This window comes from Meriones unguiculatus, chromosome 3 (genome assembly GCF_030254825.1).
Source record: "Meriones unguiculatus strain TT.TT164.6M chromosome 3, Bangor_MerUng_6.1, whole genome shotgun sequence".
Classification (NCBI taxonomy): Eukaryota; Metazoa; Chordata; class Mammalia; order Rodentia; family Muridae; genus Meriones; species Meriones unguiculatus.
The window spans coordinates 178,837,314-179,123,075 of record NC_083351.1 but is presented as its reverse complement, the minus strand read 5'-3'; the positions used below and the strand labels follow the sequence as shown (position 1 = coordinate 179,123,075).

General features: G+C 46.5%; 10 protein-coding genes across 19 annotated transcripts; 4 read left to right on the top strand and 6 right to left on the bottom strand.

The window, feature by feature from the left end:
• Positions 1-4,265: 4,265 nt before the first annotated feature.
• On the top strand, positions 4,266-32,890 carry Cplx1 (complexin 1). The gene is made up of 4 exons (XM_021645638.2): positions 4,266-4,421; positions 5,726-5,827; positions 26,130-26,305; positions 31,180-32,890. Exons 2-4 carry the CDS (start codon positions 5,797-5,799, stop codon positions 31,375-31,377), a joined length of 405 nt encoding a protein of 134 aa, XP_021501313.1. The 5' UTR covers positions 4,266-4,421; positions 5,726-5,796; the 3' UTR covers positions 31,378-32,890.
• A 15,978-nt stretch (positions 32,891-48,868) lies between these two features.
• Positions 48,869-92,779, bottom strand: Pcgf3 (polycomb group ring finger 3). Of its 2 annotated transcripts, none has more exons than XM_021645624.2 (11): positions 92,577-92,779; positions 80,822-80,861; positions 80,432-80,572; positions 79,099-79,232; positions 77,651-77,747; positions 74,299-74,354; positions 65,569-65,676; positions 64,354-64,442; positions 57,133-57,270; positions 53,580-53,660; positions 48,869-52,961 (listed from the first exon to the last, which is right to left on the bottom strand). In XM_021645624.2, exons 3-11 carry the CDS (start codon positions 80,470-80,472, stop codon positions 52,914-52,916), a joined length of 792 nt encoding a protein of 263 aa, XP_021501299.1. In that variant the 5' UTR covers positions 80,473-80,572; positions 80,822-80,861; positions 92,577-92,779; the 3' UTR covers positions 48,869-52,913. The 2 variants fall into 2 exon arrangements, with proteins under 2 accessions (XP_021501299.1, XP_021501301.1); XM_021645626.2 differs by having other exon boundaries at positions 79,099-79,216; positions 92,577-92,778.
• Positions 92,780-106,657: 13,878 nt separating this feature from the next.
• On the top strand, positions 106,658-116,004 carry Slc49a3 (solute carrier family 49 member 3). Of its 4 annotated transcripts, none has more exons than XM_021645633.2 (10): positions 106,658-107,167; positions 109,372-109,464; positions 109,720-109,933; positions 110,120-110,196; positions 110,669-110,806; positions 110,893-111,009; positions 111,367-111,519; positions 111,782-111,939; positions 112,237-112,346; positions 113,061-116,004. In XM_021645633.2, exons 1-10 carry the CDS (start codon positions 107,018-107,020, stop codon positions 113,342-113,344), a joined length of 1,494 nt encoding a protein of 497 aa, XP_021501308.2. In that variant the 5' UTR covers positions 106,658-107,017; the 3' UTR covers positions 113,345-116,004. The 4 variants fall into 4 exon arrangements, with proteins under 4 accessions (XP_021501308.2, XP_021501307.2, XP_060237097.1 ...); XM_021645632.2 differs by having other exon boundaries at positions 109,306-109,464; XM_060381114.1 differs by lacking the exons at positions 109,372-109,464; positions 109,720-109,933 and having other exon boundaries at positions 107,048-107,167.
• Positions 113,764-120,202, bottom strand: Myl5 (myosin light chain 5). Its single transcript, XM_060378866.1, is given in 4 exon segments — positions 113,764-113,931; positions 114,368-114,460; positions 115,689-115,837; positions 120,127-120,202. Coding segments are annotated over 4 exon segments (486 nt in total).
• An 825-nt stretch (positions 120,203-121,027) lies between these two features.
• On the top strand, positions 121,028-122,240 carry Atp5me (ATP synthase membrane subunit e). Its single transcript, XM_021645631.2, has 4 exons — positions 121,028-121,184; positions 121,425-121,479; positions 121,683-121,781; positions 122,156-122,240. Exons 1-4 carry the CDS (start codon positions 121,149-121,151, stop codon positions 122,179-122,181), a joined length of 216 nt encoding a protein of 71 aa, XP_021501306.1. The 5' UTR covers positions 121,028-121,148; the 3' UTR covers positions 122,182-122,240.
• A 2,085-nt stretch (positions 122,241-124,325) lies between these two features.
• Positions 124,326-181,405, bottom strand: Pde6b (phosphodiesterase 6B). 5 transcript variants are annotated; one of them, XM_060381110.1, is made up of 24 exons: positions 181,280-181,405; positions 169,525-169,683; positions 162,870-163,947; positions 148,531-148,683; positions 148,029-148,118; positions 135,834-135,974; positions 135,675-135,749; positions 135,165-135,229; positions 134,442-134,508; positions 134,195-134,242; positions 132,615-132,764; positions 132,276-132,419; positions 131,477-131,542; positions 130,486-130,632; positions 129,199-129,306; positions 128,851-128,960; positions 128,575-128,662; positions 128,018-128,118; positions 127,815-127,922; positions 127,424-127,487; positions 127,132-127,206; positions 126,486-126,569; positions 125,326-125,482; positions 124,326-124,563 (listed from the first exon to the last, which is right to left on the bottom strand). In XM_060381110.1, the coding sequence occupies exons 3-24, from the start codon at positions 163,335-163,337 to the stop codon at positions 124,502-124,504; spliced, it is 2,571 nt and encodes an 856-aa protein (XP_060237093.1). In that variant the 5' UTR covers positions 163,338-163,947; positions 169,525-169,683; positions 181,280-181,405; the 3' UTR covers positions 124,326-124,501. The 5 variants fall into 5 exon arrangements, with proteins under 5 accessions (XP_060237093.1, XP_060237091.1, XP_060237092.1 ...); XM_060381108.1 differs by lacking the exon at positions 181,280-181,405 and adding an exon at positions 170,805-175,622 and having other exon boundaries at positions 162,870-167,763; XM_060381109.1 differs by lacking the exon at positions 181,280-181,405 and adding an exon at positions 170,805-175,622.
• Positions 181,406-182,333: 928 nt separating this feature from the next.
• Tmem271 (transmembrane protein 271) lies at positions 182,334-184,704 on the top strand. The gene has a single exon (XM_060381113.1). The coding sequence runs from the start codon at positions 182,580-182,582 to the stop codon at positions 183,702-183,704; it is 1,125 nt and encodes a 374-aa protein (XP_060237096.1). The 5' UTR covers positions 182,334-182,579; the 3' UTR covers positions 183,705-184,704.
• Positions 184,705-197,847: 13,143 nt separating this feature from the next.
• LOC110553624 (large ribosomal subunit protein eL33-like) lies at positions 197,848-198,290 on the bottom strand. The gene has a single exon (XM_060381107.1). The coding sequence runs from the start codon at positions 198,227-198,229 to the stop codon at positions 197,897-197,899; it is 333 nt and encodes a 110-aa protein (XP_060237090.1). The 5' UTR covers positions 198,230-198,290; the 3' UTR covers positions 197,848-197,896.
• A 6,017-nt stretch (positions 198,291-204,307) lies between these two features.
• Positions 204,308-234,799, bottom strand: Pigg (phosphatidylinositol glycan anchor biosynthesis class G). 2 transcript variants are annotated; one of them, XM_021645620.2, is made up of 13 exons: positions 234,011-234,794; positions 232,961-233,166; positions 230,010-230,219; positions 228,249-228,437; positions 227,122-227,263; positions 219,666-219,878; positions 218,219-218,436; positions 217,478-217,759; positions 215,260-215,717; positions 212,856-213,047; positions 209,495-209,804; positions 207,769-207,932; positions 204,308-204,707 (listed from the first exon to the last, which is right to left on the bottom strand). In XM_021645620.2, exons 1-13 carry the CDS (start codon positions 234,162-234,164, stop codon positions 204,491-204,493), a joined length of 2,955 nt encoding a protein of 984 aa, XP_021501295.2. In that variant the 5' UTR covers positions 234,165-234,794; the 3' UTR covers positions 204,308-204,490. The 2 variants fall into 2 exon arrangements, 1 of the variants encoding a protein (XP_021501295.2); XR_009591003.1 differs by lacking the exon at positions 209,495-209,804 and having other exon boundaries at positions 204,569-204,707; positions 234,011-234,799.
• A 25,613-nt stretch (positions 234,800-260,412) lies between these two features.
• Dr1 (down-regulator of transcription 1) lies at positions 260,413-272,549 on the bottom strand. The gene is made up of 3 exons (XM_021645637.2): positions 271,714-272,549; positions 264,867-265,030; positions 260,413-262,420 (listed from the first exon to the last, which is right to left on the bottom strand). The coding sequence occupies exons 1-3, from the start codon at positions 271,931-271,933 to the stop codon at positions 262,274-262,276; spliced, it is 531 nt and encodes a 176-aa protein (XP_021501312.1). The 5' UTR covers positions 271,934-272,549; the 3' UTR covers positions 260,413-262,273.
• Positions 272,550-285,762: the final 13,213 nt, after the last annotated feature.

Genomic DNA, 285,762 nt, shown 5'->3' with positions numbered 1-285,762 from the left:
GCACCCCTGCTTCTGAGATCCTGGGATCTCAGAAGACAAAATTCCAGACAATGGCATCTAGCCATCCAGGACTCAGGGGCTAGCTTTTGTTAACCAGCCACTGGTTGGCAGCAGCAGGAGGCCCACGGAGATCCCTGAGGCAGCAGAGATCTCTCACCCAAAGTCCCCTCCACCCATAGCTCTGCCTGCTGCCAGCTCAGCTGAGCAACTGCAGCTCTCTGCCTAGCTTGTCACCGTTGCTCTTTTGAATAATCATAGGACCCAACAGGAAGTATCACAGATGGTGCTAGCCCTAGGCCTTTGTTATTCAGGGCACTGAATTATTAAGTCTGTGTTTGAAGTTCATGGACCAATGGCCTTGGATAGGATCAATCAGGTGACAAAGATTCCTCCCCCCCAAACAGTCCTCCGATGCTGGGCCCCACACCAGAACTGAAGATGACTCCAGGAACCTAAAAGTTCTTCTGGAATCCTTTGTGAGCCCAGAGCAGGGAGGGTACCTGCCTCTCGGGATCTGCCTAGGCAGGTGGATAGCATCCCTAGAGGGGGATCTGTAGAGGTTTCCAGAAAAACCAGAGTGGAGCTGGAGCAGAGCAGCCCTCCTTCCTGTCCTCCGGAGCAACCTACATTGCAGAGGAACCAAAGAGGGGGGTGTTCTGTATGCCCCAGAGTCCCTCCAAACACACACAGACCCCACCTAGGTGTAGTGGGGGAGCTTTCCCTGGATAGCACAAAAACAGTAGGTGTCTCTGTAAGAACTGGTTTTTAAGGGGACAGAAGGAAAGTCTGCGATAGGGTGAGTTGGTAAGACCTGATTGGACCTGTTAGCCAGTGTAGCCAAAATATGAATTTTGACTGCTGGACCTTGTTTTAGTCAGGCATAAGGAAGTGGTCAAATAAGGGGCTAGATCTTGAGGGCTAGCTTTAGGAATGTAACGGTTTAGCAAGGGGGAGGGAAGGAGAAAGGGCAAGGCCTGCCAGCACCATGTTTGCAATGCTCAGGCCTGTTACAGAGCCATTCAGGACCTGTAAAGCAGACAAGTGAGCAGGGTGCCCCTCCTCTGTCCCAGGACCCTTAGCGGCATGTATCTGTGAAAAAATGCATATAGTATCTATGGCTGACCTATCTGTTCCTCTAGCTGTTAGCCCCTCCGTGGTGAGCTCACCTGGCCTTCTATCCAGTTCTCCCTTACCTATCACTATCTGCCTCCTGCATGTCCCAGTAGATAAGTCCTCTGGATCCCTGGAACTTCCTGATCTTCAACAAACTAACCTTTTTCACTAGGTTTCTGTGATCCTCTGTGCAGCCGGAGGTCTGTAGGCTGAACCTGGTCCTCTGTAAGAGCAACAAGCTCTCTTTTCTGCTGAACCATCTCTCCAGCCCCAATATTTCTTTCATATAGAGATGTCTCAAACAAGAATATTAAATTAGTAATGAAACTATCGGGAGTGGTAGAACATCCCTTTAATCCCCAATAGTTGGGAGGTAGAAGCATAAAGATCTCTGCTGAGTCATGATCTGAGAGTCGGTGAGTTTGAAGTCAGGATGGTCAACTTGCTCTCAGGCCACTTTGTCTGCCCCGGGTGTGGCCAGATGGCTGGTCAGTTGGGCAGAGGCCTCTTGTGGATATAAACATGTTTTTGTTTTGGTCCCAAAACAAAGTGTGGGATGTGGGACTGATTCAGATGGTCCACAGCAGCAGACTATTTTCCTCAGGCAGGCTCTGAGAGGAGCTCTTTGCCAGCTGCAGATAGTTTAGATCTAAGGACTCTGGAGAGAGAAGAAATGCCAGAGTCCAGAGAGAGGAAGAAGAGAAAGAACAAGGCTGCCCCTGCTTCCCCCTTGCTGCTCCTGGTTGCTGTTGTGAGACAAGAAGATGGAGATCTCCTGCAGCAAGTTTTGAGCTGGCTCCAAGGAACCCAATGACCCTGACCAGCAGGAAGCAGCTAAGAAAAAACTGTCCTCCTTTTCCCACTAACCTTTCTCTCTCCTACCTGGTGTTGCGGTGTTAGAAAGGATTGGGGTGAAGTAGGGAGAAAAATATATAAGAAACATAAATAAAAGTTTTTAAAAATTTAACGCCAGCAAAGGCCTTTGCCATGTTGCCTCTTTCTCTCATAGGTTCGGAGGTCTAGGTAGCTTGTAGCAGCCAGCCTTGGCTACGGCGCACACCCCAGCTGGACAGGCAGTTATGGAGCCTTTTGTAAGCTCAAGCAGCTGCCACCTCCCAGGATTCTGTCACTCAAACCTGAGACTGTCACCATCCTCACCTGTTTTCCCCAGCAGGGTCTGGGTGTGGCGTTGAAGCGTATTCTTGGGACTTGGGAGGTGGTGGCAGGGGTGTAAAGGTCAAGCATAAAGGTCATCGTTGGATAGATATCAAGTTCAAAGCCAGCCTGCAGCACATGAGAACCTCTCTGAAAACAACAACAACCAAAAAAGAAAAACCCAAACGACACATATAAAAAATTAAACTCGAAGGCTCAATAGTTTAAAACACTGGCTGGACTCTCAGAGGGTCCAGGTTTGATTCCCAGTGCCTGCATGGTATCTCACAACTATCTGTAATTCCAGTCCCAGGGGAGCCCAAACCCTCTTCTGGATCCTGTGGACACCAGGTATATATGTGGCACACAGACATGCAGACAAAATATCCATACAGTTAAAAAGACAAAAAAACAACAACCCTAGGACAGAGAAACAAAGAGATGGAGACACAGAGGCAGACACACAAAGACAGAGACAGCCAGAGAGAAGCGGACGAAGCAAAGGTGGAAGCCTGGCAGGCCTAGGGTCCCTGGCCTATAATAATCTTAGCTGGGCTCAAAGCTCTGTGTGGGGTCAGTGAAGATGAGGCTGGCCTGTTTTGGCTCAGAGGGTCAGGTCCAGCTAGTGGAGTAGTGGGGAGAAGAAACGCCAGTGAAAAGTAAGGTTCTGCCTTGCTCTGGCCCTTGCTTTTGCTAGCTACCATAGACTCGGAAAACACAGGAGCCACACTGGGCACACGTATATACAGGTGACCCCGTTCCACAGGGTTTTAGTTCTGGGCCTGCACAAGGCTTGGGGCATCAATCAGCCTTGCCAGGAGGGTGATGGCTCTGAGATGGATGGTGCCAGGAGGAAGGGCTCTGGGAGATTTAACTCCTCTGTGTCAGTGTGAGTCGTGCTGGCCCCACTTCCTGAATGGTCCCTTCCTCCTTGGCATAAGCCTAGGTGCTAGTGCAGGCACTTCACCAGTGGGATCAGACAACACTGAGAGGCTCTCAGAGTTCCCTGACTCCAAGGCCGCGGCTGATCACTGGGTCCCGGGCTGAAGTAGGATCTAGAAGGTGTGGGGCTTGGCGCTTTCCCTTCCTCTCTTTGCGCCAGCTCCCTTCCTGTTCTCTTCTACATCGAATCTGCCAGATCAAAGGAACAGGAACTGATAAAAGCAAAAAGTCCGTCAGTGACGGACTCCATCCTGCGAGTTCAAGCTGCCAAGCACCGTGGAGCAAGCAGTTTTGGGATGCTGGTGAGGGAGGAATACTTTTTAGGAGAAGGCTCATAGAATTGGGTGACGGTCAATACCTAATACTGAGGAATGACTCAGCCAGGGTGAACAGGAGCAGTTAATGAAATGGCCATCCGCACTGGCCCCTGCCGGTCAGGGGCAAGTTAGCCTTGACGGTCAAGGGTCGTTAGCCTTGACTAGCCTCTGGCTAGCCTTGACTAGCCAGAATCAGAACAGCTTAGGTGTCCCAGCACGCCCTGGCTTCTGCGGAGCCGGCTGCCTTACAGAAGCCCCCAGGATACTGGGAGGGTTCCAGGCCAACCTTGCGGTCACCAGGTTCTCCTGCAGTGCAGCCTCGGCGGTGCTGAAACACTGGCGCTGGGGAAGGGGCGGCCCAGAGGCGGAGCTGCGGCTGTCCCGGGAGCCCCCACCCAGCCGTGTCCGCAGTGACCTTCAGGCGTCCCCGACCGCCTGGGGTTTCTGTCCTGCCAGGGCCAGCTCTGCACACTCGCAAGTTTGGATATGCGGGCCTATCCAGCGCGGGGTCTCGGGCTGTGCTCGCCTCCTCCCGCCTTGTCAGCAAAGAAGCGGAGACGGAGGCAACCGGGTCAAGAGCAAACACGGTGGGTAAATTAGGGGCGGCGCCCCCAGCCCTGGGGTCGCCCTGCGCCCTCGAGTGACGGCTTCTGGAGGGTCTCCAAGCCGGCGCGGAGAGAGTGGCCCAGGCCACGGAGGGGCCCCTCTGCAGCTGTCTGAGCTCCAGGCCAGGCTCTAGGAACCCCGCCCTCCTCGTCATGCGGGACGTGGGCGGGGGCGCCTCTGAGTGACGCGCCCTCCTCGCGGTGCCCTTCAGCCGCTGCCGCAGCACAGAGCGCCACATGGACCCCGCCAGCCAGACAGCGCACCGCTGCTGATCATCCGCCCTGGAAGGTAACCGGCGCCCTAGCAGCCGGGAGACCTTAACCGGCTCCCTCCTCTCCGCTTCCCCCCACTCTTTCTCCCGACTCCTGGGCTTCCCTTCTCGGCTGCCGGTTTTCTAGCCCCGGGTCTCCTCCCCAGATCCTGGGTTCCCTGGCTCTTGGTTCCTTGCTTTTCAGACCCAAGGTTTTCCCCCAAGGTTGCTCAGCTTGGAGGGTGCTGTCCACCGAGAGGTGCTGAAGCGGCCCTTGGTTCCCTTTGCATTCGGCGTCCTTTTTCAATTTTTGATTTTTCCTTCTTTCCCTGGCGCGCTCTAGCCTGAGGCCGCGCTCCGGGCCGGCGGCTCGCCCGCCTGCAAAGCAAAGGGTGCGGCGGCCGCGAAAGAACTGGACGCCTTGGTCTTTGCGGAATCTCCGCAGCGTCCTAACCTCTCTGCAGCCGGCCCTGCAGAGCCCCCATCCCCCAGGAGACAGAAGTTTAGAAGGCAATTGGCTTTACAGAAAAGGCATCCCTGAACCTCTAGCTTCTAGGACACTCATTGCCTGGCATTCCTCTCTAGTTCTTTGGGGTCTCAATCCGCAGAGGGAAACCTGTAAACATTGGTTCTCCAGAGACTAGGTTCCCGGACAGGATTTCAGAAAGCACCTTCCCAAAAGCCGCTGGCACTTCAGCCCGGGCATTCTGGCTTGGGTCGCCCTACCCCATTCAGAAGCAGGGAGAGGTCATCTGTCTTCACTCTGACTGGAAGACTGGGACCCTGCCTGTCATCTCCCCCATCCAGGGCTAGTTCTGCTGTGGGCCCATTTTGGGAGTCGCCAGAGTCTCCCTAGAGACAGAGAGTTGAGACTAGTCAGAGGCCATAAGGACCTTTCCTGAGGGGCAGCGTTCACGGACTTGTCTCCCCAATCCTTCTCCACGGGGACCCCTGCCCCACAGCTCCAGAATTACCAAGGAGGCTGAGCAGCCAGAACCTGGGCACTACAGCAGAACATTGACCTTCAAATGCCCCCTGGGCTCCACATTGCTCCCTCCTTCCCCCCGCCCCCCACTACCACTTGAGAAGGCTGGCGCCAGACTCCAGTAACTGGTGGCTTCAAGTTGTGAGCTGCAGTGGGAGACGAACGCTTCCTTCAGAAACCCCAGAAGCAGCAAGACGACTGCTAGTTTGTCTGGGCTCTGTATCCTGCCATCCTGGTCTGGGTGCTGGGGACAAAGCCTCTCATAGTGGACTCAGGATACTGGAGAAGGGAGCAAAGAGCAGACGAGGCTCTCAGGAAAGCCTGGTCGGGGTACCTGTGACCGCCTGTTCTCTCTAGGCAGAGGACTCTGACCACGCTTGAATGTGAGATCTGACCCGGAGTGGCTCCAGAGGAACCAAGCCATCGTCATGGAGTTCGTGATGAAGCAAGCCCTGGGAGGTAGGAGCTGGGCAGGGAGGGGGCATGGGCTTGAGCCACTAGGGATGCACAGACATGGGATACTCAGAGACACATCTCCACCACTGCAGCGGCTGCATGAGCCTCTGACCTCACACAGCCACCAAAGATGCTGGCTCACCCTCTGAACGAACCTAGGGCAGTGGTCCAGCCCGGTACTTTTGTATCCCCGGGGACTCAAGCCTTGAGATTTAACACAAGAGGAGGGGAGGCTGTGGTGTGTAAGACGGCCCTGCGCCTCATGCCGTGGTGCAACAGAACCTACTGGTCATCCTGAGGCAGATCAAGAGCGGAGCAGCAGAGATCAAGGCTTGTGAGCAGCCTCCCGAGTCAATCCTGGGAACAAAAGGTACACCAGGAAACAAGATTTGGGTGATCCCAACGGTGGCAATAAAACCTATGGGCTTCCCCCAGGTAAGAGACAGTACTGTTAAACAGGGATAAGAAAAGAGAGCTGTGTAACCACATTCCCTTCTGCAGAGAAAGGAATCCTTTTGTGTTGTTAAGTGAGAGTAGCCTGCTCATGTTTGAAGGTAGTCCTGTCCCCACTTGGCCCAAAGCCATCTTTGTAGCCAGCAACAGTAGGACCAGAAACTGGTAGAGGACAGTGGGCTGAGTTCTTGGACAGGAGATGCTGAGACAATGAGGTGAAGGTTTGGTACCCATTATCAGCAGGGCAGTTTGGTCAGCTCAGGCCTGTAGACTTTGACATTTCCCTAGCTGCACCTCATGTTTGTTCAGAGCTACCTGCTCTGGTGCCCCAACACCCTTGTGCGGCCTCGATGCCAAGAGTTCACCAGTTCCACCACTGAAGAGTCCTCGTGGCCTTCAGGGGAGCCTCCTGACTGGGGTGGGTCTCAGCTGGAATTCGGTAGGCATCCTTTGCTGGTATGGAGAAGGGAGGGGGAACACTCAAAGAGAGGAAGCTGATTGGGTCCTCAGGGCCAGTAAAGAGGGGAGTCTGCAGAAATAGGCATCTCCCAGAGGGTGTCTGTGACTTCACTTATATGTGATGAAAAGTAGATCCAGTGTGCTTGCTGAGAGTTCATGACTGAGGTAGACTCAGGTTGAATCTAATTATAATGATTACATCACCAGGACAGGATTCAGGGACAAGCCAGCATCTTGCATCAGAAGGGACCCATGTTATACCCAGAGAGTCCCAGGCTGCTACAGATAATTAATTAGGTGGCTAATTCAGGCCCTGAGGTGGGCTTTTAAAGAAACTAAAATATCTGATTTGGCTGTCTACATAGCTGAAATTAGCTGGGTAATTGCCAGTCTGGATTCCCTCTTTGTTCCATGTCAGCCCAAAGTTTCTCCTGCACCAGCAATGGGGCATGCGTCTTAGGGTGCTGTGAAAGCTGCATGGTGGGGGTTTGATCAGCAGACAGAGGGGTACAGGGTAGTAGCCCATATTAGGCTGGTACTCATCCAAAGCACCCCACATTTACTCTGCATTCATTGTGTGGAGATGGGAACATGGCTCCCATGGTGCCGGACAGAGTTGGTAGTAACTTCTTCACCCCATTTGCAGTCTTGTCACGGGCCCCAAGCTCCTGTCTCTCCAATGTGGGTCACCATTGGTGTCTCAGGTGTGTGAAAGCAAAATGGAGCTAGTCATAGATAATTGGAGGAGAGAGATGAGTTCCACATAAGGATCAGAAGACAACAGAGACCCCAAGACACAGATCAAGCCCAGAGAGAAAACAACAGCCCAGAAACAGATGTGTGGTTCTTAAACCAGCGAGGGGTAGGTTTGGGACCCAGCTAGATGTGGATATGGGACATGCTCTTGTCATTGTCCAGCTGTTCTAGCCCCAGGCCTATAAAGAACAGCAACCCTCTCTTTGAAGCCTCATGCCAGTATGCAGCACCCTCTCTCTCCTTTGGCATGTCCCTAATGCCTCAGAAGAGGCAAGCTTGTGCTACAGTAGTATCCTAAAGATGAAGCTTAGAGAGATCAAGGCTTGTGTGTGAACGCTATGAAACAGTGAGTAATGACTCAAAATTCACAAGCCTTGGTTCAGAGATAACTTCTCCTTGGATGGTTGGGGAGTTCTAGGTGGTTTCGGGAATTTCCTGTAGATACCTGGATGTGTGTGCAATTCCAGTGGCTGGCCTGGATGGGCTCACTCAAGCCCCAGCCCTGCTGTTTGCCGGTTGTTCTCTGTGCTAGTGCTATCTGTTGCACCCTCTCTGTGAGGTAACTTGGGAGCAGGACAGGACCTTTGCAGCCCCCACTGCACGAGAGAAGGAAGATTTCAGATGAAGGTTTGGTGTATTAGTGTGAGGCAAATAGATAAGTGTCCAGGGCAGAGCTGAGTGAGTCTGGAGAGTGTTAGTGAGGAGGAGCCTGTCCAGATGTGAGGAAAAGACCCAGGTGTCTTTTCCATCTTCTGGATCAACTGTTTAGTCTGTTACAAATGCCCACCATCATGTCTCACCAGTACAGCCTTGTCTATTGGTCTCTCCATCCTCCTCATGTCACTTGCTTTGCCTAGCCATGATCTCCTAGATTCCTTATGACCTCTACACCACTGTCCTGGTCCAGGCTGACACCAGGCATTGGTCTCTGGGATTCCTGCTAGGTGCAGGATCTGGCCTTCCTTGCCCCAATATAGCTCTCTGGGAGAGACAGGGCTGCCACCTACTGGCACTTGTTGTCACTCAGTAACCACTGAGGTGCCAGGAAGTGCCGCACCAGCAGCCTGGGCCCGGTGGCTGAGCTGCTGCTGCAGGCCCTACTGTTCTTTGTCTTCTGCCACCGCTTCCCTCCTGTGGCCTGCCTCGTGGTTCACAGGACATCCTACGTGCCCTCAGGGCATGGTCCAGGTAGTGGTGGCCTTGTCTACATACAAGCTGTGCACAGTTGCTCTCTCATCCTTCTCTCTCCTTGCAAGCAAACACCAGACTCCTACCCCATGACAAGCAACAACATGACTGTGGGTGCCTGTGTCAGCCAGGTAGGATAGAGGGGACATCTCTAAGGACCAAACCATGGAAGATAATGTCCCCCGTTGACAAGCCCATTCTTCCCAAGAGAATGAATGTCCTTGTGGCCTTGGACCTCTCCAGACCTTACCAAGATACTCTGACCCTGAATGAACCAGGTCCAGTGCTCAGTCACTGAAGGAGGGGGACAATGATAGGCCCCTCTGCTGTCACAACTGGGTGACAGCTATCTTGGGAGTTAGAACCTCTTCTATGGCAGAGTGCCCTGGAAATGGAGCCAGGTGCTCTAGCCACACTGTACATGGCTGTGATGCTCTCCAGAATACTTAGTGTAGGAAGCAGCAAATAGCCCAGCTGTATAATTATCCCTGGAGGACAGTGGGCAGCTGTGGGGGTGATATGTTAGCTGTGGGCTCTTTTCAGCTGAATTAGGTAGAAGTGGGTATTTTGGCTCAAATGATCCAAATTATTTCTTGTTCTTTCATTATTCTCAGTACGACACCCTATGTGCCGGCAACACATTCTGTTCTCAGAAAAAGAGTATCTGACAGCCTAGTGGCCAGTAAGTGCATGAACAGTGGCAAAGCCAAGACATCAGGGCCTCTCCCCCAGCTCTTCTGCCTGGGCAGCTCCCGTGACCTGGGTGACGCAGTCTGCGGATAGTGTCCTGTGGTCGCGCCCACTCTGGGTCTGGTGCTCTGAAGTGCTGGGTGAGGCTGACTCCGCCCACTCCCACGTTCCCTGCTCTTGCCAGGGTCTGGTCTCAGCAGCCTTGCATATGGAGTTCCCAGGCTATCGCTGGTCTTGGTAGTGTGGGACAAAGGTGGAAGCTCAGGGCTTCCTGCACTGAGAGGATAGTGGGGTTTCCATTGATCTGGGCTGCAGGTAAAGCTCTGGAAAAGTATCTCATGATGAAGTACCGGAGAGTAAGAAGGAAGGCAGCTGGAGTCCAGATGGCAGAGAATTATAAGGTGGCTTAGCAATGCCATCAGGACCTGGTGCTACTCTTGTGTTTGCACATCCATACTTACCCTGCTCCTCAGGTTTGAAGAGCCTGTTGTTATTCTAGTATCACTCCTCCACCCTGGGTAGAAACTAAGCCACAGCTCTTCATGTGGTTGGCAGATGTGTCCGTGGCATCGAGTAGAAGCTTTCCACTGGGCACCACGTTCTGAAACAGCTAGAAAGATGAAGCCCAGTGTAGACACATGGACTGCATATCAGGCCAGGGACTGAGTGAATAGCTCTCAGTGCTTGGCTGGGAAGTTTTGATGCCAGGCCTGCGAGCCATTGGCCTTCACAAACAGGATTCCCCATTTCCTGACTCGTCCAGTAGGGCAGGCAGCTAGCAAACACTTGAAAAAATACCCACACTCCTGTGCACTCAGAAGACACTAGTGCAATTCCTGGCAGCAGATCCAACCTGTGCCCCACAACTCTCAGTGGCGAGAAGGACACTTCAGGGAAACAGCTTTACTCCCTAAACCCTGAAAGGCAGCTCTTTCCTTAGGAGAGGGCACTCCTGGTTGATTAGGCTGCACGGCAACTTCAGATGTCTTCGTCCTGGCAGGGCTGAGGAGGGTGATGAGCACTTCACTGACTGTCATTCATGCTCTGACCTACTGGGTGGCAAAAGATCTTGGCTGGGACTCAGGGACATTTCACAGCCGTAAGGTCCGCTGGTTCTGCCAAGCCTTTGCTAATGCTGCACGCTGCAGAACGAGCTGTGACAGGCCACCGAGTGCTGGGGTGAACTGGAGTAGGAGCCACACAGCGAGGGCAAGGCCATGCTGCCTGATGCTAACCAGCCTAGCAAAGCCCAACCCAAGCTGGAAAGGGCATCAAGAAAGAAGAGCAGCTTTGCAGGCTCCCCATCGGCGCCTCTCCCCGGGGGCACCCTCTTCTTTGGCTCCCTCCTCCCTCTTTCTACAGGGTGGGTGGGGAGGGGAAACACCTGCTCTGCAGAACCCAGGGTCTGAAATTTTCCACCATTAGCCAAAGACCTCTCGGAGAAGCCGGTGTGCCTAAAAAAGAAGCCCTGGAGGAAGGAAACTCTGGCTGGACACAGGGAAGTACGTGGTTGATCTCATCGTCTCTCCAAGGTCATCCCTACCCGCTTTTTCTCAACATAATTTAATTTTCTAATGTTTTCCCCATTTGTCAGCCAGTGGTCTCAAAAAGTACTTACTGGCACTGCTAACGACTCTCTCCCCCTCTCCTGAATTAGGGTGAACACAGTTGCTCTGTGTCCCTGAGATCTTAGGGCCTCGTGTTTCTTTTGCAGAGCTGGCACCTCAGCAGGATAGGAAGGACAGCCCATGGTTCTATGGGAAGAGAGGTGGGCTCTGAGGCCAGGGGCGCTCACTGGTGCTGGGGTACAGCTGCTGGGGATTGCTACTGGGCATGCTTGACCCACAGGAGGACCCTGGGGTTCTGCAGAGCAGGGTGTGTACCCCTCCCATCCACCCTGAACATATGGATAGAAGGGTCCTACCTCACTCTCCCTGGCTCTTTTCTCCCTCAACAAAGAACAGCAGCACTGTCACCTCCGGTCCTTGAGGCTGGCTGGGGCAAGCACATGCGAAAGGCAATGGACTGGATCAGTTCCTAGTGACTGGCAGAATGACTGAGCAGAGGGCCAGGATTGCAAACACATTCAAGACTAAGGGCTAGGCCATCTGTCACAGAGCCTGACTCTTTGAATTTACTTTGGTGACTTCATCTAATCTCCGTTTCCTCTCTGTTTGTGTTTTCCCAAAAGCCAAGATCAGACACTGTTGTCTTCCTGACACTTTGCTCCATAGGAAAGACGGAAGTACCTATGGCCTTCCCAGCTTCCCCAAAGGATCCAGCCAGTGAGGCAACCTAGTGAGCTCCAGCTAGCTTATAAACGCTGAAAAAGGGTTGGACAGAGAATCAGTCTTTGATGTCTCAGGTCCAAAATCAAGGGAAACAGTGCAGAGACTGTCAGTATGTTAATTCTATTTAGTTAGGACATGAGGCATAGATGCTGGATTCCATGACACAAGGCTGGGGACAGATCTGGAATAAAAACTGGCCCTTCAAGGACCCTGAGTCTGCTTCCCAAGGCAAAGCCATAAAGAACCAGTGAGGTCAGAGCCCTGGATATTGTTCTCAAGTAAGTGACCAGGTCAGGGCAAAGCCCAGCTCATAGATACCTTCCCAGGACCTTTCTTCCTCTCACCTGAAAACACGGCATTATGGGATTGGGGGCTTCAGACAAAGTCTTCAATACTTAAGAGAGAGATGGATGGGTCTACAGAAGCAAGAATAAGCAGAAAGCTATCTTTCTGTGACATCAAAACACGACTCACCCCCAGTGGGCTGAGAGGTAGCAGTTGGAGACATATCCAGCACGCATCTCAGGCCCGGACCCTGGAGTCTTGACTCTAGAAAGATTATTCCTTGCTTAGAAAGGATGAAGAGTTCTAGCTTGTGGGTGCTGAATGTGCTACTCCTGCCCTGCATACCATAGCAGTAAGGACAGGGGGTATGACAAATGGGTATTTCCAGAGAGAAGCCAAGAGGGAAGGGGAAGCTCCATCAGTGGTTGGAACTCATGAGAAACTGCAGTGGCTGGAGGCAGAGAGGAGCCTTGTACAGTATCCTCTGCTGCTCAGGGCAGTTACTGCACGGAGATAAATAGATCTCCTGGTTTTGTTTCTGTCACTGTGTGAGTACCATTTACCAAAAACAACTTAGAGAGGAAAGAGTTTATTTCAGATTACAGTTCACAGTCCTGATAAGGGACATCAGGACAGGAACTCAAGCAGGAGCTTGGAGGATGCTGCTCACCAGCTTGCTCTCCCTGGCTTGCTCAGTGTGCTTTCACATAAAACTCAGGACCATCTTTCTGGCCAGGGATGGCGCAAACAACAGTAGCCTTGTCCCTCCAATATCAACCATTAATCAAAAGACCTATACAGACTTACTTCAGTGAGCCTGACGGAAGCAGTTACTCATTTGAAGTTCTGCCTTCCCAGGTAACCAATTCATGTCAAGCTGACAAAAACTGAAACCAGCACAAGGTGTTTCGTCTTTGTTTTAAACCTCGAGTAGATAATAGAAAATCTTGACAATCATTCTCTGTTTTTTGCCTAGAATTCTACCTTGATTTTTTTTTCTTGTGTTTATTGGATGTCATTGTGTGGCTGGCCTGGCATTCCTGTGGCATTTTTGAAAAGCAGGGCAACAAAAATAGACATGCCAAAGTGGATGGGGGAAAGATAATAGGCTTCACCCTTATATGCAACTAAGGAATGCTGAGAGTGGGAGAGATAGTCTTCTCCAGGGAAGAGCACACCAACTGATTATCTAGTACCAAATAGCCAGTCCTGAAACTATACATACGAATAACATTATACAAACCAAACAGGTTATATTTAGAAACATATATATGTTACATGCATATGTGCATGTAACAACAAATAATAATTAAAAAAAGAGACCATGAATTTGAAGAGCAAGCAGAGGCATATGGGAGGGTTTGGAGGGAGGAAAGGGAAAGGAGAAATAGTGTAATTATGATGTTAAAGATAAAATAAATAATCAAAAACAAACAACAAAAACCAATATATGGATTTAAAAAACAAACAAACACTGGAGCCAGTTTTTCTGCTGTTCAGTCACGGCCTGTTCTCTGAGGCGATGCCAGCCCCCAGTCAGTGATATGCCGTCACAGGGGTGTATTGGACCTGATCTGTTGTTGTTGTTATGTGCATTGGTGTTTTGCCTGAGCGTATGTTTTTATGAGGGTGTCAGATCCCCTGGAACTGAAGTTGCAGAGAGTTGTGAGCTGCCACGTGAGTCCTGGGAATTGAGTCCTGGGTCCTCTGGAAGAGCAGCCTGTGCTCTCAACCGCTGAGCCATCTCTCTAGTCCCCTGGACCTGATGTTTATCACCCTAACTTTTAGAGGTACTTCCATGAGGTTTCACCATTTAATCTTAATATAAAAGCTCAATCTTTTTAGACGCTTCTACATACCTGGAGGCAGAGCAGGAAGTCTGCTACAGGCCAGCCTGGTCTACATAGCAGGTTCCAGGCCATTGAAGGCTACAGTGAGAGACCCTGTCTCCAAGACAAAAACAGATGAACAAAATATAAGGCCGTGTTCTGGAGCCTACATGTCCTTTAAATACATCATTTTGGGGTCAGTGAGGTGGCCCGGTGGGAACAGGTTCTTGCTGCTGAGCCTGATGACCTGAGTTCAACCCCTGGGTCCCCACATAGTGGAAGAAGAAAGCTGATTCTCAAAAGTTGTCCACTGACCGCCAGACCAACAATGTGGCACATTCTCACGTGTAAACATGCACGCAAGCACACACGTGCACATGCACACAGTAAATAAATAAATGTAAAAACTAAACGAAAAGGCTGGGTGTGGTAGCTTTAATCGCAGTCCTTGAGAAGCAGAAGCCGGTAGGTCGCTGCGTGGGAGGCCTTCCTGGTCTAGACACCAAGCTGCAGGTTAGCAAGGGCCGCATACTGAGACGCTGTTTCAAGAAATAAAAAACATTATCTCAGCTCCAGCTACTTGAGTCAGAAATGACTGAGATCTTGCCAAGGCCAACTATAGGGGTTCCAGGTGTTTGTAAAAATATATTTTATTTGACATAGAAATTTTGCATATTTACAGATACACTGCTCTGGTTCCATACATGTACATAGTACATAATGATTACATCATTCAAAATCTTCATCGCTTACTCACCCCTGCCAAAAGACAGGGTCTCACTATGATGTAGAGAGAGCCTGGCCTCGCTCAGGATCCTTCTGCCTCCACTTCCCAGATGCTGGACTTTCCTCTGTATATTTTCATTCTTTCTTATCCTCTTTTATTTTGTGGTCTTTTCAGCTAGATGTAGAGGGTTGAGCTAACATTCTGTTTTCTTCATACACAAAAGCATTTTGATGTACACATCTGATTTTGTGACACTTATAAGTTTATTTCTTTAAAATCTGGTTTGGTTTGGTTTGGGTTTGCTGTTGCTAATGTTTGTTTTTGAGATAAAGTCTCACTATGTAGTTTTGGCTGAGTTGGAACTCACTATGTAGACAAGGCTGGCCTTGAACTCACTTGCCTCTGCCTCCCAAGTGCTGGGATTAAAGACATGCACCAGTACACATAATCAATAAGTTTATTTTTTTAAATGAAAGTATATTTTCTTTTATTAAAAATAGTATAGGGTAACGAAATAATAGAGACAACTATGAAGAAGACTATGAAATGTGAAACAGACTTTGCACTGCTTGCTAATGAGACATAACTTTAAGGTGGTTCTCTTGAAGATCTCTCTTTGCTGGCAAGAGTCCTACAGGGTTCTCTTGCTGTTGGTTTATTGGCACCGGTGTGTGAGAGCCGCAGGTCCATGCCAGATAGAATGGAGCCCACGGCCACTGTGGTTTCAGATGGTTGTCCAACCATGAACATGGAAACAAAGGGTTAAAGGAATGGACCTCAGCAGAGCCTCACGTTTTCATGTTTACGTCATAAAAGATATTTTACAATCTCTTTTAAAATACTTTTTACATGTGGAAGTATTTAACCCCCATGTAAGCATGTGCATCACATATGTACCTGGTGTCCACGAAGACCACGAGAGAGTGTCAGATCCTTGGGAACTAAAATTACAGATGGCTGTGAGCTGCCGTGCTGGTGCTAGGAACCGAACCCAGCTCCTCTGTGAGAGGAGCCGATGATTCCAAGTGCTGAGTCCTCTTTCTGCCTCTCATAAAGGATGCAAATGAACAGGTAGGTATGCAGTCTGGGAGGGCCAGTGATTGGACTCTGGTCCCCGTGGTATTGGTCATCACTCCCAACACGTGAATCTGCTCTCATTTCGCTCCCGGAAGCACCCGTTCAGCTATGAACTCTGCATGGTCAGCTGGCGTAGGCTGGTGCTCAGCTTGCTGGTGATGAATGAGTACAGCCCAAGCTTCCGGCTTCGGAAGCTGCACGTGTACACTTGCCCAGCTCACCTCTTCCCTTCCTGACAAAGGCCTAGGGCTCACTGGCCCAGGCAGTGCACTGAGCCAACAGCCTCTCTGATCCAGTGCCCTTTCTGTAGAATCATGACCTAGGAGGTCAGTGACAACCTTAGCTAGCCAGAAGAGATGGTGTCAGTTTCCATGTCTGCAGCTGCCTTCTCGTGAGGTGTCTGCAGGCCTCCTCACACATTCTTCCCTGGACCGGGTCACCCCTGGCACCGTGCTCCTGGGGAGCCATCCTGGTAACCGGTGCCTGTGTCACCCAGGAGCTAAGCAGGACATGCTACATTTCTTACAGAGTCTTTTGCGTGTCCTGTAGCTAATGTCACTCTCGTTTTTCACTTGGTCCTTTCCCCTCCCACCTCAGCCCTCGGTACCATGTGTTCACGTGGGTGACTGCCAGACACAGTGCCACACATGTAGCTCTCCGTGGAGCCTTCCCTCCGTTTCCCCGGGGAGATTTCTAGACAGCTACTCAGTAGAGACGCGGGGACCTTTCTGAGAATGCTGTGGGGGAGTAAGTAGGTGTCTTTGTTCTCCTTCATTCGAGGCAGTTAGGCTAGGTATAAAAGTCCAGATCTGAGTGGATTTCTCACATACACTTGAAGGCATTCTGTGCTGCTGTCCCAGGTTATGAGGCATCGGGTAAAGTCAACATCTGTCTGCCTCCAGCCTGCTACAAGCCTGGCTTTCAGGGTTTCCTCTCTGAACTCTACCAGGAATTTCTGGGAGCCCGCTAGTTGGTGTTCACTTGTGGAAACGTTTTCCTGTTGCTCCTTTGTTCTCTTTCTTTTCTTTCTCTGGCATTGAAAACTCCGCCCTGTACTCCACTCTATTTTCTTCCGGTTTTGTTGTTGTTTGTCACTATAGCTTCTATTGTTTTTCTGGGATATTTCCACAATTTCATCTTCTAACATTTCAATTAAGTTGTTTTGTTTTTGTTTTTATCTTCTGTACTTGTATCTTTACTTTCCAAGAACTCTGGAGCGTGGACCATGCAACATCACATTTGCTTAAGGGAGGTAGCTGGTTGGTGAGTTTATAGACACAGCAGGAAGGAAGTTGTCTCTGGTTGCTGCCCACATGATGTTGATTTGGCTTCCCTGTTTTGCTGTGTCTCTAACATACATTTAGTACTTTCTTTTCCAATTGTAGACTTCATGTTCATGTTCTACTGACTAGCCTCTGGTTCATGGACTGTTTGGCACTCTGAGCTTCTTTTTGGTTATGTGTGGTGAGTAGCTGGTGTGCTCCTATACCTCCTGCCAGAACCTATGTGGCTGAGTCACAGATTTGAAGTAAGAGCTCGTCTTTCAGGACTATGTTAGTTACTTTCCTATTGCTGGTGAGAGTCACCATGGCCAAGACAACTTACAGAAGAACTTCATTGAGGCTTACAGTTCCAGAGGGTGAATCCATGACCATCATGCAGGGAGCAAGCAGGCAGGCAGGGTGCTGGAGCAATAGCTTTGAGCTTAAATCCTTTTCTGCAAGTAGAAAGCAGAGAGAGAAATGACTAGAAATGGCATGAGCATTTGAAACCTCAAAGCCCCCAAGTGGCACACCTCACCACAGAGCAACCTCCCAATCTTTATCAACGGCTCCCTCAGCGGGGAACAAGTATCCACATCTACGATCATGGGGCAGGGGACGTGGCCTTTACTTAAACCACAGAGACACAAGCATGCTTCAGCTATGTCTGCAGCTCCCACGTCCCCCAGCTCCCTGTGCCGCCTTCGACCTGCCTCTGTGCTTTTATTGTTTGTTGTTGCTGTTTAACACTCAAAGAAATGGGTTCCATTATGGCATTTTCACGAACAGTTTGTTTTTTTATTATCCTTCCTCATTATTCTCCTCCTCCCATCTATTCCCACCCCACACTGGCTCTTTCTACCCTGCAGTAGCCTTTCTGTTTTCACATCAAGTATATTCTGTTACTCTTTCCCCACCTTTAGGTCTGTTTCCACCACCACCCCCACAGTCCACTTTCTAGTTTTATGATCGACACACACATGTATACAGGCAGACACATATAAAAGTTAAAATGTTTATATTGAAATATAAAAAAATTAGATTGGGATATAAAAGAGAAATTCAATATTTCTTTCTCTGAGCCTGGATTATTTCACTAAGGATTTTTTTTTCTTGTGACTGAATGGAATTCCATAGTTTTCTTTGTTCACTTCTTTGTTGAGGAACATCATAGGCACAGGCAAGAGTTTTCTGAAAAAGACTCCAGTAGCATAAGAAATCACCCTGAAAACTGAGAGATGGGACCGGTGGCACTCTGCCTCGTTAACAACCCATTTCTCTGTTGTAGTGAATTCAATAAAATATACTTTAAAAATTTATTTTATATATGAGTGCTCTATCTGCATGTACAGAAGAGGGCATCAGATTCCAGTCTATATGTTGTGAGCTACCATGTAGCTGCTGGGAATTGAACTCAGGACTTCTGGAGGAGCAGACAGTGCTCTTATCCACTGAGCCATCTCTCCAGCCCCCAACAAAATATTCTTAAAGAACAACAAAATCATAATTGAAAAATGAACAAATGGTATTATCATGTGAATGAAACACAATGCATCTATACAGCAAAAGAAACTATCAGCAGAGTAAAGAGACAGTCTACAGAATAGAAGAAATTTTTTGCCAATTATACTTCAGAAGGAAGTTAGTATGTAGAGTTTATAAGAAACTGGAAAAATTGAACATCCCCTGGTTTTTTTGAGATGGTCTTGCTCATCCTGAGGTTTGCCAGAAAAAAACAACTCCATCATTTTGGGCCAAATTTGAAGCAAGCTTTATTCAATTTTAAATACTGACAAAGAGAAGGATTTTGGTCAGGACCATTCCAGGAAAGTTCCCAGCTGAAATGGCCTCCAGCCATGTGTTGCAGAGGCTTATACGGACAAACCTATAGGCCACCATACTTTTCCCATGAGGCTTTGTTATTTCCCAAGAACTACAATTCCCAAAATTCCAGGAAGTTACCTGGTTCCTGGGCATGTGGGGCTTACAGGTTAATTTTGGGCATTGCAGCTTCCTTATGTAGCCCACGCTGGCCCAGCATTCACAATCATTCTGCCTCATCCTCCTGACTGCACCACTATGCTTGGCTAAACGAGCGTTTAGAAGAAAATTTCTGTCATGAAACTCTATTAGAAAATAGACTAGAAATAGTTAACTTTAGCTTTTAGCATAAGACTCTGGAGGGATAGCTTAAGGGGTTAAAAGCATTTGCTGTGCATAAAATAGGGATCAGTGACTAAAATAGAGAAAAACAAACCAAAGTAAGTCTTTTAACATCAATAAAATGGATATGCCTACAGTCAGACTGATCAGAAAAGGAAAGATGAGACAAATGACAAATACCAGAAATGAGCATGTGTGCGTGCATCTCTTCATATGTGCAGATAATAAGAGAACAATGCATAGATGTTATTAATATTGTGCCAAGTCAACTCAGATGAAAGAAGACGCTTATTGAAAGACTGCATTAAAAAACTGTAAGGCATGTCATAGTGGGATGGAATGTTAGTCAGACTGATATCTGTTGAATGTGGTGATACATGAAAGAAGCCGCAGAAGAAAAAGAAGAAGAAGAAAGAGAGAGAGAAGGAGAAATTCTAAACTAAAGTAATAAAGGACAGAAAGGAGAAGTAAGACTGCACAGCAAAGCTGGTGTAACCCTCAGCTTTATGTTGCATAATAAACTCAGCAACCAAGCTCAGCAGCAGTGCAACAGAGTGTATCTGTATGGGCATGCCCACTATGGTGTGACAAGAAGTGTCTCTTACCTCAAGTCTGTGGTTCCACTTAAGTATGAGGAAATCACCCAAGAGTCCTGACTGAGAGAGTGTGCAAAATTCTCAAAAAGCTCCAGTCAAGGTTATCATTACCAAGGCAAGTTTGAGACACTGGCATGGCACAGTCTTGGGATGGTGGCAGATACCTTTAATGCAAAGTCAGATGGATCTTTGTGAGTTCAAGGTCACCCTACTCTATCTAGCAAGTTCCAGACTAGCCACGACTACACATAGAGACTGCAACACACAAACTCACGAAATCTGAACAGAGAACGGGGTTTAGAGACAGCATCCCTGTGTTGGTTCACTGTTGGCAGTGTCCCTGGCAGCTGGAGAACATCAGTAATGCAGGAAATTGGGTGCAGCTTTCAGTAACTCTGTCCTGTTGTCCTTTGTGATTCTTCTGTAAGTTTAAATTGTTCTCAAAACATTTGTTTTAGGGGCTGGAGTGTAGTTCAGCAATAAAACACCCGCCCAGCATGATGTGAGACCCTAGGTTCAATTCTGACTGCTAAAAAGTTTTAAAATTTTATATATTTATTGTAGTTGTTGGTTTTTTGAGAAAGAGTTTCTCTGTTTATCTCTAGCTGTCCTGGAACCCACTCTTTAGACCAGGGTGACCTTGAAGGCAGAGATACACCTGCCTTTGCCTCCAAGTGCTGATATTAAAAGCATGAACCACCGCTGCCAATCTTAAAAGGTTTATTTTTAAAAACATGCACACTTAATGTTTTGTTTGTTTGTTTGTTTTTGAGACAGGGTTTCTCTGTGTAGCCCTGGCTGTCCTAGACTCACTTTGTAGACCAGTCTGGCCTTGACCTCACAGAGATTGGCCTGCCTTTTTCTCCTAAGTGCTGGGATTGAAGGCATGTGCCACCTGCCAAACTTAACATTTTAAATTACATTTATTTATTGTGTATGAGCACTTGCGATGCTGCATTTCTAGAAGGCAGAGGATACCTTGCAGGAGTCAATTCTCTCCTTCCACCATGTAGGTCCCAGTATCAGATTCAGGTTATCAGGCTTGGCAGCAAATGCCTTAACCAGCTGAGCCACTGATGCTAAAAATATATGTTTGGCCATAAGCATCCTGGGGTACGACTGTAATCCCAGCATTTGGGAGGTGGAGACAAGAGAATCATGAGTTTGAGCCTTGTCTACAGAAGGAAGTCCAGATTAGCCCCAGGTACAAAGCAAGACTCTGTCTCAAAAGAAAGAAGAGGAAGGAAGGACAGAAGGAAGGAGGGAGGGAAGGAAGGAAAAAAGAAGGAAGAAGAAAAGAAAAATTGATATTCACCCAAAGCAAACACAGAAATGACCAACCAGCACACAAACAATGCTCAAAATCATCGGTCACCAGGGACTTGCAGACAGACACCACAGACGGGCACCACCTGTCACCCACAGAGCTGGCTGCAGTTAAGTTCAAGCCAGTGTTGCATTATAGAGGGATGCAAGGTCTTTCACAGTCCAAGTGTAAGGGACAGAACTAACCTTCACAGAGTCTGGCTGGTTCTTCCAAGTGAAATCTAGATTTGCTGAACAGCTTGTCTGTCTGTCGCTCTTGGGCTGTGCCCGAGTAAGTGACCCAGGACACAGGCTGTCCCTAGAGCCCAGGGCAGTTCTCAGTGCGTCTCAGCAGGCCGGGGTGGACAAGCTACTCCGCAGCGAGACCCCACACAGGAGACAGAAGAGGGCCTCTCCACGTGGAAGCATGGCTCTAGTAGCTAGGGCAGACCCCCACTGTAGAATGTGGGGAGCTACTAATCTAAAATTAGCACACAAGAGAATTTCTACAGGAACGGTGAGGCCATCCGGGCACTGGGGTGGGCACTGTGGCTACCAAAAGCCTGTCTTTGGCTTCATAGGTTTATGTCTGTCTGACAAGCTCCTAGAGTGCCTTAGTAGTGGGTTCTGCGTGGCACACATTTACCTTTGTTGTTATTGTTGTTATTATTATTATTATTGCCATGGTCCTGTTGTGGCTGTGTGTAGACTCCACCTTTCATCCACATGTGCACAAAGCAAGATGAAGGAGCCAGGCCAGTAGTCAGGCATAGTGCAAGCTCCTACTGTTCGAGGTTTTTTCTCAAGGTGATGAAAACTGTAGCCACCTCAGGCATACAGGAACCCATTGATGTGTTTGTTGGTGGAGGAAGCAGGAAGGTTCCAGGATACTCAGAACAGCACCTGAAGACTCAGGTACACAGTGGCCACTGAGCCTCTGGCTGGCATCTGGGGCATGACTGACGCTTTGATGCCGCAACATTCCTGCTTCTGCAAATGAGCAGAGCTCAGCTTGGGCTGGCCGACAGCATTCCCTAGAGAATGGCAGATGTCAGTGTCCCTTGGGCTGACCATTACTCTGGTCCATTTGCTGGTTCCTAATCTGTTGGGAGCTCTAGTGTTCTCTCTGTCTTGTCTGTCTGTCTCCTCCTTTCTTCTGCCCTCCCTCTTTTCACTCCTCCTTTTTCTTCCACCACATGGCTTCTGGCATTGCTATAAAAAAAAACAAACAGAGGATTTACTTCTTTTTTTCTAAGAAGATTCTAAATATCATGGGAATTATCTGTTTCTTGAGTGTTTGAAAGATCCCATCTGTGAATTCCTAGACATCATTCTCAGCTTTTCATAAGTATATTTTGAGGTATGGATTTCATTCAAGATTTTCCATGAAAAGTACAATGTATTATTTAGCTGCTATTACCATGTGTGTGAGTGTGTGGGTGTACACATGAGGAGTATGTGTGCAGAGGCCAGAGGAGGATGCTGAATGTCCAGCTGTATTATTGAAACAGCAACTCTCACTGTAGCTGGAGACAGGATGGCTTCCAGGAAGCTGTAACAACCCTCTCTCCACTTCTCACATGCTTTTTGTTACATGGTGGCTGGGATCTAAATCCAGGTCTTCATTCTTGCACAGAAAGAAGCCTCCTCCATTGATCCACTTCTCCAGCCCCTGTGTGGTCATTTCAGTTTCCGCCCTGTCTTAGCTTGCTTGCCTGCTTTGCTGCCGCTGGAGAGGCCACTTTGCACAGCCCTCATCACACGGCTGATATTATTACCAGCCGTCTTTAGCCAAGCTGGTCACAACCTCATGTCTGCTTTGGGAAACCCATCAGGGAGATGGAACTGTAACTATAAAATTGTTTCTCTTTTTATTGTGGTAATATAAACGAGTTCTACTCTGTTGTAGATACACAAAGCTGTGGACTGAGCATATGACACTATTGTTCACCTCCACCTCTGCTTCTGGAGTGCTCCCATCTTTCCAAACTGAAACTGTCCCAGGGAAACATTTAGCTCTCTCTGTCTCCCAGCCCCCAAACTACTTTCTATTTTCTGCTCCATGGATCTAAGTGCTCTAAGGCTTTCACAGCAGCTGTCCTTTGTGCCTGGCTCATTTAACTCAGAATAGTGTCTCCAGGGCTTCTCCATCCTGTCTTGTGTCAAAACTTTCTTCATTTTTAAGGATGAACAATATGTAAGGTGTGGACAAACATGATTTTTTCCTTTCTCCATTCACCTGTGGGCTGATGCTGTGGCTTTGCCTCCCAGATATTGTGAATGATGCTTAGACTAAGGATGGACAGATATCAGCTTGAGTTCCTGCTCGCTACATATTACTTGGTCATGTGGTAATTCTGTACTTGGCCTTTTTATTATATACTTCATATGTGCATATACTGCAACTTCATATGTGTACCATGTGTGTTCAATGCCCTTAGAGACCAAAAGAGAACACTGGATCCCATTGAACTGGAGCTACAGACAGTTGTGAGCTGCCATGTGTGTGCCAGGAACCCAGGGTGCCTGCAAGAGCAGCCAGTGCTCCTAACTTTAAGCTGTGTCTCCAGTCCCGGTGCCTGGCCTTTCGAGGACCCACGAAACCGTCTTCTACAGGCTGAACCACCACACATTTCCACGGTCCCAGCACAGGCTCCACTTTCCCCACGTCTTTATCAATAGATCCTATTTTCTGTTTTTGTAATACCTGTCCTCATGGGTATGTGGAGCGTTATCTCAGTGTAATGGAGACTGACGTTTGGTGGATCTTAGTGAACATTCCACCGCTTTCCCAGGGTTGAGGATTTAGAGGAAGCTGACATGCAGCCTCTCATATTTTTTCAAGAAACTGTGAAATCAAGGGTACCCTTACCCATCAGGTTTTCTCCCTGCTTTCCAAAAATGGCGTCTGTGATGTAGCTGACTATTGTAGTGCATAGTGCAGCCCCTCAACCTCTTCGGGGACACCGATGGGCCTCTCCTGGGTGTGACATCCCCAAGTGCACTGTAGCCCCAAGATGTTCACTGGTCATGTGACCACATGCTCAAGACATCCCTTGTCTCCAGCCTTATGCTAGGGTAGTGGACATCTGTGAGCCTAGGTCCCAACCAAGGCACATTTCTGACAGATGGCTAGAGTGAGATGGCTAGGCAGAAGGGTATTCATAATAATGCCTGGCTGCTTTCCCAAGCTTCTGCCATCAATCCCTTCTCCAAGGACTAACTGCACCTTCCCCAGCAGTGAGCACGATGGCATTTCAAACATCTACAGCACCCTGGAACTACCTGCTACTCTCCTGGCTAATCAGGACGAAGAAGCAGGGCCTCTATCACTTCTAGTTTTAGTCCTGCAGATTGTACATTCGTTTGAATTCTGGTACGGCTAGAACTTAGCAAAGTAATCATATACAGAATGTAGTCAACAGACGTCCACAGGTCCAAGGCTGTTGCCAGCCAGAGCCCAAGCAGGAACTCCTGACATGTAAGAAGGCCCAAAAGGCACACAGCTCCATAGTAGCTCATAGTTGGCACTCAGTAAATAGAGTTTCCTTTGCAACATATGTGATGGGTGGGGTGGTGGACAGACCTAGACAGACAGCCACAAGCCACACGGAGCCCACAGTCACACCCCAGCCACTGCTCACCTGCCTCTAGATCAGTGATTCTCAATGTTCCTAATGCTTCGACTCTCTAGTACAGTTCCTTGTGTTATGGTGACCCCCAACTATGAAATTATCTCCATTGCTCCTTCGTAACTGTAATTTTGCTACTGTTATGAGTTGTAATATAAATATCTATGGTTTCTAATGGATCTTAGGCAATCCCTGTGAAAGGGTCATTCAATCTGCAAAAAAGGGGCCTCAGCCCACAGGTTGAGAACCACTGCTTTAGGGCGAGGCAGAGACATAGATCAATTCTTTCTGTTTTAGAATGCCAGCACCTTACAGAGGGAGAAATAGTTACGGGTCTCTCCCACCTGAGTGTGAATTAGCTTGTTCTAGTAGAAAATAAAATTTACATGACAGCAGTCAGATAGTTGCAAGGACAAACCTTGCAACCTGCCAGAGGCAGTTGTGCTAGAGGCAGAGAGATTCCAGTGAGCTACCCGGAAAACTGTTGGAAGATTACTTTGTGACCCAGCTTTCCTTCAGCCATTGATGCAGAATCTCCTTTGTAAGTTTCTAGCTAAAAACTGACTGTGAAGCTCATAGTTTTCAGTTAGATTCAAGATGTGTTCTGTCAGTAAATGCCTATTTCAAGATGGCTCTCTGTCTCCATCCTGACAGCAGCAAAAAGATGTCTTTGGTTTCTTCACACCCTATTGCCTGTGGTAAAGTTCCAGGAAGCCAAAATATCTCTGGTCTTTCAGGGGAACCCATGGCTCTACAAGCACCTGAAGAGCAGGGCTCAGAAGTTGGTGCCCTATATCATTGTCCCACATTTTTTAAGAGACCCTGTCCTTCTTATCCCAGATCTGGTCAGAGGGCATTGTGCAGAGAGAGGACAGCTGGCCTTGTTCTGGCCTGTCATGGTACATAGGGTTGGCAGGCACCCCAGAGAACAAAAACCAGTGAACCAGCACCCCACACTGAGATCTTGCCAAGTCTGTATCTTGGGTGTCACTGGTGTCTGGGTGCAATTGGGCCAAGCCTCAGTGTGTAATTACAGCCTCTGTCCTATGGGCTAAGCTGCCAGGGTGTTTGGGGTGGTTTCTGTAGGGACTGTGACTCAGGAACTCATGAGAAAAGTGGCACCTAGCACAGGAGGCAATTAGGGTCTTGGAAGATAGGCAGAGCCTGCAGTCTGGGTCATGGGTGCACGCCTGTCATCTACTCTAACGGCCAATATTGCCCACTAGACATGTGTCCCTGCCTGATTGTCATCTGTATCTGCACATCTGGATTTTCCTTCCACCACCTTCTTTCCAACCCTCTTCCGGACACAGGCCTCAGGGAGGACACACACCTGCCCCTCAGGAGACATAGATGAGCAGACGCATCAGTGCACATGAGCACACATATGCAGTGACATGGCCATCCACACATACATGTATGAACATGCCACTACAACACAACCACATGCACACACACACACACACACACACACACACGCAGAAACCAACACATCCACTGCTTCTCTCTAGGGATGGGTCGCACTGGACCCACGGCCCACAGAAGGGACTGTAAACTGAGTGCTGCCGCCTGACCTCCGCTGTTGTCCCCAGGGGCCACCAAGGACATGGGGAAGATGCTTGGGGGCGACGAGGAGAAGGACCCCGATGCCGCCAAGAAGGAGGAGGAGCGGCAGGAGGCGCTGCGGCAGGCAGAGGAGGAGCGCAAAGCGAAGTACGCCAAGATGGAGGCGGAACGCGAGGTCATGCGGCAGGGCATACGAGACAAGGTGGGCAACGCGCAGGTGCAGGGATGAGAGCTGCGGCAGTGACCCCTCACTTGGCGATGGCCAACAGTTCCCGTTTTGCTCCCTATCCGGGGACCCAAACCTTGGGAGCTGGACTGTTGGGGGACCACCGTGTTCACATCCGGATTGGGGTCATTGTGAAGGCTGGCCTTGCCTACTCCTCATGCCAGGACTGGTTGTGTCTCCTGGAGTTTTGGCCCCTGCCCAGAGAGAAGGCTATGAGAGAGGAATGGGAATTGCTTAATGTTGTGGGTTATTAATATTTATTACTGATGTATCTTTTAGTTAAACGGTGGTTATTCCTAAACCAGCTGTATACCCAAATCACCACGCAGAGACCAGGATTTACTTAATTAACCTAGAGCGCAATGCTGGGTAATAGTTACTCCATCCTACACCTCCAAGCCTGCATAGTTTCCTCCCACTCAGATTTCCCACATTATACTTGCTTTTAGTCATATCGTAGGTCCAGTTCATCTCTCCTCGTGGGTCCAAGTCCCTCCTGCCAATCTCTGCTCTCCTTCTCCCCCACTAGCTTCCTTCTCCTCCCCTCCAGACCAGGATGTCCCACCCTATTCTCTCCATTGCACAGCACTGGCTGGTTGTTTAACTGAAAATACAGAGATCAAATGGTGGCTTGTTTACACAACTTGAGACAGGTGATGCTTAGAATAAGGATCACAATGCAATGTCCAGACTGAAATCAGATAGTGGGATAGAGAAGCCAGCATTTGGATGAACAAGGATAAACTGTATACATTCCACAAGAACGTTATACCAACAGGTTAAGCAGGGAGTCTTTGTTGTTTAGGGACATCAGGGCCAGAGGTTCCCCCTTTACCTATGCTTCCTGGACTCACACAGGGTAGATGGCAGCCTCTGTTTCTAGTCACCTTTGGGACTGTGTCCTGGTGGTAGGGCAGCCAAAAAGCATTGTGCTATCCATGGTGGAAAAACTGAAGCCCCATGTGGAATCCTAAATCGAGGCCCATATACAGCTACATCTTTCAAAACAATGGTCCTTGCCCACTCCTCCCTCGATCCTTACTGTAGCTAGTTGGATAATGGAGGCTGGGCAGACCCCTGGTGACGTGCTTGCCTGCTTCATCAATGTGCAACTGATGCTGGAAGTGGGTGGGAGGAGGCCGCAGTGGGGCCCTGACTCCCGTCTCGGACCTCTAAGTGCTGGGGAGAACAGAGCAGCGGTAGACATTGTGCGACCCTGTTCATAGGCCAAGCGCACAGTGAGGGTGGTTATTGCCCGCAGAAGAGAGGCTCCAAGCCACGGGGAGAAAGAAGCCGTCTAGGTCCTTCTGGGCTCAGCGGGGGTGGGCCGGCAGGCTTGGGTGGCCAGGTGGGAAGCAGGCAGGAGGTCGCTTAATCCTCCAGTCTTGGGCTTGATGAGACTCGAGGTTGGGGAGACATCCCAGGTTCTAGGCCCCTTTCCTGCTTGCGCATTCACAACAGGTTCTCTGCTGGGGCAGATCTTTGGGACTCCTGAGGAAGGAAGCTCTATCTCCTACGGCGGATAGAGGGATAGCCAGCAGGTAGTCGGACACAGTGGGTCCCTGATCTCGCAAAGGGCCAAATATTGTGGCTGGCTTCCCCTCTCCACCCACGCTCTGCCCCCAAGGCTAGCCCTAGCAGACCCTCACTTCCCACCTGGTTGCAGCCTGCTGTAAATAGGGTCTGGGCACCTGACCTCGCCTTGGAGCACTGTCACTGAGCAGTTTCCTAGGTCCCACAGAAGGTGCCTGCTCGTTCCGCTTTGCCCCTGCCATCCACAGCCAGTGAGTCACTAATAGCAAGAGTGCTACTGACCATGTGGGTGACATGGCGGCACACCCCTAAACTGACTGTAATGTATCAGGAAGGGTAAGGATGAGCATGAGAAACAGAGAGGTGGAGAGTTAGAGACAGACAGACAGCAACTCTGGAGAGACGGTTTACAGGGAGGGACAGAGAAGTAAGAGAGAGCTGGGAGTCACCGAACTCCTTCCCTGAGTAGAATTAAGAGGAGCTACCCAGAGAGCTCAGACCAAGGCTCGGTACGGTGCTACGCTAGCTGCCTAGGTGTGCAGCAGCTCTGGAAAGTCCAGGGATGGGGCTGGGTTTCCCAAGGCAGCCCCTGCCAGATACCACCCCACCCACAAACGCTTTAACATCTCAGTGTTTTAAAAATTGGAACTCAAGGAAGACCATACAGGGTGCCTGCTCCACTGCTCTGTTTTCACAGTTTCCTGGAAATTGTGAAGAAATCTGTTCTTCAGAACAGTGGTTCTCAACCTGTGGGCTGCAGGCCCTTTGGGGGATCAAATGCCTCTTTTACAGGGGTTGCCCAAGACCATTGGAAAGCACATTTACATTACAATTCATAACAGTAGCAAAATCACAGCTACGACGTAGCAATGAAATGACTTTTTGGTCACCACAATGTGAGGGATAAAGGGTTGCAGCAATAGGCAGGTTGGGGACTGGTGCTTCAGCAAGTTCACAGCCTTTGCCGGGCTGACATGGAAAACAGCCTTTGCCGGGCTGACATGGAAAAGAGATGAAGACTGTTCAAGTGAGCCCCCAAAAGCAGCCCCCGCAGATGGAGAGGGTAGCCCCAAGAGGGGAAAGTTCTAGGGGTCAAAGGCTTAGACCAAAGCCAAAGGCACATGTAGATGGGCTGGGCCGCAGTCCACCTTAGCCTGGACTGGACAGCGTGATACAGGAGCTGCCGTGCTTCCCGACACCCACTTTTTCTATATCGCTGCTTGGCCACCTCAGACGAATACAGTCCTGACTCCTGAGCCTTTGCTGCTGATGCTCCACCCTCCCAGCTCCTCGCAGGTGTAAATCCTGACTGTCTGGTGACTTTTCGGCCCTCACTGGGCAAGCCCTGCTCCTCACCAGAAGTGGGTCCCCAGCCTCCCCTAGGCTCTGTGTACCCTGTGCACACACCTCTTCAGGTTCGCACACGCCTGGTTGGTGCCTGCTCGCAGCCGCCCGCAGTAGCTGACCCCTCCCTCTGGTGAGGAGACACGGCCCAGGTGTGGAGCCCCACACAGCCTCGCTCAGCCTCGTCAGTGATGATGAAAGGTGGCAGCCGCGTGTCGCAAAAGCCGTTGGCCCTCACCACTGAGAGCCACTGCAGGCCTTTTCTTAACCACGTTCTTAGGTCTCCTGTCTTCTGTACCTCGGACCCCTTAGCGGACCCCTGGTCTTCACCTGGCCCTGGCAGGTGTCCTTTCAGCACCCCTGACCTACACCTCCTTTGGTCCTGTCCTTGGGCTGGTGCTCGTGCACATTTGACAGAAAGAACACCTGGCCTGGGTCAGGCTGGTGTTTGTCGCTGGAGTCCAGGAAATCAGAACAGGCTGCACCACTTGAGTCTGGCTCTGGAATGTAGCCAGAAGAGCATCCTCTGGCAGAAAAACCGTGACTTTCCCTAAGAGCTCAATGGGCCTGTGGCCTCACAGTGACCTTGATCCTCTGTGGACAGACTGTCTTCAGGAAAGTCACCAAGGCAGCAGTTACAGTCTGAGCAACACTTGTTCCCAAGTGTAGCCTTGGGCAGCTCAGCCTCTCCGACTGCCCACCTGGCCTGTGCCTGCTGCTCTTCCCCTGGCTGGAAGGAGGCTTTCTCTGGCCTGACCTAGTTTCTGGAGATCTAGCTTCTGGCCCATGCACTACCCCACAGGACATTAAGCCACATGTTCCCCCTCGGGACCACAGGGTTCTGCCTGTGTGGGTGAGGCCTTCCCGGCAGGTGACTGCAGTGGGGCCAGAGACAAGTGGAAGCTGTGGGGAGGGCGCATGCGCTTGCCGTTCAGACCAGCTGACCCGTGGTTGTACTGTGTTGTACTGGCAAGTACTGGGGAAGTGACTGTCCCCTGCCATGCTGGCCGAGGCCTATACTCTCAGTTCTCTCAGGGGCGTGGAGGGACGGCTGAGTCCTGCTTTTGTTCTCCTTAGGTATAGTTGTTCTCCTCAGGTCTTGACTGAATATGGCTATTGCCTCCTCCACACTGGCATCTGCTAGGAGAGAGGAAAGTTTTTTGGTGGTAGAGGACAAGCACCCAGGCAGACCCATCTGGAAATGGAGTACACCATTTCTTTGAGGAAGGAAAAACAGACATCAGAAGCCGATGTGTTCCCTCCTCAGTAGGGGAATGCAGCAGTGATTTTGTAGGATTTTGTGCCCTCGGGGTTCCAGGAGAGGTAGTCTGCAGTAAAGGTGGCTGCAAAAGGAGCCAGGATTAGTGATGTTTGTGTAGGGTGTCCCAGGATGGCCTCCACCACAGAGTCCTAGGGAGCAGCCTCTTCTCGCCTCTGTGGTCTTATGCACCTCTTTTTTTGTTTTTAAAAATCATCATATAATACGTTAGATGCCATTATAAACAGAGTGTTTTGTGATTTTTCTCCACCCCTCGCTACGCCTGTTCTTCCCTTGTTGCAGCCCCCTAATTCTTTTATTTATTTCTAATTATGTGTGCCTGACACTGGTGCTGGGAATCAAACCTGGCTTAGTCTGAAAGAGCAGCAAGTCTTCCTAACTGCTGAACCATCTCCCCACACACACCACGTTTTTCTCTTTCACACCCCATGTGTCCTTCAGGCACCTCTTAATTGTTCTGTTTTCTCTGTGGTCTTCCAAAACCCGGACGAGGTCACATCTGGAACGCACATCTGGAGGTCACATCTGGGTGGGGCTGGAGTCTCCCTCACCATGAATACCACCTTTCCTGGCCCCTGGTTGGTTTCTCCAATGCAGAGAGAACCTGACTTCTCCGGTCCTATCAGCGCCTTCCAGGCTGGGGGTTGAGGAGGGGCATATGCAAGCCCTGCCTTGACAACCCTTTCCTTTACAGTATGGCATCAAGAAGAAGGAGGAGCGTGAGGCTGAGGCCCAGGCAGCCATGGAGGCCAACTCAGAAGGCAGCCTGACTCGACCCAAGAAGGCTATTCCACCAGGCTGCGGGGATGAGCCAGAGGAGGAAGATGAGAGCATCCTGGACACTGTCATCAAGTACCTGCCTGGGCCACTGCAGGACATGTTCAAGAAGTAATGGTACCACGTCAGCAGCAGGAGCCCTGCCCACTGTACAGACCCCCACGGAGTCTCCCCCCACAAGGGATGTTGGGAGCAGATGCAGCCCCCCCCCTGCAAAAATAAGCCATAGTCCTAGATCTGTCCTGTCCATGTCCCCCCCTCATGCCTCGGGAGCCTCTGGCCACCCCTCCCCGCACTGCCATCACTGACCCCACCAGGCAAGGGTGTGACCCTCAGGCCCCTGTGCTGCGCACCCTTGCCTTTGAGTGGTTGGACCCTTCCTTACTACTCTTGAGTTCACCATTCCCACAGAGCCTGCCCAAGGTCAGGCCCCGAGGGCCAGCCCTGACCACCCCTGGATGGGTGGCCACCGGTCAGGGCTTAAACTCAGGAGCACAGCCATAGTCGGGTGGGACTTGGGGAATGAGCAGTGGGTGCTTGGTGGCCCCAGCCCTTCTCTGAGCTCATCGCCCCAGTTTCTGTACTTGTTAGATCTGCTGGACCGTTTGCTCCGTCTTCCTGTCTGTCTTCAACGGCGACCCATGCATATTTTGTCCAGCTGTCTCTTTCTCTGTTGTTCTGCAAGGTTTGGCTTCTTAAGAATGCCGCAGCCAGAGGAAACACAGCAATAGATAGGGAGTGGGTGTCTCAGACAAGTGTGGAGTCCCTTGACACCCTTTGTAGTGCACCTTCCGGGCTCCCACCTCTCCCGGTGCCTCCGGTCCTCTTGGAGGGCAGGTAGACCCCTAGGGAGCTCCTGGCTTTACCACTGGAGCCCTACCTTCAAAATGGCCGGCCGACTCCCTAAGGTTTTCTGGTGTTTCATGTGCAGAGCAGGCTACGGGCCACAGGATCAGGAGTCCCACCCTCTCCGCTATTTCTCCTCTGAAGGGCTGACGGTGGCCGGCAAATGCAAGCTCCTGGGCTGTGGTGTTCTGTTCTGTGCGTGACCCAGGGGCAGTAGGACCCAACTACTCCCCTTTGCCCAGCCAGCAGCCATTGTTCTTCATATTTGTTTAATTTACATCACAATCTGTTGAATCTCAGGTAAATGAGGTCTGTATTTTGGTAAGTTTTATCTTGACAGAAAGGCCAGCCTGGTCTTCCCGACGCTTCCTGTCCACATTAGAACTTCATGTGTCCATGAGTTTGGGGCAGGTGTGGCTTAACACTGACCTTCATGACCTTACATAGCTCTTTAGAGAAGCCATAACAGTTAGACTGCAATACCAACCAGACTGCCCTCTGCCCAAAGAGACAAGCATGCTCGGCCCACGGCACCTTTCTTGCTCACCTGGGCCACTCTGCGCCTCTCAGGCTGGTTTTCACGACCTGAAGATCTGGCTCTCAGCAGATGGCCTTCTCTTGAGTTAACCCTGCATCCTGTTCCTAGCGCATGGGGCACCGGGCCACTGAGCTTAGAATAGCCCGCGTGTTACCTGTCTGTCTGTCCTTGTGCCTGCACCTCCTGCATGTCAGAGGCCTCATATGTTCTAAGGGAATCACAGCCAATAAACAGTGATTTCACACCGTCTGGCTCGTTCTTCTAGGAGCATTCTCCCTGGGGGCTCCCTCCCTCACCTGGGGACAAACACCGAGTGTCCTCTATGTCCTTACTCAGGTTTACTGCCCCATCACAGTTAGAGTGAATCCAGACTATACTGCTTCCTGGGTCTGGTCCCACCAGGAATTTCCACAGCCCTGTTCCCCTGCCCAGCTCAAGGGGATGTCCCTATTCCCTCCGGCACCAGCATGCCCGGGATGGCTGCCAACCCTGCTGACTAGCGAGGAGGTGCTCTCAGGACTTGTCAGCTCTCTGTCCTAGCCCAGTTTTTTGGACCCTGGCCCAGAGAACAGTCAGTCCATCTGCCTCATACTGGGGGTCTGCAGCCCCACTCTGTCCCATGCTCAGCTCAACCCGAGGTGCTGTGGCCACATCTGTCCTGAAAGAGCCCTTGCTCATCTCTCTTTGGGGACACCTCTCTTCTAGGACAGAGCAATTATGGAAAGTCCTGTGAGCCTCCCCACACAGGGACTGTGCAGCCAAACCTGACAGTGTGAGCAGAGAGTCTACATATATCTCACTCCTGCTGGGGATGCAGTGCTGGGCGGAGGTGAAGAGAGAAGTGGGATGAGTGGGGAGAATTTGGAGGGATCCTGCTCTCCCCCAGGGACAGGAAAAGGATCTCCCAGGCCCCTCACACTATCTTTGTGGGCACAGACCCACCCAGTCCTTGCACTACCTCTGTGGACTACGGGAACCGCTGAATTACCCAGATGCCATTCCACCTTGGGGTGGCAGCTACTTCTTTTTCCTGGAGGTGTAGCCCAGACCCGAATCTCTGGTCTGGCCTCTCTGGAGCTTTGCTATGTGCTGTCACCCAGTGGGAACGCTACTATAAGGACCTGTCAGCCCGTGCCCTGCCTTTTGGACATAAACAATGACCTGAATGTTTGGTCAGTTGGCCACCCAACTGATTGTTTGTTGATGATGCTGTAGTATCATCTAAGGGCCTAGGATAACTGAGGTCCCTTCTCGCAGTTCTGTGTGTGTGCATATGTGATGGGAGGAGTGTTAAATATATACTGTAATTGGTGACTTCTGCTTGGAGGAAAATTGGTACCTAGCGGTGGGACCTGAAACTGCTACTCATGATGCTGAATGTTGGATGTTGACACAGACTCAACACTTGGCAGCTTTAACCTCCAGTCTCTGGTTACAGCTTCTCCTGGTGTCTGCAGGCTGCCAGCCCCTGTCACCGAGTAGATACTGCTATGACCCATTCACCACCCTCTAGAAGGCCTTGCACAGAGAGGGAGAGCTGTTTTCAATCAAAAGCCACCTACCCATCGAAGTAATCTCGAACAACTAAAAAGGCCAGCAATTAAGGACCATTTTGTCTACCCCTGCTAATCCGCAGCTAGACAGATCCTGTTTTCCACCACGAACCCAGCAGGCTAAGGACCCCTGGGTCTGGGCCACCTGTCCACACATTTTGGACACTGGCTGCTCTCAGTCGACTTCAGATCAGTTTTGAAAGAGGGCCGGGGAGGAGGGGCGGCGGGGAGACGTGGCAGGACCCCTTCCGGTGCGGAGGAGAGGTACCCATGACCAAGCCCAGTCCAAACCTGCCACCGGTGAAACGGTGCCAAGTGCAGCGGGCCACTCCGCTGGCTCTGTGGGATTCGCAGGAGAGGTCTGAGCCAATCACCGCGCTTCACTGCTGGCCGCTACGATTGGTTCCAAGATGATCACATGCACATCCTGCCCAATCAAAGCTAGAAAAACGCAATTGCCCAGAGAGAACCTCGTTTGACCTCTTCAAACCTCTCCGGGGAGGGGCCCTAGAGGCGAGGTGTGCTTCCCGGTCCCCCTCCTCGCCACGTGTCTCGCCCCTTGCCGATGCTCCCCACCCCCATCCCCACTCTCTTCTCCCCAAGGCCTGTCTCCCCCGGGCCCTTCTCTAACCTCACCTCTCCTTCCCCGACAGCATAGGCTAAGCGGTCACTGGAGGCCCTCCTCAGGTACAGCGCTCCCTTCCCTAGAGGCAGAGCTCGCTCTCTCTCTCTCTCTCTCTCTCTCTCTCTCTCTCTCTCTCTCTCTCTTCTAAATCAATCACATGTCTCAGTCTTGACAGGTGTGAGGTCAGTCACAACTGAGATTCCAACCAACCTGTCCTAGTCCCCTTCCTCATAAACAGAAGCAGTGTTGGGGGGGGGGGGTCGGGCAGAAAAGCCGGTGGAGATGTTTGCTGGACAGGGCCCTGTACCAACCAGTGTTGCTTTCCCTAGGGTTCCTACTGTATTCTCCCCACAAACTAAGGCCCTCGCTGACAGGAACTGTTCCTTTCCTTTCTCTCCACGTGACTTTGATCAAGGACCAGGCAAAATGAGGTGCAGGAGAACAGATGGAAGCAGGGAGCAGTGCTGGACATTCCAGAAGCTCATGGCTGTGCATGTGAGGGCTTTCTATCTGTCAACCCTCAGGTGAACCCTGAGCCGGCCTGTTGCTTTGGGCCTCACCTGATGACCTGGGTCAGGTCAGCTGTGGATAAGCCAGGCGCTCTGGTGTGGGGGGTACAATATGTGGGGTCAGGTGCTCTGCACAGAGCACTTGATAGAGTGGCTGCCATACTCTATCAAGGTGTGGGCCCATGTTTCTGGAGGACAGAACCCGGGAGGGGCCCGGCACTGCACAGGTCCTTAAAGCACCCTACTATCTGAGAAGGATGTGGTAGATGGGCAGGCGGCTGTTTGGCGTTGCTTCACTCTTAGGTTATCGGTTGGGTACTAAGCATAGTGAAGGCTCGTGGCTGGCAGGGTGACACAGACCTCTGCTTCGTCTGTCCTTCACTGGGGCCCATGCGTAATCCTCTCCCACAGGCCCTGAGCCCAGGCCAGTGACTCAGTATCTAATGCTCCTGAGGGAGTCCTGGGATTCATCAGCCCAAACACAACATTATGCCCACAAGGCCCAGGTGCGGGAACCAAGAAGGTGGAGAAGACCCCAGTGTATTTTTAAGCCCCCGCAACTGTTGTTCCCTCCCTGGCTGGCAGGTCCTGAGAGAGCAGAGGCAGCTTGGTGAGGCTCTGGGCTAAGCGGCTGACTAACGCTCTAAACCCTTCCATTCCGATACAAGGAACGGAAACAAACAAGTTCCGAGATCAGGGCAGAAGGGAAGAAAACCCTCAGTGAAAGGCCATCGGAGGTACGTGGTTACAGTTGAGGGTACCCAGTGGAGGAGGCTGAGCTGGCTTACAGTGTACATACACAAACACACCTGCAAATGGAGGGAATGCGTGAGAGAGCATGGGGGAGCCTCTCATGGCAGAGGATTCCGCACAGCCCCCTGCCCTTTTCCGTCAGAGTGCCGCAGACCTCCCCTTCTAAAAGTGACGGCTAAGTGGGACGCAAGTCTAAGGAGTAAGCACAAAGGATTTCGCAGTATAGCCACACGCAAACACACCTTTCCAGACAGCCAAGGTCACTGGCACCAGTAAGGTGTCCTGTTGCTAGAACAGACCGATTCCTGACAAGCCTTGAGGTCATGCTGCTTCTGTGGTCTTCCCCAGGAAACCCCAGGCTAATCACTTAGAAAAACTTACTTAACATTCTACAAAATTCCTGTCTGGCACTCCTGGAAAACTGTTAAGGTCATTAGAACCAAGGCAAGTCTGAGAAGCTGTCACGTCCAGAAGAGACCAGGGAGACAAGACAACAGCTCGCCATGTGCTATTCTTGGTTGGGATTCCAGAAAAGAAAAAGAAGTAAAAACTAAGAAAACCAGCACAGAAGACAGGCTTTAGTTACAGCGTGTCTGTGTTGGCTCAGTCTGTGTATCATACGGACTAATTAGAGCTGCGGTAGTGTGAAAACATTGAAATGTTATTGGCCCAGAGTCTAAGTGTACACGCGATTCAGCTGGCCTGCCTTCAGGGTCCTAGCAATTGCTGACATCATCACCTATCATCACTGCCTCTGTAGCCAGGTGTGCCAGGTGTGTGCGGGATATAAGGACCCCGGCTACCCCCAGCCCTCTCCTCCTCCTCCTCCTCTTCCTCCTCCTCCTCCTCTTCTTCTTCTCCTCCTCCTTCCAGTCCTGCTGGTCTGGAACTCACTATGTAAAGCAGACTGGCCTTGAACTCACAGAGATCCCCCTGCCTCACCTCCTGAATGATGGGACTAAAGGTTTTCTTAAAAAGTTTATTAACTGGCTAGTGATGGTGACAGTAATCCCAGTACTCTAAGCATTAGGGCAGAAGGATCCCAATTTCAAGGCCAACCTGGGCAACCGTCAGTGCCAAAAAAACAGCCTTTACCTTAAAGCGAATAAAAGTGTATCCTAGAATCAAATGTAAGTGATCATGGTCGAGAAACATCTATTTAAGTTAGCTCAGATCCCACGTTCCAACATGGAAGCGGTTTCATAGTTTTACAAAACAAAGGAAATCATAAATCAAGTCAAGTGTAAAGTGCATTGGTGGACACATGGGCAAGGCCGTTGCTGCAAGTTGGGAGAGCTCTCCTCCAGAGCTCGGACATTCGTGTGTGGCTCTGCATCCCGGCCGCGACCCTCGGGGGGTCAGGACCACTGCCCACGCGCCAGGAGGGGTGCCGCGGACGCTGGGACGGGTGGGGTCTGCGGAGGAGTGCCGGGGAGGAGGCCTTTCTGAGAACGCCTCAGCGCTTTTAGGTGATTGGAGCCCTCCACAAAAGGAACTGGAAGAGGAACCGGCCACGGGTGGGCAGGCCTGAGGATCCAGCGGATCCTCGGGTTTGGAGAGAGAGAAGACGGTCCCCAAACCGGCCCTTCAAGCGTCACAGCAGCTCTTAGGTGGTCTTCGGGACTTGGCCCGTTTGCTAGTGAAGCGCCTGTGTGTGTTTTTCCCGCGGTGAACACGTCCTCCGTGTCGCAGGGACTGCGGAGGGCGTTCCCCTGGTTGTGGCTGGCGAGTGGTGATGCTCCGTCTGCATCCAGGTGATGCGCTTGGCGGTCACCAGCGCGAGCGTACCAGGGCACGCAGGCCCAGGACAGGGAGGCTGGCGGCCCTTCCTCCTGCTCTCAGTCCGAGATTTCCGGGTCTGACCACGCTCTGCTCGCCAGTTCCCGGTCAGTGCCCCTGGTGGCACTGCCCACGTGCCCCACACTCCTGTGTTGTGGAGGCTGGGTGTCCACTAAGTTGAGAGACGTTCTCATACTTCACTTGCAGAAGGAAGCGTGTATTGTTGACCCGGGCACTGCCATATGTGTCGGCGCGAGCGTGCCAGCGCTTCCCCAGGCGAGGCTCAGAGGATAGCAGAGCCCTCCTCGGGGTCAAGTGGGTGTGTGGACAGTGTGTGCAGAGATTTTCTACCGCAGTTGCCCCACCCCCAACCCGTGCCTAAGTCCTGAAGATCGCTCCCTGTTGAGATCAGCTGAACCGGGTTCGGCTGTCCAATGAGCGCTGAGCTTCCGAGCTGCTGCGGCCACCTAAACCCAGCCTGTCTGTCCATGCGTCTTGTGTTTCTCTGGAGTCTGCCATTCCATTTCCTAGTCAGGGCTCTGTGACACAAGTTGTGCAAAAAGGCAATAGGTCTCAAAAGACTTTTCTATTAGTCGTAAGATGGGAGTTTCCAACACAAAGATGGGTGAAGAATGGCTATTCAAGGGCCTACAGCTCCCTGGTAAGGCAGTATACATCGGGCAGGCAACACTCCAAGCCCTCCACATTACCGCAGCTCTAGTCCATCAGTCTGCAGACACAGCTGCTTTCTAGGAGGTCTTCGTGTGAGACAGCAAGACCTATGTCAGAACACAGAAACAACACCAAGAACACTTCGCTAGCTGGGAAAGACGTTATCCAACCCAACATTAAAATCAGCAGGCAGTGAAAGACAGAGTGGGAAGGATACAGCCCTTCGCTGCGCACACACAGCAGGGCTGCGGGGACCTGGAGGATGGACAGCGGAGGCAGCTCTTCCTCCTGAATCTCTCCCCTTCCAGAAGGACAAGGGGGAAGCGGCTGCAGGAAGACAGGTGTCTGTTGTTTGTTTTGAGAAATGTTGACATTTACAACCGCACAAGCGGGGACTGCATTCTGAAGGGAGCAAAATGGAAAAACAGAGCAAGGCAACCAGGAAAACAAGCAGGCTGGTAACCAGCCGCCGTGAACGTGGAGGAACATGGTTGGAGAGACAGAACACAAGAACCGTAACCCAGTAAAGGTCCAAGTTCTGGTTACCATGGCGATTACTCTGCGCTCGCTGGAGCTGTGGCGCACTACAGCACTTCTCAGGAGTTTCTCTGCTCACTGGGCTTTGGACCCAGGCCTTGTGCTGTGAGCACACAAACTGCAGCTAACATCTGAGAGAGTGGCCGTTCAGGGATGGAGAAATGCCAGCTTCTCTGCAGGCCTCAGCCTGAAGCAGGACTCAGCCTGAAGCAGGCCTGTGTCCCTTAAAACTCCTCCTCAGTGAGCCTACTCTTGTCTTACGAATTGTTTTTGGGAATATGCAAAATGTTCAGCTCTCCTGGCCAAAGAGAGGCCCCTTTCCTAGTGGGGTATTAGGCCCCCATTTAGAATTTGACATACCCAGAGCAGCTGTTGTTGTAGGTGTTAATCTCCAGACTTAAGTACAGAGGGAGCAGTTTTAACTTGGCAGAAGAGATCTGAGTGACTTTTCAGACAAGGGCTGGGCTCTTTATTAACTTGCCAAGACTCCAACGCCCATCTTATGTTCACATATGGCTTCTTGGCAGTAACAGCCGCGCTGTTACCTCTGGGAGCATCAGTGTTTTGTGAACGGAGCTCTGTAGGGCACGGCCTTTTGGGGAGCCCTTCCCCCCTGGCAAGCGCCTGAGGAGGCCTTGCCGAAGACCCCTGCGCTGATCCTAGGGATCGCAGGAGCTTCAAGCCCTTCTAGCTTTCATTAGGTTTACTCTTACGGTAATTCTTAGTTTTGAAAAACTGTGATTGCGGCTGAGTTTACTGGGAACCAAAGCCCCCCCCCATGAGTCTTTGATAATTTTTATAAAGTTTCTACAAAGAAATTAAGCCTCTTTGCAGTGTATTAAAGAAACTGGTTCATCTAGTTGCCTTTGGTTGCTTCTGCAGTCATCCTGAGGAAGTAGGAGGAACTCACTAAGGTTAATGATTCTTGCTTGCTTAACTGTCCTAAAAAAGAGAACAAGAATTTAGGAGATGGTTTTTTAAAAAGATGGCATTAAGAACTTATAGGGATCTGGAAAGATGGCTCCAAGGTTAAGAGCACCGGCTGTTCTTCCAGAGGTCCTGAGTTCAATTCTCAGCACCCACATGGTGGCTCTCAACCACCTATATAATGAGATTTTGTGTCCTCTTCTGGCCTGCAAGTGTACATGCAGGAAGATCATTGTGTACAGAATTGGAAAAAAAAAAAAAAAAAAAGAACTTGTAGGACACATAAGGAAGAAATAAAGGACATAAAAGGTCAAATATCCCTTTAATGCCAGAAAAGAAGAAAGGAATCTAAATCTCCCTTTCCCCGTGGAGGTTAAACGGGTAGAAACTTGCAGGAAGAACAGGAACTTGGTCCCAGCAGTTAAGAATTAATCATTGCCATTCTGAGAATGTATATACAGAATAGGAACACAGCTGCTACTCACATAAATGATATGTAGGCCATAGAAATTTGACTTACACCTGAAAAACATTATTCTAGGTATGATGTCATACTCTCTGCTGACTACAGAAATACAAAGCGACATACTGTTAAAGACTAACCACAGAGCTTGAATATCTCTTATTTCTGTAACCGAATGTCAGCTGCCAGCTTGGGCACAATAGGATGTGCCTGCTAGATGTAATCATTTGGCTTGCAATATAAAACTCATGCTTAGATCTGAAGTAAAGGTTAATTAATGCTTAGATATGGGGAAAAGGTCAATTAATGATGACAAAGGAGTGGGGAAAAGGAACAGAAACTAAAATGGGTAAACGTTAATAATTCTTGGAAAACGATTAAGGAGAATGAATTGAAGCTGTGAATGCTTGACTGCAGTGTGGCTTGTGTACATAAAGACGGCTCAAACTATTGGGGGCCATCTGTTTGAAAGGCAGCTGGTGGTCAGACCCTTCATTGTTGCTGACCCCACCAATCTGTCCTGTGCTCCAGAAGTCAGCTGGAGCTGGACTCGGCAGCTGGTTCCTTTCCTCAGCACCTTGACATTACAGAAAGGAACTTCAAAGGTAAGTAGACGTGTCAGGCTGTCAAGAATCCTGGTGTGGGAAATCCGAGGAATACACCTGCAGTTCACGCGGGGCCGTGCTCGCTCAGCTCCAGAAGTCCGTCACTGCAGGCTGCTTTGTATCTGCCCCTTTGCTGATGTCAGGAAATGAGCACGCAGAGCTTTGAAGGTACTAGAGGTGAACACTCACAGTACAAATACAGTGAAGAACTGGAGAAGGAACAAAGGCATCCACGGCCCAAAGGAGAGCTTCGTGCCTGTCACTGCAGCCTTGGGCTCAAAGTTGCACAAATCCTCTTATTTGGAGGGACAGCGAGCGACTGCCCAGCGATGAGCACCTGGAAGAGTCAGTCGCAGGAGAGCTAGACAAGAATCTCAGTCCAGTCTGTGTGGAGGTGGCGAGGCCTCTGGGACAGCAGCAGGAGTCACAACTTTAACAAAGGCCTGGATCACAGAGATGCCAAGTGAAACAGCGGGCACACGGGTTTGAAGCTGCCAGGATTCCTGTGTGTGGATTAGCCATTTTGGAATAGGAGGAAGTGATAAGCCTTGAATGGCAAAGGACTGCTTGGACAAACTTTTTTTTCCTTTCTCTTTTCTTTCTTTTTAAAAAAGTATTTATTTATACAGTGTTCTGCCTGCATGTGTGCTTGCACACCAGAAGAGGGCAGCAGATCTTGCTATAGATGATTGTGAGCTGCCGTGTGGTTGCTGGGAATTGAACTCAGGACCTTTGGAAGAACAGCTAGTTTTCTTAACCTGTGAGCCATCGCTCCAGTCCTGGACAGACAGACTTAAGCTTAAGGACTGGAGTGCTGCTCCCATCCATCCTTATGGATCTTTAAAACTCACCCAAGTGTTGAGCATGGTAGTATACGCTATTTAGTTAGCTTGTTTTTTTTTTGGTCTTTTTGTTATTTTTTTTTTTTTTTCCAGAGCTGAGGACCGAACCCAGGGCCTTGCACTTGCTAGGCAAGCGCTCTACCACTGAGCTAAATCCCCAACCCCGGTAGTATACGCTATTAATGCCAGCATTTGGGAGCCAGAGGCTGGAGAATTGTTATGAGTTCAAGGCCAGACTGACCAGTATAGAAAGACTTTGTCTCAAAAACCGCAAACAAACACAAACCAAAACAAGACAAAAGCTAAAACCAGAAACCCACATTCTTTCTGGAAATCTGACTCAATCCAGGAGTAATGGAGCCACACAGGCTTAGGCTGAAATTTCTGAAACCATGAGCCAAAATAAATGCTCCTTTCCTTAATCTATTTCTCTGAGATTTTTTTTTTCACAGCGAAGAAGGTCTCAAATAAGACCCAAATTATTTGAAAACATATTTATGTAGGGTCCTGAATAAACTTTATAGCACTTTCATAATTATCATAACCTGGGAACAACCAAGATATTCTTCAAGAGTGAATGGATAAGAATACTGTAGTCCATCAGGTAATAGAATATTATTCAGCAATGATAAGAAATAAGGTATACCAGGTGCAGTGTCGTACGCCTGTAATCCCAGCACTCAGGGAGACAGGGGCAGGCAGATCTCTGTGAGTTCGAGGACAGCCTGGTCTACAGAGTGAGTCCAGGACAGCCTAGGTTATACAGAGAAAGGAAGGAGGGAAGGAAGGAAGGAAGGAGGAAGAGAGGGAGGAAGAGCGAAATTAGGAAACAAGATAGTGCTGGAGAGCTGAACACCTGTGCTTTCAGGGGACCCAAGTTCAGTTTGTATAAATCCAGCTCCAGGTGATCCAAGGCCGCCTTCTGACCTCCACAGGCACTCACATACATGTGACATGCATTCACACACACACACACACACACACACACACACACAGCCTAAGCCTGTGTGGCTCCATTACTCCTGGCTTGAGATCAGGCTGAATACAATGGAGGCAAGAGGGTAAAGCGGAAGCTGCTCCCCGAAGGGTTGCTAGGAGGCCACACAATTTAATCTTTGAGACAGGGTTTCTCTGCATAGCCCGGCTGTACTGGACTTACTTCCTAGACCAGCCTGTCCCTGAACTCACAGTGATCCGCCTGCCTCTGCCTCCCTGAGTGCTAGGACCACCGGCGTGCGCCACCACGCCCTGCTGACACCTAGATTTTTAATCCCTTATGTTATCTCCCAGAACTTACATTGTTTTGTGTTTCAGATTTTAAAACATTATCTATTTTGATCTAACTTTAGAGATATGAGAACTGTGTTGAGTTTTACCTTAAAAAAAAAAAAAGTGGCTGTTTTAAAAGCGTACATTCTGGCCCACCTGCTGCCATGCAGTCCGCGAGGGCAGAGGACACTGCGGTCCTCCAGCAGTGGGAGCCAGTGTGCTGAGCCACAGTGTGAGAGAGAAGGCGCAGCAGAACAGTTTGAACACTATGATGAGAGGCAGGGAGGAGAGAACAGTCGGGTGTGAGCTGTCGCCTGAGGCCCCTGAAGTCCAGGCCCACGCTGCCGCTGAGGGCCAGGCCTGGGTCATGCCCATGCAGCAGCAGGGGTCTGTGTCCACGTCTGTGGCTCATATTACACCAAGGGCCATGTGGATGTCCCAGGTATGGGCTACCGCCGGGGACCACGCTGATGTCTCTTTAGAGCTGGCCCCATCCTTCACCAGCTGCAGCACTCAGCAGAGTGCTACCATGCCCGTGTTACACAGCAGGGCTGGCCCTGGTGGTGAAGGCACAGGTGACCTGGCACCAAGGGCATGAGAGTGGGACGGGCCCTGCCCCTTGCCAGCTGTGCATGGGTGAAGTAGCCAGAACAGTGCTGGAGAGCTGTGGTGTAGGTTCCGGATAACTGGCAAGCTGACCAACTACCCAGACCCAGACCCAGGGTTTTGAGTTGGCCACCCTAACATCTACCCCATCTATGAACTGCTGGAGCAGGTGAAGGGGCTGGTCCTGAAGAACCAAAGCTGCAGGAGCTCCAGGACACAGGGCAACAGCAGGCTATCAGACAGGGGTCCCAGTGAGGATCCAGTACTGATGTGTAGCAGAAGCCAGAGGCCTCGAACCAGACCAATGGCTCATCGTAATGAACATTTGCAAGTAAAGATGTGTGGACAAAAGGGTGACACACTTCAGCTTCCACAACAAGATTTTTGTTGTTGCTGTTTTTTTCTTTTGGGGGTGGGGTTTCGAGAGTGGATGGTGGATGCAAAGGAATGGGGAGATGAGTGGGATTAGGGTATATGATATGACATTCACAAAGAATAAAGTTTTTTGTTTTTGTTTTTGTTTTTTTTTTTTTTAAGAAAAAGGTCTACCTTCCAAACCAAATTTCCATTGCACTTTTATGGGTCTATGCAGAGAGCATGGGCCTATGGGTTATATAAAGTGCTTGGCAATTAGTATGTCCATATAAGACTTTTCTTTTGTATATGCCAGTTTATTCACACAAACATTCCCTATAATATCACACTAATACAAATTGTAAACAGATTCATCACCAAGCGGGCGGAAATGCTGCTTCGGGCTCCACCAGGAAACCTCCGGTAAAGGCACTTCAGAAGCTTGCAGGCCCAGCCTACATCCTCTGGGAAGTCCTTCTCCTGTGGCAGGCTGGCACTGACGAAGGTCTGGGGAAGTCCAAGAGAGCATTCGCCAAAGGCCAGTACCGACAGGCAGGCCTGTGTAGGCCAGGGACAGTGGTGTAAGTCCAACGGTCACTGAGATGGGGCCACACGGTCTCAAGTCCTCTTGCTGATGGGTCACCACTGAGGCCAGAGAAGCCCTGCTTCAGTTCAGCGGTGCCATCCTCCACCATCCCCTCACGTCTTATCATGTAGCCCAGGCTGTCCAAGAACTCAGTATCTTCCTGCCTCCTAAGTGCTAGGACTATAGATATACATCAACACTCGGCTCAGTTTTTTAAAGTGTTGTTTTAAAATTGTTATGTGCGTGAGTGTCTTCCATGCCTATGTCTGTGCACCACGCGCATGTCTGGTGTTCACGGAAGTCCTGAAACTGAAGTTATAAATGGTTGGTAGGCATTGTGTGTCCAGGATGCCTCAAACTTGGTGTGTGCAGTCTTCAAGCTTCAGCCTCCGCAATGTCGTATTATGTGTATGAGCCACCACATTCCTTCCTCCCTTCACTGTCAACAAGAATACTCTTGTTCATATTTACAGTTACATGCTGGTGATATAACTTTCTAGTAGAAGGGACATTTGCCAGTTGCTGAGGAGCGATTTTCCTGATGCTGGCCTCCCACAATCTCATACTGACCAAGCTGAGGAATGTGGTGCATATTTTAAGTTTTTAGCCTTAAGACCTCCATTTTGCAGATCAGGAACCATCTTGGGCCTCTATGGGAAGTGTGTGCTTCTGTTTCACAGCCATTTCTTCCAAGGTCAAAAGCTTCCATCTTGGAGGGAAACAAGGATTTAAAAGAGAAGTGAAACAAGAGGATCTTACAGGCAGGAAGTTTACAAGGTGAAACCACAGGGTGTTCCAAGGGGAGGTGAAACTCCATCCTTTAAGCCAGGAAGTAAACAGCTTCAAGAAGTCCCTGAAACTTGCTAGGCTTCCTCCTTTAAACAGTAAAGACTGTTCTCTCACATAAGCTTAGCTTCATGGAAGAAGTAAAAACAAGATAAGCAGCCTGAAAGAAGAGAACTGCTGAGCTACCTGGAAAAGGCTCAGAGCAGCGGAGCACTAGGAAAGACACACACACACACACACCCTTGAGCTGCTTGTTCAGGAAGGTTCCAGCTAGGCTAGGGCTAGGCTTTCAGTGAGGCAACTGTCTGAGTGACTTCTGTAAGGAACCCCAATAATACCCACTGCTTCGCCAAGCTGGACTTTGGGTGAGGTCTGTACTTTGGTCAGTCCTCGGCTTTTCTGAGGTAGCAGATGTTTGAAAGCATCTTTCCAGGGATGGCATCACACCAACAGCTTCTGAAGCATGATACCCATTTTCACTTCTATTGCAAGTGAGGGCGATCACATTTGACCCTCACAAGCCCACCTCTGACTCGGCTGGGTGGAGCACACAGAGAAGCGGTGGGAAACTACCACCTTCCATGGTAGAGGTGCCCTAGACCTGCACCCATGCTGCACCCCAGGGCCTTCGGAGGAACAAACGGCGTCTCCCTGAAGAAACTATCTTATGCTATGTGGGACCCTGCTGTTAAGACCTAAGTCGCCTCTGAGCTCAGTGTAAAATGATGGACTCCCTCTCCACCTGATCTGGGAATCCCAGATCCTCTAATGAAAGTTACAGAGCCCTCAGGGAGATTACAAGCCCAGCCCTTTCCAGATAAGAAACCAGTTCAGCAAGCACCTGGGAATTCCTGGAAACACCTGCCCTATGTTAATGAGGTGTCTTGGCTTTCAACAATGACCTAAAGGTTTAAAAACATTCTTAGATTTCCTCCCCCACTCATAGGCTAATTAAGTACTGCCTTCCCCCTCCTAAGATAAGGTTGCTGTAGATGAAGCATCCCTGGCATCCCTAGCCCCAGAGAATCGAACACATTCACCCTCCAAGCCCCTCCCACTGCCAGGTGTATAAGTCCCTGTTTCACACTAAATAAAGGGGCCAGCATCACCTACTTCGCCACGAACAGCTGAAACGCTTCATTTCTTTCCGGGGAAGGATGGGTTCCCCTTTTCCCTAAATAACCCATCACTGGACCCCCAGGACTTGGCTGCTGGTTGCCGTGCGCCCTCCATTCACCAGCACGTCAGCACAGCTGCTGCCTTCAGGCTGCTCCACCCGCCCACCACAGCGCCTATCCACCACTCCACCCACTGCAGTGCTGGTCTGCAGGAGCAAGTGGCTGGCTATTCCTGCAGCAGTGACAAAACAGGGCTCCTGCCTCTGCTTCTCTGTTTAGGCGCACCTAGCCAGCCTGAGCCTCCATTACTGCTGCCCATGAAGGAAGCAGCCACCAACTCGCCCAGGCTGGGCCTTTGTTGATGGCTGGCTCGGGTTTCAGAGCCTGAGCTGCTCTGGCCCCGACGATTCACCCTCTTCCACCCTGAGCATGCCTGCCAGGGTTCGCAGCTTCCCCGGAGAACACCTGACAAAGCCCAGGCCCCAGCTCTACTCTCAGATACCAACAATTTCACCCCCTGCCGCCCACTAATCTTACCTGGAATGTGGATGGCTGCAACCCAGGTGGACCTGAAGATGCGTTTGCAACTGTGGTGGTGTGAAGGCGCTCGGGCGACCCCTGGCATGGACGACCCCCAGGCTCAGACACTGTGGTGGTGTGAAGGCGCTTGGACGACCCCCAGGCTCAGACACTGTGGCTTGTTCAGTAGTTGGTGGGGGAGCTGTCACTGAGAGCCGGCTTCAGAAGCCCCTGCCGTTCCCAGGTAGCTCCCTCTCTGCCTCATGGAACCTCTCCAATACCACTTTGGCTCCATGCCTGCCTGCCTACAGCCATGCTCCCACCATGACAATCACGGGCTCTATGACCCTTTAGAACTGTGAGCCCCAAATTAAGTTGTCTTGGTCATGGTATTTTGCCACGGAAGGTGAGACAGTTACTCCCTGCTTATCTACAGTGAAGCTGTGTCCTGGCATGAGGACCTAATTCAAGCCCCCAGAACCCACACTGGAAGCCAGGCGTGGTTATCAGTATCTGCAATCCCAGTAATGACAGAAGGGGAGATAAGAGGCCCACAAGAGCTTGCGGGCCACTACCTGGCTCCAGATCTGGTGACAGATCTGTCTCCAGGGTGACGGGGAGTGACAGAGCAGCACATTCCTCATCTTCCTCTGGCACACACACCACACAGAAACTTACTCAGTTAAGACCATCAAAACCCAAATTTGGTCACTACCTTCTTGCTTTCCAACTTTAGTTTTCTCTGGTTTGCAAGACTTAACTTTCAGAAACTAGAAGTCTGACTAGTGTGTTTTTCCTTTTTTGGGAGTAAACTGTTTAAAGTCATCATTTCTTCAGTACACTGATAGGGATCAGCAGGCTCCATCCAAGCATTTTTGTTGTCAGACACAGCTTCAGACGGAAGAACACTACCTCTGTGAACATACAAATTACATGTTATCTCTTATGTGTTTCTGCCAAACACTGGTACCTCGTGCTGGTTCAATTTACATGAAGTTCTGTATCCAGAACAACACTTTGGAAATTATACATGGAACAGAGAGGAAGGAGTAGCAAACCCAGGGGCAAAGACAGAAGGACAGACAGCACACTCCTTGTGTTACCGAGTTACAGGAAGTGTGTGTTCCCAAGCAAAGGCACGACTCAGAGGTGAGCATCTAGGGCATTTCTCAACACTCACAGAGGCCCCTTGGCATCCATGAGGTCAGGTCTGTATAACACCAGAATCTGAAGATGCTCAAGTTCCCTTTATAAAAGCGTTTGTTTGTTTGTTTGTTTGTTTTTAACAGCATAACCTTCTGAATTCTTAAAATCATCTCTAGATGATTTATAGTAAATTATACACTGTGGCCAAGTATGGTGGCACACACCTTTACCTTCCAGCACTTAGGAGACAGAGGCAGGTAGATCTCTGTGAGTTTGAGGTCAGTCTCGTCTACATACTGAGTTCCAGGACAGCCAAGATTACATAGAGACCCAGTCTCAAAACACCCAAATCAAATCAAAACAAAACAAGCTGAATGCTATATAAATAGTTGTTATACTGTAGTTAGGGAATAAGAACAGAAAAAAAAAAAAAATCCATCCCCCCCCAATATTTCTTACTCCTGGATGGCTAAGCCTTTAAGATGGAGAGGGCTGGATAGTGTGTTACAGATAACACACTCTGTGTCGTAAACTCTTTAAACACTTTAGGTAAAACATTTTCATGCTGGGAGATTTTATAAGTTTTTCTTCTGCTTTTATTACAAGCATATAATATTAATTGGCAAAACACTGAGTACAAGCTTCACTGTCATGAAATCAAAACATTAAGCAATATTCCAAAAAAGATTTTAGACAAAAACTAGCCACTGATGGTACAAAAATTACACACTAACACAACCATTAAAAAATGTAAACTTTCAAATTAAACAGTCAAAAAATCTGTGTCTGCATCATTTCATACACCATGACAGTTGTTAGCTGTGACTGACGCCAAGGTGAGAGCACAGGTGGGGCTGCTGCCTGCGAGCCGATGTTCCGTTAGTCTGGGAAAGATGTGTCTGGTGCAAGCTGAGAGCGGGAACGGATGTGCTAAAGCGACACACACATCTCATGGGCACACCAGCTGTTTCTCTCCCTGTGCTCGTGGATACGAGTAAGTGATACCAGGAACTGGGTGTGAGAGCCTCGGGCCTGCACAGCTGTTCCCGACGGGAGCCTGAAGGGATAATCCCTGCCTGGAGAAATGCAAGATCTGCAGACTGGGGTACAGTTGAGTGGTTTTCCTAATCTAAATCCCAGTTTATTTACGTGGTGTATTTAATGTCAAGGCAGAGAAAACTTCTGTTTTCATGTTAAGGTCATATGTGATGTATTGGGGCTTAAATGATTTCCTGAGCTAACAGACATAGAGTGTGTGTGTGTGTGTGTGTGTGTGTGTGTGTGTGTGTGTGAAAGTGAGAGAGAGAGAAGAGAGAGAGAGAGAGAGAGAGAGAGAGAGAGAGAGAGAGCGATTTCACTATCTGCACTAAGTTTAGTTTCAACCTTTTAGGAGCATATTCAATATCCATGTACAAAGTAGAACTTCATTGGCTCATTACTGGAACATTTCATCTAAAGAGACCACAGTGAAACACCACCCTGTATGTCCTTAGAAACAGAACACAGCAGCCTCTATAGACTCTGATGCCAGGGCAGCGCCAGAAGCCAGCACGCCCGTGGAGGGCAGCTCTGCCAGGCTTGTAGGTGGAAACAATGAAATCCCAACCTCCAGGGTGGCTAAGCCACAGACTCAGCCCAAAGACTAGGGTGCACCCACATAGAGGAGAGCCTAATGTGATGCCAATCTCATCACTTTCTGCCTGGCTGCTTATCTTTCAATATCATCAGAACATGTACACACACACACACACACACACACACACACACACACACACACACACATACACACAGACACGTGTGCACAAATGCACACACACCATAATCCCAGTAATAGCATTCTTATAATAGTAACAGAGAAAAAGGCAAAACCAAATAGCTAAATGCACAGATTTTGAAATTCCACCTATATTCCCTTTCAATTTAGTAGAATCGATGCTAGATCACAATTTAAACACTAATAAATGCATGTTGGAACCTATTGCACAAAAGCACAGAAATGCTCTTCATCCCTATAAAAACATACAAACCGAAGGCTACAAAAAATAAAAGAAGCTTGCAAAACATCTCACAATTTTATCTTATATGCCTGTAAATAAAGCTGGACCACGGAAACCAAACAATTGGATGGGAAAATATGATAGAAGGCTTAAAATAGAATAAATAATTTTATAAAGTTAAGTTTTCTTTTTTTAACCCCCCAAATCTTAAATTCAATATTATATATTCTATTTGAGTTTTCTGTTTTCGTGAAGGTGGTGTTGAGCGAGACCGTGCTGGGAGGCTGGTCCCAGAGCTGCCGGCTGCGTGCACCCGGTGTCTAGCATCAGCAGCTATGAAAACAACTTTGCAGGAGCTCGCCTGCTGAGAAAGCGTGACAGGACCAATCACCAACTGATCCTGGTGTTCATGCTTGGAAAGGACAATTCGGCCTTGGCTGTCAAATGGAGCTTGGCAGGAGTGAAACAAGGCGCCCGGAAGCTTCCATCTGACACAGCTCACTCTGCTTCATCTCTGAGCGAGGTAAGGCTACAGGTCAGACTAAAGGGCAGAAGGGCATTGGGAAACTGTCTGCAGAGCAGACAGGCGCATGATGGAATCTTAGAAAAATAGGTATTTTTGCTGCTGAGGTTTATCAGGCTAACGTGGTGAGAGAAGCAGGGCTGCTGGGGCAGTGGCGCCCGGCTAGGACACTAGTCGCAGTGTCAGCCTCACTGAATACTTAGATCTGTCAACTTAGCACCATAGCAAAGTCAAGTGATTCTAAAAGTAGCTACAAAGTTATAAATATATATCATGAGATTACACAGCCATACTAAGTTTGATCTGAACTGTAAATTAACTTTATTTGAATTTGGAGGCTTCTAACTGTTTAATTCTTTAGTTTTACCACACGGGAAAATACCTAAATTCTAATGTAACTGCACTGTGAGAACACGGTCTTGCAGAATGCTTCAGCAGCACTTGTGTTCTGAGGTAGACAGGTAATATTGACGCAAAAACCCTCGTATAGTAACTCTAGAAATGATTTGGATGAATAGCTAACTCAGAAAACTGAATAATCTAAACAGTCCTGGGCTTAAATAGAGAGGTGGATTTTGATCAAATAGAAACAAAGAGCTTGCTTTCGTTTAGACTGAGTTAATTTAGATGTTTTTTTTCCTACTGTCTCATTAGTCGCTGCTTCTGGCATCGTGCATGTGTAAGAGGAAGTAGAAGAGTAAGTGGTGTTTTCAAACCCAATCCCAACTGTCAAAGCAAGCAAGCAAGCAAACAAAAATTCCAGTTGCTAAGGCAAAGACTCAGAAAGCCTGGCCCTCAGACACACCAAGATCCTCATATGCTCACCCAGAGCAGAGGTCTACCGGGATTACAGGGTTTTATAATTCCCATGGGGCCTGGGAGGGCAGGAAGTGTGAGAGGCAAGAGGGCACCCCCAGACTGAAAGAGGTCCCTGGGTCCCCAGGACCCTTCTTCTTACTCTGCCTTCAAACCCCGTAAAGGGAATAAAGCTGGATATGCTGGCATCTTCTTCATTTTCTAACCTAACAAAACAAAAAAAGACATGTGAGAAAGGGGCGTGTGTGTTAAACAGTATCCTGTCTGTGACCGAAAAAGCAAATTCTGTTGAACAGAACTGCTTCAAGGGAGCAGGTTGCTCAGTTACTTTTCATGAAAAGGGGACCCAAAGTATGCATGTTAACCCCACGAGCAGGAAGGCAAGCCTGGAACGCCAATGACCAGGAACATGGAGGCTAGCGGCTCCCTCCTAAGTATCTTATAGTCTCTCCACAGGATGGCTTGTGCTGTTGGGTAATTGACAAACACAGCCATCAAATTTTACCAGAAGGAGAACAGAAACGAAACTGCAGGAACTTCAGTAATGGCCTTTCCAAAAAACTATTTTTTTAAGAACTTTTCAACAAGCCAAAACGCCGCACTGGCCATACAACCTTTAGTTTGCCTTACTGAGGGTGCCGATTGCAGCCACACGACACTGGGGAGTGATGAGGGTCTTGCCTTGCCCAGCCAACACAGGCCACCCCAGAATGCACAGCCTAAGTCTCAACCTTGGGAACGGGCTTCTGCAGTACTCTAGAAGGTGGGAGATTAAACACCATGGCTAAATCATAGCATTGTGCAAGCCTCTTTGGGTATACGTTAAATTAAATTTTATATATCTCTTAAGTCTTCAGGAAGCTAAAGGCAACATAAATATTTACCATGAAAAGACTTTCAATAACTTAGGAAGGACTTAAAAGTACAAGTATTTTTGAGGCTTATCATGAAACCTAAGCCACGAATTAAAACTGAAATGAACTCAAGATTCTCAAGACCCGGAAAGCAAGCAGAGGTGCTGTGTGTCAGACGTGGTGTAGAAACGTGTCACTATTTCACTTATTCTCTGGCCTGTGGACCTGAAGCAGAGACGAGCGAGCTGCGAAGTGTTTTCATCCTCTGTAAACGCGTGCTGGTAGTGTCTTGTTGGGAGTGGATTCTCTCATACAAAAGTTATAAATATTCTCTATTCAGAAATCTGGTCCGCATGGCACCCAGAGGCAACATTCCACCGCTCTCTTTGCCGTGTAGAGCTCTGGGTGTGGGCTGAGTCTGGTTGGGCTTACAGCAAGTCCATCTTGGGTCTGTAGTGTAGCAGGAGGGGCGCCTTCTGCAAGACAGAAAACAAAGGTGGCTGAGGGAGTTGCAAGGCGCCCATGACATGCACTCAAACCACAGGCACACAAGTGTACCGCAACACCACACTGAATTTAGTTCTGGGTGACAAAGAGTAATTGTCACTGGTCCCAGGTGACCCAGTGGTGACCTCTGTGCGTTTGGGGCTCATGACAGGGCTATGCAGCTAGAACTACACTGGCCCTGGTCTCTCATGCAGTCAGTCTCACACGGTCTCCACACCTTCCCCTGGTCAGCACCACGTACTGGTAATCCTGGTTTTTGGCTGGCCCCGTAGTCTCTGTCCCCTTCTTTCTAGGCAACAACATGGCTAGAGATGGAAGAGCTGCATTAACGGACAGGGGCCACAACACCAGTTTCCTGTCTCAGAAAGGCACCTAAAAGCTTGAGAGTTTGCTGCAGCTAACTCACACATCTGTTCCCCTGGACTCAGGGGACTGAGCAGGGGTGTGAGTCAAGCCCCCGGTTGGCCGGATGAATCCAGAAAGACAGCTATTCCACAGCAATGTCCGCAAAGAAAAGATGTGCACAGCAAGTACCGATCACGAGTCTGTCTAAAAATCTGATATTCAAAAGAACCACCCAGTCTCACCTTGAATCTCCACCTTGTAACAACCACGAACTTGAGAGTGTGGTCCTTGCCCAGGATCTCTTCGTTGCATAAAATGTCCAGCTGGTGGGAGAAGGGGCTTCAATTAGATACACGTCCAACCTACCTACCTTTAAACTAAGGCCAGCAGTGATAACACGAGCACTCTCCTCTGCCCCTCCGAGCCGTGTGGAATACAGCATGTCTGCTTACTCATTAACAGCACTGTCCAATGGGACAGCCAGGTGCAAACACAAGTTACAACGGGAAAGGAGCACTTTCATTAAAACCAGTGCTTCTCCAGGAGCCCAGGACACGGCGGTGTACTTCACAGCTGTGGTGCAGTGGGTTGCAAGAGGCTTATCCTGGTTGCCCTGGGCAACCTGCCCTGTCTCTACCCCAGCTCTGGGCTTCTCTGAGGAAGCTCTAGAGGTTATCACATGTGGACCCCTCCCAGGATCTCTACTTGTTGCACCTCAAGTCATTGTCCTCCCTCTAAGCGGAGTGCAATTTAAGTTCCCGTGTTCATCTACTGACCCTTGAGGGGCCTGGCCACCATCAACAGGTCAGTAAGCCACAGCAGTGACTCCAAGCTACCCAGGCAGAAAGGTGGAAAGGCACAGCAAACAAATCACAAGACCATTTCTTTTAACACAAGACCTGGTCCACGCAGAGCATACAGATCTCCACATATAGCCACAGGGACTGGGCTACACTCACCTGCGAGCCTGCACCTCAGGGGTTTCAGATAGGATGATTCACCAAGGCTGCCCTGCCCAGGATCCCTTACCCCTAAACATACGTTCTCAACACACTGGGGAAATGTCCCCTTGGACTTCTTCTCACTTATTTAGTAGACTTCACTACTTAGAGCAGTTTTGGGCTCCCTCGTCCTCACTTCCATAATACGTCTCCACAGAAAGGCTGGTACAGCCTGTGGATTGTGTCCTATGCTTCAGTCCGAGAGAAGCCCCGCTGTCCTCTTCCTGCACTGGCCTATGCCCAGCTGCACCTAGTCACGGTTTCTCCTTGACTGAAGTCTGCTGTGTCAGCTCATGTGACCAGCACTGGCAGCCACTGCTCCGGGCCCATCTGGATAGTACTGGCCATTACACAGTTTGTACACAGCTGCTCGAGGAGATGCACGCTGACATCTCGCATTTTGTTTTTCTCGTTGTTGTTGTTTTAGTTTGTATTTTCCTCAGTGTGTGCATCAATGACTCAGGTGGTCTTGGCATCTCCCCAGACAGGGAACAAAGGTTGCTCTTACAGGCCACATAAGAGTGTGTGTTTCCTGTATACAACTGATGAGTGGAAAACCAGCCTTTAGGTCCACGGAAGCTCAACTGTCTGCTGTCATCTTCACGGAGTGACCTTTACCTTCTGATAGACAAGTATTGCTGCAATATAACCTACTGTCCCAGCAAGGCACAGCGTCCCACCCTACAGCGGTTCTTGTTACTGTCCCCTGCCTTATTCAGCATCTGGCATTAGGGACTGCAGCGCTCTGAGAGCAGTGTGAGATCCACCTGGGATACTCATGCCCAGTTGGCCAGCTGCAATGAAAATGCCTCACTTCTTGTTGGTGCTCATGGAGAAACGTTTCTGCACAAGGAAGGCAGTCACTCTCGAATTTCCGATGTCTCTAGCTCTGCACAGTGCACAGAAGCCGCTTCAAGTCAAGATGGACGCCTTGACCCTCACAGGATCCAAGGCTCCCCTGACCTTCCCATCTTCTCCTGTACCTTATTTTCCAAACAAAATAAATCTGGACTTGCTTTTTCTGGGGCTCCTGGGAGCTGCAAGTCACGCCTTCATTCTGTGTTGTGTACCACCTCCCAAACCATTGTGTTGGCTCAGGGCTGAGGTGGGCCCCTTGACAGTCCAAAACCCTGGCTCCTGGTTCTGATACACAGCTCTGAGAGAGCACTGTGGCAGAACTGCCAGGAATGCCTTTCAGTGTGGCTATAAGTGAATAGCACAGACAGAGACACCGATAAACAGTCACATGTTAACATATATTAATATAACTCAGTTCACTGCTGGTGGGTACAATTCTGGTCATAGTGTAGGTATTTGCTGTCACTGCAGGCTGTCAGAGCAAAAGAGAGACCTTCAGGTTTAGGTCACGACTTAAACAGCTTTCCAGGGTCCCGTCTCCCAGACCACAGGACTGAAATGTAGTTTTTAGCACATGGACCTAGGGGACACTAACTACAAGAAGATCCTCTCGCCCCGTGATTTCTAGGGGCTTGTGGCTAGGTCACTCTACTCTCTGCCTTTCCCATCTCTTATCTGGTACCTCCACCCCCATTTGTGTCTAAAATTTTCTCTACTGCATACTAATACAAGGTTCTTGACACTGGGTTTAGGCTTAGCAGATAAAAATCTGAGCTGTTTCATCCTAAAATGTTAGGATGTTAGGTACACCAATAGGCTCGAGCTGAGGTACTGGCTCAGCCGCTAACAGCTCTGTATTCCACTCTCCGAACGACACTCAACCACCACACCAGCACCTGCTGCGACACGCTGCGCTTTCTGTCTCGATACGGCTGTGTGACCTACAATCCTTTCCCAAACCGCCTCAGAACTGCTTTCATTTGTTTATGACAGGGTGTCTCTGTGTAGCCTTGGCTGTCCTGGACTCACTCTGTAGACCAGGCTGGCCCCAAACTCACAGCGATCCGCCTGCCTCTGCCTCCCTGAGTGCTGGGATTACAGGCGTGCACCACACCCGGCAGCCTCAGAAGTCTTTAAAGGCAACACTTGAAATCACTGACCCTTCCTTGGTGCAGCAGGACCAGCTCCTGCTGTTTTGGCCCAAATGCCACACAGCACTTGGGCATGCTGACATGTCTCTGCCATGAGCCCCAACAACAAGCTCTGGGTCTCTAGTTTCCGCTATTAATTTTAAGCTGTAAGTGTCATATCCATCTTTCATTCATTTATCCCCCCACCACCTCATTCATTACATTAAAAAACAAAGTTCTGGGACTAGAGAGAGGGCTCAGTGGTTAAAAGCATTTTGATATCCCACACCCGCACGGTGGCCAACAAATGTTTGTAGGTAAAACATTCACATATAATAAAGCTTTCATAAAAACTGATCTCCAAACAAGAGGACAGCAAGATCGGCTCAGCGGATGAGGGCACTTTGTTGTCACGCCTGACAATCTAGGAGTTTAATTCCCAGGATCCTCATAGTGGAGAAAAAGAACTGACTTTCAAGCTGCCCTCCGATCTCCATGCAAGGGCCATTGCACATGTGTACACACACACACACACACACACACACACCCCTAATTAAAAAAAAAAATCTCCAAATAAGGCTGTTAAAAAGAAGGGGTGTATTTTTTGTTGTTGAGTTGAGTGGTTTTTCAAGACAGAGTTTCTCTGTCTAACAGCCCTGGCTATCCTAGAACTCACAAAGATCCACCTGCCCCTGCATCCTGAGTGCTGGAATTAAAGGTGCACATGAACACTGTCCAGCTTGTTGCTATTTCAACAAACCAGACAGGCAAGAAGGATCTATTCCAGCTCCTTGGCTGATGACTACCTCATTGAAGGAGGAAAGGTTGAGTTTCTTGGCGATGAATTTCTTCAGGTGCAGCACTGTTGCTTGGGCTGAGCATCGGATCCACTTCCGCTTGAGGCCTCGTAGTTTGCTACTGTTGCATTCTAGACAGATGCTCACCTGAAAGAGAAAGGAAACAGGTCAGAACTGCCACTCTCAGACTCTTCCTGGATAAGCACCATCCCCTACATCAATGAGTCCTGGTCTTCTGAAATCAGAACAATACTGTAGAGGGAGTTTTATCTCAGTCATTTTATACCTTCTTTTAAAACCTCCTTAGAGTTGTAATGCTGAGAAGCACTGCAGCCAGTCAATTTTGGTCTCCTTAACTTATAGTCATTCTGAGAGTATGTATCTGTAATTGCCAAGGGGACTGCGTCTCTCATGTTCTCAAATGGCTGCCCTTGTCTAGACAAACCCTGGACTGAGCAAGGTGAAGAAAGAGAACTGTGCTCTTGACATGGAAAGGGTCACAAGAAAAGCCTTGGCCTGACACTAGAAAGGGTGCTCTGGATGAGCCATTACTTCTCAGGGTCAGAGTACAGGTGTGGGATGGAAACCTACAAGTGGAGTTAACTGTTGGATCATAACAAGTCAAAGGTACTAGGCAATGCAAACGGAATCTGCTTCAGAGAGACAAAGCCTTATCCCAGAACTGTAGAAAAAGACCCTCCTCCAGCACGGGTTCACTCAAGCTTCTGAAAATTCAGGTAAAAGAATTAAAAAAGACATTAACTGAAATGTGTGTCATCGAGATCACAACAGACACAAAAGGAAAAATTAAAGACATAAGATACTGAGTAAAGAACATTCTATAGGCATAAAAACACAACAAAATCCATGGCTGGTAAAGTCAGCACCTTGCCGCTAAGGTCCCTCCTGGCTCCCTCCATCCGTCCTCCTGAGCCAGTCTTTCCATGGTTGTTTGTAAGGAGCTCTTTTCACTCTTGCTCTGCAATGTGATTTCATGATCATCTGTTTTCTGACCACCAAGGCCCTACCCCCTTCCTCTTTTTTCTAAGTTAGGAATGCTTCTTTTGCTTTCTTGGTTGGTTGTTTTTGTTTGATTTTGATTTCATTTTCTTGTTTGTTTTGTTTGTGTTTTGGGTTTTTTTTTTTGTTTTTTGTTTTTTTGAGGAAGGGCTTCACAGAGCAAGCTGACCAGAAACTCTCTTTAGCTTAGGTTGAGCCTGAACTCGTAATCCACCAGCAGCAGCCAGGTGAGATTAGAGTGGCCCACCAGCAATGTTAAGACTCAAAGGTGAGGCATAGCCCATTAGGGCAGAAGGGTCAGGAGTAACTGAGATGATCCTTTGCCCACATAGGTGCTGCTGTTCAGACCCCAAGTGTATGCAGGGGAGGCTGAGGCCTCAGGGTGGAGGATAGGCTTTGTTACAGGTAACATGAAAGGATTTCCTATCCACAACAGAGGGCTGGTTCCCTGACTCAGGCGTTAACTTTCTGCTGCTCCGGTACTTCTTGCACCTGTTCCATATCACTTCTCCTCTTGCCTTGTACCATCTGATCTGGATCTTACACCAGCTCAAGAAACTCAACAGTAGAACGCCGCCTCTCTAAGGTTTACTATCAGTTGGGTGTAATGGCGCACGCCTGTAATCCCAGCACTTGGCGGGCAGAGGCAAGTGGATCTCTGTGAGTTCGAGAGCAGCCTGGTCTACAAAGCGAGTCTAGGACAGCCAGGGGCACACAGAGAAACCTTGTTTCAAAAAGTTCCAAACAAATGTTTACTGCCCACATACTTCTGAAATGACATAAAACAGAACACACAAAGGAGAAAGACTAAAGATAAATCCAACTCCCCCAAACCAAACCAACTTTATTTTTGTTTGGTTAAGTTTTTATTTTCAAAGTTACTAATTCTTAGAGAATTTCACACAACATATTTTTTGATCATTAAAATATTTTTAAGGTTTTACTTTTTATTAAAACATTGTTTTCGAATTCTGTCATGGTGTTGGCTGTATGCACAGCAGTGTATGTGCATGTCTGGTGTCTGCTGAAGCTGGAAGACGGAAAGACGACACTGGATTCCAGAACTGGAGTTACAGACAGCTGGAAACTGCCATGTGGGTGCTGGGATTGAACCTCAACCTCTCTCTGGAAGAGCAGCTAGTGTTCTTAACCACTGAGATCTCTCCACCCTTTAAAGTTTTCTTTTTTGGGAGAAGGTCTTGTTCAGATTAGCCTCAAAGTCGTCATAATCTTCCCATCTCAGTACTCCAAGTGCTGGGATTACAGTGTTGAGTCACAGGCTATGCCAAAATGTTAGTAAAAATAAGCAACAATTTATGGAATAGTAGTGGGAAGTAAAAAAAAAAAAAAAATTACAATGACCATAACTCTCCTCTGAGAAGGCCACACACAGGTTTTCGGATGTGTCTTACTTTTTTCCCTGAGTGTCTCTTTCTCTTACCCCTTTTGTCTAAGCCTATACTAAAACTAAAACACCTTCATGAAGCCTAAGTTTGCTTCATAAAAAAATATCTTGTGGAACAAAGCCTTAGATTACTTAAAAATGTAAACTTAAGCATGTTCAAAAATCTAAGAGGACCCACTACAAGAATAAAAAGATACAGCATTTCCAAATTACTGGGGGAGAAAGAAGAAACCAACCTGTGCACAGATCAACAGGAAAAGAAAGAAACAAGACAGCTACTCCAGTGAACACAGCTGTTAAACAGGATCTTCAAGATGAGTTTAAAATGCAACATAAACCCCACACTGCACACCTAAAGCATCAGGACATGGAGACGTCTAGAGAGAAACCAAAGAAAGTGGCAACACCAAAGCCTGATTAGTCAGGAGCCAAGGCAAAAACACGGCCAAGAAATGGAGAACTCAACTGGAAGAGCACACTCATCAAGAACATGGGACAGCCACAAGCCGTGTTCTCTAGGACAACACAGCTGCAAGGAGCAGAGAGAAATCATCGGAAACAAGCGATGACTTAGGGAACATTAAGAAGAAACAGTGTGAAACCAGCACTAGTTCTTCCTTGGCTAGGTTGGTACTTTATTGTCCATCCATCCGACTTAGCACACGTTTCAACTGACCCCTCACCGAAGCCATGGGCATCATCACCATCCATTTCACGGCACGGAAGCTGAGATGCAGGCAGAGTCGTGAAGGGAACTGCAGCTTAAGGACAGTATCAGGGATGAGAAGAGAGCCTGTAGGTCCCATGTATATGAACACCATGTGTACAGCCAAACAGTGACCTGAAGAATACTTGTCCTAGGCTCTCTGCACAACTGTACTGTTACCTTGGTTGTCAACTTGACACACCTGGAAAGAAGGAATCTCAGTTCAGGAACTGCCTCCTTCAACTGCTCTGTGGGAAAATCTGTGGGGAATTTCCCTTATAGCCAATTGACGGAGGTGGGCCCAGACCACCAGGTATGATGCCACCCTAACAGGTGGTCCTGTGTTGTGCAAGAAAGCTAGGTGAGCAAAGCAGAGAAAGGGAGTCAGCAAGCAATATTCTGCTATGGTCTCTGCTTTGGTTCCTGCCTCCAGGTTTTTGCTTTGGCTTTCCTCCATGATGGACTTGTAACCTGTAAGCCAATAAATCCTTGCCTTTTCAAATTACATGTGGTCAATGTTTTATCACAGTAACAGAGAACAATCTAAGAAAGAAACTGCTATCAGGAAAACGAGGTGTAATTGTAATCAACCTGACTCTGTGGCTTTAATGTCTTGGACTTTTTTTATGGGATAAAGGTAAAGAATTTTGGAGCTTTGTACTGGAAAAGCCATTATGAGGGTGTGTGTGTATTTGAGACAATGTCTCAGTTTGTAGTCCTGGCTGTCCTAGAACTCACTGTATAAGAGCAGGCTGGCCTAGAATTCAGAGATCTAGCTGCCTCTGCCTCCTGAGTGCTCGGATTAAAGGCATGTGCTACCATGTGAGCCTTTAATGTTTATGTGATATTTACATTAAGAAACTGATTTCTGGGCTGGAGAGATGGCTCAGCCATTAAAGGGTAGGCTCACAACCATAAATATAAGAAACTGAGCACCATGGAAGTGAAATCTTCCTTAAAATACTTCCTCAGGATAGCACACAGAAGCTACAGCCCATGGCAGGGATGAAGGCTGAACATTAAGCCAGCAGCAGAATTTAGCATATGACGTGGAAGAGTCTCCCGTAAGATGCTGGTTTTTCAGGCATGTAAGGGTCATCAAGAACTACTGAGGCTTAGTAGGGCATGGCAGGGCTGGAATCTTCCTAAAAAGAGGCTACACTGAGTGTGTGTGGAGGGGAGGGGTCACTGGCAAAGGTGCAGCCTCAGTTGCCCTGGAAACGCCGAGACTGAAAGCACCATGGAGAGAGTTTAGTACCACGTGGCAGGACTGGAGTCTCCCTGCTGCAGCTTCTGGGGATGAAGCCCCAGTGCAGTCAGAGCTCTGCAACTGGAGGTGCCAGGACTGTGGGGAGACAACCAAGCGCAGCGGCAAGTGTGGAATGGAGAGGGCTTGAGCCTCTGAGACAAGCTGTCTGTGTTGCAGAGTCAAAGAAGAGGAGCTGCCAAAGCCCTTTGGAACTCACAAGAGCCTGGGCCTCAGGTGTCAGATACCGAACCACAAGATTTCAGAGCCGTACTGCTGGACTTTGGTTTTCCAAAGTGCGATTGTTATTACAGCCTGGCTCTTCCCTTCTGAAACAATAAACTACTTAATTCAACTTTGATTTCACAGTAGCCCAGGATTGAGCCTTGGGATTTTTAAAGAGACTCACTGATCCATCTCTCCAGTTCCCAAAATGAAACGTTAAAAGAAAAAAAAAAAGTTTATTATTTATACAGTATTCTGTCTGCATGTATGCCTACACACCAGCAGAGGGCACCAGATCTCATTATAGATGGTAATTAGACACCATACAGTTCCTGGGAACTGAACTCAGGACCTTTGGAAGAACAGACAGTGCTCTTAAGCTCTGAGCCATCTCTCCAGCCCAAGATGAAACTTCTTAAACATTCTGGGACTTTAAAGTTGTTCTGTATTTTATATGATGATAATCACCATGAGATTCTGAGACAAAGAAAAAGCTGTATTTTAGTAGTGATATGTTTACATGTCAAATTAACAAAGGCTCATCTTCGTTGTCTTTTTGGCACATGTGGGGGGAGGGAACCTCAATTTAGAAACTGCCGATACTGGTCTGTAGGCATTCTGTAGGCATTTTCTTGATTGCTAATTGATGGAAATAGGCCCAGCCCACTGTGGACTGTGTGACGCCAAGGAGGTGATCCTGAGCTGTAAGCCAGACAAGCAAGCCAGGGGAAGGAAGTAAAAGCAGGGTTCCTCTGCGGTCTCTGGGTTAGTTCCTGCCTCCAGGTTCCTGCCCTGAGATCTTATCTTGGCTCCTCTTAATGATGGACCATGACATGGAAAATGAAATGACCCCCCTGCCCAAGTTGCTTTTGGTCATGCTGTTTAGCACAGCAACAGAAAAGCAAACAAGAACCTGGACACAGGAGGAGCTGCACAGAGCAACACACAGGGGCCTCTAAACAACAGAGACGGAATCAGAAAGTCCTACAGCCAAAAGAGTGTGTTCAGGCAGACACCAGAGAACACTTATCTAGAAGGGCAATAGTAACCCCTTCACACCTCTCCAGAAGTAAGGGTTGTAGAGCACAACTTGTCAGTGCTGCTACTGTACCCAAGGTACTCAGGAAGTACACAGCCTGTGTGAGATCAAAAACATGCGCAGAGCTTAGCTCCAAAGGCTAGCCCAACTCAATAAAAACAAAATTCACCTCACATATGCTTTAAGAAATGAACAAGCAGCATGGTATAAAAAAGGAAAAGGCAAAAATTCACAACAGTCAGCAACATTGAAATTTTAAACTGTAAAACAAAGATCAGAAAAATATTTTGAACAATTCTATGCCAATCTGCAGAGAACTGACACAAGCAATGCCTGGGGGGACTGGGCAAGGTCTAGAGAGCCGGTGGCTTCCAAAAGCACAGGGCTGAGCGCAGGCAAAGAACACTGGTGTTCCATACAGGCTAGAAGGCATATGTCCCACAAGGCAGGGCCTATGAAACCCGGGGCACTTCCTGAGAGTTGCTTTAAGTGTCACCTGTTACTGAAGCTCAGTATTGGCACAGCAGATGAAACCAGCAGCCACACCAAGGTGAGTACAATGCTGGCTGCCCACACGGTAGTCAAATGGTCCTCTCACCACAGGAAAGAACTCCTACCCACATGTATCTGCAAACCTACCCTGTTTCTGTGGTGCTGACTACCATTAACTGCAGAAACAGACAAGTTAAAATTAAGATTCCATCATTCCAGTCCCAAGGAGACTTTTTCATTTACTATGTCTTCACACAGGGCCAAGACCACCCCCACCATCTGCAGCAATCTCATGGCTACCCATGCATGTCCGAAGTTAGGCTGGGGACAGGACCTCTCTACCCTGAGGAAATCATGTCAAGTTTTCTTGGTGGCGGTGAACATTGGCTCTTTGCCTAGTCACAACACGCACTGATTATTACACGCTGATCCAACCACCCATGGGGCAGAGTTGATTGTCTTAGGTTTTATGTAAGACAGCACTCCCTACGGATAATAACAGCTTTATTGCTTTTTAAGTGTCTCACTCTCGTCTCCCTGCTGCTGGGAGAGGACATGTAAATGTACTGACAGCCAATCAGACATGGTATTTCATTATTCCTTGTTTTAGTAAGACAATGACCCTAGCTCATCAAAAACATCACAAGTATTAGAAACTCAGATGAAACACTAGGAAGTTCTGTAGACAGAAATACGGAATTTTATCAGCTCCTTCTATGGCACTTCTATGATATTTTCGTCACCTGATAATGTGGCAAATGAGATGTGGATAGTCCTCAACATTGCATTCTTATTTCCCCTCACCATGCTGATGTGTCACTCCCCTTGGTGACACTGCAGAGAAGGTACCAAACCACTAACACTGAGTATTTACAGTCTGACTATGGACTATAAGTCTGTATGTCTGAAATACTTTACAGTCAGCATATGTTGTTTTGATAATTAAAACAAATAAACAGAAATAGTATCAAGAAAAGTTAAGGAATTAATAAGAAAGCTTTCTACTATTTTATCTTATCATATTTTCATGAGACACTATAGTATGCAAACATGGAAATAAAGTGATGTCAGAAAATTCACGAAGGAAACATTTTCACCTGCTCGTCACTCCTGTGGTAATCATTGTCCTCTTCCTGCTTCTCTTCTGCTGTCTCTTTATTTGAACTGTCATCTGCTTTGGTTTCACCTTTTAGCACAAACAGAAAATGTTGTACAGGTTGAAATATCTCTAATCCAAAATTCAAAAGTTCTAGGATATAAAACTCTTCAAGGTGTAAGCATAAAATATCATACTTAACCCCATCTGACAGGTTGTATGTAGAAAAAGGTAGAATTAAAATATCATATGTAATTTTCCAAAATGGAAAACAAATTCTGAAACACTTTTGGTTCCAAGCATTTTGGACAAGCAAAACCCATATTAAGAAATCCAAAATGTTATAATATTTATAAAAGTTCACAGTATACTAAAAATTCTACTGACAGGTACTGTACTGAGAGCATACAGCCGGAGCTCAGTGACAGCAATTAAAACCATGCTGCGTGTTTGCTGAGGAACGGAGCAACTCTGTGGGATGAGGGCCTAAGGACTGTGACTGCAGCTGGGGAGGCAGGTTTTGAATTATGTGTCGGGGGAGGGGGGCGCTCAGTGGATTCTGTATTATTGTGTCTTAAGGGACTCAGAAGATGGAGTCAATGACCAAAATTGGTAAGCACAGCAGAGAGAAGCCCCCAGGACCACTCAGCCCTCACCACACCTCCTTCTTCTAGAAGAAGTCTGGCTCACGGAACCTTACTGTTTGGACACATACTCAGGACCAGGGTCCCACTTTTGTCCACCTTACCCACTCCTACCCTGCCTAGTCTGGCTCCCACTAGGACCTAGGCAACTTAGGGAGTGAAGCATATACAGAGTGGTCTTGAGACTTCTCAGGAACTTCAACATTGGCACTAGCAAAGTGTCAATACTCAAAGATTTGAATAACTTATTAAATACAGAGTTAAAAGCACCAATTAACTTTATGTCAAAACCCACCGGCATTTGGCCTCTTTACCACAAGGCAAACAAAGGTAGAATCTTATCTTAAGGATATCCACCTTCCACAGTTTTTTCTGAGGCCCTCTGTCCAATTCTGTTCTCTTCCACATGACCCTAGGCATTTTCTAGTACCTCTTGTACTATCACCCACAGGTGCAGCTCCCAGGGTCGATGAACATGGTCACTTTGTGAGAAAACCACCCAAAGTGCTCTGTGAGGGAAAGCCTCATAAATGAACTTCTGAACTCCATGGTGGCCTGAAGCCGCTACTCACCATTGCGGGGATCTAAGTGCTGTTTCGCTGAGCACGCCTCCCCCTTGATGTCACCTGGTACCTCCATGCCCAGTTTGTGATAGAATTCCCTCTGTTTCCTCATTTCCGCTATTAAGAATGGAGACGATTTTAATATTCAGTAGGAAAGGACTTAACTTAAATAATAAAACTGCTCATTAACATCACAGGAAGAAACCTGAAGAGTTAGATGATGTGTCTGAAGGACGCTACTAGTAAGACAATAAGCACAGGTCAAAGTGGGAACCTTAACGTCACGCTGCAGGTATGTGGGAACATAGAGACAGGACTCCGGGGTGAAGAACTGGTGGGACAGGACAGGCTCTGAATCTGTAGGAACCCTGTTCCAGGACGATGACCCAACCTCCTCAGCCCTTTAGAATGGTGTGGGGTTATTCATCACCTCAAGCAGGACAGATCCTGGGAAGGCAGTTTGAGGGACTCCTCAGAGTATAACAGACCCTGAGGAAGTGGCTCATACAATCTTTCATACATCACCACTGACACTGTGGCTGCTGGTGAATTCCTATATCCCACGTACCATTTTGGCACAGGCAGCTTAGCGATCCAAACATGCTGCCGAGTGCTCTTACTGTCCCTGTGGCCATGATGGTCACACACAGAACCATCTGGCTGCCATCAAGTGCGGAAGAGTTCTCACTAGGCTGAGGGTAGGAGTTGCACCTGGAAGACAAGGACAGACCCAGAACTACCCTGTCCTGAAAGCCTGTGTTTGTGTGCCAAATAGTCTTGGTCACATCACAGACTGTGGCAGTGGCCAGTGGCCATGTCTGTCTTGTACTGGGTGAAGACTGCCCCCAGTGGCTGTGGGCAGCAGTTGCTATGAAAGAAATGCAAGAAAAAAGAGGAAGCAGAAACCTATAACCTACAACAGGCATCTTGTCATGAAGCTCTCCAAGGCTTCAGATTATGTGTTTCTATAGATCACTGGCCAGTAAAGGAGCACGGTCTGTGCTTAGATGGTCACAGCCCCACTGGCCAGACCAGGCTAATGCCTGGTACTGAGGAGGAAATAATCAATGACTGGAGACAAGAGCATCTCCTGACTTTCAGCAGACGCTCCATCCATGAGACTGAAAATCAGACCTGAACGATATGCACCAGATCCTGACCACTGCTCAGAACAGTCAGATGGTAAAGGAAATGTAAAATGATTTATCCAAACCAAAAATCTGTAAGTTACTCAGTAAAAGATGATTTACATGTAGCCAAACAAGAAATGCTTCATCATTCAGTTTTTTTAAATTTTTACTTTTTTTTTTTTTTTTTTTTAAAGACAGGGTGGCTTGGAACTCATTGTGTAAACCAGGCCAACCTTTAACTCACAGAGACTGGCCTGTTTTTGCCTCCTGAATGCTAAAGTTAAAAGCATGTGCCATCATGCCTGGCTTTATTAAACTTTTTGTCTGCACATTTGTCTTTCTCTATAGACCTGGAACCCTTAGATAGCCTAAGACACATTCTAGACATGTCTAGCCTGAACAGATGCTTTGCAAAACCTGACTGTACAAGTATGAGGATGTCTCATTTGTGTTACCTGGTCAGAAAGGAAGCCCTTCTAGAGTGGAGGGAAGCAAAGGCCTAGCCCAAAAGATGGCAAAAATATCAACTAGAGACGTTCTTGAACCACAAAGATGGTTCAGTGATTAAAGCTGCCTATCACCAAGCCTGACAATCTGAGTTTGACACTGTGACCCTCACAGTGGAAGGAGAGAACTGATTCCTACAAGCTGTGCCAGCCTCTGTAAACCAACAACAGCATCACACACCAAGCACACATACATCCCCACATGTGCACATACATACACAAAATAAATAAAGACAGGTTCCCTACACCACTGTATGAAAGGCAACCCTGAACCAAAGACTGGAACAGTTTCTGCCAAAGGGAAGCCAGCCAAAGTGGCCTCAAGATCAGCGGTGGCCTGAACACCAAAACCCCAGAGATCAATAAGGAACTCCCTAAAGGTAGAAATAACTCAGCTTTTGATACCACGATTACTGCTTGTTTCCTTATTTTTCACCTATCATAATAAAAAAGATAATAATAACTAGTGTTATATCTGAGTCTCAAATGTCTTCTGAAGACTCATGCTTAAGGTTTCAACTGCAGGGCTCTTGGGAGGTGGCTGGACAAGAGAGCTCTAACTCCACAGGATAACTGATGGCATTACTGAGAGGTGCAGACGGCAGCGCAGAGCTGTGCAAAGCAGGTCCTGGGCGTGCTCCTGAGGAGGAGCTTGCTCCTAGTCCTTCTTGCTTGTTTTCCCTCCTCCATTTCCTGGCCACCATAAGGTAAGCAACTTTGCTCAGCCATATCCTTCCACCACGGCACTCTTTGGCTTCACCATGGCCACAAACAATGCAACCAGATGACCATGCGCTTAAAATCCTAAAACTCTGTGACAAAACCACTTCTCTAGGTTGTCACAGAAAAAGAAAAAAGGAAAAAAAGTCTAGTATGCCCAGTGTTAGAAACAGCACCAGGTATGCTGGCACAAGCATATTAATCCCAGTACTTGGGAGGCTGATGCACATGGATCTCAGTAAGTTCAAGGCCAGCCAGAGCTAGACAGACTATCTACAAACAAACAAACAAACAAATGAAAAGTGCACCAAAATAAACAAACAGATACAGAAACATTAATTGGAATTGCTTTGGTATTATTAAGTCTAAAATACATTAGAATTTAGCCAGTGTTAGTAATTTATCCTAAAGGCAAACAAATCAAGGTGTAAGGAAGTCTTGTCTTTTTTCTTTTTAAGGAAGTCTTACTTGTAAACTAAAGAATCATATATAACTTCAATGCTGCATGACCAACAGCTGGAACTGAGCCATTTAAATTTGGCCGATAGTACATGGCATCTCCTCTGTTTAACATATTCCTACAGAGGCTGTGAGTATTCCAGCACTGTCCAGAATTAACAGGCAAAGTAAACCCGACAGGTACAGCATGGGACCAGAGTAGAGTCACTTACCCCAAGGAATCTTATACAGCCACTGTAAACAGTGCCTGTGGCGAGCAGCATGCGCCACGAAGCATAGTTACGGAAAAGGCGGACTAAAACACAACTGGCTCAGGCTCTAACAGTGTAATGCCCACACACTCAAAAAAGAAACACAGGAGTCTCTTGGGATTTAGAAGCAGACTGGCATCTGAGACTCTGTAACTATTCCCAATGAAATACTCCACCAGAAAGTTGGCTTGCATTATGTGTCTGCGGAGCCTAAGTGGATGAAGCCCTGGGGAAAGGCAGAGCTGCACACACTAGCAGCAAGCCACATTCTATGTACACCAGCCCTACTTGGCATCAAGCCCCAGCTGCTGCAGGTTTTCTATATGAAGAAGCAAAGCAAACCGGTGTCTAGAGGGCAAAACTCAGATGCTGATGGGAGCTCAGAAACAAGAGAGAAACAAATTTCTATAGCTTCTTATAGATAAAATTCAAAATTTAGTAACAAGGGACCGGAAGATATAGTTCAGCCACAACGTACTTGTCAATCAAAACACAGCAATGACAATGAAGGACAGTTTTCTGTGATGTAAGCCTAATGATGAGAAGAACGGAACCCTTTTTGGAGGGAAACACTTAATTCAACTGTGGCTAAAAGTTGTTTCAGTTTCTCACCCCATCCCTTTGTCTCACTGGCCAACACCCAAGGCAGTTTTCCCTTGGAAATCCATTGGCCATGCTAGCCAGAGAAACAGGTAGGCAATCTTCACTCTCCTTGCCATCTTCCAATTCTAATTCTGTAGTTGTAGTCTCAATCTCAACCCTATAGCAGAACAACTGCAGAGGCCTGTCTTCCCCTCTTTTTCCTTCCATTCATTATGGACTCCACATCTCTCCACGGCAGACCCAGCCTTTCTCCCTCCTGTGAACCCTGTCAGCCCACCCTTCCCCACCCTTCTAGCCCAATCATGAATGTCAGTTCCCAATACTGAGAAACAAGTTCTACCCAGGGTCCTCCAAGGTCATACCTGGCCGGCACTCAGAAGCACTCCCTACCAGGCTACCATGCATTCTTAAGAGAAGCTACAGAGGGCAACAGAAATCAAAAAGTGGAAAACTCATCCAACAAAGACAAGCCTAGATGTCAACACCTAGAATTACAATTATTCCAAATCCAGATATACCAAGACATCAGTGTAAAAACATAATCAATAATATCTATCCTGATTCATTTTCCATTAAGTAGTAAGACGTGCAGTTTCCACGAGTTTGTAAGCCTTCTTTATTGTTTCTGTTGTTGGTATCTAGCCTTAATTCATGGAAATCAAATAGTACAATGTATTTCCACTAAAGCCCCACAACCCTACTACAGCAGGCCCTGATAAATGCAATATAATTGAAGCATAGTTAAAGACCTCAAAATAGCCTTTATGAATATGCTCAAGAATCTTTAAAATGATACTAATAAATGTATTAATGAAATCTATGAAAATAAAAACAAAGGGTAGAATGAAATGAAGAAAACTATTCAAGACATGAGAACAGAGATGAAATCAATAAAGAAAATCCAAATTGAGGGATCTGGAAATGAAAAATTCAGAAACTCAAACAAGAACCTCAGAGGCAAGCCTCACTAGCAGAATACAAGAGATGGAAGAGAAAATCTTAAGCACTGAAAACAAGATAGAAGAAATGGATACCTTGGTCAAAAAAAGTTTTTTAACTGAAAAAGCTACAGGCACAAAACATCTAGGAAATCTGGGACATCATGAAAAGACCAAATCTATAAATAATAAGAATAGAGGAAGAAGAAACCCATTTCAAAGGCATATAAAATATTTTCCACAATATCGTAGAAGAAATTTTCCTTAACCTAAAGAAGATGCCTATCCAAGGTGAAAGAAGCATACAGAACACCAAATAGACTAGATAAGAAAATAAATTCTTCATGACACATAATAACCAAAATACTAAATACTAAATATACAGGACAAAGAAAAATATTAAAAGTTGCAAGGGAAAAATGACCAAGCAACCCATTAGAATAACATATGACTATTCAATGGAGACTTTAAAAGCCAGAAGGGCTAGCACAGATGTTCTATAAGCTCTTAAGAGACTACAGATAACAGCCCAGACTAATATACCCAGCAAAACTTTCAATCACAAGAAATGATTCAATTGCAAGAAAGAAAGACATTCCAAAATAAAACCAAATGTAAGCAACATCTATCTACAAACTCAGCTCTACAGAAGGCACTATGGAAAAAACCCTTCAATCCGAAGAGGTTAACCACACAAAAAAAACATAAAGAACATATAATCTCAGACCAGCAAATCAAAAAGGTGGGACAAGGAGAACCCAGAACCCACACCACAACAAAATAACAGGAAATCAATAGACACTGCTCATTAATAACACTCAACATCAATGATCTCAGTTCCAATAGAAAGACACAAATAAACAGACTGGGAAAACAAACAAACAAACAGAACAGGACCATTCCTTTTGCTATATCCAAGAAATATACCTTAACACCAAAAATAGACATCAGCTCAGGGTAAAAGGATGGAAAAAAGCTCCAAGCAAATGGAGCCAAGAAACAAGCCAATATATACAATAAAATAGACTTCAAACAGAAACTAATCCAAAGAGATAGGGAAAAACACTATACACTTAAAGGAAAAATCTGCTGAGAGGATGTTATAATTCTTAACATCTATGGACAAACACAAGAGCACCCAAGTTCATAAAAGAAACACTACACAGCTAAAATCATGTATTGACCCTCATACAGTGATAATGAGTGACCTCAACATTCCACTCTCTCCAACAGACAGGTTATCCAGAGAAAAATTAAACAAAGAAATGCTGGAGCTAACACACTTCATAAATCAAATATACCTAACAGATATTGATAGAACATTTCACCCAAACACAAACGAATATACCTTCTTAGCACCTCTAAAACTGACCACATACTTGGACAAAAAGCAAGTCTCTAGAGATATAAGAAAACTGAAATAGCCCCCTGCATCCTATCTGATCACTGTGGATTAAAGCTGGGCATTATCAATGAAAACAGCAGAGAGTTAACAAATTCATGGAAACTCAACAACTCATTATTAAATGAAAAATGGGCCAAGACAGAACTTTTTTAGAACTGAATGAAAATAAACATATCCAAACTTGTGGAACACAATGAAGGCAATTCTAAGGGGCAAGTTTATAGCACTAAGTGACTACATTATTACCTTAACGGCATGCTGAAAAGTCTAGAACAGAAACGACTGAAGTAGAAGTCTCTGGAAACTCAGCTGTATCATGTGAACATGTGTTTCGTTTGTAGAAGTCTCTGGAAACTCAGCTGTATCATGTGAACATGTGTTTCGTTTCTGTCCCAAGTGTGGGATGCGGGAATGTGTTTCCCCCTGCGGAAAGAAACTACCTTGTGCGAGGGTGTGGGTTTTGCCAGCTAGAAAACACCGTTGTGTGGACTCTGGAAAGGGATAGATAGAAGTCCACAGACAGTGAGAGAATGCTTCATCGCTTTGCTGGTTTTCACAGAGAAATGCTCTGAAGACCTTCTCGCGCTGCCCTGGCAGAGCTTTGCTGCTTGTGCTGAGTGGTGCCACCCCCTTGCTGCTGCTTTGCTGTCTGACTGGGCTACTGGTATCCCAGTGACACAGACTAGAAGCAGCTAAAGAGGTCGCCAGCCCCTTTCCCTACTATCTCCTACCTAAGTTGGGGGGTGGGTAGAAGGGAGGTAGAGGCTTTTAAGAACCTTAAATAAAGTAGGTGTTTGAAAACTCTAAGCCTACAACTAATACCCAAAGGAGTAGATGGCAAGAAATAATCAAACTCAGGGCTGGAATCAATAAAACAAAAATGAAATACAAAAAGAAAAAAAAAAAGCAAACAATGAAACAAAGGGTTCTTTGAAAAAAGATCGACAAACTCTTCGCCAAATTAACTAAAAGGCAGAGAGAAATGATTCAAATTAACAAAATTAGATATGAAAAGTGGGATATAACAACAGATACCCAGCGGCTGGAGAGATGACTCAGAGGTTTAAGAGCACTCACTGGTTGCTGAGTTCAATTCCCAGCAACTACATGACCATCTATAATGAGATCTGCTGCCCTCTTCTGACATGCAGGCATACCTTCAGGCGGAACAGTGCATATATATTAAACAAATCTTTGGGTTGGAGAGATGGCTCAGAAGAGTACTAGCTACTCTTCCAAAGGTCCTGAGTTCAATTCCCAGCAACCACATAGTATCACAACAGATACCAAGGAAATGCAGAGAATCATAAGGACATACTTTAAAATCTATAACATATTGGAAAATTTAAAAGGCATGGATAATTTTCTTGATATATATACTATCTACCAAAGTTAAATCAAGATGAGATAAGCAATTTAAACAATCTATAGACCATAGTGGAATAGAAGCAATCATTAATATCTCCCAACCAGGGCTGCAGAGACGGCTCAGCAGTTAAGAGCACTGGCTGCTCTTCCAGAGGTCCTGAGTTCAATTCCCAGCAACCACATGGTGGCTCACGACCACCTGCAATGAGATCTGATGCCCTCTTCTGGTGTGTGTGAAGAGGGAGCACTCATCTTAATTAAATTAATTGATTTAAAAAAGCTCCCAACCAAAAAAAAAAAAAAAAAATCCCAGGGACAAATGGTTTCAGCACAGACTTCTACCAGACTTTCAAAGAATTAATGCCAATACTCCTCAAATTTCTATAAAACAGAAACAGAAGGAATACTGTCCAATTCTTTTTATAAGGCTATAGTCATCGTGATACATAAGCCACATAAAGAATCAACAAAGAGAATTACAAACCAACTTCCCTTATGAACATGCAAAATTTCATAATAAAATACTTGCAAACCAAATTCAAGAACCTATCAAAACGATCATCTACCATGATCAAGTAGGATTCATCCCGAAGATGTACAGGAATGGTTCAACACAAAGTTACACGATCACCAGATGCAGAAAAGACTTTTGACAAAGTCTAATACCCTTTTGTGATAAAAGTCCTGGAGAGACTAGGGATACAAGGGACATACCTCAACATAATAGAGGCAATTTATAGCAAGCCCACAGCCAGTGTCAATCTAAGTGAAGAGACACTCAAAACATTTGCACTAAAATCAGGAACAAGACAAGGCTATCTACTCCTACACCTATTCAATATAGTACTTGAAGTCTTAGCTAGAGCAATAAGACAAATGAAGATCACAGGGATACAAAGAGGAAAGAAAGAAGTGACAGTATCTTTATTTGGAGACAATATGATTATATTATATTATATTATATTATATTATATTATATTATATTATATTATATTATATATAACTGACCCTAAAAATTCCTCCCAGAAACTCCCACAGCTAATAAATACTTTCAGTAAAGTAGAATAAAAAATTAACAACAACAACAAAAATCAGTGATCATAGCATACAAGGACAGTCATGTACTTGGCTGCATACATGCTTATAAAATTTTATTGCAACTGCTTTTCAAGATTTCAGCATTTTTATCTTGAGGTGTTGTTTGTTGTCTCCTAAGACTAATACAGCCTACAAATCACAGGAAGACAATGAGGATCTAGAACTAAGATGTGGAAAATGGGAATGCTGCTGAGGAAAGGGCCTGGGTCTGAGAGCCAAAACCCTAGCTATGAATTTGAGCTGAGCAGCGTTTCAACTCACCTTCCTGGAGGCCTGGCACCAGCTTGTAAACAATGTCCTGCATGGTTCTGTCATGACTGCAAAAAGAGAACAGGTGTGGGGGGTGTCAGCCAATGTACATGCTAACATTATTCACATATTCTACTTAACAACTTGAGGCTGGATTTCCCTTCTAGTCTGCAATGGAAAATGTGCTTAAAATTATCTAGGACTTGAATTGATGCGTTATTTATTTTACGTTCCAGCTGTTGGGATAAGAAAGTCACTCTGAGAACAGTGACCCCTGCTTCCTGGCCCAAGGGTTAGGATCAACTTGCTGGACATGAGCAAACATGAAGGTTCAGACAACTACTTTATCTACAATCGGTCTCCTATCATAGTTTGCCATTTTTAAACATAAAGTATAATTATGTAAAGTAATTTCTTGATTAAAGTGTTAAAGAACTTAATTTTCAAAGCTATTTTAACTTCTAATTTGTATTCTATAAGCCTGTATGAATCCAGTAACTGACCACTGATTACACTTCAACAAATGCACTGGAATCCAGCCCGCCTGGGCTCAGTCCAGTGGCTACTCCAGTGACACTGCAGCCACCTCGTGGCCGTAAGCCACCCATGCCTCGCTGCACGCATCAGCTTCTGGAAGCTCCTGGCTACGAGGCCCAACTGTACAGTGGTCACACAGAACTGCAAAGCTCGTTCCCTCTGTCCACATGAAGGAGCACGGTTCACACCTGGACCAGGATGCATGCCCCCAGGGGCAAAGCTGGACTTTGTAGACTGGAGCCTGTGCTGACTGGTTTTGCCAACTTAGCATAGATTAGAGTAGCCTAGGACGAGGGAAGACCAGGTGAGGAACGGGCCCGTTACACTGGGTCTACGGGCATGGGTGGGGGTAGCTGGTTTAGGAGAGCCCAGCCTATTGTGTGCAGTGTCACCCCTGAGTGGGTGGTCCAAGACTGTATGGGTAACCAGGCTGAGCAGACCTGGAGAGTAAGCCAGTGGGCAGCATTTCTTCATGGCTCTACTTCAGTTCCCACCCTGAGCCCGTTTGGTGCTGAACTGTTATCTGGAAGTAGAAGCCAAATAAGCCCTCCCCCCCCCCCGCTTGGTTTTGGTTAGTGTTTTACCACAGAAACAGAGAAGCAAACTATGACAGGCATTTATTTGATGACTCTGACATCTTCCACCACACCCACCTAGCTTTTGCTGGAGCTCATAGATCAAGACCAGAACTCCAACACTTGAGTACCAAGCAATGACGCCAGGTTTTGCCAAGTCCAGCAAGAGGGCTAGGAAACGGAGGTACGTGGAACACGTAACACAGGGTACTTTTTGGGTGGAAGGCTCTCAAAATGGAGCTGTTTCTTCAAAGTGAACACGCTCACCCTGCAGGCTGACAGGGGCATTTTCAACATTCTCTACCACCTGCCTAGACCACGCCCCCTAGTCTTGGTTGCACAACTTTCCACCCTAAATCCTGAAATGTAAAGGCTGAAGCCAAGAAAACCCCTTCTACATAACAGCACAGGGCCCAAAGGCTTTCTCGCCTTGCCCCTAATAGACAATCAGGCAAAAAGGTGGGGGTAGGTGAAGCCAAGTCAGGAGCAGAGGCTGGGACCAGCAGAGGTATCACCCTAGACAATTTCAGACAGAACCCAGGCATTGCCAGTGAGAAAGGAGCTAAGAAAGCTGGAGAGTAGCTCAACTTGCTTGCCTTGCATTGACAAAGCTCCTGATTTGATCCCCAGCATTGCACAAACGAGGTATGGCAGAACACACTTATAATCTCAGCACTTGGGAGGTAAAAGCAAGAGGATGAAAAGTTCAAGGCTACACAAAACCCTGTGTCGATTAAACCAAAGAGAGAGAGAGAGGAGCTAAGAGCCCTTAGAGGTCAAGGGTTTACGGCAGGCAATAGCTACTTCCTACCCAGCTCATAATGTGAGTCACAACACTCAGGCCAAGACGCCACCCTGCTGCCTTTGCTTAGCCAACACCTGGTCCATTGCCGTGCTCCTTCCTTAATTCTCTTTTGTGTTTGTATAACAATCTAAGCTTCCACAAGAGGGTACCCACAAAATAGCTCTTGTGTGTTCTGTCCCCCACAGTAAACTCTAGTAACCCTAAAGGCAACAGCTTCCCCAGCCTCCAACTCCAGCCCCAAGGAAGCCCCCTCACCATTCCTGTTAGCAGGTTTCAAATGGGAAACCAACCTGCTTCTGAGCTCTACAGAACTGCAGTGACACAGCTTATGCTGTCATGAGGCACATGAAGACAGAAAAAGCAGACAGAGCCCTGAGACAGGTGGCATCACAAGGAAGCCCCAACAGAGAACTGATGTATGGGAAAGCACCAAGCTTAGAAATAACTATGAGAGTGGGCTGAGATGTGCGCAGAGCCACCATGGCGAGAGAATGAAAAACCTACCACCATACAGTGCTGGCCAGAACACAGAGCGTAAGAACTTGGTTCAAGAGCCAGCATGAATACGGACAGAGATCTTAAAATCAGATGTCCTCTACCCTCTGCTCATGTGGGACACTGGCACAAGGACTCAGGATGATATGAAGTACCAAGAGCTGCTAATTTTATTTACATGTCCACCACACAGGACGCAGACCACGAGGCCTTACTAAGAGCCTGTGTGAATAGATGATTTGGCAGTGAAGTTAGGCACACAGAAAACACACTCTTATCTCAATCTGGGAAGTAAAAACAGTGGCTCGATAGTGTTATCTGGGAGCCCGGCAGGACTTCCAAGGTCAGACAACTTGAACTGCTACTGCTCCTGGCTGTGCACGTGACTTTAAGCTGTGCTCCTCTTTCTTTTAGTTCATCTTCTCTCTGATTCCCTCATGCCACATTACCTGTGACTTCATTTCCTTCAGAGCAGCCCTTGAAGTCAGAAATCCCACTTATAGGCCCTTGCATCTCTGGCTCAAGTTCCAGCCTAGGGGCAGGTTACTGCTCTAAAGAAAGGTAGGTCGGGGGTCCTTTCCACTTCAAACTTTTAGTTTAAGAAAACTTATAATGCCAGGTGTGGTGGCGCACCCTTTTAATCCCAGCACTTGGCAGGCAGAGGTGGCTGGATATCTGTTCGAGACCAGCCTGGTCCACAAAACAAGTTCCAGAACAGCCAGGGCTCTGTTACACAGAGAAACTTTGTCTCGAAAAACTTAAAAAAAAAAAAAAGGAAAGAAAAGAAAAAGAAAACTTGTAAGATTCCATTTGTTCTCATGGTCCCCTAGGCAGGTGCCACTGGCAATCCATGGGCATGGCCCTGGTCACTCGCAGTTCATTATCTGGGGACCAAGAAGGAGGCAGCCGCCACCACGCAGAGGCCAGGGAGCGGCAGCCCGGCATTACTCACCCGATGTACTGCAGTGGGTGGCTCTGATGGATCACGATCCTGCAGGTGGGGCAGGTGTTATTCTCCTCCAGGTACTTCACCAGGCAGCTCCTGCAGACTAGCAAAGGGAGAGGATGACAGCAACCCAGATCACAGGTGCTGGCTGGGGCCACACCCAGCCAGCGCCAAGAGGGCTAAGAGGACACCCTCCTCGCTATGGTTCCTGACCTCCGAAAAGAAGTACCCCTGGGCTGCACTGTGCCGCCACCTCCTGTTACACACGCCTAGCCTGGGAACTAACCGGGGAGAAACGTCAGAGTGGTTAAGTCACGAGGTGGCAAGAGCATGAGAATATAACTAATATTTAAAAATCTGTATTTTGGTAGCTGGAGAAATGGCCCAGAGGCTAAGAGCACTGTCTGCTCTTCCAGAAGTCCTGAGTTTAATTCCCAGCACCCACATGGTGGTGGCTCACAAGCATCTATAATGAGATCTGGTATCTTCTTCTGGCCTGCTGGCTCACATGCAGATAGAATGCTGTATAAATAATAAACAAAATCTTTGGAAAAAAATCTATATTTTGACCTAAAGAAGACAACACTGTCTTCTACAATAAAAACCAGGTGAAAATCAGTGAAATTGCCTAAATGGTATCATAAGTTTCTAACAATACAAGTAACCTCAGCCTAAAATTTCTTCACAAGTGGAAAACATTTTAAAAAACACAAACTGTACAGGATAGAAATTACATGTGCTGTGAGTTTTTAACTTTCTGAACTGCCGCTCAGTGGTCAACAGACCCATGTCCGGGCAGCAGTCCTGCTTCCAGGTGATCCACCCAGGATGTCTGAGGGGCTGGGAAGATGCTCAGTGTTAGAGCACTTGGTGGAGCTGCAGAGGACCTAGGTTTGGTTTCTAGCACCCACATGGTGGTTCAGAACGGTCAGCAACTCTAGCTCCAGAGGATCCAGCGCCTCCTCTGGCCTCTGCTGGCACTGCAAGCATGTGGTGCACATACATACACAAAGTCTAAACACTCGAAGACAAAAAGTATAAAAAATACCAAAATAACAACACAACAACAAAACCATTCTGCACAGGTCCAGGCCTGATAGGCAGAATAAGTAACATGGAACAGGCACCATACTGACCCCTGGGATCCCTCAGATGCTTGACTGTTGAAAGAAAAGACTTCACTTGAGATTTTACAACCCAAGTACCACCAGTGGCCAACTTGGCAGACAGAAAAAAAAGGTAGTTTTCCTCTGTTTAGCTTTCCTAAGCGAAACCTCCCTCCAGGAAGTTACCCGCAGCATCTCTAGTTTAAGGTAAGCTTTCCAACCCCCTCTCAACAGCTTTGCTCTTCTCCTGGCCCTGCTAACATATTGAGTGTCCAGGCTAACATCCTAAAGACTGTGCTGGAGCAGCCCCCACCACATTCAGACCAGGGTAGAACTGACGGTACTCACATGTGTGCAAACACTCAGTCACTGTGGTTGCATCGATGAGGTAGCCGCTGCACAGGCGGCAGGTGATGTGGGCGTTTATATCCCAGAGTTTAATCTTCCTGGTCAACATCTTTGGCTTCTGCAAGAGAAATACACTGCAGTATCTGTGACTGACGAATCTTGATTGTCAAATTGACTACATCTGGAATTACCTAAAACCGGAGAGTCTGAATGTACCTATGACAGATTTTTTTTTCCTTAATTAAATCATTTGAAGTGGGAAGACCCACTTTTAATCTGGATCTTGTGAAGAAGATACATCTTTAATCCATCTCTTTGGAGGTGGGAAGATATATGTTTAATCTGAGCCACAAAAGAACAAGAAAGAAGGAAGCTTGCTCTCTTTGCTTGTACTCGCAGGCAAGTCCATTCCTTCACTGGCATTGTAGTCTCCTTTGGGATTCAAGGCTATACTGAAGAACAGCTGAGATACCTAGCTTCATGGACTGTAAACAATGACTGGATTCTTAGACTTTCTGTTGGGAGACAGCCATTGCTGAACTGGCTGGACCATAGCCTGAAATCAATCAATCAATCAATCTCTCTTTCCCACTCACACACACACTCAATATGTTGTTTCTCTAGAACTCTTAATACACAAGGTATCTGTTTCCTCCCTAGCTTGCCTTTACTCCATCCATAGACACAGTAGGTATAGGGACCCATCCCAGCCTTTTTGCTGGACACAGGGGCCATCACATCTCATCCTATCATTGAACATGCTTCAATGGTAAGTGGAGTTCAAACCTCAACTCAAGGGACTGCCACTAGCCACCATACTGTCTACCAGAAGGTCTCAGAGCCCAACAGGAGGCTAGATAAGGTCCTGTGGATCCAACCTAATACCCAACCACTTTGACCTGGATCTGCCTGCCACATGGCCTTTGAACATTACAGCTGATACCTAGGTCCAGTCCTACCTCAGGAAATTAGTCATCCTCATCCTTGTATTTTTTGTGACAGTGAACAGTTAGATGTCTACTCAAGGCCGGAGGAAACTAACTTATGACACTTCCATCACCAAGTGACCACACCTAGACCACGCTCACCAACTGCCTTTTGGACACTTACACTCAGGGCCGAGCATGGCTATACAGTCACAACAAAGTGCATCCTGACCGTGGTAGCACTTCTAAGCATGCACCTCTCCTAGGCAGCTAATCAGTAGTACACGCCTACTCCACCCTGAACTAATGGTACAGAGTATAAATAAGGCCAAGCTCTTCACTCTTGACACAGAGCCCAGATCTCCTCCCCTAGATGGCAGGGCTCCTTGGAGGAATCCAGACCTCACCTCCTCTGGATGTCTGCGTGTCCTTCCTCACCCGGTGGCATGGAGGCTTCAGGCCACCAAGTGGATGTGATGATCACTCCTTACTTTGAGTTCTGGCTGGCTTCTGTACCTTCCTTCTGTCCCTTGTTCCTTTTCCATTTTCTAGTGCAAAGATGGCACTGTTACTTCAAGTACATTGATACCAGTCTTGCACACAAGCCCACATTAAACCCTTAATACAGCTTAGATAAATCTTACATATTAAATCACTGGACAGAGCCCACCAAAAATGCTGGCAGACAATCAACTCCAATGACAGCTGCTAGAGAACAAACTTCAAGGAAATATGCAGGGACCACCACACTGAGTCACAGGCAGCCCGAGAGGAAGATGAGCTTCAGCTGCACTTACCTGTGAATGACAGCCTGGAATCAGGGCTACATTGTGAAGTCTGTGGAGAAGCAGAGACTGGTGTCACCATGGGAGGACCTGTCTCACCCTCTACCCCTAGCAACACAGGTACTGTTTGGTTAAACACACTTATTTAAGTATCAAGTGAGAAGGATGGTATAGACACCTCAGCAGAGGCACCTCCCAGAGTTCCTAAGCCCTGTCCAATCCAGGAAATACATTGCTAATAGTGCAAAGGAAAGAAAAGGTGGCTCCACTGTTTGCTTTGGGGCCCAAGGGGCAGGACAGGGAATCTGTAGAAGTTCCAGCTGACAGTGGGTTTCAGGGGTGACCCCAGAAAGCTCAGGAGACAATGAGTTTGTGGTGCACTTGGTTGTTCGCCTCACTTGATGCCTGCAATTTCTACATCCTCACACCTACACTAAACTGTTCCCCCTAGTCATAGACTTGCCGCCCACTTACTGACTGTGTCCTGAACCCATGTGGACCGTACCCTAACCAGGTCTGAGCCAGGTGTTCAGGCCAGGGTGTGGAGATGGGCAGCAGGTAGAGACATCCTGGTGGAGTGAGCTCCGAAGAAATGACTGTGCAGGCTCTCTGCTTCCTGACTAATGTGCTCTGAGGATTTCTAGGAACCTGCTGGGGATTCCTTGGTACTGCCCTTGAGTTCAGGGGGTTTTCCATGAGAAAAAGGTGTTACTGGTAAAGGGCTTAGTAAGGTGCCTGCAGTCTTAGCTAGACAGTACCAGAACACCAGCTATTTGTAGTTTAAGGACTGATTACATACAGCCTGGAGACAGTGTACCCTGGATGTGCTTAAATGAACTCTCTCTTAAATACAACTCAGTTATTTCACCTTTAATTTTTCCAAAGAGTTCTTATTTATGTGCACACACATGTATACGTGTTCATTACAGACATATATGTAATGTTTGAACAAGTGCCTGCAGAAGCCAGAGGAGGGAACTGGATCCCCCGAAGCTAAAGTTACAGACTGTTGTGAACTGTTTGACGGACTGCTAAAAAGCAACTTGAGTCCTCCAGTGGGACGAGTTTGCACTCTCACCCACTAGGCCCTCTCTCCAGCCTCAGAACTGCATTTGCTTATTAACTAATCCCAGGAAGCTTGCACAAAATGAGGAAGAGAAATGGAAAGGTAGAAGGCGTGAGTATGTCCTACCAGATAAACCAAGGGAGGGTTGCGGTTGTGTTAGAAACAGGAAGAGGTGGAGCCAGCTCAAGGCCAGGCCTTTCTTAAACTAGCCCCTGTCTAGTACAGAAGCCACTGACCACATGAAATTGCTGTCCTTTGAAACTTGGTGGCTCCTGTGACAAAAGAACCAGAGTGTCATCCATCCATCCAATGCTTTGAGATAGGGTTCCAATATGTAGCCCTGGATGGCCTAAAACTCCCTATAGACCCTAGACTGATCTCAAAGTTACAGTGATATCTTGTCTAAGCCTCTCAAGTGTTGGGCTTATAGGTAAAAGCCACTATACCTGGCTTTCTAATCATATTTAATTCAAGTGCTGCGATTAAAGGGGTGTGGACCACACCTGGCTTATATGTAATTTTTAAAAATGATGTTTGCATGAAATGGATAAATTCTTGGGGGGGGGGGGGAACATAGATTGAGAGTAGTAAAGAAAACCCAAAGACCTGATAGACTAGGATTAGAGGGAAGGGGAGGAGGACCTCCCTTTTCAGTGGACTGGGAGAGGGACACGGGTGGGGAAGAGGGAGGGTGGCATTGGGAGGACAAGAGGGAGGGAGGTAAAGGGGAGATACAAAGTGAATAAACTGTAATTAATAAAAAATAATAATAAAAAGGAAAACCCAAAATACTCTATTTTGGGAGCTGAATAAATAGTCACAAAATGGGGGCTGGAGAAATGGCTCAGAGGTTAAGAACACTGGCTGTTCTTCCAAAGGTCTTGATTTCAATTCCCAGCAACCACATGGTGGCTCATAACCGTCTATAGTGAGATCCGGTGCAGAATACTGTGTAACTAATAAATAAGCAAATAAATAAATAAATAAATGTAGTCACAAAATATTCTTCAAATAAAACTCTGGGTCTACAAGGCCACCATATCTGACAGCAAACCACCCTTTCAGCTGGCAAAAGTATTTGGAGCTAGATACACATTTGTCTGTCCTGCGCCAAGTCCTGAAATGTCCTGCACCAAGTCCTGAGTTCACGTTATCAGTACTATGCACAGTTAAAAAAAAAAAATCTCTAACTCACTTTATGAATCTAACTACTAGCCATACACCAAACTGTAGCAAGATGAGATTTGGAAGGAACTAACAGACCTGCCTGACCCTAAGCAAAGTGTCGGCCACCTTCAATTATCATTACACAGGAGAGTCACTCAGGACCAAGTTAAGTGTGTTCAAGGGACACAACTCGGTAACAGTGCAGGAAAACTTCACTTACCCCAAAAGGTAAAAGTAGAACACCACCTGCTCTTCCCAAAAGACATGCAAAAATTATCTAATATCAATCACCCATTTATTAGTTTTAGAAATCCCCTACTGAAGGAGGCTCTAACACATGGCTGCTCAGCAACTCAGATGGGAACAGCTCCATGTGCAGAAGTCTCACGGGTGACCGAGATGCCCTCCAGCAGGCAGCCCATGAAAGGACGGGCCACACAGCAGCTGCTCCTCAGCAGTTAGGGAAAGAAGGGTGCTCCCAGCTGTGCAGGGCTCTCTGAGGGAGAAAACTGTCCACAAAGAACAATGCCACTCTCGAGGGGCGAGCTGCCTGCTGTGGGCTGGCTAGCATGGGCAGCCCACAGGTCTCAGGAAGAGGCCTGGAGCCCCTATTACACAATGAACTAATGAAAAGAGTAGCTTACAATTTAAAACAGGTGACAGGCATACTCCTAGTGACAGGGTGACCCTGAAAGATGCTTAGCCAAAATCCCTCAAGGAAATGCTAACGTTCAACAGAGTATGTGATGACATGTTCAAATGCCAAGTAGCTCAGGGGTATTCATTACCTTTTCTTTTCTATCTTCCCCCGTCCCGAGACAGGGTATCTCTGTGTAGCCATGGCTGTCCTAGACTCACTTTGTAGACCAGGCTGGCCTCGAACTAGAGATCTACCTGCCTCTGCCTCCCAGAATGCTGAGATTACAGGAATATGCCCCTGTGCCCAGCTTCATTGCCTTTTCTAACTAATGATCACATTACTGGGCTATGTGACTCTATTAAGAATTGAGAAACACATATCTACAACACATTAGAGCCATAATGGGGACCAGGGCTTGGCAAACCCAGGCCCTCAAGACAGAGTGATGCTCCTCTCAATGTCACAGGCCAGCCATGCCCAAAATAGTATTTGGTTTTTAGCGAAACTTTGCCCACTTCTGCTTTAAAAGATGAAAAGAGCTTCACTAAAAAGAAATCCAAATTAAGTGAATTCCAGCTGATCGACTTTATTACTAAACAAGAGTATGAATTAAAAACCCAGTGAGACACCCTGACAGAATGGAGTGTGCTGGTGAGTCATGGTGCCCTAACCCTAACCTTGCACTGTGGGAAGGAAAAAGGCTGGCATTCTGTAATAAAGGCAACACATACACCCTGCCAAACTCTTTTCTGGAGGCTCTAGCACTCAAAAATTAGCTAAGTCTCGGGCCCCCTACCGTATCCATACAGCCAAATGGCCAGCCTGGTCCTCCCAGACCTTCAAAGAAGCACCTGTTTTGGCTGCTTGCTACACTGCACATCATCACCTCTGTGGTTACGAGAACACACGCATGTGGACGTGGCAAATCCTAACACTGGGACAGACAGTAGCGGGAAGGCAGCAGGCACGTAGCCACTTGTCTCGATTGCTGCGGTGGGCGCTGTGTCTACACTCATGTGCACACTTATGAATGGGGGAATGGGAGCAACGGCAACTCACACTCCTTTCCTTTTTTCCAAAACGGTTTCTCTGTGTAGCCTTGGCTATCCTGGACTTGCTTTGTAGACCAGGCTGGCCTCAGGCTCTCAAGAGATCTGCCTGCCTCTGCCTCCCTGAGTGCTGGAAATACAGGTGTGCACCACCACGCCTGGCTTTCATATTTCTTATAAGCAAACAGAGTCCCTGGTATGGCAGACCTGGGCCCAGAACACTTTGACCCCTCTGCACCTGGTCTGGCTTGTGGGATCCACCCAGGAGTCTCCCAGGGCTGGGGTTCACATGCCCTAACTTTAGTCAACAGCTAGTTGTCACAGAGTCTCGATTTATCTCAGCTTTGTCACACACAGACATGAGTGATAATTAACGCTGAAAAACATGGCCCGTAAGATATTTCTGCACATAAAGGTGCCTCCTGCCAAGCCTGAATGGCATGAGCTTGATCTTTGGGGCCTACACTGCAGGAGAAAACCAATTCTCGAAAGCTGTCTTCTAACCTCCACAGGTGCTTTAGCATGCCTGTGGCCACCCCCACCCACACAAATGCTAATTCAAAAGTAAGGAAAACTTTTTTAAAGAAGTTTCTTACTCTGGAAAACTGGCTAGAGAGTTGCCTCAAAAGCACTTGCCGCCAAGGCTGACACCAGAGTTCAAACTCCAGGACCCACATGGCAGAAGGAGAGAACCAGCTTCCGCAGCTGTCCTCAGAATGCCACACATGCCCATTCACCAAAGCAAATAAGTAAGAATGGAACTTTAAAATGTTTTTAAAACTGGAAAACAGAACTTCACTTAGTCCTGGCTCCAGTTAATGTCATAGAAACTACTAGCCATGCAACCCAGGTGCTTCTTTGCATAGCCTTAGATAAGGACAACCATTAAACCCAAGCTTTGTCCGTGTCCTGGGGACACTGTCCTTGCTCAGTAGGTGCCTGCCTGCCTAGCACCACCCTAGAGTCAGTCCTAGCATGGCGGTACATATCTGTAATCTCAGCATGTGGGACGTATAGGCAGAAAGACCAGAAGCTCAAGGTCATCCTTAGCTATATGAGTTTGCTACCACCCTGGGTTACAAAAGACCCTGTCAAAAAAAGAAAAAAAAAAAAAAAGAAAGAAAGAAGCAGTGGTGCACGCCTATAATCCCAGCACTCAGGGAGGCAGAGGCTGGCGGATCTCTGTGAGTTTGAGGCCAGCCTGGTCTACAAAGCAAGATGGAATAGCCAAGGCTACACAGATAAACCCTGTCTTGAAAAACCAAAAGAGAGGGGTTGGGGAGAGAGGAAGAAAGAAATTGTGCTGTCCTCATTAAAATCAGTAACACAAGCCTACTCTCGCGGGGGTAAGATCTAGGAAGATACACCATCAGATCTATGTCTTAGGCACCACTGATATCTGATCAGAGTCCAAGCTGGTCCCTAAACAGTCCAGGCTTAGTATATATTAAAGAAGATAAATAGCTTTATCAATACTAAAATAGTCTCTAACAATTAAAAAAAAATAAAAAACTAATCTTTTCCAATAAGGCAGTTACGAACCTTCAGCTGCTGACAAGTGTCTGCCCGGTCTCATCCTAAAGGGGATCTCTTTCTGCTCTACGACCTGCCCACAACAGTACTGCTCAGTGTTCTGTACTGACAGACCTCTTTCCTTCTGTCTGGCTGACTGCTCCCACTGGTACACCTCCTCCATCCAAGACCACTACCCTCTTGCCTCCCTTGCCACTCCAGTCTCTTCCAGCACTTCCTGATCTGTGGGAATCTTACAGAAGTCCCTCCCATGGTTAAAAGATGAAACATTACCCTTCCTCTAACAGAGTGGAGCTAGCCCTCGGCAGGAAGGAGTTTCCTACACAGATTAGAACTTTCCTAGAAGCTTTGTGCTGAGCCTGAACACTGTATCCTCAAAGACATCCACAGTTATGTGCCATTCAATTTGTGCTGAAACTGACTTCTTATGATCTGGTACTCTATCTGGTCAGAAGTGCTATGGCTATCAGTCTCCAGTGACAACCACTGGCCTTGGGGGTAAGCATAATCTCCAATGTGATCTCCAAAGACTGATGCTGAGGACAGAAGCCTGTCCAAATCTATGACATCACCAATGTACCTTGTCTGTGGCTAACTGTTGAGGCATTTCACCTTACAAAAACAGCCGGCAGGGAAGTAAGTCACCAGCAACTCACTGCATATATGGTGGCCATGGGTTGCTGATATGTGTCACAAAGCAGAAATACTCCAACCTCGTGTGTCTTACTGCAAAGTCTGTCACTCTGAGGACACCAGGAGGACAGAAAACTCAATATGAGAATTCTGAGTGCACTAGAGCAGACATCACTCTAATGTTAGACCTCCTCGAGTGTCAGGATGACACACAGCAACAACGCACCAGGCTTCCCTGCGTTGTGTCAGGACAGGACAACCTAGTGCCAGACCCAGGGATCTAGTAAGGAAGAACCGTAAGGGCCTTCGTTATGACAACAAAGCCAACTGCAAAACCCTCAAAGTAAATATTTGTGGGACATGCCAAGGTCCCCACCCTGCTGCAGGGGCTGTGGGATGGGAACAAGGTCAGCTCTGCTTTAGGCAGGATATTCCTCCTCAGTCCCTAAAGAGATGGCCTCCCATCTTGAAGTTGCTCTTTGATACTTCAGGAAAGCAGTACTTAATGAAAAATAAAGATGTTCCCAAATTGAAAACTATGTCCTGCAAATGGGCATGAGAGTCCTGTCCTGACAAAGGTAGGCTGTTGTCACAAGACACCCTACAACAAAAGGCTTATGAGCAGCCTAAGTTTATTCCTCAGCACTGGCACCTGGGTCACAGTAGGTGCTGTAGCTTGTTCAGACCTAACCCCCATGCCAACTCCTCTGGGCAAAAAGGATGGAGTTTTGACAAGGCATTTACTCTGTCTTTGAGGACAAAGCCTCCTGACAAAGCTCACTTCTCAGGCAGTCACCTTTGAGTAAGGACTCCAACCTAAAAATCTGGGAGGAATTAAAACAACACTGGGACCATAGCAGATGCCCACCGATTCTAATTCTTGCATCTGTTCTCCATTAGCTTTTTGTTTGTTTGTTTGAGTCTTGTTGTTTGGTTTGGTAAGCACTTAGATTAAAAAAAAAAGGCAAAAGGTGATGGCTGGTGAAATAGCTCAGGGATTAAGATACTTGCCACCAAGCCTGAGGACCTAAGTTCAAGTCCTAGAACTTCCATAAAGATAGCAGGAGAAAACAAGAGTCCACAAAGTTACCCATACATCTTTCTGCACTCGGAAACACCTTAAGGACACTTGTGGTATGTGTGGCCTGACCCCCATTCCTGGTTTGTAGAGCATGTCCTGAGGACTTTACCAACCAAGCTGACATATTCTCAGCATAAAGCCACAAAAACCACTGCTTAAGATTTCCTTTAGGCTAGAGTTTGCTGAGACCTAATACAGGCCAGGCCATACCCAGAACCTAGTGGACAGAGAGAATCATGACAAACTCCCGAACTCACCATCTTACCCAGGGGCCTCCATCAGGTCTTAAAATAACCACATAGGACTCACAGGCCCTAGCAAGTCCCACTGTACCACAAGAGCCAGGAAACCCACACAGGATGCCTCCAAGTCCTATAGGACCCCATGCAGGCCAATGAGACCCACACAGGACATGGGGTTAATCAGAGGCTCTGGGGAAGTCCATAAACATCAACTCACCATCTAGATGCTTCTCACTGCAGAATTCACTGCTAATAGAGCAAAGTCTACCAAATATCAAAGAACTTAAAAAAAATCCAATTAACTTCTATTCTTGAGATCCAACTAGACACTGCAGGGTTTCTCTTTAATAATGGACTGACACCAATAGGCTGACGTAGACAGCATCTCCAGCAAGTGCTGTTCCTGCCAATGGAAGTTTGCTTGGTTCAGTGGGTACACTACAAGGACAAACATGGTCTATGTTTATCACCACACCCCAACCTTCTGGCTTTTGTATAATTTAGTTATGTGAGAAGGTATGTGACAGAGAAAAGAATGCTTTTTTATTTCTAAAGGCTTCATGTATCTTTGTGATTGACTTTTTTTTTTTTAAACAGGGTTGCCCAGGCTGGCCTCCAGTTTCTGAGCTCAAATGATCTTGTTTCAGTCTCATGGGCAGTAGCAAGTAGCATATATTACCATGTCTAGCTAAGTTTAATAATAACCAACTCACAGAACTAATGAACAGTTCTAGTTTTTGAAGCATAATGTACTGTGCAACATTCTTGCGATATGAACACTAAGATTGGGAGGTAACAGCAGACAACCAGAAACTGACCTTCAACCTCAATGTATTTTAAATCCAATTTTGAACATCAGACAAACAAGGCAGCAAACAGTAAATCTGGTCATTAAAGAATAACACAGACCCAAACAAGCCTTGTTTTCAAACACAGATCAACTCCAACAGTTCTAATCAATGACCTTGTGAACTTGAGGTGGAACCTACCAAAGGCCAGAGGGGACAGAAAGGTGGCCATCAGGGACAGGAGCATCCAGCGTGACCTTGGATAATTACCTTGAGGAATCTTCCACCTCTACTGTTAAGGCCTGGGATGGGGAGAAGGGGCTCCTATCTGTAGGTCTCTGAGCAGAATATTCCCACAAGGGACAAATATCCCCACCTTTCAGAATCTCACATCTTACCGTTTTGAAAAAGCCACTGATAACCTAGTGCATGAGGCCCAATGTACCGAGAAAGACACTTTCTCCATATTACTTAAGATGATTAAGAAAGTCTAGAAGGCTGGTTTATAATTTCTTTCAGAATAACATGGGAAGGCTCTCAGAATACTGGAACGCCCCCACCCAGAGGTTAGGCACTATGTCTCTGCACCTCACTTTATCCACAGGGGCCTGTTGGCCAGAGCATTCCAAATGGTAAGCTAACTACCAGGAACAGTTCCTGTTTGGAACACGTCTCTTAAATAGGATACTCATATGCATCACAATCACCTTAACTTTTCCAGCGACATCACAGGACCCTGATAAACATTACCTAGAGGCCTCTACACGACTACACAGATATGATCTCACTCTGTAGCCCAAACTGGCCTGGCATTCACTGCTGTAGCTCAGATTTGTCTCACACTCAAACTCACTGCAACCCTCCTGTCTCGGCTGCCAAATGCTGAAATTACAGGTGTGAGCCACCATGTCTGCATCTATACATGACTCTTACTTACTTATAAAATTTTCTTGGGTATGGGCCATATGATACTTAAAACTTGGTAAGTGCCTGGCTGACAGCAATACTGCAAAGCCTGACCCACCTTCTGGTACACCCACTCTGTAAGATTTTCTCCTCTCAAAGTGTGCATAGGGTCTCGGGTTTTCATCCCAAAACAACTCAGCTCCAGAAATGGCATACCATCTCCAAGGGTACACAGTAATGTCCTTAGCCTCCTTCCAGAGGCTGCCTTGCTCGATCATTGCCCTTTCTCTGCTGTCCTTTAAGATGTCCTAGGAAAAGGAATGGGTTTCCAAATGGCAAGGGAGGGGGCCTGCACTGGGACACTGCCTGTGGAACCCCCCCAAAGCAAGTCCTAGCTGACTCGAGGCTTACGGAACCTGGCCAGAAGACCTGAAGGTCAGACCCGAGCTCTTCACCTTCCACCGGAACCCATTATTTGGCTTAGGGCACTACATTCTGGAATAGTTCATTGTATAGCAACATATAAATAATCTAACCCTTCAATGCCGCTCTGTGTTTAAAAGTCCAAGCATAGGAAAATGAAGAGCCACCACACTTAAAACAAATTCTCAGCCTTTTTTAAAATTCCACACAGCAAATTACAATAAAGGGTACACGGGAAGAGCAAATCAGAGGTAAGCTGAGTACAAGGTTCCCAAGCGTAGGGACACTTGACAAATACAACTTTCCAGTTTGGGCTATTCAGAAGCACAACTCAGCTGACACCCAGTGCTAAGAAACTCAGGCTTGTTTTTTCCTGAGAAACCAAAAAGTGAAGTGGCTCAAAATGAAACATGGAACTGGCCAGGTCAAGTATCTCTTAGGAATCCAAACAGCGCAAAGGTTAGATCACCTTATTGCCAGCACTTTTTAAGTGCAGCCTGACCAAGCAGAGCTTCCCCAGGGCAACTCACCCATTATTACCACCCCAGGTCTGTGTGGGAGCTAGGCCTCGCCAGAATCCCTGGCTCTCTCATCTTGAAACTTATCAAGTTTTCAGTGAACATCTCAGTACTTGCCCTAGTCAAGAACAGCACATTATCACCTCTTAATGTCTCCCACAGAAGCAAAAACACATCTTACTTTTACACAAACATTGTGTTCTCCATGGCAGTCAGACTGAAGATTTCAGAGAAGCAAGAACTCTTTCCATTTTAGGGGTGAAAGAGGAGTGTGGGTGCTAGCTGCTTATCTACGCAATAGCCCCTCAGTCCCCCTATCTACTCCTGAAGTGTGTCCTCCCCACCGGGCATACCTCTAGCCTCTCTACACACCCTCATGACAGGGAAAGAGGGAAGGTGAAGGTGCAGCCACTGACCTATGGCCAAGACGAGGGAAAGGCACAGTCCTGTAGGAGCTGGGCAGAGCAGGCAAGAGGCAGCTTGGAGGCTTCATGCCCTTGATACCCCTGAGTCCTTGGAGCCAGGATGAGCTACAACTTTGCAACTATCCTAAGACACCCCCCCCCATAACATCAGGGTGCTGGGGGACTTGTGGGAAGTGTGAGGTTTGAACCCTTGGGCTCAGATAACTCAGGAACCCACATGCAAGAACTTCACTGCAAACGTCCAGGGTGGGCTTGGCAGATCTGAACCGGCCCTCAGCAATTCGGGGGTCTAGATGTCTAGAGTCCAGGCCTCCTTGCCTTAAAGTTCCAACTATTATCCCTGAGGACTTCCTAATAGTTCAGCCCAAGGCTTTCACCTTAAAGTGACTCACCTTTGGTTCTGTTGTCCTGAAGCCTGTCTATATTCTAAACCTTCCCCCCCCTCACATTTCACCCTCCAGGCCCCAAACTGCTCAAAGAACTTTGGCCAGCCTTAGGTTCCCAGCTCTCCACAGCTGATTTGTCCCTGAGTCCTGACCTTCCTGTGGCCTTGTCTTAGTGTCCTGGCCCTCCGTGGGGTGGTCTAGGAGTCTTATCCCTCCTCTGTATCTATTTCAGTGATTCTGGCATTTTCTAGGTCCTGTCGGGTCCTGAGAGCCATTCTTCCTCAATGACCTTTCCTAGAATCTTGTCAGGTCTCTAGTGCTGACCCTACCCTAGTGTCCATTCCAAAGGTCGGGTCGCCACCTGTCCTGGGGTCCCAGCACTGAGAGATCTGGCCAGTCCTATGGACTGTTCAGTGACTGCCCTCAGTAATTCTGGCCTGGTGTGGATCCAGCCTGGTCCAGACTCCTGTTCTTCCGGGGTCCTGTTCCCTGGAATCCTCCCTGGTGCCAGGTCCAGCCGATCTGGGCTCCTTGTCTTCCCTAGTTCCTGTTCTCTCAGGGTCCAGACTGCTCAGAATCCAGCCTGGCTCGGTGTACTGCCAGGTCTAGCATTCTGCCCGCCCCTGGTCCGGGGTCCAGCCTGGTCCAGGCTCCTGTCTGCCCCCGATTCTGCCTGGTCCAGGTTCCTGTCCTCCCGGGGTCCTGATTGTCCCGAGATCCAGCATGGCCCAGGGTTCTGCCCTCCCGGGGTCCAGACCTCCCAAGTCCTGGCCTTCTTGCAGGCTTTTAGGATCCCGCCTCCCGGGCCTGCCACGGGCGCTGGGCTCGCAGCCTTCTGCCGACCACGGGCCGAGGCCGCGGCCTGAGGAGCGGGCGCGCGGGCCAGGCCGGGCGGGGCGGGCTCACTGACCTGCGTCTCGGGCGGCGGGCGAGCGGGCGCACGCGGGGGCTCGCCGGGAGGGGGAGGGGGGCGCCGCTCCCTCTGGGTCCCCCCCAAGAGGAGGAGAAAAAACCCGTGCGGAGTTTAAAACAAAGAGGCGGAAATGCCCGAAACCAGCCGAGTGCGGAGTCGGGGGCGCCGCGGTTGGAGCATGCGCAGTGTGTGCCTCGGCTCCCACCTCGCAAACGGGAGGGGCGGGGCCTCTGAAAGGCGGAGCCTACAGGGGTGGGGTCCAGGCGGGGCCAGAGGGCGCAAGCGCGTGCTGGCCGCGTTTGGCTCAGGAAGCCGGGGCGGGGAGACGGGCAGGGTGGAGCTCGAGGGCGTGGCCACAGGGTGAGAGGTGGGTCAGAAGGCGTGGTCAGAAGCAGCGACCTGGAGGAGCTCCGTCCCGCAGGAGCTCAGACGCTGGTGACAGGAAGGAAACTTGAGCGCCTGGACCAAGGGTGTCCTCCGGTAGAAGCCTTATTTTTACATTCCTGTCCTTGCTAGGACTCAGCCAGGTGCGCGGGAACCCGTGGACAGAGAGAGGCCCTTCTGCTCGACTCTCGGACCGTGGGAACCCACTGTCCAACTGTATGTAGTGATCAGTGGTCACTGTAACCGGGAGAGGGCTGAAACGGAAAAAAGTCTGTTCTTTTGTTGTTACTATTATTTATTTATTTCTCCGAGAAAGGATTCCACTGTGTTGCCCTGGATGTCCTGGAACTCGCTTTGTAGACCAGGCTGGCCTTGAACTCAAGTAGATCCTCCTGCCTGTGCCTCCTGAGTGCTGAGTCTGAAGGACTGCGCCGCTACTCGTTCTTAGGGAACGAAGTGGTTTTGGCAGCGGTATACTAGGCCTGCGGTGGGACAAGGAAATTGCTGGGGCCGGGGTGGGGGGCGGTGGGGGGAAGGCTTTGCAAAGAATCCAGCAAGGGCCTGTGTACAATGGAGTGAAAAGGGGCTGCTGAGAAGTCCTGCAAGGATCGTGCGGATGGTCTCTTGGAGGGAAGGCTCCCTGGGAAACAGAACTGGAAGGCAGCTATGCTCTACAGAAGGCTGACAGCATTTGCTGTCACAGAGGGGCGACAGATGAGGGAGGAGATTGAGCGATCGTCCCAGAGTAATGGAGGGTGTGGTGTTGGTATTCGAGATAGCAGAGAGGTACTGTTGAGCAGACCATGAGCAGCCCTGGGCTCAGAAAGCCATGTAACTCGTTGTTGAGGGTTGGTCTTGTGCTCTGTGTATTCAGATGCTAAATACTGGCCCTCAAGATCTGTTTGCCATCCACAGAGTACATTCTCACGTATACCAAATGATGATGTGTAAACTTTGATCCCCAATATTCTCTGATTGGTTGAAATAAAGAAAGGCTGGAGCCTGTGGCTGGGCAGAATAGAGGGAAGCAGAGCTTCAGTGCGGGGCTCACTGGCCGGTGAAAAGGGGAGAGCGAGGAGAAGGGAGATGGAGAAAAAAAAAGGACGTGGCCTGATGGAGCACATCCAGACCAGACAGGAGGACTTGGGAAGAAACTTGGCAAGGAACTTGGGAAATGCAGTTGAAAAGTAGCCAGACTAGCTTTAAAAAAATAGTTTAAATTGTACCTGCCCAGTTGTTGCGAAAAAGCTGTTTAAATAAATTGCTGGGCCTTTGTCTCCATTATTTGGGAACTAGCTAGATTTAAAAACGAAACGTGAATTCATGTGCTTTTACAACAGCCCCCAACCACCTGTTTGCAAGTCGGCTTTTGCATGCCTTAAGTGAGACGTTATCCAGATGTCGCTCCAGGCTCCGGATCCAAAGGTTGCTTCTGTGCCTCGCCATCGGGGACACCTCGCCATCGGGGACGCCTTCAGGAAACTAACTTTCCCAGCCTCTGGTCTTTCCTAGAGGCTATTGCCCACTTGAGGCCCCCACCTTCCAACACTGAAGTCTTCCTCTAGCCATCAGCTGACCTGTCAGCCAAGTGTCCCTTCCCCAGTCCTCACCTTGTATACCTATCAGTGAATAGCTTCCACCTAGTCTCCTTGTATCTTCCTTGCTTCCTGATCATTTTCACCACAAAATAGTGGCTTTTAGAAAGCATTAGTTGGTAAATGTTCCCTGCTCAAAACCCTCCAGTGGCTTTATCCAGAGCAGAAACCAGAGGGTTAGAGTTTCTGGAAACTGGAAGAGACCTGAAATCACGTGATGGCCTTGTTCACAGGTACATGTATGTTCTTGTTCAGCCAAGCAAACGGGGGGACCTGAAATTATGGCACTCAGCCTAATAAGGGAGGGAAATGCCTTTCTCCTTACTGCTGTCTCCAGCTAGTCCCTCTAGGGTGCTGGTCCAGCCTCTGTCCTCTGTGAGGAGTTTCCTCTTTGATAATCTTCTCATCGCCACAAACTCCCAGTGAGACTGCTGTCTTAACACAGAATAAACTCACTCCACACTTCTTTTTAAAATGTTTTAAGAATATTTTAAAATTTTATGTGCATGGGTGTTTTGCCTGCATGCATGTCTGTGTGCCACATGCATGCAGTTTCCTTGGAGGCCAAAACAGAGTATTGGATCTCCTAAAACTGGAGTTACAGACAACTGTTAGCTGGGTTTGGTGTGGAAATCAAACCCAGGTCCCATAGCACCTGAGTAGAGTGTGCTAGGCAGCAAAATTGCACAGAGAAAAGAGTAAAGCTCTTCCCAAGTCCTGTCTTGTTGCTGGTTCCTGCTCCCTCGGAATGTTGTCCTTGTGCTCACGTAAAAATCAGTGGCTCTCCTTGATGCCTCTGGGCATACCAGACACCTGCACCTCAAGGCCCTAGAGGAACTGTTTCACCCACAGTGGCTGAAACTGTGGGAAATGGAGGCACAGCTCTAGCCCTCACTATAAAATAGGCGTGAATATACAAAAGCTGTGTGACCCTCCTACCCAACAACTAAGACACTGGACAAAATAAGCCAAATATTTTGTCAGACAATCACCTCTTGGGCCCAGAGAAAGAAGGAGTAGTTGGATGAACCTTGGGAGAAGCCAGTAGAGCCCAGATAAGAGCTCTGGATCGGCACAGTCTTCAAAGCCCTCGGCTTAGCTAGTCATCCACGGGAGCTTCTAAAGCTGCGGAAGAACGAGGAAAAGGAGAAGGGGAGGGGTCTTTGAGTCCACCAGTCAGGAAGCCCTGGTGGTCAGAGGCATCCAGAAGGCTTCCAGCAGTGGGATGGGTTAAAAAAGACTGCCTGATAAAACCAGCAGGCCTGGAGAGGACTGGTAACTCAGCCTTGACTGTGATGTTGATAAAACTCCATGACCCAATGGCACAGAAGTACTCACAGTGCTGCATAGGGTGAAAAACTCTGAGGGAAAAGGTGTGACATCCACATCTAGTCAGCACTGGCGGCCAGAGACATAATGGAGAAATCAGACTCTCAAAATACACCTAGAAAGAGCATTGGAGAGCTGACTAGTATACAGAAGCAGTGACCTGTGTTCCTGATGCTCAGATTAGAGGAAGACGAGAAGACAGGCAGGAAGTTAGACACAGTGAGGCCACATAACAGTGTCTATTGACAAAAGAAGAGCCATAGACTATCATCAAGAAGACCAGTAGCAGCTGGATATGGTGGTGCACGCCTGTGATCCCAGCACACACACAGAGGCAGGTGTGGATCTCTGTGAGTTCAAAGCCAGCCTGGTCTACAAAGTGAGTCCAGGACAGCCAAGACTATACAGAGAAACGTTGTCTCAAAAAGCCAAAAACCAAGGGGAGGAAGGGAGGGTTTGGGAAGGGAGGAGAAAGGGAGCTACAGGGGGGATACAAAGTGAATAAAGTGTAATTAATAAAAAAAAACTAAAAAAACAACCAAAAACCCAAACCCAAAACCCAAAACAAACAAACCACAAAAAGATTAGAAGTAGCAGATCTGGCATGTTCAAACCTTGGATACATAAAAGCTAGCTAGCATCACAGGACTCTTGAATTTTTAAAATAATGAATGATAACTGGATATTTGTCTTTCCTTCTATGTGAATTGCACCTCAAGATAACCACAGACTTGTGATTCTTCCTCCTTATAATAATCCAGCTAAAAACGAAAAATAAAATTATGACAAACAGCTGGATTGCAGCTTAGTTGCTGAACACTTGTCTACGTCATGTGTAAGGCCTTGGTGATCCTCAGCCCTTGGGGGAAAATATGCAATTAAAATAGCTGTATTGTATAGCAGCTCTTATTGACGATAGCATTGCCAAATGACAGGTGCTCTGTGCCTCTGATGGACAGAGGACAATCAGATAAAGGCTTGCCAGAAATCCCACCTGAATCTAGAGCACAGACAGTCTGGACTTCTCTTGGTTAGGTTTCCATTGCTGTGATGAACACCATGACCAAAGCAACTTGTGGAGGAGAGGGTCTATTCCATCTTCCAGCTTGCAGTTCGCCATCTAGAGACATCAAGGCTGCTGGATGAAGGGAACTCTGCCAGGCGGAGCACATGCTGCAGCAGTCACATGACTGGACCCTGTTTTGGCATCTGGTGATGTCAGAGATTTAACGTCCATCTTTAGACAGACTTTATAAAATAATGGTGTTGTGGTTGTTGTTTAGATGGCCTCAACTTTTATAACAAATACTAAAGTCCCATGGTGGAAAAATGATATGGCCTCTGAGACTTCCTCAGGACAATGTAGAGGAACAGAGGAGGGAGGGATATGGACATACCAAGACTTGCCACTCATTGATCGTTGCTGGAGTATTTTCATTCTCTCTTTCTCCCTCCCTCCCTCTTTCTCCCATTCGCCCCTCCACCTTTGTCTTTGAACTTTTCCGTAATAAAATAGTCTAACAAGCCAGGTCTTGGTAGTACAGGCCTATAATACTTACAAAGCTAGGAGGATCACAAGTTCAAGGCCAAATTAGGTAACTTAATATGATCTTATCTCAAAATACAAAGTAAAATGACAGCTGGGATATAGCTCAGTAGTGGAGTACTTGATTAGCATGTATGAAGCCTGGGTTCAGTCCCCAGAAGTACAAACAAAATCCCCAAGCAGGCCAGTGTGACGGCTCAGTGGCCCAAGGTGTTTGCCAACAAGACTGACACTTAATCCCTAGGTTCCAAATAATGGAAGGAAATAATAGACTCCAGTAAGTTGTCCTCTGGTCTTCACATGTGTGCCATGGCCCATACCTATATTCACACAAGCAAAATGAAATAAAAATAAACCAAACAAAACACTGTTAATAGCTAAGTTATAATTAACTTATAGAGAGACTGAAAAGAAAAATGTGGAAGATATTAACTTAACTATATCTATCTGAAACTGCTCATTATACTGAATATTAGCAATGAAAACAGTAAACTTGTCACTGGGGGCCACGTCTGGGTCCATGGTCCCTCTGCAGCCAGGGGCTGTGCTGATGTCCATGCCGTGTTACCACCACAGGCCACATGGATGTCCAGGACCTGTGCTGCCACCTGAAGCCATGCTGCTGCCTGAAGCTGTGTTGATGGTAGGTGGCCTATGCTGCTACCTGAGGCTTTGTTGAACTGCCACTGGAGACTGTGCAGAGGTCCACGGCACATGCTGATGCCCGAGCCGTGAGGAAATTCATGATCTGTGATCCTGCTGATAGCAAAAGGCAAAGAAGGGACTTCAGCCATGGTACTGATGACTGCAGACTGACGGTTGAGAAAGAGGGGTATAGAGCACTCTCTGACAACCTTACTCTCACCCACCAAGAGAAGTAACAGCCCTAGACTGAAAGCTGTTGAAGAGAACTCTTAAAAATTGTGTGAAGGATGCTGAAGGGTAGCTGTCCGAAATTAAGGGCTTCTGGTGGGGGTGCAGGTGGAGAGGGACTCAAGTTTTCCTTAAGGCACTGGCTGCTAGGAGATTGACCATGCTGTAGTGGGTCTATGGGCAACACAAGCTGGAGGTCCTCCTCCTCTTTTTCTTTTTGAGGGGAGGTCGCAATGGTGGGGATGGACCTGGAAGGATTGGGAAGTGAGTGTGATTGGGGTTCATCATGTGCGAAATTCCCAAATAATCAATAAAAATATTATAAAAGGAAAATGAGCTTTATCTAATAGATAATATAGGATCCTTCCTGAAACAAATAGAAAATCCATAGGCTGCATATTTTCAAGTATATAGAAGAATGTACACACACTGACAAAGGTCTGTTTTGGATTGCTTCTCATTTTCTATGGTATGGGCATTTTGCCTGCACATATGTCTTTGCACCCTGTGCATGCAGTGCCCTCAGAAGCCAGAGGGGCATGTTGGATCCTTGGAAACTGGAGTTACAGATGCCATGAGTGCTGGGGACCGGTGTATTAGTCAGGGTTCTCTAGAGGAACAGAACTGATAGAATGAACAGATATGGAAATGGTATTTATTCCAGTGGCTTTTATAGGCTGTGTTCCAGCTGGTCAAACAATGGCTGTCTCTCAGTGGGAAGTCCAAGAATCCAGTAGTGTTCAGGCCATGATGCACAAAGAACCCCTGTCTCAAAAAACTAATAAATAAATAAATAAAAATAAACAAGAGACTCCACAATCCCTCACTTAGATTCAGAACTAGGGGAAAGGAAGACAAATGTCTATACAAAAGCTATCCATAAGTATGAAGAGAAGAGCAGCAACATTGTCAATGGTCCTCAAGTGGGAACATTCCACGTATCAATCAATTGATGAACAAATGTGTGAGTGAGGAATGAATACAGTGTGCTGTATCCATAGAGCAAAACCTCATTTGGCAATAAACAGAAGGTTCCTGCCACAGTGTGGGTAACCCTGCAAGCACTACAATAAGGGAAAGAAGCCAGTCACAAGAGTGTGACAGAAGAACCTACATTCTGTGATTCCATTAACGGTTCCAAACAGGTAAATCCATGGAAAGAGACCAGTGTGGTCAAGAGTAAATGTGTAACTGTGAATGAGCACCAGCATTCTCTGAAGTGACAACACAAAACTGTGTGGGTGAGGCTGGGCATTGTAGTGCACACCTTTAAGCAGAAGCAGGCAGATCTCTGTGAGTGCAAGGCCGGCATAGTCTACAAAGTGAGTCCAAAACAGCCAGGGCTACACAGAGAAACCCTGTCTCAAAAAAAAAAAAAAACAAAAAACTATTTGAGTGGCAGCTGCATTAAACTCTAAAACTTGTGCATTTTATTTTTTATTTTTTAACAGATTTATCTATTTTAAGTACGTAAATGTTCTATCTACATGTACGACTGCTCACCAGAAAAGAGCATCAGATCCCCACAGAGGAGATTGTGAGCCACCACGTGGCAGCTGGGAACTGAACTCAGGACCTCTGGGAGATCAGCCCTCTTAGCCTCTGAGCCATCTCTGCAGACCTGTTTTTTTAGGTTTTTGAGGCAGGACTTTCTAGCCCAGGCTGGCCTCCAGCTCTGTGTGGCTGAGAATGACTTTTGAACTACTGATTCCCTCATTTCCACAGTCCAGATGTTGGCACCATGTTCAGACCAACCTGTTTACTTTAATTTTATCAGTTTTTATTCCTGTGTGTGTGTGTGTGTGTGTGTGTGTGTGAGAGAGAGAGAGAGAGAGAGAGTGTGTGTGTGTGTGTGTGTGCGCGCGTGCGCGTACACACTACAGGCGTACACACTACAGGCTACGTGTGGAGATCAAAGGACAACTTCTTCTTTCAGGAGAGAATTCTCTGCAGTGCATATCTCAGGCTAGCTGGCATGGGAACTTCTCCTATCTCCTTCCCATATCCTCCCAGGAGTGCTGGGATCACACACACACCAACTCTGGCTCTTTAACATGGGTTTTGGGATCAAACTCAGGTTTCATAGGCTTTTATCTAACTTGCTGGCCCCTCTGAGCACTTTAAATGGCTTCCATGTGAATTATATCTCAGTAAAGCTGTTCTTTAAAAAATACACAAAGGAAACTATAAAATATTTAGGAATAGCTGGGTGTGGTGATACACACCTTTAATCCCAGCACTCAGGGAGGCAGAGGCAGGCAGATGGCTGTGAGTTTGAGGCCAGCCTGCTCTACAAAGTGAGTCCAGAACAGCCAAAGCTACACAAAGAAACCCTCTCAAAAAAAATAAATAAATAAAAATAAAACATATATATGAGAGACTGACTAAAAAATAAAGTATTGCCTACTTACTCCCCTGGAAATAAAGTAAAACAACTAAACGCACACAGCTTATTGCATAGTTATGGCCATATTCACACAGTGATTTCAAAACCCGTTCACATTAGATCCTTTTGGAAGCTCACTCTCCATAAACACCTCTGTACAATCCCTGTCCTCAGAATAGGGCAGTTCCAGCCAGGCTAGGAGTTTGTTTGGTAGACTTTGAACAGAGTTGAGTTGCTGCCAGGGTAAGGGGAGATTGCCCTTTGCCTCCTGGGACGAAGGGGGTGTAGATTTCAGAGTATGAATCAGGTTTCCCTCTGGAACGGGAGATAAGGAGGCCACTGCAGTCTGCAGTTGGGGGACAGCGTTCTAACCAGGATTCTCCCAAAATGCACTTCATTGTGATGCAAACATTATCAGAGCAGCTGAGGAGCCATGACAGGTCGGCTGCTTTTGCCTGGAGTGTCTGAGTTTTGTCTGTACCTGGGAATCTCCTGTTCCCATTACTCACTGTGATGAACAAACCAAACCCAGTTTCTTCAGACTTCTTATTCACATGTGCGCATTCCACACTGCATCAGGGACACTCTCTTTAAGTAATCATGGTCTTACTTACTTATTTTATGTGTAGGAGTGTTTTGCCTGTATGAATATATGTGTACCACATGCATGCCTGGCGTTGCTTGAAGTCAGAAGAGGCATTGCAGCCCCTGAAACTGAAATTATGAATGGCTGAGAACCACCATGCTGGAAACCAAACTAGAGTCCGGTCGGGAGCATCACGTGCTCCCGCCTGAGGAGCCATCTCTCCAGCCCCACAGAGACACTCCACATCTGCACGTCCTTAAAAGCGAGAAGCTCCTGACCACCCATAAACAGAAAGGTAGATAACCTTTGTTTCTATACACACGATGGACAGGTCCATCTCACATTGCTTATGCAAGGGTAGAATGCATTAACACAAACTAAATTCCAGTTTCAGTGTAGATGACAAGGAATAATATAAACACCGGATTTTGTACAGAAAGAAGCGTGGGTGCGTGGTTGATAAGCATGGCCTGTGCAAGGGTCTGTGCACAGTACCACAAACACACACATACTCAATACCATCTCACACCATACTAATAATACACACACACACACACACACACACACACACACACACACACGAGAAAACCAAAGACTTCACTTCTTTGAGAGATTAACACATCTGAAGCCACACTGCCCTGGGGTGGGGGCTACAAGCTGGGCTATAGACACATTCTGGCTTCCATCCTGGGGGTTATGAGAGCTCTGGAGCTCGATGGAAAGAAGTGGACACCTGGGGCCTTACTATAGGGACCAACTAGAGGCCACATAACAGTGCTTAGAGACCTCCCTCTTAAAACAAGAGGCTCACATTCTAGCAAGGGAACCCTTCTGTGGCCATGAGGATGGCAATGAGCTCAAGGTACCTAAGAGTCGTATCCTGATATACTGATATGGTCCCTACTGGGAGTGGGCATCCTGAGTCATCTCCCAGCAGGCGGGTCCTGGTTATATTATGAGGCCCAGGTGAGTCACTGGGCAGACAGAGCATGGAGGCATGCTGCTGGAGCCAGATAGGTCTGGGAGGCTCTCCACAGCTGTACGTGGGTGTCTGACAGCCTGGGAGGAGGAATGCCCACAGCAGAAGAGCTTGTCTCTCCTCCACCCTTGTTTTCCAAGATAGTCATTACCGAAATATTTGAAATAGATAGATAGGGGCCCTCGCACTCAACACCCCGACACTCCCTGGGAGAAGCAGATGGACACCAAGTCAATAACTAGGCAGGGCTCCTGGCCCCATCTTGTCTCAAAGACTATTATTCCTGGTAGTATCACAGGGGTCTTTGTCTCAGGCTCCAATGGGAACAATTACTTAATTTTTGACAAGATACTATTTGGGGAAGACAAACTAGACTGAGAATCTGTTCTTAATGTTGGTTTCAGATGCTGGAAGAAATTTCAGTTTGGATTTAAAAGGAGAGAAAGACACTGAACATAGATTTCACCAGGACTTAGGGTGTTGAATGTTAAGCCCCTGACTAAGAAAATGCCAGGCTTCCTTCTGTGGTCGCCAAGGACATCTCCCATGTGTAACTCTCTCTAAGGTGTGAGTATGGTAACTTGTTGAGACTTAAGCAAAATGGTTACATTGAAACAGGAGAGTGTAAAAGTCACCATTTGTGACTGTCTCTGACATGAACTGATTGGCCTTCTCTTTGATCACCTCCCCCTGAGGGGGAAGCAGCCTTACCTGGCCACAGAAGAAGACAATGCAGCCACTCCTGATGAGACCTGATAGACTAGGATCAGAAGGAAGGGAAGGAAGACCTCCCCAATCAGTGGACTGGTGGAGGGGCATGGGTGGAGAAGGGGGAGGAGGGTGGAATTGGGAGGGGAGGAGGGAAGGAGCTACAGGGGGGATACAAAGTGAATAAATTGTAATTAATAAAAAAGTTAAAAAAAAAGTCACCATTTGTAAGCAAATGCTGATTCTATGTCACAGGATTCCTTACAGTTAAATTTCCTGTGTTGAAATAATTGTTGAAAACACACACACACATACACACGCACACACAGACACACACGGGGGGGGGGGAACAGAGAGGACGGAGCCCCTTTCTGTTCTTTCCCAAGGTGACAAGTGTCAAACAGCACAGACTTGACAAGCCACTGGTGACCTGTTCATCTCCCTAAGCCTCTCTGGCTTTGTTCCTGCTCTTTTTTGTGTTTCTGGACTTAGCTTTACATGGCTATCTCCCATATGTCCACCTTCATGGCCATATGATGGATAGTATCAACGTAACAGAGACCCTCCGTGCCACCTTCACAATCCACCCTCTCCCACCCTACCTAGTCTCTGAGCCCTAGCCACTACTAATGGGCTCCCCAGTTTTAAAGTGTTGTCTTCACAAAAATGGTATCTATTTCATTGGTCTACTTTTGGCTTCTGTGATAAAATGGCTGAGTCTTCCATGAAAAGAGGTTTGTCTGGTACACAATTCTGGAGACTCAGGTGTTTGGCACAGTTATCATGTCAACTCAGGTGAGTGAGTACCTTATGGTGAATGGTGTGGTAATGAAGGAATCATTGCTAGAGGGAGTGACCCACTGGCAGACAGGAGGCCAGGGTAACATAATGGGCTAAGCTTGCTCCTCTCTTACCTTCCCCACCCTTTTCTTCCAGTATTGAGGTTGAACTTGGGACCTTGCCTGTCCTAAACAAGCATTCCACCACCGAGCTAAGTCCCTAGCACCCAAGCTTCTCTCTCTTTCTCTCTCTCTTTTTTCTTTCTGAGACAGGGTTTCTCTGTGTAGCCTTGGCTGTCCTGTATTTTGTAGATCAGGCTTGCCTTGAACTTAGATGTCCACCTGCCTCTGCCTCCTGGAGTGCTGGGATTACAGGCGTGTGCCACAGGGCCCAGATGCAAGCTTCTCTTTTTAAACAATAATTCTTGAGAACCAACTTAGGATCCCATGAGAATTGGAGAACTGTGTGTCTTCCGAAAGCAGCACCTCAGATGATCCAAAGATTTCCAGTAGGCCTCATCTTTGAAAGCCTCTTCCATCTCAACATCACCACTCTGAGCGCAAAGCTTCCAGCACAGAAACACTCGGGAAACACACACAAATCATAGCAAATCATTGCCAATGGAATCACACAGTATATAACTTGTAGGGCTCGATTTTACCCCTCACTCTGCCTAGCTAGCCAGGTTGCTGCACGTGTTAGCCCTTCACTCCTGAGTAACATTCCATGTCATCTAGACTGCAGCTCACTTGACCATTCACTGACTGAAGGATACCTTAATGTTTATTTACACTTCTTTTTTATAATCACAAATAAAGTTGCTACAGGTTTTTATCTCTCATGTATGAATACTGATGACTGCAAAGGCTGGGTTATTTGATAACTATATTCTTAGCTTTATTAGCAACTTCCAACTTTGTTTTCTATAGCCTTGACAGCATTTAGAATGTGCAGTATTTTTATTTAGCACTCTAAAAAGAAATATGGTATTAGCCCACTGTGGCTTTTTATTTCTTTGTTTTTGAAACAGGGTTTCTTTGTGTAGCCCTGGATGTTCTGGAACTCACTCCACAGACCAGGCTGGCCTCAAACTCAGAAATCCACTTGCCTCTGCCTCCACAGTAATGAGATTATAGGCATGTTCCATCATTACTGTAGCTTATTGTGGCTTTAATTTGAATTTTACTGGTTAGCCAATAAAGTAAGTCATTAATGCTTATTTGCCATCTGTGTTCTCTTCAGTCTTTTTCCCATATGCTTATCTGGATTTGAAATAACACCTTTGTTAGATATGTGGTTTGCACATATTTTCTTGCAATCTCTGTGCATAAAAAGCTTTGGGACAGGTGGCTGTGGCACACACCTTTAAATCTAGCACTCAGAGGGGCAGAGGCAGGTGGATCTCTGTGAGTTCTAGTTCAGCCTGCTCAACAAAGCGAGTCCAGGACAGCCAAGGCCACACAAAGAAACCCTGTCTTGAAAAACCAGTAACTAGATAGATAGATAGATAAAGTTACATTAACCTTATAGGCCAATTCAGAGAAAACAATATTAGCGGACATGTGGAGTTTTTCAGTACTTGAGTAAGCTATGCTTGTCCATTTCTGTAGGTCTTTGCTGGTTTCTTTCATTAGCGCTGTACAATTTTTAGCATATAAGTGCTATACCTGTTTATAGCTGGGTATTTAGCATATAAGTGCTATACCTGTTTATAGCTGGGTATGATGAGATTATGAACATATTGCTTCTCATTTTGGTTTTCATATTTTCCACACTGGTAGTGTTTAGGAAGGCAGCTGTTGCTTGCGTACTGATCTTACACTTGATAACTTTGTTGAACTCACCTACTCAGAACAGGGGCCCTAAAAGAGTGGACGGAGGCGGGTCACAAGATTTTCTTAAACAGAGATGTGGCAATACAGGAAGTAACAGAGGTGATGGCCCCATTTGGTGGTAGGCTTCGGTACTACCTAAACCAGCAGCTGGGGACAGGCAGGTTCCCACCTAAGCTAGGGCCCTGAACAGTGAAGCCTGAACTGCCCTCTCGGTCTCCCAGGTAGAACGTCAGGAAATCAAAGTCCCAAGCCCAAGGTGGCTCCAGGACAAAGGGGAAGTGAAGGAGGGGGCAGGTCTTCAGGGTGACTGCAGATTGTGGCCTGAGGGTGAGCAGGGGTGAGACAGATGGAAAAGGAGAAGGGCAGAGAAGAGGGCAAGGAGCACGGCCTTCTCATGGGTCTGAGAGAGGACTGCCCTTTTCAGGGTATCACCAGGGTTTTGCTGCTTCCTGGACGCGACTCCACCCCGAAATGGGAAAATCCACCTGACTTGCACACACATCTGACTTGTCACACCTGTATGGTTCACAGATGGCACCATCCAATATTGAGAAACAACAGGAATATTGGGAGGTAGAGGCCAGCCTAGGCTACACCAAATCTCTAAGCCCAAGAAATGAACAAAAAGGAACAGCAATCCGGAGGGCGGAGACCATAGGGATGTGTTTGACGGAGAAAAAGCCTCCTCACCCAGCTCTTCCCTGCTTGGCCTCCCCCTACTCCCCCACAACACAGCCTGTTCCGCCCCACCAGCTCTTCCCTCGGGACAGGGCGGTTGACGCACTGGGCTTCTCTTCAACCAGCCAGGCCAGACAGCGGCAAGGGTCTGATGACTCTTGTCATCTGCTTCAGCCCACAGTCAGATGGCTTCCGACCTCTCTGCCAGGCCTCTTTCTAATTACAGAAACCAGCTGCCCCTACCTACTCAGCCCAGCTGTCTCCCGGGAGCAAAGACAAATTAAAGAGCCGAGAGTGTGGCTGGACGCTGCCTACCCGAGGGCGGGGGTGGCTCAGCCTGGCTCAGCCTTTCCTCCTCCTTCACCCCGCCCCTCTGTCCTAGGAGGAGTCTAATGACAGGCCTAGATTGGAAAACCGATTGCAGTCTCTTCCTTCTCCTCCTCCAGGTTGGCCTCAGGCTTTTCGAGGCTCTTTCTTAGGACTGCAAGAATTTGGGGGAACTTTCCAAACTTTGCTGAAGTAAAGACTTACCACCGCGGGCGTCTTCCTGGTGCAGGCCACACGGGCTGTAGTAAAAATTACCTCTTAAGGGAATTTCTCTTCGGCCTCTGTAGGAGAGTAATCCTGGCTTTTTCAACCCAACTTGCTCTGCGGGGCGGGGACGAACCAGACAATTCCGCCCCGCCTGGCCCCTGGGACATCCTACCCAGGCGCAGCGCTTTGCAGTGACATGCACGCCGGCAGCCTGCAGACACCGGGATGGCCGGAACTGTGGAGGATGGGCTGGAAGCCTGGGCCGGGTCGGGAACCTCCGGGATCGCCGGAGACGCATCGCCTGGTCCCCGAACCTACGCGCGCCGCTGGGTCTTCTTGCTGGTGGTCAGCCTCCTGAGCTGCTCCAATGCCATGGTACGAGGGCGCTGGGGCGAGCGGGGCGGGGTCTCTCCAGCAGCCCGAGCGCCAGCTTTTGCTCAGTCGCGGGAACCGACTTAGAGGTTGTAGGAACAGGGGCAAGTGCCTGTCCCGCCCGGGATGGACCAGCCAGGGAAACAGGTCTGTTAGTCTCAGTGGTCTCAGCCCCGCAACTTGTTGATTTCTCTTACTCTCCCTAGCCCCCAAATGCTGATGGGTCAGGGCCCCTCCCTCCTTCCCTCTTCATCCCGCTGCCGTGTGCAGGTGGACTGCAGGGGATCGTAGGCGCTTGAGCCTGAGTGGAGGAAGAGTGTGGAGCTGCTACCATCTGCCGCTCAGAGCTCAACCTTGCACGTCTCTGCACGTGCGGCCGCAGCTGGATGGGCGGCACTGTTTGGGCCACGCAGCTCTGAGTTGTGACAAACAGCTCAGAAAGTACCGAGCGGGTGGGACCGTGAAGCCTGCTGGCCGCAGTGGGGTCCAAGGCTTTCCCTGTGAACCAGCAGCAGGCTGGTTCCCATAGCCTTTTCTTTTTCCCTGTTGTGCTGGTTGTGAAGAAACAGTTTTGAGTAAAGGTAGGTATAAGGTCTACTTTCTATTTTAATTGGGTTTCTTAATGCCTCTACTGCCCTTCTACCAACCCAACACTAAGTATGGGGAGAAAGAAGGTTAGTGGGGAGAAGAAGCGGAGTTCTCTTTAGCTGTCCTTATGCAGGCAGAATATTACCGCGATACTAAGAATTATCATCATCCTTGCTGGGTCCCCATTTTGACCAGCGGGTTCACGTTCAGCCATGCTTCCTGGAGCCCCTGCTCATTTGCCTGAGCTGGTTCTGCGAGAGCAGCCCAGGAGGGAGGCACAGCAGAGCCCAAGAGATGGCTCAGTGTTTAGCCAGGGAAGGAGATGAGCGGCTGGGTCAGGGAAGGCTGAGAGCCGGTTGAAGGTATTTTTATTCTCACAGTAGGAGAGACGGATGGATTTTTTTTTCTCCACACATCTGATATCTCTGCCACCTGCACAGACTTGTGGGACTTGTGAGGTGGGCTCTGCTTTTCTTGTTCAGCACTGCGGGTTCTGCTCTGTGAGGCCAGGCAGGTGGCAACTAGGCCTGCCTGGGGGGCTTTCTAAGCCAGGGAGGTCTATTCTGGAGGGTGGGGTCTGGGCCTCTGGCATCGTCAGAAGGATTCAGCAGAAGCTTGATTTGGAGCACATCCTTGTTGGGTCATATAGCCATCTGTCTCCTGGTGTAAGCTTGGTGACTCCTCTCCATTCAGCTTTCCTTACTTCTTCCAGAAAACCTCCTCAACTCCGTACGTACTCTTCTGTTTGCTGGGTGTCAGAGTCCTTCTACTTTGTAATGCCTAAGACGGGAGAATGTGTGCAGAGAGAGAGACATGCCATAGATTGATCTCATCTCTGAAGAAGTCCTGGGCTCCAGCTCTTCTGTGCATGGCTCTGTTTGGCCCCTCCTTGGTCCTCATGCATGTCCTGAGCCCTAAGGCTTCATTATCCATCCGGATGACTAGCGTGGCATCTCCACTATAAACCAGACCTCACAGTCTCCCCAGAATGCGTTTCTTATTCATCTTGTGTCAGCACATGGCTCGACCATGGAATTTGGAGCCCTGGCTGCCGTCTGCCCTCACCCCCACATCTCCCCCTCTGCCAGTGTGCTCTAGTCCTATGCCCTCAAGCGCCCTTGAGTGGGTCATAACGCACTCAGGATGTCCCACCCACTGAGATTCTGGCTTCTGTCTCCCGTTACTCACAGTCTCAGCTGCCCCCTTTCCTCTTTACATTCAACACAGTGCCTCCCAGGCAGTGGACGCTGTCTCCAGGCTTGCCTTCAGCCTCCTCAGAGAGCCAGGCTAATCCTAGTGAGGTTCATGGTCCACTGCTGGGCAGGCTGTAGGCCATGCCTGGCTGCTTTCCTGGTTGGCAACAGGGAGAAGGTGGTTCTCTAGCAGGGTGACCCAGATTGTCTGTTGGGCTGTGTCCCCATTGCCTTTACAGACACGCCAACACACCCCTGCTCCTACTATGAGCTGGCCAAATGAGGACCATAGGCTTCATCCGGAAGGGAGCTGGCTAGGTGGTGTCTGTGGTCTGTAGCTGACTTATGTGTCTCCCATAGCTGTGGCTCAGTTTTGCACCTGTGGCAGACACCATAGCACAGCACTTCTTCCTGTCCATGGATCAGGTCAACTGGCTGTCACTAATCTACCTTGTGGTATCCATCCCATTTGGCATGGCCGCCATCTGGGTTCTAGACTCTGTTGGGCTCCGAGGAGCGGTAAGTCAGATCTCGTCCCATACCTGTATGGGGTGGATGGGACCCTTTGACTCTGGGTGCAAGAGCCCAGTCTCTTCAGATTAGACTCCACCAGTCTTACCAGCTGGGCTACCCAGGCAAAGCAGCTTGCAGAGGAGGCGGGGCATGGGGGGCAGCAGGCAGGTAGATATTGGGGTTTTCCTATAAGTTAGGGACAGGCATCTGGGTGTGGAGGCTCTGGGCTGGCACATAGTTTTTGATGGTCCATTCCTGCAGACTATCCTGGGTGCATGGTTGAATTTTTCTGGGAGTTTGCTGCGTGCTGTTCCCTGCTTGGATGTCAGGATCCCCAATCCCTTTGCTTTCTTCATGAGTGGCCAGAGCCTCTGTGCCCTGGCCCAGACCCTGGTCGTCTCTTCTCCAGCCAAGCTGGCTTCCTTGTGGTTTCCAGAGCACCAGCGAGCCACAGCTAACATGATCGGCACCATGTGTGAGTCCTGGGATGGGACCTCTGCAACCCGGGCTCAGCTCACAGGCTCTGCTGGATGTCTGCACTGCTCCCCAGCCGGCAAAGGCCAGGGTGCCTGAACCAGGAAGGATTCAGCCCGAGGACTGGGGTGAGGCCTGTCACAGCTGAGCTGATGCACTGATTTGTTGCTGTTGTTTTTTAATCCAGCAAACCCTCTGGGCATCCTTATTGCAAATGTGCTGTCCCCTGCCCTAGTCAAGAAAGCAGAAGACATCCCTATGATGGTGAGGGGCTCATGGTTATATTGCATGTGGCATGTGTGAGCTTGAGCGTGTACACACACACACACACACACACACACACTTATATACATATACTTGTACACAGTACATCTGGCAGTTGTCCCAGTGTATGGTCTATGAACGTATACATTTGGTGTATACCGACGCTTGTTGGTAAGGCACACCTGGGTGTGTGAGCATGATTTGCTTCTTGTGTGGGGATGAGTTTGGAGCCTTGGGAAGTTGGGCTGATGTTATCAAGGAGAAGCTCACCCTTGAGTGGTGTTCTGAGGGCTGGGCTCTCCGCGAAGCTGTGAAGAACAGCGGAGGGTAGAGTGACACAGCCCCCAGAGGACGAAGGTTTGCTGACTCTCTGGAGGCAGGAGGCAGCTGGTAAGGGGAGAAGAGCAGACCGAGACACGAAGGGCACTTGCTTCCGTGCGACTTCTTGGTGACACTCAGAACCTCTCCCCAGCTTGGCGCCTACACTGTCCCCGCTGCCGCTGCCTGTCTGTTGGCCACTGCTTGTCTGTGGGAGAGTGTGCCTCCAACCCCACCATCGACAGGGGCTGCCAGCTCGAATTCAGAGAGTTTCCTCTGCGGGCTCAAACTGGTAGGTTAATGTGGATTCCGGGGGCGGGGAGGCTGTGGTCAGAAGCCTGCTAGGGCTCCTGAGTTAAGGGCTGTTTTTCTCTCTAGCTCGTACAGAATAAGGCCTACATTATCCTGGCCACATGCTTTGGTGGTGGCATTGGTATCTTCTCTAGCTTCTCAGCCCTCCTGGAACAGATCCTTTGTGCCAACGGCTACTCCAATGTAAGTAGGAGCCCCGCCTAAGGGGTGGGCTCTGCCCCTGCCACTGCTGCTGCTCCTGAGCACTCCATTCACCCCTGATGGAGAGGACACCCTCTCATGGAGGCAGCAGTGGCCGCCTGTGTCGTGACCCCTGCCTCCCGGCACAGTGGTGGGTATGGGTGTCTCGTGGGCCATAAGCAATGCGCCAGGGTGTTTGGGGTGTCTGTGGCGACGCCCCTTCCCTTTAGTAGGATACGCATTGAAGAAAATCCATCTTAGAAGGCAGCTTGACAGGGTTGTCTACCTCGCTCCTCTGAAACTGCCCTAGTGTGGCTCCCTGCCTCCCGATGGTTCTCAGCTTTCCCTCCCCACTTCCAGGAGTTCTCAGGCCTCTGCGGAGCCCTCTTCATTGTGTTTGGGATTTTGGGGGCACTGCTTCTAGGCCTATATGTGGATCGGACCAAGCACTTCACTGAAGCCACCAAGATAGGCCTCTGCCTGACTTCCCTGACCTTCGTGGCCTTTGCTCTGGTGAGACTCACCAGGAACAAAGACTGTCTACCCAGGACGGAGGGACACCAGGGCAGGCGGGTGGGTGAGGGGCAGCAGGTTCAGTGGCGGCTTGCCAAGAGCAAGCACCTCAGTGTCAAGCCTGTTCTCTGCCTGAGGGTATCGCTGGCTAGGACTGGCCCTACTGTCACACTGTGTCAGCCAGTCTAGGAGCCCAGCGGGGGAGATGCCTTGTCTCAGTGCTGCCCCTGTTCCATCCTTCTTTGCCCCTTGTTTGTGTCAGGTGTCCCAGCTGCAGAGGCAGACCTTTGCCTTGGCTGTCATCTGCTCCCTCCTTGGGCTTTTTGGCTTCTCGGTAGCACCGGTGGTCATGGAGCTGGCAGTTGAATGCACGTTTCCTGTGGGTGAGGGGGCCTCAGCCGGTTTAATCTTTGTCCTGGGGTAAGTATCCTGGCTACCTCTCTTAGGCATAGACTCCTTCCCTTTCCCTCCTGGGCCACACGGCCCAGGCTCCTGATCCATGAAGCTAGGAACCTGCCTTCTCTAGCCAGGGATAAGCATGTACTAAGCACTTCTCTGTGCAAGCCTGGGCCAGCTGCAGGGCAGATGTGGATAGAGACAGTGTATTGCCTTAGGAGTGTGTTATGGTGGGGGGCAGAGATGTTGTTCCATTCCCAAGGTGGCTTTTGGTGTGGTGGGCAGGGTTCGCTGCCCAGGCTGAGGGCTCTATGTATCCAGGCAGGCCGAGGGCGTGCTCATCATGCTGCTGTTGACGGCACTGACTGTGCAGCGGACAGGTCCATCCTTTTCTACCTGCCGGCAGAGTGAGGACCCTCTGGACTGGACAAGTGAGTGTCTGTGACCAGGCTTTGGCACCAGACAGCTAAGACCAGACCAGGAAGATAGGGTACTATTGGGAGGCCTGGCCCTGTTGAGGATCTTGATTCTGGTTGCTCTTTGATGGCCCTGGGCAGGCACCAGTTGGTGTGAGTGTGAAATAGTATGGTCAGACTCCTGGGCTCTTCTTGTGGGTGCCCAGGACCCTGACGCAAATCCAGCATCAGTATCTCCACCCTGTGTGAGGTGTTTTTCAAAATCCAGGAAAATGGAGACTGAGATCTTAGAAAAGGCAGGGATTTTGGAGAGAAAAGAAGAGAGCTGGACAGAAATAGATATACAGAGAAACATAGAAATTTACATATATAGAGAGAGACAGGGGTAGAGAGAGACAGGGACAAATAGTCTATCTGGACAGGCAGAAGGGGTGAGGGTGTGGATTAGATAGAGACAGAGATACAAAGAGGCAAAAGAGACAGAGATTTGGGGATGAGAGTGGGTAGAGTTAATACACCCTGTATTATTATGTGACTCATGAGTCCTAGATTTTGGAAGCTGGGTCTGGGAACATCCTGAGGGCTGAGACCGGTACTGTTTCCCGACCTCTCTGTGGTCACCACCCCTGGGGTCAGCTGGGTCAGGTCTGCCGAGGCTTGGCTATGGTGGGAGCTGGGGGCTCTGGCTGCCTGGACAGTTAAAGGACAGGCCTGCGCTTATGTCCTTAGCGTCCGTGCTGCTGATGGCCAGCCTGTGTACCCTTTTCACCTGTGTCTTGGTGCTCTTCTTCAACACCCCATACCGGCGCCTGGAGGCTGAGTCTGCAGGACTCCCTTCACCCAGGATGTGTGCCAGGGAGCCAAGGAATGCAAGCCCCACCCAAGTGCCACCTCTTGAGAATCCTGGCTTGACACCGTCAGCTGACACCTTGAAGGAAGCTCCTGGCCCTGCCTCTCTCTCCAAAGGACACTCAGGATGGGTGGAGACATCTAGTGAAGCAGAGCCTTGCTAGGGTCTCTTTGATTGTGCCAGCCATTCTAAAAGCTCTGAAAGGGACACAGAGTCCTACACATACCCAGGGTATGACAGAATGGCTGTTTGGTCCTCACACAGACTGTGACTGAACTGGAAATAAGTGCTGGTGTATGGATACTGGTGAGTTAGAGTGGACCCTGGCCAGGCCAGACTTGTGGTGGCTGCTGCAAGGAGGGCCTGTGCAGGGGCAAAGGGAGTGAGCTAGGGACTCCTGGCTGGGGGAGCTCTGAAGGCTATGGCATGGCCACTCTTAGGTAGAGAGGTTTAGTAAGAGCTTGTCTCCACTGTATGACCAGACGCTGAGCCTGTTTCTAAATTAGCACAGAGGGCAGTGAGCTGGTCTGGGCAGAGTTGTGAGCAGAGGGGCCTCTGCTGGACATATGCCCTCCACAACAGTCACGGGCAAGTTTGTGTGTTCAGTGTTATTGAACTAGCTGCAGCTTGCAGCCTGAATGACGGAGCAGCTTCTGCTTCCTCCTCTAGGTGGGTAAGCGTGTAGCTCAATGCTTTTCAGTCTAGGTTGCCACCCACATCAATGAAGGCAAACTCCAGCATCTGATTCACCTGAGAGCGAGCCCAAGGTGGGTAGGGTGTTGGTGGGGGAAGTCAACTTGGTGGTAGTGGGAGGGGGAGAGTGAAGGTTCCTGGGCTCCAGCAGCCCAGAACCAGAAAACTGCATGTACTGAACTACCTTCAGTGGGCTCCTGAGTCTTGTCTGACCTGTTCAGAGGTGTAGAGGGGCATAGGGCCAAGGCCCAGGACAGGGGAGGGCCTGGGTTGTCTGCTAGGTGGGGTCAGAAGAGGCCTTGGAGGTGGGACAAAGAGGGGAGAAGGGAAGGTGTGAGAGAGGAGGATGGCGGGAAGAGGGGGGCAATGGTGGTGGTGGGAAGTCATGGTATAGAAGCTGGGACCAAGACCTTAGTCCTGCCTGTTAGTCTGCTGTCTCCATTACTGAGCTAGGCAGCAGCAGGGAAGTGACGTACCCTTGGGCGAATATTACCTCCAGCTGCCCTCTGATACACTTGGGCTTGTAGCAGCCATAGGAAGTGAAGTTGGTGGTTGGGCAAACCTCATCTGCAGTCGTCTTATTAGCCTAGAACATCAGTAGACCTTTGGTGCCGAGTGTGGAAAAGGGACCAGTTAGGCTGCTCTTAGGAAGAGCAGAAAGTCCCTACTTGGGCTCCACTCAGGAAGGCCTGAGACAGGCCAGCTCTCAGCCTGCCAGCGGCAGGGCGGCAATCTGTCCCTCTGGGAGAGTGCTGCCTCCAGCTGCCCTCTGATATATCTGGGTCTGTGGAGTGTGTGTCTTGCCAACCTGGCATCAAAGCCCAGGTGCCTGATGGTCCCTGGAGCCCTTCATGACTCACAGCAGGTACCTGATAGGGTAAAAGGCAAATGCGTGGGACACAAGAAGGTTTCCTTTCCCTAGTGCTATGTGTAAGCAATACATCTATGAGAGGGGCTTAAGACAGCAATAGAAGGATAGGCAATGACTTCCTTGGTAATGAAGACCCAAATGGCAGTTATTCCAAGGTTGTAGGGTGGTTATTTAGAGCTCAAGAGGGGATGGTAAGGTGGGCTTGGGGCCCAGGCACTATGCCTCCTCTCAGGGTAGGTGTTCCGCCGACGCCAAGCCAGCACACACTAGTCTTTGTGGATGCTGCCATTGGCATCAGTGTTGAGCATCTTGAAGACGTTTAGGTCTCTGTCGTTGTACCTGCCCACAAAAAGGTGTTTAGAGCCTGTCTTGTCCTAGAGCTTCAAGTGCTTAGTCTTGCTGTACCATCTGGGGAATCTTTCCTGTTCCTGGGCCCCAAGATCCCCCATTGTTCAATCTAAGGGGAAACTATTCTCAGATACCCCTGGGTGATAGATTCTGAGAGTGACAGAGGCTACATATAGCTAGATAGGAGGGAACTGTGTTGGGACTCATAAGGCTTGTGACTACTGAGAAAGGTTTCGCAAGAGCTGTCCCCTCAGACAGCTCATACGTCTAGCTGCAACTCTGTACAAGGACAGGGTGAGGGTATCATCCCAGGAGACTGGACAACTGCAGTGTGAGCTTAGGTAGCTGGCAGTGACATACTGTCTCCCCTAGCCAAGCCACCAGGAGGCTTTGTTCTGCCAAGGATGTTGCATTTCCAAGGCCTCATTCCACAGTAGTGGTCAAAGGCCCTGGTAGTCTGAGCTATTTTAGGCACCTATTTAAAATATCTAGAATTTTTTTTCAGCTTTAAATATCTGGAGTTTTAAGTACTAGAAACTAAACGCTGTCAGGTGGCTGAGCTGAGGACTGTCCCAGGGCAAAGCTCACTGTTCACTTTTCCAAACATGTTCAGAAACATGGTGAAGATGATGGGCCCTGAGGGCTCCTTGAGCATGACATCCACCTTGTTATCCTTGACATTAGTTTTGTTTGTTGCAAGCTTGTTGGTATAATGTTCTGTGGAATGTATACAATTTACCCTTGTTTATTCAAATGCTGATTTCTCTAATCCACTCTCTGGTTTCAATCCAGACATTGCATTGTGATGTTTATTCTAAGCATCACCTGTCTCAAGTTTGTGTAAACATGCTGTCATTTGTTCTCTGCTATTGTCAATAAAACAACCAGCCAGTGCTGAGCAATGGAGAGAAGATGGTGGGACATCCTGGACTGGAGGGGAGGAGAAAGAAGCGAGTAGAAGGCATCGGAGAGGAGAGATTGGGAGGAAAGGACTGGAAACTACCAGGAAAGGTGAACTGGACCTAAGATATGACTTAAAGCAAGTGTAATGTGGGAAATCTGAGTGGGAGGAAACTATTGTGGGCTTGGATGTTTGGGATGAGTAACTATTGCCCAACATTCTGCTCTAGGTTAATTAAATAAATCCCAGTCTCCGTGTGGTGATTTGGGTGTACAGCTGGTTTAGGAATAACCACTGTTTAACTAAAAGATAAATCAATAATAAATATTAATATTCAACAACACAAGCTGGACAGGGGTGAGGTGTTCAGTAGAACATAATGTCATCCTCAATTCCCTGTCCTTGATATTGACAGGTAACCCCACAGGACCTCCACCTGCCATTCCCAGGGCAGCTCCAGAGCAGTGCTGAGCACATGTAGATAGATGGGGGGCATGAGACGGAACCCCTGGCCCAAGTATGGCGAGAACAGGCTGGGGGCATTCAGGCTGCTTCAAATCTGTCTGCTGTGGAGAAGAGAAAGTTGAGGAAGATTTTCTGTTTTCAAATGTAGAGAAGGTGGGCACTAGGGAACCCCAATCCCAGCTAAAAAGTAACTGCCTTTACTAGCTTCTAAGGTAGGACCAAAAGCCCCCTGCCTTCCCCCAAGGAGTGTCTCATGGTAGGCAACTGAGACAGGGCGGGCTATGCGCCAGCTGAAGTGGCTTGGAGAGAATGGGAGAAGAGTTGGCATCTGCCTCTGAGATGGTGAGTAGGCCTACCCATACATACCCTCTCCTAAGCCCACAAGGTGAGCCTAGGGAGGTGTGAGGGAGGGGAATAGGGCTGGCTGTGTTATCCACTGGGTTGCTTCCCCAGACCCTGCCCAAGCCCACCCCATGTTCTTCTAACCACTCTGGACAGCCTCTGCCAGCTCTAAGCAAACCAGGGCCTTAAATAGCTACCCCGATGACAGAGTCCTTTGGAATAACTAAGGGAAACTAAAGAAACCTAGAGGTGGCCATAACACCCCCGAAATATGAGGGTGTGTCGGCTTTTAGGGGCAATGTCCTTGCTCAACTTGAGGAAGGGCTCACACCTACTCAGAGAAGTATGTCTTGTAAGCCCTCTTCATCAATGAAGCTGTCTCTGTATCCATGAGCGTGCAGGCCTGGGAGTCGTCACCACGCTTATTGCACTGCTGATGGCCAAGCTTCTCCCCAACTCCTACCCTTACCCCGACACCTGGCTCTGCCTCACAAAGCCACGTGTCATCCTGCGCCAGCTGTGTGAGGGGCTCCCAGAGAGCAAAGGCAGACTCACCGCCTACAACTTCCAGATCTGGGTCTGCTCAAAACTGGAAAGACACTGGGGGTGCACTCAGGGTATGCAGTGCTGGTTTCCTCTTCCTGCTCTTCCTGCTGTCTTGAGAGGCAGGAGTGCCAAGGATGAGGGCTTTCGGGCAACTAGGGGAACATTCGGGGACAGCCCATGTTTGGGGAGACTTAACTCACAGGATGGGGGAACTGTGGGCACTGGAGTGTCCGAGCAGCCCGCTCTGTCCAGTCCTAGAGGGCATCAGGGTTAAACAGACTCTAAGGATGCACTCATGCCTGGCATCCAGTTTTCTGGAGGCCCAGCCCCTCCCTCTTTCTTTCTAGGTTGTCACTGTGGCAGCTGTGGGCATGTATCTAGAGATACCCACAACCATTCTGTATGTTCACATGCACAGACACACAAAGACATCCACGTTTAACTGCTCTTGGATGCCCCTGCCAAGCACCTCCCTGTCACCACCTGCTCACCATGCCTGAGTCTTGCCTGCCCAGGATCCAGCTCCTGCCTGTCTTAAGATGCTCCCCTAAGACAGCTCAGATTTTGGTTGCCACTTCCTACAAGGACAGGATGAGGATGCCATTGCAGGGGACTGGACGATGCAGACCGAGCCTAGGTAGCCTGGTGGTAACCCAGAGACTCCTCTCAGCCCAGGCACTAGAACGTTTTATTCTGCCACAGATGCTAAGGCCTGCGCCACCTTACTGGCCAAAGGCTGGGGGTCTTTGTCCTCTAGGTGGCTGACCTCTGCCAGAGTAGCAGAAACCATAGGTGCTGAGGATAGAGCGCTATCTTTTCAAGACCAGTAGAGGTGCTGTGAATGGCTGTGACCCAAGAAAGAATTTTGTGTGTGTGTGTATGTGTGTGGTGGTGGTGGTGGTGCCGGAGTAGGGGCTGTTTTGTTTTGAGACAGGGTTTCTCTGTATATCCCTGGCTGACCTGGAACTCATCTTGTAGACCAGGCTGGCCTTGAACTCACAGATTCACCTGCCTCTGCCTCCTGAGTGCTGGGATTAAAGCCTGGCAAGAATTTATGTTTTGCTCTGTGTGTATCAAGATTTTCTTTTTTTCTTTCTTTTAAAAGATATATTTATTATTTATACAGCATTCTGCCTGCACACTGGAAGAGTGCACCAGATCTCACTATAGATGGTTGTGAGCCAGCATGTGGTTTCTGGGAATTGAAGTCAGGACCTTTGGAAGAACAGCCAGTGTTCTTAACCTCTGAGCCATCCCTCCAGCTCTGTATCAAACTTTTCAAGGCACTAATTTTACTTCCTGATTAAATGGCGGGGGTGGGAGGGACCTATTCTGACACTACTGCTGGCCCTTGTACCTGCTACCCTGGTACATTTCTTTTTTTTTCGTGTGTGTATGTGTGTGTGTGTGTGTGTGTGTGTGTGTGTGTGTGAAGTTCAAGGCAGGGTTTCACTGTGTAGCCTTGGCTGTCCTGGACTCACTTTGTAGACCAGGCCAGCCTCAAACTCCCAGAGATCCACCTGCCTCTGCATCCCTGAGTGCTGGGACTAGAGGTGTGCACCACACGCCCGGCTGCTGGAACATTCCTAAACCATGATGTCTTCTACAGTGTGCACGATCAGAGGTCCTGTCCCCCAAGGTCATAGCCTCAGTTAGAGACGTTACCTCAGACCACAAGGGGAATTACCAGGTGTGTGTTTGTCCAGGTGTGAGAATTATCACCGAGAGTAAAGGGCCTCGCTGGGCTTAGTTGGGTAGTAATCTCTGAATGTGAAAGGACCACAAGAGCCCAGGGAGGTTTAGTGCTGAGCCTGAGCACAGCACTAAAGATAGCCTGACATGGGGCATGTTTAGATTCTGTACACAGCTGTCCCCAACAGGTTCACAGTCTTCCCAGTGGTGTTCTGAGCTATGTGGAACCCCAACCACTTCTGCTGCGCCACAAATGACCCTGAGTCAAAGCAAATGCCAGGCCATTCCTGTGTATGCTTGTACACTGTATGCCTCCTCTGCCTCCACTCTTCCATGTAGCTTCTGTGTACCCAGCCCTCAACCCAGTCCTCTGGAGTCCCAGAGACACTTTCAATTTTGTAGCTTAAGCTGCTGAGGAGTTTAAGACCTGGTGAGGGAAACCTGTTTGGTCACCAAAGATTATCAAGAGCAAGAAAGGGAGGGGGCTCAGTGTGCAGATGGCCATGAGGGGTGAGGAAACTTGCTGGGTGGCTTGTAGGTCAGCATGACTTTGCAGCTTCCTCGGAGAGCAATGAGTTGGAAGGAGGGCAGAATCTGCCTTTCTTACCCAGGCTCAGGTAGGGATGGGTTTGGGAAACTGAAGATCAGACTTATCAAAGGCAAGAAGAGTATGGTGCACCTGTGGCATATGGTCTGGGCATTTCTATTCCACATTTAGGGAACTTTCGAGGATTCTCAGAGAGGAGCCCCAGGGCTTGGACTCCAGACCAGATGCAGGCAGTACCAGGCCCTAGGCCAGGGGCTCCTCTTTGAACTGCCCAGGATAGCTGAGCATCTATTGTGAGCTCTGTAGTTTTCCCAGCTGCATTTTATCCACTTTATAGTCTTAGCTATGTTCTCTTTACAAGTATGTACTCAATGAAGAGTCATGTAAAGACACCGCGTCCCCATGGACTGTGCACCTGTCCAAGCCCTGGCGCGATGAAAACCTGAGGGGGCTGGCTCACAGACAGCCTCAGGGAGATTTCAAGTCACTAACTGGGCATTGGGGCAAAGCCAGCCGATGGGTGACAACCTTACACCTTACCATGCCTGACTTGCACAAAGGCGGCATGCCGATAGTGGACACGGCTATTAACCACCTTATCTGCGGCTTGCCCCATCCCTGGACAATTTCTGTCTAGGCCAGTAATTCTCAACCTTCCTAATGCAGTGGACTTTAATACAGCTCCTTATGTGACACCAAACTATAAAGTTATTTTTATTGCTGCTTTATAATTGTAATTTTGCTACTGCTGTAAGTCGTAATATAAACACTTTTAGAAACAGAGGTTTGCCTAAGGGAGCATGACCCACAGGTTGAGACCTGCTGGTATGCGCAGACAGGGCTGCTAGAGAGACATCCTCTCCGGGGACAGGGCCGCCAGAGAGACACCCACGCCGGGGACAGAGCTGCCAGAGAGACACCCACGCCAGGGACAGGGCCTGCAGAAAGACAGTTTGGCAGTCTGGGTGCTCCCTGGTCCGTCCCCACGCAGAAGGGGTAATTAGGGTTCCGGACTTGGGGTCCCGAGAGTGTGGGCTGGAGACACAGGGGTTGGCCCCATTCGGACGACCATCACTTGTAAGTCCCCAAACCTCCTGAGGTGGAAGTTATGAGCTCTGGACGAGAAAACGCGGGCCAGAAGATACACGCGTTGCGGGAAAAGCCTCGAAGGTTGCCGACCCCTTAGGAAGGTAGGGCCAATCCAAGATCTGTACTCCTACCCACACCCAACGGCCGCCTGGGTCTGCTCGTCTGCTCCAAGAGATGGGCTGTTTGCCTGCTCCAGTCCAGAACCGGTGGGCGACGATTTCTAGGGCTGGTCGTTCACTACACGCTTGTGCCGAAGTGACGGGACCCCGCATCACCTCCCTCTGAACCGCACACGCAGCCCAGACACTTCTCACCGGACAGTGGTGACCAGAAGCCACGCGCTGTTATCCTCCGCCCACCAGGGGGCGCGTCTTCAGCACGGCGCATGCGCTTTCCCAGCTTCAGGAGGCGTCCTGCGCTCTCGCCGAGTCTTCCGCCTCGGTTGATCTTCCGGCGCGAAGGTCACGGACAAGATGGTGCCCCCTGTGCAGGTCTCTCCGCTCATCAAGGTGAGTCTGCTTCACGGTCGCTGCGCGGTGCTCGGAGCCCCAGCATGCCCCCTCTCCGCTGCCCTGGGTTAGCATTGCCCGCCCTCGAGATTACCGCTGTGGTCTCGAAGCGGTCCTTGCCCTGGCGACCCGTGCACCCCCAGCTTCAGTCCTCCCTTCCCCATCCTCATCTATCTCCGACCCCTGCCATCCTGCGGTCCCCGCTTAGTGAGCCTTCTGCTTTGACGTTTGGTTCTGCAGTTCGGCCGATACTCCGCCCTGATCCTCGGCATGGCCTACGGCGCCAAGCGCTACAGTGAGTTTGGGGGCCGGGAGTATGGGATTGCGGATGACACCTGGCTTTGTAGGACCGCTTGGGCCTGCAGCTCCTCGGGAGGGAGATGACGCTAGGCCCACGGGGGGGCGGGGGGGGTGGAAGCAGCTACCCGGAGGTTCTGGAATCAGCTTTTTCACGGAGCAGATTTTTTAGGGAAGAAGCTAATTGCTTCCACTCCCCAGGTTACCTGAAACCTCGGGCAGAGGAGGAGAGGAGAATAGCAGCGGAGGAAAAGAAGCGACTAGATGAGCTGAAACGCATTGAGAGAGAACGGGCGGAAGGTATGGCATTTAGCCCTTACCCTACCCTGGGCTTTCTGGAAGTAGCTGCCTCTTAGTAGACGACCGGCCGCCTCTCATCTCGTGGCGTTTGTGGCTGGTGCTGTTCTCTGTGGAGCCCAGCGAAGTGTGGAGGCCATGCTGCCCCTTCTTTTTGGAGGCATCTGCGAATGGCACTTCCTTCAGAGAGGCTACTGCGCTTTGACCACTCTGTACTTCCTGCAGATTCTAGTCAGGTGGAAAGGGGAGTGGGGATGCAAGGGATGGCTTTAGTGACGAAGTTAGGTTCTCTTAGAGTCTGGATTGTTTAAAACTGAAATCCTCAAGTCCTTGTAATGTGTGCATAATGTGTGACATGGTCTCTTCTCACTTTTCAGCTGAAGATGACAGCATCTTGAAGTGATGCACCAGTGAGCTTGCCTTTCTCTCGTCGCTGAGGATGAATAAAGCTTTGCTCTATAATGCTCTGGCTTCCTTTCTTTATTGCTTTGGTTGTTTGCCTCTAGGTACCAGTTCCCTGGTTGTGTCCTGGGTTTTCCTCAGATAGGGACAGAGGGGGTAGTGGGTTTCAAAGGAATTAATAATGACCCAAGATACATAGAGTGAAGCTCAGAAGATGTGAGTGTTACAGGATATTTGACCACACTGTGAACCCTGAGATTGTGTTATTTACCAGAAAAACCTGTTTTGAGTTGTGGTGTCACTCAGCCTTAGCACACTCCTTTAATCCAAGAGCTCTCTGCTTGAATATTGTAAACAGAATTAAATAAAGTCAACCATTGTCAACAGTTGGAGCAAGCAACCAGTTGGTAGGAAGTGAACATAGGATTATTAGGAAAAGAACAGGAAGAGGAAGTCAGGAGGATGGATAGAGAGGTGCACAGGAAGTAGAATAGAGGGACCATCAGTTTGAAGGGGGTTGTTTGAGAAAGGTATTCCTTCTGGGATGTCCGCTGATGAGGAAGGTCAGCTGGGTCCTTTCTCTGCCTCTCTGAACTAGCAGGCTTTCCCCCCAGCATCTCGAAGGATTGAAATGTTGTTTGAAAACAGCATGTGAATACAGAAGGGTGCAGTAAGGCCAGGTTGGGACTCCTGGGGTGCCAGGGTAACAGTGGCTTTCACTCCTGGTTGCAGCTTGCTTGGCTCTGCTCTGGTGGCTTCTGCTTTGGTCAGCAGCTCAGGCCCTGTACAGGAGGACAGGTAGGTGTCATAATAGCATGGGTTTTCTGTTCCAACTCACAATTCTCCTCTGGGTCTTGGAAAGTGACCTAAAGCTGAGCTATTCAAGTAGGTTGTCCCTCCTCAGCTGACACCTGGGTTCCTGTGTGCCGACAATGGTAGGCTAGTTAATCACCTGGGAAAGAGGGAACCTCAGTTGTGGGCATATCTGAAGGATGTTTTTTTAGTTGATGGTTAACGGAGTGTCCAGCACACTCTGGCTGGTTCCACCCCTGGGCAGATGTTCCTGGGTTGTTAAGAAGACAAGCTGAAAACTGGGCATGGTGGCTCATGCCTTTAATCCCAGCATGAAGGAGGCAGAGGCATGGATCTCTGAGTTCAAGGCTAGCCTGTCCTACAAATCCAGGAGAGTCAGGGCTGTGTTACACAGAGAAATCCTGTCCTAACCAAACAAAGGAAGCAGAACAAGCTAGTAAGATTTTTTTTTTTATTCCTGCTTCTGCTCGAGTTTCTGTCCTGACTTTCCTTAGTGACAGAGCATGATGGAGACATGTAAACCAAATAAGCCCTTTACTCCTGAGTTACTCTTGGTCATGGTTTCTCAGTAGTCCTGCAAACTAGAAGTTACTGCTTCTTCAGTTTTATCCCTTGACATTTTCTAGGTTTAGAGCCTTTTTTTTTAAGGTGAGGTGACCTACAAACGTAATAGAAGCGGCCTTATATTTGGTTTTAGAGGCTGAGTGAGAAGCTTTTTCCCGCCACTCCCCATAAGTTGTATCCCACTGATTGGGATCTGAGGGTTAAATTTGGAGTCCCAGGAGTCCCAACCACCACCCAATGCTAAAGGCAAACTGCTGGATGTATTCTCTTCCCAGGAATGGCCCGTCCAGTTAGTGTCCTCCAGGCAGGACAACACATTCACTGGGACTCCCATGAATTTGTTCTCTGCCAGACAGTGCACATTTCAAAGGTTACTGTTAGGAGGGCCCATTGGGCTGCCTCTGCTTTACCTTCCAGGCTCTGTACAGCGTGAACAAAGCTGCCGGCCGCCTCCTTCGTTAGGGTCCCATCCGGGCATTCAGTACAGGTTATTTCCATGCAGGCAGCTTCCATTTCATCTCGGCTCTGCCCACAGCCTTGACCCCGCAGAGTTTCTCAGTGCGTCAGATAGGATGTGCCCCCAGATGATGCCAGCTTGTGTAAAACTGGCAAGTTAGTGTCTCTTCTGGCTTTCTGCCACATGGTTAAACTAAAGCAGATGGGACTGAACACCTAGGTACAAGGGTAGAGCTCTGATTCCAGGTACAATTCATAGATCCTTTATAAAGATCTCTGTGGGTACTTTATCAAACCAGATGAATACACCAGTTAACTTAGTCATAGTTGGCTTTAATTTGTAAAAACACCTTTAAGATTTCAGAATATCCAAAGTTAGGTTTGATCATTTTTTTTTCCTGTTTCTAATGTCTTATACCAAACTGCTATAGGCAGAGTCCATGTCCAGTGGTGAGTGGCAGGAGGTACCGGAAGCCACTAGATAGGTCTTACAGGATACAGCAGGTTGATGACTTGGGTGCTGGACCACCATTGCAAATTTCTGTGCCCACTGCAAGAGAAGATAGACTGTGAGTGGCGGCTTGGTCTGCCATCTATACCCAGTGTCCTCTATCAGCTCCTGTAGGTTCTCCCTGCGGGGGCTGAACTAGGTCTGTGGCCAACCCAAGCCGATTATGCTCAGCCTTGCTTAGTGCTTGAGCCTCTGCGGTCACTATGCCCTGATTAGCTTCAGTCCTGACCTCCCATGACCCAGAAGCTGTGGTCTCACAGCTTCATTATTCAATGTGGTCTCACAGCGGCCCTGGAAACCCCAGGTCCAGGGTAAACAAATGGTAAACAAACCCTGGAAAAGATAAGATGGCTTCTGATCTGGAGATACAGGGTAAGCTATGCCAACTTAACTCTTGCTTAGCTCGCTAATTTTGCTTTTGCCTTTTTGTCGTGGTTCAGGTTTTCTCTTGCTTCTGAGGATAGTTGGCAGGGTGGGGGAGGGGGGAGGTGGTGATTTCAGGCTTGTGCTACCACACCTGGTAAGAACTACTACTTAGTGGATCAGGGCTAATAGTTCAGTAAGCTTACTTCCCCTGTATAGGAATATATTAGCAAATGTTTCAGTGAGAGCATTTCGGTCCAGTCTATGGTCTACAGCCATGCCCCATGAGGGACAGGGTAGATGGATGGGACTCTCAGCCTCAGCTGTCGGGCTGTCTCAATTAGCTGCCTTTCTGATTGCATGGTGGTTCTCTACCATATTACAGCATTGACTTAGGGGTTAACTATGAGCTCATCCTGGTCCTCTATTAGCCCAGACCTTTCTTGGCTGCTATTCTGTCTTCTTCCTTCTTCTTTTCTTCCTCCAGGGCCTTGACTTTGGCCTCATACTCATCAGCTAGAGCTTTCCACTCCTTTCTGTTATTTTGCAGTCGGTCAAACATGGGCAGGATCTCTTCATGAAACCGAGAAAATTCCTAGAAGAAACTGAGAAGTCACTCGCCGCTCCACAGCCCCTGAAGGACTCAGATGGCAGCTCTTCAAGGCCTGCATTTCCCTACCGCCAGACTCACCGGCCTGCGGAGGCTCTAGAGTCAAGGAGCTATATTTTGGCTATAGGATTCTGATACCTAGCATATTTTATTTTGAGAGTCACAGGGACAGTGAAGTGAAGCCAGCCTTTCCCCTCCCACCCCCCCAGCACTGTGCTTGTAAGATGACCACTCTTAGCACTGGTCACTGGGCAGCAAAGACTGATCCCTAGATCATATGATCTGTGGCTCTACAGCACAGCACAGGCCCAGCGTGAGCTTGATTTCCTACCCTTAGCCTATTACACTTGGGGCTGGCCCCAGGCAGTGTCAGCTTCAGTTGATCACCGTGGGAGAGAATCGCTAAGATGTTCCCTTTCCAGAAAACCCCTAAGGAGGAGGTCAGGATAGGAACTCCTATGAGAGGGAGCTCGTGGATGTATTCATGATACAGTACTAGCAGCATGAGCATCCCCAGAGCAGAGAATGTCACCTGCAGGCGGTTTGGAAGCGGCAAGCCCTACAGCTGCCTTCAGGTGATGTTACTGTGTGGAGGAAGACAGTGTGGGTGTCTGTTACCACTGGGTACACCAGAGTGCTGTGGAGCCTGGGTGTGGTGTACATCACGTGAGGATACTGTAGTCAGGGCTATGTTGTGAGTCTCCAAGTTCCTGTCTCATGTCCTATGATCAAATATCAGAGCTCAAAGACTGGGCAGTGCCAAGCTAGTGGGAACATACTTGGTGCTTCTGAGGGACAGCCATCAATTTTGGGACAAACCATTGGCTGGGCAGGTCGAGATGGGTGTTGTGTTGGTCTCCCTATCCACCCTATTGGATAAGGGGGGAGACCACCCAGATGTCTCTGTAAGGCCCCTGCTGGGTCTGCCCACTCCGTACTCATTGTTGGCCAGTCCACCCAGGCAACACAGAACACTTCTGCTGCGCACCTTGTACACGAAAGTACACACAAAGTCGATGAAGCCAACTTGCAGCTTGGGGAGCTCGGCTGCTTTGTTCCGGTCCATCATGGGCTTGTGAAGGAAACACAGGCAGATGACATGGTGCTGCCTGTCCCTAGGAGCCTGCTATCTGGCAAAGGCCTCGTACTTGCTGAGTCTGTACCTTGCCTAAGACCTGCTCCAAACAGTTCTTTACATTAGCTAGCGCTGGCTCGGAAGTAAGTGGTCAAAACAACCCTACGTGGTTCCCGGTTCCTGTGGAGGTAGATCCCATCCCTGGTTGGCAGTGGGTCCTGCCCCTAACCATGACTGCCTCACTGTCTGTCTTGCCAGGGACTACTACTTCTCCCCCCATCCCCTAGGGCTGCCCTTCTCAGAGCTGCCCTCCCTGGACTGCCCTGCCTAGTAAATGTTCTCCGCACCGGCACAGACCCTAGGTGCTCTTGCTTGTGTGCTACAACCTGGATCTTGCGATTTTTCATAACTTCTACAAGATGCCAAATTCCCCACAGTCATGCTGAAGGACCTCAGAAATCAAGATTAAGACTCTAGGACCTAAAGTCCCCGAGGCCTGGAACACTACCAAGCACTCTGACCATGTGTCAGGATGGAAGATTCTGGGAGCAACACTCACAATGGGTTGTTGATCCAAGACAGTCCTCTCCAAGTCTCCTTGTTCCCAGAACTCAGCAGCCACCAGAAGAGCGACCTGAGCACACACAAAGGTTAGAGGGGGCTCTATGTTGAGGAGCAGCACACCCCCCCCCCCCCGTGAGGCTCTGCAGGCAGTGTTCATATGGTGCCTTTCACTGCTGTACCCAGGCATTACTTCAAAAATTAACACCATCTCCCTGTAGCTCCCAAGGTGCAAACCCGGGGTGGCCTGTGAAGGGGTACTCTAGGGCCAGACGGCCATCAGTCCTGACCTTGCTCTGGACTTCCCAAGGCTTGGTGATAGCAGACAGGTCACATGCCGTCATCATCATGGCCCTGTGGACAGACAGAGCAGACTATGTGTTCTTCTGAGCCGAGAGTGAGCTACATTTTCTCAGTAACTCTGGGAGACAGTCCTAGGGAAGGTGCTGGTCCTGAGTTACCCATCTTGCAGGTGAAGAAGGGGAAGTGAAGGAGAAGCAAGTGATAATCCCGGGTGCTAAGGAAGGCTGTCTGAATTCCGTGCTGATGCCCATGAATCTCAGGACAGACTGAGAGAGTGCCTTCATTCAATTTCTAGAGAACTACTCTTGTTCTGGAGTCTCCTGGCCCTGGGGTTATGGAGGTCAGCAGGAACCGGCCAATAGTGGACCATCTCCTCACATGACAATCTCCTTCCGCGTTGTCTCTAGGGAGAGGTACTCAATCCAGCTCTTCTTATCTTCATAGTTCTTGGACTCATCCACAATCTTCTGGAACATTGTTCTCTTCCTGGTCCCAAGAAGGGGAGGAGTCAGTGACAGACTGGTCACAGTGATCTTTGCATGAGGCCCCGCCCACACCTCCTGCCTCTGGCGCACTCTTACTTGAAGTAGAGGGCCAGGTCAGTGGCGATGATGGCGATGTCCATGAGGTGAATCACATGCTCGTGCTGCCGCCGGTTCAGGTTCTGGTAGATGTTCAGGCTCTGTGGGGACCAGCAGTTGGTGTCAGGTTGCAGCACATGTTGTCCGTGGTACACTTAGTTTTGACTCTCAGGGCCTACTCTGTTCCCTTCACCCTAACCTTGCCTTCACTCATGTGACCCCAGGTCAGTCTCAGGGCTATTTCTCCAAGCAACGCTAGCCATCCCTGTCCTTCCTCGGTGTCTGTCCTGTGCCCGGGAGGGTCCTGGCTCAGATGCCTTTGCCCATTTCCGTGATCTTTTGTACCCTCTAGTGGCCATTCCTGGCTACTGCCGTCCTGAAAGCAGTTCCCCCACCACCACCACCCCCGACACCCCTCCCGACACCCCCCCCACCCCCCCCACCCCCCCACCCCGTGCGGGAGCATCTACAGATGCGATACTCCAGCCACACTGCCCAGCGCCTGCTGCTTGTTTGCCATCGCCCGGAGGAGAACCAGCATCATATCAGGAACAAACCTCCTCTGCCAACAGAAACTTCCCAAATTCCAGGTGGTGCCTTTCCAGAATTGAGGAGCCATGTAACTTAGCTAGAGGGTTCTGGGATCTGTTGTGAATTTTATTTAAAAAGAAAACACACCAAAATGTTAGAAAGCAGTAGAATGAGCTTTCTGACCCATCTGGCCTGTGCCTTCAAGGTGTCCCATCTCAGTATTGATTGGCAGACCGCGGACCCTAAGGGCACGATTTATGGTTTACCATGCCCACCGCAGGCCTGCCCTCCCCACAGCCTACTTCATCTGGTACAGGTTGTTGGTGCCGCGATGGTCGATGTCGTGGCACAGGCCAGCTGTCACCATGGCGAAGGCCTCCAGGTCTGTGTAATAGCTCTTCAGTTTGCCTGTCTGTGGAGATAGGTCCAGTCGTGGGGCCCGCCTCTGGCCCAGTGTTCTGGCTCCAGAAGGCAGGGGTTAAAGGGGAGGCGGGGCTGGCCCAAACCTATCTTTTTGCCCACGCTAGTCTCCTCCACCCAGTGCTGGGACTGGGAAAGCACAATGGGCACCTTTGAGCAGGAAGGTAGTGAGCTATGGTCTTTGGCCCAGCCCTGTGGGTCATCTTGCCCCATCCCATTTCTATACATACCATGAGTAGCGTAAACATGGTCTGCGCTACATTGAAGCCATGGCGCCAGTTGTGGTAGGTGATTCTTCGATAGGCTTTGCTGACAGAGAATAGGAACCGCACCAGGACCTGGGGGAGCGGAGGACATGTGGGCTCTGGAGGCCACACGAGTCTAGACAACACCACATGAGTCCACCCAGCCTCTCAGGCTGCCTGAAGCAGAGCTTGTCATGGCCATTTCCCTACTTCTGTCTTGTTGGCCTCAGAGCCCTTGCTCCTTGTTCCCATTGGGAAGAGCTCTCACACAGAGCTAAGGACAGCTCCCGCCATTGGAAATTTGATGACTATCCCCATGGTCCAGAGCCACAATGGGAAGAGGATCACTGGGATGTGAGATATTTTGAGAATCCCAAGAGAAACAAAAACAAAACCAACCAACCAACCAATCAAACAAACAAACAAACAAAAAACCCCATCCGTTTTAGGCCTGAATGTTTGACTGGGTAAGATATGTGGCCTGTGAGCAGAAAGGTGGGGCCCATGGACATTTTCTTCAGGCAAGAGAATGCAGGCTAAGGGAGCCCTTTACTACTTCCATCATGATAGTTAGGGTCAAATATTTTTATTCATTTACTGTTTTTAATATTTTTTCTGTTCTGTTTTCCTTAGAAACACCAGCCTGTCGCTCCTGCTTTCTGAGGAGTATGAGAGATTATTCATTATTCATGCGGGCTGTTCAGACACAGAAAGATGCAGGGCAGAGTGATAAACCCATGGGGAGAGCAGAGTGGCGGGGCTCTGAGCTCTTCCCTTCCTCCCATTGGTGCGCCCTGAGAGGCTCCTGTAAGCAAACCTAAAAAAATGCTATGTGTTTTCTATTCTGGAAAGCAACTGTTGAAATTTCCTCAGGATCCTATGACAAACTCCCTATTTCTCTATGATGTCCTAATAAAAATGTTGTTTGGAATACTTAGTAACAAACTTTCCATCCATCCATCCACCCACCCATTCATCCATCCATCCATCCATGCATGTGTCCATCCATCCATCCACCCATCCATCCATGCATGTGTTCATCCACCCACCCACCCATCCATCCATTCATCCACCCATCACTTATTTTAAGTATATTTACCAAGTGTACTTCACTGGTTCTGTGATACATGTGTTTGTCATCAACATTCTCCATGGAACTCATGAGCACCCTCCCCCATCTTCGGGGGATACGTAACTCTCTTAGGGGATATGCAGCCCTTAACCACCCTTCCATCTCCTCTTATTCTGGACCCTCCAACCATATCTCCTCACCTCCTGGGGAATCTGGAACTTGCGGACTACACCCAGCTCATAGTACATCTGGATGCCACATTTGACTAGCTCCAGCTCCGTACACTCCAGGTCAGAGAAGTGGAACTCATAGATGTCAAACTTGGTAGGCCCTGGAAGTTCTTCCTTCTGTAAACGATTGTGGGCTGAGGGAAGCAGGCCTACTACACCCCCACTGGTTCTTAAGCTTTCTTTTCTCTGAACCCTTGTCCAGACATACACCTAGGAATCTCTGGTGATGTCTGCCTTCTACTTACTCAAATTTATAGCTAGGTCACTCATATTGTCCCAACCTATCTTATCCTACTGTTTCCTCCCACCTGGTGACCTGACAGTGAGATGCTTGCCTGGCTTTGTAGCAGTGATGTTGAAAAAGCAAACCATAAAGATATATGCACAAAAAGTTACAGAGGCACAAACATGGATTCAGAATACCCATATTTATGCAGAGGCACAGATGTACACACTTGCAACACTCAAAGCCAGTGGTGTTTAGAACTCATTGATACTAATAACTCCAAAACTGTTCAGTAGGATGAACAGCTCTGGTGATTCTGAAAAATCACACAGGTGACAGAAAAAGGGGTTTCCTTGGGAGACACACAAACATGTGTCTACACACGTGCCTACACATACATGTATGCACACTCAAGTACACACAGAAGAATGGACATCACACAAATAAAGAAATATCTAAACTAGGGACTGCAGCACAGATGGACACTTGGCCCAAGTTGTCCCTGCAGAAGGTAAACATGGGTAGTTCTGGGAAACACAGAGGAGACAGGAAAGCAGGCAGAGACGCTCAGCAGGGCAGATAGCGAGGAAACTCCGGCTGGACACTCGTGGAGCCAGTACCGTGACCTCTGCTGGAGAGCGTTGACATGCCTACACATGAGAGAGTGCTGTGTGTACCCAGGCTCTCTCTGCCGTTCATGAGAGCAGCTTGTGACCACTGGAAGCAGATTCTCACCAAGATCTTCCCCAGCTCGTCCTCCTCGCAGTCAGCGGGCTCTTTCCCCAGGCGCTCCCTTGTTGGCTAAGAGAGAGCAACAGGTGAGTTGCGGGACTGAGTAATAGGTCACTTCCGCCTATATGACAGAGCAGCAGCATCACCCACACCCGAGCGGTAGGCTGAAAATCTCACCCTCACCCCAGGAACGGGAGAGCGACAGCAACACATTCATTCCACAAACGTAACACGGCTTCATTGCCCTCCCCCCCACGGGACAGGATGATAGCATCGTCTTCACCCTGTGACTATGACTGAGGGACTATTAACCTTCACACCAGTGTACAGAATAGCAGTACACTATTATAGCCATGCCCACCCGTAAGTGTGTCAGCGGTGCTATCACCTCTACCCACGTGACAACGACAACATCATTTTCTACTCTGAATGTAATAGAATGATGGTGTGCCATCAGTGAACGTGTTGGACACAGGGATCCTGATCACTGAAGGGCGGCAGTTTCCCTGTGCTCAGACATTCTCCACTCCAGACACAGGTAGTAAGTTCCTGCTGACCCCGACTTTCCTTCCTTTCCCTGTGCTGTCCTAGTGACACACCTGGATTCCAGATGGAATACTGAGATGGAAGGCTCTAGCACACATGCTCACTGCCGAGAATGGGGCCCAGGGACAGTGTCTGGGCTATACGGTATGTAGCATCAGGGTTAGACCTAGCCATTGGGCCCCAGGGATAGGTCCTTATCACCAAGCTCCCTGCCTCCCCTAGACGCAGGGGCCCCATCGCATGCCAGGTACAGTACCAAGATGGTCTGGATTTCGTCTTTGTCGCATCTCACATGGTACAGAACCATGTCCTGGGCGATGTCCTTACGGTTCTCCAGCTTGTTCATCTTGTCGTAAGTGTCTGTGTTGAGCACTGACCATCCCAGGAACTGTGTCAGAGACTGAAGGGAGGCAGCGCTGTAACCCCGTTAGCCATGCGTTCCCGAGAGTGCTAACTACGCGCTCCACCCACGGCTCTCAACGAGGCCCCCAGAACTAGAACTTTGGGAACTACCCTTGTTCAGCTGTGTGTGGAGGGACAGTGCTCACCAGCATGGATGAACCCCCCTTGTCCACAGAGGTCACAGGGTTTTTACCTCCATGAGAACCTCATCCTGATCGTCAAAGGGCTTCCCGTCTTTCCTGTTGTAGAAGGTTGCCACACCCACAATCTCCTCCTTCTTGTTGACAATGGGCATGGAGAGAACATTCTTGATCATCCACCCAGAATCGTCCAGGGGCCCCTCCTGCAGGGAGCAGAGAAAGAACTAGGCTGCTCCAGGTGTGGGCTGCTGAGGACTTGGTGCCTGGGAGCAGGGCAGACCTCACTTTTTCTGTCCTCAAGCCATGCTAATGGCTTGAATGCAATCTCTTCACTCTCACTTGTCTGTAAAGTTTATGGTCATGGGATTTGTGTCATAGTTTTCTGGGCTGAAGGAGGCTATTTTCCCACCACCTGGGTGTGCAAGCGCTCTAGTCCCCAGGAATGCTTCCAGAAGTACTGAGAAGCCTTGCTCTTAAGCCCTTACTAACTGCTCAACAAATAGATCCACATTTCCATCTTATGCTGGACTTTGAACACTATGTAGTTGGTTCATTCTGTTTTCCAATATGAAATATGGATAGTACTTTTTTGGCCAGCTCCTGCATGAGACTGTTAGTGATGTTCCCGCACACAGGACCTCTTTCAAGAAAGCACTATGTGGCCCTAGGCATGTTTGTCCAAACACCTGAAGAAGACAAGTGAGCAGAGACCCTCTAAACCCTCCTAGTCCAGCCCAGAAAAGTTCAGCTAGACAGGTGCAATCAAGAGATAGCAAATAAAGTTCCACTGAATCCTGCCAAAATTGACTGAGCCCGCAGATTATCTGACCTCTGCTGAACACAATGAAGACCAACTTAAACCAGATGAACCCAGAGAAGATAACGAAGACCAGCCTGATCATCTGACAGGATCCACTTAGCCCAGAGAAGCTCTGAGTCTAGCCAAGATCAGCTGAGATCAGCTAAGGTCAGCTGTGACTAGATAAGCTCACCTGAGTCTAACTGAGCCCACGTAACACCAGCTCAGCTGTAGACAAAAGCACATGCACACGGATCTTACATGGTTTCTCAGTCACTGGGGCGTTTAGTTTTCCTCTGCTTTTTGAGACAGAATCTCACTCCTTAGCCCAGGTTGGCCCTGGGATAACTTGCAGCAATCCTTCTGCCTTAGCCTTCTGAGTGCTGAGATTACAGGTGTGAGTGAAGTTGTTTTATGTATTTATAACATAGACACACAGGTATGGCCGTGTGTGCATGCAGAGCTCCATGCTCCGTGTTTTCCTCTATTGCTTCCCACTTTATTTTCTGAGATAGTAGAACAGGAGCTCTCGGACTGGTTAGATTAGCTAGCCACTAAGCCCCCAGAATCATCTTGCCTGCTTCTCATCACCCGACCTAGTACTTGGAGTGCAGGTACATGCTACCAGCCTGTTTTTTGTTTGTTTTATTTTTGTTTTTGTTTTTTTTTTTATCATGGAGATCTTAACTCAGATTTTACACTTTCATAGAAAACACTTTCAGCCCCACAAAGTTATTCCTTAAGTGGAAAAACATAATTCAGCCTATCATTTCTGAAACAAAATATCCTCTTTTCTAGCAACATGCAGTTTCTATCAATGAGTAGGCAGATTACCTGAAACTTGAACATTTCATCAGCTGAAGCATTCATGATGTTACAGATCTGGAAAGGATGAGACCCAACTTCACTCTGAGCACGTGGACACACAGCAGAAGCTCTAGCCTACTTAGCCTGAACTATAAGAGAGGACGCGTCTAACTGGGCAAGGCGAGCAGCAGCCAGCAGGAAGAGCTAACGGGAGTTAGCAGGCCAGCAGGCACTGCAGCAGCAAGCACAGCCAAGGCCTGGAGAGGGCACTTACAAAGCCGCTTTCTGCTACATAGGTTGGAAGACCACTGGCCAGGGCCCAGTGGTCAGCCGGGGGTGTGCTGTGGGAAAAGAACAGATGTTAGAGGAATAGATACTTGGATTGTTAGATGAAACAGTTTCTGAGTTCACTTTAATCCCTTCTCTGAGCTCCGGTGGGAAAGGGCTAAGAAGCTGATGAGGACTGGAGGAGGCCAGGGTAAGGTTCCTTCTATTCTGCCATGTTGGAACTCCTTTGCAGGCTCTACTGAGGCTCCTGATTTCAGCTGGCCTCTGGAGACTCAGGGTTGGCTACCTGCTGTTCAGTCTGATACCTGAATCCTGCTCCCTGCTTGGAGCCTGTTTGGGATGACAGGCTTATAGGTTCATGAGGTCACTGGCCACATAAACAAAGGACCATTGTCCCTCTAGGCCAAATCTCTGTACTAGACTTCTCTTTGGGGTGTGATAGTGACCTCACCCTCCGGAGGCTTCACCTGCCAAGGCTGGGATTGTGGAGTTGCTGCTGATAGGACCATCTGGACAGCTCACCTGACTCTAGATATCTGCTTCAGATAGCTAAGTGCCTCAGGCTGGTCACCTCCCTGTTCATCTGCCCATGCTCCTCCTCACTGTCCCTGCTGGCTCTACACGGGGGCCCCAGAGATGGCCACTCCAGAGATTGGGTTTAGGGGTGGCCTATTCTGGGGTGAGCCACCTGTCCTACCCCAGCACTTACGGAATGACTTTGATGTCCTCTTTGCCATGGAGGATATAATCAATGACTTTGTAGAAGACAATTTCCTGAGAAACAAAACATGTCAGTGCAGGGGTTCCCGCTCAAGTTCTTGGGGGAGTCTTTGTTTAAAGAAAACGAGAACAGCTACCACCCAGACATACCCATGCGCAAGATGCACATCCACACATGATACATTTACAGCAGCCATGTAATTATGTATTCGTGTGTGCATGTATGTGTGCATGTGTATGTTGTGTATGTCCATTTAACTTCATGCCATCGGGGCCCATACTCTGCACATACAGTAGAATTCATGTGCAAGCGTGTCACAATATTTAGAGGAGCCCTGGCAAGCTAAAGCAGATCTAGAGAACCCGCCCTCACTGGGGCAGTGCAGGCCAATGAGGACAGGTAGGTGCTTGAGGCTCCACTCTTTCCTCCTCCTCTTCATGGAATTAGATCCAGTGTAGCGAGATTGTGGGGTGGTTGCCACCCATCAGCTTGGCTTACCCGGCCATCGGGTGTCCGTGGGCCTGAATACGGCTGGGCTTCTCCCATCAGCACAGGCCACACATCAAAGAATTCCTGGGAAGAGAAGACAGAAGGGAGCAGTCAGCGTGTGAGCTGGGTCATGCTGGGGAGGAGGCTCTCGAGAGTTTGAGACCTTACCTTCTCTTTGGTCATGTCCAGGAGGCCCACCGAGTACCGGTCACAGTTCAGATAGGCCCGGACAGTGTAGAAGGCCTTGTGGAACTGCCTTTCAATGTCTGTCAGCTCTTCGAACACCTTGTTGGCCGACCAGAGAAGTACCTGGAGGGGAGCCCACATGTTGGCCTGTGGCCCCACTTCTCTGACTCAGAAGCTTTGGGGTCCACTCGGACTTAGTGTCACAAACACTTCACACATGATTCCTGCCCAATCGGCCCTGAACCCAGAGGCACACTGACTGGTGGTGGAACTCACGGTTTTCTGTGAATACAGTCTTACCTGTGTCTTGACCCACGGCGACCCTGAAACCCCCTGGTGGGCGAGTTCTTCAGGCCTGCTTCGGTGGCAGCCCGACTCTTACTATCTAGTGCCGGCCTCGTGCTCAGTGAATGAGCAAATGAGTGGAAACTGGAGTCATTGTGAGCCCAAAAGTCAAGGATCTAAGCAGCTGTTTTTATCTACTCTGTGGTGAGCCCAGGGATCGCTGTGGTTTTCAGTGTAAACATCAGACACTTTAGTGTCTCCGCAGGGTGAATTTGTCTTTTTTAAAAAAATATTTATTTATTTTATCTATATGAACACTGTTTCCATACACAGCAGAAGAGGGAATCAGATTCCATTAAAGATGGTTGAAAGCAACCATGTGGTTGCTGGGAATTGAACTCAGGTCCTCTGGAAGAGCAGACAGTGCTCTTGACTGCTGAGCCATCTTTCCAGCCCAAGCAGGGTGAATTTGAAAGTGACTGTTTTGTTAATAGCCACAAGTCCTTGGCCAGACCAGGTTCAGGAGGCTCTTTCTGCAAGCCTAGGCCATGGTTCCCAAACACAAGTCTGTGGAATGTATCTCACCAGCCCAGTCAGTCCTCAGACTCACAGGGAGCCTGGTCCATAGCAGAGCCCCTTCTCCATGGGCCTTCCCTGTGGCTTCTTCCTGCTGGTTCTTCTTGGACCTGGTGAACTCACCTCCCCATAGTCCTCTCAATAGGAGGGAGCTCCTTCCAGTGCCCATCACCCGTGGGTGACACAGTCTTTGCTGCTGCAGAGGAACCCTATCAAGCCTTGAACGTTGGTCACTGGCTTCCAGATGTTCACATGCTCACACTTAATGCTCTCCACACTACTTGCAGTTTCCCAGGAGATGTGAATATGGACACTCAGAACTGCGTTTTCACCTTCACATCAGCGCCCAGCCCTGGAAGTCTTAACCACAGTGCTCAGCCCTGACACGCCAGTCCCTGCTGCCCAGGCCACCTCTAACACTCTGGCCCTGCTTCATGGGTGATGTCTGGTCATCCCTTAAGCACGTCAGCTGTCCTTCCCCACTACAAGCTGGGAGTGTGGCCACCATGCTTTGGTAGTCTTAGGACTGAAAGGAACATGAGCGCCTGTTCTTAGGATGTGGGGAGAGGAAGGGCAGTGACATTTGTTCTGTCTCAGAAAAATAACTGGCTGATTGTATGTGTGTGTACATCTGCCTCCTGTATGTGTGTGTGTGTGTGTGTGTATGTAAGAGAGAGAGAACATATGAGCCTGTGAGTGCGTATGTGTGACTGTGAGTGTAATGAGTGTTGAATGTGAGTGTGTAAGTGTTCGTCTCCTATGCCTCTGTCCCATATATATTCCCTGAGCTTTATCTCCTGTGTAGCCAGGCCCAGCCCCTCACTGGTGTTCTGCGTGTTGGCTGTCCTGCTACAACGCAGGTAGACTCAGCCACATATTTGACTGTGGAGGCATATGAGTGTTCATGGTTCAAACTATTCTCTCAGGAGCAGGGACAGAGTAAGTAAGAGAACTTACTTTGTAAGTTGGACACTCTTACTTGGTAAGCATGTCCAAGGCTAGCCTCACTTGCTCTTGTGCCCTTTAGATATCTCCCACCACTTTCTCTCTGTGACCTGGTTCTTCCAGCAATTAGTCTCTTTTGTGAATGCCATCATGTACCCAGTCAGGGAGACAGGTCTGACATCCTGAGGAAATGAAGGCCCAGAGGGGAAGGTGGTCCTTCAGAGCCTTCTGTTCTTTTCTCCTTGTTTCCTTTTTCTTTTCTTTTCTTCTTTTTTTTTTTTTTTTTTTTTTTTAGTCTTTCCAGTGGCTTCTGGAATATACAGTAATCACAGGATGATCAAGCACCTGCCGTTGCCTGCGTCAGACCAGGACCCAGGGCTGTTCTGCTGGAGTCAACATTCATGGCTTGCCTGCCAGCCCTCCTGGCCTCTGGAGCTTCCTGTTGGCAGCCTCTGAATGTTGTTACTCTGGCTTCACACAGCATCCTTTCGGGGCAGTAGCAGCATGCCGTGTTGGAGGACAGCGTCCCCTCAGAGGCTCTTCCTGTGGGAACAGCACTCAAACTCACTGCCTTTCTTGTCTTTCCTTGTTTTCTGTTCTGGTCTCTGCTCTTGAGATACTACTGGGAAGAATATGAAAACCATAGTTCTTTTCTTTCCCTTCTGGGTCTAGGCCATCATGGTGGGTACTCCAGACTGGCTCCCTCCTGCCTGCGTACTACCTCACGAACATTTCCCTTGCTTACAGCCTGGAAGTGCGAGGCCCTGAGAAGGCTCTGTGTCAGTAAGTCCTCCCTTCACATCTTTCGGATGACTCACCTATGTTTGCACCCTGGCCGCGCAAACAATAGCTACAGGCCTAGAGCTGTGTCCACAGAGTCCTTGTCAGTCTTCAGTGCCATGAGCAGAAAGCATTGCTCCACTGACCGACTGGGAACCAAGCAGCAGGTCAGAGAGAACTCCAGCATTTGGGGACCACCTAGAGTTTTCTTATCTTCTGTCGGCTCAGATCGGTGTAACTGAGGTGCTTTTCAGAAAGGGATCTGACTAATGCTCAGAATTTCCAGGGTTTGGGGAACATGGCGGGGGAGAGTCTGAAAAAAATGTTTTAGTGCTTACTGACCAGCATTCCTACCACACGGGGACAAGAATGACAACGTATCTTGGGCTAGGCTGCAGGCCCTTCAGAGCCAGTCTGTACTCAATTTTGAGATTTCTCTTCAGAAAGCAATGTGAGGGCTAGGGATGTGGCTCAGTGGTGGAGAACTTACCAAGCATGCATAAGGCTCTATTTCCACTACCTCAAAATAAATAATCAAACAAAGCCCAGAAAGAGCTGAGACACTGGATTCTGCAAATGCTGGTTAGAGTCTGGGCCTCAGGGCAGCTTTTCTTGTCTTCCCAAAGCCTTCCTTTGTGGAGTTTTGGGGTCCTGGTAAGACTTACAGAATAGGGCAATACAAGCAAGGCCCATTGACACGTGGTAGATTTGGCTCTGAATGGCAGGCTAGAGTGCTGGTAGATCCCTTCCCTCCCTGAGAGAAGGGATGGGGGACAGCGGAGGGTAAACCCTTTCAGACAGTGGTCATGAGGAAAGAGGTGGGATGACTTTCCCCTAAGGCAGAGGATGTGCCTGGACGTGTGGGCTGGATAGGTCAGAGGACCGGTGCGTAGGCTGCCCTTGCCTCAGGTTGGGTCTCTGCTGGATGGCTCTTCCAGCTTTGATGAATGACACTGGCCCTTGGGTGTTTCTGGGATCAGACAACAAGCTCTTAGTAGGCTATGTTTACCATGTTACATGTATGTTTTGCTAGTATGGCATAAGTCGAAACCAAACACCCCACTCCAAACAAACAAAAACAAAACCTAGAAAACAAAGCAAAAAACGACAGCTGAAGAAATGCTATGGCTCAACTGTGTTCTCCCAAATCCCCAAGTTGAGTCCAAAGGTACCAGGAGGACTTCATGAGAATTGAGCAGAAGCTGTCACCATGCCTTTGAACCTCCACAGTTGAGCTAAATCTCTTTTCATTGTTAAATGCCTAGCTTCAGGTGATTTCATATAGCAGCAGAAAACGAGCCAGTATTTGTTTTATAGCTGATCAGTCAGAAACTCAGATAACAGACTAGAATTTGGTATTTGCACGAGAAGTGGGACGGTCTTTGGGACTGAGCCCTCAGCTGGTGGATCTGACTGTTTGTGAGTAGATAGTGTCAGAGTCGAGCTGAATCAGGACTCTGCTGATGACTGCTGCAGAAGTGACTGCTTGCTTGGGGTGTGGGTGAAATCCTCCACATAGCAGGGGCTCACAGAAGCACCATGTGTTGTGAGAGAGGCTGGGTTTGATTTTCTTTTCTTCTGTGTCTCAGAATGGGGCATACTGCCTAACATTCTCTCTGCGGCCAGCACTACCCAGATAGCAAAGTCAGATAAAAACCTCTCAAGACTAGGGCTGGAGAGAGGGCTCAGTGGTTGAAAGCACGCACCATTGTAGAGGACTTAAATTCTTTCCTAGCACCCACATCAGGTAGTTCATAACTACTTAGAATTCCAGATCAGGAAATCTAACACTTCTGGCCTCTTCAGGCAAATGTACATTGAACACATTACAACTTTCATATAATACAAAATAGTATAAATCTATTTTAAAAAGACATCATCAGAAAGAAAAACTGTTTATCCACATGGCTCATTAGCATAGATTCAAAAATTTTTCTTTTTCTTTTTCTTTTTGAGACAAGGCCTCTCTACATAACCCTGCCTGTCCTGGAGCACACTATGTAGACCAGACTGGCCTTGAAATTATAAAAATCCACTGCCTCTGCCTCCCAGGTGCTGTGATTAAGGTGTGCAGCATCATGTCTAGCTCTAGATACAAAAATCCTTAACTGAACATTGGCAAAACTCCCATGCATGGTAGTATTTGTTTTATAGCTGGTGTTTTCGTATAGACACTCATTTCACCTGAGGAGGTGGGAGATAGGAGCTGCATAGCAAGTCACTGTCTCAGAAAAAAAATATATTGTTCAGGTTCGGTGGCACTCAGGGAGGCAGAGGCAGGCTGAGTTTGAGGCCAGCCTGGTCTACAAACTGAGTCCAGGACAGCTAAGGTAACACAGAGAAACCCTGTCTCAAAGAAACAAAAACAAAAAAATATTGACACACCAGTCTAATGATGTAATAATAATGTGTTATTAAATTTTTATCCCAGTTATTATTACATTGCTTACCAAATAACTACACCCATGACCAGTATTATGTAAGCGCAGCTCAGCATTCCAGATTCAGTTAATTTAAACAAGGCATGGTGGTACGCATTACAGCCTGTCAGCAGACCACTGTAAGAGGATCTCTGAGGCTAGCGGCTGAAGACCTCGCTGCACAACACAGTAAGACCACAGCTCAGCGTAAACACACGGCAACCAAAACCCCAAATCAACTAACATAGCCTAACAACTAGCAAACTAAAGGGAAATCCACACCATTTTATCAATTGATGCAGAAGAATTATTTAGCAACATTCAACATTCAAGATACACTTTAGCAACAAGAAATACAGTAAATTTCCTCAATTAGATTAACAAAAAAATCCTATGAAACCCCAACCAATGACATCATTCTTCAGCCTCTAGAAGTTCGTACTATTCATTGTACCATGGAAACATTTTTGTTTGTTTGTTTGTTTGTTTGTTTTGTTTTTGAGACAGGGTTTCCGTGTGTAGCTCTGGCTGTCCTGGAACTCACTCCATAGACCAGGCTGGCCTTGAACTTTCAGAGATCTGCCTGCCTCTGCCTTCTGAGTGCTGGGATTAAAGTTGTGCGTTACCACACCAGGCTGTGAAATCATTCTTAATTAAAAGAAACTGGTTGTCTTTCTCTAAGACCTGGAGTGAGGAAGGAATGTTCACTTGAAATCTATTCTTCGCTCATCTAATACATCCCAACTTGAAATCTTAGTTTTTGCAATAAGACCAGAAAAAGAAAACACAATGTATATATATATATTGTGTGTATATATATATGTATATATTTTTGTGTGTGTGTATATATATGTGTGTATATACATATATATATATATATGGAATACATATGGAAGGAAGAAATAAAGCTATCTTTGTTTGCAGGTGAAATGAGTGTCTATACGAAAACACCAGAAAATCAATAAGAAAAACCTGAAACTAGTAAGTGATTTTTAGCAAGGCCGCAGACAATAGGCTTAACATAATACCATTGCTTTCCTTCGTACCAGCAATGAGCAACTGGAAGATGAAGCTATTACAGTACCACTTGCATTATCATTTCAAAATGAAATATTTAGGTATGAATAGTAAAATATGTATAAAATCTACATGCAGAAACTTCAGTTTTGTGTATATGTGTGCATATCTGTGGAGGTAAATGTTGGAAGCCAGCTGGTCAGTGAGTCGCTAGGGGATTCACCTGTCTCCACTTTCCCAGAACTGGGCTTACAAATGCAAATTACCATGCTTGGCTTTTCACCTGGGTCCTGGGAACAGACTCAAGTTTTCACTTTACAAACTGAGCTGTCTCCCCAACCCCTAGAAACTTCACAGGTCTGATTAGAGAAATAAAATATAAAAACTAATGTAGAGATATTAAGTACTTGTGGATTTTAATTTTCAGAGACAGCCTCATGTAGTACAGGCTGGCCTTGAACTTGCCTTATAGCCAAGGATCATCCTTAACTCCTGATCCTTCTGCCTCCACCTCCCAAGTGCTAGGATTGCAAACATGCCACAATATCAGGTTTTATGTGTTTCTGGGAACTGAATCTGGTTTTCAGGCATGGCAGGGAAGCAGTCTTACCAGCTATGTTTATCCCTAGCCCAGAAGACGACTATTTATAAGATGATTTTTTTTTCAATGTGGTATATTGATTTAGAAAAATCCAAATTATATCAGCAAGTTATTTTACGAATCTTGAAATCTTGACTATAAAGTCTATGTGGGAAGACGGAGTATCCAGAATAGCCAATGCAGTCCTGAAAAAGAAAAATAATACTGGGACACTAACTTTCTTAACCTCAAGGTTTTCTCTAGAATACAGTGACTGATGGGAAAATTCCCAGAGAACCTAAATAATAGAGCTGCACAAATGTATTCAACTAACCTCTGACAAAGAAGAAAGGCAGTTCATGGAAGAAAAACAAAACAAAACAAAACAAACAAACAAAAAAACAACTGCTGTTTTTCCACAAAAGTAAGAGCCGGACATCCACATGCAGAAGTGAACCTAGACCCAGACTTGACAATGTCCGTCAAACTAATTAGTCTAAGCCCAGAATCAAAGACGCAAACTCCTAGAGGATGACTTAAAGACAACCTGGGTAATGGTGGGTTTAAGTATGATGTTTTAGGTTTAACAGTCTATAAAGAAGACTGGATAAACGGGGGTTATTAAAATCTCAAACTTTGGGCTGTGGAGAAATGGCTCAGATTTTAGGAGTCCTGAGTTCAATTCCCAGCAACCACATGGTGGCTCACAGCCATCTGTAATGAGATCTGGTGCCCTCTTCAGGCCTGCAGGTGTACATGCAGGCAAAACACTGTATCCATAATGCAGGAAACCTTACTGAAGAAGAGGGAGATAGAAAGACCTGAAGGGTACAGGAACTGCACAAGGAGACCAACAGAGCCAAAAAACCTGGGCCCAGGGGGTCCTGCAGAGACCAATACTTCAACCAAGGACCATGCATGGAGAGGACCTAGACCCTCTGCTCAGTTTCCAAGTGGGTTCCCTAGTAAGGGCTGTCTCTGACATGAACTCGGTGGCTGGCTCTTTGATCACCTCTTACTCTGGCCACAGAGGAAGATGATGCAGCCAGCCCTGATAAGACTAGAGTCAGATAGAAGGGGAGAAAGTCCTCCCCTATCTGTGAACTAGGGAAGGGGCATAGCGGAAGAAGAGAGAGGGTGGGTGGGACAGGGAGGAGATGGGGAGGGTGAGCTACGGCCAGGATACAAAGCAAGTAAATTGAAATAGATAGATAGATAGATAGATAGATAGATAGATAGATAGATAGATAGATAGATAGATAGATAAAAAGAGAGGGAAAAAAATGGCAAACTTCTGGTTTGCTATATGTATTATTAAAAGAAGGAAAAGGCAAGCCATACATGAATGCAGGTGCCTACAGAAGGTAGAAGCATTGGATTATAGAGGTGAAATTATAGGCATTTGTGAGTTTAATTATAGGCAGTTGCAGACTGAACTCAGGTCATTTGAAAGATCAGTACTCAGTTTTAACTATGAAGGCATCTCTCTAATCACATATGTATATGTATGTGATGTATATACATAGATATACATATTCTTAAAACTAAACAAGAAAGAATGTAGACCAAGAACATTTAACTGTACCATGTACCTTAGGGGCAGGGAACCAGTGCTGATTCATTTTTAGGACAGAAAGGCAAAGGAGGTTGCATAATCTCTGTTCTCTGCTTTTTTCATGGGAGTGAAGATTAGCATCCCTGATAAAAAATTCTCACATTTAGCAAGTGGGTAGTAGATGAGAGGAGTCATGAGTCTCTCTTTTGAGGATACATAGCAAAAAGGATCTCTGTGGCAATGGACCAGGGCCAGGAACATCAATCAGAAATTAAGTCTAATTTTATACCGGTACTATGTTACATGTGGTAAGCCTATTGTGAATGCACGTATGGGTTAGGAAACGTAATCTTCCTCTGTCAGGTGAGAGGGGATTGGAGCAACAAAGAATATAACTGAGTACTCAGATCTTAGCTTATAACAGAGCTTTGTCATATATGGATCAGACAGAGCTTCTTAGAGAAATGATGGGTTCCAGGACTGGGGCAGGAAGCATGATGGAAACACGTTAAAAGTCCCAAGAGCCAGCTAAGGGCTAAAATAGTCTGTAGAATGTAATGAAAAGAATAATACTGGATTGCAACATAAAGCATAAAATAAATATCCATGAATCTAGACATAAATACATTATTACGTAAATACAAATTTTATAGATGCTCTGCTCTGAAGGAGGGTATACTTCACATTCTGAAGCATGGTATGAGCAATGACTTCCTTCAGACAGCAGAGGATAGAAGGCCGGGTGACTTTATGATGGAGAAAGTGACAGAGCTGTGGTGGGATGGACACGTCCTTGGTTTTCTGGTAGGCCCTGTGATGGTAGCACTCCACTGTGTTGTAATGGAGGCTTTTAGCCTCTAAAAGGCTTTTAGCACATGCCATGACATGTGCTCATCCCCACAGATAACAAACACAAAGCAACAATGACAGGAAACAGTAAAATGGAAAATTTGAATGAAATGTCCAGGATAAGCAAAAGGACAGTGACAGAAATTGCCGGTGTTATCTGGAGCTGTGGGTGGTGAGGATGAAGGATGCCTGCAGCAGGTTGGGCTCCGATGGAGCAACCGCTGTTGTGAATTAGGGTTACATAATTTTGAGTGGACACAAATAACCACATTCATGAGGGGTACAGGCTGGTTCTGGGTTTCCAGGGCCACTTAGCTTTGGTTTAGTCTCTCAGGAGAGCGGAGGAAGGACGGAGAGAAGAGTGGCTTTAACTAAAGAGCCATGTATGTGTGTAGGAAAGGCCTTCTGGGTAGCAGATGGGGACGGCATCTGCTTCTATCAAAAGAATAACCGTGTAATCCCAACACTCAGGGAGGCCGAGGCAGGCAGATCTCTGTGAGTTTGAGGCCAGCCTGGTCTACAAAGCAAGTCCAGGACATTCAAGGCTACACAGGAAAACCTTTTCTCAAGAAACAAAACAAGCTAGAATAGCTGTGAATGTAGCAAGAAGGGAGCACGGCACCCCTGGTGCGGTGGTTTCAACAAGAACGGCCCTGAAGGCTCATCTGTTTGAATAGTCACCAGGAGCGGTGCTACTTAAGGCTTGGGAGGCGTGTTCTTGTTAGAGGAGTGTGTCACTGGGAGTTGGGCTGCCCAAGGATTCGGATATGGAACTCTCAGCTACTTCTCCAGCCTCCTATCTGCCTGTGTGCCACCAGCACGCTCACCGCCGTGATGAGAGCAGACCAAATCTCTGAAATGGTTAGCAAGCAGGAAAGCTGCCGTGGTCGCGGTGTCTCCTCACAGAGACGGAGCACTGAGACACTGGGATAGGGTGTGGGCAGGAAGAAAGACCTCTTCTGAAGCTGGGGAGCAAATGTCTATAGCTGTGTGAGAGCCCTGTGGGCGTGAGTGTGTATGATGCGTGCGTGCAGTTTGCATCTGAAATGCAAATGGTGAGGTGATGTGTGGTGTTTTTGGATGGTGTGGAACAGATAACAAATGTAGGACATGGTGTGTGGATCTGTGTGGTGTGTGTTGTGGTGAATTGCGGGTGGCAAACCTCTAGGGTGTGTGCATCTGTTTTGGGTGCTATGACATATGTGTGTGTGTGTGTATGTGTGTATATGTATATATATATATATATATATATATATATATATATCTCAAAGTAGATCCCTGATGCTCCTTTCTCTACTTTTTCTTCTGACAGTGCAATGAAGATTGAGAGCTATAAATCTATAAATGATCACTTACCTCTGTGACCCCAACAAATCCATTGTTCCCTCCATTTCCTCTGCAATCAGCCTGACATCACTTCTCCTTCTGAACTATCTCAGGACTCTGTTTCAGCCCATGTGACCCCTTCTCTCTTCAGGCCTCCAGTTCCAATCCCTCCAGCCATCCTGCCTCATTCACTGGTCTCGCCACCCCACAGCCCTCTCTGATAACCTCAAGAGTCCTGCCTCTCCACTGCGCTGCTCCTGACCTGCCCTAGCTCTCTTTTGTGATATAGTTGAGGTTTACATTCCCCCTCTTGCAGGCCTTGCTTCTCCACCTCACTCTTCTCTCTCAGCCTCACTCTTCTTCCCTCCCCTCAGTGTCATGACTGGGTACTTCATGTGAGGGTCAAGTTGTAACTGGACTTGGTTTTTGTCCTGTACTCTCCAAGGCTACAAAGACCATAGATGTGGTTGACCAATGGAGGCAGGCTCTGCCTTGGGCCTGAAGTATCTGTGCCAGAGATCTCTTGACAAGTGACCACTCCTACGTGGCTATGAGCCATCACAATGGTCTAGGTGGCCCCAACCATGGCCCTGCTTCTCTTCTCCGACACTTTCACATTTGTACAGTGGATAGCCAAAGCGTGACAGCATTCACAGGCAGAACAAGATGTCTGGAAAGCACAAAGTGACTCGTCATCTAACATCTCCAGAGTCAGCTTGTGTATGGTTGGCTTTCCTAGCTTCAGGCTCAGAATGTCCTACTACCCGTTCAAGATAGCTCCCTTCCTCCATTTTACCCTCTCTCCTCTCCCCCTCTCCCCCTCTCTCTACCTCCCTCCTTCTCTGGCCCTGTTGCTTTGACACAAGGTCTTGCTATATATCTCAGGCTAGTCTTAAACTTGTGACTAATCTGGGTGGTTGAATAAGAATGGCCCCCTTAGACTCATATATTTGAACGCCTGGTCACCAAGAAGTGACCTGGTTGGAAGAAGTATGTCACTGGAGGTGGGCTTTGAGGTCTCAGAAGCCAAAGCCAGGCCCAGAGTGCCTCTTTCTTCCTGCTGCCTGAGGATCCAGATGTAGAACTCAACTTCTCCAGTACCATGCCTGCCTGCCGGCCACCATGCTTCCCACCATGATGAAAATGGACCAAACTTCCGTAAACAAGCCCTCAATTAAATGTTCTCCTTTCTAAGAGTTGCTGTGGTCATGGTGTCTCTTCACAGCAATAAGAACTGACTAAGACAACCTGCCTCTGCCTCCTGAGTGCTGGGATACTGATATACACTTTCACACCCAGCTTGTTCACGGTTCCTCAAAGTCTCACGAGCTGTGACTCAGAACTGCTTTGCCTTGAGTCCAATTCTGAATTCTTGGACTGTAGCTTATGGCGCATTGGTACGTGTTTCAAACCCACTGGCCCTATTGGACACTCAAGTTTCTATCACACACAAAGTAAACAGATGTCAGATTCTCTGTCAGGCCCAATCTCACAAGGAAAGTCTGTGTTTGATTTACAATTCACTCTAGCTCCTCCAAAGGTTTGTGGCCGTCTCTGAGGAGTGGAGGCTGACTGTGGCTCTGCAGGAAGCTGTGACTGTTAGGCCAGGCGTAGCAGTGAGCAGAGGGCCTTTCCAGCTTCTGCCTCACAGCCAGCCTGCCTTGGTGAGCAAAGCATCCTGCCATACTCAGCTTTGGACAGGCAATGACATGGATAGGAATGTCTGGACCTGGTAGGCCAGAGCGGTGCTTTAATCGGACAGCACAGCATCTTGGCTATTCATGAAGACAAAACAACTTATGAGGGTGGAAGGCTGGGGAAGGGCCAGCCAGGGCTTCAGGTACCTGGCCTCTGCGTGTCTCACAGTTGTGGAGGTAGCTTAGGTGATAGATCTTCAGGTTTAATGCAGCAAAATTCAGGTACTTCGTGAAAACCTGAAACGCAATTATAACAGCATGAGTCAGAAATCCAGATGTTCAAGGGCACATGTATAGAAGACAGACATACCCCAAAGGCCCTGAGAAAGTGCCACGTACATGCAGACATACTGGTAAGCTACACTTAACACTCATGGGTGTGGACCTGCACACACAAGCTCAGTCATGGGCAAGGACATGGCTCACACACAAACAGACATGACTTATATACACAAAGGTGAACAGCTGGAGCCCAGCTCACACATGCAGATAAACAGAGACACAGAGATTTGAAGAAGATCATGGTTCACATAACCACATGAAGAGGGAGAGACAGGGACATGCAGATAGGCACACTGGGAAGTAGTACAGACACAGACACACAGGACAAACACATGGGAAGACACGAGCGTCTCACATGGACACTCACATCTTCATCTTCACTTGTGAAACACGGACCGTCCAGCTTATTCACCGCCATGATCACAGCCACGACATCTTTGCCATTCATGATTGGTGTGGCCAGGATATTCTTTGTCACGTAGTCGGTGAGCTCATCGGCGAACGAGCTGAAGTGGGGACACTGCAGGGAGAGGAGAGAGGCTGTTGCCGTGGGCTGCAGTCTGGCGTTCCCCGTCTTTTCAGAGGGCTCAGCTTAGGAGGCCACTGTTTAGACCAACACTGTGATGGTAGGAAACCCTACCCCTGAACTCAGGACACTATCTCTGGGCAAAAAAGTTCGGCCCGTTCCTAGGGTTCTGCTTGGCTCACCTAACCTCTGATTCCTAAACGTCTCCCAAGTTCTCCAGAGAGCAAGGCCCTTGAGCACCTGTGTACTTTTGGGAAAAGTTGGCCTCCTAGATGCTTAAGTCTGCACCACTGCCTGTCTTCAGACCTTCTAGCCCAGGTGACGGCCTCCAGCCCTCTCCACACCTGCTGTCCACTCCTCCTGGAAAGATAACTCTGACTGAATGAAGGATGGACTCTGTCCTGATTGGGGGCTTGTCATGAGGCTCCATCACCAAGAAAAGTGCTGCTGGGGAGCTGGGACTTTCCTGGACCTTGGGATCTTTCTGCCTGCACTAGAGCTCTGCTCCACAGACCACTGTCCACCATGATACTCTGCGACCTGTTGACTGTTTTTATCTAGAGTATTTTTCATCTTTTGACAATCTCACAGATGTCTACAGAGTATCTTGATTGTACTCAGCTCCAATCTCCCTCCCATTTCCTCGAGCCCTCTAACACCTCCTTTCCCACCTTTATTTCCTCTACTTATTTTTAAAAAAGTTTACAACTCGCCAAGTCCAGACAGCGCTGCCTGAAGCACATGGTTGTAGAGCGACCCACATGAACATGGCCGACTTACCAGGGGCCACCCCTGAAAGTAAATAAATACCTTAACTAATAAAAAATAAAAATAAAGGAAAAAATAAGTATGGACCCTAAAAAAGAAAGTGAGTCAAATGTCGAGACTTGATGAGCTTTGCCTATCTCTGAGCTCATGGAGGGCTGACTCAGGGAGGCCCGCTACATCTACTACCCCAATATACAAAAGGAATCCTGCCTCTGGAGTTAGCTCCACCCCTGAAAGGAACAGGTCATTTGAGCTGGGCTCAGGATACTAAGACAGACACGACTGCCTCACTCTCTGCTTTCTGGTTAGTCCTTTATTTACATGAGGCCAAGATACCCTGGCATGGTGACTGAGGCGAATGGCTTTGACTTTAGCCTCTCTTTAGGGTCTGTCTCAGAAAGCTGGAGCAGCGTGCGTCCCTCCCATTCCTGCTCTGTGGATGATGGACTGTGACATGCGTTGTCCCACCGTTGACTGTTAACAGAGGTTTTCTTACATGTACTTGCAGGCTTTGTGCTTTGTCACAATTCTCCAAAGCTCAGCCCTCTGATTAGCTTGAGAAGTTCTCTGCTGGCATTCTACCTCCTTGGTAGCAGGCTGGCCAGGCCACAGTTTTAGCTACAGCAGGTTAGGAGGAGCTGGTATAGATTGGGCTATAGTGGGTATATAGATACTCCGGTGAAGCGTGGGCAGCCGGCGTCAACCTCCCCTTCCCACTTTCTTGATTCTTGGACAAGCAGCTGCCTCCTAGCCACCATGTGGCACCAAGCTAGAGGTAAATCAGCATATGAATGAGAGCACAAAAGGAAGATGAAGCAGCAGATCCTGACAGGTGTGACGTTACCGGGATGGACACTAACTAAGGGATGGATCTTGTCCTAAAAGATCACCAACCTTTTCTGGCTAAACTGTAGGTACAAGGCGTTGGTCATGTGGAAATGAACCGTTGTATCCCCCCAAGACAGAGATTTGCCTAGGTATCCTTTCCACTGAGGGGATCGTGGCCGCTCCGCATGGCTTGTCACCGTGGCCATCGTATACCTGGCGGTTTGGACATGCCTGTCTCCTGACTAACCGTAAGTGCTAGAGGCTGATCCTGAGCTGCAGGTTGCTTCTGGAGTAGCTTAAAGCACTGTACCAAGTCATACCGAAGGGTTTCTGCACAGAGCAAGAAATTACCTCCAGATGACAGGCACAGATCTTTACACTTGACCCTCCATACACTCGACCTCCATACAGTCACATAGAGTCACACATTTCATTCTCAGGAGGGTCAGACAGGTCACCACATCTGACTCTTAGACCGGTAGTTCCCTACCTGTAGGTCATGAACCCTTAGGGGGGTTGAAAACCCTTTCACAGGGGTTACACATTAGAAATCCTGCATATCAGATATTTACATGACAATCAGATATTTACATAACAATAGCAAAATTACAGTTATGAAGGAGCAACAAAATAACTCTATAATTGGGGTTCACAACAGGAGAAACTGCTAAAGAGTCGCAGCCCCGGGAAGGTCGGGAATTGCTGCTTTATGATGAAGTACGTGATCCTCAAATGAGCCGCTACCGATACGACTTTCAGAGAGTGTGCAAGGCACACAGGCCATAATTTGCGGCGGTCTCATTTTGCTTCTCTTACTAGCTTTATTTCTACCACATTTCTCTCCACGTTTGAGACCTTACTTTATCGCCCATTTTAATCTATGTATCTTCTATGTTTCATTTTGTAAGTAAAACCATAGAATATCCTGGGACCTCCTCGCCTCTTTCTCTTGGCCTTGCCTCCACCCAGAAACCTCACCTACTCTTTGTTCTTTCTCCGTAGTTCCTTCCCCTGCTGGGAATTGAGTATGTTCACTGCACGGTTTTAGAATGCTCTCAGAGCCCTTTCACTGGCCGTGTCCTCCTCTCCGTGCTCTCTGCCACCTTGACGGGGCCCCCGGCCTCCTCACAGGTGCCTACTGTTGGTCTCAGCTGTGAGTCACTATCTTCACACACTCTGCTCCAGCTCCACCTGTCCCTGTGATATCAAATACCGTCCACACTCAGGATGCTGCTCGGGGTATTCAACCCACACGCTATGCCCACAGAATCTTGGGTTTTATAATTTTAATTTTAATGGGGTTTTTTTTGTGTGTGTGTGTGTGTGTGATAGGGTTTCTCTGTGTTGCCTTGGCTGTCCTGGACTCTCTTTGTAGACCAGGCTGGCCTTGAACTCATGAATCTTGGTGTCTTTATGGTACCTCATGATCCTTACAAGACAAGACTCTGATGAAAAAGGTAAAGAGTGTTAGAGTCCAGGCCAGAGGTCAGATACGAACTGGGCTTAGCTGTCATGCAGGTCTTGCTATATCTGTGTCTCTCTGAAAAGCTGGTTTTGAGTGAGATTGTTCTGGGGATATCAATTCCAAGTCTGGCTAGCGTTTCCCCTTTTAAACCTCCCTCTGTGAATCTACAGGTGAAACAAGAACATAGAGCTCTCTGAGACAAATCTCATTCTAGCCTTCAGAATATCACTCCTTCATAGCCAAATGTCTACCTTTCCTTGATTCCCATCACCCTGCCATTCATGCATGTGGTTCAGTAAGTCAGGGATGCCACGGCTTCCCAATGCCCCCAGCAGTCCCTCCGCCTCAGCCTGGCCCTACACCCCCTGTGACGCTAGCCCTCACGTTTCCCCCGTAGACCATGTCCTTCAGCCTCCGACTTCACCTTCAGATGCCTCACATGCCTTTCTATGTGTGTGATGCAAATGTGCATTCCACATAGAAGATTGACACGAAGCTTCTCAACTCCATCCTGTGGCTACAGGAGCTGCTGGGGACTTCGGCCTACCCTTCTTTTCCATTCCACTGTCTACCCAGGGCTGTTTTCTGCTCAGACTATCTGGTAGCCTAAAAAATGGGCCAAGGAGGGAAGGAGCGCAGGCTCCTGGAGACTCTGAGTTGAACTCTTCACTGTCAAGTGATAAATGCATGTGTATCATGAATGCAGTGGCTTCTGGGTCACCTCTCACCCAGTAAGACTTCTCCGAGATCCACTTCTCCATGTCCAGTCTAGACTCTTCCTAGTCTCCCGACCCACTCATCTGCATTCCTCCTTTGCCCCAAACATCCATGGGTTTCCTGAAGCCACAGCCCAGACAGCCTAGATTCCTTTGATAGCCCGGAGAAATCAGCTTTGTTTATTGGAGAACCTGCTGTCCCCTTAAAGGCTGTCTGCGCTCCTCCAGACTGTTTCAGATGAAGTCCTCTAAAGGGCACATGAAACAAGATGAAAACAGTGAAGCCTAGCTGGGTGTGGTGCCACATGCCTGTAATCCCAGCACTCAGGGAGGCAGAGGCAGGTGGATCTCTGTGAGTTAGAGGCCAGCCTGGTCTACAAAGCAAGTCCAGGACAGCCAGGGCTACACAGAGAAACCCTGTCTTCTTGAAAACCAAAAAAAAAAAAAAAAAAAAGAAAAGAAAAAGAGAGAACGTCAAAGTTCCCAGCCCTTTTCTTGGTGACCTAAAGTGCACTTTGCTCATTATAATGCTGTATTCTCCACCCCGGAGCCATTTCCATCCACCCTGAATCTCTGATGTATGAGGCATGATTTTGAGCTACATCTGCTGAGGGATGTGCTGGATCTTCAGGCTACACGATCACATCAATCACACAGCTCCTCATTCAGGAGTAACTCCCGGCGCTCCCAGTCGTAAGCCTCTCTGCGCTGGCTGTGCTGGGGACGGAAAGCAAGGCCCTTTGCCTGTCAGGCGATGGCTCCATCACTGCCCCACAATGCAGACCCCGCCTTTGCTCTTTCATCTTTTTGGACACAGCCTCATCACGCCCAGCTACACTTCAACCTCACCATGTCTTGCACTGAGGACTGAGTCCTGGTCCGACCCCATGGCTGAACGAGGCCACCATGGAGAAGGGACCAGGGATAGTGTCCTGGGTCAAGCCTTCTGTGACATTTAGGGGAATGAAAAGTAGAGGGGATGAGACTGTGCATACAGAACCAGGGCCTCTCGTCTCTTCAGTAAGGACAGGGGCAGAAATCTTTCCAGATCCTAAGCTTTGGTCTGACTTCTGCTCCGAAGCTTTAGCTGCACTGTGGCTTAGCTCTGCCATTCCTCGAGCCTTCCGGAGTCTTCCGCCCTGCTGTTCTGCTGTGAAAGTATGTCGTTGCTTCTCCCTGGCCAGCCCGGTACCAGCACAGCCCTCAGCACCCATCCGCTAACCATCTTGTCCGCTCACTCATCTACCTATGCGTCCATTCGCTCACGCTCACGCTCACATACTCATCCCCTCACTTGCCCATACATTCACTCATCCATCTTCCCGCTCACCCGCGCATTCCCCCCTCACCCATCTACCTACACTCATTTACTGTCCCAGCCTACCAAACAAACCTAGGTGTTTGCCATAGAGGCCGTTGGCTGGGGGTAGGGAAGTAACCTGACACTCGCTATGTAAACAGACTAGCCTGTAACTCAGAAGTCTGTGTACCCTGCCCCCAAGTGCTGGGACCGAGGTGTGTGCCACCATGCCCAGCCTCAAACAGCAATTCTTTAATAGTTCCAGTTCACTGACCCTACTTTCGGGGTTGTCAGTTCTGAGTGAGGACTCCTCACAGAGCCTGTGCTCTATTTTTCTCTTCATCACTTGAAGCTTAATCTTAACTTCATCCAATCAGGACCAAAAATGTAGTCAACTCACTAGCAGGATTTACAAACAATGTGATCAAAGGGCACAATGTTATGTTCTCTTCAGCAACACCCCCAGCTCCCAATTAAAGAAAGACTTTGGATTTTATTTCTCTCTGTGATTATGTAATGTGTGTGTGTGTGTGTGTGTGTGTGTGTGTGTGCTGTGAACCTGAGATTTTTTTTCTACCTTGGACTTATGAGAGCTGGATTTTAAATTGGCTTAGAGATAAATGGGTGCTTATAAGTTGAGTACACCTAAGCTTGCTAAAAATACGTTAATCCGGAAGCTTTTCCATTCACATGATTTAAATAAATCTTTGATAAATAAACTGATTTATAAATTGTTGGTAAAACAAAAATGAAGTCTTCAGAGTGGTCAGCATATACTTTCATCTGGGTTTGCTGCTTTGTGTAGGTTTGACACAAAAGGAAGCCTAAAACTATGAAAGGCATCTGTTCGCATAGTTCTTCGATAAATGAGGCTAATATAATATCATTAGCTTAATTAAAGCTAACATATCTCTTGTTGTCAATATTTTTCCTTCGGTTCTTCTAGACAGGGTTTCTGTGTGTAGCCTTGGCTGTCCTGGACTCCATTTGTAGACCAGGGAGTCCTCGAATTCACAGCGATCCACCTGCCCTTGCCTCCCTGAGTGCTGGGGTTACAGGGTGCACCACCACTCCTGGCTGCTGTCAATGTTAAGTACAATTCAAAGCTGACTTTTTCTCTGTTAAATGTTTAAGATCACACAGATTTGGAATTATGTACAGACAATATGCAAATATGTCCACTGCTCTTTGAGCAAATTCTTAGGGTGTTTCTTTGACAGAGAAAGGGAGGAGGAGTGGATCTGTGGGAGAGGAGACAGGCAGGAGCTGGGAGGAGTGGAGGGAGGGAGGAGTGGTGGAGATGTATTGAGAACAAACAAAACAACAACAAAAGATGACACTTACACTAGACTGATATCTCAGTTGTCATAAGCAATTTAGAGTTAATAGCTAAAAACAAATAAATTAGGTAAAGGTAAATAAATGCTTAATTTTGATTTCTCGATGTAATGTGATCTCATAATGTAATACATTATGCTGTATGGAATTAATTGACACTCATGTGATGTCCAAATCATTTCTGAATAGCTTAAAATGCCGATACATCAATTGCTCTATAAGAAAACAGGTTTCTGGATATTCTAAAATGTTTCCTCGGCTGGTGAGATGGCTCAGTGGTAAAGGTGCTCACTGGCCAGCCTGAACACCTGGGTCTGATCCTTGGAACTCACATGGTGGAAGGAGAGACTCCTACAGGTTGTCCTCCAAGCTTTACCATTTGTGTGTGTGAATGCGCACTCCTACATGCATGCAGAAGCACACACACAATAAATGTTTTTAAGAGTCTCGTAAAGTATAAGCCGGGAACGGTGGCATAGGGCTAAAATCTGAACACTTGGGAAGGCAGAGGCAGGCGGATCTCTGTGAATTCGAGGCCAGCCTGCTCTACAAAGCGAGCCCAGCACAGCCAAGACTACACAGAGAAACCCTGTCTCGAAAAACCAAACAAAACAAAAAGTCTCATAAAGTATGTGTACGGGGTATACAGTCAAATATTTTAGTTCATAGGTCAGCTTTTTAGTTCAGTAGAAATTAAAACGAGTAAGAGTAAAAAAGTCTTGGTCATAGGTGATTTTATATGCAAAGGATACCAGAGAAAAAGAGTATGAGAAAGAATTTTGTAGCAGGAATAAGGACTAAAGCAGTCCATAGACTTCTGAAGAACAAACATTACATGTGAACTTTGAGTGTCAATAGGTGGGCTGTCATTAAAACATTGATGAGTTTCCCTAAAATACAACATTGACATTCAAACATAAAACCAGAGTCTAACCCACAGCGTTAAAACAAAACGAAACACCGAATTTCTAGAAGTATTGATCCGATTAATACAAACTTTCAAGAAGTTATTTTTAGTTCTGAATTGTTTCCTTAACGTTTCAACCATTTTCTACCTGCATCTTTCCCTGCCCTGAAGTTTCTCTTTAAGTTCTCCACTAACGTGGAGACCAACTCTCGAATTTTCAGTCAGCTCTGGTGATCCCTCCCTCCCAATTCAGACTCTGCTGTTGTCGCTGGATGCTAAAATTGTTTGTTTTAAAGGCCCAGAATGAAGGTTTTACTTTGGGGCTTTCCCTGAGATCTTTGACCCCTGTGTAACCGGACAATTCCGTGTTCGGGGCACTGATGTTGGTTTGCTTCCTCTGCAGCACGCTGCACAAATGCAGTTTGTATGTGCTCCTCCAGATCTAACCATCCCCGCACCTGTCCACCCGGCCTCTTCAAAGCTTTTTAAAATATCTTCAAGATACAACCACTTTATGGATTCTTTTTCTCTTTTCATAACTTCTCTTGGAAACAGAAATCTTGTGTTTTACAAGACAATTTGTTTGTATATGTATGTGTTGTGTCTTTTTTTGTTTTTTATTATGTAGGAAAACAGCTTTTAAAAATATTTGTTGTTTTGAGACAGGGTCTCTCTCTACACAGACCTGGCTGTCCTGGAACTCACATTGTAGACTAGGCTGGCCTGGAACTCAGAGCTCTGCCTGCCTCTGCCTCTTAAGTGCTGGGATCAAAGGTGTGTGCCACCAGATTTTATGTCTTATTTGAAACGTTGTTAGCGCTTTGATATTTTTCTAGATTTAAGAATACTTTCTTTCATTTCATTCTATTTTTCTTGATGCGCTCTTTTGTTGGACTTCCAAGCACTGTCTGAGCCACTCCTAGCCTTTCAGGGGCCTCCTCTAAAGGCAGCAGGGAACTGAACCCTGGACTCCCAGAGTCAGGGCCAGGAGCCTTATCAACTGCACTGTCCAAGCCTTCTAAAAAAACTTTCTTAAGCTCTCTACAGCTTATAGCAATTTGACAAAACACACTTTTATAAGCAACAGTGGAAGCATTTCCTTTTTGGGTCCTCCAAAATTTAGGAGGGATCTCTAGATATTTCTATTTTCTTCTGATCCTGTGATTGTTTTGCCCAGAGTTAGTAAAATGTCTTCTCATATAAGTTATCTTTAAGCTGAATGACACATTTTAAATTGTACGTAGGATTCTGGCTTTGAGGTCCCTACCTGTACAATTAACAAGTTAAAGTAGCAGACCGAGGGATCAGGGGATTAGGAAATCCAGTTACATCTAGTTTCTGCCTCTGTTTGGCTTTCGTGCTTCAAGGTTCCTATGTCTGAGATTATTTATATGAGAATCACTTTTCTAATCGTATCGGTGTAAGTCAAATTTGATAAAATAAAACTCACCTAACAAGTCTTATCAGTGTAACTAGAAGAATTACATCTAATGAAAAATGAAGTGTTGTTATCATACTATAACTGTTCACTACCTTTTAATTCCTTTGTCTACCTATAGATTAGACTAGATTTGAAATTCTCTTTATTTTCCCTAATGTCTCAATACAACTTTCAATTATTAAGGTCAATAATTACTCCTTTCTAAAGCTCTACGAGCTAGAGTTGGACTCTCTGATGTAAATTTCAAATACAGACTCTTTAAAATGTTCTGATGGTACAGGCAAAGGCAGAAATGCAAAAGAGGATGAAAAACTACAGTCAGAATAAGACTGTATCACAAGAATCTGACCCTTTGGTTTTTCCTTGCTTGTGAGAAGGATGATGATGTAGTTAGTTACACATACAGACAACAGCCATTGGCTAATTTGACAGAATCTGACCCAAGAAACCTTTTATCCGGCAAGTAACTTTGGAAACATTGCCAAGACAAGTTTTTGCTCCAAATTTCACAAGTGGCCCTTTTCAATGATACCTCTTTAATTATGGGATGTTAAGTGGTAAAAGTGCTCTAGACCAACTATTGGTTGAATGAGGAGAAGTGTGTTATTGCCAAGACTACGTGCTGTTTCTGGGTTTCTCCTCAGGAGACTTAAAACCCAGCTTCACAAACAATGGAGTGGCTAAGTTACCATAGTAAGTCCCACAAACAGTGGACAGCTGACTTCTTTGACTTTACCTTCAAGCTTAGGTTTGCCTACCATGCCTCCTAACACTGCTCTACTCAGATCTGTGCCTTGCTCAGCTACTATGAGAGAAGCTTCATCCTGCAGCAGATGGGAACAATACAGACTCATAGACTGTATGCAGAAAGGGAGACCTTGAAGCAGCTCTAAAGGGATGTCTCCATCAAATCCCTCCCCTCGGGGCTCAGGAAATTGCAGAAGGGGAGGTGGGAGAGTGTTAGGGCCCGAGAGGCCTTCTAGAAAACAACAGGACTGGCACATACATGAACTCACAGAGACTGTGTCAGCACGCAGTCTGACTGTATGGGTTTACTCCAGACGGTTGTGGTCCTAGAGCTAAAAGGAGACAGGAGCACATGCCTTCATTCCTAACCCAGAAGCTGTCTCCAATTGACAGCCACTTGCAAATTAAAAGTTAGTTTTAGGTTTCTCCAGGGAGTCTCACTGAGGAAACAAAGTGTCCTTAAGGGCAGCCCCTTAAGGGTTCATGCCCAGCAGTAGATGGACAACACAAAATGAACTCAATAGCTTCTTTGGAGGCTGATCTTGGGTTGTCTCCTCTGTTAAGTTAGGATTTTTTTCTAACCTTGTAGAGCCTTTGCATATCTATTATGGTTTCCAGTTTTGTGGATTCCTGTGTGTGTGCAAAAGTATGTGTCTCTGCATCTATATGCGTTTCTTGTGTTTTTTCTTTGGCTCTTTTTCTTGTTTACCTTTTTATCTTTTTATCTTTTTCTTGTTTTTACCTATTCTATTTTATTTTACTATATTTTATTAAAAAATAATAAACCTTTCTCCATTAAAAAACACAAAAGCTGAGGTTGTCATATTATTGTTAACAATACTTTGAATTACTTATTTTAAAATTGTCCCTGCTGCCTGTCAAGTGTGGATAGATGCTCAGCTCCTGACAAAATGGCAGTCGGGCCAGTGCTTTGAGATAATAGCCAGTACCTGATGAGATGGAGCTTAGAGACAAAGTGCAGGGGACCAGTACTGAGAGCTTTAGCCTCTCATTTAACCTTGGTTAAATATGACTGAACTGGTCTTGACACTGATGTCCTGCTGTTAATGTCTTTTCCGCAACAGCCAACCAACTCACCTATGGGTAAAGCCAATCAGTACAGCCCTCTCAGAATCAAGGGTTACAATGTTAGCTGCATGTTGGTTGGTCAGCAATGATTTTGATGAATATTCTTGATCAAAGAGAAAAATATAAAAATTAACAGTTAAAGGATGAAATAATTCTTGTCATATCCAAGAAATAACTGGATCCAGAAGGTAATGAAGGGATGTGGGGAGTCACTAATGCTTGCTTCTCTAAAATAAACACTTTTTAAATTTTTTATTCAAGACAGAGTTTTTCTGCATAACCACCCTGGCTGTCCTGGAACACACTCTGTAGACCAGGCTGGCCTCGAACTCACAGAGATCCACCTGCCTCTGCCTCCTGAGTGCTGAGATTAAAGGTGTTCACCACCACTGCCCAGCTGACAAATACTTTTTAAGGACTTTCCAAAGACCCCAGAGATATTTCTTCTGTTATGCTTTCCAATGTATGTCTACAGCAAAGTTTACCTTTTCTTTTCTTTTCTTTTTTTTTTTTTTTTTTTTTTTGAGACAGTGTAATACTATATAACCCTGGCTAGCCTGGAACCAGAGGTCTGCCCACCTTTGCCTCCAAAGTTCTGGGATTAAAGGTGTGTACCACCTCCTACCCACAGTTTCTCTCTATGGGTCCCCAAGATCGAAACAATCCATCTAAGACACTCTGAACAGAATACCTGTCCAGCATGTGTGCCAGTGAGCTGCCAGTGAGCTGCTGCCAGCTTCTGCCTCTGATTCCTAAAACCAATGAACTTTTTGTGGAAGCAGCTTATGATTTGTTTCTTTTTTGTCTTTGAAATCTACCCCTTGTCTCCACTTCCTTGAATACATTAACAGTTTTCCAGGGCATATGGATTCTCATTGCAATGATTTGCTACTGTTAAATAAATATTAATCTCTCTCCACTTGTACTTTGGATTGAAATCAACTGTGCAGTCCTGGCCTCCTCCATATTAACAGACCTCTCCCAAACATGGTAAGGCAGGGTAGCTGGTCATGCTGTTTTGCTGAATTATGGCATGTTGAGGGAAACACAGAGAGTCCAGCATCTATCTCCTGGGCTTTCTGTGCTCTTGGATGTATGGTTTACTTTATTTGGTTCTGACTGGCTACCAGAAATAGCGTGATGACGCTGAGACCTAGTGAAACATCTATCATTCACGTTTTTGCCTCTGTTTCTAGTGGGGAGCTGTGACACTCACATTTTCAGTTATAGGGTCCTGGGACAGATGATCTCAACCCATGAAATTCGGTCCTCTGTCAGGGGTATGTTCCTCACATCCCAGTTTTACCAAGTTCCCCACAGGTTGGATATGTGAACAGAGAGCCTCAAGCAGACTTTTCCCTCCACAGAGGCATGGCCTGGGACATGCTTCTGCTTAGGAGGGGACAATGAGATGAGGCTTCAGAGATAGACATCACATCAGAAACATCTGCAGTCTGATAAACCCAGTGCCAAGAACATAGACACTCTTGGCTCAGGGGATCCAGCTTCCCACGCTTCCTAGCACTTGCTCAGGCAGAGTTCACCTGTGTTCCGTTTTATGCTCGTGTTCTGCCCGTGCTCACAGTGTCCCTGTGCCAGTGAAGTATTTATACTCATAGCACACCTGTGACATACATGTGCTCATGATCCTTGGGTTCAATCTCTATCTTTTCTCAGGGTCCATTTGTGCTTAGCAGCAGCCTGGCTGTACTGCAGCTACACTGTGACGTAGACATCATTTCCCCAGCCAAAACTGGGGATAAGTGTGTGCACGTCTAGCGAGTACCTCTGTGCAGCTAGAACTTTGCATCAATTGTGTTGTTGTGTCTCCCACACTGTAGAACAACACTACAGTCCACAAAGGTCCACCATGTGGGTGGCTGTTTGCCAGGAGGGCCCCAAGTGTGTTAGGGAGGTCGTGTGTGGCCTGCCTCGGTTTCTTTAACCCCCCCCCCCCCCGTTGGCAGTGCAGAGCGTCCTCACGCCACTGGCAGAAAGCTGGGTTTTGCTGACTTTGACTGTTATTCCTTTTCCTCCATTATGGGGCCAGTACAAACCAGCAGTTACAGAACCATCATAGTCATAGGCGAGGCATCCCAAGGATGTATCTTTTAGGGTATGAAATGACTAAAAACACTGGAGAGGGGCCGTAGGACACGGGCAGGCCTGGGAATAGGATTTAGGACAGCCCTGCAGCTTGGACGGGGCAGTAGGAAGGAAAGAACCCATCTCAGGCTCAGGGCTATTGTAGGCCCTGCTTTGAGGATTGCCGGAAGGTGGGTGGGAGGGAGGCAGGAAAGGGTAGAGTGGGAAAGAAAGGAGGAAAGAAGAATAGAGGGAGGGAAGGATAAAAATTGAGGAAGGATGGGTAGGCCATGAGCATTAGAATATTAATGTTCTATCTCTATCCCAGCCTCCCCTAAATACCTAATTTCTTGTTTTGTTGATAATGTCTGCTCCATTTGGCTCATGGATGACCCATTTCTTTAAAAGGAAGCAAAGTGAAGACCAAGATAATCCCGCAGATTATTCTATTCAGGTCGCTGGGTGGGAGCTTGTTTATGACAAATAAGTATAAGAGGATTGTAACATCCTCCTGCCCAGCCTTCCCGCTTGGCCAGGGAAGGCATGACTGCCTGGGGGGGGGGGGGGGAACCTGCCAGGAGGGGACCTTCTTGGCTCTGGGATTCCCCCACTGGATGTGACTGACCTATGCAGCAGGTGCCTGGAAGAGAAACAGAGCAGGCATGGGGAGGAAGACTGTCTCCAGCCCTTCTGTAGAGCAACCTAATCCCTAGCGTACACTTTTGACCCCTCTCTGAGCCCTCCACAGCTGTCATCACCCCGTATCTAGTGGCATCTCACTCAGCATGCCCATACCCTCAATGCCTTCCATCCATAGGAGCTTTGCACTAGATTTCCTGCCTTAGCCACCAGCTTCCACGAAAGTCTCTGTCAGTAAGGTCATTCCCATCCTGCCCCCTGAATCTCTTTTCACTCCATTCCCACCCTCTCCTGGATCCCAGATTCCCTGCCTCTAGGACCAGTGTGGTTCCCTTTGTGAGTAAAACTGCTTCTGCCATGTCCAGGTGTGTGTGGCATCTGGCCTCTGTAGCAGCCCGGACCCCTTCAGAGCCCTATTCAGATGATAGTCACCCAGGGAAGCCTGTTCACCCCTGTTCACTGGTAGTTGCCCTCACAGCCCTTACCATGAAGGAAGGAGGCCTGACCCCCAGATACAGAACCTTTGCCAAGGCCAGAGGCTGAATCTCGAAAGCCTCCGGAAGAACATCTCTTAAATAGTATTTCTGCAGCAGTTAGGCAGCGGTGTGAACGTTCCACGTGGGGAGGAAAGGAGAGACCCTTTAGGCTCCCTTGAAGCTCCCTCTCTCCCCCCTTCTTTTAAACTGGAAATGTGAAAGACTAGGTCCAGGGAGGGAAAGACGGGAAGCTAGGCCATGTGACCAGATGGGACAGGGAAGGGTGAGCTGAAGAACCCTGGCCAGGGCCCTGACATCCCTGAGGACTTTCCGGATGCTGAGGCACAGCATACCCCTGCACCTTAGCTGGAGGACACTCACCTCCGCCACATCCTGCACGTTCACCATCTTCTTGGTCTGGGCCACATGGCCCACCACGCCAATGTCCAGAGGGAAGACGATCTCGGAGTCAGGGGGCACCAGGCAATCCTCCAGGAGGCTGTCGGGCTGCACGCTGAAGAGCCGTGTGTAAAGTTCCGCTGTGCCATTGCGTTGGCGGTACATGAAGAGGCTGCAGCGGTCTGCGTGCAGGATGGTGCAGAGGCGCCGCAGGATCTTGAAGACCACGCGTTCCATGTTGACGCTCTCTTGCATGTCCTGCACCAGTTCAAACAGCGCGGCACTCTCTTCCACCTGGCACAGCTCCTGCAGGCTGTCGCAGCCCACCAACGGGCCGTCGTCCCAGACCCCCGCCACATTCTCAGGGCTTAGCTTCTTCCCAAAATACTGCTGGGCAAAGGTGGGGTTCCCATCTAGGAAGCTGCGTACCTGGTCCTCACTGAGGCTCATGGTGTCCCTGCTGCTGTGCCCAGGGCTTTCCCCACTCCCAGGGACACATGGATTCTGCAAACACTGTTGTCAGCAAAGTCTTTCTTAGTGATGATTAGGGAGCCCCGGGGAGGCCGCTGACTCACACCGCAGAAGTGGCCTGTCCTCTCTCACCTCAGAGGCCTGCAATCCTAGCTCCCCTGGAAAAACTGGATATTTAGAATCGGGGTTTGGGATAAAGCTAGGGGGGCTTCCTGACTAGTGAAGGCAAACGGGCAGTTAAGGGAAGGTGTGTCACTTTTGGCGAAACAGGCCCCGAGACTGGTAATTACACAAACACAGACCCTGACTCTTTGCTTGGGGAGCTGCCGAAGGATTTGGGGTGGTCCGAGGAAAAGTCCCTGATTTCCGGGGCTCAGGTACCCTGGGAAGGAGGTGGCCATAGGCCTTTCAGGGCTGTCGCTGACTTCTGAGGCAGGGAGTGCAAGGAAGAAAGGCAGATGCGGAGGTAGAGGTGTTAGGCAGACTGCTCCTGGAGTCCTCCGTTAGAAGTCGCTCCCCGTGTTTCTCCTTGATCTTTACCTGCTGTGGAGGACACAGCTTGGAGTAAGGTTCCTCTGCAGCCAGGTGCCTGTCAACAGCAGGAGGGTTCAAGCTCAATAGCTGTGGGCTATAAACCTTTCATTTTGGATGTCATCAGGCCCCTGGACCCACAGAGTTGTCTCTCCAAACCCTGTCTCTTTTCTGGACTAGCTCCTCCCTAGCTTTGGGGTCCATAAAGTTCATGTGACCCGTTGGAATTGCTCAGTGTTGTGTGACCCAAATGGGTTGGAGAAGTGTTTTGTTTGTTTGTTTGTTTGTTTTTACTTCCTTGAACACAGAAACTTACTCCAGGTACATTTCTTTGTGTTGCTGTTGCTAGATTCTTTTTTGTTTGTTTGTTTTCAAGTCAAGGTTTCTCTGTGTAGTCTTGGCTCTCCTGGATGCACTGTGTGTTGCTAGATTCTTGTTCTGCATCAGTCTGCAGCTGCCCCATGAGCACTGCTTTACAAAGCTGCAAACCTGTGTTTCGGTGCATCCAGATGACAGTAGCTGCCCAGGCGCTGGCTTCTGTGGCAGTCATGATTTGATGACAAAAAAGAGTGGTTCCGATTCAGTTCTAGTGTCCAGGTGCCCTGCTGCAGGCCAGACCTGCGCACTAAGCGCTAAGCATACTGCAGAGGTGATGGGTGTGTTGCACAGGTGTGCTTGCCTGAGCGTGAGAACATGTGAGTGCCGAAGGACAGAGGGAGACATAGTACTCTGTCCTGTGTGTGAGCCAGCCTGCAGCACCCAACCTGACCTCAGCGATGAGACTGGATTAATTGGAAGGATTTCTGGGCCTCATTCCAGGTGAGACCAGAACTCAAACCTCAGGCCTCCAGGGACCACCTGGGAGCTTCCTCACTCTGCCTCTTCCACATATCCTTTCCATCAGGGTGTAGTGTTTGCGTGCAATTTTGGCTTTTTTGCATCAGCTGACAAGGTGTGTGCTTGGTGTACACGTGATTAATTATTTCTCAGCGTCAAACCAGGGAAATTTCTCACTGGCTTTGTGCTGGCACCTGCGGGTTTCAGGCAGGACAGCTGACTAACTGCACAGCTGTGTGGCTGCATTGGGTCTAGCTGAGTGTAACAGGGCCCTTTACCCACAAATCCTTGTCTCTGCTGAGTCACGTACATCTTCCTCTCAGGAGTCTGCTTCGAGGTCTCTCTCTTTTCCCAAAAACAGTGAATTCTGCCTGGGGACTCGGGAGAGAGACTTTGGGAAGAGGCCGGTGTGTGGACAGACATGGCAGTGCTGGAGTTGAGGCTCAGAGCAGCAGGCCACCTGCTTGGCATCTAGTCCTGTTGTGGCTTGGGATGGACCCGGCATGTTATCTCTGTTAGAGGACCTCTGTTAGAGGTCCCCTTGTTTCACTTTGAGACCCACGGTCCTGCTCCGGGGCCACAGAAATGCTCTACAGTTGTGAGAACTTTGGAGGCAACCACAGGAAGGAGCAGAATAAAGGGTCACAGGACAAATTCAGGTTGGAGCTCACTCACTGAAACCCTAACCCATCCAACATCCAATTATGGTGCTACCACGGAACCTGTAGGCATGCTGGTTAAGGGGTGTCAGGAACTCAACAATCCCCACAGATGGCCTAGGCCCATGTTGTTAGGAGCTCTGCATGAATGTCCGAAGGTAATGGCACTGTACGGATTGTCCCGTTCTCACCTCACATTCTCAAACATCCACTAGTGATGCCTTGGGGTGGATTCAGTGAAGTCATAACCACACACTGTGGGTTACACCTGTGAGACACATCTGCAAGACACCTGTGAGCTGCACCCCGTGAAGTGCACCTGTGAGACACATCTGTAAGACACCTGTGAGCTGCACCCCATGAGATACACCTGTGAGCTGCACCCCGTGAGATACACCTGTGAGCTGGCCCTGTAGGACACAGGTAGGCTCCAGAGGTCATTGGACTTGCCAGGTGACTTCTCTGCAGATGCAGCTGGGGGGTGCTTGAGGGGAAGTGGGACTGCTCCATTTACCAGTCTCCTATTAATTTTGCCTCATCATAATGTGGAATTTTAAAATGAGTCACACATCCTGGGAGTAATTTAGAACAGGAATGTGTCATCCCCAGCTGTTACGGGAAGAGAATCTGGCTTCTTGTACCAAATTGTGGAAAGGATACAATTAGACAAGGAGCAGTATGTTCTGGAATAAAAATTAACCAGTCAGAAAAAAACGGCAAGAGATAGAAGTGGGAGTTAGAGCTCACAGTCAGAATTTCATCCTGCCTGTGAGCAGAGGAACAGATACGTACATCTCAGAAAGAAAGACCTGGACAGACGGAACACCTAGGCCTTCTGTGGGAACAAGATGGGCAGACCCTCAGCTAGGCTTCTTTTTAAGACAAAAACCAGTGTGGCCTCCAGCTCAAGACACCCCTAATTGCTAGGATTACAGGCATGTGCCACCATGCCCAGCTCAAACTAGGGCTTCTTGTTTTATGTTTCCAGCTAACAATGACCTTGCATAGATATTCTCTGAGTAAGGAATGATGGCCCCTCCGATGAGTCTCCTCCTGAGTCTGGCCAAGATGTGCTTGTGAGTGAGGGGCCGTCCCTCAGGCAGGAGGCATAATGAGTGTTTTCTGCCATTCTTGTCCAAGGGGAGCTTGGGAGCCAAGATGGGCTCCTTGGCATCTGGCAGTGTGTGCCTGCCTCAGCATCTAGAAACTTACTCTGTGCACACACATTTATACTTTTTTTTTCCTTAGAGAGCTTCTCAATGTTTCCCCTGTGGGACCCCTTCATCCGTTTGCTTTGTTTTTATCTGAAGCTCTGGGCCACAGTGTTAGGATTTCCAACTTAACATCCACAAACTGCCCCTGGTCAACACAGGTGTATTATAGAGTTCCACAGATGTGTTCAGAACCGCTCACTGGCCAGTGGCTAAGGCCGAGGGGAGCTGCCTGGTGAGTGGCTCATGGGGTTCATTCTGTTCCGAACAGCTGAAGTCCCAGAGGTGTCAGGGGAGCAGGAGGCATCACCCCTAAGGAGAGGAGCCGCTCCTCTGGCTTCTTGTGCTAGAAACCAGCTGGGGCGGAGGCGTGGATGTCCAGGCAGCTAAGGCAGGGCTAAAGTGAGCCGAGAGGGTCGATCCTCATGTTAAGTGATGGATGATGCTGACCCTGCGTGGCACGGCTCATCCACAAGTTTATCTGACTTCACGGCTTCCTGGGTTTTGACCCACTGTTTTTCAAAGCAACCTGTTTGTTCTCAGTCTTGGTGTCAGGTACAGCAATGATTAGCACTCAGTGGAGTGGGGGTGGCCACCAGGATGTTAGGTCATGCCCTAACTCTTCACATAGGTCTTGAAGAAGGCTCCCAAATGATTCAGTCTCTTACTTCCTTTTCTGATGGCTTGAGCTTTTGGGAGTCTTTGTGAATACCCCAGGGCATTACAGATTCTCCTATGGACAGGGCAGCATGGCTGAGGCCTGTGCATCCAGCAAGGCTCCTCAGGCAGGCCACAGAGGTGCCATCCTGGGAAATGGAACAAAGCTTTCTGTAGCGGAGTCCTTGAAAGTACAGAAAGGGGCCTGAGTTCAGCAAAGAGATCCTAAAAGGACGTTTGCAAGGTTCCCATGCCGCGAGTAGTCCATTTATGACAGCAGTAAGCAGGAGAGACAGGCAGACCAAAATAAAGCCTCCAGTTTTGATGGGCACAGACCAAGAAGCAGATGCCCCAGGAACTAACCTCAATGCTGTGATCTGTGCAGATGATGGTGAATGCCTCTAAGCACAGTTTGGATGGTGGAACCAAGGCCTGGGGATAGACAGGAGGTTTCAGGTTCACATTTGATTCTTGGCCCCACGCATGTTGGAAGGAGGCATCCAGAAGGAACTTGGAACAGAGAAGCAGAAGTTGTTTCAACTTTGCAATTCAGAGGTTTTGCAGTTATAACCATCACTATACATTTAGAGGCTTTGAATACAGTGGTATTTTGTTGTTGTTTTGCTTTTTGGTTTTTAAAGAAGACACATGGTCATTTAAACTTGGAGCCAACAATAAGTTCATTTGCAATGTTAAAGACTGTTAATGAGCTTGGCATCTGAGAGAGCACAGCTCCAGGAGCTGTGGTGCAGACAGCTGTCAAAAGCTCCTTTGTCGTGAGGACCTACAAATGAGCACACAGTGGAATTTGTCCATCTGAAGTAGAGCCCCTTTGTGGGGTCTCCAGGAAGGCTCTCCCTTTTCTAGCATGCCCAATTGGCCATTGAGGTCAAGGATTGCCTTTTGAACTAAAACAAAAATTGTTGTGGCAAAATACACACGATGAAGTTTTTAATCATATTTGAGTGTGCAGTTCAGCAGGTTAGGAGCATTGTGGCTGGGCGTGGTGGCACCTGACTTTGATAGCGCTAGATCCCTCGTTTCAGTAGCACCACAGAGATATCTGTCCTTTTGTGTCTAGCTTAGTTCACTCAGCACAATATTCTCACATGCACGCTGCAGTTGGTGTCAGAATCTCATTTCTGTTTCACTGCCGAATAGTATTCCGTGCTGTGGATGGGACACATTTTCCCCTCCTTTATCCTTTCATGGGTATTTGGGCTGCCTCCACACTGTAGCTGCTGTGAACACCGCCACATAAACTTGGGTGTCCAGGTATACCGGTGAAGGAACAGTTTATTGACGCAGAATTTTATTGCTTTCCTGCGAATGCCACAGAGTATTTTCCCTCATCTGTTTTGACAAGATATATCCAATTAAGTTAGGAGAAACGGCAGGCTTTAAGAATAGCTTTGGAGCCCAGCACGGTGGCAAACGCCTGTAATCCCAGCACTCAGGGAAGCAGAGGAAGGTGGATCTCTGTGAGTTTGATGTCAGCCTGGTCTACAAAGCAAGTCCAGGACAGCTAAGGCTACACAGAGAAACCCTGTCTCCAAAACAAAACAAATTGAAAAAATATTGCTGGCGTCTTGAAAAACTAACGAAACAAAACAAAAAAGAAAAAAATAAAGGAAAAGAATAGTGTTGGAATCCAAGTAGTTAACATCAAGTGGAGTGGGATAGTGGGGGAGGGAGGAGAGGATACTGAGCTGGGAAGATCAAAGTCAATGAAACAGAAAAAGAAGACAGGAACTTCTTACTATAGGATAACTTTGGCCCAGCAGGCCCACCAAGGAGACAACACAGAACACAGAGCAGAGGAGTCCCCAGGAACAACAGCCCAATGTATGTTCGTGTGTGTGTGTGTGTGTGTGTGTGTGTGTGTGTGTGTGTGTTTGACAGTGACATCTTATGAGGGGATGAGTAAAAGCAATGAGGTGTGTGTGGGAGCTGGACGCCTCTCAAGACACTGACTTGGAGAGGTAGGTGAGCTGTCCATTGTGTCGGTGGCTGTCGTGTTTGAATGAGAATGGCCTTCACAAGCTTCACACTGGGGGAAAGAATTCACCGCCGGACCTCTGGACACCCGAGTTTGCCGGGCGCTCACCAGCGAGTCAGCAAAGAAGCTGCTGCTGTCTATCACACCACTCCAGCCACCACAGCTGCCGGATGTTCCCAAAGCAGCCCTACTGCTCTCAGGCTGGGCCCTGAGCTCCCTGCTGCCTCCTGACCAGGTGCTGGCAGCCCAGCTAAAAGAGAAATGACACTCACCTCGGAGAAAATCATCTTTTCCAACACCCACAGCTGGACCAAAAACCTTGTGGCATCAACCTCCTCCTGCGCTCCGCTCACTCGGGGCCCCTCGCTTCACCCTTTTCTGCCAGGAGACCCGCTGGCGCTTGAACCTTCGGCAGAGAAGGGCCTGGCTTCCTGCAGAAACCACAGGGGTGGGCTTTGACATTTAAAAGCTGCCTCCTTTACCAGTTAGCTCTCTCTGCTACTGCTCAGCGCCACGCCTGCCTGCGCCCTGCTCCCCTCCATGATGTTCATGGACTTAACCCTCTGGACCCACAAGCCCTCAAATTAAATGCTTTCTTTATAAGTTGCCTTTATAAATTTTATAGGTTGGCCACGTTGCCTCTTCACAGCAATAGCAAAGTGACCTAGACAATGATCCACAAAGAAAGGGCTATAGATTCAATAAAATTCTTGAGGTGGCCAATAGGATGGCTAGGCCTGAACCACAGAGGACAGAGGTAGAGGCTGGGAAATGCAGGAGAAGGCGCTGAAGACCGAAGCTGTGCTGGTTTTGCTGGGTCCCTCAGCTTTCCCAGTTGCATTACTGTGAGACACAGAGGCCTTTGCAAATAGCCATGTACCACTCTGTTTAAACTCCACTGAGGTTCCTCAAAGCCTCTCCCTTCCAATCCCCCCACACTAGGTAGGAGAGAAGGTTAGTGGGGAGAGGGGGCACAAACCCCTTTACTTCTCCTGGCTGTGTAGGGTCTATGTTTTTGTTTTTTTTGTTGTTGTTGTTGTTTGTTTTGTTTTGTTTTTTAGGGCTATACCAATTCTCTGTCAACAGCAAAAGCAAGTGTCTCCTCCAAGCCTCTGTTGAAATGTTTCTCTTGGTCTGTCTCCAAGCCGCCACACCCACTGTCTATCTCTGGTCTCTCCAAACTGTCACATGCCACACACAGCACGTTCTCTGGGCTCTCCTATTTATATCCCTCAGAGTCCTAGACCACGCCCCTCTCTGGAGGCAGGCCGTTACCAGCTGGCAAAGACCACACCCTGCAGGAGGCAATTATCAGCTGTGGACAAACTAAAGCCCAAACTAAACCCCCACACTTGGGATTAAAACAAAAACATATTTACGTGACATAACTGAGTTTTGAAAGAAGCCAAAACTACCATTATAAGCCATGCTGGGCTTCTATGAAGTTCCTAAGTGGGAATAAGTGTCTTGCTGACTGTCCTGGTTTTATCTCTGTTGTTGTGATAAAATGTATTGACAAAAAGCAGCTTAGAAGTGGCTTATTTTAGCTTACAATTCTGTGATAGCTCATCATTTGGGAGAAGTGAAGACAGGAACTGGAGAAAATAGTCACATGACATCCACAGTTGATAGTGGAGAGAATAATGCATGATAGCTTGCTTGCGAGCCTTCCTAACTCTTACGCAGTTCAGGGCAGACCCTAGAGAGTGGTGCTGCCTGCAGCGGGCTGAGCCTTATGTATCAGTTAAAATCAAGGCAGTCCTCTGCAGACATGTTCACAGGCCAATCAGACAACCCCTCCATGGAGACTTCCTTCTCAGGTAAGCATAGGTTATGGCAAGCTGAGACTTGAACTGACATGGTACGCTGACCTGTGAAGTGTAAATATCCTCCAGGTCTTGCTGCCCCAGGCTGAGATGAAGCCCAAAGGCCATGTGGATGTCTGTGATCTGTGCTGTAGGGAGGGGCTGTGTTGACATCGAGGCCCACACTGCCACCGAGGGCCACGCAATGGTTCAAGGTCTGTTCCACTGCAGGAGGCTACATTGATGTCTGTGGTCCATGCTGCCTCTTAGGGCCATGTCTGGGTCTGTGGTGGTCCTGATGCCTCTGGGCCATGTTGATGTCCACGGCCTGTGTTACCACCCAAGTCCGTGCAAATGTCCCTGCTCTGTGCTGCCACACAGGGCCGTGTTGATTTGGTGGCTTGTGCAGCTACCTGAGGCCATATTAACGTCTGCAGTACATCTGTGGTCTGTGCACCCGAGGCCATGTTGGTGTCTATTTCGGGGGTGCCTTGGGGGTTCATAGTTGGTGTCTGCCACCTGTGCTGCAATGGAAACCATGTAGAGGATCCACGTTCTTGCTACCAGAAGCCACTTTTGCAGTGGTATTGATGCCTGCAAATGCACAGTTGAGAAGCAGGGACATAGAAGGCTTCCGTGACAACCCCTAAACCCTCAGCCACTCCAAAGTAACAACCCCAAAGGGAAGCCATCGAAGAGAACACTTAAGGATTGTGTAAGATGCTGAAGTGTGGCTCTCCACACCTGCGGCTGCCGCGGCAGTGCACGAGGAAGAGAACTCAGCTGTCTTTCGGGGACTGGCCGCTGGGAGTCTGACCTTGATCCACAAGTACATGGGCAACACTAGTCGGATTTTTCCTCCTTCTTTCCTTCCTTCCTTCCTTTCTTTTTTCTTTCCTCTTTCCTTCCTCTTCTTTTTCTTTCTTTTTATTGGGGGGGGTAGAGGTCACAAGGGTGTGGTAGGGAAGACATGGGAGGACTGGGAAGTGAGTGTGATTGGGGTACATGATGCAAAATTCCAAAACAACCAATAAAATATTTGTTGGGAGAAAAAAGAAAGAAACATTATGGGGCCCAGAGTAACCCTGAGCCTGATACCGAGATACAGAGTCATCACAGTACCCAAGACCAAGAGGAGCTTTCTGAAGCGAGAACGCTTTGGCCGCGCCATCTCCGCTGAGGAAAACCAAGGTCTGTTTGGAGACCTCAGGTCTGGGGTTGGATAACGTGCTTCTGTATAGGGCGTGTCTGAAGTACTGCTGACACCTCAGTGAGCAGCCGGCTCTATTATGCAATCATCCTCAAGCTACTGACCTGTGGCATTGTTAAAGAATTTAGAAAAAGCCAGAAACTTCTAAATTGTCATGGCATGGGGCCACCTTGTCCTTATTTCTTGTCCACAGAGATATAAAATCCACAAAAGGACTTTTTTCACAGATGTGGTTCCAGAATAAAAAAGATATATCACAACCATCCTATAATTACAAAACATAGAGAAAACCAAAGAGAACAGGATAATGGTTGTTATGAACCAAACTCATCTGAGGTTACAATTTCTGCACAGCACAAACTCTTAACTTCAAATTTCTATTCTAGTTCTTGTGATAATAGCATGTTTGGCCTAGAGCCCCTTTTACATCAAATTTTATCTATCTGTCCATCTATCTACCATCTATCTATCATCTATTTATCATCTATTTATCTATATATTTATCTACTCATTCCTTCATCCATTTATCTAACAATCATTATCAATTCATTCACCCATATATGGTCAAACACATATATATTGCTCCTTTACTCACTTAGTGATATTTATCAGATACAGTTTTGTCACTCCTGATTGATAGTTAATATTCTACATTACGCTTTCAGCACAGTTTTTACAGTTTTATTGAAGTATAATTGACAAAATCAAACCTGTACACATTCAGTTTGGTCACCTGAGCTCAACCGTGTCTCTTAAACCCAAGAAGGTCTTTTGACTCTGCCTGGGCACCATTGCTGGCCACTCTTCAGCTGTTACATGTGGTAATGGAGGACTGACTTCATTCTCAGTCACGGTCTTGCCTGGTTTCACACCTAACATTTGAAAACCATGTTGGCCGTCTTCTGTCCAGCATTTGAGTTGCTACAAGGCCGTTGCCTGCCGCCTTTGCTCTTTCCCAGTTTGGGCGAGAGCCCTTCTTTTCATTGCACAGTAATCACTCTCTGCCTGCCTGCGACTTCCTGCCTCAGATGAGACTTCAGTGAGCATTCTTGAACATCATTATGTTTATTTGAAAATCTACAGTGATTGCCCAGCCACTGTGTTCTTGTTTGCCCTACAGGATGGTTGTGTCTATTTATGTCTGCTAGGAAAGAAAGGCTCCACTTGGACCATCCAGCCCTGGTTTGGGAAGTCCAGAAATATAAGGAGACAGTGTGATAGGTGGCAGCAGCAGCAGCATGATTACAAGGGAGGAAACAAATACAGGAAACACAAGATTGCTGCCTGATGGGTTCCACAGGTAGGAGGAGGTCTGACCCACTTGGAGTGGCCAGAAGCTGGAGTGTGCGGGAGCCAGAGCCAGATCCACTTGTAAAGGAAACCAAAGCAGAGGAAGGTAGCAGAACATCAGTAAAAGCTCCTGCAGAGGTGGTCCAGCAGAACCCTCTTGATGGAGATGCAGAGTGGCAATTCTTCCTGGGAAATGTGTCCCAGTGGTTCCCTGTTCAGATGTGGACAGCTGGCAGCACTAGTACCCATGACATTGGCTTACCTGAGTGTTGGTATAATGTTCTTGTGGAATGTCTACACCTTACCCTTGTTCATTCAAATGCTGATTTCGCTCCCCCACTCTCTGGTTTCAATCTGGACATTGCATTGTGATATTTATTCAAAGCATCACTTGTCTCAACTTTGTGTAAATATGCCAAAATAAAGCAACTAGCCACAATGTTGAGCAATGGAAAAGAAGCAGGAAGAGATGGAGGAGCCAGAGGACAGGAAGGTGGGAGGCAGAGGAGGAGGAGAGAAGGGCTGAGGAGAAAGCTAGGAGGGAAGGCTGGAGGAGAGATCTTGGAGAGATGGACTGGACCTAATATATCACTAAAAGCAAGTATAATGTGGGAAATCTAAATGTTAGGAAACTATGAGGGCTTGGAGGTTTAGGATGGAACAACTATTGCCCGGCATTGTGTTCTAGGCTAATTAAATAAACCCCAGTGTCTGTGTGGTGATTTGGTTATACAGCTGTTTAGGATTAACCACAGCTTTACCAGAAGATATAGCAATAGTAAATATTGTCACCTACAACTCCTGAGCTCTGTACTATCACAAAGAGAAGTCAGAGACACATAGACGGACTATCATTAAGTATAGACTGCAAAGGAGATCCTGAAAGACCACATGTGAATGGTGACAGTGTTGGAGGTCCATCCAACAGGGGCTCCCCAAGCTTCTTTGGACAACTTTTCCTTCCATGCTGGCCTTACTCATTAATGGTGTGACTCATTCTAGTGAGGTATTACGTAGGTCTAAAGCCCCAGAGGCAACAGTACCAGCTGTACAAAACAGTTTGTTCCCCAAATTCCACCTGGGCCTGGTGAAGCAGTGACCCCCCCCCCAAGATCACTGTTCTGGCCTCATATATAGGATTTTGTTGAGGGTTTGGAGTCAGTTCTAGAATAAGCTCATGTGTCCCATGGCTCCACGTGGGGGAATGAGGATTCAGTTAAGCAGGTGTGGGAGCACGGCTACCTGCCAGGGAGAAGCCTGGCTCAGGAGACAGAAGGATAGTTGTCTGCACGTAGTTCAACAACAGAGGTCTTTGCTAGCCTGGAGACCGGGGACAACCAAGGGATGGCTGTGCCTCCATTTGCATGCTCTGGGAGGCTGTTCTGGTGGGTTCAGGCAGGACAACTGACTGGTCTAAGTGGACACCTTCCAGAGGTAACCGTGAACTTGTCTTTGGTAGGCAGGCCCTGGAGCCACTGAGAGTCCCCATGCAGAGTCCCTCACACCGTGTTGGATGCACTTTGCAGCAGCTTGCTATTGGAGAGGGCCTGGCTGTGGACAGTGAGGACAGCTGCACAGTTTTAGCAAAACAGCTGCAGAATGAGTTCCTGTCAACTGAGGGATTGGGTTGGATCTTGTCTTTGTTCAAAGAACAGATACACAAAGAATCTCAGTGTGCTCGGATGAGGTCTGGAGAGAGTAAATGGAGACAGGAGGCTGAAACCTAAGCCAGGGTTCCAGGGAAAGGTTTGACTTGGACCATGAGTTTGTGAGTTATCAGTAAACAGTTGTTTCTTACAACTGTGGGTGTGGTAAGCCCGGGAGGAGTGGATGGCTACCGAGAAGGCAGGGTCAGGAGTCAAGCCTGGCAGGCATCTGCTTGATCCCACTTAATGCAGCTTCCTTCCCCAGGAACCCCACATTTGATGTGTTAGATATTTCCTTAGCTACCTGAGTGGTATCTTTCTCTCCTACAAAACTGTTCCAAGAATCAGGAGCCATGCCTTTCCTGCTAATTATTCCCAGACATTCAGAGCATCGTGGTGGTCCGCTAAATCTTTAGAAAATGGGCAGCTGCAGGACCGAAGGCCACAAGATTCTTTCCTTAAACTGTTTTCACTTGTTTCACATCTAATGTGAGAAACTGTTGTTTTGCTGGCATTTGGTGGATCCAAATTTGAAAAACAGTTCTATACACTTATTAAATTCATGCCATTACTTGAGTTAACATAAAAATTCTATTAGCAATTTAATGGGCCAGTGAAATGGCTCAGCAGGTAGAACCTGTTACTGTTACCAAGCCTGACGAGCTTAATTTGCAGCCACGGCCCCACAGGTGAGGGAGAGCTCAAGTGCTGTCCTCTGACTGCCACAGGTCTTCCACTACAGTCACTCCCCACATGCAAATGCACAACACAATGAACAAATGAATGCAATCTTAAAATTGAAAATATTTCATTAGCATTTTCTTATGTAAGTTTGGAAATACCATTTTAAATGAAAGCACTTATCTGCTTTTTACTTTATAACTCCAATGTGACTTGCTATTTCTTGCAAAATCCACTGTTTTTGTAACTCTACCACCGACAACAGTATTGCAAATTAGGACATGAATAAACCCTGATTACATCTGACTCAGCAGAATGCTTGCTCCCGTCACTGACGAGGGTGCTGCTCTGATTCGAATGCTGTGTGCTGTTTTCACATAAGTCGTTGAGTACCAGGGAGGACAAAAGGGAGTCATATTGAAATGCCTTCCATTAATGATTACCACAGCATACTATGACCACACAGGGATGGCTCCCACACGCTAGAAGAAATGCATTCTGGATTTTAAATGATGGCTGTAGCCACAGTCCACTTGAAGTCCGGTCTGCATCATTCATATTTCCCTTCACCTCGTAAGTAAGCAACATAAGCAGCCTCAGTCAGGTTTGCATTGTTTGCTGATTTCTGTGGTATCAGTTCTCCTGCTATGGTAAATCAGAAGCCATCATCTGAAGCTATTGAGCAAGGGTTTGGCAGAGACAGAGCAGAATATACATTTTTGCTTGACTTCATGCAATTTCAGAAAACAGGTAATCGAAGAGTATGGTTAAAAAGGAAAGTGGTTGCTATACATATTTGTTACCCATATTTTAACATGTTTGATTGTAATTTATATAATTTATTTTTACCTTAGCTTCACTAAGACTTCAGCTTCTGAGGACCCCTTCAGGATGGTGATTCTTGGCTTGACTCTTCCTTTTTGTGTTTTTTTGTTTGTTTGTTTGTTTGTTTGTTTTTGAGACAGGGTTTCTCTGTGTAGCTTTGGCTGTCCTGGACTCACTTTGTAGACCAGGCTGGTCTTGAACTCACATCGATCTGCCTGCTTCTGCCTCCTTGAGTGGTTGGGTTGACTCTCCTGAGCCAGACTCCCTACCTATTTCAGGCAAGCTGGAAGCTGAGTTCCAAATCCCACACAGGATGCCAGAACCATACAGTGCAGATCTTTGTTGGAGGTCTGCTGTCCATGTTTGCGGTCCAAACATGACTTTTTCTTAAAAAAAAAAAATAAAAAGGTTCCCTAAGCTCCTTACCCAGGCAGATGCTTATTTGGTAGCTACAGTGGCAGAACTCCCTGGAGCCATGAACATTATGAGACAGCAGGACCCTTCTGTGGCTCAAATCTAGACCCGTACTGAGACAATTATGGTTGTCTAGCTGGTCGCCCAGGTTGAGCGGCAATGTGGTTCTCAAGGGCTCAGGCTGAATGAAGTACAGTATGTACTTGGGCGGTTAGGGGGGACCCACAGGGCCAAAGGATGCCTCCTTTCTAGCCAGAGTTTCTGTTCACTGTTGAAAAAATAATAGAGAGAGACCACTTAATTCTGAAAAGCTAACAAAGGGTTTTTTGGGTTTTTTTTTTAATGCTTTACTGAAGACAATAAGTGAAAGGGTTGATAGCATTCATCACTAGGCAACACAAACTAACGCCACGGTGAGAAGCCATATATGGATGCCTGACTGGTCAACACGCCAGGGATGCTGACAGCACCTGGGTTGCCATGAACACAGCCCAGGAAAGCACAGATGACATGGAGGTATGGAAAATTATTCTGGTGAACAATCCTCTGTTTGTTTTTCTTAAGATAAATGTAAGTGTGTGGTACAGCCCAGCAATCCCGTTCCTACTGCACAGCTAAGGAGGTGGAAACACAGTCATGATGCCCTCATCCTGCATGATGCAGGATGAACAGCGGCTGGAGTGCCCATCGTGTGGTGAATGCATAAACACTTTTTATTAGAATTCTGTTCAGCAGGAAGTACAATCGATTTGTGCAAGAGTATGGACATATCTGAAAAGCACTGAAGCCAGACAAAAGATTGGCCACTGCATTAGTCCATGCATAGAAAACGCTGTAATGAAAACTATAGTGCATGGACCTGGCGTGGGGAAAAGCTAAGGTTAGCTTTCACAGACACTGGAACAGTGCTGAGTCATGAGGTAGTCATTTGTATAAATGTGTGCAACTGTCCAAACTCATGGAATTGTACAGATAAAATCAGTGGTTCTTATTGTACATAAATTGCACCTCAATGCCAAATGGGCAAAAAAAAAAAAAAAAAAAAAAAGTAAAGATGGTTTTTACTAAGAATCCAGCAATTTCGTTCCCAGGTCATTCAACTGCATGTCTCAGTCATTCCAGATACAATATTCCCAAGCTAAAAGCAATATGATGTTTATTGCAGTGAAATGGGTATGTTATAGGGCTTCATAACCAGCAATGAGTGAGCTATAGCCACATGAAACATCATGGACACACATCACAAATATATATGGAACAACAACAAAACAGGCATAGAAAATCATGCTCTGCGTTTCTCTGTACAAAGTTAAAAAAAAAAACAACAAAAAAGGAAGGAACAAACAAAACAAACGGCCCAAGACAATTATAATAGCTATGAATGCATTCCTCCTCACAAATGTCTAACCAAGTGCAGGAAGGCAGATCTGGTGGGCTGACAGGCCCGGGATGCACCCTCAGGCACTTCGTCTTGGATGAAGATAGATAAATGCTCATTTATATGTCATGAAGATGTCACATGCATATTTAATAGTTTCTGCTATTATATTCTATAAGAGAAAAGCTTTTAAAATATTAAGAAACGCTGTTATGTCTCTGAGAACTCATAGCCATGGTTTCATGAGTCCTTTGGAAGACTCACAATCGGCTGTTTTGCACAGAGATGCCTGTACTACTGCCTATGTGAAGTGACAGATTAACCTTGGCTATTCCTAGGGAAATGAAGGTGAAGATTAATAATGAAAATGTCAGTGATTCAGCAGGTTAGAATGTGTGAATGCTTGACTCCAGGATTCATGGGCTAGAAATGTAAGCCCCAACGTCATATGCCCTTGCTGTCTGGTGGGACCTTTGGGATGGAACTAGTTGAGTAGCTTTGTCGTGGAAGGAGCTCTTTGGTTGGTCTGTCTTGCCATGTGATACCCCATACACCATGTCATAATACAGCACGGGGACGTCACAGCTGCAAGCACGTCTGGAACTGTGAGCTGAATAAACGTGTTCTTTGGAAGTGTTATGGTGTTCAGTGATAGTAAAGGAAGGTAGGCCAGGAATAGGTTGTAACATAAAGAACAGAAATACTTTAAAAATAGAGTAGAAGAAATTAAAAGAAGCTCAATTAATTGAATATACTTGAGGAGATGCAGTTTAAATGTTAGTAAACATGTAAACACTAAGATAGGGTTTAAAGGATTTAAGTGTTCCTTGTTTTTAGCGAGGCAAGGTGATATCTGTCCCAGGAGGCTGCCAGATCTGCCCAGGCTCCACGGGAACTTGCTCAGCAGCTGATGATGTGATTTCTGGAAAGGTAGCAAAGTTTTGTCACTGGTGCGGAGTTGAGCTCCTTCCTGCCTGTGAGCCCTCCAGGTCACGTGACTAGACTGCAGCTACCCTGGGTCCAGTCTTTGGCATGCGTGGGAAGCTGAGCAGACTCTGCAAGTGGAGGCTGAGGAGGCTCAAAGTAGAGCCACAGCGAGCTCCTCCCTTGCGAATGGGCCCCCCGACACGAAGCAACCCAACCTCTCTAAAACCCTATGCCGGTTAGTTTCAACATCACTCCTGGCTGAGCAGTTGGGGGACCACAGACTGCCCCTAGACGCCCGGCGGACTCTGCAGGCTGAGCGGTCCCAGGGCCTGTGGTTTGGCGCTGCGGGCAGGGAGCTCTCCCCCGTCCCCGCAGACTCCAGGCCCAGGGCTCCGCGCCACGCACCACGACGCTCTCCCGAGTCCTCGCGGTGCCCCTGCCCTCAGGTGAAAGCCGTGTTGGCAGAGCTTAAAGATCCTTCTCAGTGGAGTTCCTCCCGTCCTTCTGCAGCCCAAGTAAGGCCCCTCTGAGCTTCTTCCATTACCCACCCCCACGCTGAAGAGACAGCTGCCCTGGGCGGGCGCTTGGCCCTGTCCTCGCGGACACAGGCACAAACTCAGCCGTCTGAGGAGTTAGGCCGGCCCGGCCCCTGCCACTGCCCGTCCCTCCTGACAGGGAAATCCGCGCTGTGCGGCTCCTCTGCAGGGGTCGGAATCAGGAGGGCGGCTGGGGAAGGAGCGAGCCCTGGGCTTCTGTCCCAATCCAGCCGTCACTGGTTCACCAACGGGAAGGCCGGCCGAGCCAGCAGGGGACCCACCTCACCGTTTGCTGTGAGCAGTGAATAAAAGAAAGTTCCCGAAAGCTTTCATTCCGGCTTCGCGGCGGGCGGGCTTCAGACAACACTTGGGGCAGTTAAGAAAAACGACAGTAAAATCTGAGAAACAAGGGGCAGGGTCGGGTGGCTCGCCGTGGGGTGTGACTAATCTCTAGAGGCAGAAAGGGCATGCACGAGGGCCCTGCGGTGAGTGTCGAGGGTGGCAGGGCCCGCCCGAAGGAGAAGGAGCGGAGCTGCCTCCCGAGGGCGGAAGCCAGCGCCGCCCCTGGGCCCTGGCGCCCTGAGGTCGGAGCTCACCCTCCGCGACCGACGCGGCTCCGGGCCCTTCCTCGCAGGCCCAGCCGGTGGCGGGGGTCCCCGGTGGGGAGCAGAGAGCCAGCTTTGCAACGCGGCGGCACGCAGCAGCGCAGCCTGGTTTCCCTGGAAACGGGAAGAGCCGCTCAAGTTTGCCGAGCTCCGGCGTGGGCGCCGGCTCCTGACGCGCGGGAGCTCTCCGGGCCCCGCGCCAGGCCGCGGAGGCAGGCCGCGTCCCCGCGCTCCGGCCGGCGCGCCGCCGGGCAGACCCCGCGCCTGCTGCTAAAAATAGAGAGGGGCGGCCGCGCCCGCCCGCTCGCCCGCTCCGGAGCGCTGGGCCGAAGCGCAGCCACGCACAGGCCCGGGCGCGCTCGGAAGGCTCCACACGCCGCCGCACGCGGCTGCCCGGAGGGGCGGGCTCCCGGGCACGGTGCTCTCGGGAGGGCCGAGGACCCCGCGAGCACACCCCGGCGGCCCTGGGCCGCAGCCTGACCCCAGCCTGCGCGAGGCCGGTGCGCACGCGCGCTCCCGCCGCCGCCGCGCCCCCAGCCGCGGGCTGGGACCCCGCTCCTCCCACCTCCGGTCGCTCAGCCTCGGGCTGCGGACAGGCCGGGGCCGCCGGAGCGAGGCCTGGAGCCCGGCTTTGGGCTGCAGCCTCCTCCTGCGCGTGGGGAGAGTCTCGGCCACATCCGGGGGCCGGGCTGGGCTGCAGCTGAACTCACCTGACTCCATCCCGGCCCTGCTCCGCCGCTGGCCCGAAATCCTCAGCCAGTTCTCCCCAGTCCCCTGTTCCCTACAATAACCCCCCCCACACACACACACATACACACACCTCACCGCAACACTTTCTCCTGCGCACACACCATATCACACACACACACACACACACACACACCTCACCGCAACATTCTCCTGCACACACACACACACACACACACACACACACGGCAACACTTTCTCCTGCACATACATATCACACACACACACACACCTCACTGCAACATTCTCCTGCACACACACACGGCAACACTTTCTCCTGTACACACACACGCACACACAAACACACAACACTTTCTCCTGTACACACACACACACAAACACACGGCAACACTTTCTCCTGCACACACACACACACACACACACACACACACACGGCTGGACTCTGCACACACTACACTCCGTGTTCAGCCTACGCACATCTCGGAACACAGTCCGCTCCCCCAGCACACAGCACACACGCGCACCCCAGGCTCACACAGCCCCTCCGTCCTGCGCGGTCCGCTCCTACGTGCACACGGTACACACCCCTACGTGCCAGCACTTCCCGAAGAAACACACTCCGTCCTCGTCCCCGAAAGCCGTTCTCGGTTCCTTCCGGGCGTGTTACCCTTCCCCGGCTCCGCGCCCAGGCTCTCCCCCATCCCCATCCCCATCCCCGCCGCTGAACCCCACCGGCTTCTTTGGGCTTCCGGGTCCACTCGGGTGGGCGCGGAGAGCAGCTGCCCCGCGCACGGGGCAAAGCGCTCGCGGGACTCCCGGGGTGGGAGGCCCCGGGCGTGGGCCCGGGGTCCCGGAGGAGGCGGCCCCGCGGGAGTGCGGTCTCTAAGGCGCCGGACGGCCGCGCCGGCAGGGGGAGGGCGAGAAGGCGGAGACTCGGCGAGGGCCCCCTCTCCTAGGGGAGGGCCGGAGGGGCGTCCTGGGGGCCGGAGGGTCGGGAGGGGGCCGCGGGGCGCGGTGCCGGGGAGCCGCGCGCGGAGCCGCGCGTCCGGGGAGGGGGCGCGCGCGCCCTGCGGTGTTCCGCGGCGGCTCGCTTCCCGGTGCGGGGTCGCGGCGGCGGCGGCGGCGGCGGGGGGCGGAGGATGCGGGCTTCGGCGGCGGCGGCGGCGCGAGCCCGGGAGGACGCGGGAGGATGAAGAGGAGGCCGGCGGTCCGGTCGCGCGGCGCCGGGAGGAGGCGCAGGCGGCGGGGGCGGCGGCGGGCGGCGGCGGGCGCGCCGGGTGCGGGCCGGCTCCGGCGCGGAGGATGAAGTGGAGCGTCCGCGGGGCCTGCGCCGCGCTCTCCTCCTGCCTTCTGCTCGCCTGCGCGCTCAGCGCCGCCGCCGTCGGCCTCAAGTGCTTCTCGCTGGGCTCCGAGCTGCGCGGGGAGCCGTTCCGGCTGGGGGCGGCCGCCGGCGCCTTCTACTCGGGGCTGCTGCTGGCCGCCGGCCTCTCCCTGCTCGGCGCCGCCCTGCTGTGCTGCGGGCCCCGGGAGGCGCCCCTCGCGGGCTCGGGGGCCGGGCCGGGCCCGGGACTCGGGGTCCCCGCGTCCCCAGCGGGCGCACCGGCGCCCTCCCCCGGAGAGACGCGTGCGGCCGCCGGGCCCCCGGGGCCGGTCAACAGCCAGAACCTGCTGCTCCTGGGCGTCCTGGTCTTCATGCTCGGCGTCCTCAGCGCCTTCGCGGGAGCGGTGATCGACGGCGACACGGTGTCCCTGGTGGAGCGCAAGTACTCCCACTACTGCCTGCCCCCGCGCACGCCGGCCGCTGGCCCGGGCTCGGCCCCGGGCTCCGCGGCCCCGGCCTCCGGCTCGCAGCGCACCCGCAGCACCCTGGACAGCGCCACGACCGCCAAATGCCGCCAGCTGAAGGACTACCAGCGCGGCCTGGTGCTCTCCACTGTGTTCAACTCGCTCGAGTGCCTGCTGGGCCTGCTCAGCCTCCTGCTGGTCAAGAACTACAAGTCGTCGCAGGCCCGGCGAGGCCGGCGCGGCCGGCGGAGGGCGAGCCGGTCCTTGGCGCGGACGCGAGGCGGGCCCGGGCTCCGCGCTCAGCCGCTGGCCGCCCGGACCCGGCGCGGCCGCCGGGGCAAAAGGGGGCGGCGGCTGCAGCCGCGGCCCAGCGAGGCCTCCATCCTGTCCCCGGAGGAGTCGGACTTCACCGCCCCGGGAGACTGCGCGAGCTTCGCGGCGCACCACGCCGTGTCCTACATCAACGTGGGCGTCTTCCACGCGTTTGACGAGGCGGGCGTGGAGGTGTGCTGCGGCGGGCACCCGTCGGTGGAGCTGCCCGGGTACGCGCCCTCGGACCCCGACCTCAACGCCTCCTACCCCTACTGCTGCCGGCCGCCCTGTGAGATGGCGCACCCTTGGGAGCCCAGCCGGGCCTGCTGAGCCCAGGCCCGACCCGCCCGGGACACCCGAGAGGGCAGCAGCGGGGCTTTGCCTGGTGTTGCGCCTGCGCGAGCGAGGCTTGGCGTTTTTCTGCTCTGGCCTTGGGAGATCTTCGAGACCCTGGGACGCTACAGTGTTCTCCTTTCTGCGTGCGGAGGCGTCTCCCTTCTGTGTCGTTCGTATCCGGACTCCATTTAAAGTTTACAATAAATGTTTGGGGTGGGTTCGCCGCTCACACTTCTCTTAGGCAAGTCCGTGCCCCGGGACTGTGGTCGGGGGTCCGGGGTCCAGAGGGCAAGAACAGAACGCCCGGCAGAGCCGATTTCGCGTGGAGGACCTCGGCTGAGAGAACAAGGCAGTTAGAACTGTAGGAACAGAAGTGAAGAACAACCAACAGCAACACTTTGTACCCGGATGTGCCTGCTTCTGTCGACACTTTCTTACTGTAAAGCTCTCCATAAACAGTGAAAATGTTTGGTAAATTTATTGCAATTTGACACTGGTGAGTTCCTTTATTAAATTGATTGCTATGTTGTCGGAGAATGTTCATCCGCTTGGAATGGAAGGATGTCTACAGGCAAAGCAGCGCGGGGGAGAGTGGCGGATCGGGACGACAAACGCTGGGTTAGAGCAGCTGTCTTCTGCTAGCCGGATGACAGGCCCAACCTGTCTCTGAGCTACCAGCTGAGCCTGGAGCTGATGCCACACCCCTGCATTTCAGTTTTTGGAAACTGGCTGTGTGGTTTCTACTGCAAAGCAGTAGGTTTTATTTTTGGTTAATACATATGAACAGTTTAATCCTATTTTGAAAAATCAAAGTCCTAGTTTTTCTGCAAAGACAATTTTCCTGTTAACTCGATAATCTGGTAATTTTGACTATATAGCATTTCATTTAAAATACACCACTTCAATAGCCTTAATGAATGTGAAGGACATACCTTTAAATGAGTACAATATGCGTGTAACCATTTACACACAATATGAAATGAGTTCTATATGACTGGAATGTCTCCGTCCTTCCGGTGGGCTGGCTGGGAGCCAAGCAGGCTTTAAGTGTTGGGAAAAAGATGATGTGATCTCATGTGCCTGGACTAGTGAGACCAGGCAGGTAGAGGTCCACAGACCAGCTGGGAGCAGAGTCCTGGCTCAAATGGTACGCCTCTTTTATGTGGAGGAGGTGTTTCACTGCAAACATCCGTATATCATGCACCACAGAAGAGTCATGGAAATCCTAGGTAGTGTCTTCAGACACAAAAGGGTTCTTCTGTGAAGAAGCCTCATGTTTAAGGAGGAGGCACAGCTTCCAATCACAGGCTGTGTGATGAGGCCTTTCCTCAAGTCCCAAACGCCCTGCCCAGAACCCCCTGTATCCCTTGTGGCTGGAAACATCCTACCCTAGTAGTGACCTGCCTAGCTGCCCTCTTCAGCAAGGGCACTTCATCCCTTTTCCATGAAGAGGAGGAGGGCCCTTCATCCCATTTCCATGAAGAGCACTGAGGTCTGACCCCAGCCACAGGCCACTCTATGGTAGTGAGAAATGGCCTTGCCTATTCTTAGACATTTCCTTTGAAGCTTGAGGATCTGATCAGAGTCAAGTTCAGTCCTGACAGCTGTACTTGAAGCCACTCAAAGAAAAGCCATCACTCATGGCTAGCTGTCTTGGCACTTAGCTACATCAGACCTTTCCTCTCTTGGGACAAGGAGAGCAAAGAGCCCAAGCCTCCTGCTGTTGGTCTCTCAGCCCGGTTCCCGTGTGCCATGTCAGCAGCCAGCTGGCCAGCCGCCTAAGCAGGGTGTCACACATGGCGGTATAAACTGGCCTAGGCTGTTCTCTCCTGTCTGCCCAAATCTAAGCATGCGATATTGCCAGGTGTCTCCAACTGAGAGCGGAGACCTCACGGGCGGTTATAGGCCTTTCTCCTGGGCCCACTCAACAGCCTCATCAGTGGATGAGCATAGGGAGCCTGGGTGGAGTGAATCTACGGTCTCCATAGATGCACAAACTCAGTCTTCGTTGGACCTTTGTGTTTTTCTTGAGGGATTTAGTCTTGCACATTCCACATAGCTCAAAATGTTAGATGCCTCGTGAGTCTTTCAAATTGTCTATTTCTACATTTCAGATTTTTCTTGAAACAAAAATCTTGCAGAGAGGACTGGGGTGGTCAAAGCTGGAGACTAGAGCATTGTGACATTTGTGCATATTGTCTGGCCGGGGGAACAGGGGACCTGGGTGTGAGAGGTGGAAGCGTTCCTCTAGCCCTGGGCAAACAGGCCTCTTCCATAGCCCAGTGTCTCAGGATTTGGTGTTTCTGTCTCCCGAGTCCATAAATATTGATAGCTCCATTTTTCTGAGGTGGGTGTGAGATGTGGGCCAGCAAAGCTTCACTTTCAAGGCTTACTGGAGAAGAGGAATCCCACTGTTGTCAAAGTCAGTTTCCTATAAAGATCAGCTCTCAGGGAATCTGGCTCAGGGAAAGGACCTTGAGGCTGTTACCACCCCCCTCTGAACTCCAACTCACAGCAGCTTCCATTCATGCCCATTCTTTCATGAAGCTTTAAGCAGTCGTTCAAAGCTGATGCTTTGTGTTTCTTGGAAAATAAGTCACTCCTGGCCTTTCTTCCAAATTAGACACAAACACCTCTTAGTGTTTTTACGTGCAAAGTATTATTTACAATGCATATTTGCTCAGCAGGAGAAGCACACTGCCCTCAAGGCTGGGGTTTAGTGTTAAGGAGCTAGGACATGACATGAACTTGGGCAGAGAAACTGCCAAATAAGCCACATTTTATTAGGGATTCAGTGGACACTGAGACCTGGGTTTTGGTGCATTGCTTTAGAAGGCTGTTCTGTTCCAAGCGATGTGAAGAAACTACACAGTGGAGCCTTCGGATAAAAACTCAGCTAGGTAATCACTTAACGATTTAACCAGCCGAAAGATCTGTCATAACTTTCAAAGTGCTGGTGGCTGACACTCTACTAACTAGCAACCTGATGCCTAAAGGAAGAAGCCTTGAATACATGCACACACATGCATGTGTGAATGCATGTACACAGGACACGCGAGCCACGCCACAGAATGTGGGCACTTCTGCATACGTACAGAAGTGCGGGTGCTCACTAATGAATACGTGCACCTGTGCATACTGGCATAAACATGCCCATACCGTCTCTTGCGTGTCTGAGGGCAAAGACTGGGCATCCAGAGAGTGGCACCCACGCCTGGCTTGTGGATGGCTGTGGGCCCCTCATCTTGTACTGCTCTGCGCTGGGCATGCAGGACCCTCCGTGGCCATGCATAAGCGGGAATAGGCAGACAGAGAGGACCATGTCCACAGTCAGTGCATCTCCATGAGTTCACGGTGGGATGTTCTGGGATCTGGGCGAGGGTTAGGCTGTCAGGCTACGTCCCCAGGCTCCATGCATGTTGCTTAGAGCCTGCTACATGCAACTCCAGCGCTGTCTACTTGGCACCTTCTTGTGAAGATGGGCTCTCACTACAGTGTCCCCCAAAGTATTTCTTCTCACTAATATCTCAGAGGAAATTAATAAATGGTGGAGACCTTATGAAACATAAGCACATGAAATTAAGAACTAGCAGCTTAAATGCCTGTTTCAACCGGTAGCACTGCTGCAGCCTCCTGTCAACAGGTGTGACTTCCGGGAGCCATTGTCACAGCTTCGTTTATTGCCTAATCAACAGAGAAAAAATCCCAAAAGGGAGAAAGAAATTAACTTAGGACAATAGGAAGCAACTAACCTTATGTTCTCAAAATTGAATTCTGAGCAGCTCCTGGAGGGAGAGGGAGAGCCTGGTGGTTCTTCTCAGGGGAAGACAGAAGCCAGTGCCTCCTCTTCCTCTGATCCCAACGACAGACCGAGGTATGGTTCCACTAGTGCTCACTCTGGAAGCCAGTGAGGCTCCTGAGCTGACTTATCAAGTAGGTGAAGGGTTGGGTACTCCCCACCAAAAGGCCCCACTGGAAAGCCTTTCCTCAGCAGGGACGATGGCTCTCCCCCATACCAACCTTCCCTGGCCTACATATTCTAGCCCCTTCCGGAGGCCACGTGCACTTAAGCCAGAGTTCCAGACAGCAGGTACTATGGAGTGACTAGACACAGTCAACAGGCCCAGCTGGGGTGATCTTTTGCAAGCAGGAATAGACAAACTTCCAAAGATGGAGGTTGTTCGGCTAGGAGGATAGTCATGCATACAGGATAGAGATATGTTCAACGCAGTATTTTTACTCTCTGTGCTCTATATTTTATACCTGTGAGTCTATCTCAGAGAATTCCTGATCTTGTAATATTTCACTTTCTCAGCCATTGATCCTCAGTGGAATGTCACTATTGGATCAATAAAATCTCTTTTAAAACATAGGATATTCCACAAGATTCATGCTTTCTGGCCACTTTCCCGTTCATGGCCAACTATGGTGAGGGAAAGAGCCACTCAGGGAGGCAGAGGGTATAGGTTCTTGTGTCCCTTCACAGGTCTTTCTTACAGCAAGGAGCAGGGCAGGCAGGCCTCCTGCTTCTCTTCCAGTCCTCTAGGTTCCACGCTAACCCTATTGCTCCTGCTGGGGTCCACCAAGGTTGAGTTTTTTTCTTTGAAGTAGTTTCTGAGTCACCCAGGGACCTCTTCCTTCATCTCCTTTTCTTTTTTCTTTTTGGAGATATGGTTTCTCTTTGTAGGCCTGACTGTCCTGGAACTCGATCTTAGACCACGTTGGTCTTGACTCACAGGAATCTGCTGCCTCTGCCTCCTGAGTGCTTCGATTAAAGGTGTATCACCACTGCCCATCTCTACTCTTTTTTTTTTTTTTTTCTTAAAGATTTATTATATATGTACAGTGTTCTGCCTGCAGCCAGCAGAGGGCGCCAGATCTCATTGTAGATGGTGTGAGCCACGGTGTGGCTGCTGGGAACCACATGGTGGGACCTGTGGAAGAGCAGCCTCTTAACCTCTGAGCCATCTCTCCAGCTCCTCCCACCCCCATCCCTACCCCCGCCCAGCTCTACCCTTGACGCAACATTTTCCTGGAACTTTGTCATGTCATGTCGCTCTATCCAGAAAAAGCCCAGGAGAAAAGGAGCACATTGACCACAATTATTTGCCCCTGTGTGAGAAAGAACTGACACAGACTTCCACTGAGGAACACGGTGACTTAAAACGTGTGAGGACCTACCGTGAAGTTTCTGGAAAATAAAGGGCCTGAAGGGCATATGAGGCAATCATGTGGAGGAAGGGCCTGTTATGTGGACATCCCGGACAAAAGATGAATCACAGCAGCAGGGGCTGAAGAAGGTAGAGGTAGTGGGTTGTTGCTGAGGCTGAGGCGGAGCTCTGAGGGCCGTTTTTATCTTTCTCTATGAGGAGAGAGATTAGGGAGGAGGTGAAAGCAGGGATGGAGACAGGAAGGAGGGCCTTGAGAAGGATGCAGTAGTCACAGCAGTGACGATAAACAGCAGGGCACAGACCCCACTTCCTGTGGTGCTTCATTTAGAAGAGCTGTTTATGTCACTTGTCCTCTTGAGGCCCTGATACTGTTGACATCTGGTTTATAGAAAGGGGACAGAAGAACTTAGGGACCTGCCCCTCAAGGACAGAGATGGGGTTCCTGTCACATGTCTGTTGCTTTTAGCAGGACCAGCAGGACCCAGCCTTGCTTGGCTTCTCTCCCTAAGAACAATTCCTATAAGCTTGTGTCCAGCCATCTGTGCCCAGCTCCTCCTCCATCTCCCCTTGTTAAATTCAGCACCTTTTCATGCTCTTCATCCTGGAAACATGAACATGTTGCTCAAGTTCAGACTAAGCATGCCCCCTGAGGGGTTGCCTCTGTCCTCATGTTCACCTGCACCCCAGCCTAGCGTGCTCACAGCAGTTACCCCCTCGGAGGGAGAAATGGCTGAGACCCTTGCCCGATAGATGACTAGCACTGAACCTTTGGGGTGTGCCTGGCCTCCTTTGCCCTGAGTGAGCAGAACTCCCCCATATCTAGAATATTCTCAAGAACTAGCATATGGTAGAATTCACACAATAGCCTGTAATAGCGTACAGGAAGTAGAATGCACAGTAGAGTGTGGGTGTTGGTTGGAGGAGTGAGTAGGACAGATGGGTGGGGCTAGTGGGCAAACACTGACAAGAAATGGACTTCCTGATGCTCTTAATGGTCTTATTGCTGGCAGCATCTTCTTTTAATCATTCATGGAGGGCACTTGTGGGGGACTTACTGTGTGCAGATTCAGTGTTGGTGTGGAAGTGCAGAGATGACCAACGGCAGCACAGGAAGTAGAAATCTGCTTTCATCTCTGTGGAGCTGAGCCAAGTGCCTCCAGAGGAAGCATCTTTCCCTCCTGTAGCAGAACCAGCCAGCTTCTGAGAGCTCGGAGACAGACCAGAAGGAAGCTGTCCCAGCTGTGGGTAACAAGGCCACACACACAGTAGACCACTCATGCTCATTAATCTGAGAAATCACGCCACACGATAGCCTGAGGGAAAAGAAAAACAGTTACAGGAACTGCAGACGGGGAAAGCTTTCTGAAAAGTTCTTACATTTGTCTTATTTACAAGTTTTTTTTTTTGTTTTGTTTTGTTTTGTTTGTTTTTGTTTTTAGGACAGCCACAAATGACTGAGTACTTTCATAGCTCAGGCTGGAGCTTACCACTCCTCTTTCCAGAGAGGCTGTTTTCCACAGCCTTCAAAGCGCCTGGTCTGGGTAAGAGACTTGTGTTCGGTGGCCACAGGCTTGGGGTCCTAGAGCATCTATGGAAGAAGTGATGCATAAACTCATTAGGTCTCTCTGCTTGCTCTGTCAGGACCTTCAAGCTGTTCTTAGGACCTGGGAAGAGCCTCCCCCTGCAGGCCCCCATCCCTGCCCAACAGGGTCCCTTTGCTCCAGCGCTCCCCACCCCACAGCCCCCACCATCCTTCCATAGGAACAGGAACTACCCTGGAGGGGGGTCTGCGGGGGCCTGCCCATGACAGCCCCTCCTGCTTTTTAAAGTGTAACTCAGGTTATTTTTTCCTTAAATGCGTGACTCTGCCTCTCCCACACTGAAGCTCAGCTGCCACTGTGCAGCCGCCTACTCACACTGCTGAAGGATGGCGCCAAGCTCAGAGTTCTTGAGCTCCCACCTTGAGACACCTCAAGGTTCCCTGGAGACAAAAGCATGCCTAGGCACGAACGGTTATGCTTTTTGTTACTCATCACCTGATCAAGGCATAGATCTAGCCCGGGGCCTTGCCTCGGGTCATCAAGGCAAACTGGTCTTCAGGACATTCATGGCGGTGTACGAACAGGTCTTCATCCTGAAAACAGCCTCTTTCAGGTGGGCAGAAGAGCCCAAGACTCAGAATAGAGCTGTCCGCTACCTCCAGAAACAGAGCGGCTCTCCCTGGGGCCTGGTCAAGGTCGGACGTCAGCGTGCCTTTGTGTGGCATGTGTGAGAGTTTTGCAGCCCATCCTGAGGATAGACAGTAGACAGGCTTGACTCTTCTTGGCTACAGGTGTTCAGCTGTCTGCTCATCACTAGTTCAAGGTACCTCAAGGCTCCAAATGTACCCTTCTCTCAAATTACGCACCTACCCTTTTCCAACGAGGGGCTTGCCCAGACCCCAGACCCCTTCCAGGGAGCTTGACAGCCCTGTAGTGTCTTCTGATGGAGCTCACTCACTTCCCCAGCCGCTGTCCCTGGATCTAGCACTGCCAGGTGCCTGGTGCCCAGCGGGTTACCTTCTCTGCAGTTGTCTCCCTCTAATCCAAGCCTGTGTTCCACTCTTTGGGAGAAATAGGAGAAGTCAGGGTCTCTGTTGCAAAGAATCTGGTCGTATTTTGCATCTTGAACACACCTCACTCTAGACAAGCCACATTTCAAACCCTTGAGGCCTGGACAGCAGTCAGCAGTCAGCCTCTGAGCTTAGGACAAACCATCTCTTTCTACATGCTTCTTGTATTGAAAATTAGGACAAATTTGGAGTGTGTTATACCACAAATACATCTACAGTTTGAGCCCTACGTACAGTCACCCAAATTACAGCACAGAATTTTATGCTAAAAATTTTTTTTTTGGAGAAGAAAAAAGTTAAATTTTGGTTACAAATTTCTTCCTCCATCTCAGCCCACCTTTCCTTTTATTTTATTTTTTTATTCCTACATAAACGTACAGGAAAGTCAGAGCTCTTCCCTAAGTCTTCCCTCTGACCCTCTGAGATACCAATTACCTGAAGGTTGTCTCTGTGTTACCTTTCTCTGGCTGTGATGCTACAACATGACCAAAGCAATTTAAAGAAGAAAGAGTTACCGGGGGCTTACAGTTTCAGACGGTGAGTCTGTGACTGTCATGGAGGGGAGCACAGGAGCAGGCAGGCATGGCAATGGAGCAGTAGCTGACAGCTCACATCTCAGCTACAGGTGTAAGGCAGAGAAGGCCTACGCCAACGGATGGTGAGGGCTTTTGAAACCTCAAAGCGCATCCTCAGTGACACACCTCCTCCAAAAAGGGGAAATCTCCTAATCCTTCCCAAACAGTTACATCAACTGGGGACCAAGTATTCAAACATACTAACCTACCATTGTGGTGGTTTGACTAAGAATGGCCCCCATATACCAGGCATGGCGGCGCACACCTTCAATCCCAGCACGCGAGAGGCAGAGGCAGGAGGGTCTCTGTGAGTTCAAGGCTAGCCTGGCCTTTAAAAGTGAGTCCAGAGTATCCAGTGCTCTGTTACACAGAGTAAACCTGTCTCAAAAAAAAAAAAAAAATGCCCCCCCATAGGCTCATATATTTGAAAGCTTAATTACCAGGGAGTGGAACTCTTTGATAGGATTAGGTGTGGTCTTCTTGAAGAAAGCGTGTCACTGGGGGTGGGCTTTGAGGGTTCCAAAGCCCATGCCAGGCCCAGGTTCCTGCTTTGCCTGTAGATCAGGATGTGGCTCTCAGCTACGTCTCCAGCATAAGGCCTGTCCTGCCAGCCACCATGCTCCCTGCCATGATAATAATGGACTAAGCCTCTAAAACTGTAAGCCCCCATTGAAGCTACCTTTTATAAGAGTTGCCTTGGTCTTCGTGTCTCTTCACAGCAATAGAACAGTGATTAAGATGCTCCCTAAGCATGTTTTTGGGTAGTACATAATTCCATGCATCCCCATACATAGTAGGTCGTATTCTTTTGCATATTTAAAAGCTTTACGTAAATACACTGTATTTAGTTTTTGTGACTATGTGTTTGGCTTGGTTTTGTTAACTCATCATGTTTCTGAGATTCACTTCTGACAATATGTTAAACCTGGCTCACGTTTCCTAACATTCTATTTCATTGTATAGGTAGGCAATAGCCCACTTATGATCCCTCCACCACTCAGGCTCCACATTTTAAACATTCCATTTTCACTATTATAGTCACTGGTGTAAGGAAAATTCTTTCACCTGCTGCTGTGGTTTGGATATAGCTCAAGTGCATCCCCCAAAGGTTCATGTAGGAGAAGCTTTGTCCCCAAAACAGCAGCAATAAAGTGGTGGTGAATTTTTTTAAAGGCAGGTTTACTGCAGGAGAAAGAGGTCATTGGGATGGACCATTGGAAAGGATTAATGGTGGTCTTGCAGTGAGTTAGTGCCCACAAGAATGAGCTATCTTTAAAAAGCCATAGTGGTTACCCTCTGCTTCATGCCTCACTCTCTACGTGCCCATTCTTGCACTCTCGCCTTTGTGAGGTCATCTGTTAGGAGTCTCCAAGAGATAAGTAGAAGCTTGCACCCTACCCTTGAACTTCCCTAACTAAGCTAAATAAACCCCTTTCCTTTGTGAAGTGCCTAGCCATCACAAAGCCTTCACAGGTGCATGCAAGCACCTGTGGAGTCCAGAACGGGATGTCAGAATTCCTGGACTCGAGTTACAGGCAGTAGTGAACCCAATAACGTGGGTGTTGGGAACTGAACATAATTCCTTACAAGAGCTGTAAGTGCTCTTCCTGAGTCATCTCTTGAGCCCGGTGTCTTGTCATAGCAGCTGAAAATAGACTAGTACACTTGCCTTACAGCTGGTCTGTCAGAACTCTGGTAAAGCAGACGAGGGCTTGGCATTTGTCCCAGAAGTGGGATAACGTTTGGAACTGAGCCCCCAGCCAGTGAGATCTGATTGTCTCTCAGTAGACAGTGTCAGGGTTGAGCCAAATCAGAGGACTCTGCTGATGTCTGCTGCAAAAGTGACTGCTTGCTTCGGTGTGGGTAAACTCTTCCATATAGCTGGGACTCACAGAAGCATTGTGTGTTGCGAGTGAAACCAAGTTTGATTTTCTTCAGAAGCTCAGAATGGGAACACTACCTAAAATGTTCTTCAAGGCTAGCACAGCCTGCAGAGCAAAGCATGATAAAATCATTCCAAGAAAAACTGCACACCTGCACAAGTCAGAAACACAAACATTCTTTTCTTTTTACATGTGTATTTGTGCATATAAATGCACGCTTTCGTGTGTGGATACACTTTTGTACATGCACATGTGGAGGCCTGAGGTTGATGCTGGGAATAGTCAATCACTCTTCTGCCATGTTCTTTTGAGGTAGGGTCTTGCAAGACAGTTTGCTTCAGAGATTCCGTCCTGTCTCCTTACAAGATGGCATTACAGGCAGACTGCCATGCTCACCTGGCATTTACATGGGTTCTAATCTGAATTCTGGTTCTTTGGCATTCTTGGCAAGAACTTTTGCCACTGAGATATCTTCCTAGCCCAGTGCAAAACTTCTTATCCTGGATGTCCTGGACTTGCTTTGTAAACCAGGCTGGCCTTGAACTCACAGAGATCTGCCTGCCTCTGTCTCCCAAGTGTGTGTCTTGGAAACTTGGTCCTTGGTGACATGGCATAATCATTAGGGGTTCTCCTACTCTCGGGAGGGGTTAATGTGAGTCTTGCATAGTGGCCCATCAAGACCTGCTGCTTGCTTTGCCATGGGACCTCTACTTTATGTATGCTCACTCACCGCGAAGCCACCTGCCACAAATGCAGTCAAAACCTCTTTACCAGAGCTTAGAAGACGGTAGAACTATGCTCCTTGTCCGCAAAACTGAGCAAATAACCCATTTCATGCATAAGATATCCAGTCTTAGGAAACACTAAGATACCTGTTCACAGTCTTGCTTACAGGCAAGCTTTCTCCTGGGTCACAGCTGAGTTGAGGGTCAGGGTGTGTGTGGTTTGGCTCCGCCATGTTCTGCAGGGTTGCCGAGCACAGTGACGCCTTCTCCACAAAGACACAGGGAAGCATACTTTCTACCTCTCTCAGCAGATGGTGTTCCTGGTCTCAGCGATTTTGCCATTTTGTCGGGCGCTGTGAAGTGATTGATACCTGCCGCTCTCGTTTCATCCTATGATTGTTGAAGTGTCTTTACTGAGCATTCAGTGTTTTGTGCTCTTTTCCTAGCTTTTAAAAAATTGCTTCTCTTTCCACTTGATAAATAAGACTTCTGTATCTATATTAGTTACAGGAGTTGCTATATTAGTTACTTTTTTTGTTGTTGTTATTGCTATGATAAAAAAATATATATCAACCAAAAAACAGGTTAAGGAAAAGTTTATTTTGGCTTAGAGTACCAGAGGGTTAGAGCTCATAATGGTGGGGAGGCATGGTGTGGTAGTAATGGCTGGTCACAGGAAGGAGAGGGAAGAAGAAGAGGGAGAGAGGAAGCAGAGAGTGAGAGAGAGACACACAGAGAGAGACAGAGACAGAGAGTCCCTCAAAGCCTGCCTTCAGTAACCTGCTTCCTCCAGAAAGGCTCCACCTTTTAAAGCTTCCATAGCTTTCCCAGTGTTTACACCCAGGAGCCCACAGGGCACTTACTCAAACCCCCACAGGCTCACTGTATCTTCTACATACCACTTGTCTCGGTCTATTTCCTGTTACTGTGACAGAATACTTGGGGTGGGGTGCTTTATAAACAGACAATTAAGCCATGGTTCTGGAGACTAGAAAATCCCACATGAAGGTACAGGTACTGGGAGAGGGCCTTCATGCTGTTTCATTCCATGGTAGAAGGAAGAAAGACAAGCCAGCAGGAGGCCGTTTTGCTGTAACCAGGAACTCAGGCCTGCAAAAACTAACCTACTCCATAATAACATAACTTACCCATTCCGTAATCATATGGCATATGTAATACTTAACTCTGTAATAATCAACTCACATCCTATAATTGGTAAAACCCACACCTTAAAACTAACTCACCCTTCAAATAACTAAGCCATTCTGTGACAATCAACCTTAACAATAACTAACTCGCTCCTGCAGGGAGGTCTTAAGGTTAGGTGAGCTCTCACGGCCTTATCCCTTCTTAACACCCCATTCTCCAACACGACCGCACTGGGACAGCCAGCATCAGCCAAAGGTTTGAAGATGCCTTGTCTCAAGGACAGCTGTCTTATTTGGAAAAAATGAGTCACATTTGCTAATCTTTTCTTTAAACATTGTGCTTCTGTTTTGTTCTTAGGACATCCTCTTGATTCTTGATCCTGAACGTTTCCTTTCTTGTGAAAGCGTTTTTGCTGTTTTTTGTTGTTTTATTTAGGCCTTTAATCCACTTAAGGATTCTCTGTTTGTGTGAAGTGTGAGCACACCTCTCATTTTACCCGTCACTAGGATATGCCTATGTATCATCTGTAGGTATGTGATGTCATTTAGGACCTTATCATCTTTATTAATACCATTTCTAAGCTGTTTGCAGCACCACTTTCCATGTTCGAGCCATCTTCTCCTTTACTTTCTGCTAATGAAATCCAATATTATTCTACTTTCAAACGTCCTTAGTGCTCCTGGGACTTCCCTACATAAATAAGACTGTCTTATAGCTCATGGTGCTCTGCCTGGACAGCCTGGAACTGAGCGAGCCTTAGGCCTCTGTGAACAGAATGCCTTCTGGACAATTCAAGTTCTTCATCTCTCCACGAGTCTGTCTGCACTTATCTGGGTCACTGTTTACATTTATATTCTCTTGGTGCTGGGTTGAAGACTATCAGTGACCTCATGTACTGATTTTGTAAGCAGCTTTCCTGAAGTTTCTTGTTAATAATCTATTTCTCTACCAGCCATTAATAGTGATAGGTGCTTCCTGCCTTCCAAACCCTAGGTGGTTTTTCTGGTCTTACGTCTCTTGCCAGGATCTACACCAACTTGAGCAGAGAAGGTATAGGGATGCAGGCCCAAGGTCCCTGAGGTTAGTGCTCATGATAGATTTGCTGGGATTCTCAGAAGACACTTTAAAACAAACTAAGGAAGGTTCTTTTGACTCCAGCTTGCCAAGTTTTATCATGATTGCTGTTAATCAGAAATAGGTATTGATTTTGAGTTCTATCAGTTTTTTGTTGTTTTGTTTTTCTGAGACAGGGTTTCACTGGCTATCCTGGAACTCACTCTGTATACCAGGCTGGCCTCACAGAGCTCCACCTGTACCACCACTGCCTGGCTCAATGTTTTTTGTTTGTTTGTTTGTTTGTTTTGTGTGTGTGTGTGTGTGTGGTCCTGTGACCCAAACGCATATGGACATATATACACACACGTGGGGGTCAAAGATCAATCCTAGGTGTCATCCTCAGGCAGGCTGTCCACTTCCCTTGAGACACAGCCTCATACCGGCCTGAAGCTCATCAATTAGGCCAGACTGACTAGAGGGCAAGCCCCAGAGATCCTGTTTGGCCTTCCCAGGTGGGATTCCAAATGTGCACTACCATGTCTGGTGTCTTACATGGACTGTGAGGATTAAAGTCAGGCTCTCATGCGTACCTTACTCATTTAGTCATCCCTCCTCTCCTTTACTTAACAAATTTGGATGTTATTTTGTATTTATAACAACAGAATAATGAAAATGTACAATTTAGTCTCCAGATGACATTCAGGAGAAGCCTGATTTTTTGAAAATAATATTTTAAGTCTTTGCAAATTTATTTTAATTGTATGTTTATATGTGTATGGGTGTTTGCCTGCATGTGTGCCTGCATACATATGCGTGTGGTGCTCGCAAAGGATATAGGAGAGTATCAGATCCTCTAGAATTGGAGTTATTGATGGTTAGAAACTTCCACGCAGGTGTAGGGGATTGAACCTGGGTCTTCTGGAAAAGTGGCCAACATTTTTGTTTTGTGTTTTTTTTTTTTGTTTTGTTTTGTTTTTTTTTACAAATCCACTTTTATTTATTTACTTTTCATTAGTTTAAATCTGGGAAGGGTACAGCATCACACGGATTCTGTGTCCACTGGCCTTTGCAGGAAGGTTGCTTCGGAATTTGGCACGAACCATGCCACTGTTCCCATGGGCCCGAGTTACTTTTCCCCAGATCACTCTGGTTTTGTTTGGCTTGCCTCCAGGAGTTACTGTATTGTTTTTTGCTTTATACACGTAAGCACATCTCTTGCCTAGGTAGAATTCTGTTTCGTCTCGGGCATAAACACCCTCAATTTTAAGAAGAGCTGTATGCTCTCTTTGGTTCCGGAGACCTCGCTTGTAGCCAGCAAACATGGCTTTGCACCACAGCCTTCCAGACATATCTGCTACTTAGAAGTCCTGTTCCCAGCAGGCCTTCCCAGGCGCCAAGATGGCGGAAAGATTGTTTTGTTTTTTTAAACAGGGTATCTCTGTGTAGACTTAGATGTCCTGGACTTGTTTTATAGACCAGGCTGGCCTTGAACTCACAGAGATCCACCTGCCTCTGCTTCCCTGAGTGTTGGGATTAAGGGCACATGCCACCACGCCTGCAGCCAATGAGCCATCTCTCCAGGCCCCAAAATTTATTTTTAAAAACTTTTTAAATTTATTACAATTTATTCACTTTGTATCCCAACTGTAGCCCCATCCTCAGCCTCTCCCAATCCTGCCCTCTCTCTCTTCTCCCCTCCCATGGCCCTTACCCAGTTCACTGATGGGGGGGGTCCTCTTCCTCCCATCTGACCCTAGCCTATCAGGTCTCATCAGGACTGTCTGCATAGTCTTCCTCTGTGGCCTGGTAAGGCTGCCCCCACCCCATCAGGGGGAGGTGATCAAAGAGCCAGCCACTGAGTTCATGTCAGAGACAGCCCTGTTCCCATTATTTAGGGAACACACTTGGACACTGAGCTGCCATGGGCTATATCTGTGCAGGGGTTCTAGGTTATCTCCATGCATGCTCCATGGTTGGAATATCAGTCTCATAAAAGACCCCTGGGCCCAGGTATTTTGGTTCTGTTGCTCTCCTTGTGGAGCTCAGTCCCCTCCAAGACTTTCTATCTTCTCCTTCTTTCATAACATTCCCTGCACTCTGCCCCAAGTTTGGCTATGAATCTCAGCATCTGCTTTAATACCCTGCTGGGTAGAGTCTTTCAGAAGCTCTCTGTGGAAGGCTCCTACCCTGTTCCGCTTTCACCCTCTTCCAATGTCTATCCCATTTGTCTTTCTGAAAGAGAATTGAGCATCTTACCCAGGGTCCTCCTCCTTGCTTAGCTTCTTTAGGTGTACAGATTTTAGTATGTTTATCCTATATGTCTAATATCCACTTATAAGTGAGTATATACCATGTGTGTCTTTCTGCTTCTGGGATACCTCACTCAGAATGATCTTCTCTAGTTCCCACCATTTGCCTGCAAATTTCATGAATTCCTTGGTTTTAATTGCGAGTAGTATTCCATTGTGTAAATGTACCAATTTTTGTATCCATTCCTCAATTGAGGGACATCTGGGCTGTTTCCAGATTCTGGCTATTACAAATAAAGCTGCTATGAACATGGTTGAGCAAATGTCCTTGTATACTTGAGCATATTTTAGATATATGGCTAGGAGTGGTATAGCTGGATCTCGAGGTAGCACTAGCCCTAATTGTCTGAGAAAGCACCAGTTTGATTTCCAAAGTGGTTGTATAAGTTTACATTCCCACCAGCAATGGAGGAGGGTTCTCCTTTCTCCACATCCTCTCCATCATGCGTTACCACTTGAGATTTTGATCTTAGCCATTCTAAGATGGGTGAAAGGTGAAATCTCAGGGTCGCTTTGATTTGCATTTCCCTGATGACTAAGGATGTTGAGCATTTCTTTACGTTTCTCTGCCATTCCATATTCCTCTATTGAGAATTCTGTTTAGCTCTGTACCCATTTTTAAATTGTATTACTTGAGTTGTTACTGTTTAACTTCTTGAGTTCTTTATATATTCTGGATATTAGCCAGCTACTCTGTCAGATTATAGTGTTGGTGAAGATCTTTTCCCAGTCTGCCCTGATGACAGTGTTCTTTGCTTTACAGAAGCTTTTCAGTTTCATGAGGTCCCATTTATTGTTGATCTTAGAGCCTGAGCTGCTGGTGTTCTGTTCAGGAAGTTGTCTCCTGTGCCAATAAGCTCAAGTATCTTCCCCTCTTTTTCTTCTAGTAGATGTTTTATGTTGAGGTCTTTGATCCACTTGGACTTTAGTTTTGTGCAGGTTGATAAGTATGGATCTATTTGCATTTTCTACATGTAGATATCCAGTTAGACCAGTACCATTTGTTGAAGATGCTATCTTTTTTCCATTGCATGGTTTTGGCATCTTTGTAAAAAAATCAGGTGTCCATAAGTGTGTGAGTTTATTTCTGGGTCTATTTGATTCCATTGATCCACCAGCCTGTTTCTATGCAAGCACCATGCAGTTTTTATTACTGTTGCTCTATAGTATAGCTTGAGATCAGGGATGGAGACACCTCCAGAAGATCTTTTATTATACAGGATTGTCTTAACAATTCTGGGTTTCTTGTTATTCCATATGAAATTGAGACTTTTTCTTTCAAGGTCTGTGAAGAATTGTGTTGGGAATTGCATTGAATCTGTAGATTTCTTTTGGCAAGATGGCCATTTTTACCATGTTAATCTTGCCAAGCCATGGACATGCGAGATCTTTCCATCTTCTGATATCTTCTATTTCTTTCTTCAGAGACTTTAAGTTCTTTTCATACAAATCTTCAAATTGCTTGGTTAGAGTTACTCCAAGGTACTTCATGTCCTTTGTGGCTATTGTGAAGGTGTTGTTTCCCTCATTTCTTTCTCAGCCCATCTGTCTTTTGTATTGAGGAGGGCTGCTGATCTTTTTGAGTTCTGAGGGATAAGCACGAGCAATGGCAACGCCTTGCCATGTTGGAGGAGCTCTGTGGGACCCTATTTGTTGAAGTCTTTATTTTTAAGTCATTTCAGTTGACATAACGATCATTTTCGGGTAAGGAAATGGACCAACGGGAGGGGAGGGGAGCAAAAGAAAGCAATGAGGATGGATATGAGGGAAGTACAATATATATGTATAGAAATGTCATAATGGAAGCCATTTTATATGCTAAGAATATAACAGATTAAATCCTCAACTTCATCTGTTTTGAATCACCTTTAGCTTTGTTTTGTAGTAAAGTTCATGACAAATGGACCTAACAATTATGCATTCCTCCCCCACCTCACACAGGCTGCAACCACCCCCCCCTTACCACCAGCTGTTACTAATGGCTGGTTTCCAGGATTGTGAAGGTAATAAGGAGCTTCTGATCAGGATCTCTGTGATTTCGAGGCCAGCCTGGTCTCCAGAACAAGTTCCAGGTGTGCCAAGGATACACAGATACAAGGGTACTCAAAACCAAACTAAACAAAACAAAAAAGCAGAAAGACAGAAAAAGGAAACACTAAAAGCATGCTAACGTCTGATTACGCTACCGTGGTCCTGGTCCTGGAGTGCCGGCCCTGCAGGCATAAACCACCACGCCAGCTCACCGGTATCCTATGAATCACCACTCACAAGAATGAAAATGAGGAGTGTGTCCATGGCGTATGTGAAAGAACCACCAAGATGTGTTTCCTTTTCACTACAGAAAAAAAGTCAGAAAAAAACCAAACTGTTTGTGTTTTTTCCACCTACCTTTTCTTGCTGCCAGAATTTGCCCACAGCCAGGTGCCGTGGCACTTGGAGAGGCAGAGGCAGGCAGATCTCTGTCAGTTTGAGGCCAGCCTGGTCTACAAAGCGAGTTCAGGACAGCCAAGGCTACACAGAGAAACTCTGTCTCAAAAAATCAAAAATAAAAAGCAAACAAACAAAAAAATTTGCTCTCCTTTTTATACCTAAAAATAAACTTCCTCCCCTGCTATTATTTCCAAAAGTCTTGGGTTAGGTAGTGGGCTGAACAGGCAGAAATATGAGGAAAATGCAATGTTCCAAAGCATCAAAGGAGGAGGGGAAAGCCAACCTGACTAGGAAGGGGAGAGGAGTCTATTGTACCCACAAGGGGTATAGGAAAACTTGAAGAAGTTAGTTGAATACATTGATCTTTTAGGAAGGCTGAACTGGAAAGACCTGACAAATAAGAGGAAATGGGTTTAGACATTGAGCATGTCAGAATAGCTATGCCTGACGGAGGCACCAAAGCCTTTTCCAATTTCTCAGTTTACCCTCACTGTTCCTGGAGGCCCTGGCCATGAGGGCCTGGCTTAAGTCTGACTGCTCACCTAGCATGGGCAAAGTCTTGAGTTTGACCCCTAGCATTTGCCAAAAGGAAACAGACAAAAGTTAATGTCATGGGGTTATACCACCTGTTTTTATTGAAGTATCTAATAAATTTTAATGTCTAAACAACAAAGAAATCATTATTTGGTTCCTCTAGAAAATAAACTAGATAATGAAAATATAATTTTTTATGAAAGCACATTATGGATTTTTTCTTTCCCTCTTTATACTCACAAGCTATAATATATTAATATACATATATATTTACCCTACATACATATATAGCTTACCCTTTTAAAATACTGTATTTAATGTTTGATGATTTTATATATCTACATAATGTATTTTGATCATTTTTAACCCATCCTCCCTCTTATACCACTCCTACTTCCTCTGGAACTCTTCTTCCAAACACATCTTCATGTTTTTTTTTTTTTTTTTTTGTCCTAATAATGAGTTTAATTAGGGTTGCTATTATGTGTTCGTGGTTATTTGCTAGATCATGGACAATTTATCATTGGCTATATCTCTAAAGAAAAATGATTCCTCTTCCAGCAGCCATTAACAGTAGCTCCTCTGCTAGGGGTGGCACCCCAACTGCGCCTTCCCTATTTAGGTTAGAATGTCAAGGGGCTGAATTTTGTGATCTTAGGTAGCACAGCTGCTGTGGTTCAACAGCCCAACAGCTATGTCCTGTTCAGAACACAGGGCTCACAACACCCTTCCTTATCCTCAGCCATTGCATTCTTTCTGTTTCTTTTTCCACCATGTTACTTGATTCTTGGTGTGTGTGTATGAGACAGACAGACGATTCATTTAGGACTGAGCATTCAACAGTCAATTATCCTCCACACTCTGACCAGTTAATATGTCTCTGCATCAACCACTGTCAGCTTTTCTGACCAAGGTTGAGAACAGCCCTAATCTGTGGATATAAACACAAACATTTAGAAGACAGAGTGATAACATATCCATTTTTCAAAACACTAGTATGTTTTCTCTGAGACCCTGTGACCTCTCTGGCCATTACCACATGATGTAGAAGAGGCTTCAAATCTAACCATAAAATGGTTGGTTATCACCATAACATTCATGCCACTATTAGGGGCATATCTTTTGTGGCAGGTCAGTTTGTTAGCAGCAGAGTCCCGATGATGTAGAAACATTCTACTCACTTAAATATGACATGACTGGAAAATGTTTAAACTGTGAAAAAGACCCTAACCAAATCACCAGTTTAACCCCCCCACACACCCCATTTAAGTCCAGCTAAGTTGGAAGAGCTAAGACCTGAAACCAGGCATAGTGAGGCAGAGCTGTCATTTGGAGGGTTGACTAACCCTCCTAACACTTGGAGGGCTGCGGCAGGTCAAAAGTTAGGGCCAGCTTAGGCTACAGAGATCCAAGTAACAGCCATGAACCCTATATGCCACTTGCCATTTTTTGTTTTGGCTTCAAAGCACACTATTCAAGCTGACAGAGAAGGTGTCACACCTACCACAGGTGTGAATGAGGCTGGTTTGCATATTTTTCAAACATAATTTACAATAGATCAAATGTAGATTCCAACTACCTTCAATTGAGTGAGTCATTTAACACATTGGCAAAAACATAAAAACAATGCTATTTTTCTCATTAAATATTTGTTTTGAAAAATACATTTTTTAGTTATTTTGCTGTATTAATAGTTTTTACTCAGGTGGGGGAATTGAGATGAGATCATCCTATGCAGCCCAGGCAGTCTGGAAATCACAATATTCTTGTTTCTGCCTTCTTGAGTACTGGGATTAAGCAAGTATGCTCCACCCTGCATACCAACAGATTATTTTTAAATGAGTAATGTTTTGAAATGATTTAGTTTTTTTATTTCAAATGCTATTGACATTGATAAACATAATCCACATAAACGGAAATGTTCTGGAACCTCTGATTTTGAGTTTTGAGGAGTGTGAGGTCTTTGATGTAGCCCCTGTAGCAGACACGCCTCCTCCCATAGGGCTCCTGGGCTCTCTGAGATAAACATAATGAGAAAGTCTAGACCCTTTCTTCCCTCAAATTAAGCATATATATTCACAATTCACTCAGGGGAAATTAAAATTTCCAAAATTTCAGAGTGACTGTCAATACAGAAAATTTGATACACAGGCATCTGAAGTGGTCGTTTATTAATCTATTTAATTTAAATCCAAGTAAAATTAAGTTGTCCACTAATTTAATAGGCTTTACACCCTTATTTTCCTCAGAATAATCCTGCATGGAGGCAGTTCCAATACGCAAATCCATGATGCAAACAGTGAGTGAAAAGTACAGCGGCCCCCGTGTCCGGGTCCACTAAGCCCTTGTGTGGCGAGTCTGGTTTGTAGCCGTGAATACGGCACATAGGACAGCCGTGATGAGCAGACGCATTCCTTCATAGAGCAGCTTTGGAGAAAATACACTCCATATGAATAAGTGATAGCGCAGAGCTGTCACCAGAACAATGTACGTGGCAACTGGAGCAGAACAGATGAGTGCGTAGCAGAAGCAAGCACGGCTCAGTGCTGAAACACTATTAAAACAGAAAACACGCGTCAGTGCAGTCACAAGGACACCTCACTCATGCTTCCAGTTTGAAAACAATGACCAGCCTTGCTTCTGGACTAGAGTGCACCACACTCTCTCTTCTGTGTGTTTCTGGTCACTGAACACAATGGTAACTGTCCAACAGGTGAAGAAGGAAAGGGAAAACTAGGCTGCCAAACTGAGGTCAACCCTACGACCCTACAGCAGCAGAGGAAAGCAGATTCTTCCACGTCTGAGCCACAGGATCCCATTTCCTGTGGAAGAACGCTAGTTAGCAAACTGTATCACTGAATCACTGAAAGTCATGGCCTTAGGCTACAAGTTCCCATCATTGTTGTGTCCTATAGGGATTTCTTGAATGTGTACACAGTGAAAGCTGCCTTGTGACCAGTGGAGGCCATGGACCAGAGAAACTAGGCAGTAATGTGACTGAACATGCCAGCAAGGCCACAGGGCGATAGCTCTATTCATCAGAGTTACAGATGATGCAGCAAACTTGGAGCTAGTGGTAGGGCCTGGAAAGCCTGACCTCTGAGAATTTGTAGGATGCATACAGGTCATCTCAGAATGATCAGAGGCTGTGGAGGGGATGCAGAAGTTGGGACCAAGGAACTTACAATTCCAGGATTACTGCAGACTCACGAGAATAAAATACACTTTATGTAATGCTTGATAGTTAAAAGCAAAAGGAGTGGTTCCATACATCATTCCCACCATGAGCAGGAGGACACGCCCTGCAGTGGTGTGTGCTCAGAGGCAGAGTGACAAGTATGTGCATTTCTTGCACCTGGGTGAGTGAATTCTGGAAAACATGTTCAGTCCTGTTGGTCAAGCAACTCCACCTAAACACTTCCTGTTTTCATGCCATTGTCCAGTGCTGGGCACTCACAGCTACTCACTGGCCAAAAGACAAGACTGTTCTCTGAGCATCTGCCCTTCATTTTTTTAACCGGTGTCACTGGTGGACTGCTGGAGCTAACCTCACTTCCATTTCACCTCTGTCTTCACTGGCTTCCCATCTTGGTCTTGGCACACTTTCCCAGTTTAGTTCTCAGCTGTTCTAGCACACTTGACCCCTCCTGTAGAGAGGGCCCCCGCACTTCCTATGTTTCACTCGTGATGCTTGAGCTTTCTTGTCCCTACTTTGGGCTCACAGCAAGGATTAGCTTGTCATATCCCAAGTGACTGCAGCTGCCTCATGAACAGTGTACCAACCCGTGTAGCAAGCAGTACGTGCTCAGCACAAGCCTGTGGGTAAAGGGCTCTGCTCCTCTCTAGAGAGCACAAATGGGCATCTGTGCTGACCCAATGACCTACCAAATGGAGCTTCTTTCTTACCTGACAGCACATGGCACAGCACAGGGCACTGCCTGGTGGAGCAGTTTTTAGTAATATCCATGTAGAATATTGTGCATATTGCTCCTGTAACTGCAGCATGGGATTTCTGCATTGTGAGCAGGCAGCTCACATCACCACAACTTCCAGGTTCTGGACCCAGATCAGATTGGTAAACCATATTTGGGTTGTCTAAAGGCCTGTAAACAGACCGCCTCAAAGCACAGGTGTAGAACATCTACAGGTGAAGTTCAGACATTCCCGTCCTCAGGAAGTTTACAGTCTGACTAAACAACATTTTCTCCCCTCGGCAGCAAAGTATCAGCTTGTGGGAGGTCATCTCTTTCCACAACCCAAATGTGGTTTACAGAGGATGCTTTTCTTCCTGCTGAGGCCACCACAGTTTCTCTTTCTGTAGTCAGTGCTTGAACATCTTTACCTGAGGGAGCTGCACAACCAGTGAACTAGTGTGTCATTCTAGTCTTGGGCTTGCTGAGTCAATGCTATCTGGATACTTCCATGGAGGTGCCAGGAGGAGGTTAGTATTGAGTCTAGAGTCGAGAATTCTCGAGACTCCAGGCCATGGACATGAGCAACTGAGAACAAATCCATGAAAGAAGCTAAGGAACCAAGCCAGAGGAGAAGAGAACCACCAACAATACAGGCAGGAACAAGGGCATGCAGCCTCAGCTCACTGCTGAAGGTGAAGCCTGGGGACAGCTCTAGAGAGGTCTTCCCTGACAGTCACCACAGCAAGAGCCACTCTTCCAGGCACAGGCAAAGGGAGGGGTCTGGTAAACCCCAGCTTCACTTCTAAGCCTGGGATGTGGGGCGTGGACAGGCTGGAACCTCCCGTCACAGTAAGACACATGAGGTTCTCTGTGTCCGCCCTGTGTGTGAGAGGCGTCCCAAAAGGAGGACTGTTTGTGACTCAGCAGCATTAACAAGTGGACAGGCACAGCTGGACCAGCCTGGCTCGTAGCAGTGATTGTGAACCTGTCCACAATGCTGAGCCTCCCGTGATATCTTCTTTCAGAGAGGAACAACACAAAACCCACAACTAGAAGCAAAAATGCGATAGTGGGATACCGTGGAGGAAATAGGAGAGACAGGTTGGAGCACTGCTGGTCAGCCTGGACAGGCTACCTACCCCAGCAGCGGCAGCCTGGAGCAAGCTAGACCCTGAGGAGAGCCTCCCTGTTGCTGGAGGCCTACAGTGGCTCAGGCAGAGTGGCACTCACTTGCCCCTAAATTTCTGTGTGTCCCACCCTGTACTTCTATTCAGCTATCAACTATGTGAGCAGGCAGCAGCCTAGTTGCTTGCTGACTCAGAACCTGTACAGCCAGCAACTCCTCCTAACACATACTTCCTGGACACCAGAAGGGTTTCTGGAGGGCAAGAGCCCATGTCCTTTGTCCCCTTGCCCTCAGAAGGAAAGAAAGAGCAGGAAAACATCAAGAGGCTCAGAGCTGAGTCTGGAGTTTCCAATCCCTTTTCCCATCTCCTGGCTGTGATTAGAAGAGTGTGACTTGCTGTGGGACATCTCCAGGCTCCCCCTGCTGACCCCAGGGACCTCAAGACTGCACATTCTTGCCTTTGCCAGCTGGTTCTCTACCTTTTGGAGTTCGGATGCCTCATATGTACAGCAATGTTATTACTAACAGACAATCTGAAATGACATTTGTTCTGAACAACAAAGTAAGTGCCTTACTTGCTTGCTTCTGAGCTCAGGAAGTAAACAAGGTGGCTGGCCCAGAGCACAGGCCCCACATATGTTCCAAACACCGTGAGGAACGTGGCTGGAACTTCCATGTAGGTATCTAAGCCCACAAAGCCCGCTGAAATGTCGATGGTGGCAATGTTGTTGGAGTTACCCTGGAACACAGAACAACAACAACAAGGTTGTTCTTTGCACACGTCAGCATGGAGACACACTCAGAGTCAGCCATCTGACTGCACCTTAGCTCACCGAGCTGGTGACCTAAGGTACAGTCATATTACTCAGACCCAGGAAGTAACTGAAAAGTACTTATACAGGAGGAATCCTCTGAAGAATTTTGTATACTTCAATTTCTGACTGACCACAGCAGTTTCACAACTTCCTCCAGACACACCAGCGACTCAAGACAAGTGCACGGACCTTTGCCTGAGGATGACGCATGTGGTCCTGGGATGGCCCCATCAGAGTACATCTCCTAGATCCTGTCGTTTTGGTAACTGCTCACTGAGTACCCACTTCTCGAATGCAGTCAAGAGGTTAGCTATAGCCCCACCCTGCTGAAACGCAACATGGGACCTGAGTGTCCATGGCACACAGCGTACAATCTGGTCACTACGCACGTTCTGTTAGTTACACCATGAACCTGGGCTATTCACAGGTCTTGAGTCTATTATGGGAAATCTCTGCTGGTCCTTGTAGAGGTAGAGAACAGGGCAGAAAGAGTTGGGAGAGTCACATCACCACAGCAATCTGAGATCAAGGCTGGTCATGGTCTGGTCACAGTACTTAAGGAATTATAGATCCTTCTAATTTAATCCAACTACCCTTGGCCTTTGGGGTCAAGGGGACAAACATTGAATTGCTTTCTGGGTGAAGACATATGAAACCAGGAACAAAAGAAGAACACAGGAAGAGACTGACAAGACAAAGAAGAGAGGCCAGTCCTCACAGAAGAGATACAGTGGAGCTGGAAAAGAATCTGCAGTAATATATACACACCCTCTCTGGGACTGCTGGAGGAACTGGATCCTCCTAAGGCTACTATCTGTCTAGGCATCCTTGTATACACCAAAACTAAGGCTTGGGCTTGCTGATAATGGATCTTTCAACACTAGGAAGAAGTCTTAGGACCCTCCAGGCCATGGGGGACTAATAACTGGAGACACCCAAGTTCCCAATGTGGACAGCCTCAATACCAGGGGCAAAAGTACACAGAAGTGTAACTACTACATTCCTAAAACAAAACACATGAAATACCCAATGTGTTTCCTTTACTGTTTATAATAAATCAATAATCCTTTCTACAAAACAATAGCCCACTGTCTTATGGATATCTAAATGTAGCCACATGGTGCATGCCTTTGTTTGGTTTTTTGAGACAGGGTCTCAATATGTACCTCTGGCTGACATGGAACTCATTATACAGACCAGGCTGGCCTCCAACTTACAGAGATCCACCTGCCTCTGCCTCCCCAGTGCTACGATTGATTAAAGGCATGTACCACTATACCTGGTCAAGCATATCTTTTTAAAACGACAAACTGTAATTTAGCTAATAAAATCCACATAAGACTTAAGTATAATTTTCCATGCATTTTAAGTTTTTTCACCAAACACATATAACTTTCTATCTTATAACACTTTTGCAAAGAAAAACTAAAAGATAGATGACATAAAAGTTGCTAGCCTTCTACCCACAGCAACAATGAAAACCCACCTGGAAAAAGAAGAATGCTTGACCAAACCAATAATGCATGACAGTGATCTCGGCTGCGTCATGTCTCAGTGGCTTCCAGATGAACTTAGTCAGTATAGTCTGAATCAAGAGACTGAACGCTAACACTGGAAGATTGTGTGGTCTCAAGAGCAATGCTGCCAGAAGAACTAATCCACTATGTATTTCCCACAAACCTACAGTCTTGGTTTTCAAGTCTGTTGCAATGACTTGTGCTTTAAGTAAGTCTTTGGTACCCGTGAACAGAATGCCAAGGACAAAGACATAAACAAAACGAGCTTCAATAATACCCCTAAAAAAAAAAAAATCAAAACATGTTAGATTAATTTGTACCACCTAGAAAAATTCAAGTACATACTTTCCCATTTAAAATAGGTATCTAATTAGGAATGCCAAAATGTGACGGTATAGCTAAAAAGAAACCAAAGGCACATCTAGATCTACATGTGTGCCCTGAAGGAGCAGTGTGGACCATCCTGATGGAGATGACTTTGGGGGAAACTTGCTTTTGTGGTGCAAGTATCACTTGGTAGCAAGACCAGAGCTATGTTCTTACAACATGCCAAGAAAATCATGAATCCACTCTGCAAAGTTAAATGAAAAGCCATTGTGCTGGTGGAAGGCCTGGGTATCTGAAATTTCAAAAATGCTAACTGCAATTGAGCATGCTCATAGCCACGCGGATTCAAGAACCTCCATGTTGACATGTGTAAAATGCAAGTGTCGGTGCAGTGGCCCAAACCGTTGAGTCTGCATTCTGCCGCTCACTAGTTCTGTTGTTTGGACAATGTAATTAACCCTGACAATCAATTTCATTATGTGTGAAAACAGAAAGTGTTTTTCTACACATCACATGGTTATCCTAGGAATTATATATTTATAAAATACAGACATGAAGTATTTGGCACACAATAGAAGCTTAGTAACTATTACGTACTGTTATGAACTAACTCAATTTAAGTATACAAAGAATGTCAGTTAATGTCAGTTAAGACTGCCTAATAATTTCATCTTTTAAAATATATACCCCCAAACTAGCGTATTTTAAATATAGTTTATAAATGAGGTATTTATATACTTTAAGACTGTCACTTAATGATGGAGTGTAGTGGTATGCACTTTTAATTCCAGCACTTAGGAGGTAGAGGCAGAGGCAGGGGCAGGTAGTCTGTGAGTTAGAGGCCAGCCCAGTATACAGTGAGTTCCATGCCCAGAGTTACTTAAACATCCTATTTAAAAAACAAAACAAAGAAAGAAATAACAACAACAACAAAAACACCCAGGTTTGACTTCCCAGCACACATATGGTGGTTTATAACTGCCTGAAACTCCAGTCCTAGGGGATTCAATGCCCTCTTCACACACGTGGTGCACAGACACACATACAGGCAGAACACACAGGACACATAAAAATTAATTAATTTAAAGAAAAGATGGTCACTGAAAGTTATACTCAGTAAATAAATTTTAAATGAAATAGCAACACAGCAGTGTATCTGTTTTTAAACATGAATTTCTTGTATCACAGTGTCTTACAACATTTTATGCATTAAAAACATTCCCATTTAGTATGACTATTTTAATTCAGTGGCACTGTTGTGTTACATGTGAGGCGGTGTGGCCCTGGCTGAGGAGCTGGGGTCCTAACATTCCTGACCATATGTGTCCTAACATAAAAGCTAAAAACAGGCCCATATAGATTCCATTAAAGCAGAATCCAGCAAATGTCAAAGCCATCAGAATATTTCTAAGAAGTGCTGTGTCCCAGAAGATGACCCAAGGGCACCAGATGGGAGGGCAGAGTAGAAGGGGCATCCAGATAGGTTCCCTGCACTGAACAGTCAGCACCTCTCGTTCTCAGGGCTTCCACATGACTTTCAGTCCTAGGCATGCCTGGCTTTCTGAGTGGACAAGAAAGGAAAGATTAAAGCTTAACAGTCTACTTGGTGAATGTGGAATCAACAGATGCAGAACCAGACAGATCAGAAGCCAGGATGAGTTCAGAATATGAGCACTCTTCAAACCAGGGAGGCCTGGAACCAGTGTGTTTTCAGAAGTCAAGACAGACAAAGTGAGGGTGGATACGTTTTATAGGAAGGAGCATGCAGAGAAAAAAGGCACACTGGCTACATTCTGGGCATCTACAAACAGGCTGCTGCTCAACAGAAGGCAAAGTAAGGCGAGCGTAGCTTGAAGATGAATAAAGCAGAAACCAAGTACATGGATCTGGGTGGGAACAAGAATGCATCCACACGCTGTACTTAGACTAAACAAGACCCACAGGTAACAACTAACCTTGTCGTCTGCCCACAGCTCCAGACTCCAGAAAGAGCCTTGTTTCTACACAACGTCCAGTCTCAATCACCATCGCCATGTTCCCTCTGGCTTCTTGACTCAGGTGAAGTCAAGCAGTCACACTGCTGTTACCTGCTTCAAAAACCTAGTCCACCCCACCCTTATCAGCAGCCGTTTCCTGGTAAGCCTTTCAGCCTCTGGCTGTAGTCCTTGGCTCTCAATATTTGTTAATTCTAGATATCTGTAAGGTACCGAAGTGAGTAAAAAGTAAGGCCACAATCTATCTGTGATCTTGGGTCCTGAATATGACAATTGGTATTTTACCAACTGAAGTCACACACAGCCTGTTGGGTAAGGGGCACCTTGTAAGCTTTACAACCTGTTGCTTTACACCACCCTTTGTGTTCTAGGAAAAGAGCTTCCACCATCTGTGAGGGCTGTGCCCCTACTTCTGAACAACTATAACCTATCTATTGCTTTCAACTGTACATGTGTCAGAGGATGTGAGGTGTCTTGTTTACAGCTGCCCCTCTGCTCGTGAGAAGGCTGGCCACACCTTGCAGCCCTGACCAACCCCCCAGCAGTACTACTGCAAACACTAGGCTCAGGGTTGGCCCTCTCGATTCGCACAGCAGCAACTCTTGGGTCTTAGAAGAGTAATACAGGGAAACTCACTTCCTTTCCCAGCTACTGGGAGTGTCGGTACTATTACTATCCTTGTTCTTATAGCCACATCCCCACGTAGCAAAACCAAGTCCTAGTAAATGCAGGTTGCTGTTAACTAATTTATCACTCTATCCATTACTCCCATGACTTAAATATTAACTAAAAAAAATGAATACAATGATCTTACTTCTAAGTTATTTCTCTCCCAAAAGAATACTAACAAAGTGGTTCTTAAAGTTTTCTTGACCAGGATACAATGGCTGCAAATGAAATCACCGTCCATAAAAACTAAACTCCAGGGTTGTGAGGATTAGAATGGCATTTTTATACAGAAAACACTGAAACATGTAATAGTAAACCTTTGTATCTCTGGTTCACTTACTTTGAAATGCCTTTGTTATATGGTTGCCATGGGAACAGCACGACTCCAATGGCTGCCCTGTAGCAGAAGACACCCAGCAGCCCCAGTGCTAGAGCCACCTTGGATACAAGGGAGCACCCCCTTTGCACCAACATGAAGACTAAAACCAGGGAGAAGGCAGCCAGGCCTGAGAGTTCTATTTTGTGGTCAGAGCTGAAATGAGAAAGAAAATACCCAAATTACTACCAAATGGAATTGGTGATTTACAATTATACTGAAGGGTTTCAAAAGAGTTACATTAAAATCATGATTTTTCCTAGAAAGCCAGAAAAACAAAGTAAAATAAAAACCAAGGTTCTTGGAATGTCACAAAGGCTGCCATGCTGAAATCTTACTCCTCTTTCTTTTTCTTTCCTTCTTTTTTTTTTTTTCTTTTTGGTTTTTTGAGACAGGGTTTCTCTGGGTAGCCTTGGCTGTTCTGGACTCACTTTGTAAACTAGGCTGGCCTTGAACTCACAGAGATCCACCTGCCTCTGTTCCTTGAGTGCTGGGATTGCAGGCATGCACCACCACACCTGGCTTTCTTACTGTTAGGATAGTCTCAGATGCTGGTACTGGGTAGTCAGTTCTGCCCTCCAACACCCTTGATTCAGTGCATCCTCTGCCTGGTTCTGCTGCTCTCTCGCACAGCTCAGTTCCCTTGGCCCCAGCCTCTCACAGGTGGCTGTCCAGAGAGGTGCAGAGGCAGCACTATGTGCTCAAGAACTCTGGCCAGGCCAGTTTCCTTTATTATTTACATAGTCCACGTTCACAAAGCTTAGACAGTTAATAGTAGTTAGAGACATATTCTGGAAAGATATACATAGAAATGGCAAAAGACTTTAAAAAACTTAATGAAAGTGGGCATGGTGACATATATTGTAATCCTGACAAACAGGAGGCTTAGGTATAAGATCACAAGTTTGAGGTCAGCCTTGAATAGAGTAAGACCTCGTCTCAAAACACATACACACACACTCACACTCACTCACACACACACACACACACACACACTCACATACTCACACACACACTCACACACACCCCATACACAGGGGTTGGGGGGAGAGAACAAAGACATACATGACTGTCAGGGTGGGAAGAGAGGACTTACAGCCACAGGCCTCACTGGAGGTCTCTACTAGGCTTTACATTGTACATCCTAGGCATCTCTCTGGACTGCTGAATGCCACCATGGTAAAGTAGTATTTAACTAAAACAGCTTTGGAGTGGGTGGCTAATCGGACTTTAAAGTGGCTCTTTACAACTGACAGAACAGCCCAGCGATTCCAGAAGCAAAGGTGCAGGAGGCAGTGTGCTTGAGAAGGCGTGCGGGACGCACACACACCAAACGCCTCAGTTCCTCAGAGAGCAGCAATGCCATTCTATTCTTCTAGGACCTGGAACTCCTTCACATAGCAACCACTTCATGTTGCAGGGCTGAGGCGATATGGCCTATCACCAAGCCCTGTTCCTTCTTTGTTTCCTGAACTCCAAAGTGAGGACCACACAGTGATGTTTCTCCAGGGCTGTTGTACAGGCACACGGCAGATACCTCAAAGATGCCGGCTGTAGTTGTGGGATCATGAACGTCTGATAACCTAGTTAATATAATCTTTTACTATATTAACTAGAATCTTTTTGAGGCCCACATCCAGGTTGGCTGTGCACTTGGAAGGTCTGGACAGTATTGTACGGTTTTGTTTCTCCACTATACAGGTATAAAATCACGACACAGTATCAACCTGACATTTCCCAAGCACTGGCGGGAGTACTTCTGACCCTCTGCGTTACAGCTCTACAACCGTCTGTTCCTCTGGACATTCTTATTTTGCTGTTCTTTTATTTTAGCTTGAGTCTTTGTTGTCAGATAATTAAAAATTAAAAGTCTGCTCTTGACTTTGACAGACTCAGTTTCTTCCACTTAATTCAAGTCCCTTCTTCAAAGTCCCATCTACTACCATCTACATCTCTTCTTGGCTTTGCAACCTCAGGAGATGTCGAGATGTGCTACGTACTCTGCCCTCTATGGGTGGAAACGGAGGCAAAGGTGCCGCAGAGACCAGAACCTTCTGCCTACTGCCCTTGTCTTCCTGTCCACGAGCGGCAGTGCAGAATGAACCACCTTGGCTCCCAGAACCGCATCTAGCAAAATGATCACTTTAAAACTCACAGGTTCTCAATCATTAACAGTTACTCTGATTCAGCATTAATAAACTGAATCTATTAAGCTAGTCTCTACTCACCTTGATGGGGTACATTTTCTACTTCTTTAGATCTCAAGTATTAGCTTAGTCTTAATGTATATCTTTAAAAGGACAGGATGTAAAAGAAGACTGTACTACTATTCGGGTGCAAAGGGCTTCACCCCAGGGGTCATGCTCACCTGGTAAGCCAGTGGCTAATATCAGGCCGATGGGCTCCCTGCACCCCTGTCTGGTTCAAGGACCGCAGTAGCCGGCAGCAGATCAGCACCAGCCACGGACTTGCCAGCACTGTCCACCATTTGCAGCTTCCTTGTGCTTCAGAAAGGGAGACCCGTTTACCTGCTCTGTCAGGCGCAGGAGTGCTGTAGCTTGTGCTGTCCTGCGGAGAGCAGGCAAGGATGTCCACACATCCTTGTTCCACCTGGAAGTGACGGTGAGGTTCATATTCATCTCCCAGAAAGCAACTCCTACAGCTTTCCTGGATCAGAGCCAGGCACAGAGTATTAACAAGGAAATACCACGTTTGGTGCTCTTCCTCCACAAAGCTGCTGGCTCCCAGGCTCAGAACATGGCCCACTGTGCCCAGGAGGAGGAGGAGGTTCACCTCTGACCACCCTGAGCTGGGAAGAGCTGCATTCTGTTAGAAGGAAATGCAGTATGTTAGGGATAATCTGAACATGTGTGTATTTCACCCTGCATGTACTAACATCCCTTGCTCAGAGTGAAAAGGCCTCACGATAGACACTTGCTGTCTTCCCACCTAACTCAAACTGCCCACTGGGGAGGAAACCCAATGTACTGGAGACATGGCCTCTCTTCTTGCAGCACAGCCTAAAGGAAGTCAAGATGTTCTTACGCTAACCAGGAGGACATGGGCTTAGCATGTCAGTCAGCTGTCCTCACCCAGGACTGTAAGTCCCAAGCTCAGTGTCAGAGACTGAAAGCAGATCCTCAATGCAGTGATCAAACCCAAGAATTGCCCAGCCATCATGTTCCACGTATGATAGCAATTTCCCTAGGACTACATAGTTTCCACTACAAAAAGCTGGCAACAGAACATCTCTTAAGTTATGTTATGGTTTAGATATGAAATACTTCCTCACCAAAGAGGGAAACTCTTTGTAATGAGCTTGCCACCCTCCCCCTCCCCCCACTGAATGGTGATTAGAATAAGCAGGAACAACTCTTCCATCTCCTTCCTTTCCTCTCACTGCTCCTTGGCTGCCATGAAGATGCCGCTCTTTTCAGCTACGCCTTTCCTCCACCTGCCTCCACACAGGCAATCATGGAGCCCCCAGACATGGACTGACATTTTTGAAACTGCAAGCTGAGGTAAATCTTTCTTCCTTAAATTGTTGATATCAGGCATTTTGTCACAGTGATGAAAGACTGACCAACACAAACTTAAAAACAGCCCAAGGGCTAATGAGATGGCTTGGCAGGCATAGGCACTTGCTGCCAAACTTGATGGCCTGAGTCCTATTCTCAGGACTCACAGGTGGAAGGAGAGAACTGACTCTCACTCTCCTTTGACCTCCACATGTGCACCATCTCCCACACACACACATGCACACACATACACGCCTGTACACACATACACATCACCTCAATATAAAAAAGTTCTCGTCGCTTACTGTTCTGGTAACTGTTAACTATGTATAACAAGACACCTAGAGAAAGACCATGAACCCAGAAAGACCCTAAGGAGACAAACATAGACAGAGACACATGACAGGGGATCTGTAAAGGCCTGTGAGAGGAAAGGGGACAGGAGGACAGAGTATACTGGGGGCAGCTGGAGTGACCACACGGGGTTTCTAAACCCCAGGCTCTGGACACTGTGGACTCCACTGCAACCAAATACCTCTTTTACACTGCGCCATCACACTGTGCCATTGCCATCACCTACCTAATGAACAAAGGCTGCCAGAGACTAGCAATTTCACAGAAAAATGGAAGCCTTGAGGAGGAAGCTTTGTGAGGCACAACAGACCAACAGGGCTCAAGCTTCCTTGGCAAGCTCCTGAGTTCAGGGTCCATCAGCCGCAGGGCAGAGACCCTTTCTACGACTCAGTCCGCACGTTCCCTGTCTTCTACATCCAGAGCCCTATTCTCACCTCTGCCCCCATCCAGCTCTTTTCAGCTGAAGTTAAAAACTGTGACCTGACTGCACACCAGAATATCACAGACAAAGATGCCCAGAAGCCCGGGAAGGGCCTGCTTAGGTCTTTCTCCTGCAATCTACTTGGTGTGTGGTCTTTCCAGGGTGCCTTCAGCACTACAATGCTGGTACACACAAGATTTAAATCAATTTCTTATTAATGAAAGATTGGCTGGCAAAATAAAACTAAAGCCCACCCACAAGGACCACATTATATACCAAGGAAACAGCCATACCTTCGTCAGCAGTGTGCTGTCAATGACCATCCTGATAAGAGCAGACAAAATTGCACAGAGCAGCGCAGAAATAAGGAGCATCACGCTCGCTGCTGCCAGCCAGGGGAGGCTGCAGAGGTAGCACGAGCTCTCAGACGAGGTGCACACCAGCACATGAATGGCAGAAAGAACCAAGAATATCAAATAAAAGAGCAGAGAAAACACAGGAGACAACAGAGGAACATCCAGCTCAGCTTTTCTGCACAGCACATGTGGTGTGCTCAGGAGGAAGAGGGTGAGAACCTGAAAGAGAGGACCCAGGGTGTCTGAAAGGCCCGGCATAGGGAAGTCCACTCAAAATGAGACCAACCTGTCTTAACCTATTGCTCACACACAAACAACTCAACAAAATGACCCAAGGGAAAATTAAATTTTTTTGCTTGCCAAAATTGTATAGCTTGACTTATACTTTTATCTTTCACAGCAAGGCTGAATGAAGCCATTTGACACGTCCTCGCACCCTCTTAAATCTGGATGTACAATGGAAGAACTAAAGAACATGCCTATTTTCTGTTTTATACCAATGTTCTTCTTTTTAGACAGAGTCTCGTTGTAGCCCAGGTTGGCATGAATTAGCCATCCTCCTTTCTTAGTAGCCTGATTTTGGGAATTACATATACCACCAGGCCCAGCAGCAATGATACATAAATTTAAAAGCATCATGTTTTGGCTGAGTTGCAAAACCAATTTAAGCATTTGTACCTCCAGAACCACGACAGTCCCTACCACCATGGAGTACATGTCGTAGTGGGCCACTTGTGTGCTCAGAGACAGACTCAGGGTCTTCAGGGCGCCCAGGTACTGCCTGAGCACTTTGGTTCCCAGGCCAAGCAGAATGTCTGAATGGTTTTCTTCCAAATGCAGTTTGACCCAGTTCCCATGCAACCTTTCTGCCATTTTAAATTGCTCAAATCCAGGATCTATCAGACAAAAAGATTATACATATTTATAACTTTAGCACATTCACTTATTCCTGGCACATTTTTAAGAACTGATACCTAAAATGAAGGTAATCATTCCCAGGCAGGAAGAGTCAGCAACAACTCAGTAATACTGTGGCAGCTGATGATATATATCCATCTACTGTCAACACACCTAGAACCTGGGTACTCAGTATACATTGCACAGGCAGAAATAAACATCCACTGCTGCTCAGACATTTTTTCTGTAGAGGAATTTTAATCCAGCAACATGACTATTCTGGCTGGAATACAGACATGCCTTTAATCCCAGAAGACAGAGGCAAGCAGATCTCTGAGTTCAAGGTCAGCCTGGTATAGACCTGTGAGGGCGTGCCAGTGACAGATGTGTTAGGCTGTGACAGACTGGACATAGCACAGCAAATCAGCTGCAATGTAACTCAAGTGGTGCATGCAGGTCTCACAGAGACGCCTCCTATCATTCCTTCTGGCTTAGAAAGAGCCCCACTATCTTCAGATAGGACAAAATCATCTGCTTACCCACAGTCCACCTTTCTGCTCCTCTATTGCCCTCACCTCTGATGGCATGTCTGAACTCATCTCCTATACCGTCCGACCCTCAAAGCTCCCTCCTAACTCTAAGGCTAGGCTCATCTTAGGATAACAACCCATCTATGCTTCTATGTCAGTCTTCTCCTAGGGTTCTGGTTACCGTCAGCCATCTACCACAATACTTTTATTCTCTTTACCCTGAAAGATTCCGTGACAATACAGATCTGGTACCAGCCAATGCTTTATCTCCAGGGTTTTTTTGGTTGTTTGGTGTGTGTGTGTGTGTGTGTGTTTGGGTTTTAAGATGAGGCTTCTCTAACAGTCCTGGTTGTCCTCGAACTTGGTAGACCAGATCTATAGAGCAGGCTGGCCCTGAATCCATAGAGATCTGCTTGCCTCTGGAGTGCTGGGATTAAAGGCGTGCACCACCACAACTGGCCAGTGTCCCTTGTTCATAAACAAAAACTTGGTAAATATTTGTTGAATGAATAAATGTATGGAAGATTTCAAATAGCTTAATTATATTCATGGGTGTTGTTAGTAACGACAATTAAGGGTCTAAGAAAACTGGACATAACATTCATAATTAGAGCAACAACTACAAAGTGCTCCATTGCAAATCACTGACTGGAAAACCCACAAAGACCTGAGAGAAGCTGGAAGTAGCAATCCCTCACCTTTTTCATACGCTGGTACATTTTCTTGCAACAGTTTGCTAAGCTGTAATGTGTTTAAATGCAAAAACCTCAGCTGTTCTCTCATGGGTTTTCCTTCTATAACTGGGAGTAAGAGGCTGCCGACACTGTCTTTAGGAATCGGCAAACCAAGTCCTATTGCGAGTGTCGCAGCCAAGTCAGTCTGCTGCACGTGCTTTGGATGTCGAATATCCCCTAGAGAAAAAAAAACCAAAAATCAGAGACAAAAACAAAAAACATTTTAAGCAATAGATTTTTACAAGGAAGAACATAGAAGTTATTCTTGATTTTGATCAACTACAACTAATACAAGTCAAAAAAACCATGTCTTCAAGCCACTCAAAGTAGATTCACACAGAAACCACCTCCTTGATTTTTATGTCAATAAACTTATCAAGTGCCGCCTTCCCTTAAGTGGCTTATAATACACTGGACAGAGAGTCTAATTCAAAAAATGCAGCTATTGTGATTGTAGCATTGGGCATGGAAGTGACAAATAGCCACAGAGAGGCCAAGAGATGGTCACTTGGGAGCTGCCAAGTCAACAAGAGTTCGGATTAGCAGGATATTCTCTAAGGAAAGCAGGACAAGGCTGGGTTCAGCTGGGCAGGCACGACCAGTGACCAGGACACCTAAGATTCTGCTTATCCAGATAATGCCTCCAAGCTTGCAGTAGCTGTCTGCCCTACCAGCTCCTTAGAAGAAGAAAGGCTGTGGTGTTCAGGTGCTGGGTTCAGGGCCTTGGTATACAAAACAACCTTGGATGAAAAGTAACCTGGCTATCTCCTCGGTAAAGAATATGACCCCACCCCACCCCACTCCACCCCAGAAGCATCAGGACAGGTTTACGGAGCTTACTGGGTCTCCAGGAAGTCCTTCCAGATGGCTCTGCTCAAAGCTTCTTAGATACACAAATGTGAGTGTGTATCTTTAATTGCATTAATTGCATTACTTTAATTGCAGTAATTTTTGGTTGTACAGACATTTGATTTGGTCATATTTACATTCTGGACAAACTCGCTACTTCAACATTGTTGCTTATTATCTTCCAGTACTTAAGGCTACTATTTTCTTACATTGTTTTGAGCTGAAAAGCAAACATAACACAAAGCAAACAGCACAAATGTACTTTGATGCCGTCAGATACTCTTCTAAAACTGAGTGTGTCCACTGTGGGATAACATATGTGTATTCCATGTGATGCTCTGCCTCTACCAAATGCTAACTCTAACCAGGATTTTAAGCTCAGATGGAAGAAGGCAGATGCCAGATCTAAGGAAGTGTTTTCATAGTTCTGAATGAGAGCTGGAAGTAGCAATGCAAACTCAAGATTACCTTATTTTAAAAGATTTCCTTGTTCTGTCCAGAAACCTAATTGGAACCCAGCATAAGTCCACACTTCTCGCTCTGAGATAGGACATTCTACCTGAAGGATCAGGGCACCTGGAGAAGCCGACTGAGCCCTGAGAAGGACACAGACATGGCAGCTGGGAACACTGCTCAGAGGGCAAGAGAGGAATCGGAGACCATTGGGGTCTTGTCTAAAGGGCTTGAGAATTAATATGAAGATGCTCCCATTAGCCAAATATATGAAAAAAAAAAAAAGATTAGTAGCTATAAAGAATAGAAACTATTCAATAGGCTTAAAAGTATGAATTCACAATTTTACTAAAAAGTGAAAAAGTTTAATTGGCCTAGTTAAAGGATAATACTGAAGTCACTAATTTCATTTGAAACCAGTGTTACATGAGAAGAATAACTTTGTCTCTCTTATACAAATAGTATCACTGGGAAATCCAAAGTATACAGGGGCATTTTCTTTATAAAATTATTCCTGTTGATCTACTTTTAAAGTTAATATCCAATGTACTGATGTTGGGAGTTGGTGCCTTTTGTCAGGTATCAGCTCATGAGCCCTAGAACCACTAGAGAACGGCCTGTTGGAAGGAGTCTCATCCTCCTGCCCTTTCATCCTCTGTCACATGAGGATACAATGTTCCTTCCTTCCAGGGTACAGTAATTAGGGCATCACCTTGGAAGAAGGGACAAACCTCACCAGATCCTGATACTCAGACTTCCCAGGCAGCAGACAACAGGAGATCAATTCCTTTTCTTTATAAATTATCAAGTCCCTAGGATTCTGTTATAATAGCACAAGTAGACTAAAGTAATAGCTAAGTAATATTTTAAAAATTATAGAAATAAACACAACTCTTTGCAAACTCCTAGCTGGTGACTACTAATATCACAATGAAGTCCAGTGTTATGGTTTGGAATAATAATAAAAAAAAAAAAAGTCCTGCTGAAAGGCTCATGAATTTGCATCCTTGGTACTCAGCAGGCAGCACCATTTGGAGAAATTGTGGAAACTTTAGGATGTGGGGCCTAGGTGACCGAAGTAGGTCATGGGGTCCTTGGGTGTATGCTATCCTGGGCTGGGTTCTTCAGACTCTGCTTCCTGTCTGCTGTGACATCAAAAGCTATCTTCCACCATATATTCCTGCTACCACAATGTCTTCCACAAGTGCTTAGGACCAAGCAACAACTGGATGCTCTGAAGCTATAACGTGTTTGAGCACGGCAATGCAAAAATAACCAGTACAGCTAAACAATGTCTTTCTGCTAGAAACAGCCACACACAGATCAAACTAAACCAGAGCAACCCAAACCAAACCCAACCAGGCTGAACTTCATGCTCTGAGGCTGCTTGACTATTTGGGTAAGAGGAGATTCACAGGATAACAGAAAAGCGTCATCATATAATACAGACCACCTGGCAGCACCAGCAGGCTGACGCAGGAACAGAGAGGAGAGAGGTCAGGTACATTACAGAGGAGACTTGGGGCAGGGTCCAGATCACAGAGGGCTGCATGGGCAATTTAATTTGTTTTCAGTAAATCAATTAGTAAATTAAAAGAGTTGGGAGCCTACAAGTTAACAGAGGCCTAAGAAACACACTAGTACATCACAATGTTTGGATCTTATTTATACCTAACAAATTAAGACAAATAAAGAGATAGACATTGGAAATCTGAACATTTTTTTTTTTATATTAAGGAACTGACACTTCTGAAATGTAGTCAGGATCACGTGGAGCAAATGCTTACTCAGGGTTCTGAGGTCCCCAGGTAACAAGCAAAATGAGTGTGTACAGATGGACCAAGACAAGCTAGAGCCGGATAGTGACCACTGAACTTGGGGGAACTTACACTGTCTATATTCGGTAGGTCCGAAATTTCTCACAGTAAAGAATCCTTTGAGCTGGGCATGGTGGCACACATCTTTAATCTCAGCACTCAGGAGGCAGGTGAACCTCTGTGAGTTCGAGGACAGCCTATTCTACAAAGTAAGTCCAGGACAGCCAGGCTTTGTTACACAGACAAACCCTGGGGGGGGGGGGGTTGAAGAGGTTAGAATGTTCGGGTCTGGGATCTACATTAGTTTAGAAAGTGAGATAGGTAACCAGCATCATTGCTTACCAAGTTACCGGGCATACTAGCAACATTAACATCACATACTGAGTGTCCTGTCTTTGTCTCATTAATGTGAGATGCCACTGTTATTAATAAAGCTTTTATGTTGGAATCTATTTTTAACCTCTTTATTTTTTTTTTATTTTTTTTCTTTTTTTTTTTATTTTATTTTTATCAGTTACATTTTATTAACTCTGTATCCCAGCCGTGTCCCGATCCCTCATTCCCTCCCAGTCCCTCCCTCCCTCCCTCATCTCCACCGTGCCCCTTTCCAAGTCCACTGATGGGGGGACCTCCTCCCCATTCATCTGATCCTGTTTTATCAGGTATCTTCAGGACTGGCTGCAAAGCCCTCCTCTGTGGCCTAACAGGACTGCTCCTCCCTTCGGGGGTGGGGAGACCAAAGAGCCAGTCATTGAGTTCCTGTTAGAAATAGTCCCTGTTCCCCTCACTTTGGGAAACCAATTGGTTACTGAGCTACCACAGGCTACATCTGAGTGGAGGTTCTAGGTTATATCCATACATGGTCCTTGGTTGAATGTCAGTCTCAGAAAAGACCCTGTGCCCAGATATATTTGGTCCTTGTGGAGCTCCTATCCTTTCCCCATCAGACTAACTCCCCTTCTTTCTTATGATTCCCTGTACTCTGCCAAAGGTTTGGTCATGAGTCTTTGCTTTGAACACACTGCTAGTTAGAGTCTTTCAGATGCGCTCAGTAGACTCCTGTCATACGTTCAATGCACATCCCATCTGTCTTTCTAAATGAGGATTGATCATCTTACCCCATGTCTGCTCAATTGATTATCTTTTTTAGGTGTATAGATTTCATTATGTTTATCATATCTTATAGGTCTATATAAGTGAGTATATCCCATGTTTGTCTTTCTCCTTCTGGGATATTTCACTCAGAATGATCTTTTCTAGATCCCACCATTTGCCTGCAAATTTCATGATTTCCTCCTTTTTGATTGCTGAGTAGTATTCCATTGTATAAAAATACCACAATTTCTGTACCCATTCCACCGTTGATGGACATCTGGGTTGTTTCCAGGTTCTGGCTATTACAAATAGAGCTGCTATAAACATGGTTGAGCAAGTGTCCTTTTTGTGTACTTGAACAAACTTTGGGTATATACCTAGCAGTGGTATAGCTGGGTCTGGAGGAAGCACTATTCCTATTTGTCTTAGAAAGCGCCAGATAGCTTTCCAGAGTGGTTGTACCAGTTTACATTCCTACCAGCAGTGGAGGAGGGTTCCCCTTTCTCCACAACCTCTCCAGCATGTGTTATCGCTTGAGTTTTTCATCTTGGCCATTCTGATGGGTGTAAGGTGATATCTCAGGGTCGTTTTGATTTGCATTTCCCTGATGGCTAATGAGGATGAGCATTTCTTTAAGTGTTTTTCTGCCATTCGATATTCCTCTGTTGAGAATTCTCTGTTTAGCTCTGTTCCCCATTTTTTAATTGGATTACTTGGTTTGCTGCTTTTCAGCTTCTTTAGTTCTTTGTATATACTGGATATTAGTCCTCTGTCAGATAAAGGGTTAGTGAAGATTCTTTCCCAATCTGTAGGCAGTCTAACCTCTTTATTTTATTCATTGATGGGCCTGACAAGTTTTGCCAGCACAAGCTGTTTTAATAACTATAATTTTGTAATGTGAACATAAGAGACAAAGGTCTTTATCTACAGGCATTTCAGAGAACTATTCTCAGTTTTTCCACGACTTTTATACATTTCCATCAGGCCCACGACACCCCTACTTCACCCATCTTTTAAACTTTTAATAAACAAATACTAATGAAAAAAGTGTCAGGCACCATTTTAGGTTTGAAAGATAAAACAGCAAGTTTATGAAACAGGCCAAGGCCTTCCTAGTCGGTGAGTCAGCTGACCAACACACCTGCTCTGCCCTTACGAAGGTCCAGGAGGAGGACATTATTCTTCCCTTTCCCCTGGAGTGACCATACCTATGCTTCCCACTGGGGCCCGCAGACTCAGGATAGGCAGCAGCAGGCTGAGAGGCAGTCTATGAAATCACATGGCAGATAATCCAAACTTCATAAAAAACAACAGCCACCATTTACAGTCTAGAATTATCTAAGTTTATTTATCAAATGAAGAAACATTCATCATGAAAACCTACTGAACTTTTGTAAGAACTTTAAGAGTCTGTGGCACATGAATGATAACCCCCTTTCTCCAACCCACCCACAAGCTCCAAGAGACAGCAACTCCACAGGAGGTCAGCCAGGAATGTAGCCCCATCACTCAGCCCATGTACAATGAAGTGAGAGCCTGCCCTCTCCCAGGTAGAAAGAGACCATCGCTCATCTGTTTTGCCTCAGAAACAAAGGAACAATCAGGTGCAGGAGTGGGGCTTCCGGGCTTGGGGACAGCAAAAAAGGCAGGCGCACACAGGGCACCAGAAAGGGGGCAACCAGTGGTCCTGCCCAGCTGCACAGCAGGAGAACTCTAAGGACACAATAGCAGCTTCATATCCTGGTGGTAACCAACAGCTTTTGAATTACACTGAAGGCCCAATCAACAGCACGGAAATCAAGCTTGGTAGTACAAAGCCAACAAATTCCCAGGACTAGCGGGGCCATGGATTTTTGAGAACTTAATACCTCCACTTTACCAAAGCAGTGTAATTCCTAATTGCATCTAAGTATTTATCCTTATACCCACAGACAAGAGTAACTCTCACCACTCCTCAAAGAAACTTCCCTCTGTATCAGATGGAGACTATTTCAGAAAACTGGAACTAGTCAAAATGCAGAGAGCAAGTGATCACGGGGTGTCCAGCCACAACATAATTCCTGAACCTAAGGCTCAGGAAACATTTCCATAGATGAGGCAGAAAGACCTTACGATCCAGAGGATCAGAAAAGCTGCTATAATACTGTGTCTCCTGAAAGGACATGGAGCCTTCACCCATGAAGTAAAATATCAATAGACATGCTAGCAAGGAAGGGGCAGATTTCACAGCCTCTGCAGACAAAGAACTACTGGACACTAAGGAATGTTCACAGTAGAGAAATAGTCCTCTCCAGGGACGGGGCCCCTAACTGGCTATCCAGGAGCAAGTAGTCAGCCTTCAAATTACATAGATACATGTAACACTAAACAGACTACCAGCTGTCTGTGTATACTTAAGGACATGCACAATTGTGTGTGTGTGTGTGTGTGTGTGTGTGTGTGTAAAACAATGTGTGTGTGTGTGTGTGTGTGTGTGTGTGTGTGTGTGTGTGTGTGTAAAAGAACAGTGAAGAAAAAGTGGAGGAAGAAAGGCTTGCAGCTGTGAAGGGACTAAGCCAGCCGGGTGAGTCAGGCGCAGGATAGCGGGGATTCTGTTTGACTAAGAAAGAGGGCCACACCTGGCACACTGTGCTTTCTCCGGACCCGACTCTGGCTGTTCATGCAGTTTTAAACAGTGAGCAAGTTTTAAAATATTTAAATATTAGCTGCTGGCAATAAGTTAGAGCTGGGCAGTGGTGGCACACGCCTTTAATCCCAGCACTCATGAGGCAGAGGCAGGAGATCTGTGAGTTTGAGGCCAGCCTGGTCTGTGGAGTGAGTGAGTTCCAGGTCAGCCAGGGCTGTGTATATCTGTGAACACAATGGACACAATGCGTGCCAAGGCAGAAGACAACCTGTAAGTGATCTTTCTCCCTTCACTGGGGGTTCCAGAGATGGAATTCAACTAGTCATGCTTGGCCTAAAGTGCCCCACCCAGTGAGCCATCTCGCCAGCCTAAGGCAAAATTTGAATAGTTCCATACCTAAATAGTAATATTTCTACAATAGAATTCTTACCAAAAAGAGTATTTCTATTTTGAGAATCAGGGCAAAGACTCTAAACTGTAAATCCTGATTGCCTATTACCCCTTTAATCTTTATTTCACATTGTTTGGGATAACTTAGGCCAGAACATAGTTTTAAACGGTAATCATTGTTAGTTCTCACCAGGTTTCCTTTCAAATGCAGAGCTGATTAAGATCAGAGGTGTGCTTACTTCCTCTGTGGAGGAGGCCCCATGGCTCCCTGTCTCAGACATTCCATGGTCACCACAGAGAACCAGCAAACTGGGTAAAAGACTCTCTCTCTCCTGTAAGGCAAAGGAGACCCTGTCATCTGTACTTGTCTTGCAAAAACATATTGTGGTCTTGCCAAGGAAACAACTGTAGAACTTCACTTTCATCCACCTTAGAGGATTAAGGCTCAGCCAGGTGTGGTGGTGCACACCTGTGATCCCAGCACTCAGGAGGCAGAAAGAAGCAGGTGGATCTCTGTGAGTTCGAGGCCAGCCTGGTCTACAAAATGAGTCCAGGACAGCCAAGGCTCCACAGAGAAACCGAGTCTTGGAAAAACAAAAACAAAAACTATTAAATCTCTTCCATTGAGCTTACTCATATAAAAAGGTAGAGCCAAATCATACCACAAGTGAATCAAGAACAATGCATAGCTCACAGAATACATAAGGGTTGTGTTTATGACCTCTGACACCAAGGTATTTGTCATTTCCAAACTGTGGGCACATGACTCCTCCTGCCTCAATCTCCTGTCAAGAAAGAAACTAATGTGTTTATTTTACAGGACTGTTTAAGGGTAAAGTGCATAGCATCCAGGGAAGTACGAGGCAGGTCACGGGGCTTCTCTGCCCAGAGCTCCAGCCATTTCTTTTGTCTGCTCCAGAGGTACTGCATAGGCTCCCTCTACCTGATATACAGCCACACCGATAGCAAGTACCTGTCCCTCTCTCCCTTCAAGTCTCTGCTCAAACAGAACATTCTTCTAGGACTGTCCTGAACACACCATTTAAAAGTGCAGCCTCTCATTAGTACAGGGACACTGGTCCCTCCTGCCCGAGTTTTCCTTTGACACATTTATACAGTTTACTATACTTCTCATGTTTCTTTCCTTTCCTTTCTACAAATAGTAGAATCCTTACAACAGCAGTCTAGAGGGTCCCTATGGCAGAAGCATCACTGGCTGGCAGACAATGGGGCACAGTGCCCTCTCAGTCATTTTCATTCACTTTAGGAAATACTGGCAATACAAAATTCGATGCAATGCATCACAGTAAGTCTTACCTTCGACAACAGAGAAGTGTGAATCTTCATCAGGACACTGTCCATTTCGCTGAGTTTATGACCAATCAGGGGGCTGTTGGGCCCCGAAATGTGGCCAATGTGATCCAGTCCTAGATAGTGAAGGATTAACACATCCCAGTCTCCTCTTTTTAACACTTTATCCAAATGTCTTGTGACATTATTATCCACCTTCAAGGGGAGGGGGAGAAGTACATATAAACAGTGCATCTAATTTTTCCTGGATCATCAGGAGTTAATCTTAGGTAACTCATGGAAATCAAAAAACAAAAACCAAAATCAAACAAAACCCCTGAACACATTAAAAAATGTAGTCGACTAAGCTCTTATTCCTATTCTTTTTAATGTCTCTAGTTTGGGAACCAACATATTACACAGATCATTTAAATTAGCAAAGGCTATTCTGGCATTTACCCCCACCCCCTGGGATCATTGTTGGTCTGAACTAAAGCTGAATAAAGCTAAAAAGGCCCCAAGAAGACATGGGGTAATAAAGGTAAAGAGGCGGCCGACCAAGACAGCACAGTACACTCAGGGATGAGTAACAGTCCTATGCTAAGGTTATTCTCGGAAGGGACAGAACAACATTTATAATCTCTCCCATTTCCGAAGCAAACATGATGGAGATGTGAGCAAGTAAACAGAGCCTGCCTGGCCAGTAGCCTGCTTAGCCTTGAGTCTTCAGTGAGCCTACTTTCCTCCCACTAAAACACGTACCACAAAGAAAAGTGTTTCTACCTAATGTCATACATAATGTTCAAAACTTTGTCACTATTGAAAATTTACACTGTACCTGCCCTGGTAAATTGTGGAAAGGGTTTATCACTCTAGAAACGGTATCAATGAGACTACAGACACTCAAAGACTGGCCTCTAGTGCTATACAGATAACATGTGTGTATTATCTCTTTTGCTTCAGTCCCAGCCTTCACATACCTGGTTCTAATCCCCAGATTTCTTTTACAGAAGCCTATACTCCAGGCACAGGCACATACCTCTTAGGATAAGATTCTACAGAACTCACTGCAAGCCTTCATAGTGAGGGTATTTCTCCCTGTAGATTCCAACAGTTAGAGAATCGCAGGTAGGCTCTGGACTCTAACTCTGTTGCTTTTCTTTTTGCTCATGTAGAAGGTCCTCACTCCTTCAATGATATAGCTCCCCTGCTGTGCACGCCTCCTCATCTTCTGTGTCCTCAATGTCTGTAAAACTATTTGCATTTTGGGCCTACATACCTTGGCTCATACCTGTACCAGGATTTATGCTACCACTTACAACTGATTGTGTGAATGAATGATTTTTATAATCTTGTTAAACCACTCTATAAATTAAGAAATACTACACAAGAAATAGCATCACCTCTAAAGGGAAAATAGTAGTATCAGACTCTAGCTATGGAACAATTCTTCTCTTTTTAAGAATTTGACCTCTGCCCAGGATCAGTGGCACGCACCTGTAATCTCAGCACTTGGGGAGGCAGAGGCAGGTGGATCTCTGTGAGTTCAAGGCCAGCCTGGTCTACAAAGCAAGTCCAGGACAGCCAAGGCTACACAGAGAAACCCTGTCTTGAAAAAAAAAAAAAAATGATCTCTGAAATGAGGCATGATAGCACATGGCTGTAATCCCAGCACTCTGGAGGTGGAGGCGTGAGTGTATAGAGTTCAAGAATGGCCTCTGCTACATAAGGAGTTCCACCCTTACCTTGGCTACACGAGACCTGGTACGGAGAAAGAGAGAGACTGACCTCTGTATAATCTGACACAAAGAATGACGTTGTCCCATCATATTCCACAAAATGCTTTGGGAATAATTTAACCCATGTTTCATCTCCATAAAAGATTATTCTTTTCCCAGCAGCTTTTGCCTGTCTTAGCACATTGTCCTCTAGGAGCACAGGAGAATTGAGGTTCCTGATGACGTCAACAAAGCCAGGGACACTTCCTGTCATCAATGCCTGGAGGGAGAAACATTCACAACTCAGAGCACAGATCCAAAGTGTGGCAGAGACAAGACAATCACGTGGGGTCAAACGAGTGGGTACAGACCTACAGCAGGCCCTGTACTAGAGACCGAGTCAAAGCTAGGACAAAGAGGGAAGTATGGAGGCGAAGACAGGGGACAGATTTTGGACAAAAATCAAACTCATTATTGAAGACCTGATTATTTAATGAACACAGTTTGGGCAATCCTTACATTGGTAGAATAGTGAAGGAGAAGACAGTAACAGTTAGACATAGTGCCAGCTACCTAAGCTATGGATTAATGACAAAGTTAATACTAACGTATGTGTATGCACACAGAAAACATAAACCTATATCTTCAGATCCTCTGGCAGGGCTTCACTAAGACCTAACTGCTCTTGTGACAAGCAAGCTCACAAACCCTAACAATCGTAACATTCTAGAAAATCTAGTATCTGTCTCTCAGTTTTGCTTTGTTTTAAGAGGAAATCCTGCTTATACATAGTTCTCAAAGTGACCTGGGCCAGGAATATTAGTGAAACATGAGACCCACAATGGGGCACTGTACAATAGATGGTAAGTGTGAAATATCCTCCTAGCTTTCTGCTATAGAGTCAATATTCTCCCCCACTTTTACCACAGACCCTGACTATGAGTCCACAGTAACAACAATGAATCTTCATGATGTGGACTTATTCCACCACCTAAAGATCAACATCTATAGGTTTGTGGAGAAAAGGAACAGGAATCTGTAATGCCTACGAAGTTCTGATAAGAATTTTTCAGTGATGAATGAATGCAAACTTCATTTTTAAGATTCTAGGCTTGAACTCAGGGCTGTACATATGCTAGACAAGGGCTCTAATACTGAGTTTTAGCACTAGCCAAAAATGTAAATATAAATCAACCAGACTTCCAGAATGGCAGGATGAGGAGCTTGGCTAGTTCACTCCACCCCCAAACAGCAATAGAAACACCAACAAAAACTATCAAAAGCAATTATTTTAGAACTTTAATAGTCACCAAAATTATGCAATGAGTTGGATAGTCATGCTCAAAGAATCACTGCACCTGTGGTTTTTCCTGTTTCCCTCATTCTCTATCTGATCTGATAATAATGGCTCTATTACAGTTGGCTGTGAGAAGCAAAAAGCCAACTTGAAATCTGAAAAGGGCCTCTGGGAAAGAAGACAACTGTGGACAAGTTTTAAAGTACCCATGTATATCTGGCAATCTGGAGAGACTCATAGATAGCCAAACTTACTAGTTCTTCTGGCTGAAGAGGAGGCAAGCGTCCCAGCACACATGAGTCTTCATGTGTGACATGCTCAAACACAACTTTTGCAAGTCATTGGTTGACCCTAACCTACACTGGGCCAGAGAAGCTCACTGAAAGACTGCTTTAAAAATAAAAATTAAAAACAAATTAAAAGCCTAGGGCTCAGTAGTTAAGAGCACTTGACACTCTTGCAAACAACCCAGGTTCAGTTCTCAGCACTCACAAGACAGCTCACAACCACTGGGAACTCCAGTCTCAGAGGACACAATGCCCTCTTCTGGCTTCTGTAGTACACATACTCACATACAGGCAAAACACCCACACACATAAATACATCTTCCTTAAATGTAGGACAGTCACACATTCTCCCTTCTGCCGACACTCTCCTATTCATCCTAATAGTATTGTTGTTTAAATTTAATTTTTACTTATTCATTTACTTTTTAAATTATTTACATTTATTTTACATGCATTGGTGTTTTGCCTGCATGTATGTCCATGCAAGAGTGTCAGATCTTGGAATTATAGACAGTTGCGAGCTGCCATGTGAGTTCTGGGATTTGAATCTGGGTCCTCTGGAAGAGCAGTCAGTGCCCTTAACTGCTGAGCTATGTCTCCAGCCCTTCATAGTATCTTTCTGAATATAATTTCTTCAGACAGGCTTTTCTGACTCTGTAATCTCAATTGTATTTTTGCCCTCCACACTCAGAATTACTTGCTGCTCTTTCCCATCAGGCACTCATCACAATGTAACACCATGTTTATTTGAGTGCTTATTTGTCAATGGTTTTGCACATCCAGAGTCTCAAAGCCCAAGAAAGCAGTGCTGTTCGCCTGAAATTATACAGTATCAACACCTAGCAGTTCCTCAGTACTAGTCTTCAAGCCAGTCTACAGATATGGCTGCTGCTTTCTTCTTCCTCTTTTTCTTCCCCTTCCTCTTCTTCTTTTTTAGCCTGATTGTCAGGTAAAGCACTATGAACTTCAGAATTGCCTTCACCACACTGAACACCTTATTATGTAGTAGAACTAACAATTGTTGAAGCCAGTTCATACTTGGTTGACCATTTTGTATAACACAATTTTGACTAGTAATTTAACTTGTCTGAGTTTGTTTTCTTATGTATACAATGTATGAACTAGACTGAATATCCCTAAAGGCTCCCTCAAGCCTGATAACTAAGAGAAGCAGTAGGCTACCAAAGGGAAGGACATCTCTTGGACAATCTGGCTGCAGATCCTTCTCCCTTCCCATGAAGTGTGAACTCTGGCTACTTCACAAGGAGTGCAAAGATGGTTTCATCTTACAGGATTCCTTCAGCATCCCACTGCCCAGCAACACTGACAACACTATTTTCCATGCTATTAAAATAGGGTCTCCAAGCAGGTTAGGTAATCTCTCTAAACTTTCAAAAGTGCCCAATCACCACTGATTAAATATCAGGTTAAATTTACCTTGATTCGAGGCATAGTAACTGTGGGTGGCTTTGCCTCAGCCACAAAACTATGCGATGCTCCTTTTTCTACCAGGTAAGTTGTGTAGGGCATATACTTCACACCTTTTGACCCAAACACAAAATCGTCTCTTAAGGCATCTATCAACACAATGACAACTTTACTGAAGAGAGGTGATGGCAGTTTGGTCCAGTTGGAACTGGCTCCTAAGAGTGTTTAGAAAAAAGGAAATTAAATTAAAACTTTATTTAGCCTTCAATATCTTTTAGCTTATTCGTCTAGCATGTATCCTATCTATTTCAACTTGAAAGAAGGCCCATTTTTGATAGCCAGTGTCGAGTTGATCTAATAAGAGGCCAGACAAGACACCTATGAAGGTTCCTTCAAGGCTTGTAGGTAGCTCACACTACCAGGAAGGGGGCATCTCCTGGCTAGGGAGGGACTGTGCTTTAACTAGTAGGTATCCCAGTAATGTGCAGCATGGTTAAGAGTCCAGGACAGAGAAGCCTCTGCGTAAGAGACCTACAGCTGGGACCTGAGCCCCAAGTGTGGCCTAAAGCGTAGGCTTGCACGTAGTGAACCGGTTTACAAACTGTTTACATGTCCAGCGGTTGTGATTATGTGAACCTGTTTCCCAGCAGCAGTCTTTATGAGGGGTTTATTTCTGTGTAAGTGAGGATAGTTAAGGTACTAATGTAAAGAGGCCTTAACCACCGAGGGCCGGGGAGGTGTACTGGAGGAGAGCTGTAGAAAAATGGTCCGAAGAAATTTTACCTGTTATGTCCTACTGGTCAAAACTGGGAACGTAAATTGGGAGTTACTGAAAGAATTATTAGGAGAAGGGGTAACGATCACTGTGGAGCAGCAAATGAGAGGCGAAGCCTGAGTTACTCGATTTACTCTGATTACCACAGGGGAAGGTCGACAAAGGGCCGGAGGCTGCGAACGCCTCAAAGTGGCAAGGTACAGAAACAACGCTAAAAGAATACAATTTGTTTCCGAGGCGGGACAGAATGAAAGCGGGGACCACCGGGAGAGGGGGTCTAATACCTGCTACGGGTTCGGGCGCTGGGGTCCCTGCACCGTGCTCTGAGCTGGCAGAGGAACGAACAGGAGCCGGGAAGAATCCCCGAATAAATATGGCGACCCCGATCACCTCAATGGCTACGCAGCTGGCAGCGAAGGCCCCGGAGCCCAGCCGCATGGTGGCCCGCCGCTGGCCGGACGGCCTGAAACTGGGTACCACTGACCGGCGAGCAACCTCCCAGCGTGCCTCGCCAGCGCCCGCGCACCGGAAACGCGTAAGGGTGGCGAGCGCCCGCAGTCGCTGCCGGACGATTTTCCTCGCGGACGGTCCCTCCGGTTAGTCCTCCGGGGAGCCCCTGCCCACCCTGGCGCCCAAAGGCCCACGGCGTCCCGGGTGGTCCACTCAGCGGCCCGCTTCCGGGGCCCGCACGAGTCCTCGCGCTGCCCCGCCCACTCGGGGTTCCGGGTTCAGCGCCTTCGCCTCTGCCGGGCGCAGCTCGAGCCGGCGCAGCTGGCAGGCGCAGAGCCCTGGCGGTTTCCAGCTGTGGCTGTTTCCGGGAAGGCGGAGGTCCGCTTGCTGTCTGGTTTTCCAGGGTGCCTGTCGTACCCACCTCCGCCGAGTACTACTGCCCCAGTTTTTGTGACAGGTCGAGCTTTGTTTCTGTTTCTGGGCACGCCTGCAATTAAGCGACCCTGACTTTATAGGTGACCAGTCAAGGAGGGACGTCCCCGTCTTTGGAAAAGCGTCCCCTTCTCTGGCACGAACCGCTAAACCGAAGAAGGTACCGACGGAAGACGGAGTAGAGAGCGCCAGGTCTTTCCACTCTTGATGCAGAATATTCCAGGGCTCATGCAACGAAACGGAAGCCAGTCTTTAAAGGGAATCCACACAACAGCCTTGTCCTGCTTTGCGGTCTCTTCTCTGGCCGTTTTTTTCCGGGAAGCCAGGACCAAGGTGGACTTTAAAGTGTGTCTTCCAGCCTTAAATATAAGGGTCCTGTTACTGGTTTTGCTTCTGTTAAGTTGTATGAATTACTTAATATCTTTGTAAGTTAAATTTTCATCAAATTTGTGTTTCTTTTTACATTTTTTTTTAAGTTTGATGTAATCACGTACAATTTTTTTTAAAATACTCTCTGGATTTGGTGTTATATGTTTAAAAAAAATAGCATCAATGTTGGGGAAGTTTTTCTCAGCTTTTTCTTCTAGAAGTTGTATAGCTTCAGATATTACATTTCAGTGGTTAACTAATGAGAAAAATAAAATTATGGGGAAAAAAACAAATTGAATAAATTGTAATAAATAAAAAATAAATATTTTAATTAAATTTTTATTTTTTATATTAACAAAAAAAACATTTCAGTGGTTAAATACGTTTCGACTTGATATTGCTGAATGTAAAAAGGAAGAGTCAAGTTTCATTCTTCTGCATGTTTGCCAAATACCAAAAGTGTTAAAATATTTCCTTGTTATATAGCCTTCGTGACTTTGCCAGTAATTAGTTGATAACAGTGTAGGCTTTGATTTTTCACCAAACGCACTTTACTTAGGGTTCTTAAACATCTTTACCTCCCTTCCAACTCCCCCTTTCCCGCAAGCTTGGGTAGAGACTATTAGGGAAAGGGGCTGTGGTCCTCTTCTATCTACTTCATACTTTCCGCCGATTAGGATTATGGGTCTTTAGGGGATTACCAGACTCAGTCCTCAGGATACTAGCACTCCATTCCAAATGTTGTGGTATGAAAATGGCTGCACAAACCACTCAGACTCAGATATGGATGGTTTACTTGAACGCCTCTTCAAGCTGATCGATCAGGGACACAGTAAAGACTTGGAAGCCTAACAGTGACATCTACAAGGTCTCACAGCAGAGTTTTCATAGAAAAGTAACCAAAAGAAAAATACATAATGAGGGCAGTACAAAGCAATATTATGTTTTTGGCTAACTAGATGAAGAATTATCAGCTAACCTTTAAGTTGATCCGTTCTAGGTGAGGTAAGTGAGGATCTTCCAGAGTGCAGCCCAAGCATAACTGAGTGCAACCGGGTGTGTAGAGAATAAGAATGCAACTAGAGTGTAACCAAGTGTGTAGGTTACCAAGTGTGAGTTAGGACTTTTAAATTATAAGGTCAGCTATAACAACCACTTCCAGGAGGCAGAATTGAAAATTTTAAATTTTTGAACTTCATTTTACCTTAGAAACAAAATGGAAGATGAAAACAAAGATGGCTGTAGCTTTGTCTCAAATAGCAGGCTACAACACAGAGGCCAACATGAAGCAGCAACAGGAAGTCAGTGAATGCGGCTGGACTCAATTGGATGGCCTGGAGAAGCTCTCTGGAATGTTTCTGCCTGTGAAGCCAAGTGTCAAAGCACAAAGATCAGCGCATCCATGTCTCTCATTGCTTGTGGTCCTCTATATATGTCCTCTCCTCAGTCCTCCCACAGATGTTCTCAGCTGGCCAAAGTCATGCCCCTCGCACATAAGAGCTCACAGCAAAATATCACGTGCCCTCTCCCAAACCAACCTGGGCAAAACATCATGTGCACTGCTTGTAGCAAAACATCACATGACAAAACTCAATCTTCAAAGAAACCAGAAACTTCCACCTCAACATAATTTATTTACTATTTATGTCAGTACCACAATTATTTTTATTCAGTCAAAATATCAGTAAGGCCAGGTGTGGTGGTGGATGCCTTTAAGCCCAGCACTCTGGGAGGCAGAGGCAGGCAGATCTACAAATGGAGTGCCAGGACAGTCAAGCCTGCACAGAAACCCTCTCTGGAAAAACCAAACAGAAAAAGAAAAACAAACAGTAAGAAAGTAACAGAGGAATATATATGTGTGTGTGTGTGTGTGTGTGTGTGTGTGTGTGTGTGTGTGTGCATAATAAAATATCAGTAAAAAAGATGGAGCAAGTACTGACAAATGAAGGTAGAGGTAGAAAATTTAAGGACAATGTTTAGACAGTTTAATATCCTACTGTCAATAGTGGACAGAGCAATTAGAAAAGGAAAAACAAATAGAAGACATGAACAACTTTATTGTCCCATTGGACATACCAGCTTATATATATATTTGCACAAGAGCATGAACTTCTGTGAACAAAGTTTCTGAAAGAAAATTACCTTACACTGAACTTTCTGCAAGGTTAAAACTTCACTGACTGTAAGACTTTGAAAGGTTAAATGTTCTCTTAGGGTTTCTATTGCTGTTAAAAAACACTGATCAAAACAACTTTGGGAGCAAAAGGCTTGTTTAGTTTAAATATCATGGGTCCCAGTCTAAGTCAGTATTCTATTGCAGTGAAGAGACATAACCATGGCAACTCCTATAAAGGAAAGCATTTAGTTGGGCCTTGCTAACATTCAGAGGCTTAGTCCATTATCATCATGATGGGGAGATGGCACCACATAGGCAGACACGGTGCTAGAGAGTTAGCTGAGAGTTCTATATCTCTATATCACAGTAAGCAGAAGAGAGATGCTGGGCCTGCTGTGAGCATTTGAAACCCCAAAGCCCACCCCAGTGACACCCTTCCTCCAACAAAGCCACACCAGCCCCAACAAGGGCACACCTCCTAATGGTGCCACTCCTTAATGACTGAGCATTCAGATATATGAGGGGCCATTCTCATTCAGACCACCACATTTTCACTCCCTGGCCCACATAGGCTTATAGCCATATAATGCAGAAATGCATTCAGACCAAGTTCAAATGCCCCCATGATCTATAACAGTCTCAACATTGTTTATAGGTCTAAAATTTCAAAGTCTCTTCTGAGATCCATAGCATTCTCTAACTCTAAAATCAAAACCAAAAAGATCACATACTTCCAATGTAAAATGGCACAGGATATACATTTCCATTCCAAAAGGGAAGAAAGGGAGCACAGTGAGGATACTGGATCAAAGCAAGACCAAAAACCAGCTGGGCAAACTCCAAACTGTATCTCCATGTCTGATGTCAAAGCGTTCTTCAGATTCTCAACTCCTTTCACCTTTGTTGATTAAAATTCTCTCTCTTAGGCTGTTTCTACTCTTAGGAGCTTTCCTCGGCAGGCAACCCTTAGCTCTGGAATCTCCAACATTTTGGGGTCTCCAAGGCAATCCAGGCTTCATCTTCACAGCTTCACACAATGGCCTCTCTAGGCCAAGGACATCCCTGCCACATGCTTGACATCAGCAACTTTTCTTAGCTGGGGAGGGAGATGCCATATCTCCTTTCTTCTATCCTTGACTCTAAAGCCAGAACCACGTGGTCAAAGCTACCAAGCTCTGCTGCTTGCTTGGGCTGAAACTTGGGCCGCTTGTTCAAATGCATTTTCACCATTGGTTTCCTTCACTTGCCTAATCTTGGCTGTCCTGGAACTTGCTCTGTAGACCAGGCTGAACTTGCACTCAGAAATCCATCTGCTTCTACCCCCCAGAGGTCATCACTCCCTTTAGCATTAAGCTTTTCTGTAATCTGTTTATCTCCTTGAATACAGGACCTAGTTTCTTCCTCTCTTTTCTTCTCTTGATTTTTGGAGACAGAGCTTCACTGTGTAGCCCTAGCTATCCTGGGACTCTGTAGACCAGGCTGTCCTCAAACTCACAGAAACCCACCTACCTCTGCCTCTCAAGTGCTGGGACTAAAGGCATGTGCTACCACCACCTGGCTGGTTCATGTCTCTTATATGCTGGGGTATCCACTGCCAGTGAGGCTGTACCCTCAGCAGTGGCCTTTCTTCAGGAACTCAGCCTTGCCACACAGTGCTAAGTGTCAGCTGCTCTTCATGAATTCTTCATGCTTTCAAACCAATGCCATGTGAGTGAGCCCTATGCATTACCAAGTTTGGCTGCAGGTATGAGATGCAGCCTTGGCCACCCTACATTACAACTTCTGTGTGCTGACCCTGAGAAGACTTTACCTCAGTGATGCTGGTCTCATCTTAATTACCACAATTTTCAGCTCGAGCTAACCAGCATCAATTGTACAGTAAAGCAGAGGTTTCACTTCAGCTGTCCTTGTCTCTTGTTAATCACAGATGAGTTGCCATCTCCAGTTGACCAAACACAAATTATTAATATAAAACATTACACAAACAGACCTGGTAGAGTCTTTGTTTTCCTGAAACTTCACATTTATCTCAGCACTCTATTTTCCAAGCTCCCACAAAATAGCTCATGAAGATTTGAACGTTCCATAGCTTTTTCAGCCAAAGTTCCCAAATCCTTCACAATCCAATCTAACAACATGGAAGATCTGTCATAGCAATACCCCACTCCTGGTACCAATTTCTCTCCTAGTTGGGGTTTCTATTGCTGTCATGAAACAGTATGATAAAAGTCACCTTGGGAAGGAAAGGGTTTATTTCATCTTATACTTTGGGGTGATAGTGCATCACTGAGGGAATTCAAGGCGGGGTAGGAATCTGGAGGCTAGAACTGAAGCAGAGGCCAGGGAAGGGTGATGCTTACTGACTTACTCCCTCTGGCTTACTAACTCAGGCTCCCTGCCCAGGGATGGCACCACTCACAGTGGGCTGGGCTACCCCATATCAGTCATTAAAAAGCAAATGTCCTGCAGGCAATCTGGATGGGGGCATTTTCTCTTAAGATTCCCCCTTCCCAGATAACTCTAGCTGTGTCAAGCTGACATATCCAGCAAGGACACAAGTCCAGAGCCAAAATATTTTGGGCCATTTTTAGTTCCCATAATAGCCACTTCTTGCCCTCCTCTGTATGTAAGCTAATGTCTTTGTGACAATTAAGTGAATACTTTGGAATGTGCAGATACCTATTGTTCACCACCCAAAAGGGTAAGAATATTCAGCAGAGATCATCTGAGTCCCATACCTGAAATGCCTGCTTTCCAGGGCCTGTGTGCTGGGTGGTCGTTTGTAAGTAGCATTCCTCAATCGTCTGTCTTCAGTTCCTGCTGGCTTCTCTCGGTGATGCACCTTGGATGTGTAAGCCCAATAAATCCTTTGCTCCACAATTTGCTTTTGGTCATTGGTTGTCACAGTTACAACAAACTGGGACATACTCTTGTCTCATGTTCCAATACACAAATGTTTTGAAAAATGTGCTGATTTATGATATTCTTTCTTCTGTTTCTACAAATCTTTTTAAAATTGGTACCTCATAGGAATGTGGAATTTGGAGTAACTTACTGTTGCCAGGCCATTGATCATTCAAATTTAGCTCTGAAAATACTCCTTGAGGTAAGAGTTGCATTTTCATGTAATTTTTTAATTAACATCTTTATGCTATGCCATTAAAGAGACCAGAATATATGTACAAGATAAAAATGATGTACAGTGCTGTGCTCCAATTACAAGGAGCCAATATTGGAAAATAATAAAACAAATATATTTAGGAAAGAGTGCCAGTCAGGGATATGAGACCCTATCTCAAAGGGGGGAGCATTAGTAAATTCACTGGCATGAAAATAAAGACAAAACTAGTGGATAGACTTGTGAGCTGGGAAAGGCATATGCTCAAAACCTTACTCCATTCTTTAGAGTGACTCTTTTTTTGTTCCTTTTTTTTCCCACCAAAATTAAGATGAAGTAGATAATTTAAACAGACCCAGAACTCTGAAATAGAAGCAGTAATTTAAAATCTACATGCACACCCACAAATGTAAACAAATAGGCACACACGCGTGTGTATACACAAGTGCACACACACACACGCACCTGCATGTGCACAAAGCAATAGCCAGATGGATTTAGCACAGAATTCTACTAGACCTCCAAAGAAGAAAAGGAAGTAATTTCCGGAGCCAGTGTTAACCTAGCAACACCACACAAAGACCAGACAGAAAAGAGAATTACAGGCCAGCCTCCCTGATGAGCACAGACACCAAACCCTCATTTAAGGCGCTTGCAAATGTAATTCAATAACACATCAAAGAGAGCACTTACCATGATCAAGTCAGCGCCATCCAGAGAGTAGAGATAATTCAACAGACAGAAAGCAACATGTCATCTACCACATAAATGAGCAAAACCACACGATCATTTCAGTAGCTAAAGAGAAGTGCTTGACCAGACAGCACCGGTGATGCAGAGTCTGTGGGTCTCTGAGTTCAAGGCCAGCCTAGTGCACAGAGCAAGTTTCAGGACAGCCAGGGCTACAAAGCAAATAAAACAATCATGTTTTCTAAGTGGGTCAGTGTGAGGAATATAGGAAGTAGCTATTCATGTGTAATTCCTATTGCATAAATGATCAGTGGAATTTTAAGAGAGAGAAGGCTGAGCTATCAACTCTGTCTCATATGATAACAGATGTTATATTCTATTAGAATGCAATGCATAAATAAGTGAACAAATAAATGTTCTTGCTACTTCAATAGTCAGAACATCGGGTCATAGTCATCATTAAAAAGAAGAAAAAAACCTATGGCTGAACTGAAACTAGAGAAAAATAGTTCTATATCCTTGTGCTGGTCCAATGAGAAGGGTCACCATAGACTCGTATTTCAACACTTGCTTTCTAATTGGTGGAATTTGGTTTCTAATTGGTGGGGAGGATTAGAAAGTACGACTTTGCTGGGCCTAGTTTTGCCTGCCTGTAATCCCAGGAGTCAGGAAGGCAGAGGCAGGTGGATCTCTGTGAGTTCCAGGCCAGCTTGGCCTACAAAGCGAGTCCAGAACAGCCAAGACTACACAGAGAAACCCTGTCTGGAAAGAGAAAAACTGGTGATGATGATGAGGAGGAGAATGATGATGATGATGATGATGATGATGATGATGATGATGATGGAAGTATGGCTTTGTTGAAGGAGGTGAGTCATTGGGCTGGGGGTGAGGTAGACCTTAAGCTCATACCATGCCCAGTCTCTTGCTCTCTGCCTCTTGCCTGTAGTAGCTCTGAGCTGCTGTTCCAGTGCCATGCCTCCCTGCATGCTGTCATGCTTCCCACCGTAACGGTCATGGATTCATGGATTGACCCTCTAAAGTATAAGGAGACCCCAGTTACGTGTGTGTGTGTGTGTGTGTGTGTGTGTGTGTGTGTGTGTTGCTGTAATCATGGTGTCTCTTCACAGCAATAGAAAAGTAACTAAGGCAATCCTCTTTAATGACTTGTGATCTGCTGTAGCTAGACTAGCAGCCATTAGCAGGGGTCCTATGCTTTCTGTCCATTTGCAGCTGGTCCTTCCGGCACTTTTCAAAATGGACCATTGCAGAAAAAAACTTCCTACAAAAATGTTCAGCGTTACTAGTCAGCAGGAAAATGTTAAAACTACTGTAAGATAGCGCCTCACCCCAGTCAGAATGGCTGTCATTAAATGGCCATCATCAAGGAATCTGACAACTGGACAAGATGTGAGGAAAGAGGGACCCTTAGTTCCCTGCTGGTGGAAATGCAAAGTAACACAGTAATTGTGGAAATCAGTTTGGACGTTTCTAAAAATTTATAAATATAATTGCCGTATACTCACATTTACATGACCAGACCAGGTGTCTGGAAGAGGTCTAGACCCCGGTCGTTTGGAAGGGACTTGCTTCAAACTGTTGACCCACAGGCTGTGCAGTGTGCTTCAAGGTCCCAGCTCTGTGACCTGTCACCATGCTGGCTGGGCTTTGATGATGCAGCCGTCCTCGAGTCATTTCTGCTTCTGTAAATAATCCCAATAAACTCATTGGACTTTGGTGGACTCTGTACTTTGACCTATTGTGGGCTTCCTATATGGGGTGAGGGTTGTATGAATATATTAATATTTAATATTGACTTATCTTTTAAACAGTGGTTATTCCTAAAATAGCTGTATACTCAAATCACCACACAGAAACTAGAATGTATTTAGTTAACCTAGAGCACAATGCTGGGCAATAATTACTCCATCCTAAACAAGCCCACATAACTTCCTCCCATTCAGATTTCCCACATTATACTTGCTTTTTAGTCATATCTTAGGTGCAGTTGGTTCATCTCTCCTAGTGTTTTTCAGGTCCTCTCCTCTCAGATCTCTCTTCCCAGCCTCTTCACATTCCCTTCTTTCTCTTCCCCTCAGGACCATGATGTCTCACCCTATTCTCTCCATTGCTCAGCATTGACTGGCTATTTTTATTGGCAATACAGAGAACAAATAGTGGCATGTTTACACAAACTTGAGACATGTCTGGATTGAAACCAGATAATGGGGTAGAGAAATAAGCATGTGAATGAATAAGGATAAATTGTGTACATTCCACAAGAGCATTGTACCAACAGGTGAGTACGAGTGTGTTACAGGCAATGGTGACACATGCCTTTAATCCCAGCACTCAGAAGGCAGAGACAGATGGATTTCTGAGTTTGAGGCCACCCTGGACTACAGAGTGAGTCTCAGGACAGTTACACAGAGGAACCTTGTCTCAAAATAAATAAATAAATAAACAAATAAATGACAGAAAGAAAAGAGGCCCACAGGTTGATAGCAGGTGGTGGTGGCACACTCCTTTAATGGGAAGGGGGGAAGCAAAAGCAGGCAGATCTCCAAGTTTGAGACCAGCCTGGTCTATATAGTGAGTCCCAGAACAGCCAGAACTACACAGAGAAACCCTGTCTGGCAAAAAAAAAAAACAAAAAAAAAACACCAAAATGAGAGAGGGAGGGAGGAAGAGAGAGAGAGAGAGAGAGAGAGAGAGAGAGAGAGAGAGAGAGGAGACAAGAAACCAAAAACACTGTCACACAACAGTCTTGAACTTCTGAGCATAAAACCTGCTGACCTCTCAACCCCCACCTATGGACAGGCAGCTCATGTACACGAATTTAAAAAGCTTGCTTTAATTTTTTGCTTGCTTTACTTAATTTGGCCCTGATGATTTGAGCTGGTGGTCTTTCTCCTCCCATCTTAAGGAGTAACAGCTGTACTTCATTGTTTGGGGAATAATGACAAAGGTTTTTACACTTTATAAAAGGGGAAATTATGCACAGGCTTTTATGCTTAACTATACATTTTCCCTTTTCTGTGGTCCTTATCTTATGGGTTCATCCAAGTCTAGTTTCATTCTCTTTTAGCTAAAGAGCTGTCTGTAGTACTTGTAAATTATAGGCTTGCTGGTGACAAATTATCTGGAAATATCTGTAATTCTTAGCTTTTTTTGAACAGGATTTCTGTAGAGAGGATGGTGAATTAAAGGGTATTTTCTTAACCCTTTAAAGATTCCTTTGTGACTTCATGACTGCGCCCAGCTCTGCTGGCTGTGTGCTGTTTGGTTGCTCTCAGGATTTTCCCTCAGTCTTTGGGACTTATCAGTGTGTTTACTGTCTGCTTGGAGTGCTGTTCTTTGTTTCTATATTGACTACAGGCCATGAAGTATCTCAAAACTCTCTTTCACAAAAATGAAGAAGGTTTTAGTTATTGTTTCTAAAGATGCATTTTGTGTTCCATTTGTTTTCTTCTGCAAGTTCATAACCTGGATATTAAATTGTTTCCAAATCACTCTGTCAGTTTCCCAGCCTCTATTTCTCTTTTGTAAAAACTAGAAAGCATCAATTTGTAGCTGTCTTGACTGTTACTTGCAGTACTTGGTTTAAGAACCACCCCTCCCCCAACACACAAGTATGAAACACATTTTCCAATTTCCTACATTCAGGAAGATTTTTACCGTGGACACTGAAGATCACACAGTGCTTGAGAATGAGCCTGGAAGATTGTGTTTCAAGTCAGTTTATTGGCTGTCCTTAATTACCAGACTGTTCTTAGTAGGGCTCAGCAGCTGATTCTCCATTTCTGTCAGCTTCCAGGAGCTGATTTTTATTGGTTGCTCCTGAATCTTCCATGTATGTATAGTTTGGTTGTTTGGTTTGTTATACAAATTTGGGGACTTAAATTCTTTGACTTATGTTCATTAATTACTTACTACTAGTTGTCTTCTTAGCCCTGTGGTACTCTGTCTAAAATGCAGCTTTTGTTTTTGTGACTTTTTTCTACAAAGGTGAATGTCTTAGTCCGTGTTCTTAGAAGAGACACCACGATCATGGCAGCTCTTAGAAAGGAACGCATTTATTGGGGCTTGACGACAATTTCAGAGGTTTAACTCACTACTGTCATAGCAGGAACATGATGCTTGCAGGCAAACTCGTTGCTGGAGAAATACCTGACAGTTTACATCTGGATCCGCAGGCAGCAAGAAGAGAGAGACACCTGGCCTGGCTGTGCTGTTAGAACCTCAAAGCCTACACCCAGCTGCACATTTTCTCCAATAAGGCCATGCTAATTCCTCTCAAGTCCTTCCAGTTCCCTGTGACCAAGCATTCAAATACAGGAGCCGTACTTTTTCAAACAATAAACACAAGTTTTTAATTTTTTAAAATTTAATGTGTTGTTGTTGTGGGTAGGATAACTGTATCACAGCATGTTTTCCAGGCTGTTCTTGAGTTCATGGGCTGAAGTGTCCTTGTGTCTCAACCTTTCTAATCACAGTGTTGTGCCCACACTTTTGTTACTATGATGAAACAAATGTCTCACTATGGAGCCTTCCCTTACTTCTGGAATAAACTTTAAAAATTCCTTTTTAGTTGTCAGGGGCCATCTCTTTTTTTCATCAGGAAGTACTGGTATTTCTTTAGATTCTATACTCATTTTTTTTACCCCCGAAAATATCTTCAGTTCTCCTTGAAGATGCAGCTACCACTGAGTACCACTGACTCTAACCTTTACCTTCATTTAGCTCTTGCCCACGTTGTGGACCATGTGTGCATTTACTAGCTAGATACCGTCACATACAGACTATAAAAATGTGAAACACCGTTTCCAGATCCCATCTTTCCCTTAATATTCTGCCCAACATAATTTTGGTATGATGATGTTTTCCCTGTTTCAGTTTGCAAATCTTCACAATTGCTCGTGCAGGCAAGCCTGGTAGGCAAACTGTCCTTTATTTTCTATGCAGCACCCTGGTGTCCTGTTCCTGCTGCTTCTTTTATTTTTTCTCCTTAGGGTTACTTCCTGATGTTTCCTTTTTCCCTCTGTGTTCTATAAATAACCATCCTAGTTTCTTATCTTCTGACTCTCCCCTTAAGCCATTCTCCACTCCTCTTCCAAGAGTGTAAATCCAGTAAAGGAACTTTTGGGTTATTGGCCTTTATCTTCTACACCCTGTAGGGTTCTTTCTCAATCTCTCTCTCTCTCTCTCTCTCTCTCTCTCTCTCTCTCTCTCTTCCTCCCTCCCTCCCTTCCTTCCTTTCTCTCACCTTCTCTCCCTCTCTTCCCCCCTTGTGCGCACGCATACGGGCCAGGGATTGGTGTCAAGTATCTGTCTCAGTTGCCCTCCACGTTATTATTTGAGACAGAGTCTGAACCTGGAGATGCTCAGTCTGGCTAGACTGTCTAGCCAGTAAGTCCCAGAGATTTTCCTGTCTCTCTTCTACCAGTGCTGAAATTATAGCTATGGGTCTGCACACCTAAGTTTTTTATATAGGTGCTAGAGATTGAACCCAGGGCCTCCTGCACATGTAGCAAGCAATTTTTGAGCCATCTTCTGAGCCCCCTATAAGCCCGTGTTTTAGTAGGTGGGTTATATTCACTTTTATGTGCGTGCTAGTAATTCTTCAGTATTTCGGAATGAAACACAAGGTACCCATTTTGTTAGTTACTCTTCTCATTGCTTTGACCTGACAGGAAGCAATTGAAAGGAAACACAAGGGTACCCATTTTGTTAGTTACTCTTCTCATTGCTTTGACCTGACAGGAAGCAATTGAAAGGAAAAAGATTGGTCTCGAAGTTTAAGGACATTTACTCCATCATACTAGAGAAGGCAGGAGTGTGCAGCCGTGAGAGCATCCACAGTCAGAAATCGGAGAACATGTTTTTAAACAATGGGGCAAGACTATGAAACTTCAAGACATACCCTGAGTTAACTCTAGCAATTTTCTTCTCCTGGGGTTTCATAACCTTCCAAAACAATGCTGCTTGGGGAGCAAGCTTTCATATTCATGTGCCCAGAGGGGACATTTTACATTCGAACCGTGAACATGCATTATCAGTAACATCACCGAGCAGGGGAGATTTTTTTAATTAAAATCAAGTTGAATCATTACAATTAGAACCAGCCTCGTCAGTTCCTTAAACACTTTTTTCCCCTTTATCATTCAACTGGATTTGGTGATGTTTGAAATTTGTTCTAGTTTTCTTTCTGTTGCTGTGATAAGCAACATGACCAAAAGCAAGATAAGGGTTTATTTCTGCTCAGACTTCCAGGTCATTGTTCATCACTGAGGGAGGTCAAGGCAGGAACACAAGCAGGAGCTGAAGGAGAAATCAGGAATGAACAGCTTTCTGGCTCACTTCCCCTGATTTATACTCGCCCACGTCCTTATAAAACCCCAGACCACCTGCATAAGGGTGACACTGCCCACAGAGCGGTTAATAAAATACCTTATGAACAGCCCTCTGGCCAGTTTGACTAAGATGATTCTGCAGTTGAGACTGCCTCAGACAACTCTTGGCTGTGTTGAGAGCTGAAGCTAAGGGATAGTTCCACTCACATGTATGTTAATTGTAATGTCATGCCTGGACTCCAGCTGCCTCATGCTTGTGAGAACACATTCATGTGGAAAATTTAAACATCTTTGGATTTTCAGTGGAATACTGCCTGATTACACAGAAAGGTGTTATCTACCTGAATGTCCTGTGATTTGCAGAGAACTTGTATTTAAATGGGCTTGACATTCTACTCCAGGCGGGATTTATATTTAATATCATCCTGGTTGTCAGCTCTGAAGATGAAAAGAAGTTTTTACTCATGTGTTAATCCCTTCAGAAAAAGCTCTATGAGTACAACAGTTGTGCAAAATCTTTCTACCAGAGGTCAAACTTCACTTTTCAAGCTAAACTCACACAGACAAGAAACTCCATGAATGTAATGAATGTAGGAAATCTTTCTATCGTAAATCAGATCTTACTGTTCATTGGTGAACTCATACAGAAGAAAAAGCCTATGGATATAATGAGTGTAAAAAAAAATCTTTCAATCAAAAGTAAAATCTTAGCAGGCATCAGAGAACTCATATAGGAGAGAAACCTTTTGAATGTCACAAGTGTAGAAAGACATTAAACCAGAAGTCAGATCTCATTTTCCATCATAGAACTCAGACAGGGGGAAAACCCCATGAATCTAATGAGTGTAGAAAGTCTTTCTACAGGAATTCAGACCTCACTGTACATCAGAGAACTCACACAGGAGAGAAACCTTATGAGTGTTATGAATTTGGGAAATTTTTCTACCGGAAGTCAGACCTTACAGTGCATCAGAAAGAACTCACATGGGAGTGAAACCCTATGAGTGTGATGAATGTAGAAAAAGCTTTTGCCAAAAGTCAGAAGGATCAGAGAAGTTGACACAAAGTAGAAAGCATGTACTTTCAGAGTGTAGGAAATCTCCCAAATACAAGTCAAACATCAGCAGGCATCAGAACTCAAAGGAAAGGAACCCTCTGAATGTAGGGATAATTTCTCAGCAAACTTAGCAGAACTTAGACAAATTCTACATAGGAGACGTGGGTTGTGTGTCCCTTCAAACCCGCTCTTTTCTCCTGGGCCTACACTAAGCTCTCATGCCTCAGTTTTCCATAATGTAGGTGTGACCATGGCCCTAAATGTTGCCTATAAGGATACAGACACAAGGGGTGTCACTACTTCTAAGACTGGGAACAGATGATCATGTGATAATTCTGATTTTTCATGTGCTTTGGGCTGAAGTCAGGTGATTCCTGGATGGCCTTGTGAGCTACAGGTGAGGAAAAGTTTCCATTATTTGAGTCAATATATTGACTCAGTGAAGCACACATTTTATCACCTCTACCCTAAAATACTTATTTATGCTTCTGTTAGTGAGAAATGAATCACCCCATTAAACTGTTGAATGTGTGCACTTTTCTAAATCGTTATGAGCTGTTGCCAATTCAGCTTTTAAATGTGGAGTCCTTTCTAGTAGGTATTGTATTAGTTCACTTTTCTCATTGTGACAAAATTCCTGACAAAAGCAACTTATAAAAGGAATGGAAGAGCCTTCCCTTGGCTCAAAGCTTGAGGATTTAGTCCATCACAGGGAGAAGAAGTTTATGATTTTGGTCTAGAAAAGTAGACAGGCACTTTAGAGAGAGAAAGAAAAGAAAAGAAAAAAGAAAAGAAAAGAAAAGAAGTTTTGTCCCTCCATAGCTAAGAAAAGCTGCTGAGGGCAGGTATGTGTCAGAGATGTCTGTTATAAAAGACGGAAAATCTCAATCATTCTATTTTTACTAATAAAGACTTGGGAGCCAGATGCTGGGGTGAAAACCTGCTCAGAGAGGCAGAGAAAGCACCCAGCTGAGCTTCCTTCTCAGCTCAGGACTCAATGGAAAAAACCCAAAAGGCTCACTAGCTGAGCTGACAGCCAAGGAGAAAAAGGCTAAAAAACCCAAGGCCAAAGGCTTGCTAGCTTAGGGCCCCAAAAGCCACAAAACTAAAGCTCAAGAGCTAGAGAGCTAAAAGCCTTTTCTACTTCTCCATGCCATCTTAAATTCTCCTCAACTCAAATCCCTCCTACTCCTTAATCCCTGTCAGCTGGTTTCTTGCTCTGCCTCTTGACCTAGGGTTTATTAAATCCTATGTACAGGAAGAATCAGGGTCCCATTATCTCCTCAAAGGCCACGCTCCAGATGACCGGAGACCTGTCAGGCTCCTCCTCTTAAAAGTTTTCAACATCTCCCAAGAGCACAGTGGGAACAAAGCCTTTAACTCCTGGACCTTTGGCGGACACTGACTCATACACAGCAAACACCATTTGTTGAAATGATTGTCTTTGTTCGATTGTTGCCTTAAGGAGTTCTATTTATTTACTCTGTCCTATGCCATTGATTTGTTCTCTCAACAATCACACACTGTCAAGATTACGTTAGCTCTATCGTAAGTGTTGAATCAGGTAGGAGAACACCTTTTCTCCATCAATACGGTACATCATTTGAAGAACCACTCAGTTGTCAACATAAATAAACCTTAGAACCAGCTTATTGAGGCCTGAAAATAAGTGCTTGGTTTTTGATTAAGATTACTTTGAATCTACATATTAACTGTGGGAAAACTGACATTTGACAATGTTGACTTTCGAATCATGAATATAGAATATTCCTTCATTTATTTAGCTTTTATTTTATTCATCAGAATTTTGTAGTTTTCCTCATATGGGTCTTGTATACATTGTTAGATTCCTTCCTACACATTTCATTTTGTGAGGGTGGGTAAGAAAAACGGTGTCGCTTCATTGCTGTACACTGGAAAAAGTCAGATGACTCTTACATTGTCAGCCTTGTATTTAGCAATTCTCCGGTAGCTGTCCCATCGTTAACCAGTGGCATTGAATTTCTTTTATAAATGAAAATTTTTTTTCATACAACACAGTCTGATTACGGTTGCTGGTCTCTTAATTCTTTCCAGATTCTACTCACCCACCCAAATCCACATCCTTTCCTGCTCTTTTTCATTAGCACACTGAAAGGAATCTCTAAAAAAAGAAAAAAATAAGTGTCAAAGCAGATGCTGGGACTCATAGCCAAACTTTGGGCAGAGTGCAGGGAATCTTATGAAAGAAGAGGGAGATAGAAAGACCTGGAGGGGACAGGAGCTCTACAAAGAGATCAACAGAACCAGAAAATCTGGGCCCAGTGGTCTTTTCTGAGACTGACACTCCAACCAAGGACCACGCACGGAGATTACCTAGAACCGCTGTACAGATGTAGCCCATGGCAGCTCAGTATCCAAGTGGGTTCCCTGGTGATGGGAACAGGGGCTGTCTCTGACATGAACTCAGTGGGCTGGCTCTTTGATCACCTCCCCTTACCAGGCCTTACCGGGTCACAGAGGAAGACAATGCACCCAGTCCTGATGAGACCTGATAGGATAGTGTCAGATGGAAGGGAAGGAGGACCTCTCTTATCAGTGTACTGGGGGAAGGGAAAGGGAGGAGTTGAGGGAGGAAGGGTGGGATTGGGAGGGAATAAAGGAGGGTCCTACAGCTGGGATACAAAGTGAATAAACTGTAATTAATATAAAAAATTAAAATTAAAATAAAAAAAGAAAAGAAAAGAAAAAATGAGATAAAAATAAAAACAACCTTGAATAGGACAAATCAGAAAAACAAAGAGTCAAAGAAAAAGTACAAGAAAGATATACAGATGCAGAGATACGCACACACTGGCACACACAGAAATCCTCTAAAATCACATCTGAAACCATAATATATAAGCAAAAGACCTGTAGATTAAGGGAAAGAGAATAGTTTTCTTTTTAATGCCCAGACAAACCATTATAAGACAAAATAAATCTCCAAAAGTATCACTGAGTCTGTTTCCTGTTGGCCATTTACTGCTTCCTACACAGCCTGGCCTTAAGAATGACTGTGTAAACCAGTTAGACTGTTTGTTGGTATAATGTTCTTTTGGAATGTATACAATTTACCCTTGTTCATTCAAATGCTGATTCTCTACTCCACTATCTGGTTTCAACCACCCAATGCATTGTTGTATCAAGTTTGTGTAAACATGCCACCATTTGTTCTCTATATTGTCAATTAAAACAAAGCTGAGCAATGGAGAGGATAGAGTAGGACATCCTGGTCCAGAGTGGGAGGAAGAGGAAAGAAGCAGGAGAAGAGGAGAATCTGGAGGAGAGGTATTGGACCCACGTGGAGAAATGAACTGGACCTAAGATATGACTAAAAGCAAGTATAATGGGTGAATCTGAATGGGAGGAAGTTATGCAGGGTTGGAGGCTTAGGATGGAGTAACTATTGCCCAGCATTGTGCTCTAGGTTAATTTAGTAAATTCTAGTCTCTGTGTGGTGATTTGGGTATACAGCTGTTTAGGAATAACTGCTGCTTAAATAAAGATATATCGATAGTAAATATAAATACCCACAACAACTATTGTAGAAAACTAATTCTTCATTTGCAAGTGGTTGTCAACTGGAGGTCGCTTCTGGGTTAGGGATGTGGCCGTGTGCACTTCTCTCAGTGCTGGGACCCATCTGCTGCAGACCCATGCAGACTATCATAGCCTCTGTGAGTTCACACGTGCCTCGGGACTGCTGTTTAGAAGGCCTTATTTCCTTGGTGCTCTCCATCCCCTCTGGCTCTTACAATTTTTCTGCCTCCTTTTCCAAAAAATTTCAATTCCTGAAGGGAGGGACTTGATGAAGAGTTCCTAAGGTCTCTTATTCCATGTACTTTGTCAAGCTGTGGGTCTCTGTGTTAGTTCCTGTCGACGGCAGGAGGAAGCTTCTCTGATCTATGTACAGTAGAACGTCATTAGGAACCATTTTATTGCTATAGACCTTTAGAACAGCAGTGTTTAGTTTCCCCTAGGTCCCTGGCCATCCAAGCAGTGTGCCAATATCGCACTAGTGCACTTTTTTTTTTCCTTTTGGTTTTTGAGACAGGGTTTCTCTGTGTAGCCTTGGCTATTCTGAAACTATCCAGGCTAGCCTTGAACTAGGAAATCCGCCTGCATCTGCCTCCCAAGTACTTGGACTAAAAGCATTTAGTCCACCAACTAAATCATCTCAACTTGTTGCTGGTGTAAAAGAATCTCTGCACAAGGACTGGTTGACTATGTTAATGTTCAGTGTGCTCTGTAGCTTTGTTGTTCCGAGAAATACCCCAACCAGAAGCACAGCTGTCCCTAACCATAAACTTTACTTGGGACCAATCAAAAAAAAAAAGGTCAGCTAGAACTGCTTGTCTAGTTAGCAAACATAACTAGAGTCAGAACTGACCACCCTGTACCATCATTCAGCCCCTTCTGCATGAGCTAATTGTCATTTTTACCTTTATAACCTGACCTTGGAGAATGGGTCGGTGTCACAATTAGGCTCCCGAGTCCTTCTGTGGCCCTGATTGCAATCAGCTTTGAAAAGGTGTCCAATAAACATATCTAACAGAAACTGGAGTCTGAGAAGTTTGTGTGTCATTCTTGTACTGTAACAGTGATAACAAGCTGATGACTGTTATCTGTTCCCTGGACACCAACAGTAAAGTGTACATGCAAATACATTTCAGTGGATGACAAAAGACAAATATGCATAGTAGGCCTTGTTTTTACGGAGAGGAGTATGTGCTGGAAGTATCAGAGAGAAAATGAGATACAAACTGGAGCTTGCAGGATGAGTGATTTTTGTTTTAGAAAGAACATTCCAGAGCATGAAAGAAACATGTGCTAAGACAAGTTTGATAGCTAGACTTCTAAAATGTCTCCCAACATTCTTCTGTTCCTGTATTCTGTTCATGTCAATGTAGAATGACACTATAATTGTTCTGACCAATAGAGTGTGGCTGAAGACTTCCTCTGGGACCCAAGGCTGAAGGTGAGTGGGACTTTCCACTCACTCAGAAGTTTGCTGAGAAAATTTCTGAGATGCTTCCTTAGAATCCCTCCATGGGGTTTTGAAGCTGGGCAGAGGTGGCACCTGCCTTTGATCACACTTGGGAGGTTGAAGGAGGTGGATCTCTGTGAGTCTGAGGTCAGCCTGGTCTACAGAGTGAGTTCTACGACAGCCAAGGTTACACAGAGAAACTGTCTCAAAAACAAAAACAAAAAAAGGACCCTCTATGCTATAGGAAGTCATGTCAGGGTGAAAATTAAGGGGCTACAACTGAGCACCCCAGTTATGAGCTCACCTAAAGATGTTCGCTAAAACATGCTAATAAGCCATCTTGAACAGATTTTATCTTCCAAACGACATTATATGAAGGTCCACTCGGGGCTAGAGAGATGGCTCGGTGCTTAAGAGCACTTGTTGCTCTTGCAGAGGACCTGGGTTTGATTACCAGCACCCACATGGTAGTTCACGCCATCTGTGACTCCAGTCCAGAGGATAAAATGCCCTCTTGTGACCTCTCCAGTCACCAAGCGCACACACGGTGCACATACATACATACACATACATTCATACATACATACACACATGCATTCATACACACATGCATTCATACATACACATATACATACATTCATACATACATACATTCATACATACACACATACATACATTCATACATACACACACACATGAAGGTAAAACACACATAAAGTAAAATGAATGAATCTAAAAAATAAAACTTTTTTTCAAAACTCCACCCAGCTGATTCCACAAACTGCTCAGAATCTTAGATACTGTTGTTTCATGGCCTGAAGATGAAGCTCAGTTGGTGGAGTGCTTGCCTAACATCCCCGAAGGGCTGGATTCAGTCCCCAGCACCACACAGAGCAGGCGTGGTGGTGCACACCTGCAGCGCCAGCAACTCAGGAAGTGGAGGCAGAAGAATCAGAAGTTCAAGGGCCCCCTCCACAGCTTAGCAAATAAGAAGGAAAGACAATCTGGGGCTACTGAGAGAAACTGGACATGGAGGGGCGATGGCTCAGCGGTTAAATTAATCGCCAAGCAAGGGGGAGGGCCAGAGTTCTGCCTACCAGAATCCATATGCATGTTAGGTGGGTGTGGTAGCTCACCAACAGTTCCAGCATTAGTAGGAGAGGCAGGGAGTCCTTGGAGAGAGCTGGCTAGAAGACTGTCCTTTAGGTGACCTCTGGGTTTCACTGAGAATGACCACAGTGAAATAACGAGGAAGATTTCTGCCATCAACACTGGGTTGGCCCATGCCCATGTAGACAAACATGCACCCACACCCACCTGAACATGCAATCCATTAATACACACACACACACACACACACACACACACACACACACACAGGAAAAAAGAAGAGTTAGCAGATGGAAACCAGAAAGGCTGTTAGGAAGTAAGGACTTGAACAGTGACCAGATCATGATTTCTATGTGTCTGACAGTAAGCTTGTTGTGGAAAACAGGGACCTTACAATTTGAAGTTACTGATTTTGGCTTTTTGTCTTTTGAGACTGGTTTCACTCTGTAACCTGGGCTGACATGAAACCATGTAGGTCGGGTTAGCCTTTAACTCAGAATGACTCCCCTGCCTCAGTCCTCAGTCTCAGGAAGTGGGATTACAAATTTGAGCCAGCATGCCTAGCTGGCCTCCATTTTAAAGGAAAAAAAAAATAGCCCAAACTGGTGGCACACATCTGTAATCTTGGTACTTACAAGGTGCAAGAAAGGAGTAAATTTAACCCTCTCTCTCTTCCCAGATGGGCATGTAGCAGTTTACAGAGGTCTTTTAGTGTTGTCATAGTGAAGGTGACATTAAAGGACTGCTCAGCTAAGGGTACTGAAAAATATAAAAAGACAGCCTCCCACAGGAAAACAAAAACAGCCAGCTCCAAATGTCAATGCCATCCAAAAAGTCCTGTTCTGGGGTTTTATTACTTCTTCATTTATGGTAGAAACAGCCTTAAGACCACACTTTGCTTGAAGAACTCAGATAGGGACCAGTGTTGACTTGAGGTGAGAAGCGACTTATTCAGCTATCTCTCTTTACCTCAGCCACTCTTGTTCTGTGAGCCAGAGCAAGGCAGAGAGGATAGGGAACAGACAGGATTTAGGGCCAAAGGCTAGAGACAGAAGAGACAAAGAATCAAAGCAAAGCTAATACTATTTGATTGCCTAGATTTTGCATTTCTTTTGAGGAGTAATAGCTTAATGAGTGCTATGCCTCAAATAACTTAAAATTTTTTATTACTGTGTGTATGTGTATGGTATACACATCTGGAGGTCAGAGGATAAAAAGGTCAGAGGTCTGAGGAATCAGTTCTCTCCCTCTACCTTCTCATAGGATCAGGGACTGGACATCTGTCAGGCTTTCATAGCACTTGCCTTTAACCAACATTTTATGAGCTGCTTTTGCTTTTTATTTTTATTTTTATTATTATAATGTACACAATGCTCTGCCTGAATGCCAGAAGAGGGCACCAGATCTCATTATAGATGGTTGTGAGCCACCATGTGGTTGCTGGGAATTGAACTCAGGACCTCTGGAAGAGCAAGCAAGCAGTGCTCTTAACCTCTGAGCCATCTCTCCAGCTCTGCTTTTGCTTTTTTATCTATTCATATTATTTTTATGCTTATTCATATTTCGCCTATATGTATATATGTGCACCACAGGTGTGCCTGGTATCCAAGGAGGTCAGGATACCAGATCCCCTGAACAGGAGCTAAGGATGGTTATGAGCCAACATGTGGATGCTGGGAACAACCTGAGGTTCTCTGCAAAAGCAGTCAGTGCTCTTAACCATCTTTCCAACTCATATTTTTGCTTTTTATTTTCCTCTTATATGATATTAAATAACAATGAAATACTTTAGAAGTAGGATTCATTAACTGTAATTAAGTGTTTGAAAAATACTCACAGGCTGCTAAAGCATTATAGAGTAATTCATTGTTAAGGTATATATTAAAATGGTACCTAATTATAAGCACTCTGCAAAGTATTTGGCAATATATACTAAACTAAAATGCATATAAGCTGTGACCCAGTATTCCCATTCCTAGGTATTTTTCAACAAAAGTGTACATATACACTCACCAAAACCAAGAATGCTCTCCATAGCACTAGTTATAACGGCTCAGAACGAGAAATTCCTCAAATGCCCCTCAATGCTACAATAAATAACAAATTCTGGAAGTGTTAAAAAATAGACAAATGGAGCTGGAGAGATGGCTCAGGTATTAAAGGCTAGGCTCACAACCAAAAATACGAGTTCAGTTCCCAGAACCCACAGCTGCCTCTCCAGCCACCAAAACAAACAAACAAACAAACAAACAAATAAACAGAATACCATATAGCAAAGAGAGGTTAAACAATGGCCTTAGGTGCACATATATACATACATACAGGCAAAATATTGACAAACATAAAAATAAAATGAATACATAAAAAAGCAAAAGCAGCTCATAAAATGTTGGTTAAAAAATACTATGTAGCAAACAGGTTAAATAAGGCTATTCTGGGTTCTAATCTCTAGAAACTGTGAATAGCCTTCATCTGGGAAGAGACTTTGCATATATAATTGAGGATCTTGTGACTGGAGAATTATCTTGCAATATAAAAAGGTAGAAGAACTAAGTGTAAAGGGAAACATGGTGTGTTGACATGAAGAAAAGGGCCGTTGGTAAAGAATAAGGGAGCTGGAAGATGAAAAGACAGACTCCCATCACCCACCTAAAGAAGGAACTAGTTCTGATGATAACTTGATTTTGGATTAATGAAACTGATCAGGAGTTCAGATCTATAGAACTGTAAAAGAATAAATCTGTTTAAGTCACTTGTTACAGATAAAAAGCAACATTCACAAACATGAAAAGTTTAAAAAGAGATAGATTCTAGATGACTGCATTCACCTAAAATTTTGAGGCAAAATAGTTTATAGCTTTGAGAAGACTACTAAAACAGGGGCAAGAACCAGGCAGGATGGCACATGCCCTTTATTGTCAAGAACCCATTCTCTTAAAGGAGCTCAATAGGCATGTGAGCTTCCCAGAAGGATCCGGTATTTAGCAAGGTCTATACCATAATGCACCCCAGTATTGCTTCCAACTTCTGACAATCCCGTCATTTATGCATGGCTGCATCTCTCTGAAGTCTGGCATAGCTTGAATTGTCTCTTTCTGGGTAGTTACCCACTCTGATTGAACAAACTTCCTATGGGATATTATTGAAGATACACTGCTGATCGGATGAATTAATTCCTGATAATGCAATTCCTGATTTGATTCAAACAGTTTTAGAAGTTAAATTGTTTTAGAATGTCTAAACCAAGTTTAGAAAGTTTATGGCTGCAATAAATACCTTTTTGGACCTCTATATGCCTCACTGGGAGACAGGCTGGGAGACAGGCTTGAGACAGATTTGTGGCTTCAGATAAACCTTCACTAGAGAGGGCACCGCAAATCCTGGTATACACCACAAATATAGGCGAGCTGGTTTAAACTTCCCATGAACCCAAAATATTATGGGCCTACCAAGAAATCTCTAAATTAAGTACAAACCTTGATGTCATTAAATACAAACTGGTTCACTGTAGTTCCTTATACCTTGTCATCTTATGGCATTATATACTGTCATTTTAAGTTTACTTTGTTTTTTAGAATGAAAAACAGATTAAATTTTTGTCCTGAACTCACTATAAACTAAAATAGCTGGAAAATGTGTAGGCAGGTCAGTCCTAATTGAAAAGACATATTCTTACAACTTTTGGACCCTGTTAACCTTTAGGCCTTATCAGCCTTTGTCACACTGAACTATAAAGTTATGTAATGGACACACAGATAAGAAATGTTTAGTTTTAAAATATGTAACCTATTGTATTTCAGAATTTTTGTGATTGCCTTTTTGACCATGAGGTAATTCCTCCCCTGAAAGCTTCGTCTCAGGATAAAAGTGTGACCAACAATAAACTAGGGTTGAAGCCCACTGTATTTTGCTTTATCCATGACTTGTAAATATGTTTAGATATGTTTGCATGTATATGTCTGTTTTTGTACATATTATATGAGTCTATATCAACAGTCTGTATGTAAGGAGCTCCTTGTGTATTATCCAGTATGTGTATGAATATGTACAGGTCTATATGGGCTGACGCTGTGGAATCGGCAGCCTGACTTGCTGCCATTTCTGCAGAGGAGATGCTGGCTGAAATCAAAATCATCTCATATGTGAACCTGTGGGGATTTGTTGGAAGTTGGAGTCCTTAACTTCATCCACCTTTTCCTCTTGAATGCTTGTGAGAGTGGTCTACTTTTTAATCTCTCTGTTATTACTCATTTTCCTGTAGACTCACGAGTAAGTTAAGAGACTCAGGCCTCTGCCATCGGCAGGTACACTTCAGCCTTACGCTCAGCAAAAAGGCCTACGTACAGATCAAAGCGCCCCCTTTTACAGCCCTGGCTACAGGGAAAATAGTGGTCAGTTTAGGCTTTCCTCCTTAGCAGCAGTGTAGCCAGTCCCTAGTCCTAAAGGAGGAATCTTGGGCTCCCTCCCCTTTCTTCTTCTTTCATCTGTCATGATCAGTTGCCTCAGCCATCAGCTTGATGACCCAAAATATATAAAGTGGGGATTCTGCATCCTGTCCCAGAGTCTACCCTGGACCATGCCAAAAGCTGAGACTCTGGCACTTAATCAAGCAGCAGTGGGGCAGAGTCAAGTCCATCCTGCGTTATACAGTGACAGCATGTCTAAAAAGAAAAAGACATTTCTGGGGGCCCTCAGTTACACTGGCTGTTCTCCCAGAAGACCAGGGTTTGAGTTCCAGCATCTACACGGTGGCTCATAATCTTCTGTAATTCAGTTCTAGGGATCCGACATCCTCTTCCTGGACAACCAACACACATGTACACAGACATACCTGTACGGAAAATACCCATACACACACATGAAAAAAATAAGAGCAAAGACTTTGTAGGTCTTCATAATGTCCCATTTTTTTTTATCTGAGGACTATGTTTAATTTGTGGAACTTTATCTGTGCCCTCTCCTGTATACATTGTGTAGTTTTAAAAATAGTTCTTCCCCTTTAGCTGGACGTGGTGACACACACCTTTAATCACAGCACCTGTGAGGCAGAGGCAGACGATCTCTGTGAGCCAGGACTGGATACACAAAGAAACCTTATCTCGAAAAACCAAAACCAAAACCAAAACCAAGACCAAAACCAACCAACCAACCAAAAAGGATGCTGCTTAATGAACTTTGTTTTCTCTGTATCTGGACAAAAACAAGCAAAATTATGTTTTCTGAAATATAAGTAAACTGAGAAAGGGGTGCTACATACTAAATAACCACTGTCTTTTAGGTTTCCCATTCTCCAAAGTAGTAAGAATGGTAACAGAAACTGCTTTATAATCATTAAATATAAAAACAATTTATAAACAAGGAGGACCCTAGGGAAGATGCTCAATCCTCATTCAGAAGGGCAAACAGGATAGACATCAGAAGTAGGAGAAGACAGGGAACAGGATAGTAGCCAGCCTTCCACAGAAGACTTCTGAAAGACTCTACCCAGCAGGGTATTGAAGCAGAGGCTGAGACTCATAGCTAAACTTTGGGCAGAGTGCGGGCACTCTTAGGAAAGGGGAGATAGAAAGACCTGGAGGGGACAAGAGCCCCAGAAGGAGAGCAACAGAACCAAAATACCTGGGCCCAGGGGCAGCCATCAGGGACCAATACTCCAACTAAGGATCTTGCATGGAAAGGACCTAGAACCTCTGTTCAAAGTAAGCCCATAAGCAGCAAAATCTCCAAGTGGGTTCCCTAGTAAGGGGAGCAAGGGCTGTCTCTGACATGAACTCAGTGGCTGGCTCTTTGCCAGGCCTCTGAGGAAAATGATGCAGCCAGTTCTGATGAGACCTGTCAGAGGGAAGGGGAGGAGGACCTCCCCTATGGGCATAGGGGGAGAAGAAAGGTGGGTGGGACTGGGAAGAGACGAGGGAGGGGGCTGCAGCGGGGATACAAACTTTACGACTAAATTTTGTAATAAATAAATAAATAAATAAATAAACAATTTACAAAACACATCAGAATTTTATTGCTTGAAGAATACAGCATAAGAAATCACAAGAACCTCAAATGAAAAGTCACTAGGCTTCAAACACATAATACATTGTCAGATGCAGTAAGATATTAACCTGAACTCTGCATCAGCAAGAAAAAGGATGAAAAATATCTAAATAGTTGTTTACTTGAGAAACATACTTTGAACAAAGTAAAAGAATGTTACAGTACAAAGTAGAAAAGCCCAAAGTGACTAACTTATTTCTGTAGACTAAACTACCTACCTTTGGTACTTAACCTTTTTGAAAAAAAAACAATTCCTTCTATTTTTTTCCAAATACTTCATGGGCATATCCATGAAATACCTTGAAATAACATCAACATAAACATTCAGCAAAATTACTACCCTTTTACTACCCTTTCTGTTATACGGGGAAGTATATCTGATAAATGCATAACAATATTTCCCTTCTTCTAAAACTGAAAAATATGAATATAAGAAATCTAATACTTTTAAACTTCACTTAGCTCTCCAATTAAAACTGAAATCCTGGCAGCTAGAATCTCTTTTGGGGCTTGATGAATACAGAAATTTAAGCAACTTGGCAGCTGACTCAGAACTAGTGCCTTCCCATTGTCTTAGGTGGCATTTTTCTGTTTCCAAAATACAAGCACTATGCCATTCCTCCAAATACACTGGGTCCTCCCATCAACACCACACCCTTACTCACTGAAACCAGATTAAAGCTGCTCCCTTTAACAAGCAGGTTAACACTTCACATAGGGCTGGTCAGTTATGACACTTTTTCAGCAAACACAAAACTTTTAAAGCTGTCACTCAATTATGACAGGGACAATGCTATATCAAAAGTTAGCACAGGACTCTTTAGTACACCTAGTCAAGAAAATGTAAATGCTATGCTAAAACCAAACAGTAAGTAAGCTACATGTCAAATAATTTTTAAAGCCCTCTTTCGTAGCAAACATGTTCATTAGCTTTCATCCATTTCCCCTAGCAAAGGTTTGAATATCCATGAGCCTCAGCTAAACCAACGGAACCCAAGCAACTGTTTCACAAGTCCAACCTATATATCAAATGATAGAAACATGAATGGACTAGGCAAGTAATACTATGAACAGTTACTGAACTGGAGTCAAATAGGAAGAATCATGATAATCTTCAAAATTAGCCTGTCGGCATAGTGTAGTTCGGGATAAATTATACTATAACAAAACTAGTCTTTACCGCGACACAAAACAGCAACAAAATCAAAAACATAACTCACCAAATTTATACAACTACTAGTGAATACATTTCCTTTCTAGTTATTGAATGTCTTGAGATTTTCTCCAGACAAGTATATTTACCTGAACATAAAATTGTCGCCTACATATATACTCGCTTTAAAAGGCAAAGAAATTTAGATGCTATAGAGAACTGAGCTTTTTCACCAACCTGATTCAATGCATTCTGCATCACACTGTGGCCATCTCAATGTAAAATTCTCAACTTTAGCTCAGTGAAAAGGGCAGAGAAAATACAAATACAGATTGAGAGATCTCTGTAAATTTCACTGTATTTTTATAACCCTGAAGTTTTCTGTAACACTGTTTATTGACCAAATAAAGGGTTCACACTGTTCTAAGATTCCAGAAACACCATTACAAATTCAAAGCTGATATTATACTGAACTTTTAAATTTTCAATAGTTCAAAGAGACAGTTTTACATGAACAGCACAGTAGTTGAAACCTGACAGCAGACATCTCTAGAATATCCATGGTGAGTCCACCAAAATGCATACAAAATTACTGATAAGCACTTCTTTCACTCCTTTCTTATAGAGGAAACAGAAGCCCAGATGGCGAGTTTCAGATATCATCATCATCTTCTTCATCTTGAGAAGATCCTGCCTGATTGGATGCACTGGCTGAGGCAGCAGCAAGCTGGGCTTGTTGGGCAGCTTGCTGCATTTGAAGCCATTCCTGTTGGGCCAATTCTGCTTGTTGCTGTCTAGCCTAAGGTTTAAAAACATAAAAGACATGTACACATTTTGGTTAAATGTTAATTAAACCAACTAACAGACTTAGTCATTAAACGTAGATATTTTCCAAGTACTATGTAATTATGACATACCTAGAAAACAAGAGCTTGTAATATTTTTAGTTTAAATGAAGAAACTAAGAAGTTAATAGAGGGGCTGCAGAGATGCTCAGTAGTTAAAAGAGCACTGGGGTTTGATTCCTAGCACCCATGTGGCTGCTCACAATTGTCTGTTAACTCCAGTTCCAAGGGATCCAACACACTCTCTGGCCTCTACACATGTGGCAGACAAGGAAAAGACACATCCATAAAAAAAATAAATAAATATCAAAAACTTTTTTTTTTTTTTAAAGATTGACAGAGCTGAGTGACAGTAGCATATGCCTTTAGCCCCAACACTTGAGAGCAGAGGCAGGCAGATCTGAGTTCAAGACCAGCCTGGTCAACAGAGGGAGTGCCAGGACAGCCAGGACTACAGAGAAACCCCGTCTTGAAAAACAAATGTTCAAACTAACAAACAAACAAATAGGGTTGATTAGGAAAAAAAATATTAGTCTCTCTTTGGCTCTTTTCATTGTTTTTCTTCTTTTCTGTCCCTTCAAGTATAATTTTCATATAAGCATAATTTCCGTGGCTTAAAAGGTCTCTAGTACAGTTAGGGAAAAATATCATAGAGAATGCAACAGTTACCGTGATTTTTTTCTGAGTTCTTATTACAACTGTCTACCCTCAATGCTTCAAAGGAAGCCAAGAACATAAAATGTTTCTCAAATGTATGCAATTACTTTTGCATTTTCAGTGTTTTTTTTTTCTTTATATCCAGTATACCTCAAATTTCCTAAGTTTCTGTTACTGATGAAGCTGTACACTTATTTCAAGTAAAAGTAAAATATTGTTTTCTCCTTCCCATATAAGTCAAGGTAAAACCAGGGAAAAGAATTAACATTAGGTCTGGGAACCAATTTAAAAAAAGAAAAAAAGACTGCTAACCAAATATAAAATTGGAAACAGATAACTGAAAATTTAAAAGAACACGAAGACACTAGGGAGATGGCAGCTACAAGCAGCAGCCATAAATCTAATCCAAGAACAAAACTAGAGGCTAGAGCTTATGCTTGGAGGAGCTTGGTGGAACTGAACTCAGCTCGCCAAGAACAGATCTATGCACTAAGGTATGAAAGCATGGAAGACTCAGCTGTGGGACCCATACCCAAGAAGGCTGTAGGTTCAGGCTGGCTCTGTAGCAGAGAAAATGCAGGCTGGACTCAGTGTGCAGAGAGAGTCTGCACAGGTGTGCCCGCACACACTACAACCTCACGCTGGAGGCAGGGCGCCTACGCCACAAGTGAAAGCCTGTCTCAGAAGACCTGACAAGTAAGGGGCTGTTCCTGGACTGGGCAAAGAAACTGGAAGAAGAAGGAAAAGAAAAGGCCCATCCATTTACTTACTCTACCCCATTGGTAGGAGAATCTAAGGAGGAGTTCAGAGAGCAAAGCAGAAACATTTGACCAGTACAGTGCTCTCTCCATATGTAGTTTCATTTTTCATGATTTTTGTTACCTGGAATCAACCAAAATATTAAAACGGAAAATTCCAGAAATAAGTGACGAACTGCTGAGCCATTTCGTCAACCCATCTTATAGAATCTTAAGGATTAAATGAGCTAATACATACAAATTGCTTAGCAATGTGTTAACAAATGGTGAGAACTCAATATTGAAAAATGTTTATTAATTTTTTTAGATTATATTAATTATGTATGTGTTTGTGTGTCTATAGGAAATATGTGCAATTAGTACTGGTACCTTCAGAGGCCAAAGGTGTTGGATTTCCTTGGAGCCACCAATGAGAGTGCTGGGAACCAAACTCAGGCCCTCTATAGAGTAGTATGCATTCTTTACCAGAGCTCTAACCCTCAAATGTACTTGTGCCAAATAACGTTTAAGGCTCAAATGCAGTGATGTTTGAGGTACATTTCTATTATCTTAGTATGTGGTGAGCAGAAGGATTTTAAGTTCAAATCCAGCTTGGGCTACACAGCAATACCTTGTTACAAGGAAAATGTTAGCTAATTTTCCTTTCATTCCACTCATAATAAAATCTGCTAGTGTACTTCTCATCAGCCCATTTAAAACTTAAAGGTGGCTAAGTGTATTTTCATGCTTTTAGAAGATCATCCTATCTGGAAAAAGAAAGATAAAATCAAGAGGTACCTGCAATTATTCCCTTAGAAAACTAGATGTTGCTACTATTTAGATACAACAGAGCCAAACTGGTCAAGTTCTAAATAGCAGACTCTGCATAAGCAAGGAGCTGGAAAAAAACCCTCTTTTGACTTACGAAGTAATTTTCCAAACAAACAAAACCAAACCCTGATTTTCATAGATTTCCAATGAAAATTATTTAAAACATATTACTTACTTTTGCAAATAATTCCTGTTGCTGCCTCAATAATTCTTCTTCAGGAATGCCAAGGTTTTCCAAACGAGAACTGGCCTTTCTTCTTTTTAATGCTACTGTCTTGCATTCTTGTAAGACTTCTTTTACTTCACTGATGTAAGAGCCAAAGCCCAAACTTTCTAGTGCTACAGAAATGAAAAGTATGAAAAGTTGAAAAAAAAAAAATATAGCTTTCCATCACAAATGAATAACATTTATTTAGGTTAGTTTTCTCTAGGGAGACAATGTTTATTATTTTCTAATAATGTTATCCTATTTTACAGTTATTTAGTCATTGTCTAGGTGGCTAAGACAAAATATTTTTATCAACCATTATTATTATTATTATTATTATTGGTTTTTCAAGACAGTGTTTCTCTGTGTACCCCTGGCTGCTCTGGACTGGCTTTGTAGACCAGGCCAGCCTCTGCCTCCTGAGCAATGAGATTACAGGCATGTGCCACCGCGTCCTGCTTCAACCATTATTTTTAATTGTGTGTGTGCTCTGTACCTGTGATTGTAGTGGCCACAGAGGCCAGGTGAGGGCACAGGATCCCCAGGAGCTGGAGTTAGAAACAGCTGTAAAATACCTGATGGGTGTGTAAAATACCTCTTCAAGAGCTGCATGATGCTCTTAACCTCTGAGCAATCTCTCCAGCCCCACATTCATGCACTTCCTTAGTATTTGACTAGAGCCTGCTTAAAGCCCGTGGGACATTTCAAAGCACAGAACTTCATTTTTCTTTAATTTTTAAAATTTATGTTTCTTATGAGAGTAACATGGTTTGAGTAAGAAAAAGTATCTTTCGTATGCCACTCACAGTAAGTTAAGCACCATTAAGCCTGCCACTTCTTAAAGAATTCAAAAAAGGCAAACATTTGGAATTTACATGTAAATGACAAACTTTGTCTCATTACAAAAAAGTAGGCTAGGAACACATATTCATTAAGTTATAGAAAAACAGGATGAAAGAATAGTAATATACACTTGCCCCAATACTCAAGAGGCTGAAGAAGTCTGGGCTACTGAGACCAAAAAAAAAAAAGAGTAATGTAAAGTCCCCTTTAAATTATACAAATCAACTTTTTCCAGTAGTTATGACCTCTCTCCAAAAAAAAAAAAAAATGTTTCTGGCAAAGAATCATCATCCTTCTCCAGAAGACAAGAGGAAATAAAAAAACAAATAAATAACACCTGGTACAAAGCCCTAATTCCTACTTCTTAGATGTGAAATGTCCGGGACGCTATAAATTCTGCAGTCTTCAGCCACGCATAAACTGTAGTCTTGTATGCTGGCTGCTCCACTGTCCTCTCTCTTAGGCTAACAGGCAGAAAAGCAAGGCTTGACAAAAGGATGCTCCTTCAAGAAGGAACAACTGTAAGAGCACCTGGATTAACATAAGGAATCATCCCATCAAACATATTCTGGACTAAATACAACAACACACAAATCAGTAATCTCTAGTTTCTCATTTTGGGAGGAAGAATATGACATATTTCACTTAAAGCATAGCAAGCTGATATAGGTCAAAATAGATTCTTGCTGATCAGCCTGAATGATGCGCCCTGACAATTGCATCATCCAAGATATAATGCTCCCAGAAAACAGGACCGAGACTCGTGTATTTTTACCACAATGCTAAATAATTAGCAATTCAGTAAGCAAGTGTGGGCCTACAGAAGGAAAACAAAAGCCTCAAGCTGCAGGTATAGTACACACAGAAAACACTTGCCTAACACTCATGAAGTCTTGGGTTCAATGTCTAATAGCATCTCCAAAAGAGAGTCATTTAAGAAAAATAATAAACCAGGCATAACTTTAATCAGCCCTTAAGAAGCAGAGGCAAATAGAGGCAGGGGAGAAAAAGAGAGGAAGGGAGGGAAGGGAAGGAGAGAGGGAGGAAGGGAGAGAAAGAGGGAGAGAGGGGAAAGGAAGGCAAAGCATAAAAGGGGGGAAAGGAAGAAAGAGAAAAGAAAAATAAAATTCAGGTAAAAAAAAAATCCTACTGTAAAAAAGCAATTGATGATGTAATGGTTTCAGTGTAAACATCATGTGTCCCTTTGAGAAAATACTGCATTATTTAGGCAACCCAGCATGTACCATTTTAATTGTATTACAACTTCTCTGCAATCAGTCAGTTTCTCTGATCCCAAAATTTCTTTCTAAAATACACTGTAGTTTAGGCTTTAGAGCAAAGCTACTCAATGTACGGTCCAAAGACCTATCAGAACTTGTTATAATGGTGTTGTTTGAAACAGTTAAGAATGGAAATTCAAAGTAAGCATTTCAAAAATCTTTTACAGCAGGGACAGTATTTATATCTATTCAATATAATAACAAAACTTCAAAGTTTAATTTATGAATGTTTAAGTTCTGCTTTTCGTCAGAGATCTATCTTATTGTATTAACCAGTGTAAGATGGGTTTGAAACTAAAAAGAAAATGCCCCTCCAAAGTAGATAACATGAAGCTCACTGACAGCACAATATTCTCAGTGGTTTTTTCTAACTTTAACTACTTGCAGTTACTAATCTCATAAATATGAAAAACTGTAGCTCAAATTAAAAAAAAAATGATACAACTAAAAACTTATTTGAGCTCTGTAAATGTCATCACGTTGTAAAGTTAAATATAATAGACTGTGTCTTTCTTTTTTGATTGAAGACAGGAAAGACAGGTAGCCCTGGCTGTCCTGGACATGCTTTGCAGGCCAGGCTGGCCTCAAACTCACAGAGATCCATCTGCCTCTGCTGGGATTATAGGTGCGCACCACCAACATCCGGCCGTATCTGTAATTTTTAATGCTAAAGCTACTAAAAATAAAACAGAAAAAAAGCTTTTTAATTAAATTATGGTATTTTGTATATTTATTTGATGATAAAATTATTTTAATCCTTATCTGTGCTTTACAGAAGTGCCCAAGAATGTTTAATTTGCTTTAATAAGATAAAGACAGGTAGCAACTGAGTAAGTGAAATGACCTGATGGAAGGTGTTAATTAATTTTATTACTAAAAACCCAAATTTCAAAATGAGAACCTCTTTAAAATGTATATTAGCAAAAAACAAACAAACAAACAAACAAACAAAACCAGAGAGAAGGCTCAGAGGTTAAGAGCACTGGCTATTCTTCCAGAGGACCCTGGTTCAATTCCCAGTACCCATGTGGCAGCTCACAACTGTCTGTAACTCCAGTTTCAGAGGATCTGACACCCTCACACAGACACACCTGCAGGCAAAACAACAATGCATATAAAATAAAAACAAATTATGTACATATGTATATAAAACAAAGTTAAAAACAAAATTGTGATTATTATTCCATACGTGTATATCTTCTGTTCCTAGATAATGCTGACAGAAAAACGTTTTCTTTTTTTTAAAGACAGGGTTTCACTATGTGGCTGAGCTCACCTGCCTCTGCCTCTCACAGAATAGCTGAAAAGGTTGTATCCACCATACTTTTACCAGCTGTCCAGAGTTACTCGGTAAGGATATACTTCAAACATCTAAAGTGTTTGTAAAAGGATATACTTCAAACATCTCAGCTGGGTGAGGCAGAGGCAAGAAGATCACAAATCTGAGCACAGCCTGGGCTATTCATTTGGCTGGGCATGGTGACACACACCTGTAATCCAGCACTCTGGGAGGCAGAGGCAGACGGATATCTCTGTGGATCTAAGGCCAGCCTGGTCGACAGAGTAAGGCCAGGATACCCAAGATTACATAGAGAAAACCTGTCTCGGAAAAACAAAACAAAAAAACAAAACAAAACAAAAAACAAACAAACAAAAAAACCAACAACAAACGAAAGAAAGAAAGAAAGAAAGAAAGAAAGAAAGAAAGAAAGAAAGAAGAAGAAGAAAAAAAAAACAGAAAAACTTCTCAGCTTGGCAGTGGTGATGGCACACACCTCTAATCAACCAGGACTTGGGAGGCACAGGCAGGCAGATCCCTGAGTTCAAGGCCACCTTGGCCTACAGAGGGAGTTCCAGGACAGCCAGGGCTACAGAGAAACCCTGTCTCAACCCCGTACTCCCTAAAACCACCTCAAAACAAAGTGATTACATAATATGAAATTACAATGAAATCTAGTTGGTGCAAAACTGTATTATTATAAAGTTAATAGCAACATTACAATTTATGAGTGCCAACAGGTCAATTCAGTTTTTTAATATTAGTGGATCGCCGTCATCACACAAAGGAACAGTTTCTCACTGTAACTTTCTGAGTCACACATTAAACTCAAGTTAGCATGTTCCAAAGTCAAACTATTTTGTATGCTGTTTGCTACAGCTACACTTTTATTCAATCATCTTGACTTTTATGTCAATTAGAACTCTAAATATATCCTAGAAAGGATGAACCTTCCCCAAAGATGACAGATTGTGTTATTAGATTTTTGGAAAAAACAAATGTTTAGGCAGATCTTACTGAATCTTTTACAGTTTTCATTAAAAAGTTATTTTCCTTTATAAAGAGTCAAAGGGAACTTTGGCTATTTGTTAGATAATGTTCTCAAAGATTTAGGACAACAATCATATATACAAAATAAATATGCAAAACGCAAAACAGACAACTTGGCTTCCATTTTTCTTACCACTCAACAAACCAAACAAGTAGAGAAAAAAAATACTAGATTTAAGAATCAAATATTATTGGGTGCCGTAGTGCACAACTGTGATCCCAGCACTCAGGGAGGCAGAGGCAGGAGGATCTCTGTGAGTTTGAGGCCAGCCTGGAGTCCTGGACAGCCAGGGCTACATGGTGAAACCCTGTCTTGAAAAAAAGAAAAGAATCTACATGGATTGAGAATATAGCTCTGTAGTACAGTGCTTGCCCACATATAAGGGCCTAAATTCAGCACATACACACAAAAGAATCAAATTAGCAGCAGGGAATGGTGGTTACATGTCAATAATCCCATTATTCAAGAGACCGAGGGAAGAGACACTTAAGTTTAAGACCAGGCTAGAGTACATAGCAGGATCCTGTTAGCATCTTGCCTTTCCTAACCCTGGGGGGGAAACACTGTTTTCTTACAGATTTTCTAGTATGTGCTGAAATGACAGAGAATATGTGTGTGTGTGTGTGTGTGTGTGTGTGTGTGTGTCATACAGATGCATGCACCAAAATGTATACCATCATGGCTCTACTATCTACTGGGACTGACTTCTGGCATGCTTAAGAGACACCCTTAACACAGCACAGCATGAAGGCTCAAAAATGAATCACTTGATCCTTCTGTCCATACTGACAGTTGAAAAATGGATATGTTCAATATGAACAGATATGTTCTCCATTTGGTGATAACAAGTAAAAATGTTTTTAAAGTTAAATTATAGCTGGGTGGAGGTACACACCTTTAATCCCAACACTCAGGAGGCAGAGGCAGGCATATCTCTATGAGTCTGAAGACAGCCTGGTCTACAAAGTGAGTTTCAGGACTACACAGAGAAACCTTGTCTCAAAAAAGCTAAAAATAAAATAAGTTAAATTACAAAATGGCAATGATAGAGAACTACCTGCCTAGTAATTGATTAACTTTGTTCTTTTTAACTCCAAAAGTAATCAAGAAGTTGTTGGACTTTTGTTTTTTTGAGACAGGGTTTCTCTGGTAATCTGGACTCACTCTGAAGACCAAGTTGGCCTAGAACTCAAGAGATCCACCTGTCTCTCCCTGCCTCTGCCTCTCCCAGTGCTGAGATCAAAGGCATGTGCCACCATGTCTGTCCCTTGGAATTTTCACTAGATTATTACAAAATAGAAGTTATTCCCTCAAACTGAATGCAACTTTCTAATAAGGGTTAATGAAAAGCAGAAGAAAGTATTTCTCAAAATTTGCCAAAAGTATTTTTACCCTCCTTCCCTACAACCATCAGAACAAGTCAGTCCCCCAGATACTTACTGAAAATCCTTGCCAAGAAGAAAAAACTCCTGAAACTTTTAGTACTTTTCAGTAAAGGCTTAAATATATATATGCACACGTACATAGACTAGCACGAGGGAAGGACAGGTTGTAACTGTGCAATAGAGGGCTTAGGTTCAAGGGCCAGCTCTTCCCAAGATGGGTGAAAAAATCATCTTTTAGAAATAACTTTTGGTATAAACTTTTAAGTATTTTCAAAGAAAAATCAAAAGTTGGAGAGAGTCAAAAAGAAAAAAATGAGGCACTTGTCTTTTCTTACAGGAATGCTTTGATAACCTGGTGATGATCACTCCACCATCTTACCGTTTTCTAAACAACAACAACAAAAAGACTTCCTTTTTGGAATGCAACAAACTTTACAACATTAAATACACTTAGGTTAACAACCCTTTTTCCTCGGGGCTGGGAATCACATCCAGGACCCTGTGCATGCGAGACAGACGATGCAAAACTCACCAACCCTGGGTGGTTTTTATTCATGTGCTCAGAAATCTTTTCCTCTACAGTGGAAAAAGGTCAGGTGAGGAACAGGTACTCTCTGACCCAACTCATGCTTCAAGTTATGTCTAAAATTTAACTTTCCAAGAGAGAACTTTGAGGTTCTTAGTTATCATCCAAGTTTAACTCCAGGCAGTCAATTCTTGTTGCTTCAAGACCTGACTGCAAACTGTACTGGTAAGGTGGCGAGGATGTCTGTTGACCTTAATGTCTGCGCTCCTTATTTGCATTAGCTTGCTGAAAAGCGTCCTTAGAACGCTGCATAGGTATTTTCTTAAGGTACAGGCTGTCTCTACACCTGTGCTGACTTTTCTAGTGAATGGCGACACGAAGTGGTTACTCTATTAACAAGCCTGTTCTCTGGACCTTTATTTTATTCCAAATCCCACACAAACAGTTTACCTTGTATGACATGCTCTGGTGAAATCGTCTTCTTTTCAGACTTGTTGCAAATCTCATTGGCTTCAGAAGATATAAGGTGAATGAATTCGGTGCAGCAGTTCACTACCAGCTCCCGGGCATCGTTGGCCACCCGGACGTTAGGGAGAGTCTCTTTGATCATCTTATTTATAGCAGCTCTGGGAATAGTGAGATCATCGTCGTTGCCAGACGAGGAAGCCATCGTACCTTCCTGTCTCTCGAGCCCCAACTCTCAAACTCTCCTCGCCTCTGGTGCACTACTTCTCGAAGATTTCTCAAAAGGCTTCCCTTGGAGAGGGATGTCGGGGTCGGGGAAGCTCAGGAAAAGTGTAGAAACCAGGAAGGAGAAGCGGGTTCGAGGGCCGGGAATACCCGCTGTGTGAGAGAGTTTAGTGCGAGTGTGAAGGAAAAGTCAGGGGGCTGAGGGCTGTGGGGACGCCACTCCCGGGGCTGGAGAACCTCCCTCCGTGTCACCTCAAACGGGCTGGCGCCGTCCTCCAACCGAACCTAAACGGCACGGGAGCGCCCGCCTGGCCGCAGCGCGGGCGGACACCGAGCAGGCTCGGCTCTACAGAGCCGGAGCCGCCGCGGCCGCCGCCACCAGCAGCGGTTGCCGCCGCCTCGGCCAAACCATCCTCCGGGCGCCCGCGCCGCCGCCTCACAACATGTCTGCCGAAACCGCAGCGGAACGCACGCCGGCAGCCGGGGAAGGGCGGCGGGAAGGGCCGAACGCAGCGGGAGCCGGAGCGGCAGCCGCCGCGACCGCGAGCAGCTCGCGCAAGCCGAAGCGGCGCTAACGGTGGTCTCCCTACGGGCCGGGGGAGGAGGTTTGCCGCAAGCTGATCCCAACACGCTTTGCGCCACCGGAAGTCTCGCTCCAGGTCCCGCCTCTCCCGACGGATTTCCGGCGCACTCTCCGCCCCTACCCCCAGGAGGCGGGCGGAGCCGGCACCTTCCGGCGCCCCCGCGCGGGCCGCGTTTCCGCAGCCAGGCCCCGGGGAGCTCGCCCGCTCTGCGGGAGTTTTGTGGGCCGGCGGAGGGCCACGTGGCAGAGGAGCCCCGGTCGTCGCCCAGGAACTTCCTTTTCCTATTTCCTGAGCTGGCGGAATTGGGACGCCGAGTGGAAGCCGCAGCACGCGGGCTCGGAAGGCGACTCCCAGTGTGGAGGAAGGGCTTCTGTGACTAGCTAACTAGCGTTCTGATCAGAGCTCCCTGTTGTCGTGTCTGAGAGAGAAACGAAGCTTTTAAAGAAGTGGCACCCTCGGTAGCACAGGTGGCTAACTCAGAAGCCAATGTAGTGGAAATGTGTTTGGAGAGAAGAGAAAAAAATACTGGATTATCCCAAGAACTCTGATATTTGCTTCTTTCCGGGATGATCATTTATAACTAGTGCCAGATTCATCACAGAAATCGCATTATCAAAACAACGACAACAAAAAAAAAAAAACAACTGCAGGGCGGTGGTGGCTCACACCTTTAATCCCAGCGCTTGGGCAGGCCAGTCAAGTTCCAGGACAGCCAGGGCGACTCAGGAACCCTGTCTCGAAAAACAAACCCAAACACCGAAAAGACTCACATATTGTCACATTAATGAATGGTGGAACGTTGTGATGTTTAAAAGAACTAAGCCAATTAAATCCATGTGCACGGTTTATTTCATCGTATTCTTTGTTGGTAGATGGGCAGCTGTGCTGTTTGCAATACTTTAAGATGCATAGTTTTCTGGAGACTTTGCCAACCATCCCCTCCTACCCACCTTATTAAACATAGCTTCAGCACTGAGCAAGATAGAATACTAGCCTTGAGTAATTTTATTTATTCAACATTTTCTACAAAGGTGCATGCTGGAAACTAGATTCTTGATTATCAGTGCTGAGTTTAATCTGATCATAAAGAGTAAATTTTTTTTTCTTCAAAATAAGTGAAATTTGGGTCCGGTGTATTGTTTTTATTACATGTTAGTTTACTACTGGTTTAACAGATTTATTCTGTTGTCTAAACTTACTTGGGCCTTAGTTTATCAGTCTGAAAAAGCTACCTAGCAAAAGTTATCTCTAGAGTTGTCACATAATAAATCTTGTTTCTGAAAAAAAAAAAAAAAAAAAAAAAAAAAAAGGTTTTCTTTTTCATATGACATTTATACTTTTTGGAGTTAGGTTGTGCAGACCAACAGAGTATATTCTAAATTATTATTCCAGTAATTGCAGTTCACGATTCCTACAGATTCTGTTGTGGTATAAATAATGTGGAATGTGTAGAACAAGACCCTGCTAGGATTAAAGGTATGCAACACCACTCCTCACAAAAAATATGTTTAAAATTAGTCTTGGTTAACAAGTGAGATGGAATGAAATGGAATGGAGAGAGACAAAAACACTAGTTATAACACTATTCCAAAAATAAGTTAATGAGGTAGAAAAAATACAGTGGTAAAGATGGAAGAAATTAGGTATTTGGGAACTCAGCTTACAGGGTATATCTTTGTGTTGCACTTGCAGCAAGAGTGGAGCATCACACATAAATAAAAGGAGAAATACAAATAACAATCCAAAGAAAGAGTGGAAACGTGGGAGTCACCTTTACAGAGGGCTTGTGAGTATCACAGAGGCACTGTCTGAATTGTTTATACTTCAACTTCAGGTTCTGTTTGTTTTGTTCTGTTTTTGTTTCTCTAGGCAGGGTTTCTCTGTAGCCTTTGGCTGTCCTGCAACTAGCTCTGTAGACCAGGCTGCCCTTGAACTCACAGAGATCTGCCTGCCTCTGCCTCCCTGAGTGCTGGGATTAAAGGTGTGTGCCACTACCAATGGGCTCAACCCCAGGTTTGAAATACCGTATTTTTAACTTTGAAAGTGCATAAAGACCTTTAAAGGTAGAAAAGAAGTACAGAGACATAAAGAAAAATGTCTTTAAGTACAAAGACATAAGGAAAAATGTCAGTAAAGACTTTACAGATTTCAAAGTCTGTTGTAAATGAAGTCATAGGAAGAAATGTTACAGAGAAATATTGTTGGAAGAGCAAATTGGAAGACTGTAGGAGTCAGAAATGGTGGCACAAAGCTGTAATGCAAGCATTAGGAAGGGTAAGGAAGGAAGAATGAAAGCTCAAAGGTGGAGTCTGGACAACAAAAAGAGGTGATATTTTATTAAAAGGTCAAGAAGAGAGAGGTATGTCAACAGAGAACTAAAGAGAAGAATGAAGAGGATGGTCACAATTAGGAAAGTTGAAAGGATTGTATTTAAAAGTTTGGTGGATGGCAAGAGTAGGAATGCATTTCTGGAATCCCAGCATTTGTGAGGCAGAGGCAAACAGGAAGAGCATCAGTTTAAGGCCAGTGTGAGGCACAGACACTGCTAAGAAAGAAAGGAAGGAAGGAAGGAAGGAAGGAAGGAAGGAAGGAAGGAAGGAAGGAAGGAAGGAAGGAAAGGAAGAAGAAAGAAGAAAGAAAGAAAGAAAGAAAGAAAGAAAGAAAGAAAGAAAGAAAGAAAGAAAGAAAGGAAGGAAAGATTAACTTTTCATTTGATGGTGAAGACTGAAGGAGCACATGGCAGAACAGCTTGCGAGAGAAGCAAGGATAAGAGTGGAAAAGCAGGAGAAGGACAGAGTGAGTTGAAAACTGCAAGCAAAATAAAGTCTTGAGGAAATAAAGTACAATGAGTTTTCAAAAACCCAGTTTGTGGAATATACATGTTGCTAAAACACTCATACTAGAGAAAATTTAAAAATACTTTTAGAATTAGGGTCCAGCATGGTGGGTGGTGCATGTCTTTAATCCTAGCACTTGGGAGTCAGAGGAAAGTGGATCTCTGTGAGTTTAGGAACAGCCTGGTCTATGTAACAAGTTCCAGGACAGCCACAGCTATCTAATAGAATGTCTCAAAAAAATTTTTTTAAGTTAAAAACCTGGGAGTCTTCAGCTGGGATACAGAGTAAATAACCTGTGATTAATATAAAAATAAAAAAAAAATGTAACTAATAAAAAAAAAAAGACAAAAAAAAAAAAAAAAAAAACCTGGGAGTTTGGTGGTGTGACACACGCTTGTAATCCCAGCACTCTGGGAGGCAGAGGCAATTGGACCTCTGTGAGTTCAAGGCCAGCCTGGTCTACAAGTCCAGGACAGTCAAGATTACACACAGAGAACCTCTGTCTCAAAACAACAAGAAGAACCTGGAAGTTGGGCCTGGTGATGGTAGTACACACCTTTAATCCCAGCACTTGGGGGGCAAATCGGGCAGATCTCTATGAGTTTGAAGCCAGCCTGGCCTGCAGAATTCAGGGCAGACAAGACTGCACAGAGAAACCCTGTCTCAAACAAAACCAAACCTGGAAGTCACTGTGTGTGCTATTGTATACCTGTAATTCCAGTACTCTAGAGGCTGAGACACGAAGCCCCCTAATTTAAGGCCACCTTGGGATGCATTGTGAGTTAGAGGCCAACCTGGACCAAAGCAAAATAGCAGCAGCAAAAACCCTAGACTGTGGAGGCTGTTTCTAATCAATTCAGTTGACACTGATACATTTCTAGTAGTCAACTCTATAACTAAGTTAAAAAAACTTTATATATGATGATAAATGTTAAGTGTGATGTGAAATGTTTTAAATTATTTGAATCTTGAATATAAATCAGTTCTGCTGTTTAAAAACATTTGCAGGGCCAGCAAGCCTGACAAAATCCTCTCAGTCCATATAGTGGAAGGAGAGAAATGATTCCCACGGTTGTTTGACCACCGTTTGTATGCTATCACACACACACACACTAAGTGGAATATTTTAAAAATTTAAAGCATTTGCAGCTAGGCATGATGACACATAGAAGCAGTCAGGATTGGGAGAAGCAGGACTGGGAGTCCAAATTCATTATCAACTATATAGTGGAGTGGAGGACAGTCTAGTCTACCTGAGCTCCTGTCTTAAGCAAGCAAACAAAAACCCAAACTTTTGCCAGCTGTGGCTGAAGGTGCACACATGTAATTAATTCCAGCACTCAAAATCAGTCTTGTTTAAGGCTATTGCCAAGACTTACTGAATGCAAGGCACTATTGCTAAAGACAATATCTAAACAACTCGCTGAACACAGAGAAGTGGAGCTGGAACCCTCACCCCTACTGATTAGTGTTCATGGTACTGGAAGGTACTCTGCAGGCTACCAACGGAGAAAGGTAAACACCAATCCAGCTATAAATCCTTCAGTCTACAAATGTGATCTGATTTGCAAGATAGACTAGTGCAATACACACACAACGCTTGTGAGAGTAACCAGCCAATATCTGATTTGAGTTAAGGCTCACTCCAAGAGACGGAACCCTCCAGGACAGCCAAGGCTACACAGAGAAACCCTGTCTCAGAAAACCAGGGAGAGAGAGAGAGAAAGAACCTATACATAATGCTTCTTGGGTGGCCAAGAATCTGAGACTAGATAGTCCAGGGACCAAACGTTCTGCTAAAGGAAAATAGCGACAAAGTGACTCCTGACAACATTCTGCTATGCTCCTATACCTGGCTTAGAGAAACTTTCTCCTACAGCAGATAGGAACAAATACAAAGACCCATAACCAGACAGTATGCAGAGAGTGAGAGACCTCAGAACATTCAGCACTAAAAGGGATGTCTTCAAGTCCCTCCCTTCAGGGATCAGGCAACTTTTTGGAAAAGGAAGCAGAAAGGGTTTGATAGCCAGAGGGGATAGAGAACACTAAGAAATCAAGACCTTCTAAACCCAGTAGGAATGATGGACATAAGAGCTTACAGAAACTGAGACAGTACAGGGTCTATACAGCTTTCCACCAGATGGGGTCCTAGAGCTGAAAGAAGTGGACACACATCCCATCCCTAACCCAGAAGCTATCTCCAATTGAGAGCCACTAGCAAACAAAAATTTAATTTTAGTTTTCTCTACAGGAGTCTCACTGGGGAAACAAACCACTCTTAAGACTAGGCTGCATTCCCACAAGAAGATGGCCAACACAAAGTGGACTCAAGCATATCTTTGGAGGTTCTTTGTCTCCTAATGTTAAGTTGGGGCTTTGTGTTTTCTTACAGCTCTTTTGAGTATATATTACAGCTTCCTGTTTTGGGTTTTTATGAATGCCTGAGAAGATGAACACGTGTGTCTCTGCATCTCTATTCTTTCTTTTGCCTTTTCTTTGGCTCTTTTTTCTTGTTTCCTTATATTCCAATTGGTTTTGTTTTATTTTTTTTGGTGTGTTTTTGTTTGTTTTTTGAGAAAGGGTTTCTCTGTGTAGCCCTGGCTGTCCTGGACTTTCTGTAGACCAGGCTGGCCTTGAACTCACAGAGATCTGCCTCCTGGGTGCTGGAATTACAGGCACATACCACCAGACCCAGATGGTTTTGATTTATCTTACTATTATTTCTTAGATGTCTGTTTGTTTTCTAAAGAGAGACAGAAAGGGTGTGAACCCTGGTAGGAGAGGGGAGGTGGAAAGAAACTGGAAGGAGTAGAAGGAGAGGAAATTATAATTGGTATATATTGTATGGAGAAAATAATCTGCTCAATAGTAGGACAACGCTCAGAATGATGATGATGATTAATAAAAATATAAATAACATATTCAGCCTGGTTTAAATAGTGAATTCCAGGCCAGGTGAGCTACAGTGTGAAATCCTGTCTCAGAAAACAAATAAAAAACAAAAACATTTATAGTAGGCTTAACTATAAATTTTTGATAAGTCCCATTTATTCATTCAAGGCTTTTGTTCAACAATGTTTATTGGGATATACTTACTTATGTATTGGAGATATGGGAAACATGACAATAAATAATATATTTTCCTGAAGAAAGCCAAAAGGAAAAATGCACATTGATAATAGAAAATACTTTAATTTTCTGAGTCACCTGTGGGAGGGGATAACTTTATTGACTGGCTGAAATCTGACATATTTGGGAACTGTCTTCTGACACTAGATCTAGGAATCCTTAGCTATTTGTCTCTTGCTTTCCTCCAGTAGAAAGCCCAAGCATCTTTTCAAGATGAAGCAGAAAGTAACTTAATGGATCTACTATGTGCAGGGCATTATAAGGAAAAAACATCTCCTGGAAAGCTGTGGCCCCAAATGTGTCATAATAGAATATGGTTAAGCACCATCATTGTTATGTGATAGGTCCTGTGGGCACAATGAAAGACCTTCCAAGTCAAAGCAGGTATTTGATGTCTTCTGCTTAAATGTGGTTTGAATGTTCCCCAGTGTTTTGTGTATTGAAATTTAATATCCACTGTGAGGTTTCTAAGGAGGTAAAATTAATCTGATTGTGGTGTTTAAGGGGTCTTTGAAGTGGTATTTAAAATAATCGAATCTTGTTAAGTTGTTCATATTTATCTTGAACTCACTCTGTAGCTTAGGCAGTTGTTGAATTTGCCATCCCCCTGCTTCAGCTTCCCAAATAGTTAGGATTACAGACCTGAACCACCAAGCCCAGCTTCCTTGGTGACCTTCTGAAAGAGAGAGAGAGAAAGCAGTCACACACAACAACACTCTTTTTTCTCCGTATGTGATTCTCTGCATTACCTTGGTACTCTGCCAACAAAACCACATAATAGAAACATGCTGGATAGAGAAGAGAGGTGCAGTGGTTTGAATAGGTGTGCCCCCCTACCCGGATTACTGTGTTTGACTGTTTGGCCATAGGTCAGGGCACTATTAAGAGACATGGTCTTTTTGGAGGAAGTTTGTCACTGTGTAGGTGGGCCTTGAGGTCTCCTGTGCGCAGGCTGCGCCTTGGAGGAAGCCAGGCTCCTACAGACTGCCTTCAAATCAAGGGTAGGACTCCTCCAGCACCGTGTCTACCTGCCTGCTGCCAGCTTCCTGCTATGATGATAATGGACTGAACCTCTGAAACTGTGAACCAGCCCCAAAGATAGGTTTTCCTTTATAGAGTTGCTGTGGTCATGGTGTCTCTTCAGTGCAATGGAAATCCTAACTAAGATAGGAAATTACTACATTTGTTTGCTTATGACAGGGTCTTGTAACATAGTCTAGGCTGCCTTTGAAAGCACTATCATCTTTCCTCAGTCTCCCCGGTTACTGGGATTACAAACGTGTATACCACATCTAGCTTGGATATTAAATGTTCTTTTTGCCTGTCTTTATTTTCTAACCTCCAAATAAACAATTTTTTTTTACTAAAATATTTAAAATTTAGTCAGATGAATTACTTAGTGGATGCTCTTTTAACATATATAAGACTAATTAGTAAGCTGCTTGGTCAAGTGTGTTATAATTCCAACCTTTGGTAATGGTGACACTGTGAACAAGAGCAACTGGAAAGAAGCTATGCCAGGTGTGGTGGTGCACGCCTTTAATTCCAGTACTTGGGAGACAGAGGCAGGTGGATCTCTGAGTTTGAGGCCAGGCTGCTACAGACTGAGTTCCAAAACAGCCAGGACTACATAGAAAAACCCTGTACCAAAAGTAAAGCCAAACAAAACAGTAAAACAAAAACCAAACCAAACCAGAAAAGGAAAAAGCAGCTATATCTCAGAGACTGATTAGAACTGAAGCACTGTGAGGAGATGGCTGTTTGAGGTCTAGAGGCTGCTCACCTAGTTCTAGCCCTCTACAGCCATTCCATGTCCACCTCTGTAGAGTCTCTCTAAAGTCTTTTAGCTAATAGAAACAAAACAAAATTAAATATAATAAAACCACCTTAGGAAGATATTAACTTAGCTAACCTAGCTTCCACCAAACCTAAGCTCACTTAGCATTTTGGACCTATAGAAAAACTTCCTCCATTTCACTGTACCTACCTTTCTGATGTACCTGCCATATACCTTGAACTTGCCCTGACTTGTTCTGTAAAACTATGAAACTGCTTCCAAGTTGGAACATGGGGTTTGGGCTAACCCAAATCTGTGTTCCTGGGTCATGGTCTCCCAGTCTGGCTCCCGGATAAACTATCATTCCATGTAAGATGAGAGCTGCGAGAGCAATCCTGCAGATGAGGTGGGAGTGGAGGGAGGAGGATTGTAGAAGTCAGAGGGGTCAAGGTAACCACAAGGAAACAGCCCACAGAATCAACAAGGCAGGGCTCCTAGAGCACACAGAGACTGAACCGAGTATCAGGGAGCCTGTCTGGGTCTGACCTAGGCCTCTGCATTTATGTTATGGTTGTGTAGCTTGGTGTTCTTGTGGGACACCTAACAGTGAGAGTGGGCCTGTCTCTGACTCTCTTCCCTGCTTTTGGCCCCATTTTCTCGAGCTGGGTTGCCTCAGCCTTACCCTGAGGGATGCTGATATATTACAACTTGCCATGCCCTGTTTGGTTATTCCTGGCAGGCCTGCCCTTTTCTGAAGGGAAACAGAGAAGTGGAGGTGGGGGGAGACTGGGAGGAGAGAAGGGAGGGAAAACTGCTGTTGGGGTGTAATATATGAGAGGAGTAAATTTTAAAAATAAGAAAATAAATCTTAAAAAGAGCTTTCAGGGCTGAAGAGATAGCTCAGTGGTTAAGAGCACTGGCTGCTCTTTCAGAGGATCAAAGATGAGAACTGTGTTTTTTTTCTTTTTGAAAGCATGAACAAGGGACATTTTTTCAGTCCTATCAAATAGGCAGTTATTTCACTTTACAATGCATTACCATTTTTATTGTTGCTATGACAATGTTTCATACACCATAATAACAGATTAGGAATCTATGCCTGAAAATAAGCTGTGCTGGGAAATACATCAGAATGATTTCTTGCTTTAAATATAAGGATGTTGACAAAGTGGTAGGTAAGGAAGCTCAGTGTTGCTGCAGGGCAACTAATGGTCCGTGATACAGACTAATCTCATTCTAGCTTCAAGTTAATGAATTGCTAGTTCACAGAAAATCAACAGGCACTTAATGTCACTACCATGTGATTCTTATTGCTGAAGAACTGCTATAAAATACTAGCAAGTTAAGAAACACCAACCTAAGTTAATTATGTTTTTTTAAATTTGCTTTATTATGTGTATATACATATTTAATTTTATGAGTATGGATGTTTGTGTACCACCTGCATGTTTGTGTATGTATGTTTGTGTACATGTATGTTTGTGTACATGTATGTTCGTGTATGTATGTTTGTGTACATGTATGTTTGTGTACCACTTGTACCTGTGGAAGCCAGAAGAGGACATCTGATTCTCTGGAAATGGAGTTACAGATGGTTGTGAGCCACTATGTGAGATTCTGGGGACTACAACAGGGTTCTCTGAAAGAATAGTGTTCTTAACCACTGAGCCACTCTCCAGACCCATATTTTTTGTTTTATGAGAGAGGGCATCATGAAATCTAAAATGGCCTTAAGCCATTATGTAACCAAACATGATTCTGAACTCTCCTCCCAAGTGATAGGATTATACATTTGTACTATCATACATAGCTTTGAAATTTTTGTTTCTGGAGTATATAAAGTACATGAGAAAATAACTTCTTATATTAAGTCACTTAATATAATGGTTCTTATATTACATATAGAACAAGAATTGATATGAAGAAATTAATCATCATATGCCTATAGTTCTGAGAGGTTGTGGCACCGAGCTAAAAATCTACACCACAGCACACCACAGCACAGCTCAGCACACAGCACAGCACAGCACAGCACACAGCACAGCTCAGCACACAGCACAGCACAGCACAGCACACAGCACAGCACACAGCACAGCACAGCACAGCACAGAGCACAGATCAGCACACAGCACAGCACAGCTCAGCACACAGCACAGCACAGCACACAGCACACCACAGCACACAGCACACCACAGCACACAGCACACCACAGCACAGCACAGCTCAGCACACAGCACAGCACAGCACACAGCACACAGCACAGCTCAGCACACAGCACAGCTCAGCACACAGCACAGCACAGCACAGCACACAGCACACAGCACAGCACACAGCACACCACAGCACACAGCACACCACAGCACACAGCACACCACAGCACAGCACAGCACAGAGCACAGATCAGCACACAGCACAGCACAGCACACAGCACACAGCACACAGCTCAGCACAGCACAGCACACAGCACACCACAGCACACAGCACACCACAGCACAGCACAGCACAGCACATAGCACAGCACAGCACACAGCACACAGCACACAGCTCAGCACACAGCACACAGCACAGCACAGCTCAGCACACAGCACAGCACAGCACACAGCACATAGCACAGCTCAGCGCACAGCACACAGCACAGCACACAGCACACAGCTCAGCGCACAGCACAGCACAGCACACAGCACACAGCACACCACAGCACAGCACACAGCACAGCTCAGCACATAGCACAGCACAGCACAGCACACAGCACAGTATACAGCACAGCTCAGCACACAGCACATAGCACAGCACAGCACACAGCACAGCTAAGCACACAGCACAGCACAGCACAGCTCAGCACACAGCACACAGCACAGCACACAGCACACAGCACAGTACTACAGCACACAGCTCAGCACACAGCACAGCACACAGCACAGCTAAGCACACAGCACAGCACACAGCACACAGCACAGCTCAGCACACAGCACAGCTCAGCACACAGCACACAGCACAGCACACAGCACACAGCTCAGCACACAGCACAGTATACAGCACAGCTCAGCACCTGGCTAGCGTTCTTTATTCTCCTTTGGACAATCTTTTCTTCTCCCTTCCTCTCTTTTTTCGGAAGTTATTTACTGTTTAGTGTGTTCTGGGTGTGAGTTCGCCATGGTGAGCATGTGGAGGTCAGGGGATAATGCTGTGGGGCCGGTCATCTCCTGCCACCCTCACATGGGTTCAGGAATGACGCAGAGCAAGTGCTTTGCTTACTGAGTCATTCTGTGGCCCCTGTATTTTATTTTCTGAGACAGAGTCTCACTCTCAACCCCAGCTGGCATCAAGTTCACCATAATCCTCCTACTTCAGCATCCCAAGCACCAGGACTGTGCTCAGGTTCACTTTGACCTAGTTCAAAACATTTCTTAAAGCAACACCCAAGGGCTGCATGATGGTAACACACGCCTGTAGTCCCAGCATTCAGGAGGCAGAGGGAGCAGATCTCTGAGTATAAGGCCAGCCTGGTCTACAGAGCAAGTCCAGGACAGCCAGAGTTACACAGAGAGACCCTGTCTCAAAACAAAATAAAACAAGACAAAAAAACAAAACAACAACAACAACAACAAAAAAAACAGTACAAGGAAGATCTATAATTTGTTGATTTCAAGGGTCTATCAAGGAAACTAGTCCAGTTTGGGAATCAAGAGTCACTCATCAATTCATTCATTTATTCATTCAGTAAAATTTAACTTACTAAGTGCCAAGCAGTTTGCAGTGCTATCAAAAATCTGAGAGCTGGCCCTGGCCTTCTAAAGATTCATACTTAGGCAGAGAAACGGGAATATAAATGAATTGCAGCTACAGCACAAGTTCAGTGACTGTCACAATTGCTGTTCCTTTCTAGCAAAACTTCTGTAGGCACAGCCTCTGTCCTTGCCAAGCAAGCTGCCAAGCAAGAAAGCAATGATGACTGCATTCTGTACACAGTGACGCAACCTCTCCTCCTCAGTTCATTTGTCTGCTCTGGCTGAGAGGGATGGAGAGAGGAAAGGAGGAAGAGAGGGAGGGAAGGAGGAAGGGAGGGAGGGAGGGAGAAAGGGAGGGAAGGACTGAGAGAAGGAGGGAAAGAGGGAGGGAGGGAGGAAGGAAGGGAGAGATGGGAGGGGCTTGTCTTTAAAAAAATCACAGAGACAGACAGTTGTAGTTATCCACAGTTCTGATGTGGGCCAGGTGTGGTGGTACAGGCCTTTGAGGCCAGCCAAATCTACATTTTGAGTGCTAGGAGAGCCAGGGATATCTAGTGAGTCCTTGTCTCAAGAGAGACAGACAGGACAGGCAGACAGAGTGATCTAATGTGGGATAAAGAGAAGTTAGTAGGTAGGTAGTTGGATCCAAAGCTTTTATGTTGGAAGGACTCACAGAGAAAAACTACTGTAATTACAAAAGGTTATAGTTATTTTAAAAAATGGAAGGCTTAAGGTACATATAGAGAGAGATGCTGAGGAGCTGGTGTTAGCAGGAGGTAAGAGAGGAGAAATGGGGAAAACCATGGTTACAATTATGACTTAGATATGAAATGGCCCCTCAGGCTCATGTGTTGTACTCTTGGTTCCCAGATGGAGGCACTGTTTTGGAAGTTGGAGAAGATGAAGGGGGGAGGTTACTGGGGGAGGTGGGGGTGCCAGTGGATACTGTACCCACAGTCCTTTTGTTTACATGAGATGAGGAGCTCTTCTCCCACTCCCACCACCGTGATGTTGTGTCCAAACACATAGAGCCAACCATGGGCTGAACTCCCTGAAACTGTAGGTCAAAATAAATTCTACCCATAAGGTTGTTTCTATCAGGTATCTCACCCAAAGGTAAGAAAAAAATATGCCTCACTCTCAAGTAGCTCAGAACTTTCTCCAAAACTGACTACAAATACAGATACAAAAGAAGTCTCCAACAGGCACAAGAAAACTGAAATAACCCCCTGTATCCTATCTGGCCACTGATAGGTTAAACCTGGATATCAACAACAGAAATAACAGAAGGTCCACAAACTCATGGAACTTAACAACTCACTAATACATGAAAAACAGGGCAAGAGAAAAATTATGAAAGAAATTGAAAATATTCTACAATTGAATGAAAATCAAAGCACAACATACTCAAACTTATGTGACACAGTGAGGCTGTTGAAAGAGGCAAAATTATAGCACTAAGTGCCTAAAAAAAATTGGAGGATCTCATACTAGTAACTTAACAGTATACCTGAAGGCTCTAGAGCAAAAAGAAAAAATAACACCCAAAATAGTATATGGGAAGAAATAATCAAGCTCAGGGCTTAAATCAAAACAACAACAAAAATAAAAATACAAAGAATCATTGGAACAAGTTGTTTCTTTGAGAAAATTAGTAAGTTTGATAAACCGTTAGCTGAAATAATTAAAAGGCAAACAGCGAAGTTCCAAATTAACAAAATTAGATATGAAAAATGGGACATAAAAACAGA

Bases quoted from the DNA above. Each gene is read 5' to 3' on its own strand.
- Pcgf3 (XM_021645624.2), bottom strand. From the start codon at position 80,472: ATGCCACCGGGTGAGGAAGGACACGCAGACATCCAGAGGAG. The intron at 79,233-80,431 runs GTGAGGTCTGGA...CAGATACTGCAG, and splicing joins CACGCAGACATCCAGAGGAG to TGTATTTCTCTTGCAGAAGC. The intron at 74,355-77,650 runs GTGAGTAATGCC...CTCTTTTTGCAG, and splicing joins CACCCACTGCAGTACATCGG to TCATGACAGAACCATGCAGG.
- Slc49a3 (XM_021645632.2), top strand. From the start codon at position 107,018: ATGGCCGGAACTGTGGAGGATGGGCTGGAAGCCTGGGCCGGGTCGGGA. The intron at 107,168-109,305 runs GTACGAGGGCGC...TGTCTCCCATAG, and splicing joins TGAGCTGCTCCAATGCCATG to CTGTGGCTCAGTTTTGCACC. The intron at 110,197-110,668 runs GTGAGGGGCTCA...ACCTCTCCCCAG, and splicing joins CAGAAGACATCCCTATGATG to CTTGGCGCCTACACTGTCCC.
- Cplx1 (XM_021645638.2), top strand. From the start codon at position 5,797: ATGGAGTTCGTGATGAAGCAAGCCCTGGGAG. The intron at 5,828-26,129 runs GTAGGAGCTGGG...TGTTGTCCCCAG, and splicing joins GATGAAGCAAGCCCTGGGAG to GGGCCACCAAGGACATGGGG. The intron at 26,306-31,179 runs GTGGGCAACGCG...TTTCCTTTACAG, and splicing joins GGCAGGGCATACGAGACAAG to TATGGCATCAAGAAGAAGGA.
- Tmem271 (XM_060381113.1), top strand. From the start codon at position 182,580: ATGAAGTGGAGCGTCCGCGGGGCCTGCGCCGCGCTCTCCTCCTGCCTT.
- Atp5me (XM_021645631.2), top strand. From the start codon at position 121,149: ATGGTGCCCCCTGTGCAGGTCTCTCCGCTCATCAAG. The intron at 121,480-121,682 runs GTGAGTTTGGGG...TCCACTCCCCAG, and splicing joins CTACGGCGCCAAGCGCTACA to GTTACCTGAAACCTCGGGCA. The intron at 121,782-122,155 runs GTATGGCATTTA...CTCACTTTTCAG, and splicing joins TGAGAGAGAACGGGCGGAAG to CTGAAGATGACAGCATCTTG.
- LOC110553624 (XM_060381107.1), bottom strand. From the start codon at position 198,229: ATGTCTGGAAGGCTGTGGTGCAAAGCCATGTTTGCTGGCTACAAGCGA.
- Pigg (XM_021645620.2), bottom strand. From the start codon at position 234,164: ATGCGGCTGGGCTCCGGGGCCTTCGCTGCCAGCTGCGTAGCCATTGAG. The intron at 228,438-230,009 runs GTCAGTCTCTCT...CTCCCCTTGAAG, and splicing joins TTGTGTCAGATTATACAGAG to GTGGATAATAATGTCACAAG. The intron at 204,708-207,768 runs GTAAGGCACTTA...CTGTTTTAATAG, and splicing joins CTGAGCTCAGAAGCAAGCAA to TGTTTCAGCACTGAGCCGTG.
- Dr1 (XM_021645637.2), bottom strand. From the start codon at position 271,933: ATGGCTTCCTCGTCTGGCAACGACGATGATCTCACTATTCCCAGAGCT. The intron at 265,031-271,713 runs GTAAACTGTTTG...TCATTTCTGTAG, and splicing joins ACCAGAGCATGTCATACAAG to CACTAGAAAGTTTGGGCTTT. The intron at 262,421-264,866 runs GTAAGTAATATG...TTTAAACCTTAG, and splicing joins AACAGGAATTATTTGCAAAA to GCTAGACAGCAACAAGCAGA.
- Pde6b (XM_060381110.1), bottom strand. From the start codon at position 163,337: ATGAGCCTCAGTGAGGACCAGGTACGCAGCTTCCTAGATGGGAACCCC. The intron at 130,633-131,476 runs GTGAGAATCTGC...AATCGTTTACAG, and splicing joins ACGAGCTGGGGAAGATCTTG to AAGGAAGAACTTCCAGGGCC. The intron at 124,564-125,325 runs GTCTGGGCTAAT...CTTCTCTTGCAG, and splicing joins CAGAATAGCAGCCAAGAAAG to TGGGCACAGAAATTTGCAAT.